General features: G+C 33.0%; 4 protein-coding genes across 4 annotated transcripts; 3 read left to right on the top strand and 1 right to left on the bottom strand.

The window, feature by feature from the left end:
- Positions 1–4,769: 4,769 nt before the first annotated feature.
- LOC124359108 (tetratricopeptide repeat protein 1) lies at positions 4,770–19,410 on the top strand. Its single transcript, XM_046811561.1, has 6 exons — positions 4,770–4,958; positions 9,977–10,344; positions 12,359–12,532; positions 14,066–14,251; positions 15,165–15,219; positions 19,215–19,410. The coding sequence occupies exons 2-6, from the start codon at positions 9,982–9,984 to the stop codon at positions 19,328–19,330; spliced, it is 894 nt and encodes a 297-aa protein (XP_046667517.1). The 5' UTR covers positions 4,770–4,958; positions 9,977–9,981; the 3' UTR covers positions 19,331–19,410.
- Positions 19,411–31,432: 12,022 nt separating this feature from the next.
- Positions 31,433–52,520, bottom strand: LOC124359107 (protein fem-1 homolog C-like). The gene is made up of 6 exons (XM_046811560.1): positions 51,352–52,520; positions 45,482–45,817; positions 43,019–43,207; positions 39,586–39,828; positions 34,264–34,389; positions 31,433–31,896 (listed from the first exon to the last, which is right to left on the bottom strand). Exons 1-6 carry the CDS (start codon positions 52,360–52,362, stop codon positions 31,672–31,674), a joined length of 2,130 nt encoding a protein of 709 aa, XP_046667516.1. The 5' UTR covers positions 52,363–52,520; the 3' UTR covers positions 31,433–31,671.
- Positions 52,521–54,465: 1,945 nt separating this feature from the next.
- On the top strand, positions 54,466–110,832 carry LOC124359106 (lateral signaling target protein 2 homolog). Its single transcript, XM_046811559.1, has 12 exons — positions 54,466–54,510; positions 80,377–80,523; positions 83,436–83,567; positions 85,620–85,921; positions 87,621–87,792; positions 92,197–92,321; positions 93,502–94,377; positions 94,910–95,002; positions 95,296–95,415; positions 97,237–97,415; positions 98,511–98,683; positions 104,524–110,832. Exons 1-12 carry the CDS (start codon positions 54,475–54,477, stop codon positions 104,674–104,676), a joined length of 2,508 nt encoding a protein of 835 aa, XP_046667515.1. The 5' UTR covers positions 54,466–54,474; the 3' UTR covers positions 104,677–110,832.
- Positions 110,833–121,762: 10,930 nt separating this feature from the next.
- LOC124361424 (pro-corazonin-like) lies at positions 121,763–139,399 on the top strand. The gene is made up of 3 exons (XM_046815473.1): positions 121,763–121,809; positions 137,997–138,189; positions 139,236–139,399. Exons 2-3 carry the CDS (start codon positions 137,998–138,000, stop codon positions 139,329–139,331), a joined length of 288 nt encoding a protein of 95 aa, XP_046671429.1. The 5' UTR covers positions 121,763–121,809; position 137,997; the 3' UTR covers positions 139,332–139,399.
- The last annotated feature ends 98,085 nt before the right edge of the window (positions 139,400–237,484 follow it).

The raw sequence follows: 237,484 nt of genomic DNA, 5'->3' as shown, positions 1-237,484 counted from the left end.
CAAAGTTCCTCTTAACAAACAAGTGTGTGCTAAATATATACATAGAAGGCAATGAAAGGACACCTAACCTAATGAAGAGCTCTTTACAGTGGGCCTGCCAGTGTGCATCACAAATCAGACGGATTGCTTTTTGCAGCACAAAAAGTTTCTGTACATATCCATGTTTGCCCAGATTGAAGTTCCATAAAGAGAGGTAGCTATGTATGTGGCCATAGTAAACACAGAGCAGCACTAACACTAACAAGATACTGCCTTTAAGTGCTCTGATCATCATGAAAATGCCTTTTGAAATTTTGTTCGCAAGACTGTCAATTTGCTGATGCCATTTAAGATTGCTCTGGACTGTGAAACCCCAAGAATTTTGAGTTGGGTTACTTCCCCCCGATTGCTAAGGCTGAAAGCAAGGTCCTGAGGTTTTCCCGTCATTAAGGCTTAACTTACACCAGTCATGAATGGTTTTAGTTTTGGCGTCCGATTATGTAACCCACATTTTCTGCACTGTTACCCTGGACACACACTGCCAAATCGTCAGCAAAAAGAAATGATTTTACTGAATGAGCATTTAGGTTTGTACGCAGGTCATTAACATAGAGTATATGAAAAAGCAAGGGTCCCAAAATGGACCCTTGTGGGACACCTTGTTTTACACTAACTGTTTTTGAGTAAGAGCCATTTAGGAACACGGATTGCCATCGATTGTTCAAATAAGATCTTAAGAACTGCACTAAACTGTTGTCAATAGAATAAAAATACATCTTATCAGTAAAATATGATGCGACAACTGTGTCAAAGGCCTTGGACATATCAAATGATCTGAAAAGAACGTTCAGGTTGTTCTCCAGTCCTTCAAAACAATTCAAGATCAAATCCTGAGTAGCTTCAACAGTGCTATGGTTAGGTCTAAAGCCGTACTGATTCTTGGACAATAACTTATTTGATTCCAAGAAGGAGGAAAGTTGTTCATGAATGAGACGTTTCCAAGACCTTTGGAACAGCGTCGGAACAATAGATATTGGCCTATAGTTGGCACAATCATCCCTAGGCCCACTTTTGTGTATTGGAATGACCTTACTTACTATTAGTTTGTGTCAGGATAAATACCCTGCTTAATACACAAGTTGAAAAGATATGTTAGTACTTCACAAATAGACCTAGCTGATAACTTCAGTATTGCTGCATTGGTGCCATATATATCAAGACAAGTGCTATTATTCAGTTGGTTTATGGCTAGGTAGTAGACTTCTTCTACTGTAAAACTTCTAAGAGTGAATAACCCTACTGAATTGTTTCCTGTTGCCACAGTTCTCACTATTGTCAAGAAAAACACTATGATTAGGCTTATTTACATCAGTTGGTATGCTATTACAAATTTGTTCTACACTGGTAAGAAAAAAAAAATTGTTAAAAGCATCAGGCGTTAAATATTAGCGTTAATATTGGGAGGCTTACTGTTAACATTTCTAAGCTGATTTATGACAGACTATGCAGCTTTTGATTTATTGTTTGAACTGTCAATTATGTTGTTATTATGATTAAGTTTGGCTTTTTTAATTTTCTGCCTTGTACGTTCTCTTAGAGCAATATAATTTTCTTTAGACCTGTTACAGTTAGTGTTGCAGGAATAAATAGTAAGCATTGTCAAGTTGGACCTTTAAATATTCTTAAGTCCTCCATTGTACCATTTGTTGTTAGATTTACTATTTATGTTGGTTATCCCAACAGTTTTCATAGGCATTGCGCTGTTTACCGCCGCCATAACAACAAATCAAAGAACTTATTGAACTTATTGTTTAAGTCATCCTTACTATTATATATAGCTAACCAATTTATACTATTAAGGTAAGTTAGAAATAGCTTAGAGTTCTGAGGATTGATAGGCCTAACAAGTTTCTTTAACTTAAGATTGTCTGTAGTCACATTCATTGGTGTACTGAAAATGATGGCGTTGTGATCAGACACACCTGTGTGCAAACGGAAGCATTCCATCTATCAGGATGTAAGGATGTAACAATATTGTCCAAAACAGGAGCCCCTAACTTGCTGCATTTGAAGATAGATTTGGCCTGGTAACATCCTTAATCGTTATGTGTAAACCAAAAGTTTTTAGTTAAGTTATACAGCTCTAAGGTATCATTATTATCGGCTAACAGATCGATATTCCAAATCTCCTGCGCATATAAAGTCAAAAGTTCACACCATGCACACACGAGAAAAACTGCATGCAGCTTGTCAAACAAAGCGCTGGTCTTACCTGTAGGTGGTCTATAAAAGCAAACGATGATGGTATTAAAATCAATTAACTGTATTGCTGTAAGTTCAAAAATTTGCTCTTCAACTACCAGTGATAACTTATTATATACTTGGAAACGCACATTCTCCTTCACAAAGATCACTGTACCACCATGAATCGCATTTGATCTAACAAAGTAGCTTGCAGTTTTTATAATCTTGCAGTGTCAAAATATAATACAAACAAGACAAACGGTATAACAAAATAAAACCATCAATATAATCAACCGATACTGATCAATTATTTTAAAATAACTAACTCGTAACAAAACATTTTCTTATATGAAAACAGTCCCGAGCATCTGAAAGTCAAACGTTCTTTTTTTAGGAACATACTCGTATTTACTCTAGAATATAACATAGGCTTTGGCACTCCTGTCACGGATGCAGGTTCCAAATGTATGGAATAAAAGTAGAAGCTTAAATCAGAAACCGATAAAGACGATCGTTCAAAAATTATGATTGAGTTCAGAGTCCATAAGCTGAGAGGGAAGGCCTTTTTCTCTAAGCCTTTTTTTCTCTAAGCTGAGAGACAAAAGAGACGGATTAGTAACTATATCCTTTGATTGCCAAAAGTATATGGTTCTACCAAAAGTGCCAGATAAAGCTGATTACTGTAGTAGGCAGTTATATACTTTATAATTTCACCATCTTTGTAGGTGCTTAAAATGATAAAATAACTGTGGAAAATACTTTTATCTACATATGGAAAGAAAAGGACTTCACGAAAGGCTGTAATGAAATTATAGCTCATCAGTATTTCACTGACTATGTTTATTAGATCTGAAATGTTGCACGTCTACACGTTTATGTGCCGATAGCTGGGGAGGTCAAAACAGGAATTCAACAATGATCGCAATGTGTCAACATGAATGATCGCAACATTGCTCTAGTTCATGTCAATCAACTTGAGGTAGCTTTTCAAATCCTAGGACATTCATTTCTCCCTTCCGATCGGGTGTTCGATAGGATAGAAAAAGTCGTGAAAGATATCCCTGTAATTTCAAGCCTACAGAAGTAACAGAAGTATGTGGATATGTTTAAGTACCACGGGACAGTTTTTAAACTGGGACAAGACTTTGTAAACTAGGATTGGAAATCAATTTTCAACAGACAAAAAACTGGCACTTCAAGTTTTCTCAAGCAAAACATTGTGTTATTGAAAGGGGGAATATACAGTAACGGTAAGAGGAAAATGGTCCTACAATAGCGACCATGGTACTGACAAATCCGTTACTAAGAAAGGGAGGAAATTTAATACATTGTTACTGTCAGAGATACTTGTCATTTTGTGGATGTCCAGTAAAGAAGGCAAAACTGAGCGATGTTGAAAAGCTATTACAAAAACATTATGGAGATACATGGATGAATCTTCCACAAAATGAATTTCTCGGTCAGGTTCTTCAATCTAAAAATCAAGCTCCAGATGATGATGATGATGTGGATGGTGGTAATGAAGAGTACTCTGAAGAAAACAAACATGATTATGATCAGGACGTAGACCTTGTCGTCTAAGAGTTATCATAGATATAGTTAACAATACAATTAGATAAAGTGATAATATCGTATCCAAGTATCAGCTTATATAAATAAATTAATATAATTAGTATTTATGATTTGTACAGTTTTCATTATTTATCTTTTATTGATATGGTTTTTATAAATTGATATATTTTTGCAAATTTGTATTTATTGTATTGTAAACAACATGTGTATGTTGCACGAATTATTTACGAATGTCTTATTACCTTCCTGGTGATATTTATATTAAATGGTAAACCAAAAATATGTAATCGATAACAACTGACCATTTGCAGTGGAATGTCTGCTATAGTCAACAGCATGTTTTTTTTTGCAGTAGTACAACAATAATAATTGTTTAAATTAAATCTGTTAGATGACGGAAATTAGTACCTATCATTTCCTGTGCGGTGTAGGGCGTACCACAATGCGAGAATACGAGGTAATATAATTATACAGAGCAACAGAATAGAATTAGCACCAACTTTTGACATCGAATTTTTAGTCTTATAAATATTAATGACACATTTAATCATACACGCTATATGTTTTAGACAGTTCATTATTGTGAATTCTTTATTATTATTAATTAAATCTTAATTGGAATAAACGTATATTTGCTAGTCAATCTTTAATTGACTAAAATTGAACCTCTCTGGCACACACACGCACGCGCGCACACACACACACACACACACACACACACACACACACACATTATTAATAGGAATTATGGGTCATAAATCACTCTCAAAATAAATTAGGGGTCTAATATTGTTTTATTTCTTAAATAACTAGTTTCAATGATAAAATACATATAATTATAACCTTTAACTATTCATAGGATCCATTATCAGGACTACTACAATAAAAAGTGTTAGTTTGCTTTCATACTCTTTGGTCGCAAGTCAGAAGTGATGAGATTTACGAACAGCTGTTTCACATTAGGCTGACTATACTCTTCTGACAGTGACAACTGACAACAGTAACGAGGGCTTTGTTATGTTTTGGACCGCTTCGAAGCATTCTTTTGAACTTAATCTTAAATTATCATTTTTGTGTTAAATTTAATAGTCCTATGTAATTAAATACTAATGATTAACTAACATTTTGTTGTTTCATTACATGGTGAAGTTGAACTTAATTTGGTGAGTATTAGTATTCTTCTTTGTTGCCTTGGAACATACTAGGTTAGTCACACTTTTCTTGAGTTGTAATCCCGAATACTGAAATGTAATTTAAAATAAATCTTTTTAATGTTACAAAATGTATAACAATGTTTTGAGAATTGAAATCCATCCTCTTCTTCAAATAAAAAGATAATTAGTACATCTAAATTAAAAAGCTTGGCAATGAACTGCTAATAAAAAACGGAAAGCAAACAAAGAAATAAAAGGAAGGCAGGCATTACACAATTTTAATCGTCGAAATGTGTTGTAAATGTTTTTAACATATAACAATGGCAAACGTTCAGATTGCTATTATCCTTTCAAACCTTCATTAACAAACTAATTCTAATAGTGTATCTAATTCTACCATTCCTCTCATTAATAGATTTTCATGCTTAAATAGGTTCATATCCTACCACCACAGCTAGAAATAAAACTTTAAAACAAGTTTACTGTTAGGAATGTAGGCATTCAGAAACTGTCCTAGCTATAGCCTAAAGAAACAAATGCATATGCTAACAGTAAAAGGGTAGACTTTAACCCTAGAACGGTAACGCCTATTTGGCACACATAAATGGTAACGCGTAGTCTCTCAGACTACTTTAGGGAAAAAATGAATACAAATTTATAAAAATTAAATTAAAGTTAAATTGATTTACAAATTATGACATTATTTACATCTTAGAGGTCATGTTTCCTAAATTTTTTTTGATTTCAGTCTTTATTGGAACACTTAACACAGCATTCCTTGGTGCTCCAAGCAAATATGCTTATAACATTTTGTGCACTGGAATCGAGTTATTCTCCATTTTTTCGCTGGGCAAACTGCACAAATCTTCCTTGTTCCTGCTTCTTCAATAACATTTTGAGCCTCAGATGTTGATGGGCCAACAACATCTTCAATGTTGCGTTTGAGATTCCTTGATAAATTTGGCAGTTTTTGGCAGTTCTTCCTGAATGTGCGGAGTTGTTAGTTCAACACATATTTCTTTAGCAAATGCCCTTCTTGTCATTGGTTTTAATTTTTTTGATAATGCCTGATGGACATAAATAACAAATGAGTTGATCAAAATTATCAAAAAAACTTTTCATCATGATCAATTTCTTGTTCATCACAATCACTTCGTTCAAGTTCAGATAGTATTTCTCTTATTTCAAAACTAGTGTTCAGTGGATCAGCCATGGTTAGTTGACCATCCACGATAAAAATTATCACAAAAACTAACACTACAATCGCTTTTTTCATATATTTACTCAGGAACAAAAAAGTAACATAAACGGTAACGCGTAGTCTACCAGACTACTATGGTCTCACTGAAATTAACTAAGTGAATGAAACAAAATGAAACCCTATCCAGCATTGACCTTGGCTGGCAGGGGGAAGGTATTGGTATTGGGGGGTCGGTCACGTCATGCACCTGCCACCTGGACCGGTTTTTATAGCTTGCGTCGTCTGAGAGACTACACGTTACCATTCTAGGGTTAATAAGTAGCCTACACTCGTTGTTCGGTTGTGTTTATCGAATAGTTCAATTGTTTTAATCCAATGGAATAATTTGATGTTACAATTTATTTAACTTAGCATATGATTTCAACTTGCTAGTTGTAGTAATTTCAATGTAAAAAATAAACAGCAAGAAGTAACTAATATTTTGAAACCATCAATAAATGAAAAGATTTATTGCATTGGTAATGAATATGGACCTGGTAAAGATGAAAAATATTGAAGACTACTGGAGTAAAAAAAAAAATAGAGCTATGACCTCTTCAAGTACCATGTACTGTACATAAAAAGAGTTCAGTTACTAAGTGGAATATTTCACATCAGATCGAAAGAAGTTTTGTGGTATCCATCCATACTGTGACCGTGGCACCAAGTAAGAGTTTTTTATGACTATCAATTACCAACTAAAGGAATATTTTGGAGCTGATCAGAATCAATTGATTAGTTACTTATTGGGATGAAGAACCGTTGTGTTTTTATACTGTTTTTTTTCTATACAGGTCTGTACCTTGTTTTGTTACATTATGTGATTCTCTAGTTCATACAGATTAAATTGATATATAATTCTATATGTTTTCTGTTCATTGTGTATTTCTTATCAATTTTGAAATGTTTATGAACAAAACTGTAAAAATTGCTGTACATCATTCTGGGAAATTAATCGTATCAGTTCCTGAGTTAAGAATTCTTCAAATGGGGTAGAAGTCTCATCAATGGCAGTTATAATGCCACTAGAATCGTGAACTTATGGTTGTATGGGGGTTTGTTATTTATATCTGTCCACCCAAGTTCGTGGTCTGTTAGCTTACTTTTTCTTTTGCATTTTGGAGGTCTAGGCCTAATTACATTTTCTTTATTATGTATAAGCAATTCTTCATAAATTGACTGTTCATTGTCACTCACTAACCCTATCCAGTTCTTGGCCTACATCTTCAGAACTAGGCCTAGAGTAATTGTCAATTTCAAAGTGTGGGTCAGCCTCAACATTATCAATAAACAGATCCTGGAATCATGGATTTACCTTTGTTTATATGTTCCTAATTTTTATAGTTTATATAATTCTAATTTTTTGCTATTTAATATATCTTTTAATCTTATATATGTTTTCTGCCTGCACTCCTTTTGTAGTTGCATTAGTTCTTGTTTTTTTCTTCATTTTTATTTCCTTTGGCAACCGTTAAATGACAACAGTTAATTTTTTTATTTTTGTCGATTTATCAATGATTTTGGAAAAGCATTTCAAAATATTAAATAAATTTTTTATTTAAATTATTGTACTTCTAATTCACAAGGGCTAAAATACTTCTTTCTATGTTTCCTTTTTTTATTAACTTAACTTTTAAGTAAAATGGCTATATTTTAACTCATGGTTTAAGCTGAGATTTTATTTGTAAAATATATTATCATGACACCATTGCTGTGTATATTTATACATTCTGTTGAATAAAGTGAGTTTGATTTGAAAATAATTATAGTTAGAATGTTTTTCTATTAAATAGTTTCCAAGTATTTTTAATCGATATTTTTGTACGCAGATTAGATTGTCATATTGGCTGCTTATTATACTGCAGCCACTAGAACCCTTAAGTAGTGAAAGCAAAATGTTCAATATTTCAAGTTGGCATTTCAAGCATAGCTCAATTGGTTCTTGATATAGTCTATCCTGCGTTTGCAAACGCTCAGAAAAATCTCATGGAGTGACATTCACCATCTTCGAACTATATTTTGTCTAAATACCAACAAACTGATACAATGGAGTATCAAAGGAATCGATTGAGTATAACAAATCCACCAAATTTCACATGTTAACACCTTCAATGCTGGTCTATACTGAGTGACATTGTCCTTAAGTATCATCCTCTGTGTCGTAAGGTGACTACACACTCCATATGTTAACACCTTCAATGCTGGTCTATACTGAGTGACATTGTCCTTAAGTATCACCCTCTGTGTCGTAAGGTGACTATACACTCCATATGTTAACACCTTCAATGCTGGTCTATACTGAGTGACATTGTCCTTAAGTATCACCCTCTGTGTCGTAAGGTGACTACACACTCCATATGTTAACACCTTCAATGCTGGTCTATACTGAGTGACATTGTCCTTAAGTATCACCCTCTGTGTCGTAAGGTGACTACACACTCCATATGTTAACACCTTCAATGCTGGTCTATACTGAGTGACATTGTCCTTAAGTATCACCCTCTGTGTCGTAAGGTGACTACACACTCCATATGTTAACACCTTCAATGCTGGTCTATACTGAGTGACATTGTCCTTAAGTATCACCCTCTGTGTCGTAAGGTGACTATACACTCCATATGTTAACACCTTCAATGCTGGTCTATACTGAGTGACATTGTCCTTAAGTATCATCCTCTGTGTCGTAAGGTGACTACACACTCCATATGTTAAAATATCATATAATATTACTCAGCTTGTTCACAAATCTGTTTATTTACCGATTTTCTCATTGAAATTATGGTTTAATCCATAAGACCAGTGTAAAAGAGTATTCACTATGCTCAGCCAAGTTCGATGAAGTGACATGTAACATCATCAAACTCGATGTTGCCGATATAGGTATGAAGTTTTATGGAAATATCAAGTCAAAGTTTCTTTTCAAAACACCATGCGGACAGACAGACAAATCAAATTTCTAACCCCTCAAATGATTTGCTGTTTTAACGCTCAGCCAATCACTGAAAATAGCAAAGGAACCTTTAAAGTGATGGATTTAGCATGCATTTAGAGATTTTTTTAAATTCTGTTTTTCCAATCTTTAATTTATTTTCACTTAGGCTACTTGGAAGAAAAAGTAATTTAAAAAAGTATTTTTTTAAAGCTGTATTGGTATTGGTGGCTATGTTCTAAACGTAGCCACACTGTATGTGTAAGTTATATCTGCATGCCAAACCACATGCATCGTCAGATGATGAAACAATATAAAGAAATATTATTAGTTATTGATGACATTTTGGTGTGACAAGCATTCCAGTTTGATTCTCAATGGTGATAAATTAATCTATTCATGCATTCCTACGTGTTTGCGGCACTTTCATGAATTGTAATGTTCACAATAAATACCAGAACAATACAGATATTTCTGAATGCCGCGATTAGCATGATTCCGATGTTGATATCCGAAGTCTGTCACTTTTTCACCTGCCCTTGCACTAACCCAAATAACATAGGATAAAATTTATCTTTGTTGTTTTTTTTATCAAATGTGAACACTGTGTTGGAGAGAGCTTTTTTATATTCAAATGTTACAAAATATTATGCAGGTGTACTCTAGAAATCACATTATTTTTTCATGTAGCACACTCCAATATTATGTTATCAGATTCTTGCCTGGTTCTATAATAATATATTTAGTGGAATGAGGCTCGAGAAGAAATTGTCTTTTTTCTTAAATCACCTAATATTGTCAGGTTTTGTTGAATTCCAAAATAAATGATGGGCTACTATTTGTGATTCTTTTATACAGATAATATGGCTGAATCAATACCTAACTCAAGTTTGGAAACCAGCAAGGCTTCAATACCATCAAATGAAGAACTCATTGATTCTCTGGTTTCTGGATTGGAAGAAACTATTATGAGTGATGAAAGTGAAAAAGTTACTAATATGTCAAACACTTTAAAAGAAGCCAGTGCCTGCAAGGATTCTGAAAATGAGTGCATTAATTTAACAAGTAGTGAAAATAAAGTGGTGGAGCCAGAACTTGAACAAGGAGAAGATAGTCATGGAGAATCATCTGACAAGGACTTAAACATACCATCTCTGGAAGATGATTTGGTGGATGAACTGGCTCTAAAAGACCTTGAACTGACATATACTGAAGAAGATAGAGAGGTGAGTTTTAGAAAAGTTGATTGCTATGTATCTTTGATTTCATAAACGCTGTTCTGAACTAGAAATTGTACAATTCAGAATCTGCACTTGACTCATTTCATTTACTGTATAATTTCTTGGTAATTCTAAGCAATATATGGGTCAACCTCGATTTTTCTCATATTACAATATAATGTTCCAATAGTCAATTAGAAAAGGAAATGACTAGAATTTCTTGCCGGAAAGCAGTTATAGGGAGCAGGCAACTCATATTACAATATAATGTTCCAATAGTCAATTAGAAAAGGAAATGACTAGAATTTCTTGCTGGAAAGCAGTTATAGGGAGCAGGCAACCGCGAGAATTACCTATTAGTGATCAGGGGCACTGACGTGATCTGGGCTTCAAATTTGGAACTACTCGAGTTAATTTTTTTTCTAAAAGAGCAAGCAGCGCAAAGCGCTGCGCAGCGGGCAAGCATCGTGCGTGATCTTCGTATATACTGAATTGATTCAGGCCAAAGGAATGACACAGATTCCTTTACCAGATTTTTACGGAGATTTTGTATTGGGCGGATTATATTGGTTTACTTTGCTTTCCAGCATGTAATTATGTGTTTAAAACTGTTTTACATACATTACCTACATTATATTGTAATATGTAATAACAATTTATCAGAAATTTTTAATAAAAAAAAGGATCACGCACGATGGCTGCCCGCTGCGCAGCGCTTCGCGCTGCTTGCTCTTTTAGAAAAAAAATTAACTCGAGTAGTTCCAAATTTGAAGCCCAGATCACGTCAGTGCCCCTGATCACTAATAGGTAACTCTAAGCAATATATGACCGTTCTGGCGGTTGCCTTCTCCCTATAACTGCTTTCCGGCAAGAAATTCTACTCATTTCCTTTTCTAATTGACTATTGGAACATTATATTGTAATATGAGAAAAATCGAGGTTGACCCATATATTGCTTAGAATTACCAATTTCTTTTTATTGGTGATATACATAGGCTATCTTGTAACACTTAATAAGCCTAGGTTAAATAAAAAAAAACTTAGGTTTGTAGAACGTAAATTTAATGAAAAAAGTATTTTTTTAATTTAATCCATGTTTTAGTAGTAGATTACAAGGAAAGTATTAGTGGCTCATTCCACTGTTATATAAGGGTTGGTACTATTTTTTTTGTCGCATTAAAAAGCATTGTAGCACTTTTTACAAATTTTTTTGGAGCATTAAAATGTTTACAAGTATGGTTAAAATTGATCTAATTTTTATTTTGTTATTCTTATACAGGTTTAACTTGTATTTTTTATATTCAGTAATTTACTTTTTGTATGCTGGAAGAGTGTAAAAATATATGGCTTTGTTATATATCGGACATGTAAAGTGCAGCTTAAGATTGCGAAATGAACTAAAAAAACTCAGCTCAGTTACCCAACCTATCAAGCTCAATTTTTATATTTATAGTGTTCTGGATCTTATAACAGATATATTTAATAAAGAACAGTAACATATAAACTTATTAAAAAAAAACAATTTGGTCCCACCATTCTATTTTTATTAGTTTTCTATTATTATTATAATATAGAGAAATATTTATTTTAAGCCCTTTACAATTTTATATATTACATATTTATAGCAAGTTATTAGGCTACAATATAACAATTGGATTTTCAACATTTATTTGTCCTTGGCAGACTTATAAGACATTGTCAGCATGTATGTATTCTGTGAACATTTACACAGGCAAAATCGTACATGTTCTCTTCATATTAAGATCTTTCATTGATTTTTAATTTAGAGTGCACTATTGCAAGCACATTTAACTTTTCTTTTACTTAAAAGTATTCTAAATAGAATGCCATATATTTTTTGTACTAAGTAGGATGATTAGTTATACAACCAATCCTATTTATGAAGAGACTATCACTGATTTTTAATTGTATATGGAGTGTAGCGTAAAATACATGTTTTAAATTATTTTTTTTGATGCAAGACAAAATAATTGTCATCATCTGATTAATGATATTTCAGAGACTACATAAAGAAGCAGTTGTTTTTAAGCAGACTGGCAATGATCTCTTTAAGTCTGCACAATATCGAGAATCAGCCCACGCTTACACGCAAGCCTTGCGGACATGTCCTCTGAGATATGCCAAGGATCGGGCTATATTTTACTCAAACAGAGCTGCTTCAAAAATGAAATTGGTAAGTAAAATGGTAGGCCTGTTTTTAACACATTCAAAGATGACATTTAGTGTTATGTTGACAATTTTAATACTTTATGGACAAGTTTGTTATAAAATGATTTTTTTTTTAATCTTTCAATTATTTGATTTGAAATAATTATACGTTAATCTTAACAAAAAGTGGTGTTTCATGGTCTGTGTTCACACAATAAACAGACCAGAATATTAAAATGAAATTTTTTATACATCCTCTTTGTGAAACAAGAACTAATTTTTTGACCAGAAAAAGAACTTGAACTCAAGCTTGTTAAAATTTCGATAAAACTCTTGTTTGCCGAGTTCTCTGATTTGGATAAATTCCAATTGAGATTTAAGCGTAAATTATAATATCTACATTAGTTTAATTTAATTGTTATTTGTTTTCTAGTGGGACATTGGCAATATAAATTCTAAGAGAAAGCAGAATAATAGAACCTTTTGTTGTTAAGGAGTATTTTGTCAGAAAAATTTGTTTCACCAAAACTTAAAAAGATGTTGAGACTTAACTAACCCTGGTGCAAAATTTATGATGGACAGTAGTATCGAAAGTTAGTTAGATTTTAGTTTTCTACTATATTTTTCGTTATTTGGTTTGATAAGTCTAGCATTTTGAGACTACTGTTGTTGAACATTTATCATAGAGGTTAAGTTCATAAAAAAGATTTTTCCATTCGGCTATAGAAATCTTTTTTTAACCACAATGTTTTGTATTATATTTATAATATATCTATATTAATAGAGTGAAAGAAAAGTTCATAGCGGTTAGTAAAATGTTTATATTTTGAATTTTGTTATGGATATTTGAGTTGTGGGAATTACACTTACATTACTGTGTTAAAAATGAAATTGAATAGTGAAGACTTCATATAGATTTTGGAGTTGAATAGGAGGCACTGGCCTTGACTTAAATGAAGAAACTGAAATTGTGTAAAACAAAGAGTTATTACTTTCATGATATTGTTCCAGATAGCAATTAAACCTTTAAAGGAATTCCATCAGATGCATGTACGTTTTATGTAGAAATTAAATAGTTGTTCTGTACCTTGATATCACGTCAAAAACATTGTTGTGCACCTGTTGAGACAATAAGAATATCTCTTCACATACATTTTGTAGTCTTGCTGTCTCTGTATCAAAACGATGAAAAGAGTTTGATTTGAGCTTCGTCATCACCAAATGTTTTATCTCCAGATGAACACGACTCCAGATTCCAGGAGTTAAGTCTGTGACTGTGTCAGATTTCAGACGCTGCACTAATAGGGAGGTGAACTGGAGCTAAACTCAATAACAACTAAAAAATTTAAATTACTGAAACAAATGACAGTTGAGAATTATGTAAGAAACTATGCATGAGCATTGTCTGCTTTATACTTCTTTGTGTATGTAAGTCTGTTTCTTTATCCAACTCATGGACTAAATAACACAAATATTTACAAACACGGTTCTATAAGCCTCCCTATGAACAGGATAAAGTATTTGTTTGTATCTGTAATAATGGTTAATTTGTCACCAGGAACTGACCGAGTCAGCTATTGAAGACTGTACTAAGGCACTGGAGCTAGATGAGAATTATTTGAAGGCTCTCTACAGACGAGCTCAACTCTATGAGGTCACTGATAAGTTGGACGAAGCATTGGTAGATTACAACCAAATTCTTAAAATAGACCCTCTCCACAAAGATGCCATGTATGCTTCCAAGGTTAGTTACCTTTATCTAACATATTTATTTATTGCAAAAGACTTTGTCTTAACATTTTATTAGATTTGACTGTATAGGAAGGTACTAAAAATTAGTTTGCACAAAAATTTATGCGTAAACTGTTTTTAACTGAAGTAAATGAGGACGGGGCTTTTTAGAGTGATTGATACTTTTTAGCTTAAAAATATTGTGCGGTTTTTTGAAGAAATAGGCTACGGTCACATAATGTAATGTCTTTTTATTATTAGAACATTATATGTTATACAGTTTTACAGAATATTTTACATTTTATTTATGGTTTTTGTCTATGGCCATTTTATTCTCGAGCATAGCAAGACCCGTAATCTTTTTTGGATTCAAATTTTTTTTCCTTCCTGAAAGTGAAATCTACACTAAAAGGAATAACATTTGAGACAGTTAAAGCCATGAAGGAGATCATGAACATGCTCTCAGAAGAATAAAAATATTGTTTTTACCCGTTGGAACTTTTATGAAGTGTTATTGGAAGAAAGCTAGTTATACTGTAGAGGGTTATGTTAAAAGTTGCAAATAAGTAAAAATAAATTTTTTATAGTCCTAATGTGGTATTTGTTTTAGCCAGATATTGTATACATCTTTAGAGAAAGTTGGTGGGCTTTTGATAAACATTAATATGACTGCCAGTTAATAAGGAGTTGTAGCAAACACTTAGTATACATTGGCTTTAATAATTGAATATGTATCTTTAGTCTGATATTTCATAATGGTAATAATTAATAAAACCTATCTTTATCCCAACTGTTCCAAAAGAGATCTTTACAGGAGTTTTATTGCTTATTCCGCCATTCCCATCATCTACAGATAATTTAACTAGCAAATTGATGAGAATGGATCCTTTATATTTTGTTATTAATATTATTCAATTAATTTTCAGAGGCTACCTAGCCAAATACAAGAAAGGAATGAGAAATTAAAGACAGAGATGTTAGGTAAGTAAAATAAATAAAAGTAACATGTATACACTTTATTTTAACTGTCTTGAATAATTACCTTTAGTTTTACCCTTTTTCAATTATACTATCCAAATTTTATGACTTCCTCATCTTGTGACATTAATAATAATAACTGTACTTAATGGGAGTCTAACTCCATTTCTTCTTTTGTTTCCTATGTTTCAAGGGGAGGGGGAAATCTCTACCAGATACCTAAAGGGCTCTACCTGTCCTCAGCAGCTCTTGCAGGGTCTTCTAGCTTTCTAGCTCTTTTCTTAGTTCAATCAGAACTCTTCTCCATATTCTTCCTTCTTCAAACCCTTGTCTCATCCTTGGCTTTGCACCTCATATATTCTCCTAATCATTCTTGTAATGCCTTCCCAGGCATCTTCATTCTCCACCATTCTCTTAACTTTTCACTCTGCTTATAAAAAATATATAAATATTAGGATATGAAGGACCTTTAATGTTTTAATAAAAAGTAAAAGTGCTTCAGAAGAAACAAGAAATGTTTAACACCAATTATTATTAATTTTAACCCATACAAGAAAACTTATCAGAAGGCAATCAAATAGACTAAGGGTTATGGTGGTCATTAAAAGAATTCAAAACAAATATAACTGTAAGGGAAGGAACTCATTTTTAAAGTACTTCAAAACAACCAAACAATGAACGTATTGAAATATAAAGGTGGCAATATCGTACTACCTTCATCATAGCATACATTATTCCTTTGTTGATATTAATGAACTTGGGTTTACATAGTCTAAACTTAAAAGATGACTGTGTGATGACCGTTTAGTGAGGCTTTTAGAGCACTACTCCAATTGTGTAGTGGATCCTTTAGTAAATATACAAGAGGCTTACTCACTTCCATTTGGAAGGTGGGGCAAATGCCTCTATTTAATACCTGTATTTAAAATAAATTATCTTCCACTACTAAACAATTGTTGGCCAATACCAATCCTACCAGCAATTTTTGAAAGAAGCTTTTGTTACATTAATTTAATGTTGTAAACCTATTTGGACTGATTGGGACTTGACAAAACCAGTTGGTTAATCTTATGATGGGGGGAGTGGTGGTTTGGTGGAAGCTAACCTATTACAACTGTGTCAACAACCTGATTCACAATTTACAACAAAACAATATACAGTTTCTAGTTTTCATCAAAACTTAAATGACTACACTGCGATGATTTCTGATAAAGTAACAGCCATAGCCAATATAAAATGTCTTGGAATATTGTACAGGGTGGGGAGAGGAACTTGCTTTTGAATTGGGCACCGTGATGCGACTGACGTTCCGAGGAGGATGGGAGTAGGCACATTCGAGAGTGGGTCGTAGGTTTTTAATCCACTCAGTTTATAGTCTGTTTCTCATAGTGGATACAGGTGGAGCATACGTTCGGTGTTGGAGTGTATTTTTTAAACGGATGCTCAATCTTTGCCATACGGTGTACAGTCCATATTTGTTTTAATATTGCGTGCTGTAGTTGTGTTTCTGGCCAGCAGGTTTTGGTCCAAGGGTAAACAACTTCAGAGTAACTGGTGATGTGAAGAAATAATTAGGCCATAGTTTTTTTTTAATAAAACCAATAGGTGGTTTTGGAGGATTCTTATCATTACATCGGTATAATTTAAGAAGTTTTCTTGCCAACACTCGTTAGGATGGATGTGGGAGAAGTATGGTTGCAGCAGGACGGTGCTATAGCACACACAGTGCGAGTGTCAGTGGCAGTTTATCATTTCCCAGGACATCTTATCTCCATAAATGTCTATCAGCATTGGCCAGCACAGTAGCCTGATTTAGCACATTGTGTTTTTTTATGGGAGCTTATCTCAAGTCACTGGTTTATAATGTTTGTCCCAGAATCCTGACTCAACTGAAGAACACATTCTTCAAGCTATCGCCAACATGCTGGAAAAAAAGGTGAATGAAACTTCAGAGTCTGAGTAGCGCAGTGTATTATCAACAATGGACGCCATATGCCTGATGTCATATTTAAAACTAACTTAAAATAAAATTTTGTATTTTATGATATAAAAAGAATTAAATATGTATCTTTCAGTTTAATTTATAAATAATCAAGTTCTTCTGCCTCACCCTGTAGATAGAGGTTTAACAAAATATTCATCTGGATAAAATTTAAAAAAAGTCTTTTATTGATTGATTTCTCCCATATATTTTATTAAATAATTATGTTGGGAAATTGTTGTAATCTCTCATTCCACAAATTTTTAATTCTATGCCCATGGAGAATCCTTCAAGTAGCTAGCACAGTCCCTTGACTTTGGCTAATTGATACAGTAGACCATAACTTTGAGTGTTCAGGTATATCCACAGGGCAGTAACATTAACAAACAACCTCAGAGATAACTATAGTGTTGCTATATTAAACTACAGGGTGAGGCAGTGAAACGGCACGATTTTGTAAAACCACCAAAGATTTATTTACAAGTAAAATCATAATAGTTGAACATGGATCTCAAGTACAAGAGTGGATAGAAATTAAAGATTTAACTTAAAAAACAATCATTTTTTAAATATGGTGTCAGTGAGGTGTCGTCCTTGGTTTTGCACACATTGTCTAAGCCTGAGATGAAATTGTCCCATGATGTTTCGTAGCATCTGTACTGGAATGTTGTTAATTTCCTGTCGAATTCGCTCCTTCAGGTCTTCTTTTGTTCTTGGTGGATTTTCCTGGAAGACTTTGCACTTGAGGTAGCTCCAAAGAAAAAAGTCTGGTGCCGTCAGATCTGGTGAACGGGCAGGCCAGGGGAAATCGCCATTCCTGCTGATTAGACGTCGTGGAAATGCAAGTCTGAGCAATTCCATTGAGACATTAGCAGTATGGCTTGTTGCACCATCTTGCTGGAAGAGTGTTTCAGCATCTGGATCATGTCGATCAATTCCAGGCAGACCAAAAATGGTCAACATGTCAGCATAACGTCCAGAGTTTACCGTCACTGTGTTGCCATCTTCATTTTCAAAAAAATAGGGCCCCACGATTCCACGAGATGACATTGCGCACCAGACTGTTACTTTTTCAGAATGGAGAGGTTTTTCATGAAGTTCTTGCGGGTTATCTGAGGACCAATATCTGAAGTTTTGCTTATTTACGTACCCACTAAGATGAAAGTGGGCTTCATCACTCATCCATAAGTTATGCACTCTTTCTTCATTTCGTTCAATAACGTTAAGCATTGACTGGCAAAAGCGTATACGGTTATTGTAGTCAATTGGTTTAAGGGCTTGCACTACCTGAATTTTGTATGGATGATAGTGAAGGTCACTCTTCAAAATCCGTCTTACTGATCGATTGCTGAGACCAAGTTCTGTGCTGTGCCGTCTCGCGGATTTTCGCGGACTTCGTCTTAACGCTTCGCGCACACGATTAATGTTCTCGGGTGTCCGGATTGTTTTTGTGCTGCCGCCTCTTTTCTTTGTTGTGCTAGCAGTATCTTCAAAGGTTTTAACCCAAAGGAGAATGGCTTTCCTTGATGGCACGGGAGCCCGTGGCGGCAGGTTGAATTCACAACGAAAGGCGCGTTGAGCACCAACCACACTATCCGCGTTTTTGTAATATGCCTTTACGGCATATGCACGTTGCGCACTCGACCAACGCTCCATGGCTACTGAAACTTCCACCACTCTAGATGCCCAAGGTCACTTCCCCCACTCTCACTCTCGCAACCCCCCTCCGCGCCCGACAACCACTATCGAAATCGTGCCGTTTCACTGCCTCACCCTGTACTTCAGGTTAGTGAACATCTCCAAATGTCAAAGCAATTGAAATGGGTCTAAGGTGGTACCAAATGAATGGAGCATTCTTCGTGAGAGATTTCTTGAATCCTCCTTAATTGTGTACAGACTGTTGTAATTTAATTTATTTCCAGTGCAATAGTGTTAAGACAATTATTTTATTAATTGGAAATACCTTGATGCATGCCTGTTATAACTTTGTTTTAATGTGACATTCTTGGTTTTTCAGGAAAGCTGAAAGACTTGGGCAATTTGTTTCTTAAGCCCTTTGGGCTATCAACGGAAAACTTCCAACTATCACAAGATCCTAATAGCGGTGGATACTCAGTAAATTTTAAAAGTTGAGATCAAAATGATGTTTATTTCTGCTCATGCCACTGTGTAACGATTGTAAATAAATAAAAAAAAATTACCACTATGTTATATATAGAATATCTTGATTACCTGTTGTACAATCCAGAAGGTGTGGGCCTGCCGTTCAAGCCACGTTTGAAGTTATGTGTTTAATATATCAAAAGAACACCAGAACATATCAAAAGAAAACCTGAAACTCCTGACCAACCCCTACCCAACCCTATCACAGTTTTACATCCTACTAAAAATTTACAAGAACCTAGTCCCCCCTCCTGGAATACCTGTAGTAGGAAGTTGTAACTCCATCACTGAACAAATTTAAATATACCTAGATTCCAAATTAAAACAAATAGTCACTGAACTGCCTTCATATATCAAGGACATCAACCATTTCCTGGAATGCCTAAGCACCAATATACTGTTGACAAGACAATAGTGAAACTATGTCATTTAATAGATAACTTTGTTGTGAAAAATGTAATAACTGAGTTACTGTTTATTAACAAGTAATATTATACACTACAATCTATACAGCCAGTTTTGTACATTCAGTTACTTATTATACTATGTTATGTCACTCACACTAAAACTATAAATTTCAATATTGTACTGTATTCTATTTCAAACTTTATTCATACAGTAATTTATTGTATGTTGTGTAATCTTCAAAATACATGGTTTGAGGCCTAGATACTTATAAAAAATCTGTACTTGTTGAAAGTTTACTTTGCTTTCATTGTAAACATGCACCCATTTTATCCTTTTAGTTATTGATTTTAATAATAGTTATTATATTAACTTTCCTCCTGGACTTGTTCTGATTGAATAAATTAATATTTTCAGAACTCTAACTCTGTATATGTTTAAAGACTTTATGAGAAAATAATATATAACATTTGAGTGACTATTGCTTTGCAAATATTGAATCCAACACTACAGAATATTTACCATCAGTAGAATTTCACAAGACCAGTTTGACAAAGATGGTTTACTATAACTATCCCTTGTTGGAAAAAAAAGGAAATATTTTGACAAACTAGATTTTTTGAACCAAACTCTCACATTTAGTAAATTTCAATTAACTTATGTACAAGACAAACACACAGCTAACTTTTCTGAGCTGCAAGTAAACAAGTCTCTTCTATTCTCACAATATATAAGGTTCCAGATATCCATTTCCACATACATAGTATATATAAGTTCAAGGACAAATTAGAAAATTCCTGATGGAACTTTGATTATGTAAGTAACCCTCAACATTGATGAATTGGAAATAAACAACATATCACTCTTGAATGAATGCATTAATTTTATTTATATACACTATACAATAACATGTTACTTATAAAAAGTTAAATTTAATTTTACAATCATTAACAATACTCCCATACTTGATCTGTACAATTCTATATACAGTTAATATTTCTCCTAATATAACAGAGAATAAACACACAATTTTATTTATATTGAAAAAGTAATTACTGACATCTCATTCACTTACAAAACAGAAACTGTAAAATATTTTTAACGCAACATTTGTTTTTAGAATCGGTACTTAGTTGAAGTAATTTATTTTATGTAGACAATTTTAACTGTAAATATTGCCACATTTTGTTTAAAAAATCTAACTTGATCTAATAACATCAATCTGAACCAATACTATTGCAACATTTCAATAAAATACATGTTCATGATTAAATATTAAGGAACATAAATTTAAAACTGTAATAGTTTTCCAGTTGTCTTCCACATTAAATAAACTCTATGTAAATAAGATAACAACTAAATTATAAGTGTGATCACAAAAGTAGTGCGTTATGAACAACTTTTCTGACAACATACTACATTGTACCAGCAAGAGATTATTTTGCACTTTACATGTAGAATTTAATTTACAATGTCTAAACAGGCATAGTAAACAACCTCAGGAGCTTATTGTATGCTTTAATCTTAATGTTAAAAGTAACCTTAAACATTGTAGTCCATTACGCAAACTAGGTATTACACGTAGGGCGGGGCGATAAAAAGAAGAAAAATTATTTAAATATGTATAAATTATTGAAATATCAGCGTTGATGTTGGGTTCCGCGTTAAGTGGACAGTATTGAGCATGGGGAGGACATGATGACACAGTGGTTGGATGTGGCCTGGAAGGTTCAAATAGTCACGTCGTTGCTATATCCCCATCCATACTACTCTTATAAACCTTTACTAATGTCAGTTAATCACCAACTAAGTAGTCTAGTTTTTGTTTAGTAGTAGTCTAGTAGCCTCATACAAAAGCCAAGTATCCAGATTTAAGTAAATTTGTGATATCTTTCACAAACTGTGAAAAATGAATTAATAGATCAATTTTATGTACATTTTTGAAAATAAAATACACCAACATTAAATGTGTGAGTAATTATAGTCTTGTCATCATGAAAACACGCCATGGGAAGTTCTGTTTTTTTTTTTACGTTTCTGTGTGGAGGAAGAGAGAGAAATTATTGAGTTAGAGGTGGGGGACAGCAAAAGGGTATTTTGTCTAGGGGATCAAAATAGCTTGTGCCAGCTCTGAGTCCTAGTAGTCAAGTGTTAGACTCGACATATCACATTGGAGACCCAGGTTCAAACCCTGATTCAGGCAAAACAGATTTTAAATTATTATCTTGGCCCAACATTGAAATGATGTTATAAAAAACTCCAATCTAAAGCATACTCGGAACACAAAATGTGGTTAATCTTTATTTTCAAAGAAAGTATCACAGCTCCTTTAGTACTCATGACAGTAATCAACAATGGGACAAGTTAGATTTCAAGGAGAACTGATTCACTTGGATGAATAGTTATTAATGCTGATTATTTAGACCCCAGATTACTTGGTAAAACTTACATTTTTACATTTAAAATGTTTCTTCCTACCATATTATGTGGTGTAGGTAATTGGAGCTTGGTTCGGTACAAAATATGGTGTCCCAATTCAAAAAGCTTGGTTCTGCATTCTCAGTAAAAGAAAATCAAAGTTACAAACAATTTAGTTTTTAACAAACAAAAATATATTTGTTCAATAAAAACTGTAAAACAGATTAAAGTAAAATGCCAAAATATAAGGGTTTATTGATAAAACTTTTGGTAATAATTTGTTTTGGACATAATTCTAGTGTCCCACATAATGAAATAGGCTATAAATATAAATTTTATTAACAGGTAGCCTAAATTAATTCTGTTGTTTTAAGGTTAAATAATTTTATTTTACAAGTCTAACTCAAAGATTAGATGCAAAAATTTTATCAGACAGCAATAAAGAGAGAAATCTCTGATAACACAACCACAACAAGGCACAAATTCACAAATACTCCTTTAACCTACACAGTTCACAGATCATACTAACATAGTTCTAAATACCCAGACATGGAGAAAGGTTCTACAAAGCAAAATATCAGTCTATTTCTTGCATAGCTTCGGAAATGTAATAAATTACATACGAAATCCAAAAGGGCAAAAGACATTGCTTTACATCTTGATCCTGAAAGTTTTTCTTATGTATATATTGTATTCATACACATCTATAACATGTATAATAGTAAAAACAAGAATATTATTTCTACACATTAGTTCACGATAAGGTTGAAAAAAAATATTAAAAACTGTGTACTTGCCTCTTAACCCTTCCCACGCGGCAAACGGATGTATCCGTTAGGCCTAATTTTGACCGAAACGCGGTAAATGGATATATCCTTTAAAGTCTATTTTGTGTTATTTAATAAATTGTAGTTGCCGTGGAATCTGCTAGAGTTCAAGGGAGTGTTGAATACTTGTTCCGAAAAGCAGATGTTACAGTTTTAACCTCATTGGCGCGTCGCAGTTGTGGGAGGGCGTGGCTTTGTCCCTCGTGGCGTGATTTAGCCTCAGTCTGCGGTGAACCATTACGCGGTAAACGGATATATCCCGGCACGGCATATTTTAGTTGCTTAATGCTGTTTTGCCATATTTCCTTATTTACTGTACATGTTCCTGTTGTATTTAGCATTATATTATCTTTTTATTTTATTATTACTTTATTTGTTGTGTCGTTATAGGCCTATATTGTTCTATGCAATGGCGAATCCTGACAATTTTTTGTAAAATTTGAAAATGTATTAAAAAATATAGGGGTCTGATTATTTTGTGATGCTGTATTATTTTCTATTCCTAATAGCCACCACTAACTAAAATAAAAATTAGAGTTGGTAAAATGTAAAAAAAAAATTTTAAAGTTAATTGCGCGTTATGAGTCAAAATTGAAAGATAAATTCTGCGTGGGAAGGGTTAAAACTGTTTCAAGATGGGGTGTGGTACTACCACAACTATTACGGAACCATTCCTCAGTTGGTAAACAATTAACATCAGATATCAATTCTGTAGTAGAAGAAATTATAGGTAAAGTTTTTCAAGCCTAATGATCATTAAGTTAAAATAGAGAGCAAAGTAGTTTAATGATTTGCTGTCATTAACTCATTTACATGGAATAAAACCTAACCTCTTGTTTTAATCAACTGCTTGTTGTTAAATTTTCTTGCTGGGTATGGACTTGGTTCGGTACTAGTTTCTCTTCATATAAAAAATAATTGGGATGTGAAACTTCACACACTAATAACATAAGGATTCTCTTGTTCTTCACATTTATGATGATTATATATTACATTTCAAATTCTGGCCTATCAATTAAACGTACAGGCTCTTTTTTTTCATTCATATCATGAATGGATTAATATCTAAGACACCATTATAATAGTCAAGAGATCTTAAAAATTCAATACTAAACATTACTTTCTTACACAGTATTACGCTAATTACATGAAATAGTGCATATGGCAAGTAATAGATGAGAAAACTCAATATTGTAAGGAAATGTATGATTTAACTATACCAATCAAACATTAACATTAGCAAATTTATACTAATTGTTCGTTATTAAAAATATAGTGTTTACATGATAGGCCGGCTTAAAAATTTGTGCAAGTGATCACTAACTATTCTAATGTATACATTTTTGATTTCTACAGTTTATAATGATTTGAACATTTAGACACAAGTAATAGCATTGAGTAAAGAAATATTGGTTTATGTAATCTATGTTTTCATCATACAAGAGAAACATTATATCGTCACATATTTTCATAGACACTCCAGTAATATTATGATTCAAACATACTCATGATTTACAAAAGCTTAATGAATAAGATAAATATAAGCAATGAATAAAAGCCAAGCTGCCCTTGTAAAAAGGTAGAAAAACTCATTAACATGTCTTTAATCTCATATTGTCATTGGAAAAATAAGCCATCGTCAAAGTAATAATCAGGTCTGGAAGTCTGAAATGTAGACCAATACTAAAACATATTTTGAATGTTTTATTTCAAGTAAATTTGTACGCATACATAATGTGAAATTCAAATTTGAAACAAACTTTCCCTTCTAAATTATTAAAAGGTATTATGAAGATTTGTATACATTCTTTTAGTTCCAATTAAAACATTGTTGATCTATACCAAGAGTGCTAGATAAAACCATACAAATCTAAAGAGCTTAAGAATGCTACGCTTTTTCCACAAATCATTTGAACAAATCTTAACTCATGCGATTATTTGTTTGAAGTTTATTTTTGACAATAGAAGGATTGTGAAGGAAACAGGATTTTTCCGGACATTTGCCATCGTTCAGTGAAACAAAAGATCAGTAACGCCATGTTTCAAGACCTGCAAAAAATACCCTTCTGTTTTTCTTTTTTTTTTGCTATTGGCCTTTGGTCAGTCATAGGTGGTTGATCGACGAATGCAGACATATTGTGACCTGTATTCTGTAGTTCAGTTTTAATGATTAGTATTGAGTTTAGTTTCTTATTAAGTGCATGTTTTAGAGTTAGTGAAGTTGACACACGACACAGTGGTTGTGATTCCTGACTAGGTGTGTCATAACACTCTGGTATGATTTGTTTGTTTGAACCTAGTTTGTAATTATGTGTTAGGTTAGTTATTTACCTGAAGAATAGATCAGATTGCAGATCTCGAAACGTAGTGTTGCTGATCTTTTGTTTCACTGAACAATGGCAAATGTCCGTAAAAATCCTGTTTCCTTCATGCGATTACCTAAATTGATTATCTTTTAATATTCTTCTCTTCTCTTCTTATATGATCTTCTCTTTATATAATATTCATTATGTTTTACCAATAATTAAACTTTTAAACATAAACAGTAAAAGGATGTTTTAAAGATCCATGCATTAAAGAAACATGTAAAGGATTAAAAGATGTTTTTAAATTACTTCAAGCTGCTATACAGAACAGTCTATGTGAAGTTCCTGCTAATAAAATACATCATGTTATGTATTTAGTTTCTAAAAACGAACTTATCCAATCAGTGTGTAAGTACTAGATTAGTACCATTTAGTTTGAATCGGCTAGAAACTATGACAATTATAGTCTCCACCACAATTTTGCAATGTTACTACTCAAAACTTTATATGGCTGCTATAGTGAAGCCTTATAAGATATTCAAAAACACATAAGGACAGATATTCAAATGTGTCATTTGGAGGTCAATGTTTGGATCAGTTGAGTTAAGATTTTTGAACAAATGGGTAAGGGAACCATCCTAAATCTTTATATTGGATAATACTGGTTTATGAACTGATCCAAGCTATGTGCAAATATTGTGTCTGTACCAAGTCTTGTTTGGATCTATTAAAAATCATGTCAATTATTGTGTTCACAATTATTTCCGTTATGTTGTGTATACCCAAAACTTTGTACCACTGCTATTTGAAAACTCTAAAATAACTACAAATACTGTCTCTGTATCTAGTTTAATCTGGATCTATTATAAATTATAACAGTTATCTTGTTCACAAGTATGCATCATATTGCATAAGCCTATACATACATCTATAAATTTTTTAATTCTGTGAGCCATGGTCGTAGAAAATACACAAACCTTTTGGAAGTTACATCATAGGGATGATTGCAATAAGCAGATTTATATACAATCTACTTAAAACTAATGTAAACGTATTAAATTTATAAACGATGCAAAGTCAATCAGACAGTAATTATTTCTTAATTAAAAATCACTAAAATAACTACAGAACACAATATTGTCAGAAACATTAACTAAGACAGTTGGAAAAAAAAATATATACAGGGTGAGTCAGAAATATGGTAAAATATTTTAAGACGTGATTGTAGAGCTAAAAGTAAGAAAAAAATGTTATATAAAGGTAGGTGCGGAAACGCTCCATTACTGAGTAATGGCTGGCGAAAGATTTTGCTTTGTTTTCAGTTCACCTGGTGAAATTAAGTGATTCTGAAAGGTTTTGTTCTTACTTTTAAACTCAAATAAGATGGATGTATAAAGAAAATCACCTGAAAAATCAAATAAAACCACTCTAGAGGTTGTAGTGTGAACATTTTTTGAGAAAAAGTATGAAATTTGCCAAAAATCTAATAAAAAAAATACCGTCTTAAATGTTTGATGTCGAATAACATTGTTAAATGACCAATAAACAAATGGTTTTTTCTAATACAGATTGTAGAGAATTTAATTCTGAAAACAACCATAATAAACAAAGTTAACTAAATGTGTAAAAAGTTATGATATTGACTCCTCACGTATCACACTACACAGCAAACTTTTGCTGTTTTATAATAAGGAATGAGTATCTGATTGGTAACAGCTGGTGAAAAATAAACATTTTTAGTTCAAAATTTTATTTTTAAATACAATAAACATCTACAATCGCTTTTAGTCTCACCGGAAGATTAAAAAGGATGCTCTAAATGACCTCCATTGTTCAAAATGCACGCGTTCAGGCGTCTTCTCATCAAGTTTCGGACCCGTTCAAAAACTCCAGGTGTCTGCTTAATGGTTTCTATTCCATTAGAAACGTTTAATCGGAGTTCTTCAATGGTATCTATTGGGGAGGAGTAAACTAATGTTTTTAAATGTCCCCAAAGGTAAAAAAGTCCAAAGGATTTAAGTCCGGTGATCTTGCTGACCATGAAACTGGTCCACCTCGGCCTATGGATTGATTTGTGAAACTCTCATTTAGGTGTCCACGAACAGCCAGAGAGTAGTGCGCAGGTACCCCGTCATGTATAAACCACATGTTTTGGCACAAATTCAGAGGTGCATCATCAAGCAGGTTAGGTAGCTCGTCTCTTAAAAAGTTCAAGTACACCACGCCATTATGCCTGGGAGGAAGCACGAATACGACAAAATGATCTGCTAAGATTCCAACCCAAACATTTACTGAAAACTGATGGGCGATTAGGTTTGATAGCATGAGGATTTCTGTCTGCCCAAATGTGGTTGTTATGGAAGTTAATGATAGCTGTTCTTGTAAAGTGAGCCTCATTGGTAAACAAAATTGTATTCAAAAAGTTTGGATCAGCACATTTTAACAGACGCCATCGACAAAAACAACATGGGGAGCGTAGTCTTGTGGCAAAAGAGTTGCTGGAACATGGAGTTGCTTGGACGTGCTGGAAGTGGTATGGGTGTAACTGGTACTCGTGTAGTATTCTCCGAATACTAGATTGGCTGACATTGAACTGTAGTGACAATTATCTAGTGCTCTTTTCAGGATAATCAGAAATTTTATTAAGAACCAACTCTTCTAATTCAACAGTCCTACATGATCGGGCGATGCCTGCATCACTATGCTCCAAAGACTTCAAAGAACCTGTTTCAGATAGGCGTTGATGAACAGTGGCAAAAATCTTGCACTTTGACACCTGCGGTTAGGAAAGTTCTCTTGCTAGACAGACGTCTTGCTGAAGTACTATTGCAGCGTCCCAAACCATACATTAAAATGAATGTATTCTAAATCAGAGTTTGAATACAGATAATATTACCTTCCATTTTTAATAAATGAAACACACAACACAAAATCACTAATAAAATGGATGGAAATAACTGGTTAAAATACTTAACACAAGCACATAGTATCTTTACAGTTTGTTGTTTTGTTCAACAATGAGGTGACATAATTATGTCATCTAATAATAAATGCCAAACTGATTATTTATTATTTAAAAATGTTTAAACAGTTGTTGTTTGAATAATTAATTATTACCAGCTGTTACCAATCAGATACTTATTCCTTATTATAAAACAGCAAAACATTGCTGTGTAATGTAATACGTGAGGAGTCAATTTCATAACTTTTTTACACATTTAGTTAACTTTGTTTATTATGGTTGTTTTCAGAATTAAATTCTCTACAATCTGTATTAGGAAAAACAATTTGTTTATTGGTCATTTAACAATGTTATTCGACTTCAAACATTTAAGATGGTATTTTTGTTATTAGATTTTTGGCAAATTTCATACTTTTTCTCAAAAACTGTTCACACTACAACCTCTAGAGTGGTTTTATTTGATTTTTCAGGTGATTTTCTTTATACATCCATCTTATTTGAGTTTAAAAGTAGGAACAAAACCTTTCAGAATCACTTAATTTTACCAGGTGAACTGAAAACAAAGCAAAATCTTTCGCCAGCCATTACTCAGTAATGGAGCGTTTCCGGACCTACCTTTATATAACATTTTTTTCTTATTTTTAGCTCAAAAATCACGTCTTAAAATATTTTACCATATTTCTGACTCACCCTGTATAGGGTGTTTTGCGAGAGGTTGACAAAACTTCAGGATGTGATAGTAGACACAAAAACAAGCAAAAAAGTTTATATAAACATTATCCTATCTCGCTTTGTTTTGTGTCTGTCTGTCCCTAAGTGTTTTTAATTTAAAAAATCGTATCTCAGAACCCGTTGGAGCAAATAACATGAAACTTGGCAGTCATGTTAAGCTAATTAAAGTGAAATATTAAAAAATTCCCAAAAACTGTTGACCCATGTAAAAATTGCAAGGATAATTATTTATAGCAAATTTAATAAAAAACTAATAGTACCAAATTTATTAAAATCTGTTGAGAAACAAAATAATTACATAAATTATAGTTGGTGAGTTTTTATGCTTTCTTACATGTGGAAAGTATATTTAAGTACAATTGCTAATTGCTTGTTATATATTGGTCTTCGCATCATTAACAACTGTTTTCTAGCTAACAATAAAAAAAATTATCAATTATTTCCTTAACAATAGTATTAAAGATGATTTCATTTCTACGGGTTGTTGTAAGTATTCTTTTAAATTTGGTTTTATCGGCATTCACTGGGACTATTTATTACATTACCGTAGTAACTATTTAAAAGGTGGCTATGTACAGCAATGAGGAGTATGCTTTTTATGAGGTCACCTGAAGTCTATAGTATTAGTAATAATAAATCTTTATTGCTGTAAACAATTTAAAAAATGGTATTGCATTAAGTAATTTTTAAATATTATTTAAAAAATTAATGCTACCTTAGTTAATCATAGGTACGCTCAATTACAAAGAGAGGTGTATGAAACAGATATTCCTGATATACAAGAATTGCTCCATGTGCAAGGAGGATATAACAGCATGAGGGGCTACTTCTGGGATCTTTGAAAGACCAAGAAATTCCTTAAACCGTCCAACATTGCTGAAAGAGGGCATCACATTCAGCATAATTTGTACTTAAAAATCATAATTTAAATTTTATGACAAAATAAAACTTCTTATCCATATACGAGTTTCATTTGATTTAAAAACAACTGTTGTAATGCAAAGACCGATAAATAACGTGCAATTAGGAGTTGTACTGCCAATTGTATATTCTTTTGTTTGGTGCTGATGTTTTTTATAATGTTAATAGTGTAAGTATTTTATTAGGAAAAACATTACGGATCACAGCAGTGAGGTAGATTGTGATATAATGTTTATGTTCCTTGTCATTTTTGTTTGATTTTGTAGCGGGTAATATTTTAATCTTAAATAGTAGATCTCCTATGAGTAAATTATTTTGTTGTTTTACAAAATATAATATGGAAAAAACCAATCTTGGAAAAATATTCATATATATGTCAGTATAAAAACACACACATAAATACATTTATGAATTTTGGGAATTAAATATTATGTTATAAGTTTAATATTGTTCTTATGGAGTAAAACTCAAACAACAAAATAAAGCTGTATAGTTTTGTTTCACTACAGCTGGCTCTTAATTTTTCAATAACATCTACTGAAATATTAGGAATTATTCAAACAAGTGCTGTGGATATTGTTTGATTCAATTTTCCTGATAGCTTATATGTGCTTACTTAGAAATTTGTTCACTCTTTGACTTCAGAACTCCAATCAGTTCTTTAAAATTAGACTTTCAATGATTCAGAAGTGGTTTTCCAATGAATATCACTTATCTAACAAATTCTTGGAATGCCATTTAACAAGGGCTGCCTGATACACGTTACTGCAGTCAACAGCTAATAGCATACAAAAACATTCATCTATAGATGATCTATTCAGTGAATTTTAATATGAGCTGTTAGAAATACTCAAGTAACAATCTTACTTTATATACGCATATTCAATATCTCAGAAAGCTGTTTTATTTTTGTTATCTGAATTAGGAAGATACTATGACCCTTTGGAACTATGATGAAAGCATTAAAAAAATTGAAATGTTACTTAATCAGATAAACAGATTAGGGTTGTCTATAAATCTAGACATTGTGTGCTAATTTAAAAATAGACTTCCAGGCTTTTTGAAGCAGAATCAAAAGAACTTATACTTAGTGGTTACAAAAGGATTTCGGGATATATGGGTTTACCTTAAGACAATATATACTCAGTAAATATATAAGGTAGTTTGAATAAATTTCTTGGCTCAAGATAGAGTTTGTCTTGGATAAACTTCCCCGATTGTGTTACAGTAGGTAATGATAACAACTAGTAATGGTCCAACAGAAACTCTACTTTCTTAACACTACATTGCACTAGTCAATAATTGTACCACACTGAATGGTATTGCATATTTACTGTATATACAACATAAATTGTTCTAGAAGTTTGCTCAGAGATGGATTAATTTTTAAAAAACTCCTTATTTTGATCCATTTCAAGTTTGAAACTACAATTCTGAATTTCATTCTGATTATATGTTAGATAAGTTTAAATCTTAAGTTGAAACCAAACCAGTCTCTCCATTTATATTTGCAATAAATTTATTTATGATACTCTGTTTTGTGTGAACGAATTCAACGAGATTGAACATTCAAATTATTCTACCAATTAAGGTATTTTAATAACATAATTTATACTTGATAAAGCATGATTTACAGATATGCACCACATATTGTAATAGTAATAGTGATAAATACTGTAATCCTTCATCCACTTAAATAACAATTTGCAAAAATAATCAATGCCCACATGACTGTAACAGTTACTCTTGATGAAAGGAGACGAATGTCTCAAGAGTGGCTGGGATCTGGCCTGTATAGGGGATGCCATACTTGCACACTGCGGTGGCGGCGAGGCAGCGTAAACTGGTGTAGTTGATGAGGTGTATGTTGTTGTGGGGGTTCATCGCAATCAGGAGAGCAGGGCAATCACCCGCCTTGTTTGGCTGGTCCAGATGAGCCCCTGCATCCAACAGCAGCTGTACCAACTGTAACATGTCAATATCGATTGTTATATCCTTAGTTTAGACTGCTTCTAAACTGTTATCTCCTTGCTGAAAATCATTTGGGCCATACTGATCATGACTGGTGCTTGATTAAGCTTCAGTGAATCACAATAAAGCTCCGCCCCTGTACGGATGACTGCTCACTATTGGCAGTTTCAGTTTAACATCTGTTAACCCTTTGACTAGTAATCTCAAAACAAATTCTGGAGTGACCTACGTGCCGCTTGCAGTAATCCCAATAGCCATGCAGGAAGCGCTATGGTCCTAAAATGTTTTCACAATAATGTTTTGTGATGAATAATCTCTCACCTGAATACGAATGCGATTTAGCGGAATAAAAAAGAAAGACTGTCAAGTAGTTTTCGTCGTTCCTAATATATTGCGGTTCCTTTTTTCTTTGTTTCTTTCAGACCTAATTGAAGGTATTCAGTCCATATGACGGTATTTAATCAGTTTTTTCAAATAATCAGCTGATTCTATTTCTGTTTCTGTAGTGAATACAAGTTGTAACATTACTTTTAAGTTACAGGTTGCCTTAATTGTAAAAGTTTTATTGTATTTACCGTGAGTAAATAATCATGGGTGTTTGTGTAGCACGAGAAAGAATTACAGGTGAATTTTCGGCTAAGATGCTCCCCTGAGACTAACTGCTCAGCATTTTCCTGCCACCATCCCTGCTACAGATAAGATGGATAAGCCGAGGAGAGCATGCCATGTGTGCAGATAAACCAGCGTCGGCGAGATGCGGCACCAGGACGAAATGGATTAATTGAGATGTTCTGCTTTTAGTGTGTCTGTTTTCGCACCTTTCATACGATCAAAGATTGCTTTGACTTGTGTACAGTTACTATCTTGTACTAACCTGTACCTTAGTAAGTTTATGAGAAAATACTGAATATTTTATCTTATTGTCATATTTTGTAAGTGTAACAACTATTGTGCATAATTAGATTAATTTCTGTATAAAAGCAAAAAAACTTCCAAAACGTTTGAGTGTTTTTCCTAACACATCTAATGCAGTAAACCGAAAATCACTTAAAAAAATTTAAAAACTCACTTTTTTGGGCACTTTTACTGAGAAACCCCCACCAGTCAAAGGGTTAACTCAAGATGGTTCCATAGTGGGGCTGATATATTTCAAGAAGATAATTGTGTAAGTAATACGTTGATGCTGTGTGAACTGGAAGACTTTGATGTTAGTTATGGCTGAGCTATTTAAAAGAAATTGCTTAAACGTAACCTTATACTTATTAGTGATTGTTTTCTTCATATCAAGTTATCTGTTACTAAATTAGAAAATTTTGTTTCCAATATGGGAATTCTTGTGGAACTTAAATTGACACTTTAGGGTATGTACAAATTTGTTTGTTTCTAGTTAAAAAAAAAAATACATTTTACTTCTTGGTGTTAGTTAATACTGAATAAAATTTGGTATAAACAAAAAATCTACACTACTCTAAACAAACCATTAAACTAAATGAAATATATGTGTAATTTGTGTAAAAATTACTGTACAACTTTATAATATTATACAAATGGTATTTAAACAGTCATAAGCATATTAGGACTGAAAATAAAAATAGACGATGTGGGAAATCTCTGGACTAATGAAGCAATATTTTTGATAATTCATTTTCACTAGATGTAAAAGACACGTTCATAAATTAAGAAATGAATAAAATGTTTGTTATAATATGAACATTCAATTTCATCTTATTTGAACGTTCGATCTGCATGTTCAAATAAACCCAACCTGCAGACAATATTTTACTTACATCGACTTGAAATTGACAGTTCTAATTCACTAAACCCCATATAATGGTACAGAATGATAAATTATTTGTTTAGTTATAGAAAAATAATATGGAGTAGGATAAGATACTCCAAAATATGCTAAACATGAGACAAGGGGACAGAAGAAATCAGGGAGAATGGAAATGTTAACAAGTTGGAGAATTGTAGAACAGATTAAAAGGAACACAATATTGAACGAAAATTTTACGAATGAGAAGTCAATGTACCAAGCAAACTGTATAATGCTAGAACCTGTACACTACAATTATGAGGATGATAACTGTGGCCGATTACAGACAAAAAGGCAGACAGGCTAGGGGCAGAAGGAATTGGGGAGAATGGAAGTGTTGACAAGTTGGAGAGCTGTAGAACAGATTAGTTGGAACAGAATATGGGAAGTCAATGTACCACGCAAACTCTGTATAATGCTAGAACCTGCACACTACAATTATGAGGATGATAACTGTAACCGATCAATACTGTGGCTGTTGCAATCATTTCTTACATATACTTTTTCCCCAAATAAGAGAGGAACTCAGAATGTCAGTGACTTACAGGAGCGTAGAAGTTATATGGGTTGGCTGCCACGTGCAATGGTGTGGACTTGGACTCGTTCCTTGCATTGACAGGAGCTCCACAATCCAGCAGCAACTTAATCACTTTCATGTTGGGAAAAATTAGCTGAAACAAACATCCATTCTCATATTTGATATTCTTGGAAGCATTATTTACTTTGATAGTGGTTTCTTACAATAATTATAAACTTTTATTTAAGATTTTCAAAACCTCATATTTTAAAAATTAGTATTATTATAGCCTATCTATGAACCTTTCATGTGTCATGGATTGCAATATGATTTGTTACTATAACGTTTTTCTTGTTTTAATCCACTGAGTTTTTACATATCAGATGACTTGCTTAAGCTGCCTTAACTTAACGTAACTAATAGAACACATCTGTTGTTGTTTATATTGAGTTTTACAAGCATTTAATTTCTTTTAGGTATTACATTAACCCTTTGAGTGCCACAGTGACAATATCTTGTAGCCGGAAAACCTTGCTAGGGCAACGATCCGTCGTCACTGAGTGTTATCGTAAATTAACACTATATTTTTCATTAATCCTATTTACATCCCATATTGTTCATAAAGATATTTTATTTCTTAAATATCCTGCAATAGATCCAGGTGAAGCGGACTTCTTCCAGGAAAAACTACAAATATTTAAGACAAAAGTCATGACTTGTCTCCCTATATAACAGTTACATCTGTTGCCCATATAAAGCCTCTATGTTGCATGCCTTTTGGCCTCGTTATCTTTGTTCATTTAAATTAGCTGTCTCTGTATTATTTATTGTATATTACTATTATTATATATTTACTTGTTAGTGTTATATGTCAAATTAGTATTTTGGTCTTAATTGTTATGATCGTTGTATCTAGTCATCCACTGTTGTTAATTACTTGTTTTGTACATTACTCATATTACTTTTGTTACATTCATATGTATACTGGCATTTTAAATAAATAAAATAAAAACTAAAATAAACATTTATGTAATTTGCAAAGTACTTTGTATTAATTATGATAAAAACAAACGCAGAACAAGAGTTTACAACAGCTGGGGGTGATCAGTTAGTACCTGGTTAGCGCATAAACAACTCGCTACGTATAATAATGATGGAGTTTGCATATAGTTTTACAGTATGGGATCTGTTAAATACTTTTTAAAAGTGATATTTTTGTTAGTTGTAGTTTTTGTATCTGTTTCTCTGTTCATTGTGAACAATACACATTCTTACATGGATCGTGATCATTTAACTGTACATAAAGTTAGATAATTACTAGTTATTTGTAGGGTAGTAATAATAATGACTGTTCTTAGGCCTACAGTTGACATGCGAGCTTTAATGACAGCTTGTCTGAATGAGATAATAATGAACAAGAAGCTAATGAAATTTGGCAGTCAATCAATGAAGGAGACACCAATTTTATTAACGACTTTTCTTATAATGAGACATCTGGCCCTAAATATAGCCCTCCAGTTGCTGCATCTCCTATTGAATACTTTAATTTATTTTTTATTTATTTATTTATATCTTATAATGTTACAATACAGCTGAAGCCAATTACACTGTGACATTAATATTATTTTATATGAATATAATTGGATAACTTTAAACAACAACAAAAACACACACAATTTAATCCAAAACAACAGCTCAACTACATTAAATATCAACTATACACAAAAAAGAGCATTTGAAAGTTGACAAAGTTGACAACACTACCGAAGCACCGATAAATAACTTAACAACAAGATGAATCAAATAATTTAAATAAATCAAATAAATAACAACCGAGAATCAATAAACTACTGTCCAAAAGTAATCAATTAAACATGTACTAAAACTAGTTAACAAAATATATATAACAATATAACAACTATAAAATTTGATTCAGTTAAAAAAAATATATATATATATATATAATATAAACACCAATAAATATTTACTATATAAATAACAACAACAATAACAATATGTTTTAACTATTAATTGATAATCAGGAGTATTTTAACCTTAAAATCTCTGTAAGAGGAATTAAATACATCTAAAGAGTTTGAGTGCTCATTATAAAGTCTAATAATTGTGTTAAGTGAGGAGAAGTAACCCAAATTAGTGCGAGAAAATCGCGGAACAAACAATGCAACTGAGCGGGAGTTGGGGCGGGGGACGGCAAAGTCCAACATAGATAACAAGGCACTGTCATCCAGCACTCCGTTCACTAGCTTATGTAGGTACAACAACATGCCTAATTTACGCCACTTTGTTAAGCTATCCATATTATAGATGTTAAGAAGCTCTGTATACGGAATAATATCAGTGTAGTGACCAAATGTTTTATAATACAAATATCTTAAAAATTTTTTTTGAACACTTTCCAACATATCTGAGAGACATATTAAATGAGGGTGCCAAACAACAGAACCATATTCCAATTTTGATCTTACTAATGAGAAATAAAGCAGCTGGAGAGAATCTGGATTTTTGAGAAAATTTCCTGTTCTCCTAATAAAACCAAGAATAGAAAAAGCCGATTTACTTATAGAAATAACGTGGTCTGCAAATGTGAACTTAGAATCAAATGTAACCCCCAAATCCTTAAACTTTATCTTTCTATCTAATTTATGTCCATCCATTTTATAATCAAAACATATTACACTATTTATCGATTTTCTATGATATGAAACTATTGCACACTTTTTTACATTAAACTTCAGGTTTTGCCTACTCCAGTTGTTTAGAGCATCTAAATCTTGTTGTATTTTGTAACAATCTGAAATATTCTTAATGCTATTACAAATTTTTAGGTCACCAGCGTACATAAGTGTTTTACTGTGCTTAACACAAGTAACAATGTCATTTAAGTAAATGATAAATAACAGCGGTCCCAAATTTGAGCCCTGAGGGACCCCAGACCCCACAATAAATTCTTTTGAACTAAAACCTGCATGACTAACGTACTGTCTTCTTTTATACAAATAGGAACAGAAAAAACGAACACAGTTACTATTCATACCCCAGAAGTGTAACTTTGACAACAAAGATAAGTGGTCCACCCTATCAAAAGCTTTTTCAAAATCTGTGTAAATTACATCAATTTGAATATTATTATCTATATTAGGAACTGCAAATTGAGAAAAATTTAGTAAGTTAGAACTAACTGATCTATTAGGGAAAAAACCATGTTGGTAATCACTAATGTAGCTTTTTATATGTAAAAATAATTTACTGTATATAATTGTCTCAAAAACTTTTGCAGGTGGGGATAAAATTGCAATGGGTCTGTGATTTTGTACATGGTTTATTCCCCCCTTTTTAGGGACGGGTACAATTTTTGCACGTTTCCAGGCTTCTGGAAATGAACTTTGTTTGATAGACAAATTAAATAAATAGTGAAATGGTTTAGTAAAAACATCTGCACACGCTTTATATACGTAGGGTGGAATTCCGTCAGGGCCCAATGATTTTTTAGGCTTAAGTTTCTTTAAAGCGCAACTAATAACTTGTTCAGTAATTTCAGAAAGTGCAAATGTACCCGCATTATCCATAACTGATGTTCTTAGCGCTCGAGTACAAAGCTCGTCCTCAGTGAGATTACAAGTATTGTAAACAGAACCAAAGTATGTGGCCAGAGCCTCCGTTATCGCCGCACCCCCCTCCACCATCCCATCGTCAGTGTGCATTATGGATGGGCTCTTATCAACAACTTTTAATTGTTTGATTACGTTCCAAAACGACTTGGGATTGTTTCTTAACTTGCTCTCAACCGACTTAATATATTCATCAAATTCAGTTTTAATTAAACGTTTAGTGTCAGCTCTTATGCTCTTATACTGATTAAATAAATGTGTCATTTTATATTTTTTGTATTGTCTTCTAGCTCTTTCCTTACTCTTACACAGTCTTATCACCATGTTGGTCACTGAAACCAACAGATATACCAATAAAATGATCGCTAGTAAAGGAGAAAATATTGATTTATTTTTGTTTTAGTGTTGTGTTACTGGTACTGCAAATATGCTTTTCTGGATTATGTACATATCTCAAAACTGTTCTGTAACTATAGTATTCCTAGAAAAAAGTTTACTATTAGTTTTACCACAATTGTATCGTTGTAACAAATATTAAAATAATTGTTTCCACGGTATAATTTGTTGGAATCAAAAATAAAAAAGCAGAATATTTATACACAAAAAAAGTAAAAACATGTTATGTTGTTTCATTGGTTTAATGTTATTTTCATTTTATACATTTCAGTACAAACTATTTACTCAATTTTTGCCCCTGTGGTATTCAAAGGCTTGTTTTACAAAACACAGATTATCAAAAATACTTTAAATATTATAGTGCATTAATAAACAGTGATAAAAAGGCTATTTTTTTAAACAAGCACAATTCAGCAAAATATGAAATATTTTGGGTAAGTGTCCTAACATCTACCAACATCTTCTTTTTCAAGTTTTCACTTTAATTTTACTTTACTTTACTAGAGGTTGCTCCATTTTGCTTAGAGATTATATCTAAAACATTGTAGTGCACTCAATTATGCACCTGACGAGACAATGAGAATATACTTCTTCATCTAGGCAGCACTAATTCTTTAGTCTAGGTGTCTCTGATGTCATAACAATGTAAAGAGTTAATTGTGAGCCTCATTGTCACCAACATTTTTAGATTTCTTCAGACGAACATGACTTCTGACTCCAAGAGTCAAGTGGAGAGTCAAGAGCCAAGTCTGTGACCAATTCTAGACACTGCGCTAAGAGGAAGGTGAACTGGATCTATTGTTGATATTAGTAACTAGTAATAGGTTATGTAATAGATACATTTAATTTATTATTGTTGTTTTTTTACTATTTTAATGGTTATACTAAATTGATTTCATCTTCTGAAAAGAAATGACTTTTACTGTGCGTTTCTATGCACTTGACATCTGATTTAAACAAATTACTTTTAAAGTGCCTTTTATAAATTGTTTTTCATATTTATTTTTATTTGGAAACATTTATATTGTACGTGAATTTTGTTTTGAATTTCACGGCCTTTCTCACGTGGTGCAGTTAAACAGATCTAAAATATTAATGACATGGAGAATTTTGAATGAAACTCAACAGTTTATAGACGTATAATTTCATTTTGTACTGATACATATTCAAATATATTGCATGTTTTTACTAAAAAGTATGTATTGTATTCTTTATATATATATTTGTTACAGCAGGATTAACAAATCTTATATATATATATATATATATATATATATATATATATATAAATACATACAAAAAACATTTGTTAATTCTTTACTGACCTGATTGTCATCACTGAAATAACTACTCTTGATAGTGTTGAGCCTGGATACACACAGATGGAGCAGCGTGTCACCTGTGGTGGCCGAGCGCGGGCTGGACCAGACGAGCGCACGTACACACTCGCTCACCTGCTCCTGCTCCTCCTCACTGCGCCCAGTCTCCACCAGTAGGTAGATAAGGTGAGTGATGCATTTTAAGATGCGGTCAAAACTTTCCTGCTGTCTCTTGTACACCGGCCTCACCTGTGACAATCAACACAGTTTGATACTATTGATTTACAAAATTGTAACCATCTTGTTAAAATTCTTGTTCTTGTTGGATTTTATGTGTGTCTGCGTTAAGATACCTATTGTTGCATATCATGTGATATTTTCTTATAAAGTATGTTTCTCACATGATTTTTCCTGCATGTATTTTTTTTAAAACAGTAATGATTAGTTAAATACACACTTTATAAGAAATAACTTATATAAATTAAACCTGTGAAAAACCAAGATCAAATTTTGTCCAAATGCAAATGACCATTATCTAGGCAAAATGGAAAACGTTTTATTGGTTAAGACTGACTAATGAAAACCAGACTATGTGTAAATGCAGTCTCTGTACCACGTTTAATCAGAATATAATAAGAACTACGGTAATTACTGTTATTAAATTTATTTCTGCAATGTTGTACACAACTTACAATTTTCCGACATCCAATATCTGGAAATCATGTGAAATGTTATAAAACACGTGAGAACAATCATTATTGCATACAACCTAGGAATAAAATACTTTTTTATTTTGAGCTATAATGCATAATAACTTATATATTACCCCTCCTTTTACAAACTTTGAATGGCTGCTGTCATGAAACCTTAACAGATATTAAAAAAGTGAAATAATAAAAGTTGTTTATAATTACCTAATATATGTTTAAAATGTATCGTTTTGGATATATGTTTGGGATGAGTTGAGTTAAAATTTCTGTTCAAATGCAAATGGCCACCATCTGGAATGTTTTGTTGGTTAAGACTGGATAACTCATCCAAGCTATACATGCAAATATAGACTCTGTACTAAGTTTAATCAGAGTCAACTAAAAATTACGGTAGCTATAATTTTCATAAGCACACAATATATAACATAAATCCATGCATACAAAACCAGGCGTGGTTTTGTAGTAAGTTACAGCAGGATTAACAAATCTTATATATATATATATATATTGATTGCATGATATATATATATATATATATATATATATATATATATATATATATATATATATATATATATATATATATATATATATATGATTGCAATATGCAGATATCAATGAAATATACTTAAAATATAATGTGAAATTTGTGATACTGTACTAGATGATTTTAATACCAATATAAAATAATGTATGTTGAGGCAAATTCTTTTTTAACTTATTGTGCTATCATAACTTGTATTGTTTAAAGGAAAAACACTAGAAGTACACAACAAGGAACCTTTTTCATAAAATAGTTACCAATATTATCAAAAAATAAAATATAACTTGTAAGTTTAATAAATATAATTTATCAGACCATGAGACAATTTGTGCAAATTTTCAAACAAATTGTGTACCAGATTCAATGAATGCAGAAATATTTTTTAACCAAGATTGTTACATTAATAACACCTCTTCCAATTTATTACACCTACAGTCTTTCACACTCATTTAATTATTTTAACAATTTTTTGGAAAGCAATTTTAAAATATGATACCCTATCAAGAAATTATGTTTAATGATACTAATTTTTACCTAGCTAATAGTTTTAAAAAATATCAGAAAAGAATTAGTTGAATAATAGGAGTTATATATGATTAAGAATCAAGGTACAATAAATTCACTCAAATGTAAACAAACATGTAGTCCATATAAATCTGCATGGAGAATAAATAACTAAATTTATATTTCAGGTTTTGCACATAAATAAAACAGAATTTTCTTTCTAACATTAACCCTTTAAGGAGTGCGTGTAAACTCTACATAATGAGTAAGGACGTCATATGACGTATATTCTTATAGTGGTCTAAAGGAGTACGTCGTTTAGACTCTGTATTTTTGTATTATCATAAATGCATTGCTATTACTGATTGCCTTAAGTATATTTGTCTGTAATGTGGTTCCATCCATTGGCAACATACTTAACTTCCATGTTTGTGCTCGCTTTCACTTGTAATCTGATTTTACCACCAGATCTCAGTAACCACCTGGTAGAAGCCACTGACTCAAGGTCACATCGTGCGCACATCGCTTTGCTGTCAGATTAGGCCGCCACATTATACTAGCCATTCTTTGTATACTGCATACTGTGGCCGTATTTATCTTGTGAGAGCAACATATTTGTTGACCAAACATCTAATTTGTTATTGTTGTCCAAATGGCAGACAACATTGATTGAGTGTGCTGTAGTGAGGAAATAAGACATTTAATTTTGAAAAAGTACTGAAATATTGACTTGTAGAACACGTAGTCCTTGTTTATTAAGCTTCCAAATGTAAATAAGAATTTTTAAGAGATTATAAAGATTTAAATTTTTTACTCCTTTTGGTAATTGTTTGGATTTCATCCATTACTCATTTTAGCCTATCAAAAGAAGACGTCATATGACGTCCATACTCTTAAAGGGTTAACAAACTACAAAGTCTGTAATCCTGTTAATATAGTTTGTTCATTTTTTCCATTATATGAATAACAAATATCTCTACAATATTTTTCAGTGTTCACTATTACCACCTTACCAGTTTCTGACACAATATTACATTCATAGCAATTTTGAAAATTATAGCAATGACTTAAAATCCATTGTAATATTACACAAGAAGCTGTCCTGCCACTAGCAAGTGCCATTCATGTAATTTTACCATTTTCCACTAGATTTCAGCATCTTCTTGTATAACCTCCTGTTTATACTATTACATAGCCATCTAGGCTTTAGTCCACATTTGTTTAGTTTTTCATTTATTTGTAAAAAAATTCAGTAAAACAAAATGTTTCAGTATTAATTTTACCCTTAATTGTCACTAGATGCAGCAGATTAGAAGAAAATCTATAGGTAAAAATAAAGCCACACTTGGCTAAATAAATAGTAAAAAATACAAAATTGACAAATTTTATTGGAATATTAGTTACAACATTGCAAATTTATCACCCAAACAATTTTGCTACAAAAATATTAGTGTTAAAAAGAGTAATACTTTTATTAATATGACTTTTTCAGCAAATTGGATTTAAGATATAAAACAGACTACATAAGGGTATTTTTACCTAAAAATCTTAATACAGTAATTAAAACTTAACAAAATCTTCTTAACAAAATTAAAATAAATTAGCAAACGGTATGTTTTTGGATATTTTTAATGAACTTTTAGAGGCTTAACAGGAAAATAAAAGATCATACAAACTTTACCTGGAGAAGTTGCCGGCAATCAGAAAGCTTGTCAGCTAGGAGAGTGAATGTGGCAAGGACGTCATTAAACTGAGGTTCCTCTTCTGCCCTTATGTTACCATTTCCCATTACCTCTAAACTCTTTTCATTAAGATCTACGAAGAGCCGAACAAGGGCTTGGGCAGTGAAACACGTGTCACTGAATAACACCTGCGACAAGATTAAAAAGAAGTTACTGTAGAGTGATGATAATTACAGCACCTAATTCATTATGCTAGTCTTGAAAAAGTACTACTACTCTCTGCGGTAGATAAAGTTATGGAGCATTACATAGCATGGTTTGAATAGATATTTAAGAGATGACAGGATAATTTATGATTGCCAGTATGGATTTCAACGAAATAAAAGTACAGAAACCTTGTTAAAAGATTTTTCTAATTATGTTAACAAGGAAATTGATAGTGGAAAACAAATATTGGTTACCTTTATAGATTTTTCTAAAGCATTTGATACACTTCAGTTCAATAAAATAGTTGAATCTCTGAGAGCAGTGGGAATAAGAGGGAAATTTCTTGATTGGTTTGAAGATTACCTAAATAATAGAAAATTGATAGTTAAAATTGGAAACTGTTTTTCACAGGAACATGACATAACATCAGGAGTGCCTCAGGGAAGTATTTTGGGACCACTTTTGTATACAATTTATGTAAATAGTGTAGCAAGTATAATGAAAAAGTGTACAATTTATACGTACGTTGATGACACAATTTTGGTAACTTCTCATAAAAACATAACAGAGGCTAAGGAAAACATGCAAATGGATTTTAAAAGTCTCATATGCTGGTACCAAAACAATGGGTTAATTATAAATGCCGCTAAATCAAAATTAATGCATATACACTCACCATCATTTGAATGTAAAATTGTTGATATTAAACATCATGATTATAATATTGTTTACATGCTAAAACATGTATTTTTAATAATTGTCAGTGCAGTATTTTAGAAAATGTTAAAGTTTTTAAATATTTAGGGGTACTGGTTGATCACAATTTCAAGTGGGATAGGCACATAGAAAGTGTCTGTAAAAAGGTCAGAGTCTACTCTTGTAAACTATACTACTTAAAGCAATATCTGCCCTGTAAAACACTGTTAACAATATATGATGCACTGTGTGAATCTGTTATAAGATATGGGCTCAAAGCTTGGGGCAATGCATCCAACTATCATTTAAATAGTATAGAAAGCATACAAAGACAGACACTTAAATGTATAATGCAAAACAATTTGAAAGTTTTACCAGATGCTGATGTTTTCTAAAACTGAAATCGATTACAAGTAGGCAAATTGTTTAAATTTTTAATAATTAATGATTATTTAAGAGTTGACACTTATAAAATAAAAAACACACATCCTTACTCGGTCAGAAAAAACTATCTTGTTGTACCTAAATTCAGCAACAAATATGGAAGTAGAACTTTGGAAGTTTATGTGCCTACAGTTTTTAACATGCTTCCAAACAATGTTAAAAATGCTAAGAGCTGTAAATTGTTTAAAGTTGCATTAAAAGAGTTGTTATGGAAAAATGAAATTTAATATTACTGGTTGTTGTTGTGTTGTTGATTGTTGATAGTTTTGTTACGATTGTTATTATAAATGTTATTGAAAATAATTTTCAAATACAATTAAGGTAACTTATTTATTTATTTATTTGTTGTTCTTTGAATGCTTTTATCTGAGCTTTAAACATGTTTTTGGGTATATTGTTATTGAGTTAAATTATGCATATTTTATATTTGTTTCTTCTGTTTGTTGTTTTTGTAGTTGTTATTGTTATCCTTGAATATTTATTTATTGTTGTTAGGATTAAGTTATTTTTTATAAATGTTAATTAATTATTGCTATTGTTTTTCTTGAGAAATTTTGGTATGTTAATTTGAAATTTGTATTTATTATTTTTTATATTGTAACTGCATTATTGGTGAGGTGTTTACTCAATTGTATTAAAACTGCATGGACTTGACCACAAATTAATTTAAAGCATAAAATAAGTAATTAGTATATTTAGTGAAATGCAGACAAACCCAATAGGGTTTTTGCATTTAAGAATAAAATGATTTGTAATTGTTGTCATTCCAAAAAAAAAAAAAAAAAAAAAAAATATTAAACACTTCAAGTATACTTTGAAAAGAACTAACCAAGGATTTTGCAGTATTGAACATAGACAGTAGGTACCAATATTAGAATGTATAATAACTCACTGTTAATTTAATATTATAAATAAACATATTACTCTTAAAGGCTACACATTTAAAAAAATCTATCACTACAAAGAGAGAATTTCAATAAAACTACTGTTGACGATATTTTTTTGACACTGAGATTTTGTTATAAATTAGACTAATTACATCGATTACAGTTATAAATTACTACACTCAGTATCACCCTAATTAACATTTTAATTTTAAAAATTATACCACTTACCGAATCCTTTTCAACCCTTATTTCCAGAGCTCTTCTCCACAGATCGATACATCGCTGGTACATCAGGTCATCTGCATACGCAGCTCCACGGTACATCAATCTGAACAAAGTGTCCTTGTGTGTTGGCCCGAGAACCCGCTCACAAACCAATAAACTTTGTATCCTCATGGCATCTAAGTCCAATGAAATGTTCTGGAGGTCTTCTTCAGTTCTGAACTCCTTAGCAAAGCCAAATGCCGATTTGGGTGTCATTTCTGGTCTTTTAAGCAGAGGTTCTCCATTGGTTCCGTGCTGTCTACGTAGATTTGTAGCCATCTGCCAGTGTAACAATGCCACCTACAAGTTTACAGTTACAATTAACAATGTTTAAATGGTGTAAGTACTTTGCTTTGAAATGATGGCTTGTTTTTAAATTCCAAATATATATCTACTACATCAATTAATTATGATGCGTTATACATTTATTTTTCAGGATTAGGTAGAGAGTAATATTTTAGTAAGTTGTATTAATTGGTACCTAACGTGTTAAAATCATTGTTGATTCTTACACGAATTTTTGAGAATTGTCTTACAGTTAATGGGTAGGACTATATTACTAGAAAAAATATTTTTACCTATTTCAAACAACACCTGTTACCTGGAATTTATACAGTTTTAAACATAGGTTTTTACAAATGTAAGAAAGTAAATCTAAGTTTTACACGAAAATTTAATTTAAAAAAAATCTAAAACCAGTCAGAGACAACTCTTACTACTTAGTAATCTAAAATAATAATTATTTATAAACTATTGCCAATTAACACATGTTTAAGACAATCAACAAAAATTACTTCACATAAAAAAAAAAAATTAACAAAACACTTACAGCATAAGTGTAACAGACCATAACGGATTGCAACTATAATAGCTGATTGATTCTGACTGCAGTAGAGTTGACAATACATGCTACTTTATAAATAGCTGATTGAATCATTGATTCATTTCACATATTGCAGGAAACTAATATTTAAAATGATACTTCAATAATGTCACTACAATGACTTACCATACTATAACAGAACGTATGGTTACCAACTTACTGCCAACTATAACACCGTACATATCAATAACTATCTTATATTATGTCTAATATTATAAATAAATAAAATGTTTTTATATTAATAAAAAATAGGAAACAAACCCTTTTTAATCATATTATTTTTAAAGACGTGTTTCAGCTTTAGGACATCTTCAGTATCAGATTAAAGCCGAAACACGTCTGTAAAATAAACTGTTTAAAAAGGGTTTTAGTTTCCTTTTTTTTATATTAATCATAAAGATAAACCTACATTGTGAAGTTTATAATATGACAAATAAACACTAATCTCAAAATGTGTTGCTTAGCACTAATCTTGAGAACGGCTGGACCAATTCAGCGAACTCTTTTAGAAATTATTTGTTGAAATTCGAGGAAGGTTTATACAAAGAGAAGGATTGGAAAAGTTACCTGGAATATTTTGGAATTCTGAAAATTGGTACATTTATATTTCTTAATCCAAATTTAACTGACAATAAACAGCTATTTATATTTTCAACTGAAGTTCGACCAATGGCTGAAACATCTGTTTATGTTCAAATTTTATAAGATATGAAATTTACAGTGCTGGATCAGTAATGTAAAGCAGATATCAAAGACAAAGTTAATATTTAAAATTTACTCCCGATCGCACCAATGAAAAATTAAAAACTTCTAAAACTTTTATAAGGCCAACCAAATGAACAAAGCTGTGAAAGTTTTCATATAAGGTACTTCAAACTGGTAGGCTTTCTTCATATTTTGATATGCCTTTTTAACAGTGGCTTAAGTGAAAACAATAAAATGAACAATAACATGCTTCAATGATTCATTATTTCCAGACTACAGTCCGAAAACAACAAAACTGCAATGACGTAAAACCTTATAGCCTATATGATAATTTTGAATTTTTGCATGAACTTAATAAGATTCCTCCATATACCTAAAATAGATAGGTGTTAGGTAGGATTTCCATCAAGACCCTAACAGACTTCTCAATCCTAAGTATGTACGTATATTTCCTTCATCAGGATAATAAGGCAAACTCAACTATGGCACTGGAAATATCTTAGACCGGAAGTATATGGCAAGGGCTATATATATATATATTTTTTTTTTGTCGGGGAAACAAGGCACACTCAGCTATAACAACAGAAATGTAATTAAATCACGCTAAAAATTCATACATATGCAATACATAATACAAGAGTTAGGTTAAACTCTGAGCCTCTTAACCATGATTACTAAAACAATATGTACCCGATATGCCTTCTTACGCTTGAAAGATGTCATAGGACTTAATCAGGGAAAAATAATGCGCAGATAAGGTGTGTATTAGTAAAGAAGACAGACGAAAAAACAACAATCTAACGTCACCATAGAAGTGGAAACTGTTGCTAAAATGACAAAAAACTTTTTTAACCAACTTAAATTTTTTAAAAACTTAATTTATCAGTTAATTTATACAGTTGTTAGCTGTACTCTGACCTCTAAAAATCTTTGCACTTTTCTCACATGAATATTGGTATCTCAATTATTATTCCCTCTTCCAATGCCTACCCCTCCTTAGCTGTTATTCTATTCCCACCCAGAAATCCTGATTCCCCTTGGTTCCCCTGCATTGATGGACTATTTGGGATATAATCTAAATTTCAACATATTAACAATTACTATGCATCATATGGATCCCAGTTGCCAAAAAAATTTCTGGAAATAAAACATTACTATTGTAAGAAATTGATAAACCTAGAAATAATTGTTCTAGCTAACATGACTAATGTAAATATTATTCTATTATATGATTTAACTTAAATATTATATAATAATCGCACACAACAAGAATTAATACATTAACAAAACAAAACAAAAATCATTACTATTTTCAATACATTAAAAAATAACAAAACCAACTTTTGCCTTGATCTGCATATCAGAAAGACTTTACAGTTTTTATAGCTTGTCCAGATAGAAGCAACAGCTTGTGTGAAATGGAGGAAAGGATTCTCCCCACACAAGCGCACTACTTTGCAAATAAAATTACAGATGTCTGCTAGACCATATGTCAGTATTCAACTCCTCAAACTTCTCTTGATTGTTCGCTAAGAACTTTCAATTGTTTATCTCACAAAATTGTTTGTTTATCTCTCCTCATATTCATCGCCATGTACAAATTCTCAAAACATTTATTAGTTAGATCTAGGGTAGACTTTAATAAGCGGCCTACACTCGTAATTTAATTGTTTTTCTTGAATGGTTCAATGTTTTTATCCAAAGGAATAATTCAATATTACAATTTATTTAACTTAGCACACGATTTCAACTTATTAGTTATAATAATTTTAATGTAAACAATAAACAGCAAGAAGTAACTAATATTTTGATATTTTGAAAATGGCGATGAATATGAGGAAAATATGTGAGATATTTTCTCACAAGTGACGAGATTTGTTTAAGTGGCTTCAACATGTGGGTATGGCTCCTGGTAACCTATGGGGAGAATTCTTTCCTCCATTTCATAAAAGCGGATACTCGTTAATATCAAGTTGGGCGAGTTATAAATATTGTAAGATTTCTTTGATATCTAAGTATATTGTTTTGTAATGTTAGTGTTAAATTTATGTTTTTGAAATTGTAATGTACGAGATTCTTATTGTTACAGTAGGCCTACAGTAATTTATTATAACTGTTATTATGTATGATTTTAAAATATCAAAGTTGGATAATACATCGAACCATTCGAGAAAAAATAACCCACTAACGAGCATAGGCCGTTTATTAAAGTCTCCCCTAGACCTAACTTTCTTCTTGTTTTTTATTGTTATTATAATTAATAGGTTTAAATCATATTTTAAGGTAACATAAATGGGTAGAGTATGATTAGCGGACATGGTTTATATATCAATATTGACAAACAGTGTTACTTAATAAAATACTTAACAACCAATACCGATTTTTGAACAATAACTACTAACTTAAATAAACTTTTAAACACTTTTTCATATAGTAAACATATTGCCTTTTATAGACAATAACAGTCCTTGTGTAGGACCGTGAAACGAAGTTTAAAAAGTGGTACATCAGCCGACCTGCTTGCAGATCATCTCTGTGAGTGTTTATACAGAAGAGAAATACGGTTTCCTAGAGAGGATGCTTTCAACGACTTCTTGAAAGCAACATAGCTACTCAGGAGAAAACATAAATAGTTACATATATTTCTTATAAATGTTTGTTATATTGTTATCAGTTCTTTATTATTTACGAGTTTTTCCTATTTCCAGTTCTAATTGTTTGTTTGATCATTATAGCTCCTTTATTATTTATGAGATTGTCACTATATGTATTATATTAATTACTTCAATTTCAAATATGATTGTTGTTGACTATAGATATGTTAATATGATTGATACACTGATATACACTTGATATATGAATATTAAGTATCGATGATTATACTAATCGATATAATAACCAGGTCAGCTTATTGTACTCTACCGACTTAAATAGATATCAATTTCTTTATTTCATTAAAAACAACCGAATAATGAGTTTAAGTTGTTGGTGGCTACAGTATAATAAGCGACCACCAACACAATCGGATTATGATTATCGATTTTAAATATCAATACTATCGAATATGACATTTGACCTAGCCTATATATATATATATATATATATATTCATAATAAATCCTTGCCAGCTTTCTTTATTTAAACTAGTGACGTCATTACCAGCTTATATTTCGTTACGTAGAAGACTAGTGATAATGACAAGAACAATGGCGACGAATATGGAGATTGGTTTAAAATGTTTTTATAAACACTGAGCAATGTTTTCAATGGTTACAAGATAATGACCTTACTCCTTTGAATCCGAATTTTTCAGCTTGTATTGACGAGCTAAAAAACAAAATTAAAGATGTCAATCAAATAGTGTTTTGCTGCAAGAAAAGTAAGATTTGAACAAACTCGACAGATCTAAATTTTTTGAACATTTTAAATATGATATGATGAATATAATGAAAAATCGTGTACTATTTTAGTTTAAATCAACAAACTATGACTTTTTAGTTAATGAATGTACTTTGATAGCATCAGTAGCCTACCTGCAGAAATATCATTTTAGATTGGCTAAAGTAATCGTAAGTACTATACTGCTCAAACGTCATTTAAATAAAGTTTAGTTATTTTATGTAATCTGAAACAAATACATTTATTTTACATATAAAAGTATAGCTTCACTATAATACGATTTTAAATCATAAAACTTAATTCAGTTTGATATTATCGCTTAAAGTTAATTCAAAGTAAAATTGTGTTTGGAAATAAGTTCATAATTAAAATTATGTGTTTCTCATTAACTAACGGCTGTAAGAACAGTGACGTACATATCTTCTTTGTTGAAACAAAGTTTGTGAAATCACAAGCAGTCATGGTTTTTGTTTTTTTAAATACATAAGGTAAGTAAATTTTATTGATTATTTGTAATAATATTAAATATGCATTATATTTTAATTTGTAAGTTATATTAATATTTATACATTAAATTCTAACTAGTAAACCATATTGTTCTTTAAAATATCGATCACGTTATTTGGTCCAACATTTTCCTTTAAGTCCTTATAATCGTCATAAATATCGATGATTCGAATCATTACCAGATTGTGTTGGTGGCCGATCAGCACTAATCCTAAGCATTTTAAACACAAGTAAATAAAACAGACTATCTATTTGTTTGCATATATTTATAAATTATACTAAGATAACACAGTCACTCATATATTTTGATTATTTTTTCTTTTTTTTTACTTTAGGCCTACCTGTGAATCAGTGTGCTCATCCAGGAAGGTAGAACCCATTAACTCGTGTGCATCAGCCAGTCGTTCAGGATCATAAGGGATTCTATCTATCAAGTACAGAAAAATTTGTGCTGCACCTTTCAAACAAGCAGTCTGAAGAGCATCGTCATTATAACGGCTTCGAGCATGTGGATCTGCTCCATGATCCAGCAACAACTTAGTTGTTTCAAATCTATGTTCTTGGATGGCATAGTGCAGTGCAGTTTTATTTTGAATGTCTCGAGCATTAACATAAGCACCATTTTGCAGCAAGTACTGGCACAATTGTACACTCTGAACAGAGTTGATGAGGCATGTTCCACCATTGTAATTTGCTTTCAAAATATCAGCTCCACATTCTACCAAATAAGAAACTATGTTTAGATGAGTCATAAAACAGGCACTTCTCACTGGGGTTGAGCCTGTATCAGATACAGCATTAACATCAGCTCCATGCTCAACTAAACATCGGATAACAGGTAATTTTCCTGATACTGCTGCACACCACAGTGGAGTTACACTGTGTACTGATCGATCATCAGGTACTTCATACAACCCACGCTGTTCGATATCTGCATCACATGTATTAATTAGATATTCAACAATTTCCAAGTGGCCTCTTTTACAAGCTATAAAAAGGGGTGCACAACCATCTTTAAGTCTGCAAACAATTTCTTTCCTGTGCTCTTTGGAAAACCGTTCTAGCCTTGTCCTGATTGCATAAGAAAGCCTTGCTCCTGGGGCTGCATGTTTACATTCTTGAATAAGATCACTGAAAATCAAATCTTTTTGATTTGTGAGATCAATCTTACCATTTCCAGAAAACCACATATCTAACCTTATAATTATTTCGTTCCTAATCCCACTATAGAAGGAATTCAGGATGACAAATTGGAGAATATTTTCATATATCAAAAAGAGAACAGACTTCAATGTTACTTTTATGTAGTTGGAAAATTTATGTACAATTACAGCACTGGTAATAATTACCATATCTAATCGAAATCACTCATATTTATAGTTTGTGTTCACATCACTTTAATCACCTATACAAAAACAACTTATCCCAATAACACACTAACATAATGAACATTAAAATTATACAAATATACTGATCACTCCACAGTCCACATTCACTTTGTTTTCCCCTCTTTTTTTACATAGGAGTTTAACCCTAATTTTTCTATAGACAGTTATTCTGCACAGCTGGCAGCATAGAATAATGTAGTAACATTACAATTCAAAATGCATATGATAAGAAATGTCATGTTCTAACAAAGACAGACCAGGCACTGGTTCGAGTAGTCACTAAATTTATGTTGTTGACTAGTTATTCGATATTTCTACAAATAAAATTTCTCAGTTATAAACAACTGGTTTTGAATAATATGAACATTTTTAAATAACCCAAGGAGTTTCCCAGAGAGTTTAATAATTTACTAATTCTTGGCGTTTACACATGTAAATAAAATAGACTATTTGTTCGTGCGTATTTATAAAATAGACTAGGTTATCACAGTCACTCATATATTTTAACCTATTTAAATGTTTAATTTTTTTTATTTTAGGCCTTTATGTGAATCAATGTAATTATTCAGGAAGGTAGAACCCATTCACTCGTGTCCATCAGCCAGTCATAGTTTTTAAGAGGGAGCTCTATGAAGTAACGTAAAAGGAGCTTCAAACTCCTAATCACCACCACTGTTACTGAATTTTTTTATCACAATCCTCACAGTATCAACTCATGTTTATCATTTTGTATGTGATAAGGATTTCACCAAAGGAATCTTATTTCTTTAACAATTTCTTCAATATAGGGACAACCGTCTATCAGATCAATTGGGAAAAAAGTGGACATGATTAGACAAATAAAAAATAACGGTCAGTGGAGCACTTTGTATTATCAGAACCAACTAGGTTGATTGAATGTGCTAAACCAACAAGGGATATACTGAGTAAAAGAGCAGTGTTGTTTATTTCTAGTTTGGGGGCCTGAGTGAGGCCGGAATTATTAATTATTTTTTGCATTACAGATTGCTCCACTGGATGGCCTATTATATTAACCTAAATCTGAGATTGAATTTATAACGGACTCTTCTAAACTATTTTAGGTACAGTCTATTTCAGGAAGAAACTTGAAGAGACTTCCTTAACTTAACATATTTAAATCAAACGTAGCGAAAAAATAACTTTAATTAGCTTGTGTGTAAATCACGGATAGAATAGATGATTAGGGCATAGAAGCGAGAGAATTTGACATCCTCTGTCATAGTTTACTTTACACATCCTACCATAATATGAATGAGTCAGTAATAACTTTTAACTGAAAGATACGATATTTGCTTTTGCCCTTTATTTCCCTACTAAGTGAGATATTAGGGAGAATAGTGGAATTCGCTAATTAATTCGGGATACCTAAATGTCAAATAAATCTAAAGACAAATAAATGCCATTAGATGGTACATAATTTTAGTGCTGCCCTAAAAAGATCTCTTTCTAAAAGAAATTTTGCCAAAGATACTATACTGAGTAACAAAATGTCCTGTTTATACAGTTAAAAGTAGATTATTTATTGCCAAATATGTTTGATATATTAACGGAAGTGAGCTGTTATAATGATTCCCTATTTATTGTTAATGTTGTTTAACATTATTATTTATTGTTTATCGTTATCAATTTAAATTAAGGAACTAAATGAAAACTACGCTTTTTACTTTATAAATATTTCATCATATAATAAATAAATGAAAATTCTTTCCTTATAAACATGCATCAAAATTTGTTACTTTTGTCCCTATGGAGGGCCTGCCCTGCGTGTGTTAGTTTTTTTTTATTCTATGGTTACAATAATTCGTCAGCAAACAACCCTGAACGAAAGACAAAATTCACAGCACTGGATTGGGATTTCGGAATAGGAATAGGAACAATGTAGAATAGAACAGTGACAAATAATGGTGGATGGATTTACGCTATCGTAATGTTAATATTGTACCATTTTTTACAAAAAATCAGGATAATTTGGTTCTAAAATGTTTATAAACCATCAGTTTATTTTGCTCTTTTTCGCTGTTTCTTAGCAGTAACCATCCAATATATTTCAATGTAATGGATTCCATCAGAAAATGGTTTTACAAACCCAGGGTAAGTCATCTGTCAAATTTTGACCTATTTTTGATTATAGTATTTTATAACTGATATTTTACTGTTAAAGTGTTTTATATTTTAGTTCTTACTTACGTACAGCTTAAGTTTCTAATTGATACAAAAACTGACAAAAGAAAATACATTTGATTATTTATGCCTTATCACTTAATGTAGGTAGCCTATGTTCCATAACCTCCTTTCACTTTCTCTAATATCAAGTTCAGTGTTTTAATAAGAAAAGAAGTCCAAGACTAATATCACTAATTTCTTATCAATATGATCAAATATTTAAAATATAATTTAGTTGTTTGTACATTCAAGTTAGGAAGGCACTAACTTCTCCCACAAGGAAGTTGCTTGCTTAATTATAGCTTCATAATAATTTAATGTGAATAGAAAATGTGCCTAAATTAACAGATTCAGTTATTTAATTATTATTATAAAATGTATACAAATAGAGTAGGATAATTCTATAGTATGTTTTTTAACTCGAATATAATATTTTTTTAAAGTTATTTAGTTAGTCATAACCTAACCTAGAGTTAGATTGACATTACTGCGTAGGTGATTGATTGGGACACGAAAACTGAGAGAATGTTAGGGGCACTTCGAATCACATTTAACGATAATGTTAGCTATATTACACATTTCACAAGTCCTGTTTAAGCTACACTAATTTTATTTTTTAGATTGGAATTTTATCTAGTTTTTATCAGGAAGTTTCATAGAAAGTAACTTAAACAAATAAAATTGAAATTATTGTAAAAATCTATTTTAAAAAGCATGTTTTACTTTTTAATTTTAAATTTTATTATGTATAATCAAACCTCCATGATAGGATCTAGATATTGCTTTCATAAAATTTTAGAAAACATTTGATTAAGATATCTTGTACGGTTATCATGTACGGTAATGTGTTTTTAAACATTTAAAAAGTTGTTTTTCGGCAATTGCACTAAATATATTGGATAAGAAAACATTCTGTAATAAAATAGTAATCTACCTCATCTAGTGTCCACCTGCATCTATATGGGGGGTTGTCTTGGTCCTGTTCAGCTGTATATATGGTGTCCCAAGATTAACCTGACACACTTATGAACAAAATGATGAAAAAAGGTTGTATAAACATATGTCCTGAAACCCTTTGTTAGCTAACTACGGCTAGTGAAAGATTTTGCCTGATTTTTCGGTAAAGGGCTGAAACAAAGTGAAACTGATGTTTTTGTGGCATAAATTTAAATGTTCAGAATGGATTTTATGTAAAATAGAACAAAAAAATGAACAAAATATGTCTCAGACTGTAAGACCACCCATTTCTGAGATATCAGACAAAATATGCAATATTCGGTCTTGAAAAACATTCTTTGTTCAGATTTGAAGTACATTAACTTCATTAGGTAATAAACACGCAAACTTTTTAACTATAACTTATAGAGAATTTAATTCTGAAGAGAATTACGTCAAATAGGCCAATCAATAATAAAAAGAAATTTAAAACATTAATGTTTAATTAAGTTAACACATTTTAAAAATAAGACAGAAAATACAATATCTGCTTATTAAATGAATGTTTTTCATAAAAACAAAACATTTGAATTGCTGAATGTTTTATTCAGAATTCCATACCTTATAAGTGGTGTTCAAAACGGTTTCATTGATAATTGATACACAATCTAGTGCATTTAACAAAACCACATGTAGCTTTTTTGATAGCATCTCGGTTGTTCTTATGTTGTTCACATCGTTTAAAATTCTGTTAAATAATTCTTCTTTAGAATTAACTGCTTCTGTGTATAAAAGTTGCTGTAAATGACCCCAAAAGTAATAATCCAAAGGATTTAAATCAGGGGACGTATTAGGCCAATTAATTGCCAAAGCCTTTTTATGCCAGATGAATAATTTTTAAGTTTGTACTGTCTCCTCAAAGAGTCACGCAATATCTTAAATGAGAATGGGAAAAAAGCATAATACACAGTAATCAAAATTTCCTGACTAACACAGTTTTTTAGTTTACATAATATATAAATAACTCTAGATAACTTTCTTTAGTGGAATTTTTAAGATAAAATGGTGTGTGTTTAGTTTTACTATGATTTACTGCCTGACAATTTGGATCAAACCATTCTAAAGCAATGTATATAGAATGTTCTTCTTCAACTCTCAGAGTTCTTGGGTTTATATTGAAATTTAAAAGAGTAGTATCATCTGCGTAAAATACGGTATTACAAGGTACATTAAATGAAAAATGATTATCAGCAACAACAAACAATAAAGGTACAAGAACAGAACCCTGGATAACACCTACATGAACTTTTCTAAAATTTGATTTGGTTTTTCCATAACCATTTGTTCCCTGTCGACAAATAAGATGTTAACAACTCCAGTTCTTTATTTTCTACTAAGTTTTTTTTAACAACAATTTAAGAATAATATAATCAAAAGCTTTACAAATCTATTAACATTGGAGATGTAAATACCTTTTTTCCAATTTTTGTAAAATTTATTTGACTATTATTATTTCTTTTATTGCGTTTGACTTCTTAACATACCCATATTGCTCTTTACATAAATGATTATTTTGAGAAAAATAGTCATGTAGTTGATCTTTAAACAACAATAAAAAATTTACTAAATTTGAGTACATAAGAAATAGGGTGGTAACTAGCAGAATCTGCCTTGTTGCCCTTTTTGTACACTGGCACTACTTTATTACATTTTAATGTTATAGAAAAAGTGCCTTCAAATAACATCCAGTTGAAAAGATAAGTTATTGGTTTTATAATGTGATGTAAAATTTCTTTTATAATCTTATTTGGAAACCCATAGCAATGTTTAATTTTGGAACCACCTAGAAATTAAAAATATATTTTAAAATATCAACTTCAGTTATTACTATATTTGACTAGAAAGTTTTATTTACAATATTACAATTCACTATGAAATTGTTTGATAACTTAATACCAGGAAAAAAGTTATTCAAGGATTTAAATTTAAGTTCAGATTAGGAACTACAGTGTCGCTAAAAAGTTTAGGGACAGGCTTAAAAAAAAACACAAATTTCTGACAAAAGTTTGTTTTTAATGGAAACAAATATTTAAATTATACAAAATAGTAAAATGGACATGAATACATACAAATCAGTAATCAATAGGTCCTCCATTAGCTTTATAACATTCTTTGATCCGTTTTGGCATCGAATCAATGAGTGTCAGACAGTCTTCCTTCTTGATACTCCGCCATATCTGTGCCAACATGAACTTCAGTTCAGCTTTGTTCTTGGGTTTGTTCTTCGCTAGACGACTGGCCATGGTATTCCATAAATTTTCTATCGGATTAAGATCCGGGCTTCGTGGTGGCCACTTCAGAACCTCAACATCATGATTACTGAACCATTCTTGTGTGTGTCTTGATTTGTGGCACGGTGCATTGTCTTGTTGAAAGATGTAATTTTCACCAAGCAATTTATTGGCAGATGGTAACATGAATTCTTCTAGAGTTTGACAATATTTAATACTGTTCATTGTGCCTTCAACGAACTGAAGCTCCCCAGGACCCTCACTTGAAATGCAACCCCATATCATTACTGCTTCGCCACCGGCCTGAACTGCCAGGCGCTACACATGCTGGTAGAAATTTTTTCAGTATTGGTACGTCGTACCCTAACTCTGCGCCTTGGAAATAGTTCAAAACGGCTTTCATCAGAAAACAAAACACGCCGCCAAGCTTCTTTTGTCCACCCTAATCGAGCCTTGCACCAAACTTGGCGTGTCTTTTTGGCCTTGTCATTTAACAAAGGTTTGCGGATAGCGTAAAATGATTTCATACCTGCATCTCTAAGTCTGGAACTCACAGTTGCTACACTCACATTGTAACGATCATCATCTTGTTTCATGCTGCTTAGTAAATCAGGTGCACTTGCATTTCGGTCCTTTTTGCTCATCACGAGTAGCTTACGATCCTGCCGAGGCGTGGTTTTTACGTGGCCTACCACTCCGCGGGGCATCAATCACGGTACCGGCTAGGTTAAAACGTCGCACTGTATTTTCAACACATGTTTTAGACACATGTAACTTGGATGCAATTGTTCGGTATGAACTACCGGTTTTATACATACCGATAACTTGCCATTTAATGTCCTCGGACACAGATGAGCGGCCCATAATCACAGCTTTAACTTTCACAAAACAGCGAAATAAACAAATCACAAAGAAGATTGCAGTACAACTGTCACAATGGCAGTGTGGAATGCGCGCACAGGCTTGTTTCACAAAACAACCGCCAGAGGAACAATGACGTGCAGACCGCATGTCTGTAAATGAAGGCGTCTACTTGTAGAAGCGAAATTAAAACTCACATTTTTTGTTATAAAATGTTCGAAAATAAAATTTTATTTGTACCCTGACCAGTTGAGTACAAAATTTATTTGTAACATGACATATTTTTTTTAAATGATCATCATATTATAATAAAAGTACTGTGCAAGTTTCATTACAATATGGCAAGCCGTTAAGAAGTTATAAAAATAAAATATCTAAAAAACAAGGTTTTTTTGGCAGTTCCTTAAAATACATTAATGCATGCTTCTTCCACATTTTTGGAGATAAAATATTGAAATTTTGAATAAAAACTTGAATTGATGTCCTTAAAACAGCCAACAATCAATAGCATTGAGAAATTAGTTAGTTTAGGGCCAACTGTAACATTTCTCTTTCAGACAGGTGTCCCTAAACTTTCTAGCGACACTGTACATTAATAAAATAGTTATTGAAGTCATTAGTGTCTAACTTTAAGTTGTCTAACTAAATCAGTGTTTAAGGTTTAGAATTTGTTTCATTTTTAATTATATTCCAAGCAGCTTTACTTTTATTGGTAGCAATCATAATATATCTGCCAGTGGCTAATTTCTTTTCTTTCTTAATTCTGTTCTTATATATCTTTTTCACATCTACGTACACTTTCCTGTTGGTGATTTATTTTTCTGCACCCTTACTTAACTTAAATCTATCATAAAGTGTTGTTACTAGATCTCTTAGTTTATACAATGGAGGTGTAAACCATTTAAACTTGACCGGTTTCTCAATTTTGTCTTAACATTCTTATCTACAAAGCATTCTTCTAGAGAACTTCTTAATGCATGCATACTCCATGCTTATGAGGTATGGTTATTAAATAACGGGACTGACGCTGCAGTGGAACGAGTGCGCATGCGCCAACCAACAATGACCAACAGCTGTGTAGTTTGAGACTTCCTCTTCAGAATGCAGTTAGTGTAAGTGTATATATTTGGAATATATACTACATTTGGAGTATTATGAGTGTTTTAAAACTGACATTGTCCTCAATTGAAAGCAAACTATGTTGGATTTTAATGTAAAAAGGTTTTCTCAAATTTTGGATTTTTGCATACCGGATTGGTAGAAAAACATGACATTTTTTATATATATTATTCCCTGTCATTTACTTAAAATAATTATATATAATAAATACTTGTTATATTGTGTTACAAATGTTTTGTTTAAATTTTTTAGAAAACCTTTGGAGAATATGCCAATTAGGGTTTAGCGATTGACACAAAAATGTCCACCACATGGTTAATCCTATACAAAAGGGTTAACTGAGGGAAGTAAATTTAAAAGTTTGGTATATTTGATTTATTACAAGGAAAATTAAAATTAACTTTGGAAGTGTCAACCGACTTCTTTGGTGTCGATCGTGTAACTTCCAAAATGCGATCGCCACTTAAGTGTCAATTTGTATTTCACTGGTAAAAGCAATATTACTGAAGACCTTTAAATTAAATATCACTCGAAAGCGTATGAGTTGTTTTTAATGTTTAGTGGTGTTTGATTTTCTTTCATCGGTTTCTAGTTGCCAATCTGAGTTGTTTTCCAATATGTGACTTTGTTGTTAACCTCTCTACAGCAAATATTGTAAATTAATAGTTTTCGGTATTTTGTTCAAATTGAGCAAAATTTTATCATTCATTGTTAGTTATAATACTTCAGAATGGATGACTTTAAGGAACAAGAGGTATTTATGATATTCTAATGGAATATCAGATGTACTAGTAGACTTTGTTGAGGTTGAAGTACTAGTTATTCTATTGTGTAAGTTAAAAGAAATTATTTATACATCAGTTAATTTCATAAAAAGGTAGAAAAACACATTAATTTACATGAGAGAATTATTATGCTTATTTCATGGTGTTGCCTAGCAACCGAAATTAGGTAAAAATTAGCCACTTTGCACATTTCTCTGCAAAGATCTGAGCCTCATAACACTATACAGGGGTTCTGAAAAGTCTTCAAACGGTATATTATCCTCTGTAACTTTGTACATTGAACATATAATTGAACTTTTTGATACAATCAGTAGCTCTTCATTACCTTGGGGACATGACCTGTAAGGAGTTGGTGAAAAATCGGAAATGTTAGCATAGGTGGATGTGCATACTATTTTAAAGGTCTTAACTAGTGGTTAACATCATACCGCAATTCAGACCACAAAAGGTTTAATCGTAAACAAAATGGTGACACTCAAAAGTTGTAATACTGATTATATTTGCAAGTTCAAGAATGGCTTAATTTTATTGTAACCATATCAGATGAAGATGCAAAACTTCACACATGATTACTGTACACAAACACCTACTTTAAGATGCATTCAGTGTCCTGCTGTTCTTCTATGGGAACGGTCCACGAGGAGTCAGTAGAAGATTTTTTTTATGTTAACATAAATTGATATGCACATAATTTTAAAGGGCTACTCAAGCAAAGAAATATGCCACAAACTGCACTTCAAAAGCCTTATACGTTACAAAATGGTGGCGGCTCAAAGATTTTAGAAGTAAACTGTAAATTCAGCAGAAAATTCAGGAAGTCCGGAGGTAACAGTGCTTGAGCAACATGTGTTTTAAATAGTAATCACCTATTTTGAGGTGGTGAAATTGACTTTGGGTTGAGTAAGTTAAAAATAAAAAAAACCTAATTGCCAAAGTTCTTCAAGATACCCTTAATAAAGACAGAAAAAAAGAAGAAAAACATTTTTGGGTCACTTCATAAGAAATAATTGACATTTGAAGTAGTAATTTTAGGTTATTTCATAATCAGGCCCAGTGGAAAACGGCTGATGATAAGGATTTAAAATTTTTACAATAAGTATATGATTGTTGATATGATGAAATATGATTGTTGGGATTGACATAATTTTTATTTTGAAGAACATGAGTTAATTTTTATTATGTTTAAAATGCTACAAAAAAAATATTAATTATATATATGAATTAAAATTATTTTATTCCCTGTAGGGGAATGATATCTAAAATTTGGCGCTTTTAAATTTCAAAAAAGTATTCATATGGAATCTTTGTTGATTTAAAAAAAAGGTGTGCCTTCGGATTTTCAGTCTGCTTCATGCTGCACTGCTCATGGATGCACAAGCAGGAACACACTCACTCTTCTCCCACCAATAGCAGACCCTTACCCCTCCAGCCCCTCAATTAGTTTCTCTCTTCCTTCGCTCTGCACTTGATGTTTCCATTCTCGGCTTTATCATAACCAAACAAATAGTTGTACAACAAGGCTAAACACACTGAGTCTTACTTGTTTTAAGCTGAACAAACGTATTTAGTTACATTCTGAATGAAGATATATTTTTATACTAAGGTTCATATAACCAAACCACTCAAAACATTGTTAGATGTTAAAAATACAGTGAATTCAATGCACCTTAACGCTTGACAACAAGGGCACTTTACACAACCTTGGCTACGTTGATGTATTGAACATAAAAATATTTGTTATGAATTTCGAAAAAAAATCTTATGGTATCTTTGAAATCAATATAAAAGTCTAATTTCTTTTAAGTTAAAAATGTGGGTCATTGCATTAACAAATATTGTCTCAACCTCTTGATCTCTTGCTTGCTTGCCTTGAAAAAAGTTTCAATTATAATATTTAAAAACTAGAAGAAATTTCATGATGATTGTTGAATTTGGAACACTCTGTATACAATGTTGCAAAAAAACATTTGTTAGACAGGTATTAGCTCAGTATTCTCTAAATTTAGATAGATGAGAAGTTTTTATTGTATTAAGGGGGCTTATAACGCCTATCTAACTCAATGTTAACTATATGCCATTTATCTCAGGAACTATAATATGATATATAGCCATAATTTTTTTTCTCCTTGTAAGGTTACGTCTTATTTTAGTATGCTAAAGAATTTTTTTCAATATTACATACCTAAGTATTTTTAATTTTTTTATAAAAAACACCTTTTTACAACAAATTTTAGTGTTAATTTTTTTTAAGTGTATAATGTAACATTTTATGAAAACCTCCTGGTAAATACTAGGTAATAGGGTCATACTAACACCATAAAAATTTCAAGTTGATATCTCAATAACTGCCTGAGAAAAAAGGCATAAACTAAAAAAAGCAGTTTCGGGAAACTCAATAAACTGGTAGGCCTACCCTACCTGTAGATGTCTTGCTGTGTTGAGGTCAACTGACTTCAATAATGTCCTGCTCTTTATGAAGGGTTGTCAGGATCCTCTTCTTCTTCAAATTGATCTTCTAATCTCTTCCTTTTTAGTGCTCTGGAGTATCTTAGTTTCTTCTTTAGGTCTTTCGCTTTTTTTCTGCCTCTCGTAGTCGCGACGCTTCAAGTAATTTCATAGTCTTCACAAGATTTGTACCCGGCCAGAATCCCAACTTTTCAATTATTTCCACTTTGCTCCTGAAACCATAGTTGAAAGCACATACAGCAGAGTATACTCCATACTTGTGAGTTGGCAACGTCACAAATACTCGCTTTGGAATTATGGACCATACTGTGTTGTTGAATGACCCATTGGGGTTTTGAGTCTTCCCCTTACAACATTTTTCAAGAACTTTTGAGTCAGAAAGATCTTTAAAAATAATCTTTATTTCCTCCATCACAACTGTAGGTAGGTGGAAATGCTTACTATGATCATAGGGTTCTTTATATTATGTATATGAAAGGACAGATGGCTGAAACTGTTGCGGGCGGCGTCCTAAAACTGTGTGCAAGTGTTCAGCATTTATTTTTTTTTGAGTTAGTTATACCTAATTGTACACAAAAAGAATTATATATTTGTAAAGGGGAGAAACTAAACAATAACTTACAATAATAAAAAAGAATTCAAATTTTTATAAAAGTTTTGGTTGAAAGTCCCCTTAAATAGGACATGGTTTTGGGACATTTTTTTGTTAACTTCCCTTGCTCTGACATATTGAACTTGCTTTTTAAACAATCAATAACAATTTTTATAACAATTGTCTAGTTATACTATGAAGCTACATCACACCATATATGTGTGTCTGTGTGTGCATATTTAAATACAAGTATGTATGTGTACACCATTTAAAACAACCAAAACATGATTCAAGTCATGGACCAATAACTTTTAACTACACATTTTTGAAATTCAGAAGTTTGACTGGTGCAAGCAACCCACTACTCTCAAATTGTGCTGAGGGCTTTTAAACAATCAAAATTTATAACCTACTATTGTTTGCATATTTAAATTAAAAACTTTTTACATCTACTCAAGGATGTTTCATATAGAATAAAAGTGATTGTATTTATAAATAAGGTGTTTCACTGCAGTAAACATTTGAATAAAGTTCCAACACAGTTGAAGAAGCTCCTCAATTTAATGTGTGATTATATTTATTGCTCCCAAAAATAATGTTTGAACTATCTTATAAAATGTAACTTCAGTACATTATACATGTTAAAATCTACTAATAATATTTGTGCAATTAAAAAATATATTGTTTTAAATATACAATTTTTTATTGAAGAAATTTTAAGCGAAAGTATGAAATACTTTTAGCGTCCAAACTTGGACCTGAAGCTGTTTAGGTAGTTTTCAAATAAGAAAAAATACAGTTTTCTTTATTTCAATTTAATTATTCGTCCATAACTTCTATTCTGTTAATATTAAAAACTTGAAAGTGTTTCCTTCATTAGTCAACAGACGTCACTGGTGAAAGGTTAGACGACCTTGAGAAAGATCTTGGAGGAATGAGAATAAACAACACAAATGACTGGTCATTTAGCTACATTTAGTGTTTACCTGGTAGACAAATACACTTGAGGTTTTACCATATCATATTCTTGAATAGTAACATGAAAACTATTTATTATTTATTAGGACCAACATTTGAAAGAGCACTTGAGGCATGGATAAAATTATTGTAAATACAAAATTAAAGATAATAAAAACTCCATAATAATTAAGACCAACATTTATCTAATATAGTGTTTGTTATTAACTTCAACATATTATTTGGTTAGTAACTCGTAGAAAACATTTCTGTATTGTAGTACAAAAAGACTATTTTGTTATTTAATAATCGTATAACACTGTAGTCGTTTAAATTTAGATTTCTTTGTCTATGTGCTGTTTCCATTTAATTATTCTCCAATTTGTTTATTTAACTTAAGTATTTACCGACTATTCTCACTTAAATTGTTTAATAACAAGACAAATAAAGGCCTTTGCTTTCTGTTTTGAACACATCAAAATTAGTTTATGCGATAATGAAGAAAGTCCAAATTAATTCAAACACATTCAAAATAGTTGTATATAGAGTGCATATAATATTGAATGTAAGGCCTGTGAATTATAATAGTTAAATTGTTAATGGTTTGTTAATCATTTAATTGTTAATTTAAATTGTTAATCCATGCTAATTTTGTTTTCTAAGTTTAAAGGAGACGTAATAATACAGGAAAGTGTGCTGGGTAGTATGCATGGTGGGATGAGTATATAGGCCAAGGCTTGTAGAGGAGTTGTGTCATTAAAGTGACTTCCTAAATTAAGTGCACTGTATACGAGTTTCCTTTCATCTATAATTAAGCTTATTACAATAACAATTCTTTTGTAACACATTTAAAAAACAAACCATTGTCTGTGTTTAAATTAAATAACCCATACTATGTGAATCACTAATGTATTTGTACGACAAAATGTTATATATTATTTAATTATGATTAGTAGTAATGTATTTCTACTGTTCATTTAACTTTGTTAATGTAAAATTTGTCATTAAAATCCTCCTAGAGAATTCTGCTACATAATTTTGTAACTTGTTAAGTTATTGTTAATTTATTATTATATGTTTATGTTAAATAATACTCTTTCAGGCATGATAAAATATAATGTGTAATTCCTTTATTACACGTTACCAGGCTATTCACATTTTTCTAAAACATGTTATGAGTTTCATCAGTATAATATTTTTTAAATTTATTTATCAAATTATACATTTTATGAAACTAGATACAATTTGTATATTTATGATTAAAAAACTACATACCTGGTGACTGGTTCAAATTCTGTATTTGTAATCTCTCCTCAAAATAAAACCAGTAATACAAAAATTTTTCAAAAAGTTAATACATTTTTGTTTATTAAATAATATACTTTACAAAAGATACACATGAAAGTAATGAAACATGACTATATAAAATAGTAATAATAATAATAATAGTAATGCTATTTTAAATTGTTTATGGTTTTCATAAAATACCCTAGGAAACCTGCTAGGCCTGAAAAACTGGCCTGCCAATAATAGAGGTTGTCTTGTAAACAGTAGATGCATTATCTGAAACAACATTTATGTTCAAAATTACCAGTTGTTTCAAAATGCTGACAATAAAAATGTGTAAAAAATAATGAACATGTAATAATATATTGGTATTTTTTAATTAAAACTTGTCCCAAACTTTATGTAGCCTACAGAATACATGTTCGGTTTTATTCTTTACAAAATTAAATTAATTTGCAGTTTTAAATAAATTTCAAATAAACCATTAAGGTAAAAAATTTAAAGAGGGATTTTATGGAATTGAACAATATTGTATGTAATAATATGTTTAGCAATGTTAACATTGAAATATATTTCTAGTCTGCCTGTTTTTTTCTTATATATGCAACTTCATATAATTATTATAATGTTTCTTGGACTGTTTACTGTAAAAGCAAACAATACAAATGGAATGATATAAGAATTTGTGACTTGAGGGGGCATTACATAATTTTAATGATCAGCAATTGATTTTGCATTGATAATAAGGCCACAACCACATGTTTGTTCACAAATGAGCTTTAAACTAATTGTAAACGACACATTACTTCTGATGTAATCATTGTGATTGTTACTCATGTGAGAATTTTATTTACTTACGTAGATCTATAATTTGTCAACATTAAATTTCTGTATAGACATTGGGAATAATTTGTATTACTATGTTGTATAATTACAGTTGTTAAATTTGTTACTGTCCATAATAATAGTAATAATAATGTCTACTAGCCTAAACCCGCGGCTCCGCTCGCGTGGCAGTAGAGAGGGCTACATCAATCAAGCATCGAAAAGAAATACTAATTTTATTATACGTTTTTCCAATTAATTTATTGCTCTACCAATACATCGTAGCATATCATAAAATCTATTATAAAAGTTTTTTTGTTTATTTTAATGCGTTTTGGTAAACAACGTTATTAGTTGTATTATTTGGAGCATAAATATAAAGGTTCTTCGGGTTTCCGACTCTTGAGCAAGCGACGTATAATTGACCGTGCGAGAAACATGAGGGTTCCAGATGGATTCCTGCGACGTTAAGTGATTGTCCTTGTGCCTTATTAATCGTCATTGCGAACGCAAGTCGAACGGGGGAACTGAAGTCTCTTAAATTCAAATGGCAAGTCGGATGGAATTAAGGGGATGCGAGGGATGAAGACATCTTCCCCGGCAGATGTTCCCGACAAAATCGTTGCTTCAAATGTCAAAAAATGTTTGTTTACATAGAAACGTCAAAAATATTTATGTTTACTTAGTTACTGTCAAAAATAACAACAATTTTTTGTCGCATTATATATGTTTACAAAGAACAGCTGATTAAAAATTTGAAAAGACTCTTTCACTTAATAACATATGTTTGCTGCAATGCATTTCTTACGGGTATTTCTGTAACCAGTAGGGCGGAATCCTGAATCGGGAAAGGGATAAAAAGTATCCTATAACCTTCTACAGATCAAGACGAACAAATTAAAAAAAAAATTAGGCGAATCCGTCCAGCCGTTTGTGAGTGATGCTGTTACACACGAACAGTTTCATTTTTATATATATAGATTGAGTGCTCTCTGTAACAAAGACTGCTTTTCAAAACGGCTGACAATGAGTGTCAGTTGATCTTAAAAACTAAGTTATAATATATTCTTATCTATATACATTATACAATTTATTACAGAAATAACATAACTTAGTACTTTATAGTATAGTTTGTCTGCATAAACAAATCTAAATATGACAGGTAGTAGGTTATAATGATTAAGTACAGGTCTTGCTATCCAGTAAAGATTTAAAAAGGTGATTTAGTCTTCTTTATTGTTTATCAATGTGTATTGTACAAAGATGAAAGTTGTATTAGAAATTATTTTATAAGTTTTGCTTAAAAGTGACAAAATTCCCTGATTTAGTAAAGTTTATTTTCAAAACAATGCTTGATACCTTTGGAGTGACATTTGTGCATTTACAAGTATATGTAATTTGTTGATATTCACAGTTCATTTCCGGTTATCTAACATGTTTGCTGCGTTGTTGAATGTAGTAATCTTTCTTATATTGCAATATGAGTCACTCATGAGGATGCATTATTTCAGTGCCACATGATTTACAAGTTACACAAGAAGATGGACTTTGGCAACTGCTTGTTTAGTGTAGGTTAGTGCTGGAGCATTCTAGACAAAATTGGTACAACTATCAGATTGTGTTCTGTTAGGGGGTTCAACTATGTACGGTATTTACTTTTAACTGTTAAGCCACCCCTGACTCACGCTATACACTATTTACATTCATTACTTGCAAAGAAATAAATTGTATTAAAGTTCCAAAAAATGACAAACCTAAAGGTATATTTTGTATTTGGAAGCTTGATGCAGTAATGTAGCAGATAATAACATCAGCTGAAATCGGCATGTACAAGGAATACAACTGCGCATGTCTGGATCACGGGTAATTGATACCAAAGATGAGAACAAACTGTAAGCAAAAATATGGCATGTGCAGCATGAGCCACCTGTGATTCATGTTTTCTTTTTGTCCTGAGGGAAAAGGACGGTTTGTCCCTGCGCTTAGTCCTAAAAGGACCTTTGCGCCTCCCTTACTTAAATTTATGGGCTCCTGTTCTCTGATATCCTTGGGACTGAGTAGATATACTCCCAGGAATCAGAATTTTTGAAATGGCAGGACAATTTAACCAAATATGCTCTACTGATTCCTCCTCTTCTCAGACCCACTCTCATAAGATGTTTCCTTAGGGGGCCATGTCCTGTCAACATCCCTAATATCAGTCTTATATCCTCCTTACTATGATCTAGGAGAGCTGCCCACCCTTAACATAAGGAGAGATAAACGTTTTGGATAGTCTTCATCCTGAGGCTCTACTCCAATTAATGTTTCTTATACTCTTTTCCCAATCTTTTACAAGAGCTTTGCTGTTGGAGAAAGCTATCCCGCAGCCTGGCTCAGGCCCCACCATTATGGACTCCACTCCATTTTTGGCAAGGATGTCTGTTTTTTCATTTCCATGAATGCCCTCATGGCCCGGCACCCAACTGAGTGTTAACTCTGTTATTCGTAGCCAGCTCAGCTGGAGCATTCGTACATTCCCAGACTGCTTTGATTCATATGTTACTATACACTTTATTATAATTGTTATGAAAATGTTTTTCACCACTTCAGTCCCCAATTAAATTAACTTTTCAATTGGTAAATAACTGTTATAAATATACATTCTGTAAAATGAGTAGGTTTTGGTGAAATCCGTAGGGTACTCAACTTAAAGTGAGTCACCGTACCACAGTGAACACGTTAATGCTTTTCCAAAAATCAGGAAATAGCACAATATGATGTTACTGAATTTTGACAACTTATGGAGGTTAAGGAGTAATAGATCTCTACTCAGTTATTATGTGCTTTGCTGGGCACTAGTTTATTGTAGGGTGTATCTTTTTCAGTACGTAAGGCTAGAACATTATACCTCATAACATACGTTTTCTAATTGATACCCCACATTTTTGGTACATAGTATTAGAGTTCAAATTTGTGTAAAACGGTTTAAAGGTAGAGTTCTGTGTTGGTAATCCCACGTTTCTCACAGTTAAACTTCAAAGTATTACGAACTAGAAAACAAAGTTAACTTTACTATTTACTAACCTAGTAATAAGTCATCCTCACAAAGCTGATGAACTAAGTGAATTTTGTAAGGTTTAAATTTGTTATTGTGTAACATTTTACATACTGATGTTTGGGAAGTATTTAAAAATTTTTGAAACATAACAAATTGAGACGTTGGAATTCTCTACAACACATTGCAAAACATCCAGTGACATTTCATCGCTAAATAACTGATTTTGGTCCAACGGTTCTGAGAGATCTTTGACTCTGGCTATCACTTCAAAACATTTTATGTTGTTATACAGTCCTCATTTTGAAATAAGGTTGCGATCTGGAAAAATGTTCATGAATAAGTTTTTGACCTCATCATAATCCAATCTCATGTTTTTAACCATGTATCATTAAAATCATTATATGTTCATGTTCACTGAGCTCCATACTATACAACTAGTAGATCTTGTAATATAACTGAATGAATAACAACTTTTCAACATTATGAACACCATAACAAACTAATACATGCTCCCACGAGTGAAACAATAATTAATAAGACTAAAAATCATCATTTGTTAAGGTAGTAAAGGCTTGTTAGGAATGTTATTATGAGATTTGCTCACCATTAAACAATTAATATTGATATTTTTTACTTGTCTGATTAAAAATATTTTCCCTTTGAATTAGCTGCCACTGTGTACAGGCTTGAGATAGCGACCACTGTTACACTGTTAATTTTACTTGAGTTAATATTTTTGTTAACACCCAATGCAGAATTATAAAAAAAATTATTTATACAAAAACAATTCTACTTTATGATTAATACATATACCGTTTATTTGCATTATTTAAAATGTACTAATATATTGGAATCATTTTTTAAAATCACTGTTGCAACACTAGTGAAAGAAAGAAGTTGTATTTTGATTTTTCAATTAAGCTCTGGCTAGCCATCTTAGTGTATTTAAATGTTCCATTAAAAATTTTAAAATGTGCAAGATAAATTTTAAATCTCTCAGCACTTGATAATATCCTATAAAAGTTTGACTCTGTCAACAATAATTAATGATTTAAATGTAACAGTCATTAATAAATATATTATGGTGACCAAGGTTTATTCTTAGTTTACTTTTTAGTTTTTTGGTGATATATAAATAAAATAAAAGACAGTTCCCAATATAATTATTTGTTTTATTTGAATTTGAAACGTTCTAAACTATCTTCACCTTTAAATAGGAACTTAACTTTAAATAAATTTCTACATTATTAATTGTAGATAATTAATCCACATTTGAATTTGTCCTCCATTTATTGCTGTAAACATTTTTACTCATTAAGTATCTCACTTTTATTGGACTGAATTACTTTTAGAGGTTATATAAATAATAATATGATACTAAAATCAACCTGGAGTAATTAACTTTGAACCCTGAAATTAAATTTGAATTTGAGCCTGTTATTTATAGTTAATAGTACCGTATAAGATTAAAAAAATTCCTTTTAATTTATGTTTTATGTTAGAATGTTCCTAAAAAAAGGAGATAAGGATCATAATGTTTTACAATGTAATTACTTGTAAATAATAGTATGTTCTTGATTTTGTTTATATTTTTCATATATTCCCACTACATGTTATATAATTTGTTTTTATAGATAAACACAGTTAATTCTTTAAATAATGTTGATTTATTGTCAATTCAAGCAATAAAGCCTTGCTACTGCAAATATGTTACATGTTTGCTTGCAAGCTTTGGAACACTAATTAAAATGTTATAATTTATTTGTCTACTTTTTCATTTCTTATTAGTAGGTTGGAAGAGGTTTGTTAAATTCCACACAATAACCATTTTGGGAAAATAAATGTAATTACTATAATTTTTGTATAAATCCTATAATGTTTTTAATATCCTTGCTTGTCTTTGAGAAATGTTGGCCTCAAGATGCATTTTATAAGTGTTTGATATAATATAGAATAACTATTAGTATCCAGTTGTACTTGTGACCTTGATTTATTTATCAATGTTAAAACTTAAACTATTGTGCTCTCTTGTTAATGAGTAAAGTTTTGTAAAACATCTCATCTTAAGGTTTTAATTGGTATATTTCAAATCTTTTTATAATTTTATTGTTAGTTATTTAGTAAAAAATTGATATGGTTATATTTAAGTGACAGTTATGACAGTGTTGTGTAGCCTTTGAAAGACTAGAATTAAAAGTTAAATGTGTATAGCTCATGTTTAAAATGAGTTTTTTAAAAAATCTGTCACTGAAAATAGCTTAAGGTTCAACATAATTTTTATTGGGCAAAAAATCGAGGTTGTTTTATTACATACAACTCTTAACTAAGTTAGTTACAGATCTAGATAGTGAAGTTTTACGATAAGAGGGTGTGGTTGAGTACCAGTCTACAGTGACAATGTTGACAAAGATCGATTCATGACTGAGGTGTTTGCGGCATGCACTGTCGACCATGTCCTTGTGATGTAACTAGAGCAGTAGCTGCTGTCTGCTGCCACAATGGAGGGAAAGCAAGTGAGCGTGGCGCTTGTCCGTTACTGACGGTTCTTTGCAACGCTTTGATTGTCCTGCACTCAATGTTTTGTTCTTGTATAACACGGAATCGTTTTCACCTTAAATCAATGATAGTGAAAAATGTCAGGATTGTTAGGGTTATGGAACATTATTTTTAAATCATGTATAGTTTTAATTTTTATTTTTTCATGCCACATAACACAATGTACAGTAAGTAATTAATTACTGTATGGTAGATGACGTCAATTTGTCAAAAATACCTAACTTAAATAAATAAATATAAATTGTATAGATATATCTGAACACAAGTGTAATTAGGTCAGGTCAAATACATCTTCATTTGTTTATATTTTGAAAACCCCTTTTCATAGGCTGAGTCTTAGCAATGGCTGGAAAATTCATTTATGTCTGTATTGTTATTCCGTATGATACCTCAAGAACTTATTTGAATACATATACACTTAAAATGTGGTATGAAGCTTCATTTCTATATAGGCAACATCAAGTTTGAAAATGGTGCATGTTATTCTGTGGGTTTTGCTGAGTGTTGGGGAACTTCTTACATTGGTAATATGGATAACCGTGATGGCAACAATAAAATCGTAGGATTAAATACAAATGTCAACCAAGTACAATCATTTGATATTTTAACATATGACGTAGTATTACATTTAGCCTAGTTATCTGCAAGATATCTCAAGAAAATTGCATTTGTAGACTTTGAAGTTTACATGAAATTTAATTTCTTTCCTAGACAAGAATGAGTTCAATGATAGGTGCATGTTCATCTATGGGATTTGACTCATCGAAGTCTATTACTCAGTACACTCGAATAATTTCTTTTTTCTCAGCTAATTCTCTGTAAATTTATCTTTTCTGTATGATTGTGATGATTGTGTGATTGTATTTTGTATGATCTGTCTGTCTATCTGCAAGATATCTTAAAAATGAAATGAGCTATTGACTTGAAATGAAACCTCAGTGAAGGATGTTATGCGAGATGTGTTATAGCATTCTCCTTCCTTGTTTTACATTTCTAAACCTTATTTACTGCTCTTGTCTGTAAATAATTATTACTTCATTGTAACAATATCAAAAGTTTATCCATTAAGCTATTATAGATATCAGGCATTCAATTAAATATTTTTTAAATACAAAGTTTTACTTGTAAAATATTGTCTGAGAATAACATTAGCTACATCAGTGTATGTAGAAATCCTCTCTTAACAAGAACATATCTTTCAAAATATCTGTTTATACATTCTTCAATCTCGTATGAGTTTCTTTGTAAACACTTGTATACACTGTTTATGTATTGTGACTAGTTACTAGTTTTTTCCTTTTTTTAGTTACATTTAAAGTTTTGATAGAACTAACTGCCCAATGTTTTCATTTAGCAATGTTGTCTGTCTAGTGAAATGAGTTTAAAAAATACAACATTTTACTATTGATAAAATGAAAAAGTTTTGAAAATGTAAGTTTTTCTTTCACTGAACAAAGAACCTTTTTTATATATATTTAAATTTGTTCAAAAATCTTCTTTGCCTTATAAAAATAAAGCTTTTACTTTGAAAATTAATTTTTAGACCTTTTCTTGTACATGGTGATAAAAAGGTCTAATTTGTTATAAATAATTCAGGCCATTCATATAAATGTTCCCAGTAATGTAATGAACAAGATAATAAATAATTACTTTACTTCAATAATTGACAGTCTTCAGATGTTTAAATGATGTTATGTAGAAACACTACCAGTGGTGTCTTTTACAGGGTTTTAACTGCCAGATCCAGGGTTAATGTTTGACAGGTTATTTGTATTTAGTTTAATATTAGATTTATAATTTATACATCTGTAACTAAACAAAATACTTTATAGTACTACACATAGTTAATAGGAACTAATAAATTCTCACTAATAATAAGTTAATTCATTTTATTTCATATTGTTAATGATATATATTCAACGTTATTATGTTCAATGTGGTATTTTATTATTCTGAAGTTTTGCTATGTTTATTCAGGGTTCCTATGTTCAGGATGGATCAGGAAAATTAGGAATTTCTCTAACTCTGAAAAATTCAGGAAATTAAAAAAAATACATAAAGAATTTTGTTGTCACCGAATTTATTTTCTTTCTTTTGTAGAACATGTCGAGTTTGAAAATTAAAGGATCTTTAACGTCTTGGTTAAAAGTAATGATGTGTCGAAGTTGTATTCTGAGTCTTGAATTCACCGGATCTTTAACAAAAATTCGAATTTGAGAAGTGATCGACAGAACTCAGCAATGGAATCCGTGGAGTTATCGGATGATCACAGCATTACACAAGTTACCGTTCAGTAAAATGTATTTTTGTTGTAGTTTGTGTTTTTAAAGCATAAATAGATAAAATATTGGACCTACCTGTACTTTTGTAAATAATATTTTTCTTGCAGTTAGTATTCTCTACGTTCTATTTACGTTCCCGCATCAATAAGAGTTTTTTGCGTTTATTAAATGGCAACGGGTGATCGGAATTACGCTTGTTACTGAACGTGAAAATGTGATTTTATTGTACTATGTATATGAAAACTCATACATAAATAGATAATCAAATGAACAAATTATTGTAGTTTTGTATACAATATTTTGCTTGCAGTTCTGTATTTATGAACCTAAATTATTACAGACCACTAAAACGTGTTTTTAACCCCAAAAACGGTAAATAGATAACCAAAATAACAAAATATCGTACTCTTGTAAATAACAGCTTGCAGCTAGTATTTCTATTTGTACGGTCGTGCGGTTGTGCATCTGTTGCTGCCTGTATTCATGGACAACCCCTGACAAGAAGAGAGCTGCTGATGGAATTAATGAATTATCGGTCAAACAGAGAACATTAAATTAGGAAACAATTAATTAAAAAGTTAAGGCACTAGAAGAGAAAATTAATTCTTTAAATAAATAATTAGCTATATTATACTAGTTGCTTTGCTTTTTTTACTACTAACTAACAAACATTGAACTTTGTGTCAACAAACAAAACATGTATATTAATTTTATGCTTTACTATTTACTATTTTTTAAGTACTTATAATGGTTACATGTTTTTCAGTCAATGTGTGAAACTGTATTGTTATGGCTTAAATTACTATTAAAAGTTATTGCTTTTCATAAAATTATATGACACTAATTCTTCAATATCTATGTAAATTCCTGAAGTTAGATCTAATGCACCTAGAATTCTCAGGAAATGTTATTGTAAGAAATGGGTAGGAACCCTATTACTAGCTTTTTAAAGTTACAATTTTTGTTTATAAGAACATGAAACTGAGTTTTATAGTATGGGGATTATAAAAGCACTTTGAATAAAGAGAAGAGTGAATGTGACACAGTTAAGTGGTGACTTTTGATGACATTGTGGTGCCTTATGTACTAGGAGGACTGTTAATTGTTTGTAGCATAACTTATGCACAATTCTTAGTGCAATTGTGGTCCAAGGTGAACTTATACTGCTGGAGCCAAGAAAGTGAGTCACATTCTGCTTTGTAAAATGTCTTTTCTATTTATAAAGTAATATTTTCTATGATTTTTTTTATACTGCAAGCAATGAACAATTGGAAATTCTATTCATTACAAAATCATAATAAATGTTTATCAGTATTAATGCTTTGAGAATTGTATTTAATATCTTATGTGATTTAGTGGAGAAATTAGTGGTGACGTCATTATATTGAATAAATTATTGTAATGTAATAAAATTAGTATATTAATTAAAATCACATTTGGTTGTGTATAAGTTGACAGAATTTGTTCAGTTCAGGGATCACAGTCACAGATCCTTGGTTAATACGCTAAACAGATTATTATCACATGCTCAGTCTCTATGCTAATAAGTGAGATGGCACTGTGTATTGTGTGTCAGCTTGAATAATATTCACACACTAAGTTATATGACAGTGAAATATTTAGTGTCCTTCCAATGGATTTCAAGTATGGTCTCATTTTCAATAAATGGTATTGACATAGACTATTCCTTTATAAATTCCAATTTAAACTCTAAGCACATCTAGAGAAAGTTTGATATTGTTGAACATATTAATACTTATTTAATGAAATTAAATGTAATATTCTTTTGTTTTGTCAAATTCTATTGCATGTTTGGTTTTCAGACTGTCTTCTGCTATGACCGATTTTTTGATATCTTGATATTTCATGTGCATAAAGTGTTACAGACTTGTATAGACGGTGCCAGATTTACACTAGGCCTCGGCCTAGTTTTATGTTATAAATATATTTATATAAAATATATATATATATATATATTTGTGTTTTTAGGTTAAAATGATATTTTTAAATATAAAAAAATTACGCTTTTCATTCAACAAGTTGTATTTTAAGTTTTTCTAAAAAACTGTCCAAATGTCAATTATTTAGTCTTAATTTTAAATTCAGATAACACAAGGGTGAAAAGGAGCCACACAAAAATCTTGACCTGGGACCTAAAAATCTTTAATCTGGCACTGCGTATAGATATTACAAGTTTAGTTTTTTCCAATGTATACTGAGCCACAACTTGTAACAGGTCAAATTACGACATTTGAATATTCGCGGGGAATTGGCAGACTGTGACGTCAGTGAATCACATGTTGTCGGAATTGAGATTTATTTAATTAATAACGGAGAAATATATTAAAACTTTATACGGGAACAAATTTAATTAATTAAAATGAATTAAACATAACCAAAATTCGTGTTTTACAAAAGTACTAAATAAAATTACGCAGAAAAGCCAATTGTGGGATAAAATGACTTGCATATTGATGACGTAATAAAGCACATGTTGCTAAAAATTTAAATAAAAAGCTTTGGAAAAATAATAAAAGAAAATAGAAAGACTTAAATTGATTAATTATAGTGAACGTGATAAATTTCGACAATTATAAGAAAAGAATCAAATTATATTTAATCGTGAAGACGCTGATTTGAACGGGAGAGGGGATGAGTATTGTTTTGAGTTGGTATGCGTAGTTTTATACGGAGAATCCTTCTTCTCTTTCTAGACTTGAAGCAAGGAGGTTGTGCTCATGTGGATCCTCCTGGGACAGTAGTGATAAAATTAATAGGAAACTGTATTATGGTGTATTGAAGTTTTAATAAGGGATGGGATGTTATGTTAGATTCTCAAGTTATCAAAGCAAGGTGAGTGGAATTATATATGTATGGACAGTGTAATATAAAATAAATTGACATCAAGGTCATTTGCTTTGACTTTTATTTGAGTATCCCATCTATAAAGAAGTGTGATAGGAACTTTAATGGAGTGATATTGAGTTTTTTAACCATTATTCAATCTATTTAAAAACCTGACATAGATATAGACTTATTGTTGGTGATATCAACAACACCACAGACATTGAATTTTGATAGTTATTTGGTATCAACTTGGAATAATATGAGTTAGCCAACACGAAGTAATTTACATAACCAATGAGAGGGAGCACATTTTGAATACCGATTGGGAGAAAATTGGGACAACAAACGGGGGACTGGACCGTAGCAAAAGGACACAGCTAGCTTTGGGCAGATCTTGAGCAAGATGGCGACCAACGCGATCCGCAGCAAAATGGCGCACAACAACGTGGGGCCTCAACAACATTGAATACCGATACGCAGCAAATTGGCACAGCAACGTGGGGCTCGCAGCAAATTACATGAAATTTTGTAAACTCCAGGGGAATTGTGTCCTTCGCTGGTCTCAAACAGTTTTTCTTTTTTTTTGGTCTGATTTGAGAACTTAAACATAATAAGTATTTCAAAAGAGTTATAAATAAGTACAATAGTTTAACATCATTTGTTGTGTAGTGTGTTTCTGACAAATTGCAAATACATTATTTTTGTAACAGCTTATATTTTTATCTGAGTTTTTTCCTTAAAAATGTATAACATATGATTATATAGTTTTATATATATATAGACTATTAATTTTTTAACTTAAATATCAAGTTTTTTTTGAAAAGTGACGATATTAAAAAATGTCAAGATACATTATCTAAAACATTATATAAAATAACTAATTTATTAAAGACATAGTTAAATAACTTAGGATTTGTATTGCTTGAATAAAATTATTGTAAATTCACATAAATAATTAGTTACATATAGTTAGTAACTATATTTTGTATAAACTTGTCTTGTTTTAGTTTCTTAATCAATCAATTGACATGCTAGGAATTTTTAATGGTCATTCTAGGATTCCAATTTTTCATGATTTGAGAGGGTTTAAAAATAAATAACAATAGCTTGAGTTCTACAGGAGATTGAGTTTTAAAACTTCATCAAATTACACTTTAACACGTTCACGTCGTCAAATTTCTGGACATTTTTATATGTCATCAATTTTTCAGTAATAATGGGAAAAACAAATTCATTTTCCTAAAAATGTAAGCAATTGTGCACCTGACATGGTATATGATGGTATGAGTTATTTCTTTCTCAAGCATGGCATGAGCCCATTAATGGAATAAAAATTCCATTGTAGTATATATTTTTTTTAACATAACAGGGTGTGAAGATATTCAAAATTGTGTAGTAGTTCAGGGAATGTTTCACGGAAAAAGATCAAAAAAGAGATATAAGATTGATTTGAAGCTCATTGATACTCTTCCCAAAAATTATGGCAAAGAGTATGTAAGTGCAAATTTATACTTCATGATGGTTAATTTTCCAATTCAAAAACTCTTCAGTTATGTAGTGGAGTTTTAAGTGCAAGAGTGCCATATCTAGACCTCCCTCTTGATGGTATTGCTGTCTTCCTGTGACAAAATCTTCATGTAGAGATTAGGTGCTAAAGATATCTATAGGGTTTTAACTTAGTCTTCTTAAATTACTGCATATTTCATATTCTACTCTGCTGTAAAGTTGATAAAAAAACTCCTGTTGTTTTTGTTGTTTTGTTTTTAAAAACATTCATGATTGGTATAAAAATTGTTTAAATTCATTGTTTACAATCATGTTTGTGATATTTCATATCTTTCATAATAAACATCTTTGTTGCATGCCTTTTTTGAAATATTCAGTGAATTTTTTCATAGGTCACTCCTTAATGAAATATTTTATTCCTCTTTAACTTTCTACTTTTAGCTCATACTTCATGTGTAGAAAAATATTAAAAAATTACTAATTGTTTTGAATGTTTGGCTTTTTTATTTTGTAGAGAATTAAACAGAAATATTAGTGCAGATATTTCAGCAATACCTTAACAAGAGATTTATAAATACTATGGTAAATTATATAATATGATGTAGGTCATTTTCTATTTCAAGTCAGAGAAATATTTATTCTGGACAGATGTTGTTGCTTGAGTCAGAAGCACTGATGTTTTTGAGTCACTTCACTATCATTAAAACTAAATAGATAAAAATGAGGTCAAAGTCTTGTAAAACATTATACACTGCACATCTCTTTTTAGTTTATTTTGTTGGTAACGTAACAAACACTTGATTAAAAATCAGCCAAATCATTTGTATAAATACATGTAACGTATTTTGTAATCCTTAGTAGGGAAACGTTTGTGTGTCTTTAAATCATGAATAAAGCTGTAAACAGTGTTGTAACTAAGGGGAGAAGTGAGGGGGATAAAACCCCCCCAAAGCCCTAAAACATTTTAAAATTTATTATACATATAACAGCAATCCAACTTATTTAAAATACAGAAATTTACTGTTTACATATTTATTCAGATTTATTACATACTCTTTGGTATGCTATGCTGTTCGATCAGATTATTTACCTCCCCTCCTTCCCCTGAAGCCAAGTCCTAATTACACCACTTAATTAGAGATTAATTGTTACAAAGTTAGGAACATAGATTTTTTAACTCATTCGCTTCGACAACAAACTTGATGGGTAGATTGTTACAGGTCAGTGTTTGTAGATATATCACTAATTATGAAAGGATTATGTAAAAATAATTTATGTGGTGACTTGATAATAATAGACATAAATCCATTAGAATAATAGACATATAAATCCATTAGAATGTCATGATAATTCTCTCTTTGTGATGAGAAGTTCAGTAAAATTAGTCAATCATACATCAACCAGACCTAAAACAATGGCTGAAGAATGCTGGGTATTGTTGCAGCGGGATGACACGTCGCTGCTAGCTCAATTCTTCTATGCAGACGAGGCTTTGAACTTGGTGGCTGCAGAGCTGGACAGTTTTGATGGCCGCAAAGATCCTGAAAGATGCACATCCCTGGTTAACCATCTGCGACAGTGTCAGGACAAGGTACCAAAACTTCCCTATTTTGGATTTTCCTTAAATATAATATTTTTCTTAGGTAAAGACATGTCCCTAGGTCAGGTACAGTATCGTATGTTTCCAACCTGTAACTGCCTAAGTTAGACACATTAGTTGGTTTATTCTCAATGGATTTGCCACTACATAATAAATTATCAAGACGATTCTTGAGTTTAGAGTGGTCTTTAAAAAAAAAGCGAAAAAACTTAATAACTCTCTTAAAACACATTTATTTTAAGATTCTACATACATTTCTACATAATTGTCCTGTTTATTTAGGAACTTTTTGCACCTTAAAATTGAGTTTTCAAATCCCTCTTCCAAGACATTTGTTGCCTGATGTGACAGGCAGAGTTTATGGCGGTTTTCACATCTGCATTAAATAAATGTATAAATGGTTTATTTCCTCTATTTTAACAGTAAGTTAATAAATGCTGTATGACAAAAAAATTATAGACATTACACTAACATTAATTTTATGTGAATATAATTTTAAACATCTAAGAGGAAAATAGAGTTCCAAAGGTGAAGCCTGTTTAGTGATTCCATCACCTAATCATATCATAAATAAAAAAAAAATTCTTTTGCAATGGCAGACTTAGGAGAAAATGAAAAGTTTCTCCCATTTTGTTAAACATAAAAAAATTAAGACTAAGACAAGACTACATTATTCACATATTTAATGTGTACAAGCCTAGACTTATCCTAAGTATATCTATCTTTATGTGCATGTACACAAGTATCAAAGCAATTTTTGTTCAATACTTTGAGAATGTACATTTATATAATTATTATAAGATAAGCCAAAAATATTACTCTTGTTCTGTTCTATTATTAATCATTGATTCTAAAAATATCATTGTTTCAAATACACATCGAAAGCAATCCATGCCAATGGAGAATTGTAAAAAGGTTATCTACACCATCTCTATCCAGATGTAACAAAAAAATTTACTGTTTATAAGGAATATTCCTTAGTGTTTAGTATTTTTTATGTTTGGAGGAAGATTGTTGAATGTCTTTGTGTAAAAAGTTAAATTTGGTTTAGGCACTCTAAAGTGATATGTGTTCCTTAGTCCACATCTATACATACGTACATATGACAACAAATTCCAGTCTACAAGCAGAGTGCCTTTAGAACTTTATAAACATAAATACATTTTTCAGACAATATCTTTAAAGCAACAAAAACATGGGTGTGATGGATCTCTTGAACTTTTCTTTAACATCAATCTAATATACCACTTTTCAATCATTTCCAAAGGTTTTATAACAGATTTTTAGATTCCGCCCCAAGAAATAATTGCATATTCTAGCCTGCAATTCACTAAAGCAAAATAAGAACTTTGCATAGTCTGGAGAGGGCATATGTTCCGTAAATGATAAAAAAAAATCGAATTCCTGACAAGAGCTTTGCTTTCATTTTAAGAATATGAAACTTCCAACGAAGTCCGTTGGCCAAAATTATGCCCAGATATTTTACTTCTCTAATTCCATTAATTTCAGAGCAGTTTCTACAAGTGTCTTGCTTGATTTAGCATTTATTTATTATTTTATTTTGGAAGTCAACATAACCTCTTAAACCAAAATTAATGCAATTTGTTTTTTGAACATTGAGGACCAGTTTGTTTTTGCAAAACCACAATTTTAAACACGAAACGGACATTACTTTCTGGATGACCCTTATGTATATATCTTTTATTTCATAAATAATCTAAATTTCTTCTTATTAACTTTTTAAATATGATTATATTGTGGTATATGTGACACTTGATTATTTTCCGGAATTCAAATCCAGATGCATGTGCATATGTTTAAATGCCTTTGATTAAAAATTACCATTTTCAAAAAAAGTTCCTTTTCAAGTAATTTTCTTTTTCTGTCATAACACACATTTTTAAGTCTCCTATTATCTAAGAAAACATTTTCAAAAATTTCTGTTGGCCAATATTTGCTGGAACATGGAAAATTGTCAGTTAAAGTTGTTTGTAACCAAAAATGTCGCAGTTGTAGCTGTCATATTTCTCTAAAAGTGATTAGATAAGCTTAGCTATATACCTTATCATGTTTTAATAATACCATCTAAACTACACTGTCTCTTATCTTTCTATATTCCAAATGAAATAACATGTTTTTCTCATGTATGGGTTTTGTACAAATTTTGATGAAAGAATTTCATAGTTATGTTGTAATTTATAAATTGGAATCGGTGTTATACATGAAAAAATTCAACCCACTGTCCAAACATTATATTTGTATGAAAATAGTTTTATAAATCTTGTTTGAATAGAAATTTGTTTTTGCTTTAACTTGAGTTGGTATTCCAAACTTTCTGATTTAAAAAATTTTAAATTTTAGAATTTTGTTTTGTCAATAATTGAGCTCAACAGATAAATGTTAACTGTAGTATAGAAATTCTTACTTATCTTCAGGTGTCTCAGTATTTATGAATTAATAATAAGTAAGGATTAGTTATTTAAAAATATTGTACACTACACACTTGTTCTGTAATAAATTACAACTGATAAGAGCATAATTGCATAATTAATTGATAGGCCCAGGGAATGTGTGATTTATGGCATTGGACTTTGAGTTCGAGTTACAGATAGAGCATATTTAGATCTTGTTTGTAATGGATACATTTTACTATTAGTATTGTACCTAACTTATTCTGTTTTATAAAATTCTCTGACTGGCCCATAGCTCTTGAAGATGGTCAGAGCATAAATACAAAAAACAGAAGTTTATATTTATATAAGTTTAGAAACTTTTAATTGAAAAAAATAACAAACAAATAAAATTCCTCATTTAGTTAATGTCACAAAGTTTTGTAGTTATAATAATCAAATTGTCAATATTACAACATTTGTATTATGAAATTACTCTGTTGTTGGTCTCAGGTCTTGAATATCTGCAACAGAATTATGGATGAGTTGATCCCAAACGAGAGAGCTGACCGCGACTTTAGGGTTAAGTTCCCAGATGATGTGATGCAAGACAATCTGGCCGGACAACTCTGGTTTGGAGCTGAGGTGACATGACTTATTTAAGAAAATATTATTTAAACTTTTGTTAACACATAAAAATCACTTAATTTTCTGTCAAAGAAAAATAAGCCTAGTTTGAAATAATTTCAAGTTACATTTTTTTACTCTATCAAGAAGGAAGTTCTTCAAGAAATATGTGGTGCTCTCTGTTAATCAGCGAATATATAAAACCAAGTTGAAGTTATACAATGGCTTTTGTGCAATATGGTCATTTTGATGCTGTGATCATTGTTGGTGCAGTGACCTTCAAGATGCTTCTTCTGATAGAAAACAAAGTATAGTCACTGGGTTCTAAATTGGTGCTGTTTGTTGGTTATTAAATTGTTCTTAGCAAAATGTAGCATTGAGATCTTGAGTTCATTTTGCCACATGTAGACAGACATTATCATTCAGTGAAACATGTTTCTTGTTAGTTCAAATTAACATTCAGTAACAATTTCATAGAGAACACTTCTTCAAACTTGAGGAAACTCCTCTGATAATGAATAAATTGTAATATGTCTGTTCATTTTCTGCACGAAATTGTTGACTGTCATTAAAGGTTGTCCATTCTGTTTTTCATTATGACATTCTTTTGGTCATTTTTTGAAGTTCTTGCCCTTTTGAATGCCATTTTTTAAATTTCAAAACTTTACTTTCTTAAAAAATGAGTGTAACTGTACCTCATAATGTATGAGTGATCAAGATACTATAGTAATCAGTTAACACAATTTAACTTCGATATTTTATTTTTTATAATTCTTAAGCGTAGCAATTTATTATGTATCTATACAATTAGGATTAGTTGGACTTTGAGTTTTTTGATTACTGGTATTGAAAAGAATTTAAAAGCATTAAACAAAAATAATCAGGGAAGAACAGGCAGGGTTCACAAAGGGCAGATCAACCACAAATCAGATTTTCATTTTCAAAGAAATATTAGCTAAATACTGGGAATATAATAAAGAATTTTTTGCCATATTTATTGACTTTCAAAAAGCGTACGAGATGGTCTTTCTCCAATTTTATTTAATATTGCCATAGAAGAAGCACTTCAGAGTGTAGCAGAGAGGGATTTAGGGGTGGAAGTGGGAGCTAAACTAAACATCCTAGCTTTTGCAGATGATGTTGTCATATTTGCAGAAAATGTAGATGATTTGAGGTCACTAACTAGACTATTTATGAGTGAGGCAGAGAAAGTGGGGTTGAAGACGAATGATGCAAAAACTAAATATATGCACTTTAGAAGGAATCAAAATCAAAGAGGAGGACCCCTACAAATTGATGGGCATGTTTTCGAACAAGTGGATAACTTTAAGTACCTTGGGGTCACAATATCAAATAAAAACACAGATGAACCAGAGATACAAAATAGGATCAACTCAGCAAATAGATGTGTATATGCATGCAATAGGGTACTTTCAACCAAATCTCTCTCTCACAAAACTAAAACTAGAATATACAAAACAATTATATGTCCAGTGCTTTTGTACGGATCCGAAACGTGGAGGTTAAATAAGAAGGATGAGAAAAAGCTTCTAGTTTTCGAGAATAGAATTTTACGTAAAATTTATGGGCCATCATATGAACAAGGGGCATGGAGAAGAAAACATAATAGAGAAATCAGGGAGCTCTACAATAGTACGGATGTAATAGGAGAAATAAAGTGCTCCGTTGGGCAGGCCATGTTTTGAGAAGAGAAGAGGAATGCAAACTGAGGAGGGTAATGTACGGTAACCCAGTAGGAAGACGGCCCCGTGGGAGACCGAAACTGAGATGGTGGAACCAGGTGAAGGCTGATATGGAGAAGATGGGCGCTTCAGAGGAAGATGCAGAGGACCGTTCAAGATGGAGGAGCTTTGTTGGTGCGGCTAAATATCACCTCCGATATAAATGGCCCTGGGAGTAGAGTAGTAGTAAAAAAAATAATTATACCTAGCAAATGAAATATTTCTTAAACTGGTTAACATTTGTGAATAACTTGTATAGTTAAAATATTTAAAGAACTGACAAAATTCTTCTCATCCTTCAGCTCACTATCACTTTATTGCATTGCAGTGCTTGGCTGCAGGATCAAGCATCATGAATAGGGAGACAGAGAGCGGTGCCATGCGGCCACTAGCCAAAGCACTGACCAAGTCTTTGGAGAATGTGCGGAATTTGCTGCGTGAGGCTAGTCTGCGCACACATGCGCCCACGGAGCTTGCTCATGACCGACTGGTGGAATCACTCAAGATGTTTGACCGCCTGCTGGCAGATTTCGAGTTGAGCTACGTCAGCGCCATGGTGCCAGTCAAGTCTGTCCACGAGTACCAGCTGCAGCAGGACATTGTTGTTCTCTTCTCTGAGACTCTGCAGAGGTACAGTACAATCTTGATCTTATTGACATGATTCAAGATGATGAATATGTTACTGAATTTTTTCTGACATTTACCACCCACCATTCATTTATATATATAAAAAAAAACTAATTTATAATGTATTTTAATTGATTTTAAACACTTTGTATGAGATGATGACATTAATTTGTGTTGTGAAAATTAGTATAAAAGGCCAGATAGTCTTGTTATTTATTACCAAAATGAAGTAACTATTAGTCATTAATTAGTATCTCATTGATCAACGAATCCAAGAAATTATAATACAGAAAACAATAATAGATACAGTAAGAACTTCATGCTCATAAAAATGTTTATCATTGCTTTACTATTATTGTGGATGTTAGTTTAAATGATTAAATTACATTAATTTTACCATTCTACATAATTGCATCTAGTCACAAACTTTGTTTCCTTAACAAAGAATACAACATTGTGGTCAGTGTTTTCATGACTGTCACAATTCATGGGCTAATAAAACAATAAATACACAATTGTATCCATAGTAAACAGTTTAGTTATGACCTAGATTACATCAGCTGACATTGCAGGGCTCTGAGGTTGGAACTGCTGACACAGGAGATGGTGGATCAGTATGATCCTGCCTTGATGTTCACTATCCCTTGGCTGGCTATAGTCACAGTAACATGTGCTAACATTGCAGGGCTCTGAGGTTGGAACTGCTGACACAGGAGATGGTGGATCAGTATGATCCTGCCTTGATGTTCACTATCCCTCGGCTGGCTATAGTCACAGTTACATGTGCTGACATTGCAGGGCTCTGAAGTTGGAACTGCTGAAACAGGAGATGGTGGATCAGTATGATCCTGCCTTGATGTTCACTATCCCTCGGCTGGCTATCGTCACAGTAACATGTGCTAACATTGCAGGGCTCTGAGGTTGGAACTGCTGTCACAGGAGATGGTGGATCAGTATGATCCTGCCTTTATGTTCACTATCCCTCGGCTGGCTATAGTCACAGTAACATGTGCTAACATTGCAGGGCTCTGAGGTAGGAACTGCTGACACAGGAGATGGTGGATCAGTATGATCCTGCCTTGATGTTCACTATCCCTCGGCTGGCTATAGTCACAATTACATGTGCTGACATTGCAGGGCTCTGAAGTTGGAACTGCTGAAACAGGAGATGGTGGATCAATATGATCCTGCCTTGATGTTCACTATCCCTCGGCTGGCTATCGTCACAGTAACATGTGCTAACATTGCAGGGCTCTGAGGTTGGAACTGCTGACACAGGAGATGGTGGATCAGTATGATCCTGCCTTGATGTTCACTATCCCTCGGCTGGCTATAGTCACAGTAACATGTGCTAACATTGCAGGGCTCTGAGGTTGGAACTGCTGACACAGGAGATGGTGGATCAGTATGATCCTGCCTTGATGTTCACTATCGCTCGGCTGGCTATAGTCACAGTTACATGTGCTGACATTGCAGGGCTCTGAAGTTGGAACTGCTGACACAGGAGATGGTGGATCAGTATGATCCTGCCTTGATGTTCACTATCCCTCGGCTGGCTATAGTCACAGTAACATGTGCTATTATTGCAGGGCTCTGAGGTTGGATCTGCTGACACAGGAGATGGTGGATCAGTATGATCCTGCCTTGATGTTCACTATACCTTGGCTGGCTATAGTGACAGTAACATGTGCTGACATTGCAGGGCTCTGAGGTTGGAACTGCTGACACAGGAGATGGTGGATCAGTATGATCCTGCCTTGATGTTCACTATCCCTCGGCTGGCTATCGTCACAGGGCTTCTGGTCTTCCCTGAGGGTCCCCTCAGCCTGGACACCAGCCCTCACAACATGTCTGAGATGTTCAGGCCATTCAGGGTTTGTTCATAGTTCTATTCATAACTAACCACTCTTCTTGCCCTATTTCCTTCCACCTCTTCTTTTCTGTTTGTTTTTATGGTTCTTTTTAGTGTTAATTTATTGTTTTATTGTAATTTTTATTTATCACTAATACATAATTTCAATTACTTCACTCTGATTTAAAATTTTTAATATTTACTTAGCATTCTAATAATATTGTAACGTTTATAGATGTTCAAATTTGGTATGATGTTTTTAGTTTCCCTCAAGTATTATGGGGTTGTTTAATTTTGTATGAAACTTTTAAATGTGGACAATAATATGTCTCAAATAATGTTAAGAAACTTTGCGACATAAAATATCACTTCGTGATGATTTATTTATTTTCTGTTTGTAATATTTTGCAAGCAGGAAAATTTAAAATAAAAACAAAAACATTTTATTCTAAATATGCTTTTTTAGAAAATTTAGTTTTTACATGACTTGAAGATTGTTATTAATTTTACTAGGTTATACGAATTATATCATATCTCTGCTGATAAGCATTGCAATACAATGAACCTGGCTAATTTGAACTTTGTACTCTATTTAACTAATTTACAAGGTTTGGTAATTGATGGAAGACAACCATGTATTTATATAAGAATCAGTAAGTATGTAGGAATCAGTGTTCGTTCAATTCACAAATATTTACCAATGATTTGGATTTGAAACATGTTTTTTACAGTTTGTCCCGAAATTTCTTTCATCATCTCAAAAAAAAGAAGATTGTGTTTTGATTGCAAAATATTTCATCCAGTGCTTTCAAAATGAAATGCTAATTTGAACTTTGTACTCTATTTAACTAATTTACAAGGTTTGGTAAATGATGGAAGACAACCATGTATTTATATAAGAATCAGTAAGTATGTAGGAATCAGTGTTCGTTCAATTCACAAATATTTACCAATGATTTGGATTTGAAACATGTTTTTACAGTTTGTCCCGAAATTTCTTTCATCATCTCAAAAAAAAAAGAAGATTGTGTTTTGATTGCAAAATATTTCATCCAGTGCTTTCAAAATGAAATGCTTTTTGTGTTTCCTAAAATCAAATGTTAGCTGAAATGGTTCAGATTTTAAGATTTAGCAGTTATATAACTAAATGTGATGTAGCAATTATTCAAGGTTCACAAAGGCAACTTCAAAACCTCTTTTGAGCAGTGGAAGTGGTGCTATACGATTTGTGTGAAATCAGGAGGAAAGTACTTAAAAAATGATAATTAGCTTCAAAGCCTTGTCAATTTCTTTTGTACTCACTTTACAATAGGCTACATCATTGGTTTGAATTATATTATTTATTTCGTATTAGAATGTGAAAACAATATTTCATTAACTGTTTTGGGACAATTATACTCCTTCTATCATTTGCTATTTGTTCGGCAATTGAAAAAAGTTTAGAATGGACTGACGTTGCTAGTTAAAAGTACATACTTTTTTGCAAGTGATATATATCTGAAATTACATTTTTTTAATGTCTCACACTAAGGGAGAGGGTTTTTTTGTCTATCAGCTAAAGGTAGTTCCAAATAGAATTGAACTATAAGAGCAATTACAACTGACAATTAGAATTATCATTAGCAACAGTAGACCTCTTTTCATTTAACCCATTGACTGCCACGGTTATTTTTCGAAGGCATATGCATAAAGTGCCACGCTGTTTTTCGCATATTTGTAAGCTTTTGGGAAAAAAGCTGTTGTAAAATAACTACCAAACAGATTTCCATCATTTTGTTGTTGTTTTTTTCTTATTAACCCTTAGCGAGCCACAAATAAATAACCAAAACTACTCCTAAGAGCCATACACCTTAAAAATAAAAAAATTCCCACATACCAAAACCAATTTTTTTTATAATTCTTATAACATAAGAGGTAAGAAAAACAACAAAATATATTTTTTTCACTCTTTATTGTTAATTTACAGCAAAAAAATGGTAAAATCATAATTTCACTGAAAAAATTTAATTTTTACATTCTATGTGTTCATATAATATTAACAATAGTTGAATACAATTATTGTAATATTATACAAAAACCAAGGATATAGTAATTTTTATTTAGAGAAAATATAAAGAATATACTAAAAATGTATATATATATATATATATATATATATATATATATATATATATATACAAAAAATTTCAATTTTCCAAGTATAAAACAAAGAACACACTACATTTTACAATATTATAACATGTGAAAACTTAAAAATGATACTTATTGAAAATGAGCTACATATATGTGATCCTTAGGTGTAGGTTTGTTGTGTGTGGTACAGCTCAAAATACACGTCAGAATGCAAGGCAGGCTTCGATGCGCACGTCTTGCACACAATAAAGCCCTACATCACGATAATAATACATAAACTACACTGTACATTGAGTAAAAATATTGATTAACATCCAAATTGAAAAGATAAATACGTGGATCGAAAATGGAAGGGCGAATAAACATCTACCTCACGGAAGGCTACAGGCAGACTGAGCGTAAGTAGACGTCGTTGGCTCTGCGGGAGATTATGATCATCCGGCCGCCCGCCATTTTGTCGCTCGCACAAGAGCAGTGACCTTAAAAATAGACACAAACGTTTGTCCCTTGTTTAACAGTTTTTACTAATTTTGTAACCCAGAAATGCTTTTAAATAATGTATATAACAAAAATTGATTTTGCGTGAGTGGACGTCGTTGGCTTTTAGCGCTAGTTTAGGCATGACGTCTAGTAACGTCATTGGCTCGGAAAGGGTTAAATGCAGAATATGATACATATCGTTACAAATAAAATTTTATTTATAAAAATATAAACATTTCAGTATTTATAAAAAAAGTTTTTTACTTTTGTATAAAAAGTTAAGTTTCAACCTAATTTGAGTGTATACAGTATTTTTAAGATTTTTTTTTTCTTCATACCATGATAAAGGCCATATAATTCTAAATAAAACCTATGTGTAATATCTTATTCTAGAATTTTAAAAACATGGCATTATATGTATTAACAAAATGCTGCCCGGCACCGACATTTTATAAACTGTACTTTATTTGTCAGAGTTTAGAAATTACTTAGTAATGATGTAGTTTTCCCAATAAATCTAATAAAACATCAATATAACACAAATAAATATGATTAGTAAATGTAGAAACAAATACTTGCTAACATATTTGCATAAAAGTTTACATTTACTAAATAATAACCCTAATAAAATTTACACTGAAAATTCACGTTTTTCGCTTGGATACAGCTCAAATAACTATATTACTTTTGTAAAGAAATACATTACAATACTGTATAAGTTACTATTTTATTTTTTATTTACTCAAATGCTTGGTTATCGGCACATATACAACAAGAAAGGCCGTTACGCAACATAGTACTCGTCCGCTACGTCGCGTGACTGGAAAACAGAATCATCGCACAGGTACTTCGGTATTATTACAGCCCACTATTTTTGGACGAGTTTTCCTTATCGGAGATCAAAATAAACTTCATTATACGTTCCTTCTTCCATAATGAATAGAAAAATACTCGATGAGTCATACTTCCTCTCTCCAAATCGTCTATAAATAGACACACGAATGACCTGACATTTTCTAATAATGAAACGTTGTTCTTATAGTTTTTGATTTCATTGATTGTCGTAATAACTTGTAAATTCCAAAATAGGTTAAATAAAGTCGGTTGTTTTTAACTAAGTAATTTATTTTGTCCCCGATAAGGAAAACTCGTCCAAAAATAGTGGCTTCTTGATAAGTACCCAAACAACATATGTTTCACAGAAAAAATAGTAGAGAAACAACATAAAACTCGTATGTATTGATAGTTTGGAACCTATTGAATACAGCTGTCTGGCTATTTGGCCAAAATAATCTTGTACTATATAAAATATTATCGAAATACGAAACATCAAAATTGGCGACGCTAGCACTTTATGCACTTTTCGTACCGTCAAAATTAGCGACGCTGTGGCACTTAAAGGGTTAATGACAAGAAAAACTAGTTGACTAGTTTTCACGACTGGTCTAGTCAGTGTTTGAATGTAGTCGACTAGCCACTAGTCGGTTTTAAAAAGTACTCAATTGTCCCATCAGTTGTATTTAGATTAGTGTTGTATTTCAAACCTTCAGTCTTTGGTTTAGATATGTATGTTACATTTGTAGAATTCTTTTTACAATCAATCACAGTGTGTTAAATTTTCACTGCCTATTTGTTACAATATAAAAACATTCCAAATTCTGTAATACTATACTGAATGAAACTAGGTTGAAACTGTATCAAATTCAGATATAAGGGAAATAATGATGAGATGTAAGACCAAACGTAGTGCAACATAATTCTATAAAACTAAATACACAGGCAAAGCTCAATTATGTATGTAATGTTTGTGTAGACTTTGCTGGTGAAGATCAGAGAGTTGCTGTGGACACTATCAGAGCCTGAGCTGGTCACTTTAGAGAAGATGTTGTGTTCCTCGGATGACTCAACTATCCTCACCCGCAAACCTTCTACCAACAGGTAGTATTGATTTTGTTTAAATAAATGTTTCTGTGCTTTCCTATATGATACCCTAAATAATATAAATAATCTTTTTGGTCTTTTGTTGCCAACTGAAAATCAATCTTTGATTTCTCATGAATAAATTTTAGTTTTCATCAACAACAAATCTTTTTAGTTCCAATACGATTGTATGATAGTTTTTATTAATTAATACACAAATATGTTATGGATGTTTGTCTATGGAAGATTTAATATAATATGATTCACTCACTTTTCATTGAAATGTAGTAATTGTAAATTGGTTAAATTATTATTTTTTTCGGGTATCCCACACAGACACATCACCAAGGGCTATTTATACAAGAAACCCTAATCATTCCTCAGTTTGTTCATTTGTGATGTGAATTTTTAGTTCTGAAGTAAGGAAAGGTTTTTCTTGGGGTTTCCTATTTATTAGTGACCTCTCGTATCATAGTAATTAGTGATTAATGTTAGAAATAATTAAAACTTGAAAAAATTTTAAATGTGCAGGATAATTGTGTAGTGAGGTGAGATTGTTTATGAAATAAGATATTGATAAACAGGAAATTTCTAAAGTACTTAATATAATTTGTATTCCTAAGTTAAAATTAATGTATATAGTGCACCTGAGTTATGTGACTAGATTGTTATAAATATTAAATATAGCATTTTACTCTATTGCCCATTAAAAATAAAAACTGCATGTTTTGATGTATAATGTTTGGTAGAAAAATGAATTCTTGCCTAATTCAATCATCACCCAAAAGAACAAAAGTGATACTTTTTATTGGAAAAGACATTTTTTATACTTCCACATTAAATTTATTTAAATGATGTGAAAGTATAAAAAATGTCTTTTCCATTAAAACCTACTCACTTCCACCAAGAATACAAAGCAGAAAAATGATAATCTTCATATCTTATTATTTTATAATCTAATTTTCAATTTTATTATCTCTTCAAATGAAAGAAAATTTTCATCTGTGAACAAAACAAGATTTTCTCTCACTATAATACTTTAATAAACTAAAAAAGTTTAATTATTGATATTATTATCCATATATTACCTATTCAATATGATTTTGCAATTCTGCTACGTTCCAATGTTTATTATTGTTTGTTATGTCCTTGTGCTGCTAATAAGAGTGTGTAAGTGAGTGACATATGTATTATGCAGTGAGGCAGACGCCAGTGAGGAGGAGAGCTCCGGTTGGGGAGGAGAGGGAGACGCGTCTGAGTGTGAGACTGTGATGGAACAGCTGCCTGCAACCCACGTGCCTACAACCATGTCTTCCCAAGTCACAGACTGCATAGAGAGTTCACCAGAGGTCTCCAGAGCGGCCGATGACAGCTTAGCACCAAATTGTGACCAGGAACTGACCACTCCAGAGGATGCTGACAGGATATTGCAGATGGAAGAGGATGCAGATAGTGACGGTGCCAGCTCTGCAACTTATGCTCAGTCCGGTGTTGTCAATCTGAATGGCCAATGGACTTTACCTATCATTCCCTGTGCCTGTTCTGTGGACCTCCCGGAGGATGCTACAATGACCAAACAAGGCTTGCTGAACAGAAGTTTACCTCAGGACGGGGAGTTTGTGATAGAGTCTGTGGAAAATGCTTGTGAGGAATGTATGCGCCAAGCAGGTGACACGGATACAGAAGTGCCTTCGGATATCCAGTCTACCGGTGAGGACGAGGATGTAAGATGGCCTGGAGGAACTGACCTACCAGGCACTTCTGTAGGCGTTAGGGAACAAACAGACCCACAGACCGGAAGTCAGTACAGTGATATCGGTTCAATAACTAGTGTACAATCGAGTAGTGATATTATTAATAGTGATGATAGTGTTAATTATAGACAGAATGTTAACTTGAGTGATTCTAGACTGGACAGGTTGCGAACTATTGAAGGCAAACAGGAGACGGAGGAGTGGAAGGCAAAACGACAAAGTGAGGAACATTCAGAAGGTCTGCATGTACGTTACGCTGAGAACTGGGAGGCTCTGTGCTCCTCAGGCCAACTCCCTAATAGTAATAACTGTGATAAAAGGTAAGCGATCTGACCAGAAGTTTCACTGAATTGTAATTTGGTTTTGATGTTGCGTAATTGTCAATTGCTACATTTAGATAAAAACTTCTAGACTAGTCATTTAATGTCATGTTATAAATTATTCCCTATAAGGTGCCTGAGTTTTCATTCTTATTATGTTTTAGTTAATCATAAAAACAATCTTGGAAAGACTACCTTATTCTGTAAAAAATATTGTATGTAATTTCAAAGTCAAAGGGTGTCTCATGTGTTGTAATTCTAAAGTTATATTGTTTATTTAAAGTATAGATGACATACTGTTTGAACTTGCATGGTTATAATTTTCAGCCAGTTTAGTCTTACATGTTCAGTATTTTGTATGTCTAAACTATTAAAGTTAAAAGGTTGAAACTGGTCTTATACATTATGTTCCATATAAGCCAACATTTCTCCCACTTTAATAATAAATTTAAGACAAAATTACACTGTAAGGAATTATTTTTAATGAGTGTATTAATTGTTCATAATGTATTAGAATTTTGCTGTTCTTTAGACAGAGCAGCGACCGTGATCGTGATCCTGTCAGTGACAGCCTTTCTTCTTCCTGTTCCAGTTGCCACAGCACCTTCAGTGTCACCTCGGACAGGTAATATTTATGTATACCATGTATTAGACACAGTATTAATGGGATGCTGGCTGACTGCATCAGTTAAGGTCTCTGTACTTCTCACACCAGGTCCCTTAACCAGAGTTATATTAAAAGAATAAATATTATTTAGTAAATATTTGAATTTGCCATGCAGTTGTAGGTTCTTTATCTTTTGAAAAACCTCATCTTTATGTTGTATGAGTATTAGTTATTCTTATTAAAAAAACTTTTATTAACTTATTAAAATATGTAATGTTGAAGTTGTTTTGATAATACATTTGATTTCATAGTTGCAGCATTACCAGTGAAACATCCTCCTTCAATTCTGAATGTCAGGACGATGAGGAGGTGGCACTCGCTATCCGAGCAGTACAACATGCGACAAAGAATGAGGCTCGTGCTAAGTTCAGGTAAATAACTGGTCTTTAGCAGACTTTGTACCGGTCCTGGACAAGTTTGGATTACATACGAAAATTTGGGTTGCAATATCATACATACAGTAGATTATCATACACCAATAAATATCATGTCTAAAACGGAAAAAATATAAACAATTGAGGTTGCGTACTTTTGTTTTAATTGTACACAAAGCATATGATTGCTTTAAAATTCTTAAAAACTGTGTAGTACTTACTAACAAAAACACATCGTAGAATGATTCCATTGTGGCGCACTGGCCACAAAACCATTTCTTGAAAGAATTCATACATGTAGAGTTTAAATATTTTAATTAATATTATATATCAATAAAGCATATAAATTATACAATAACATTTGTATTGTAGAGAATGACACTGCTGTGGATTAATGGGGCATGTGTCAACTGCCATTAATCAACAGCTGTTTAGTGTGAACCTTTCTCTTTAGTATGCAGCTAGTCTTGCTTATGTACATACCGTTTAGTCAGAGCTTAAGTTCACGTTAATTGTTGTTTTGCCAGATAAGATGGTTAGTGTAATGGCAGAGCAACGAATTATTGTGAAATTTTACTTTAAAGTTAGAAAAACTCTTTTGAATCTTATTTTTACTGAAAGAAGTGTATGGCAGTGCATGTTTATTGCATGTTTTTGAATGGTTTAAGCGTTTTAAAGATGGCAAGAGTAGATGTTGAAGATGATTCATGGCCAGGTCGCCCTAAACATAAAAAAATGGATGGAAATGTTGAAAAAGTCGGTAATTTGATTCGGTCTGACTGTTGATTGTTGGTGCAATTGTTGAAACTGTAGGTATTGATAAAGAATGTGTACTGGAAATTTTACATGACAATTCTAACATGCAAAAAGTATGTGCTAAAATGATGCCTACAATTCTAACGTTTGAACAGCAAGAAGCTCGTAAAAATGTTTATACTGACACTTTGTACATGATTGAAAATTTGCATAAATCGTTTTTATTTACCTTTATATTCACCACAAAAACAATACCAAATAGAAAACGAGTACAGAAAATGTTGGCAATACAGGGAACTCTAATTCTTTATGGTGGCAGTTAACGTGTTAATGTTCAGTTTTATGGTTGTTACTTCAGACTGAATCATGTTGTATTGAGATTGAATTTGTTTGAATAAAAAATAGACCTGTAAATATCTATAAAGTTAATCTATCTGTAGTGTATATAAAATACTATATATAACTTACTTTAAGGCTGTATTGTTATGATGAAATATTGTGAGTAACCATAAAAAAATTAGTAAAATACTAAGGAAGTTAGTTTGGTAAAATCCACTTCTACTGATCACTGGTGATCAACTGGTCAGAAAAAAGAAAGGGAGTAGTTACACTAAACCAGTCCTTACTAATAGTTTCAGTACATTTATGAAAGAATAGTAGGTTTGTTTCACATATAAGCCTTACTGCACACTGCAAACTCTGACTTACAGTAAGTAAATTGGTACATGCCATTGAACCTGCTGGCTGGGAAGAAAGTCCTCTCTTACACTTAATCTCAGGTAAGAAGATATGGATTTCTTTCTGATATTAAAGTTGGGAGGATCAGAGGTATGATATCCGGTGGTGGACAGACTTATACCAGCCTTCAGAATTGGAAACTTGAACTGATACTATTGTAATGAAGAAATAATAGTCAATTTTTGTTTGTCAAGCATATTGGGGAGAAACATAATTGCAGAGCATATTATAAAACAGAGAAGTACCTGGTTAAAATGCGTAGTCTAATGAATTTAGTAGTCCTAAAATATTCTGTCTTGTATAAAAATAGTATGTCATGTACAGATCGAGTGGAGACTTACTACACCGACTATTTGTGTGTATCTCTGGTGTGGCCGACCAGCTGCAGACTAACTTTGCTGGAGATCTGCGCCATATCCTCAAGAGTGTCTTCTTGCTCAACTCCATTGATAACAAGCCCGAGGAAGAGGAAGAATTAGATGAAGTCCCAGATATACCTCCAGGTAAGAGATGGCTTAGTCATGTCCTCAAAAACTGTCTTCTTGCTCAACTCCACTGATAGCAAGCTGAGGAAGAGGAGTAGGAAGTCCCAAATATATCTCCAGGTAAGAGATGGCTTTGTTATGTTCTCAAAGATTGTTTTCTTGCTCAATTCTATTGATAACGAGACCGAGGAAGAGGAAGAGTTGGATGAAGTCCAAGATATATCTCAAACTAAGAGATGGCTTTGTCACTGAATTACTACTGCAGCAGGCAGGCACACTCACCATAAGAAAGTGGCAGGTTTTGCTGATGATGAGACATTGTTGTTTATATTGCATTGCATGCTGCTGGTGCAATCATGTGTTTTTTTTTTTTTTTTTTTTTAAGGAGAAGCCGATTTCCTTTTATGCCTTATTCTGCCCCTTCCTCATGGGCCACTGGCCTGTGCCAGGATCTTAACAAACAGAATAAGAGGGAGAGTCGATACAGTACAAGATCGATGGTACTGATAAAAAGTCCAACGCTCACAGACAGGATTCGAACCTGCGCTATCTCTAACTCAGACTCTAACTCCAATGTCTTAGACCACTCGGTCATCGGCACTCCCGGCATTGTGATTTCATTAGATGTTTTCAGTTACTGATATTTTAAATCGCTGTACCAACATGTTATTTTTTATTCCATATTAGTTTTACTGTGTATTATTAAAAAATAAGTTGTGTTCTGTTTTGTATAATTACTTTTTTCATATAATTACCTGTGTCTAATGACTGAATGAAAATCACATGACTAGAATGTCCTCTAGAAAGTCTCTTACGAGGAAGATGAGAAAAATAACTTGAAACTGTTGCTTATATAAGTCAAACTTTTCAAGGACTGCATGAGGCGAATCTATCACGATAAAGTGAACACAATTCCATTTTTATGTGTAATTTTGCTATAGAGCAAAATTAATTATGAATTAATTAATAAATAGCAATAAAAATGGATTAGTGTAAAGTGGGTCTTGAAAAAGTGTTTTAAATCGTGTTGGCTTAGAAAACCATCCCAACAAAAAAAATTATGAAAACTACGTCTTAGATTTACTAATGAATTTATAATGGTTTTCTTTGTAGAATTATGTGAGAATGGAGAGGAGGCTCTGGTATGGGGGGCTGGTGTGGTGAATGCAGGCGGCGTAGAGGCAGCCCCTCTGTGGCTCCCAGACGAGGCAGCTCCGTCCTGCATGTCCTGTCACGCAATGTTCACTGTAATCCGCAGGCGGCATCACTGTCGCAACTGTGGCAAGGTATCTGAAGTTGTCCAGATTTTTAATAATGAGATAAATTTAAGTAAAAAATAACCATATGTGTGCTAATGAGTGACAGCATTCCTAGCGAACAAATGAGTAACCAGATGAAGCTTCCCTAAATAGACGACAGATAGAGCTTAGTTGTCCTTTTCTTCTTTGCAGAGTTTTTGATTTTTAAAGTTGTTGTATTCTTTTTGAATCACCCTGTATATTTGCAAACCTTATTTCCTTTGCGAGTGATGAACAGAGATATCCGCTATATCTCTTTTCAGCGAAATCCGTCAATGCATAAGGGCTATCACTTTAAAGGCATGCTTTTGTTCAAGTCAAGAGAAACAGACATTTTTTAATTTAAAAAGTATCAGCTGTTTTGCATTAGTTCTTAACAATCTACAAAATACCAACTAATTTGCGATTTTTATAATAATTTTAACAGTACTTTTTTAACAAAATCCGTCAACACATAAATGAGCACGACCACTTTAAAGTTACGCTAGCACAATTGTAGAATTATAATAAAATTTGCAAAATAGTTGGTATCTTGTACATTTTCTGATGAAAAACAGCTGGTGCCTTTCAATTGACAAAATGTCCCGGCTTGTGCAGGCATACCTCTAAAGTAGAAGACTGGAAATATAAATACTGCAGTGAGGTAAGTTATAGAAATAAGTAGCAATTAGTATTGTGAAATTCCTTGAAACCTTTGCCAATTCAAAAACACAAATTGATTTTGATACCTTGATCAGGAGGCCTCAATCTCTGAATTTGTTAAAGGGACAAAGTGATTTCTTAGACTTTAGCCAGAGTTAAAGAAAAAAGTGGAAGTTTCACCACAAAGGAAAATTAATTGTAACTCTCTTCTACGTCGACCAAAATTTCCCACCAGAAAGTTGACTGCATTGCGAACAAAATTGAATGTCTAATCACTTACTGGACACTTATATCCCTGATATTCTGGTTGTCACTGAGCATGGAATAAATGAAGGATCATCATCAAACATTCATCTATTAAACTATCACTGTGTAACTTCATTCTATAAAAAATACCCCAAAAGGGAGGAGTTGCCATGTATACTCGTGATAATCTTGCTAACCTCGCTGAACAAACGACCAACTTAGTAAAAAAGTAAAGTAAAGAATGTCTTATTTTACCAGGCGAAATTAGGGCTAAGAAGCCCTCTCTAACACTTAACCTGGGTTAGTAAAGATCTTCTATAAGTGAGGTTGCAGGTGTTAAGATAGAATCTAACAACAAAAGAGATTTTTATATTCTAGGAGTTTATCGATCACCTCACGCATCCCTTGAAGAAGCTTTAGTGCTGTTGTCTAATTTTCTCAGTACTATTCTATTTTATCAATGCAGATATATGCCTTATGGAGATTTCAATTTTCAATGGGGATTACAATTCATTCATTCAATTTGTACCCACAACTCAAAAAGAAATACTATAGTAAATGAGATGTTAGCCTCACTTGGAATCTATAGAATCTCCTCACCAGTAATAAGAGTCACTCACACAACTTGGTTCTCAATATATATTGTTTGCTCAAACCTGGAAAATGAACTGATAAGAGTAGGTGTTATTGACACATACATATCAGATCATGCAGGCCTTAAAATTCCATTTTATAAAGTTTCACTGCCAGTTTCGACTTGTAGACGGCTCAACAACAACAGCATCTCAAAGTTGGTATGAGTTATTCAAGAGGAAGATGTTGACATTGCCTATACAAAAACCATTGGTTTGGTAACTGTTGCCTTGAATCACGCATCTCCTTACCAAACCAAAACATGTATTATGATCATGAAACAAATGAACTTGGGAAGGTATTATTTGAGGTCCAGGAGAGTACAACTCAAATGGAAGATTAGAAAATAAAGCGGACTATCTTGCAAAGAAGAAAGTTTATGAATCTTAGTCTCAGAAAACTTAGACAAAGACATTATTAGGAGTTGATTGCAGAATCATCTAATAAGAGCAAGACTGTCTGGAGGATGATAAATTTGGAAAGATTTCAAAAAAGCCAATTAAGGATTCATTATGGTCCCTCAAAGTGAACAATAAAACTATTAGCTGCACTGAGTCTATATGTCAATATTTCAATAGGTTTTTTGTGATTGTTTGTTGAGGAAGCTATTAGGGTAAATGTTTCAACAAGAAAAAATGCTAAGCTAAATAAAGAAAAGAGACCCCAGTATCTCCTTTTATATTTTCAATGCAAAAGAAGTCTGCAGGAAGGGAAATGAATCAGCAACTCTGCTAAACCATAATATTCATTAGAGATTGATGACATCACGAGTTATAAAGTTTTGTCAAGATGAACTTTTTGTTCCGCCAACTATTGTACTAAACAGATTTTTTTTCAAGGCATGTTCTGTACCAAAATGGAAACATCTAAGGTCTATCCACTCTACAAGAAAGGGAAAATAGATGATATTCAAAACTACAGGCCAATCTCTCTAGTAACAACATTTTCCAAAATCGAACAAACGGGTTGAGCTAGTGTGGTTTAAAAGCCATCTTCAAGCTAACAACATCAACCATGAAGAGCAACATGGGTTTATCTCTGGACGTTCCAACTACAACTGTTCTGAATGACATCATCAAAAACATGGCTGCTGGAAAAACCACTATAAATATGATTCTATAATAATTATGTAAGGCTTTTAACAGTCTTGTTCACTATCTGATCCTAGAGAACCTCTACAACTTAGGTATCTGTAAAGCTGTAATATACACTGTCATGCAGGCTAGCAGTTATTTGGCTGACAAACTGGAAGTGACAAATTGTATTGCTGTTAGGCTATCTCAAGAATATTGCATAAACAATGACCTGGTGTTTGATGAAGATAAGACCACACATCTGATTCTTGGAAGATGCAAGGAAGATGTGTCTGGGCCCCCCAAAATCCAAACTATTCTCAACAAAACATCTTGGAGTGATGAGTCGATGATCGACTCCTTGGCATGACCATATTGACTCTGTATGCCTTAAGTTGAGCTCTACAATATTTGCAATAAAGCGGATTCAGACTATCAGTACACTTGTAGCCATAAAACTGGGTTATGCCTTATTTACGTCACATGTCAGGTAAGGAATTATATTTTAGAAAGGATCTTCTCAGGAAAACTTTCAGAGTTTGAGATGTTTTGAGAGTCAACCAACCTCCAACCACGCCAAAGCTGCAGGGATGCTTTCTAAACACTTGGAATATTAACAGCTGTCTCAGTTTACATCTCTGAGGATGTCTTACACACCTATAAGCTCCATCCCTTGGTCTGTTACGGTGAAACCCACACAGCTATATTACCAGGTCTGCAAACAACTAACCTGCCTCTTCACAGAACCAAACTATACTCAAAGAAGTCATCTTATGCAGGAGTAAAATTTTTTAAACTCCTTCCTGCAAAAGTAAAGAATGACCCTGCAGATGGACTTTGGAGAAGACTACCATCAGCACGAGCTGACTAGCAGCAGACTCCAGTAGCACGAGCTGCAGATCTACAACATAACAGCAGCACAAGCTCTATATTTTGGAAGAGTTTAAAACACGTACAAGACCTGAGCTAAACATTGTAATTTATTGTAACTGACACCATTCTCAACTTGATGTTGATGAATAAAGATTTCTGTGTTCTGTAAAGTGATCGTGCTCCCTTATTTATTGAAAAAGTACCTTTTAATTGTTATAAAAATTGCAAAATAGATGGTACCTTATACATTTTTTAAAACTGTAACGGTTTTTTTGTTATTTGGCTTGGAAAATTTTAACAGGTGCCATTTTATTAATATTAAAGTAAATCAAACAATTGTTTTTTTTAATTTTCCTCTTATTTGTCGTAATCTATGTGCAAAGTTTGGTATCTGTAGCTTTACTAGTTCTAGATATAATAGTTTTTTTATAAAAAATACAAAATAGTGGATTGTAGTTAAATGACATATTTTTAGATCTATGTTTATAGAACATTTTTTGTTTGGAGTCATGAGTACTATCAGCCACATAAGTTTGTGACGCACTGTTATAAATACTCTGTATGTATTTTATTTTTTATTTACGAGCAGAATAAGTTAGTTATGAAATGGAATTTGAGGGTAAGGTATTGTTTTTTCAATATTTTTAAATGTTTTATGATATTCAAAAAAGTAAGTACCGTTAAAAAAAAACAAGTAAAACAAATTTTTTCAACACAATTTTATTTTTACATAAAAGCCCAAATCTTAAACTATTTTTCGACATAGTTTCCACTGATGTTCAAACACTTGTAGCGGATGATCAATTTGTCTATACTCTCTTTGTAGATGGTTCCCCCAACGAATGTAACCACGATTCCACAGCAGTTTTCACTTCATCGCCGGTTTCAATGCGTTGGTCGCCTAGCACGCACTTCATGTGCAGGAACAAGTGGTAGTCAGACAGCGCCTAGTCTGGACTGTAGGATGGGTGTTCAAACTGCTCCCAACCAAATTGTCGAACCAATTTTTAAGTGTCACCAGCGGTATGGGGCCGAACACTGTCAAGGAGTAACACAATTCCGTTACTGAGCAATCCTCTCTGTTTGTTTTGAATTGCCCGTTTTAGTTTTCTTAAGGTTTCACAATACCTTGTCGCATTAATGTTTTCACCTCTTGGGAGAAAATATCAGCAAACCACCTTTCAGATCCCAAAAGACAGTGCACATGATTTTTTGTGTAGACATTGTTATCTTGGATTTTTTTTCTTCAGGGATTGCGTGTGTCGCATCTCCATTGACTGCTGTTTGGATTTTGGTTTGATATGACGGATCCAAGTTTCATCACTTGTCACAATTTTGTTTTAAAAATCCTCACCATCATCAGTGTAGCATGTGAGAAAAATCAAAGCACTTCTGAGTCCCTTGGTTTTGTGCATGTCAGTTGGATCTCATTGGTAACACAGCTTGTGATAACCTAAGCGGTCCGTTACAATTTTATACAAGAGAGTGCGTGAAATTTGTTGGAAATCGTCAGATAGTGTTGTCATAGTAAAACGTCGGTTCTCTTGGATTTTTCGTCAATTGCCCTTACCAGATCACTGGTGACGAGAGAAGGCTGACTGCTCCGATTCTCATCATGCACATTTGTTCGACCGCCATTAAACATCTTAACCCACTTTCTCACCATTCCTTCACTCATCACGTCTTCCCCGTAAATTTGAAGTTGTCGATAAATTTTAGCCGGTTTCACATTCCCTGCATTAAAAAATCTTATTACAGAACGAATCTTACAATTGGCGGGGTCACTAATTGTTTTTAACATTTCAAACGTTCAGAGAAAACTGAAAACACAACGTAGAACAACTAAAATGGCATGAGTCGATAGCCAATGAACAAGGACGACTCGTGTGCATTAGTGGAACACCGATTGCAGCGGCAGTAGAATGAAACGGTACTTATGTTCTGAACACGCCTCGTAATAAAATTACATCGCACTAAAGGTAAAAAAGAATTACTAGATAAGATGTATAATAATTTTATTACATATCACATTAATAACATATGATAACCATGAAGCATTGGTCATTGTTGAAATTAATTTTTGAATATTACATGAATGGTTGATCTAAAATAATGTGCTACTTCAGTTTGTGCGTTTCTTCTAGAGTTAATAAACACTAATATTAAAAATTGTATATGAATCTATTAAGTGAGACAGTATTTATTCTAATACTAATGACTATCATTAAGTGGTTGAGATATTGTATTTAATATTGTTAACCAAAACCAAAAATTTGTCTGAATCTGTTGGTAATTTAAAATTTAATTTATATATGAAGTATGAAGATTTGTGTGGACCTGATACTAAGCTATCTGTGACAGGTGTTCTGTGCACGCTGCAGCTCCAACTCTGTGCCGCTGCCACGTTATGGCCACACGAAACCTGTTCGTGTTTGCAACCGCTGCTTTATCTACCAGGTCACTCCTTTCTCTGTAGAGACCATAGCCACCGCTACAGCCACAGCCACTAACTAGACACATTCCCTTCCGCTGGTCGGAACTATTTATTTTTGTACCTCTGTATGTAAGAAATGGTATGCGACGTGCCGTAGTGAAATATCCTCTCTGATTCTGATGTGTAACTAGCGGTTTTGCTTCTTGTTTTCTCAAATTTAACCAACATTGCAATTATAAATTGTTTCCACTAAAAAATGTATTTTGGGAATGTTTATGGTTATATGGTTGTCTACAAGAACTATGGGTTAAATTTGATAAATCCTTGTTAATTATTGTGGTTTGACTACAAATATTTAATGAACATATGATTTATACCTTTTCTTTGAAGACGTTTCATACTAATACAAAAAATTGGTTTGCTTTTAAAACCTTTATATACAATAATTTTTTTAAATATATTAAAGTGTTTTAATGTTTTGACTTGGTGATATTAAGTTCTTAAGGTGGACAAATATGATAATAAAATGCTGCATTCTTATTTAATCCGATATTAATGATTTCTATGTTTAAATTGTTAAACCACCATTTGGTAAATTGGGAAAAATAATAAATGTTTATTCTAATTTATGTGTTTATATTACTAGTGAGGAACATAATCCCTGCACACATCCTGTCTAGAAAAATATAGTCATGAATATTGATTACTAGTATTGTTTTTAATAATATTGATCTACATGCACTCTTATACTTTCTACGTGTAACAAAAATTAATAACATTAGTAAATTTGGCATGTTTGTAACAGTTCCCATCTAAAGAGGTCCAGACTTATAAGACTGTATGTAGGTGAGGCAGTTTTTGTTCCTGGAGATTTCTGTTCTAAAAGTTGTACTATTTTTTCTTCTAAAAAATGTAAAGTAAAGATTAAATTCTTTTCATAGTCACCTATTATTTTCTTTGGAAGTCAAAGTCTAACCTTTTTGTTAAAGAAAATCTGGAAACCTCAGGAAAGAATATTGCAACTGTACTGAAAGAAAGAAAAATTTACAAAAATAGCAATGAGGCAAGTCCTTTTTTTGGTTTGGAAAAAACGTGTAGTCTAATCTTGCTCATGCTTAAAGATTATGTTGTAGTGATTGTGAGTGTGTTACTGACAATATTTTGTAATGTTTTAAGATATTAATGTTGTTTATAAAACAGATGAAATATTGTACAATACATTGGAAATGTAAATAATACAGATTGCAATGTATATTAACTGAGAATGCTATTGCCAGATGCTTACAAGGACATTTAACACGGTTTGGTGGAATCAAATTATTGATTAGTAATATTTTTATGCAAATGTTTTCATCATAATCATCGGACAAAGTGATACAATAATAACTGATTATACCTTTTTCACAATTTGGAATCCTCAGCATACTTTATCCTTCAACTGATAAATAAATATTTATTTTAATATATTAACAGTAAAAACTATTCCTGAACTAACAATCATTGTCAGCCATTTTTAAGCTTTTAAAAATAGTAAGAAAGTTCTTATTACTGCTTTTAAAAAGTCCAGAGAATAATATTTTAATTTTACTATAGAAAGTTTTCAGACTTTACTAGGATATTGTGTAATGTAAGAGTTATATAATTATCTAAATATATAAATTAAACAGAAGTTGATAGTGAGAAAGATAATAACATAGTTTAAACTAATTACCTTATTTGCAAGAATACCTGTAGAAATTTACTTTGAGGAGTTTTTAATGCAGAATATAGTTTTTACTGGTGTTAACAACATCTACTCATGAATACAAAATGTTATCAATATGGAAGTAATTGAAGTCAAGCATTACATATAATCTAAACTATTTATTGAAGTAGTGCTAAGAAAATATAAAATATTTTTAATTAATTTTATTTTGACAGATTTTGCTGTTCACTTAAAAGTTAAAACAATAATAAAACTAATTAAAACTATACAGATGGATGTTTTTTTGAATAAATAGTACTTTTTAAGCCAAAATGAGTAAATTTTCCATATGTATATTGATACATACAGTGGCAATACAGAAGTGGTTTGAATATTGTAAACTGAGCCGTTCTTCAACTTGAGAATTCAAACTGATTTGTAGGCAGAGGCTGTCTGTTAGAAAAGATTTTTTAACTACTGGGCCATTGGAAAGTGGAAGGGTAGGTCTGTCATATTTGTTATGTAAAACTAAATAATAGGACATCTCAATTTTGAAATATCTCTTATAAAAATAAAACCCACAAAAATGTGTAGACAAAAATTGAAAAATTGTTTATATAGTAAGCCATATCATACTGTAAAACTTTTTTGTTAAAAAAGACTTTGAAAATAAAACAAAATGATAGCAAGCTAAAAACTTCGTATCGTGGCTGAATTTTAGATGCAAACATACTCACTAGGTTCCTGAATTGCTTTCTCTAACCCAATATTTGGTACATATTTATTTGTAAATTGAAACTGACCATATTTTAGTGGAGAGGACACTGTTAAAACTTGTACATAACATAGTATGGCTTATTTTATGTGCAGTTAACTATTAAAAATATAAAATAAAAAGATTTTCTTGGCCTTAAATAATTTTAAGGCCAAGATTTTTCTCTCCTGTTAGATTTTTAAAACTGTTGAATTTGAAAGTTTAGCATTAACCTCTTCCTTTTCACCATAAGTAAACATTTTGAAAATAAGCTTACATAATTGTCTTACTTTTTAAAGCGATAAACTTTTAAAGGAGTAACGCTCCTATGTTACCTCTTTGATGTCCCATACATGTTGGAATTGTAGTCTCTATAGATACTGGACGTTACATCAAACAGTTTGTTATTTAAGTCCATTATTGTTTGAATGAATTTCAATTAAAATATGATTATATCATATATCTGTAAGTAACCTACCTCATAATGGTTGATGGCCTTGATTTTAAAATTAGAATTGAATTTCTGATGTCTTGAAGCACAAGAAAGCTAGTTGTCATTTTGGACATGTAGTTGTACAAAGCAAATTAAGTGTAATTTATATAATAATTGTAACTTTAATGTGGCAGATGCATTAGTATGTCAGGCTTAGTGGTACAAGTCAAGATCATTCAGTGAAGATATTACAGTATTATTATAAATTGAATGAAAGTATACTGTTGAGTAATTGACAACAGTAGAGTAACTCATGAGTTTTCGCATTGACTACTTTCAAAATCCATTCAAAACAGTTAATTCGGTCTGAATACTTAAAGGATAAAGGTCTGAGTGCTCATCTCTAATGTTAACTCTTGTGGGTGTATTGACACTACATTGTGACCAGTGTGCTATGGTCATTATATTTAGAATTTGCTTGGTAATGGTTGATTTAATATATTCAGTCATGCAATTAATCATTAAACATTATTGTATTAAAGATTTTTTTGTACGGAAATAAGATAGTAAAATAGTTATTACATAGATAAGTTTTCACATTTTATGACAAAATTGAGGTTATTTGCATACAATTGTTAACATTTAATGAATAATAGTCATAAAAATAAATAATTATTAAATATCAACTATCATTTAACACAGTTTGATATTTGTGCAATGATCATGCTGAACTGCTTAGTTTCTACATTAGAAATTAACATAGGAAGTGTTTTTTCAAATGTGGCTGGACAAAACGTAATATTAACAATGCATGCTAGTTAGCTGCTGGCTGTACATCAGACACTTTGATTTTAACTTGGGACTAACATTTAAAACTGTTTTATAAATAGAAACTCATGTCAAATCCATAAATGTTTCAATCAGAAACTTTTGATTTTAGTATCTCGTTACTAAAAACTTAAAAATTATATTATCTGTTAATACTAATGTTTTATAATTTATATTTAAAAACAGTTTCTTATAGGAAAAATCTACACTGATTATAAATTATAAGCAATTAGTATTAACAAATTATTGTATATTTAACAATTCATTAGTAAAAAAACATTGAAATCTATGTTTCTGATGTGAAACATTTATGGATTTAAAACCAGCTACTATTTATGGAGGCCCAACTGTGTTTTGCCGGCAGCTGACTAATATTCCCTCTTAAGGTATAATTTTAGAAACATAAGCATCATTGCTTTAAAGACCTCACTAATATGAAATTTAACAAATAAAACAAGTAAAATACTACTTTTTGGTCACATACGCACTCAGACTATGTCAATCTAGTCTACGACCAGGTAGTCCTAGAATATGGAAATAAAATGCTATTTTTTGTCATATATGCAATTTAATTGTGTATTTTGGCCCAACATTCAAGACTTTATACTCTAGATGCAATTAACCAATAGCCGTAAAATTAGGAAACTTGACACACATATAACACGAATATTAGTGGAATGCTTATTGGCTAATTTTAGAAGATGTCACAAAGTCTCGGCTCCATAGAATTCTTTTGCGTTGCTCATTATAAGGAAAGTTTTATTTCACAATGTAATTATGTGTTGGAAAAAATGCAATAAGTCATATTAAATAATAATGTACATGACTACATATTTTTAAGATGAAGTCAATATATCTAAAAAAATTAAAACTAGTAGAAAAATGGGTTTACTTGTATTAAATTTTGATTAATTTGGTTCTATTGTGTACACTGAAAAAGGTTTGTATTATATTATTAGTTCAATGTTATTATGTAATGCGTGTGTGTGTATGTTGTGCCTTTGAGCTATTTTAAGTACTTTGGTGTGTTTTATAAATTCTTCACTTTATCAAACATTTGTTTTTATGTTGGAACAACATACAGATAAAAGAAAGAAAATTGTTTTGTAAAACATTTATACCATTTCATGGTAGTGAAACTTAGTAAATTTCTCTTTCACAAAAGTTATCATTAATTTCTAGTGTAGAGTTGTTTGTTTTGAAATAAATATTTACAGTTTTTCCTAACCGGTACTTAACATTGAAAGAGCCATTTTTGAACCATTTATTTGTTTTATAGTGAAATTACTAGGTCTGAAGTGACTTTGGATCTGAGAAGTTCTTGGTGAGCCCCTCTAGATTTTAATCCTTGGTTTTTTATTTTTTCACAAAGTTTCGGTTCCATAAAGTAGTTATTTTTTACATAGAAACAGTGAATATTAACTTTTTGAACTGATTGTTAATTGAAAAGGGTATTAGTGAAAGTTATTCTAATAAAAAATTACATTAAAATCTAATTTTTGTACTAATTTTTCACCTTATTCACTGTTGAGTGGTTTAGTATAATGGGTGTTCCACATTGCTGCAGAGGTTTTGGTGCATAGATAAGCTACCACGTCGGAATCTTGATGTATCTGAAAAAGTTGTTTTATTATTATTCTTATTATATTTGAGCATGCATTTTTATGAACAAATACATATACTAGAACAGGCAGGAAAATGGAATGGAAATGCTGTGGAAGTAACCAAAATATTAAAAATAAAAAAGTTTGTCATTGGCTCCAAAGTGATCAAATAGTAAACATTCATAAAATGTGAGAGTACATGTAATTTTGCACTATTAAAGATTTTAAAGTAAATAATTATTATAAAAAATAACAGAAAAAGTTGGATCAGGGGTCTAGTAGTGAGATTAGAATCTTTCATGCTTGTACACAACATATTAGTGCTACTAGAATGTTGACATTTAGCCCATTTCCTCCACCATTGTTTACCAGGTGCCTAGTGCCTACTGGACTGTGACACACAGGTCCATTCATGCAATTAGCATTAAATATGGTAAACAAGGAAAACGTTTGAGGGAAAATTTCACAATAGAATTTGTTTTAGTTAACTCATATATTTTGAATTAGATGTATCTGTTCATGCTATTTTATATTTACTAATAACAATTAAAACTAAGAATCTGTTACTTGTGTTTCACTCATTCAATTAAAAGAATGATTATTTACTTCCTGTATATCTTTTGTTTAAACTACTCTTTGTTTTAAAAAGATTAAGACGAAAAATCACTTGAAATGTCACTCCAACTGGCAGTAACAATGTAAAACAACTTGTAGATGGAATATATTTTTAAACATTATTTTTATGTATTTTATAATAATAATGGCATAATGTAAAAAGTTATATTATTATGAGACTCAACTGTATTTTTATATTAAGTTGTGGTAACAAGCAGGTGTTAAATATGTACACATTGTAATGCGTATTTTTAATTTATATTGAAATGTATAATATTATAAATAAAAGAACTGGTGAGCTATTAATATATTTTATAATTACTGGTTTTCTTTCATACCCTATCTTATTCCCAGAATTCAACTTTTAATAGCTAATGCGCAATTTGCAATGACAGTTTGGTTACCAAAATATTTTATTTTTAATACAGTTTTGTTGTTCTTTTTACCTGTTGTAAATAAAAATAAAACATTCTGAGTTATGCAATCTACTACTGGAAATAAAGATTTTGAAGAGCTAAGAGAAAGTTGCTATTACTTAAGAATATACATTTTTTTCTCAAGTTCAAACTTTCTAGAAATGCAGTTTATTTAGTATTCAAGTTTGATATAATGAGAGTAATTTTATTTGTCTGTTCTTTTTTATTGATAATCAAACATACTGTACTCTTAAATTATTTTAAATACTCGAGAAAGGACTTATTGTAAAGTAATAAAGCTCAGAATGGGAAGTCTACATAAGCTTACAATCCAACATTCTGATGGTAGTATGTGATGTAGCGAATACTTTAATGACTTAAATACAGTAGAACCCCTCATATCCCGGCCTCGGTTTTACCGCACCTCGGTTTATCCGGCCACTTCCCGGAAGCCAATAGCGAAATTTATTTACCACGGCTTGCAGACGCGCAGTTGCACGCACTAGTCTCCCACGACTCTTGCGTTATTTTGGTGTATCTATTTGTTTACATTTTCCTGTGTTGTCCTCAGTTGAGCTAATAGGTTTAACCTGTAAACAGTTCGTTGATTATTTCCAGTCCGGTTAGTACAGTACAGTACAATTGTTTTGTTTCGTCAAGTGCTGTGTACTGTAGGTTGGTTTATCCGGCCGAATCGTTATCCGGCCAGGGGCTCGGTCCCGTGGTGGCCGGATATGAGGGGTTCTACTGTAACTCACATTCAAATACTTTGCCAACTCAAGTTGAGATATAAATGTCGAGTCAATTGTCTAATTCTGATTCTAGTAACACAATCAAGTTAGACCGGGTAATTTATTCATCTTGCACTCCCAAATTAAGCCAACTTGAACTTATTACTAGACTTATTTGCATATCTGCAATTTATGACGTGCTTATGACTCGCATTCAACCTGATTTTATGAATAACATATTTGAGTCTATACTTAATTTACCTTCCTATAACATAGTTGCTATGCCCAGGAATTCTCAAAAAATTGTACTAACTCTAAAAAAAAATCAGGAAATGAAAAAAAACTTAAATTTATGATTTTCTCATAATTGAATTTATTTTATTTCTTTTGTTGAAAATGCCTAGTTTAAGGGTGGAATTCGAGAATCGATCAACAAGACTTGACTATTGGATATGTGGAGATCTGCCAGATAATTATCAGCCATAAGGCAGTACACAAATTACCGATTGCTGAAATGTGTTTTTGTTGTACTTTGTGTATGAAAAACCGTAAAAAAATTAATAACAAATTATTGTATTTTTGTAAATATTATTTTGCTTGCAGTTAGTTCTGTAATTATGAACATGATCGCTGTGAGTCTGCTACATATTTTCACGCACAGAGCTGTGAAGAAGAGAGTTGATGATAGAATTAATGAATTATCGGTAAAAAAGAGAACTTTACTTGATGAAACAAATCAAAAAATTAAATGAATAGGAGAGATGAATTATTTTGTTAAATAATTTGCTATCTTCTACTAGTGGTTCTATTTTTGTACTCCTACCTCACAAACATTGAAAATTATATGAAAAATAGTCATGTATATAAAAATTAATCTTCATGTTTTGCTTTAAAAGAAAGAGCTTTAGAACAAATAGCAATTATGAAGACTTAAGAGATAAAAATCATTAACTTTCTGCTTTCAATGTATTAAAATTTCTAGATTCTCTTAGGACAAAAAGAAATTGCACTTAGTCCTAAAAGAACCTCTTTGCTGATTCCAGAGTAACAGGATATTCTGGATGGGTAGATTAGTGGTAGGGACCGCACCCTGTTGAGATCCACGAGGAAGGATTTTGGGCATTGATGTCAGTCATGTCTCCTTGGAAGAAGGGGAGACCAGCTCTGTACCAGCATCCCCAGTCAAAGCGGGCAGGGGTGGCACGCTTATATGTCTAGGCTAGCAACAGCCTTTTACATTTACAGAACCCCACTAACTCCAACAGTCATCCCCACAGTAAACTAGACATATCGATTTACCCTTCCACCACAATATCACAACATTTATGGTTAGTGATATGCTGCTCCTGGACATGCACAGGGTTGCCCAGGTTTAAGTGACACATTGGGTTTGCTGTACCCAGTGTAGATTCAAATGGAAGGTATAAACCAGCCAGAAGTGAACCCTCCTGGGGATATCTACAGCAGGTGGTAAAGAACATTGTACAATTGGGGTGCAAGATGTGAAAACCTCAGGCTTAATTTAAACTGTATCCTGGGCACCTGCTGAAGACTAATCTGTTGAATACTGCATGTGCTTACCTTATGATAATAAGTTTTTTCTTTTGGTATAAAGGAGATCCATTTAACAGGACTTTATGCACCATAAATACAGTCTAAACAAAACAGCAATCTTTGACTGGGAGCAGCTTGGCTAAAGCACAATACTGTACTCACTAATGTGGTTGAAGATATTTTTATTTTCACTGCCATGTATGTGCTATTTCTAGTTGAGCAAGAGCAGAGTCATCAGCATATGACCTGACCATTTCAGTTACCTCATTATTTTTATATCTTATCTGAACCATTTGTGTTCTTTCCGTTAAGTAGCTGGAAAACTATGCTTTTGAAGTTCCACAAATTAAGTTTGTCCATAAGCCAATCCAAGTGCCATAAGCTTTTTCAGAAGGTCTTCATGATGTAGGCTTTACTGTAGTCTACTAGAATGATAATTGATGTGTTCCCCTGTTTGTGTTAGTGTAGTAAGGATTCAACATCCAAGATTAACCAGTGCTTAAGTTGTAGATTTACCAGGTAGGAGGCTGTGCTGATATTCTGTTAAAATATTGTTGGCTAAAAGATGTATGAGAAGTTAAATCAGCACTGGTTCGTCTATTATTTTGGATATGGTTGGGATTAGTGAATCCCAACAATTTTGTTCTATATAAGTACTAAACAGTAATAAGCATTAATCACTACTAACACTCAGGTTTAAATTCTCTCAATAAATAAGTATTTATAGCAAGGTTTTTACAAATATATTGTTTATGTACATCCTATTTGAGACTGCTCTTTAAGCAAAGGCTAAGTAGTTTAGTAGATTCTGTCTCAATTGATTTAGTTACTGAGAAAAAATTGTTTTCCTTCTTGTTTATTAATATTTAAATGGGGGTTTAACCAGCCCTCTGCAATATTCATTTCTACTCTTTGATTTACTAGCAACTTTTCAATTCCAAACTAAAGCAGGATCATTTGCATTTTGCATATATACCATTGATTTGCTTGGTACACTACTTGGGAAATCATGTATTTGAATTAAAAAAATAAGAAAAATAAAATAAATAAATAAATTATTAAATTACATTAAAAACATAAAACCAATATTTAATACATTTTATTGTTTTGTGAGGCCTTTCGATATCCAAGATATCTTCTTCAGACACATCACAAAATAAATAAATAAATCACAAAAAAAATAAATCACATAAATAAATTATTATGTTATTGCATGGTAATCACATTTTCTTTTGCATTATTAGAGTATCATTATATAAATATCGATTTAAAAGTAGAATTGCTCCAATGCTATAAATAGGTTTGTTTTGTTTATTTCTGTTGGTGCATTAATGAAATAGTCATTAGAATAGATTGACTTGAATGGAAATTCAAAATCTTTATTTTCCTCTCCAAATTTTTCTCTACCAACCTTCCATACTGCTTTGCACTTGTTTTTAGAACTTCAATAAATGTATTATTCCATTACTTTTTGACGTCTACAATGTTTTTTTACACCTGATGCAGTTCTTTAAATCGTCTTTTTCTATACAAATCATCATTATTACATTATATATGTATAATATAACATCCAATCCCTCTTTCTTTAACTGTTTTCAACTCACCATTGTACCATTTCTTTTTTCATTATGTTTGAATTTATTAGTTTTTGTAGGTCAGCATAGTTCAAAGGATAAATAACTTAACACAATTGTAAATAGCAATTCTATACAACACTCACAGATCATACAGCTAGTCTCTAGTGATAGAACTCTAAAACTTCAAGTTGATAAATCTTTCTGTTTGCTTTCTATGTTCACCACAAGTATCAAACAATACAGGCCATAATCATAATCAGTTATATGAGGTCTGAAAACTTTGCATTCGCTTACATTGTGTACAATGTTAGTTATAAAGTTGTCAATACTAGCCAATTCTCTAGTAGGATTTTTGTTTAACGAAAATAAATCATAAGATGTAAGAAGATTAATTTACGAGACTGTTGTTAGTTAAGAATAACTTAAACAATGTTATTATTCCCTATCATCCATGTGGTAATTACAGAATTTGTTAGAAAGTCAGGTTGCATTTGCATCCAAAAAACTGCAGAACTTTTTGAGATCAGTGTATCACACAATACCACTGTGAACACTTGAAGTATACAAAATTCAATGTTGTGGTTCAACCCAGGACATTAAACTAGAAGTTCAACCTACATTGAGAGAACAACATTTTTAAAATTAAAAGCTGGCTGTAATTAAATGATCTCAAACAGGTTTACATCCTTTGTTTGCAGGGTCATTTGTAAACCACTTTTTACTCTGTTAGAGATTCAAACGGTTATCAATCTATATATACTTGATTTAATTAACTATATTCTAAAAAATCCAAAATTTTTAAAATTTAATAACGAAATTCATTCATACAATACTAGAACTAAAAACAATGCTGCAATTGGTTATCACCGCCTCAGTAAAATCTTAAATAGTCACATGGTAACATCGCTGAAAATCTATAATTTTTTGGAACCTCTGGTAAATAAGTATCCACATAAAACCTTCACTAAGCTTTTTTATAGTTGGCTTTTGAAACACCTTTTCTATAGTTTAGACGAGTTTTTAGAATTAAAAAACATTACATTTTAGATATATAATAATTTTGATATGTAAATTTTGACAATTATTGTTTATTTACTATTTAATTTATATCTAGGCCTAGTTTGTTTTAAATTAACCTTCACTGACTAATTTATGCTACTAAAGCACTGCTTTTTCTTTTTTGAATGTTAGTTTAAGTTTAAATTATTTTGATAAAATTGTTTTATTTTGACCATGCTCTAGGCTGCAATATGACATTGTCAATGATTGTAAGAATTTGAATGACAAATAAAGATTAATTAATTTATTTATTTGTTATAGGAGGCATCACATTTGAAAAGTATGATTAATACATATCCAAAATCTAAAAACCTAAAATTTATACTTTCTTTTTTGAATATTTAAACATTCAATTACAATTGTTTGAGATTTTTTTGAACAGTTAAGAAATATTTAAAACGTTTGGATGCATACTACTAATTATACGAGTATTTCTAAATGAGACATCTTCCATGTTTTAAGACTGAAACTAAGAATGTAAAAGTCTTTGACGTTTAACATTATTCTTTTTAAGCTAAAATCAAATGGTTCACCAATACAACCTTCTCTTAATATCTATACAAATAAGTGAATACATTAAGCACACTAAAGGATATGGAAAATTGGCTGTAGCAGAACACATTTTCAAAAACAAACATGCAATAGAATTCGACAAAACAAAATTACATGCAAATATTATCTACTATTATCCAAGGATTATGAACGAAATCTTCAACAAAGACAATGACTGACAAAAGGATGGCATCAGATTATTGAAAAGCTGGCAACAAAGATAAAGAAATCATACTGGATCACTGTTGGTTGTTAGTCGGTTAAGCTTTGTCCAACAGTGATAAAGCTCCAACACTTTCAACTTAGACTTTCGACGTTGTGTATTGGTAGATTCAGTTTAACATATGACTGAAGAGGGCTCTCCACAGCAAAGGTTCAAATAATTCAAGACCTTAATTGGTCTCACCATTGTTGAAACTGAAAAAGTTATATGTTAGTTATGTCACCGGCTATTTAAGTCTAGGACCTCAGATTAAGTATGCACGATTTTAGGATCCTTATGGAAATTTGGTGAAGGTATTCTTGAAAACATACTTTGAACAGATGTTTTGTTATTTTCTGATTAGTCAAACTTCCATCTTCCATCAGGGATCGTAAGTAAACTTTAATGTTATTTCTGAATAGAACTCTCAAAATCTTTTACTAATGAATGACCGATTCTTAGCCCTCATTGTTTGAAGTGCTCTTGATGATTTTTTTAATATATGAAATAATGTACATTCTTGCACATTACATTATTATTCATTATTACAGTATTATTACCAGGGGCATCTCTGAGACCCGTGCATTCTGTATCTGCGCACGTGGCGCCATTCAGGGAAGGACACCATGCGAAAATTAATGACAAAGTATACTCTAAATAATGGAGATCGTTTTACAGTACTATTTATAAGTACAGTTTACATCGTTCCATAGTATTACTAAGTTGATTTAAAGGATTTTGAAAAGCCCTGCTTTACAAGTACTACTATCTTCTACGTTCTTAGAATTTACAGCGGACCCGCCTGGTGATTCAGCTAGGCCCGCACTCAGACCGGTTTTACCGGGGCCCCGGTCGGGGCTCGCCTCACGTATATTTGAAGGGACCGTATTGACGTTGGTGGGACATGACGGGGCCCGCCAAAGCTGAGTACGGCCCTGGATTCAGCACGATTGTTCTGCTCCCTTCCCGCTCACACGTTTACAGCGATTCTAAGTTGAATGAATTCAAACCCGTCAATTGACTCTAAACTACTTAGTCTAAAGGTGTGTAACTCTAACAGCGACACGGTGTATTCACCGACACCGAGAACTTCCTTCCCGGACTGTAAAATATATAACACAATCCTCTGACTAGGGTATAATTCTACTCAAACTATAGCCTGACGTTAGCATGAAATGAAATTGATTTTTAGTTTAAAAAATAAAATCTCTGTATATTGATTTGGGAGTGATAAATTTGCATAAGTTACTTCCTCCGACCGAAGACCAAACGAAAATGCGATCGCTTTAACGGCGCTTCTGACGCGGAGCTCATGTGTCGTATGGTCATGCAACTATGACACATTGTTCGGGGTACGTGGTTGTATAACATACTAAAAGTCCTCAACAATAGTGGTGGCGCAATAGGGGTAAAATGGATAAAAGGTTTTTGGAATTCACCTACATCTCAGTAGAGGGAGGGGGTGATCGTACAAACATTTTACACGTTAACAAAATTAAGCTGATAGTTTCGGCCTTTATTGTGCTTATATATTTTGTATATCTGTTACCGTTAGTAACATATAAGCACTCGTAAATTAATAGTTAAAACGATTATGGTAAACAAAAATTATACTTACTGTTATAGTTCTTAACGTTAAGTACTTTTCATCCCAAGTTTTGAAGTGTTGCTAATAGATTTCTATAAAAGAGTTGAATGTTGTTTTACTTCACAAAATAAAATCTCCATGACAAAAACTTTGAGAACTTGAGTTTGTTACCTTTTTAAAATTGTTGCTTATGCTTATACTTACATACGTAATAAATACGAAGAAAAGAAAATTTTACGCTATGAGTCACTTGTTGTGACTAATCCGGGTAGAGGTTACAATCAGTTCTGTAAAGATTTACGTTACGTTCTGTCGGGGTTTTATGCACCATTGGATCGTTTTATTTTCGTTTCAGTTTATTTATTAAAACAATTCGTGAATAATTAACACGTCAATATTCTGCACTCTGTAATAACTTATGTGCGTGATAGTTTACACTACGTTTATAAAAAATTCAAATCGCTGTACATTTCCATATTCGTGAACAAAATATCTTCAACAGGGAAAAGAAATGTGCTTCTACAGGGTGAGTTTTAAGTCCCTTCCCCCCCTATTTTTTTTTAAAACCGTATAAGTTAGAGAGGTTTAAACTCCGTACAATATTCGTTAGACCTAAATATCTTGTTTTTCATGGGTTCATTGACTCTCCACCTCCAATGGGGGACGGTCCACGAGGAGTAAGCCGAGATTCTTAAATGTAAGCATAGGTTGATATGCACATAAATTAAAGGTCTCTGTAAGTAGAATACAATGCCGCAAACCGGACCTCAAAAAGGTTAATCCTAATGAAAATTACAGGGTGTTAAAATGTACAAAATAGTAATGTGCTATTATCTGCGTTTTATCGTGCAACTTTTTTAAAAGTTCATTTCAAAAACAATTTTTCTATTGCTGTTTATTCTTTAAAAGAAACTTTATTTTGTTGTGTTTTAATGATTTTAAGGGATCACTGGAAGTCCGAGATCTAGGAGTTAACTAAAGGATTTAATAAGAAGTCGATCATGTGTTGTGTCGCCTTGTAAGTATTTTATTTAAAGAATTGTTGTCTTACAAAGGTTTTAGACCCATTTATTTTTATTTCAACAGCGATTCCGGTTCTAATATTGTACGATTCCCATACTAGTAGGTTGTTACTTACCCTTTTATTGTAGTAGATGCTCAAACTGATTGAGCCTGTTACTTCCTGACAGTAGTATAGTCTGTTAACAAATTCACTCCTTACACGGGTTAGGATTTCTGGTGTTACTTTCCTGCAGGCCTCAGTAATTCTGTTCCGAAGATCTTCCACACATGCGAGTGGTGTACAATTAAATCACAGACTTCAAGTGTTCCCACAAAAAAAATCCAGTGGGTTCAAGTCAGGGGACCGTGCCAGCCATTCTATTGCCCCGCGTCTCGTCCTATCCACTTCTCACGATAATGTACATTAAGGTAACCACGAACATTAACATCGTAGTGTGGAGGAGCACCGCCCCGCTGGAACCTTACTCTTCTTCTCGATTAAACTCCCCACCATTAGTGCGAATTGTATTTTCTATTAATGGATGAATATTATTTTGGAGCATATGTAAATAACTTTCTCCATTTAAATTTTCCGTCAAAAAACAGTGGTCCAATCACGTGGTTACCAAAGAGACCTGCCCAAACATTTACTTTCTGGGGATACTGGGTATGATGTTCTCTGTGAACATGGGGAATTAGAGTTATCCCAGTATCTGCAGTTGTGTCTATTCACTAAACCATTTACGTAAAATGTACTCTCATCACTAAAGCAGACATTATTTACGGTTGTTGGATTTGATATAATTAGTCTATCCATAGTTTCACAGAAACTGCAATCTTCTGTCCGGGTCATCTTCATTTAATGCGTGATGTAGCATAATTTTGTAGGGATGAAATTTGTGCTTCTTCAGGGTTATTATTGCTTTGCGTTGTGATACCCCGATATTTGTCTGCTATTTGTCTCGAAGAGGTTTGAGGATTTTCACAACTGTACAAAGAACCTCAAAATCAACTTCTTCTGACAAAGGAGGACGGCCTGAACGTTTTGCATCAGTAAACGCTACCAGTCTCTCTAAATTTTGTTATTACAAACTGCCTTAAATAGGTTCTGCTAACAGGTCTTTCTGGATGGTTTTCATTAAATCGTCTCATTGTTTCGTGGTAATTATTCCCAGAAGCGCCAAAAATAAACACCATGTCAACTTTTTCTTGAAGAGTGCGAGACATGTTTCTAACTTTAACAGCACTAAAACTAACAAGGTCAGTAGCCACACTGCAACTAACAAGGTTAGATACTTAATGGCCCAAGTAACTGAAACCAAACATAACAAGTCTCTGGGAAATACCCAGATATCAAACAACTTTCACTTTTACAACGACCACAGGGACTATGTCAAAGATTACATTTAAAAATGCAGACCACAGATTCTGAACAAAATTATTATTAACAAAATTACGAATTATCCTTTTTTAATTCAGATTGTAGGCACAGTTTCCAGCGTTTTAAAAGGCAATGTTAAACGACACATTCACATGACCCGACTTCTTATTAAATCCTTTAGTTAACTCCTAGATCTCGGGACTTCCAGTGATCCCTTAAAATCATTAAACACAACAAAATAAAGTTCTTTTAAAGAATAAACAGCAATAGAAAAATTGTTTTGAAATGAACTTTTAAAAAAGTTGCACGATAAAACGCAGATAATAGCACATTACTATTTTGTACATTTTAAACACCCTGTAATTTTCATTAGGATTAACCTTTTGAGGTCCGGTTTGCGGCATTGTATTCTACTTACAGAGACCTTTAATTTTATGTGCATATCAACCTATGCTTACATTTAAGAATCTCGGCTTACTCCTCGTGGACCGTCCCCCATTGGAGGTGGAGAGTCAATGAACCCATGAAAAACAAGATATTTAAGTCTAACGAATATGTACGGAGTTTTAAACCTCCTAACTTATACGGTTTAAAAAAAAATAGGGGGGGAAGGGACTTAAAACTCAACCCTGTATAAGCAGAATTGTAATGCATGAAAGAGTATATTGAACAGACCTCTTGTTAACGTAGGCTTACTTTGGTTGTGTAATGTATTGGTGTTAATATAAAGGAAGAAATTCATAACAAGTTTAAGAAAGTATGAGGTAGAACTACTTCTTAGTATGTAATAGGAACTTGAAAGAAGTAAATATTTCTCGGAAAATGTGTGTATCTCCTTTTGAAATTTTTGTTTTGTATTGTAAAATAGATTTGCCATCAGTTTTTGACCCAATTTCAACTTCCTCTCTACTTGTTTGGCTCAATGAAAGAGAGCCCTTTCATTCTTTTCCATAAGGGGGTTGATCCTAAACAAATTACCGTGTTTTAATGTGGGCATAAACAGTAGACAATCAATTCAACGAGGAAGGGCGAAGTTTTAATCAGCTCGATTCAGTGGCCGGGCGGTAGTTAACTCGCCTTGTTAGCATACAAACCTTTGTTCTCTCTCTTGACCGCTCGCCCTAAGTAAATTGCGCCATCAGGGCGGTATTTAGCGGTATATATAAAGTTCCTGTGTGCCAAGAGCTGGCAGAACACCCTGAGCTGTTCCGCTGTCTGGATCCCTAGCTAAAGGTAATCCCTAGCTACTTGTTACTGAAGTTTTCATTCACTCTAATTTATTAAAGTCAAACATAAAATAAAATGATATAAACATAACATATTATACGTAAGCATACCAGTCCGTTGGTTAGTGATTGATGTAATGCAACAAACAGACAGTTACATGATCGTATATTATTTTTAGTAGTTTTTACTTTTACACTTTTCTCCACATACAGTATATAGTGCACTATGATGACGCCAATATTTACATAGAAATTATTTGTAAATATTATTTTTAGGGAAGCATGAGTTAAAAAAGTAGGAAATACGAAAAGGTTCTGGTAATATACGCACCTATCCATATTTGAGCTCTATTAGAATATATACTGTGGTCTGTTTTTTCAGAACTTCAGCATGTGTCATTTCTAAGTACTAACAGGCAGTTGATTCATTTTTATTTAACACTAGCTGTTTCCAGCGGCTTCGCACGCTTTTCGTAAGTTTTGTCCGTATATGAGCACTTATGGTTCAAGTGAATTATATTTCCAACGCTGATGTAGAGTTTACCTTGTTGCCAAGGAAGTCAAGAAAGTCTGTCATAAGTGTATGTTTATAGCCATTGTACACGTACATGAAAGTGGTCTAACACTCAAGCTTAAAGTTCAACCAGAAATTTATTTTAAAGACAAATATAAAAACTTAGCGCCTTCAAATAATGTTTGGCTATTTAATATACGTAGCTCTCTTGTAATTACAGTTTATAATGTGCAGGTGCTTTGATAACTTTTATATTTTGCAGCGCCGCCTGGTGGGGAGTTACACCAATGGGTATAGCATATAAACCTTCTCCGTGGAAAAATACATATACATACAAATTTTGGTAATGATCGGTCACATAGTTTCTAATTCCATAAAGGACATACATACAAACATTCATTTTTATATAGATAGATATATTATAGTAGGGTCTAATATGTTATTTTAAACTGTTTACCGATTTTATTTAAACTTTTACTTATGATCTCATTGATGCTTATAGATAAAATTCACATAACATTATCGCTCAAAAGTTACACAAAATTAGATTAAATGTTGTGGTAAATATGATATTTAAAACAAGATAAAGAAACGGATGGTACGGTTTTGGTGAAACCTGGCAGATTGGTCTCTCTTTATCGATATATTGTGGAGTTTAGTCATTATAAACTGTTACTTTTGAACACAACTGTACAATAATTTCAAAATTATTTAACGAGTCCTTTGACATCATAGATGTCGTCAGGTGTGAATTCAAACAATGTTAAATGATAAATATTTGTACAAGTTAAAGTCACATCTACCAGCAGCTGTAAAAAGTATCAAAATATTTGCGCCAGTATTTTATATTTGTTAAACACTAGCTGTATCCCGCGGCTTCGCACGCTTTTCGTAAGCTTTGCCCGTGTATCTGGTTCAAGTGAATTATATTTCCAGTGTCGATGTAGAGTTTGCCTTGTTGCCACGATCAAGAAAATCTGTGTATGTTTATAGCCATCATACACTTACATGTAATTTATTATAAAGTGGTCTAACACTCAAACTTTAAGTTCAATCAGAAATTTATCTTCAAGACAAATATACATCATAACTTCAATATAATGTTTGGTTATTTAATATACATAACTGTCTCGTAATTACAGTTTTTAGTGTGCAGGCGCTTTGAAAACTTGTATCTTTTGCAGCACTGCCTGGTGGCGAATTACATCAATAGGCATAGTATATAAACCTTCTCTGTGGAAAAATACATATACATACAAATTTTCATAATGGTCGGTTAAATAGTTTACGATTCCATAAAGGACAAACACACAAACATTCATTTATATATACAGGGTGTTCTGAAAAAAGGTGCCCATAAGTCAGGGCGTGATTCCTCACATCAAAATAAGAAAAAAAGGTCTAATTAACATAGGTCCGAAAATGCTTAGTTACCAAGTTATACAGGGTGAAAGATTTCGTCTGAATTTCAGTTCCCCTGCTGCAACGAAGCCCTACGGGTATTTGTTGGCTGTTAATTAAGATGTACAATTTAGCGTACTTTATGTAAAATGAACTGAAAAATTGAATAAAACCGTTTCCAGACCTGTAGCTACAGTAATTTTTAAGATATGTGACGAAATACGCGAAACTTGGTCCCGAAAAACAAGTTACATTTAGGTTTGAAGCAGATTTACTATGTTAAATGTACAATAAACACACAAAATATTTTTTCACGGTACTTGTAGAAAATTTAATTTCGAAGAGAAAGATGTAAAATAAGTCTATAATAGACAAACGCAAACTTTAAAAAATAATCCTTAATTACATACAAACGCATGAAAAATAGACAAAATCTGTTAAGCTCTCTACAAATGTAATATTGAAATTAAAACAGCTGTTTTATTAAAACAAATTAATGAGTTACTATTATTTTTTATCAAGTAAATATTTTTAACAATCATACATTATCATACATAAAAAAGTTATCTGAATTATCATTCAACAAAAAAGTTACACTTGTCCTAAAAAAACTAACCACGTCACAGTAGATGTTCAAAATGTTTCCCCTCATTCAAAATACAAGCATCCAGCCGTCTTCTCATAGACTGCCAAACTCTTTCGAAGATCCCAGGTGTCTCACGTATCCTTTGAATCCCGTTAACAATCCTTATTCGCAACTCTTCTATGGTATCCACAGGCGAGTCGTAGACAAGCGTCTTTAAATGTCCCCATAAGAAAAAGTCTAGAGGATTGAGGTCAGGTGACCTTGCATGGCCATGCTACTGGGGCTCCTCGACCTCAATCCATCTGTTTGGATATGCTTCATTTAAAAATTCTCTTACTTGTAATGTGTAATGAGCTGGAGCTCCATCCTGCATGAACCACATGTTGTTGCGTGTGTATAGTGGCACATCTTCGAGTAACTCATTCAGATTAGTCGTCAAGAAATGTAAATAATTTTCACCATTGAGCGTATCAGGTAAAAAACTAATAAAAATTTTATCACCCAGAATAGCAGCCCATACGTTTATAGAAAACTGATATTGGTGACGGTTCTCTGAAATAGCACGTGGATTTTCAATTGCCCACATGTGAGTATTGTGGGTGTTAAGAATAGCCATTCTTGAAAATTTTGCTTCATCAGTAAAGATAATGTAATTTAAAAAATGTGGATTTCTGCACCTTTGGATAAGCCATTGGCATAGCTGAACACGAGGAAAGTAATCTCGAGGCAAAAGAGCCTGGACCCTTTGATAGTGATAAGAATGCAACTGCTGCTCGTGTAAAATCTTCCAGACAATTGAATTACTAACACCGAAATCCAAGGCTAGTTCTCTAGTACTTCTTCCAGGATGATTCTCTATTTCGTCCAACACGCCCTCCTCCAATTCAGCTGTACACGTTGTACGTGGCCGTCCTGATCTACCAACTTTTCCAGATTTAAAGGTTCCCGTCTCGCTTAGCCTTCTATGAATGGAAGAAAACATTTTATGAGTCGGTAACTGTCTATGAGGAAAATGTTCCTGATAGAGTCGTCTAGCCTGACGACTGTTGCAATGTGCAAGACCGTACATTAAATGCATGTCTGCCATTTCACCATTAGTGTACATAATATTCATATTACCTGCCATGATGAATAAGATATTATTAGCTATCAAAAATTAACTTCAACGGCACTCGCACTAACTTGTATTAAAGTACAGATCAACACACGCACTTAATGAGCAATGGAAAAATAGCTGCTTGTAATGTTTATTTAAATTATTATAAACAATGTTACATTGTTAAAACATATGTTTTAAATAGAAATTATTTTGTTTCTCAAATCAAATATTTTAATAAAACAGCTGTTTTAATTTCAATATTACATTTGTAGAGAGCTTAACAGATTTTGTCTATTTTTCATGCGTTTTGTATGTAATTAAGGATTATTTTTTAAAGTTTGCGTTTGTCTATTATAGACTTATTTTACATCTTTCTCTTCGAAATTAAATTTTCTACAAGTACCGTGAAAAAATATTTTGTGTTTATTGTACATTTAACATAGTAAATCTGCTTCAAACCTAAATGTAACTTGTTTTTCGGGACCAAGTTTCGCGTATTTCGTCACATATCTTAAAAATTACTGTAGCTACAGGTCTGGAAACGGTTTTATTCAATTTTTCAGTTCATTTTACATAAAGTACGCTAAATTGTACATCTTAATTAACAGCCAACAAATACCCGTAGGGCTTCGTTGCAGCAGGGGAACTGAAATTCAGACGAAATCTTTCACCCTGTATAACTTGGTAACTAAGCATTTTCGGACCTATGTTAATTAGACCTTTTTTTCTTATTTTGATGTGAGGAATCACGCCCTGACTTATGGGCACCTTTTTTCAGAACACCCTGTATATATAGATTAAAAATGAAGTGTAAAATATGTATGATTTAAAATTGTTTTGATTGACACACTCACACCTGATAGAATCTTTCATATCGAATGGCCTTTGAATAAATTGATAATTATAAGACTTTTTACCACAATTGGTTTCCCATTATTGAGTAGTTTTCTTTTCTTCAACTATAAATTATATTTGACTAAAATCCTATTGAAATAGAAATTTTTAAACAGTTCCAAATGCTTACTAATTCACATAAATTTTAACCGATCTCGTCTAGTCTAGCAAGCAATATTCTGGTACAATATCACATATAAATTCCAACGTAGATTCTGGTTTTTTTATTTTAACAAATATTTTATTGTCATTTTTTTGTAATTGCAACCTGAAGGATATTAGCCTACGATCAGAATTTAAAACTTCGGCGATTACAACTTACTTAATTATTGTGAAATCGAAATTGACGTAATAAATTTTAACACATAAAGATAGTAGTAGTAAACATATTTTTCAGAGTAACAAAAGCGGCGGAATTGGATTAAACGATAATGTGTGACTTGTTAGCTTCTCGCGTGTCACTTTGTCTGGGTCTAAGGTGTAATATCGCCTCCAGAATGGCTCATCTGCTCAAAGGTTGCGGTCTCTTTGACTTAACCAACTGAGCTTAATTAATTGACAATAAAACCCGCTCTATATCTTGACTTCGCCTTAGACTCACTCCAACCACCGTGGGGCTCAACACGTGAGGTAAGTGCCGAGTCTCTGTCTCTCCACGCTAGTCTCTCCATACAGAAACTGAGTTTACTGATAAGGTAGCTCGAATCAGCATCACAATTTTTGTTGTCCCCCATATTAATTGATAAGGCGCATCTGAATTCTTCTTCAAAAGTAGGCGAACTCCTGTACAACATCGAACTTGTAGGACAATTTTATGATCGTTAGGTCTAGATATATTGTAAAGTGCGTTATTATTATAGTTGTGTGTAGGATCATTGTTGTACATTAATCACGAGAAACGGACAACACGGCTTTTTATACGTACAAATATACAGGGTGTATATTATGTCTGGAAACACCCAAATATATCCTTTAATAATTTAAATATAAATTTGAAACCTCTTACAATCGTGATAGAGATTGGGCATCTACTTTTTGGAACAATGTTTTGTTATGTCACACCAACGGGGGACGTCCTGCCGAGGGTGTCGTGAATATTTCTTAATGGAAGCCTATACCTTGTGATACATAATTTTAAAGGTAATAGCTTACTGAAATTGAATGCCACAAACCGGATCTCAAAAGGAATTATTCTATCAGAAAATAGAGCATTTTTTAGTATTGAAAATTTACTGATGTTCAACAATGTTATTTTAACATGGTTCTTGCCACAAAATGTGTTACACTAATTTTTTTAGCATTTTTTAAATGTTCAATTAAAATAAAATAAACAATTTATTTTTAAGCTGGTTTCATTAGTACAAATTTACCAGTTTTTATTACAATGAATAAAACTTATGAGTCACTTTCTCTGATTACTTATGAATCTGTACTTGGTGTTTTCCAGTCAGCAGGAAGGTTTAAAGAGACAAAGGTCACTAGCCTATGAGAAACATTATTGTGTTATTAATCATCTGGTCTACAGGTTTCAGTTTGTTGAGCATGGAGCTTTCACTAGACAGGTCTAAGTTTGGGAATTACAAATGGACAAAGGTCATATCATTCCTGTCGAATTAATCAGTGTCTCTGAAGCATTGCTGTCAACAAGTTATCTAATTACAGTAGTTCAGTTTTTATTTGGCATTTTAATGGAATTGTCTGAAAGAGAACGAATTACTCTGTTGATGATGCGAGGATATGGCGATCGTCAAAGATCTTATCGGGAAGTTTGTAATTTGTTTAATGACACTTTCCCAGAAAGGAATCCCATAAGTGTTTCAACAATATCAAAAACCTATTGAGCGTTTTGAAATGACAGGGAGTGTACGTAATCGGCCAAAGTCGGGTAGGATACAATCTGCAACAGATGAAGAACATGCACTAGAATGTTTTGCAAACATTTATTGAAGACCCACATACATCGCTCAGAAAAGCTGCACAGCAACATGATATGCACCCTATGTCTGTGAGTAAGATTTTGAAAATTAATAAATACAAACCATTTAAAGTTCATTTAGTCCAACAGTTTTAAGTGAGGATGATTTACGACAGAAGAGTTGAGTTTTGTGAACTTGTGATGCGCAAATGTTGATGACAATAGAGATTTTTCTGACCAACATACTATTTTCTGATGAGGCAACTTTTTTCCTAAATGGCAATGTTAACAGGCACAATTGCCGTTACTGGGCTAGTGAAAAACCCACATTGGATTACTGAGTCCCATTCACAGCAACCACAAAAACTGAACGTATGGTGTGGAAATTTTAGGTAACAAAATTGTTGGACCCTTTTCATCAATGGAAATTTAAATGCCGAACTTTACTACAATATGCTCCAAAATGAAATAATCCCAGCTATTCAAATTGCATCAGGAGAATACTTTGATAATGTATGGTTTCAGCAGGATGGTGCTCCACCCCATTATGGGAGACAGGTAAGAGAGTATTTGGATTTAAGGTTTCCTCATAAATGGATTGGCCGAAGAGGAGAAAATCGAATGGCCTCCAAGATCTCCGGATTTGTCACCAATCGATTATTTCCATATGGGGTCATTTAAAATCCAATGTTTATAGAAAGAAAGCCTCATAATTTGGAAGACCTAAGAAACAGGGATTATAGAGGAGATTGCTTTTGATAACTGAAGAAATGTTAGGCAACTCTGTCGAATCATTTTACACAAGATTGGCTCATTGTCAAACCGTAGAAGGAACACCAGTTCGAACAATTGATTTGACACCAAATGCAGGTAAAACGTTTGTTGTAAGACTTTTCTAACAGCATACATTATTTTTTATTTGTAATAAGAAATCAATAACATAAGTATTTCCATATTGTACTGTAATAAAAACTGGCAAATTTGTGCTAATAGAACCAGCTAAAAATGAAATTTTTGTTTTATTTAATTGAACATTTTAAAAAATGCTAAAAAATTAGTGTAACACATTTTGTGGCAAGAACCATGTTAAAAATTACATTGTTGAACATCAGTAAATTTTCAATACTAAAAATGCTCTATTTTCTGATAGAATAATTCCCTTGAGATGCGGTTTGTGGCATTCAATTCAGTAAGCTATTACCTTTAAAATTATGTATCACAAGGTATAGGCTTCCATTAAGAATATTCACGATACCCTCGGCAGGACGTCCCCCGTTGGTGTGACATAACAAAACATTGTTCCAAAAAGTAGATGGCCAATCTCTATCAACGATTGTAAGAGGTTTCAAATTTATATTTAAATTATTAAAGTATATATTTGGGTGTTTCCAGACATAATATACACCCTGATTGTTGAATGACACGATACAAAATCTGTGTAGATACTACTGGTTCTACACACGAGATAACTTTTATAGTTTTATAGGCCTACTTTAATCAATTATCGTTGATACAATACGTTACAATAATCGCGTACAGAAAATATGTTTAGTTTAATTTATTTTATTAACTAAATGTCTGATTAGATAACAGTTTTGATACTAGTGACCGTATTTGAAGTTATTCCCACGGGTTTAAACGTTTATATCGTAATACATAATTACAATAATCACTTCAAGGGAAAATTGTAATTTAATTTAGTTAATTAACTGTTTTATTTACTATCTATCGGTATAAATACATAAACTGTGTCCTAAATAGTGTGTTGTATAAAAATATTTGGACATTAAATAATCTGCTTGAGAGACATATGTTTTTACACAAATATTTTGATATTAGTACAATTAAAATATGTCTAAACGTGCAAAATAAAATATTAATTAATGTATGGTGGATATCAATTGAATATTGTGTGATCTCAGTTTATCTATGCAAATTATTTAGTGAAAGTTATAATGTCGTAATTGAGGCTTCACCATTTCTGAAATGTAGAGGACGGAAAGTGTAAAATTATGAGGGCGCTTAATTCAATTTGTGAGTTAGTACGCCAGTTAGTCTACACACCACCCAAGTACTCCTTACAAAATGTAACGCAGTTCGAACTCTAAAACGTAACGCTGCAGTATAGTTGAAATAGCACAATTTATTGTTTTTAACTAATATTCAAATTTATGTTTAAAGTTGCAACACAAAGTTGCAACTATGTTCAGTTTGTATTTCTTCAGCGCCATTAAGACAGTTATCTTAAAAAATTAACGTTTTTCTTGTCTTGATTATATAATTTATAAGAATCAATAAAAATACATCATATATCATAACATTATTATGCTTCTACTCTTGGTATAGTTGAAACTAAACTAGCGTGGATACTTTTTTTAAAGAGTGTAACTACGTCTTAGAAGACGCCGTATTGAGTGTTTTTCCAATTTGGTATACTATTCTACAATACTAGTAGCGTATAGAATATGCTTATATAGGCATTCACTGACCACAAATAACTGTGTAAATTATTCTCTTCAATAGTACTCTTAAGAAGCAGCACAATTTGCAGCAGTGTAACGATTAATATACACAACTGTGGGCATTGCATGTAATGTTGCACTTAAACACGTTTAAGGCAAGTAGTTAGAAAACCTGGTCATTTTTAGGATAAAAAACAGGAATATAATGTGTGATGAATTTTTATTCTTTAACCTGAAACGGCAGTATTTTTTACGAAATGTAAGGCCTATTGTGACTATTGCAGAGGATTCGTTGAAACCTGTATAAAATGCTTATATTATGCCTTAACTATAAGGTATTGTTATTTTTTAAAACAAAATATTAGTGTTTTTCATTTAAAGTATTTGTGTAGAAAATGACTTGAATAAATAATATAGATAAAAAATCCCGATATAATTGTGAGTTTAAGAAACTTATTAAATATAATGTAATTGTATTTAGCCTATGTCTGTTTTAAAGTTTTAAACATTTCAACGGATTTGAGGAGGCATATGACACATTTGCATAGACTTACATTGTTTAGTCTATGCTCTTCATGATAAACATGTAGCTAATGAGGAGAGCAATTAATTAGATCGAAATATAAAGCCTAAAAGTTTAAAGTTAGTTCTTGGTAATCGAAACACAGTTGATTTCCCGTATCTTATCAGTTATCTAATTAGCCCTTTACCAATAAAGGGTAACATTGGTAATATTAAAAGACTCAGCCAACTGAGGGTCTTCTTTATGATTATCTCCGTCACGAGTTTAAATATTGTTTCTACCAGTTTCATAACATTTTGTACAGATTTGAATGTATGAATCTTTGCAGCAAGAAACTAAGGTTAGGGTACCTAAGAAGAAAACCTTTGCTTTAATCTACTAAAATCACACAGGTTTTATTAAATATGGATAAGCAAGAGTATACTGTACTATTTAGTATTTCAACAAACACTAATTCCGTGACGCCCAGATTGATGTACTATTTAATTAATCATTAGTTCCTTGATAAACAGCTGGGGGGTTTCAAGAAGTTTCAACCGAATTGCTTGGTTTTAAAAACCACGAAAATGGAAAACATCACTTTATAAAACTGTCAGGTATCCTAATGAGGACATATAGAGACGGAAATTACGGATTGAAGTATAATTAGCGAATAATGAGAAAAACGCGGGAGTTTTTTTAGCTAAATTATCTTACAATTAACTGTACAACACAAAGAAACGTTGGACATTACTTGGACGATACTTTTTTGTAAGTAAATAACAAGATAAAAAGCGAGAAAATGTATGATAAAGGATGACTGATAACAGAATAGAGTTTTTATTCAGGTAAGTATTTTATTATTTAATATATACTTATAAAACAGAGAGATTACCATCAAAAGCAAATATTTAACCACTTCAATGCAAATGAATTTGTATATAAAATTACTAAATTCTTTTTACATAAGTTTTCGTACTGTTCAGCATTGTTTCTATAGAAAACTAACAGAAATTGGTGGGTTGTATTTCATCCACTGGACTTTTGCACTCTTTAGGGTCTATATAACACATATTCATATAGCTTCTAGGATTATATCTAAAACTTAAAATTTGAGACCATGTCCAGCATTTTAAAACATTCAGCCAACTTGTGCCGTTTCCCACAAACTTTAAATGCTGCCATGTTTACATGAAGTTCTTGTACCTTTTTAAAGATTAAAGTTATAGCTATGAAAATTTCAACATAAATTATTAGACTAATATATATATATATATATATATATATATATATATATATATATAACAAGTTTGGGAATGTTTGTATTTCTCTATCATGAATAAAAGTGTATTATTATTACTACTAATTGTTACCCGCGCCTTTGGACGCAATTTAAAAACAGCGAAGTATGTTGTCTACTTACGATAAGATGTAATATGATGGTGCCGTATGATAGATTTCGAATATAAGTAGACATATATCAGGTAGATATTATTTCAGTGGTTACGTTTAAGAGGATCAGAGGTTAAGGGGGGTCGGGAAGCCGTATCTTAGCAATGTTAATTTGCTGATTTTTAAGGAACATTTTATCTTTATAATATTACAGATAACATGGTAATCCTTTTTTATATTATTTTGTATACCATTTTACAACTTTTGACACAGGGATTTTTAAATTATTCAAAAAATAACATTTTTAAAATTTTAAAAAATACCCTAAAACAATTTTTTTAACATTAATCAAAAAATTAAAATCTTAAAATTAAAATATCTTCAAAAGCCTGTGTTATGTCTTGAACATCATCACCACCTAAAAATAAAAAAAATATCATCAATTTATCTTTTACAGGTACGTACTGAGAAAATGTTCCTTTAGTGAGAAAAAATACCCTAAAAACAATTTTTTTTAACATTAATCAAAAAATTAAAATCTCAAAATTAAAATATCTTCAAAAGCCTGTGTTAAGTCTTGAACATCATCACCACCTACAAAATAAAAAAATATCATCAATTTATCTTTTACAGGTACGTACTGAGAAAATGTTCCTTTAGTGGGAAAAAAACTAACTTTCGGGAAATCAAAGATAAAGGTTACACTTACAATCATCCTACCTTTTAGTGCATTCCAGCCCCATAAGATGGATTGTCAGGGTCTTCTGCAGCCTCATATTGGTCTTCTATCTCCTTTTAGCCAGAGCTAGCTTCTACCTGCACTTTTTCTCTATTTCATCTACACTTTAATACCTTTCTTGATCCGTATATTGTTTAAATCTTGAAGGGTTTTTACACAATTATCTCCAGGAACAATCCCTAGTTTGTCAAACACTTCACACCTTACAATATTACACTCATTGAAGCATGCTACTGCTTCATGAACTTCAAGTTCCAGAGTAGAGAGCATGACATATGTATGTTTTGGTACCCGAGCCCATATCATATTGTTGAGAGACTCGCTTGGGTTTTGAGTACCCCCATGTAAGCATCGCCTCAACAGATCAGGGTTAGAGAGGTCATTGAAAATAGGTTTGATTACCTCCATAATAACCTGAGGTAGATGAAAGTGGTCATTATGACAGTACCATTCATTTTTCTTTTTAAAATGAGTACTATATAAAGTTGCAGCGTTGAAGAATGCAACTTAAAAAATGGTCTGGATTGTGGTTGCAGTACTTCACAAAATAATTTATAAAAAAAACTACTCTTCAGAATTTGCATAAATTTGGTCTTAACTTAAAGGTCATGAAATTTATATTAATATGCAATCAAAATTTAAAAAAGTATTTTTTTTATTTTTTCCCTCTCGACCCCCCTTAAGAGACTGACTCTCACACTAGGTCTTGCGTGTATGCATTTCAGGTTTCAATGAATTATGTTTCTGACGCCACAGCTGAGTTTGCCTTATCCGATCAAGAAAATATATGGATAGGTCTCGGAAACGTAATTAGGTAAAACACCATTTACTTCCAGCCCTTGTAAATCTACTTCCGGCCTAAGATATTTCTAGTGCCATAATTTAGTTTGCTTGCTGTCCTGATAAATAAAATGCATGTACATACTTGTACATTGGACTGAGAAGCTTCTTCTTAGGCAAAAAACATTTAAACATATACTCGTGTTATAAGGGAGAAATCTTTACTAAGTTCATGGAAAATTTCAAAATAACCATGAGGTACGACTTTGTGAATGTTTTGAGTATTGGAAGTCTAGGACTTGAATCTGGGATTAGAATGGCTCGTTGAGCATTCTTATGTTTTCTCTTACGCCACTTTAAAAATTTCATATCACAATGTAAAGGAAGCCAACCAGGTTTGAGTACTTTACATGTAATCATCACAGTTTCGTTGTTTGAGGTAGGGTTTATAACAGTGTGTTTATAGTGTTTCCAAAAACAAGCTTTTATTCGTCAATGATACAACCTGGAATATAAATTATAGAGTAACTTTGTTATCTACATTACGCTACTGATAAAGTGCTTTATATTTTATAACGTAAAGATGTAAACTAATGTTTCAGCCTTTGATGAACTTCAGATGAAACATTAAAAGGCTGTTTAGTGTCAGTTAAATACAGTATGAAACGTAAATATTTTTCTAAATTCTAAAGTCCTCCGAGAAACTTGCCGATCTTTGTCTTAATTTAAAACTTCCTTGAACTTAAATGATTATTTCAATGAAAGAATTAGCCTAATTGGTCCAGCCGTTATCGCGCACGCGCGTGTGTGTGTATATAAAATTCTATGGAGTATAATATATTATTTAGACTTAGTAATAATAACCGTATCACTTGGGATGTATCTATAAGCAGTAGTACTAAGTTACCAAGTCCTGAAAATAAGTATAATCTACGTCTCTGAAACAATGTTACACAACTGTACAAGATTGTACACGTATTCCAATTATAATACAATGAAATTTAGTTTTCATTGTACTTCGCTGCATTTGATAGTGTTTGTGCCTGTTTTTAGTTAAGATAAGACTAAAACACCCTTTCCCACACAAAATATTGTTTTCAGCAAAAATGAAATTCTAGTTGTATTTAATTCAAACGTTCTTAAAATATTACAATTTAGAATTATATTTCATATTTTTCTGAGATTTATCAAAATTTTAAGTAATTATTGTGCTTTTTAATGATATAAAAATTTATCAAACGTATTATACACAATTTTTAGTAAAACCTCCATAGTTTCATAGTAGTAACAGTTAGTGTTAAATGTGTTTTTGTGTATGCTTTATATTATTTCCACGAAAATATAATACGCACTCTGGATAGGTAACTTTATCATTTATAACGTAAACAGGAGTTAGTGGTGATACTTTTTCTAAAAACGCTATGGACTACTACATAATGGCGTCAGCTTAACGAATTTGTTTGCGTTGATCTTTAACTTTACTATAATTTATTTTACAAGTGTATAATTCCCGCAATATATTTTATTCCTGGTATTTTAATTCAGAACATAAATTATCCGTCTTGTCGACTGTTAGTTACAAAATATAAAACAGTAACCAATTAACAACAGTGAACAGTTTAAACTAATAATTTACAAATGAAAACTGTTTGTAAATGTTATTTTATCATGTTTTAAAATATGAAAACAGCTTTAAACCGCATTAGTATTAGTATTATATAGTAGTAGGAAAAGCTATTTGCATCACATGGGTAGAAAGGCTTTTCACAGGTTGCCTGAAACCCTAAAACGCTTTAGTATACAGTTTAACGTTAATTTTGATATTTTTGATATGCTACCATCGCCGTACTCACAAAGCATAATTTAAATATGTATAAAATAAGTTATAGCCTTGACCACTCTGTAATGTTTTATTCACATGTATATTCGTTATGTAGTCCTCGTTTCGATCATGGCAGTAACAAAATATTGACATTGTTAGTATTGAAGCACAGTTATACGATTTTATGGTAAAACAATATTTAATATACGTTAGAACAGACATTTTTGACATGCATAAACATAAAATTTGGACAAAACCTGACGAGTTCCTTGTCTCTATACCTTTCGGAGAAATAAAAATAACTTAGACATGAGAGTTAAGCATTAGATGTTTTATATATATATATATATATATATATATATATATATATATATATATATATATATAAGGTGTAAATTAAGTCCTGACACGCCTGGATATATTCCAAACGGATTGATATATCAATGTACAACATTCACCATTACTTTTAAAATTTGTTTGGGATAAAAAAATTTTACCTCCCCCCTTTTCAAATGGATAGAAGGGGGAAATTTTAAATTTTCTAATTTGCAACCCCTATTTTGTGACAGGTCATATTAAAGATCTATTAAATAAAAAGACAATACCACTAAGAAACACCGCTACACCGTTTATAACAAAAGTTATGGGCATATAAAAAAAAAAGAAAAAATATGTAGGGACAATGCCAATTTCTTGCTTATATCAAAAATAATACATACCTGATATAGTTTTGTTAGATTTTGAGGGGCCCTAGGATCAATGTGCAGATATAAAACTTTTCTATTTGTTGTAACTGTTACATAACTATCATTTCCAGTGTTGTAATTATAATATTAGAAAATGTTATAAATTATGTTCAGATTAATATATTTTCAAAAAGTTAAATACTTCCAAAATAAATTACAAGTACGTTAAATACCACTGGAGAAAATTTGTCTAAAGTAACAATGACCGCAGATAGCTAAGTGACAAATGAGAAATTATTTTTCCCTATGAGCGAAATTATGGTTTAGTTGAAATAATGCAAATCACATGTAAATTTTTAAAATTCTTAAACATTATTTCCGGCAAGAATATAATGCCGAGTAGGTTGAATTTACTACTGTGTGACGAGCTCAGTATGTGTTTTATGTAATTATGATAAGTAAGTGAATTTGAAACTAAAAACCCTGATCTTAAAATATATTGACGCAAACCTTTCTCTTGAGTTCTGAAATAATAATCAACAATTATCTTGACTTTTGTTAAAGAATAATAGGCGTTTATCACACGGGCCGTTGACAGTCGTGAACCTGCGATAACGGGCATTTTTAAAGAGAGTGTCAACAATAAAGTTTGAAATTTACGTGACAAGTTTAGTAGTGATAGTGAGTGCTATCTGAGCGACGTGACGGGTCGCTAACTACGTCCTCTACTTGTCAAAATCAGCAGCGTATTACCGCTACGCTCTTCCTCGTGTCTTCCGTTGTGAGACAAGAATATTACAACTAATACAAGAAGAGCCACATTGTTATAGAGGACTCACAATTAGACGGAATAAATAACGTGTTATAAGTATAAAACTTTTACAGTTAAATCACTTTCTGTACTAATTTAAGCCGATTCCAGACCTACCAAAAAATGTTAGAAGTTGGACTAAAAGCTACAAGAATGTAAATCCTGCAATGTATCGTGCAAGATGGCGAGTCGAATCCTTACGGGGACGCTACTACTTCTCTGTTGTCTCGCAGGTTCCCTACTAGCCCAGACTTTCCACTACTCCAGGAGTTGGACTAATAGCTACAAGAATGTACATCCTGAAATGTATTTTACAGAATGGTGAATCGAAACCTTGCGTGGACGCTGCTACTTCTCTGTTGTCTGGCGGGGTCTCTGCTAGCCCATACTTTCCACTACTCCAGGAGTTGGACTAATAGCTACAAGAATGTACATCCTGAAATGTATTTTACAGAATGGTGAATCGAAACCTTGCGTGGACGCTGCTACTTCTCTGTTGTCTGGCGGGGTCTCTGCTAGCCCATACTTTCCACTACTCCAGGAGTTGGACTAATAGCTACAAGAATGTACATCCTGAAATGTATTTTACAGAATGGTGAATCGAAACCTTGCGTGGACGCTGCTACTTCTCTGTTGTCTGGCGGGGTCTCTGCTAGCTCAGACCTTCCAGTACTCCAGGGGTTGGACCAATGGCAAGAAGCGTTCCGGCCAACCCTCACCGCACGAGGCAGCATGTCAGCTACAGAAATTGAGAATAATTCTGGAAGGCAAGAACACTGCTCAGGTACATACATAGTAACACTGAAATTCTTTATCCTACTTACTTCCTTCCTTTGGCACCTATTTTACATGAGAAACCAATTTAGAATGTATCTTTACAGAGATCCGCCACAAATATCCAACTACTCATAGAATACAGAATGAATATCAGTATGTATATTGATAAACGAAGGTCTTGTATAAAACAAGATATACTTCTAAATACATTGTATTTCTCATAGATTATTGAATTTACCAGCAGGGCCGTACTCAACTTTGGAGGGCCCTGGAAAAGATATTTGGCCTTGCTCCGTCATGTACCGCCACCCTCCCTCATAAAAGTGTGGGTTGGGGCTAGACCGCCCCCCCCCCCCCCCGAAAAGCTCGGACGCGGTAAAATTATCCGAAAAAACTGGTCTGAGTACTGGCCTATTTATCAGTACAATCCTGATTTCTTTCTGACCACAGCACAACTTGCATCTAACATTGTCACTAGGTCACGAAATATACATACCTAGACATATAACAGCAAACTTCCTTTACTGTCCTTGACTGTCTTTCTGTCCACAAGACATCTCGATAATAAGATAAGCAATCAAGGTCACTCTACAGTACAACAGATTTTATTGAGCGCTCCATCTAAATATTTACTTTAAGATTTTACTCTTGAGATTTAAATTTTATTTACGTTTTCAAAAGTTGTACTAAAAAATATCTTTGAATAATTAAATATTAAACAGTATTTAAAGGGCACATAAAAAACGTACAGGTACACAAACGTATGTGACTCTAAAACAATTTAAACAGTGTAATGCTTGTACAAATAATTATATAGATATAACATAATATATTATAACACAAGTGGATCACTAACAAATGTAAAATGAATTTAAGTGCCACGGGTTAATAGTGGTCAGACTTGTCATATTTTCAAGAAATATTGGGTTTTGATAGGAGTAACAAGACGTAGATAGTCATTTTAGACTTTTTCAAATGGATTATGTGCTAATGGGCTATAAGCCTCATCACATTGGACATAGACAAAAATTAATGCATATTTTTGTGTTGCAGCTCTACTGGCCATGCGACTGGCAGCAGCCACCTTTAGACTATGAGCCTCACCACATTCCCCAGCCACCCCCGCTCATGGACATAGATAACAATTAATGCATAGTTTTGTGTTCCGTTGTACCATATTTATAAATAAAACAAAATAAACTGCTAAATACATTGTATGTATTGCCGATTATTTGATTAACCAGTATAATCCTGCTTTGTTACTGACCACAGCACGGCTTGGAGGCGACATTGTCGCTAAGATCGCAAGATCACTGATTACTGATAAAAGGACCATTGGATTGATCTGTGATCAGATACTATTTTTAGGTTAATCTGAAAGTCTCTGTTCGAGCCACAGTATCCCCCAGTCCCTTTGCTAAATTTACAGTAATTATGTGCTTGAACTTCGTCAAAATTATAAGATATTGGTCAGTTTCAGTTTAAATATCCACATATGGTATCCTATTATTTCTCCATTCATTTCTAAAATACAAAGCTGATGACAGTGGAACAGGAACAACTTTAAAAAATAATAAAATTTAGGCCTACTCTTTATCTTTATTATCTTTATTGTACAGTAGTTTTTCCGACCCATACCTATGCCTAATATAAATCGCAATTTTTAAATAATTAAGCACTTATCAAGAACTTTTTAAGAAATGCTTAAGGTCTTAAAAGTACCAATGTTTTACTGAAATAAATTTGTTGAAAAGAAAACTGTTCAAAGCTCGAGCTGTTAAAAATAAACACGTTAACAGCACTTACTCATAGGCCATCGAAGGCTAGAGTTTCAAGAGCCACGTTACCATTAACGAATTCCTAACGTTAGCTAATGATACGATATACAAAAACGTTGACCCTGCATATAGTTATGCAAATGTTGAGATATTTGCTGACAAGAATGTATGGTATGTCAACCAACAGTAATTAGTGCCAATATATCACTTTATAACATAAAGTAAAGTAATTTAAAATCTGCGACTCTCGTCTCCGGGTATATCACAATTTTTATAATTTCTGCAAAAATCCCATACTTTACGACATATTATCAATTTAAACATTTTTTATATTTTTAGTTCCTTAGCAAAATTGAGGGTTTCGACAAAATTAGGTTTCATTCTGTTGGTTCTTTTTAATTTATTTTGAATAACAAAAATTGAAATGCGATCAGGTAGAAGTTTAGTAGACTGACATTTTTTATTGTATATAATACTTAAAATTATTTATATAACTGTAGAAAAATATTTTGGTTTTTGATTTGTAATAAGTTTTCAAGTTCAAGTTCAAAACTCTTTATTCATGTCAACATTTCAATACACAAATCTTACAGATCCCAATGCGCCTCACAGGGCGCGTGCGGGAAAAGTGGTTGAGTTTTGTTTTTACATAGTATCAAATGTGGATATGAAACTAAAGTCGAAAGAGTTTTATTTATTGTAGTTATATATGTCTTTTGAACTTTCAAATAAACAAATCAATTTAGCACCATGTTCTCAGGAGAAAGATTTACTTCATTGTCCGCTTTTGCCAACTAATAATTCAAAATATCAAAATTATGTTTCATTTTTGACGATAGTAACATTACTGTCATAATTTTAATTTATTTGAGAAATTTGCATGCTATATTTTTAAAGTTAAATTCAGTTTACGTTAATACAATACGTAACATCTTTATACAATAATAAGATGTTTTGTTAACTTTTTGACTAAAATATCATTTAATTAGTTGTATTTAAATAGTATTAGTTACAGAGTTTAAAAAATCACAATAGAAAAATCGAAAATGCCTTAAAATTCACTAAATTGTCAATAATTTATTGAAGTTTAGAGTGTTACACAACCACAAGAACTTTATGTCCGTGAAGTTAGCCCCGCCCTAAAAGCCCTAATCTTGTAAAAAAGGTATGTGGTTAGTCCTTATTTAGTTCTCGTTCATCGTTTAATGAGGATTGAAACACTAATGATACAGTAGCCGTTGATACCAATTTGAAAATCGTAGCTCATCGGAAATAGTGTGCGGGGCTAACTTCCGTGAAGTTTTGTCCTGATAACGCCTGACAAATTAGTGATTTTTATAATATTAGTGCTTTATGGACGGGGCTAACTTCACGGTAATATAAAATAAAATATTATAACCAAATTATAAGTAGTAGATTTATAGGAATTAAGAAAAATCATGATATTGATTATGAGCTAGCGTCGAATAAAGCTGTAAGCAAGTTCTCACTGCTTATTTTTGTGTAAATTCTAAATTATAGCCTTTATACTAGCTTAATTTCTTTAATTAAACTACAAAGTTTTTAACATACAATTTAAGTACATCGTAATTTTTAAATATGGCGCTAAGGAACGATCTTAGCATTTATAAATAGACTTTTTACTAAGGTAAGCATGTATATTAGTACAATTCGTCATAATAAATTTAAATTTTTGCACATCCATTTAAGAAGTTGAATTATAAGACAAGATATAGTTTTACGTTTTACTTCAAGTAAGTAAGTAATAGTTTTAATGAACTGGATTTTATCATTTAGGCGTAAATTAAGTCACTGAGAAAATTAAAATTTTAAGAAGACTATGTAGACTAAGTAGTACATAAGCTGTATTAACAATGACAGTAACTCGTTTCTACCACCATTAACTCCTTGACATTGTATTTACAGTGTAATTTGCTTGCTTCTTAATTACGAGCGAATTAATACTTTACAATAATAAGCAGGCTATTAACCCATACCATTAACGACCCAACTGCCAAATTTATATTTATTTTACATCGATAATGATACATCTTTACTAAAGTATGGTAATTATGTCCCTAGACTTGTTTTTAGATGGAACCACTGATGATAATTTCCTAAAACCTATTTTGACAGTTGGGATTATTTTATATTTTAGGGTATGTCAGTTCTGTTTGTGTAGGTGCATGGTAGAGCCTTGCGAATATGTAAGTACATACATTACAGTTTGGTATTCTAAAACTAACAATGCATATACATACTGTCCATAAGATGTAGTTTATATACGTATACTTGTATTTTATGATAATAGGCTTATAGACCTTACATAGGTTGTGAAATATCGAGTGGGTCGTTTTCGACCCAATGGGCACATGAGACATCAAGTATACATATTTACATTCCTTACATAATTGTGGGTAGGACTATACTATGCCAAGATCTGCTTAGATATAATAGTATAATATAAATAGTTCATCAGAAACAAGCCAGTAAGGTTTGGATTCAAGGCCTGGGTACTAGCAACTAAGCTAGGCTACTGTATTCATGCTGACATATATCTCGGCAGAGATGAGCACTTTGACGCGACTGTAGGACTAGGAGGGAGTGTAGTCATGAAATTGGTAAATGTGCTTAGGAAATGCTATCCAGATACACCATTTTCAGTTTACTGCGATAATTTTTTCACATCTCCAACTTTACTAAGAAAGCTCAGAGTCTGGAATTTCGACTACTGGGACTGTTAGAGTTGACAGGGCTGATAATGCCCCACTTCTTGACAAACAATCTCTAAATACAAAGCCAGGGGGTGCCTATGACTCGTGTGTAGACAAAGAAAAGAAAATGTGTGTTGTCCGCTGGAGTGTCAACGCTGTTGTAACACTAATGTCAACAGAGTACGGAGTCGCTCCTTTGAAAGTTGCACAGCGCTACTCAAGGAGTGAACACAAGAAGATCGACATTCCACAGCCTAATGTCATCCATCATTATAACAAGTATATGGGTGGCGTAGATCAGTTGGACGCGAATGTTGCATCATATCAGATCGGGATGAGAGGCAAAAGTGGTATATCACATAATCATGTGGCTTTTTTACGTAGTGCTAAATAATTCTTTTCTTTTGGCTCGAAGTTACAATAGCAAATACGGTACCAAGATTGACTTGTTGCATTTTCGACGCTCTGTGGCCACAACTCTACTAATGCAATACGGGGAAGCGAAAGCACTCCTGGCCCCAGAAGATTCGCAGTGCCAAGACACGTGCCAGACTTTGTACGTCTGAAAAACAATTAGCACATAATCCTTACTCAGCAGAGCCACAGAAGGTGCCATGTGTGCAAGAATAAGACAACAAAAGCTTGCAAAACATATGGAGTTCCACATCACAAGTGCTTTCAAGAGTTTCACTTGTAAAGAAAACAAGAAAAGTGTCAAAGTCCTATATAGTAATGAATAAATTGTATTCAAAAATACTTATTGCAGTATGATAGTATTTTTTAAAGAAGCAGGAGGTGTATTTTCAATGTAAGAACAAATGCATTGTTTTTTCTTTATTTGACATTCCAAGTGCCCATCGGGTCGAAAACGACCCATGCAAAAAATGTAAGTAAGGAGTTAACAAATTTTAAAAATTAGTTTCTATGTTCATTGGTATATATAAATAATAATATCTTAAATTGGTAAATTTCTGAGGGAAAAAAAGTTCTGGGCATATATGGGTTAAAACAATGTTATTGAAAAATACCACTGTTTACCAGGGAAAATTTTAACTTTCGTACAGTGTTTTCACAGGTCACAAACTTATTTTAAATAAAGAATATTAAATATGCATGATTTTAAACAGATACAAATGAGGATTTTTGCCTTGACACTGTACCTTGTATTACTGAAATTATCTTTGTGGTTATTGGTTTTAATTTATTTTTTTTATAACGTAAATTTATGTAATGACTTTCACTGCTAGTCTCTAAAGTGCATTTTCCTGGTAATAGCAAATACTAAACCTCTGTGTTAAGTTTATTCAACTAAATCATAACCGAAAGAAGTTAGAGCGTTTACCTCAGAAACGAATACTTCTGAGTACATAACCTTAATCTTAAACTTAACACATGTATTAAGTAAATTGGCTGGGGTAGAGAGGGTTGGTGTTGATTATTGGGTGATAAAGCCCCGAGCAGATCAGGGAGCTAACCAAACTGCACTTAGAACAGTAATTCTGGTGAGGCTATTTAGTAAATCAAAGACTACTTAACTAAGTTGCTACCCTTCATTAGCTAAAAGCTATTTAACGCGGTTTAATACAACGCTCTGTGATCGACCGCAACGCTACCCTGATTCACAATACGGCCGCTAGATCGCTCCCTCTGTATATCACACATATACTATTCTAACAAATGGTAAATTAATTTTTCATTTGGACCATTTTCGTATTTTCATTGATTTGAAAAAAATACTAATTTGTATTATGTTTTTATAATTTTCACACACTAAACTTTTCGATCGCTTTTGCAAGTTATCAGATGGTCTATCCTACTGACTGCTGTTAACGTTAATAGTTTATATATTTATAATAATCAACTTAAACTTATATTGCGTTACCTTGTGTTTGAGGTTATCCTATAAGATACAAGGTAAGAGCTAAGTATTTACTCACTTTAAAATAAGGATAACTTTAGGATAAGGATAGGGTCCTTTCCTTTGCCTTTCTTTCTCGTTTTCAGCTATTCTGGTTTTCTTGGTGATTACTTTATAGTACTGCTTCTTTGATAAGTTGGTTTCAGACCTTTAATATTTTTAAGCCTGTTGTAGATATTCCAAACTGAGCTTATGGTTGGTTACCTTTACATACTGGAAAGTCGGTTTATCTAATTTTGTTTTGAAGATTATAATATGTTTGAAGGTTTAAATGTGCACAGTTTTTGTAAGTTTGTGTTTAAACTAGTGCAATTCATCATAATTTAATTTAATTAATTTAGCAGATATTAATTCCTGGATTAAGGAATTGAAAATAACTGCACAACATATTGCGTTTTAGTAACCAATAGTTTTAAAGTAAAGAAAGATACTCAGAACTTTGGAAATCAGGACTTGTGGGGCAGAATCCTATGGATATACAGGGTGTATCTATGTTGCGCGGAGATATATGAGGAGGCGATTCCATGCACCAACACTAGAAAAAATATCTTATAAAGGTATGTAATAAAATGTTTTTTCCCCAGATAACTGCCACTTTTTTACTAAATAATTTATACCTCTGGAATTGCTTGACCGATTAAGTTCTTTCTAATTTTGTATATTGTCTATCCGTTCAAATATCTTGTTTACAAAAAATATTCATTTAGTTCCTATATTTCGTTTCAAAATGAAGGTCGTACTAATTTTTTAAACTTAACTAATTCTAAAACCGGTAATTTGTTATAGTAAAATTTTCAAGAGCAATTGTTTGCAGTCTATTTAACTTAATTTCCATTTGTATTTTCTTTAACTATCAAACAAAGACTTTTATTAAAACAGTGCCCATAATTGTGATTCATTAAGGAAATTGTGTGTACAATTTTAGGTGCAACAATTCAGTATCAAAATAAATGTAGAAAACCCAGAAAAAAAATTAGTTTTAAACGTTTTAATTAATATGTCATCTGTTTATTACGGACAATTTGGTAAATTTAACTTCATCAATCAAACATTTAAATTAAGTGCTGGAAATGACCAATTTTGGATGCAATGCATGCGTTAACTCGCCTGTCACACACTCTTTCAAAAATTCCTGGCTGATTTTTTATAGTTGCAGTAACGTAACAATCCACCTATGACGATACACTTTATTTAAATGTTTCCTCACCAGCAAAGTTTAATGTGCTGGTACACCATCGTGCATAAAACCTTTTGCCTTCTTGCAAGAGGTACATATTCTAAAAAGTCTTGAAAGTCATTGGTTAAAACATTTCTGTATACATTGTCATTTAGTTGCAGAGGTAAAATATGTGGCTCCAGTAAACAATCACCGATAATACCTACCCAAATGTTTAATTTATATTGTTCGTGTTTACCTTGTAAAACACCATGTGGATTTTCATCGTACCACAAATGGGTATTTGTAAGTTCACAATACTATCTATAGAAAAGTTAGCTTCATCTGTATATATCACCGGACATAAGAGTTCCGCACATCCCATAGTCTTCTGAAGAAACCAGTTACAAAACGTTATACGGGCTGGGAAGTCAGCAGGACTAAGTGCTTGCACACGCTGTAAATAATAATTATAAATATATTACAATATTTTCCATACTGTAGAGTGACAAATCTGTAATGTCCTAGCCGTTCTTCATGAACACGTTGTAAAACATTTTCTTCTAACTCAGGAATCCGAATTTCTCTTTGCTTTCCACTACCATCTAAGTAAATTTCCATTTTCTGAAATCTTCTAAATGCAGCAGCACAAGATTATTTGGCTGTTGTCTGTTCGAAAATCTTTCCTGATACAACCGAGCAGGTTCAAACAGTTCCATCAGCCCGACTATAATTAAAAATGTTATCTGTTTGATGTGAGTAAAGATAGTTTGACATATTGTTCAGGTGTAGTTATTTTAAACAGCAAAAAACAAAAAGTTTATATATAAAAAAAAAAAACTAACAATACAGTTCAATACTAAAAAAGACCGGTATCTCACATTTTTAATGTTATTACAATAATGTTTTTGTTTACCATGCATTTACTAACAATGAATAACTATCCGCAGATTAGTTTTCACTTTAAATAAATGGTATTTTGATTAATATCATAGAGGCATAAAATGGTAACTCATGCAAGGACTTAACATTGTTTTAATCATTTTGACAGAGTTAAGAAACAAATTATTATGTCACTAGATAGTAAATCAAATGGTCTACAAAACTTGCTCTAAAGAAATTTTATAAAAACTTACGGTTTTTTAGTTATTTAAGTTTAAAAAATTAATATATCCGCCATTTTGGAACGGAATATGGGAACTAAATGATTATATTTTGCAAACATGATATTTGTATGGAAGAGCAACATGAAAAATTAGCACTCACTCGGTCAAACCGTTCTAGAGATATAAATAATTTAGTAAAACAGTTTGGCGGATGTATGGGAAAATAAGCATTTTAGGACATACCTTTATAGGACCTTTGTTCATTTTGGTCTGTGGAATCACCTCCTGAAATATCTTCGCGTTATAGATACACTCTGTATAATCATATGCATTTAAACTCCTCAAAAGGCACATTTAGATCGTAAGAATTTTGTATTAATACCAAATATGTATATAAAGTAATAGTTTAGATAAAGAAATCAAGAAATTCTATTGGCAATAACATCGATTATAACCTTATCAATAGATATAATGATAAAAAACAGAAGCCGATGAGGAAGACAGCAGGTTAGCCGACGTTGCCCAATAAAATATTAACTATATAGCTTTCTTCCACTTTATTTATATAAAGTGGCTTTTAAAATATATTACGGAAACTTAGATCTTTGGATACAACATTAGGACACGTTTTAACTTGTATAGCTGTACAACGTAAAAGAAAATTGTCTTATAACGATATATTCACGAGTTGGGGATAGTGTTTTAAAAACAAGTTAATACGATAAAACTAAAAATATATTACGTCACCTACCCTCTTAGAATCGAAGTTGTATTGTTTCCTGTTAAGAGTCATACATACGTCGAAATAAACATCTTATGTTTCTAATAGTTCTAGATTATATTTATTTATTTTACGTAATGTTCTTTAATACTGTAGAAACTGAAATATATAACAATATAATGGTGTCTCTCTGTGAGTCTGTTTGTGTGTCACTCAATCACGTAAAAACTACTGGACCGATAGTACTTAGAATTTACATGAACATTCTTTGTGTGCCTGATTATCATATAGACTTATTACTACTTTTAGTTCCAAAACCCTCTTCGGGGTGCGCCCCACTGTTCTCTAAAGTTTCGTAAAATCCCATAAATTTAAAGACTGTTAAATTTAATCAACTGTTCTGTTTAAACATTGTTTAATGAATGTATCTACTATTTTCAATTTCTTTACATTTAGTCTTGAAAGCATAGCTTGATAGTAAGAACAATTCTTATTTCAAACTTTTCAACAACCGATGTTGAGCACTAAGAAAAAAATATTCATATAATAAAGTTAAAAGTTTTAGTACAAGTATTAAACTTAAATAAATGTAAGTTTGAGCAAATATTAAGTATGTACTACTTGGCCAGTACTGTAATACAGATGTCAAAGGCAAAGTTACGATCTGACATTGACTATATAAACTTAAAGAATGTAATAAAACCCAGTTTAGTTGTCTTTTGACAGAAGTAGGCTTCGCATGCCTGCTTATGTATATATTTTCTTGATAAGGAAACATGGCAAAATCGACTATGGCACACAAAAAAACTAAAACCGGAGTAAACTGCAATTGGCATAAATATTTCCATGGTATCTCTGTTTTTCAACACTTTAACTATATACAGCTACAGACAGAAAAAATTACCCGAAGTTTCCCTCAACAGATTGGTTGCTGTATAATTTTGTTTGAATTACAAAACTCAGATCGTTTGCGTAGCTGCTATTTTGGCAGCATAACGCTACGAGTCTAAGAGGAATACAGTAATTTATCTATTAGATGTAAGTTCTTCGTGTAGATTTACTAGTACTTACTGTAAGTTAGCTTAGGTATTTTACTGATAATACTTTATTGCTAAAGTGTTGAACTACGCATTAAAAATCCGACAATGTGGACGTAACACGATTGTTCAGTCGAAACGGTTATTCATTTAATTTGTTACAGAATTTCTGCAACAGTAACGTTTATGCCAAGGCCTAATTAAAACTATTAATTATTGATATGTCAAATAAATCGATACAACGAACTAAATAAATCAAAGAATCTTACAGAACGTAACGGCTAATCCAACAATGTCACTTCATCACACGTGTACGTTATTTGATAAAATACCATAATTATGATAGGGCTAGATTTCTTTAAATATTTTATTTATTCTGCGATTCTTGTTACCGTGGTGGTTACGTTTTATTTTTAACATTTAACTTTGACATTTTGTCCTCAAAGTCAAAATAAGTTAAAACCTTTGACTAAGTTTCAAGTGTTTGTGTGTCACTTTCTGCCATGAGTTATCACATGGACGGACAGACAGACAGAAAAGTGCTGGATTTCAAGAAATATCTCCCGAATATTGAAGTTTTCCGTCGGAAAAACTAGTTCACGTTATGTTAGTTATTTACAAAATCGCTATGTATCTTGTGATAGTCCGCGATGACATAAAAAGTAACAATAACGAGTACAAGCCAGTTGTGATGGGACCATGTAGTACAACCCCAGAGCTATTACACTCGTAATACAATTTACGATTGTGTAGTAGTCTAACTAGAAGCGGTGTAGTACAGCGTAGAGCGGAACCAAATCAACTGATGTCATTCCGTTATATAAATGATGGAAGTATTCAATTATTAATAGCTTAATGTGCCTAAAGTCGAAATGTTAACTTTTATACTATTCCAAGAGAAGTAGAATATTTTTCTATTGGTTCTTCCACATTTTTTCTATTATCCATCTTCAAATTTATTTGTTGTGAGTTTTATATATTAATAATACAGCCAGAAAAATTCCGTTTTAGTGGACATATTAGTTATTTAGTAGTTATAGTATATCGATGTTATATAAAAAATATTTTTTTAATAGCTATTATAAATTATTTTTCTTGATGTTTATGTTTTGAAGCCGTAATGTCTTTCTTTTAATACGAGATCATGCTCATATACAGAGTCACATAGCCTATGGTGCAGTTCTCTGGGCAAACTGTGGTTATGCTAAGAAAATTTTTACTATGCAAAAGAAGGCAGTTATAATTATCTTTGGTGTCCCCAGCAGAACTCATTGTAAAAATCTTTTCATTGAGCCGAGAGTTCTCACCTTACCTTCTTTGTACATATATCAGGCTTTGTCTTACATTAAGGAAATTGTACCTAGTTTAAGTGTAAATAGTGATGTACATAGCCATTTCACCAGGCATAATAGAGACTTAACTTTAACACGATGTAAGTATAACCTAACTAAGTCAGCCTTTGTACAGCAAGGAATAAAGTTCTATATTGCTCTACCGTTAACTATGAGGGAGGAGCCACTAAAAAACTTTAAGAAAAAACTCAAGGACATGCTTATAAGAGAATGTTTATAAGTTTTTTAATTGTGACCTAGTCTTAGCTTATTCATAGTCTTACAGCTGTGATAATAATGTATTGTTGACATTGCTATGCACCCCCATGTCTTGGCAATAAAGTTTCTTGATTCTTGAAGGCGATTGCACCAACTAAATATACTTAATATGTATTGTCCTGTTGGTACCATAGTGGTGTGGTATCAGAAATTGAGTTAAGGTATGTTATTTCAGGTTTCTTCAAAATAATAGAATATTTTTAAAGATTAAAAATAAGTTATAACATTACCTGGAAACTGCATGTAGTGAATGCGCACCCCGTCTACATTTCATAATATGCATCATGCAGAAAACGCACGCCAATCGTGTTTCTGTCAGAAAACCTTTGGTCGAATATATGTTATTAAAACGCGGTTTTATAATGCAGATGTCAAACTGTAACAATAATATAGATTGTTTGTTTTTTATGAAAGTTAAATTGTAACTAATAAGTGTAGTTGTAAATGCAATTATAAATATATTTAGAAAATATTGTATTTTAGTTGGAAATGTTTAAATGCCATAAAGTACTATTATCGTCTAAGATACAGATCTAAAATGTTCAATTTTTAATCCGTATAGCTGTGCGATTATTAAACCATGAATCGAAATCCACGCGACGTATCGTTCCAATCACGACATCTTATAACAGAATAATAAAAAGAAAGAAAGTTTTTCCTTTATTCATTCTGTTTTTCTTACTAACTAGGGTTTACTAAAGCACCAGTACTAAACCTATATAAAAGTATGTGAAAACACCTTTAGTAACTTCAAATAAATATCATTATCTTCAAAATTCTAAGAAAAAGTAATTTAAACCTAATTTAAAATAGATTGTTTATGTACTTAAACCAGAAAAATGTCTTCAACCTAAAACAGTTGGCTTACGAAAGGGGATACAAACTATAGATACAATATTGTAACTATTATATTTGCCAAAATCCGTGTGTGGATCGCAATATTCGTGGGAGCATTCAGCAACCTCTATATGACGTTAGACAAGTTAATTTCTAAGAGTGATGAGCTTAAGATGGGTTAACTTCTTTTTGATATATACTTCACGAAAAGTAACCGTGGACAGAAATGATGGTACCTACCAAACTGCGCTGTATGGTATTTCACAATGCTCACTACTAGGCTCACGTATGATCATATATGTTAGCACAATTAATACAACCACTTTATATACGTCTCTCCGTTGCGTTATTAATCTACTTCATTTACGATGTGACCACTCCTTCCTTCACGCGAGAACCCTGATCAATGAGAAACTTCTCTTGAGATCTATAGCTAAATAGTGTAGTGCCAACTCCTAAAATTTCAAGGTCGAAAATCAATCTTCAAATTCGTATAAATTATCAGTTGTAAAAAAATAACTGTGTATAACTGTCATTAACTTCTTCTATATATTTTGGGTTAGAAACTGATTAAAGTTAAAACAACATACTATTGGAGATATGGAACCGCCATTTTTAAATTTACACATTGTACTCCTAAATTCTTAAGGTAAACTTTGGACAGGTCCTTAACAATAAATCATAATAACAGATACTTCACCAAAAATTACGCAGATTTTAAATCTATCCATTAAACATTTTATGAAAAATTCCATATGTAATTCTTCTATTATTCTGATGAATTACCGATCAATTTTAAATAAGAGCAGTCAAACACAGTTTATTAAACACATATTCTAGGTGCATTATGATTGTGTTTAATTGGTATCTAGTTGTACGTGTGAAGCTGAACAGGATTGGCTGAATCTAAGGTTGACATATATATCCACGTAAGTTGAATTTTTGCTATATATTTTATAATAGTAATTATGACTATCATAGTAATATGATATAACGAGTATGGTTATTAATATTGAATATAGGCTAACGTTCAGAGTTATAGTTAGTACTTAGAATATTTATATTTTATAATCATAACGTTTATGTAGTTTGCATTGTTGTATTTGGAGGAATGCATTATGAAATAAAAATAAACAAAAAGACTTTATGAACAAAAAAAGAAGAAAAGGGTTTCAAAATGAACGGCCGATAAAGAGTAAGTGAAATAAATACATAGTGATCCTTTATGAGTGAGGGTTGGAAAACCAAGAGTTACTAGAAACGATAGTGTTTGTCAAACCCATAATTGCAGGAAAGATTATTGTACAATATAATATATCACTTTTATGTGACAAAACAGAGCAGAAGATGTGTACATGCGAACGTGTTAATCACTTGTATTTTTGTGCTTGAAATAAACCAATAAAACATTTTGTCGAGCATGAATAGTAGGACAGTAGGCCGAAGTTTACATCTGCAGTGTCGACAGATGCAGATGGATTGTAACACTCTAAACACGTTTATAAATATTCAATTATGAGGTCGATCAGTATTGTAGAAAAAATGACCGGAATGTGAAACATAGAAACATAACAGTGGGCCGACTGCTCATTGACACGTGTAACTAACATATCGTCAATATAATGTAGTTATAACTAGAGGCAATGTGTGGGCTCGTAATCGATCTAGACGTACTTCGGTAGTTATAACCAAAATTAAAGTATTAAAACAAATTTTACGTTTTACAGTAAACTTATGAGGATTGCAACATATTTATAGTAAGTTATAATAATATTACATGTATATAAATATATTATAATTTTAAATTCAACAGGCTTAGTTAAGAAAATATCTAGTTAGGTTGGTATTGAGTGGTTTCTGAGTACATTCAGAAGGGCTTTCATTTAATTATACTAGGTTATTAAACCTCGCTGTTGGTTACTTGACGTCCAAAAGCCAATAAACATACAATGTATAACTTTCAAAATAATACAATTAATAATTTAATAATCATCCTATTATCCATGGAAAAACATCGTACAAGTTGTGAACAAAAAAACATTTCTTTTCCAATGCCAGAGGGCAGGGTGTTAGTGACTTTCACGCTGAGATGGGTGGACATATGATTTACTAATGTCAAATCAGTTTAATTTGGTAAAAAATTGAATATAGATATCAAAATTAGGTCTGTATAAAATGCAACCTTGAAAAATCGAGCATATTATAAGAAAATAAAGCATTTGTAAAATGTACAAAATAATGTATGGACAACATGTAGTTCAGACAGAAAACGTTCAAACATTTCTCGTTCAGACACTCTACGTACAACTCTACTTTTGATAAGGATATTAAGAAAATGTTCAGGATTGGAAGTAAATTTCTTTAAAAAAAGTTATGGACATCTTGATTTGAGCCATATAGAACAAAGTTAAACCTGAAATATTTACATCCTTTTTGTTGTAGAGTTACGAATGATGTATCATTTTAAAAATTTGATAAGTATACAACCGAAAACTCTTCACTTTCTCTATGTTCATATTGATTATCAAAAACAATCTCAAACTATTTTAAAATGTACAGTCTAAACATCCAAATAGTGCATATTCCACGAGAAAAATCAAAAGCGATTGTACACATTAAAAGTAGCCAAACCCTATAACTTAATATATAGCGAGAAATAAGGCCTTAACTTTGTACTCGTACGTTAAAACTGAATATTGTTTTATTACAACTGACACGATTACTAAATGGAATTGCAAAGTTTATCCTAAAATGACTTGTACAGATTTATCATTACTTAATGTTGACTAACGGCAAAAAATGAAACATCAATTAATGTTGACGTTAAATTAATTTGTACAAGTGTGGCTAAATAATGCAAGAAGTTTCGCAGTTGTACCTCATGGTTGAGGTAGGTCGGTCCAGTTTAGATAACCCTCTAAGGAGGAAGAAATGCAGTGAATATATACAGCCTGTCAGTTCCTTGTAAAATGTGGTTTGACCACCATTTGAGAGTAGAGTGGAAACTCATTCCAACTCATTGAAACTGAGAGAAAAATATTTTCGACTCCTTTACGATTTGGGTAAATACGAGTCCTGAAACCGCACCGCGAAGACAGGCAACCTGATGTGCAAAGCTGCTTCATCTCTAATAATCTTCTGGTTACTATTAAAAATTTTAAATAGTCATGGCTCCTTCGTAGAACTATAGTAGAGATATCACTAAGGCTCAAAGCAACAAAGATAGATCAAACCCCTCGCCAAAGAAAAGTGCACAACGAAATGGAGATGTCACTAAACCATTACTATATTTCCGAGATCAGATTCCTCAACGACCGGTTAGCAATATTAACTTGTTTAAAACTACGCAAATACATCATTTACTTACATAACACTCAGGCCTTTGCCTCTTTACAGACCAAATTGCTAACGGGAACCCTTACAAATGCATAACAAAGGTATGCAACAATCCAGATATTCGTATTATCACAACCTTGTCGTACGGCATTATGTTCTCCGTGAAAGCTGTGTATTGTAAGCGCATGGTAGTAGTCTACGATACATGGCAAACGACACGATCCTGGGCATCTAAATGTCGTCTTCTCCTTGTAGTTAGTTTTAGTGTAGACATATATAGTTGATTTGGGCGAAGTATATGAAATAAATCCTGTCTGAGTTACTAAAGAAAACAGACTCCATCCACCGTTGACTCGGTCATATTTTGAATATCTATTAGTCTAAAATCGAACATTGCGTTGTGAAGTTCTCTGGCCTACCAATTCTCCTGCAAGTACATAGTCAATACAGTTATTCTCCATCTCCACGAGTAAGAAAAAACATTCCAAGGTCCATAACATTATGTTCGGTAACGGGTGAGGGATGACGACGATTCGTGGCTCTTGGGGTCGTACTCGCGAGTGACAGTATGTTATTGTAATCACGAAATCTAAAAAACACAACAAGCCAATATTTGGAACTTTTTATTTTGTGAGGCCTATCGACAGCAAGGCTGTCTCCACAAAAGTAAATACAAGTATATTTGCACATAATGTAGCTAGGTTTGATTCAACGTGAATGGTGAGTAGAGCTCCAATTCACTTTCCCCTTAGTGCAGCATCTGAAATCTGTCACTGTCATAGACTTTACTAACGGAATTTGGAATCCACGTGCGTCTTAGGGGGTCCAAAAGTGTCAACAACGACTAAGACCTTCAAAACGAACTGTTTGCATAGTTTCGACATCAGAGACACCTAGAGCTGAAAAGAGGTATGTCTCGTTTGAACTAGTAGCCATCCAGTGTAATCTAGATGAAGATATGTTCCCATTTTCTCATCATCAGATGCACAATTGAGCCCATAAAAGTGTCAGATTTTAAATGCTGTAGTAAACTGAAGGTGAAGTAGAGTTAAACTCAAAAGTCAAAGGTTTATTCTATCTTTTTTTATCTATTTTTCATTTATTTTAGTAACAGTGAGACATGTATGATTTTAATATTAATTTTTCTCGGGTGGTTTAGCTTTTAATATAATGATGACATCATAATTTGAAATTATACTATGTAGAATTTGAAATACATTTTTTGTAATTTTCTTGAAAGTACTATCTAGTGAGTGGTTAGAAGAACTAATATACTATTATTAAGGAACAGATGGCAGGTTATTATGAAAATCGTTGTCTGCCTTTCTTTCCGTCTGTGTGATAGAAAGATCCTAGACATTTGCAACCTGGTACATATGTTATTATTGGTACAAGGAAGCCTGCTATAGCTTTTGAAAAAAGTTAAAAAATAAATTAAAAATTAAAGTTTCAACATAATAAACAAATTTGCAGACATAAAGTGAAAGCTAATCATATGACATTTTTAGTTGCCAATATACTGGGTGTCTTAAAACTCCCCCCTCACAACATTATTAACTTGTTATGGATAGAGATGGAGTGATTTATCTCTATTCATAAGAAAGTTACGACTCCCAGTATATTATGAAAGACACAAGATTTTACCTACATTTTGTTCCATAGGGTTCTTTGATGTTACATTGCATGGATTCATCGGTTTGTATTTCCTTTTATTTTAGTAATTTACTTGATTTATAAATCCCTAATATTGAAGCTGTTGTTAATTTGTTTAATATTAAAAATTAAGTCATGATTTGATTATTTTTACGTTTATTATTTGGAATAAAAAAAATAATATTTTGAAAACATTAATTTTTAACTATTGATTTTTTAGCTTTGTAGAGTTTAAATGATAGAATGGCGAATGTAATTGTTTGTTCTAATTTTGAATTGAAAATAAATAAACTATTCGTTTTATTTCATATTATTTATAGTGTGCTATTTGGGTCTTTTAGAGAGGCAGTGGTGATCCGATTTTGGTATAGTACTTCCCACAAAGAAAGGTGAGAACGACCTCATAGCTTTGACAATAGTACTTCTCAGATTCTTGACAATTATGATAATAAGTGAAGTCCCAAAATTAAGTGAGGACAAACGCTGTCGTGCTCATTGTATGGAGATCTTAAGACGCCTACGTATGGCAACATTTGTAAGGCAATGTTAATGCTTACTGAATGACCCACTCCTACCTTCTCTTGAAGTATGATTTTATTAGAGTGCAGTGATTTATTTTCTAAAATCTTGTGCAGAAAAAAATACATTCAATTAGACGTGAGTGATTATTATACAATAGAGTAAAGATAACAAATTACAGCTACCTGGTCCAACTTCTGGGTTTTACTGTAAGTATAATAAATATAAATAATAACTTCAATCTAAGAAAATTATCGAGTTCACTTGATTCATATTATTACGGGTTTGATTAAATAAACACTCGGCGAATATTGAATTCACGAAATATCTATTTATGTTATAAATAAATCTAAAAGTAATTTACAAACTTAAATCTAGGCTGGTTTTAAATAAAATAATTGTTTATAAAACTGTCACTAATGTTACTGTTACAATATCACTATTAAATATATTGTCTATCTATTTACACACGAGCCTATTTAAGACTGAAAAAGTATTTTTTTTTTTTTTTTTACTAAGACAAGTCTAATTGTAAAGACCACAAGTATTACAACTAATTCTGTCTCATAACAAGTTTACTTCTGGAGGTTAACTCATTCGCTGCGTCGCTATGGTTAATTTCAAATTCGAGAACTTACTAGACGAGTGGTGAAGCGCCCATCCACCGCTCACGTATGAGGGTTGGGGACGGGCCACTTCGGGGACGCTGCTTTAGCACCCCCTGGAATAAGCACCCCCTCGGGCTCTGACGTCACGGCAGGGGGGTGCTAATTCAGCGCACGGACACGGACCAGGCACTGAATTAGCACACCCCCGACTACAAGGGGGTGCTAAATCAGCGCATGAACATGGTCGATGCCCTGAATTAACACCCCCCTGTTCCAAGGGGGTGCTTATTCAGCGCATGGACATGGCTCAGTCACTGAATTAGCACCCCCTAGCATTCAACCAGCAAAAAGGATATTTATATTTTACATATTCAATTTAATCATAAATATAACAGTTGTTATCTGGATTTTTTGTGACGCTGCCACTTATAAGCTACTATCTACGATTGTTTTGCAATTTCTGATACACGATTAAATACTATAATAATCAAATATGGCTACTTTCTCTTCAAAATTACCATAGACTTAATATTACATAATAATGCTCCGGACTAACAAGGCTAATAGGACCTTAGCACTCCTCCCTCTCACACGCATTGTCATATTTGTGTAATAATTTTCACACACATGACTTTGCTTTCTTAATTTTTTTCTAAATATCAACCTATTAAAATAATTAATTAAATTCAATATCCTTCATTTATTCTATTTCAGTTTATTCTTTCAGTTAATACGTTTGTAAATTTAATTAACGCACTGCTAAATATATATATAAAAAAAAAACATAAAAATTCTCTACGCACAGATCATTAAAGCCCATGTAGGCTCTTTTCCCTTTACGTTTTTTAATTACGAGTATACAGTAATTAGAGACAAACTAAAACTAATGATAAATGCTGCTCTTGTTTTAATTTTAATTAGCTGTCTTAATTTAGATGTATTGATTAATTCTTTTGAGATATAAGATTTGTATTATTGTATATTAAGTTCTTTCATATCAACTATAAGAATACTATAAAAATACCATCATTTGTTTTCCTCTCGAATATAAGATATTTACTGCTGTGTCTACAGTTATACATTTTTGTGAAAGTAAAAGCTATTTTTGAGTAGATTTTGGAATATTACGAAAGGTAAAATGTAATTATGGTTTTTATACACAATTAGTCTAGTATCTATGCTGTGTCATTTTTATTGTACAGGTATTGAGTACTGGGCGTCCATACCAATGGAAGAATCTACTCATAGTCTAGATAAGGGTATTCACTGAGCATTAACAGTTAGTCCAATCCTTAATCCAATCGTGAAAACTCAATGAAAACATGTTTCTAGATATATATTAAAACTATGTTATTTGTATACGAATCCATAATTAAACTATTTATTTCATTTAATAGGTTCACCGAAATGGAGTGTTCTTTTTTTAGTTTAATTAACTCAAATAAAAAAAACTAATATAATTTTGTAAACAATTTAGGCTCGTATTTTAGGCAAAATAGTTGACTGCTACACAGTATAGAATTTTTCTTTGAGGCATTTTGTTCCTATTTAATTTTAATTATATTTCAAAAATTAGGTTTTATGGAATGAAACAGATGAAGCATGAAAAGCATGGAAGCATGAAAATTCATGGACAAAAATCATGGAATGTTGCATTTTAAATTTAAAATTGGAATATTTTCCAATGACCATAATTTATTTCATCAGTAGTATGCCATTTTTTTTAAGACATACAGGAGATGTCTATGGACGTACCAGTTATTCTACAAAAGTTCCGTACGAAGGGGCGGGTATCAGCTAGTAAACATATTATACAAACTTGAAACTCCTTATTTTTGCCTTCAAATCGTTGCTCGTTATATTTCGGCCGTCTACCAAATATGAAATATACAGAGTGAAATCAACCAGCAAATATCGATTGTAGGACTGTAGGTGCACACATAATTTTGACGAAGCTAACGAAACCCGTCCGTGCACTACCGACCCTACTGTCCAAAAACTGATCTGGCCGGATCAAGTGGTCGAGTAATAATATCGATGTTATTCTCAGTTGTTATTCCTATATTAATACAGAACTTATTATTGTATAGTGAATTTGTTTGATGAAATTTCGTAAAAAATATAAGAAGAAATCAAACAATGTTCGAGTGTTACAGGCCCAAGGTGTGCATATTATACTCTCTAGGTAACAGATACTTTTACACGAGTAAAGAGAAAAGAATAAACTAGAACACCGGTAATTATGTATGGACAAAAACTGAAAATCATCGCCTGTTTGTATGCAGTTAAAGAATCTTTAACTATTGTGTGTTACATTAGTCACACGTGCACTTCTAACCCCATGTATCTGGAAGTGTCAAACCTAAGGATGAACATTCTTTGCAATATTGTATAAAGAAGAGTGAAATCTCAGTGAAGTCTTTAATAAAGCGTCTATAAAAAGGTAAAATTTAAAAATTATACTTCAGCTTAGCTGTACTTTTATTTTAAGGCTATTTATATCGGAAAGTGTAAATGAACGTTGTTACACTCTAATTTTCAATTCGTTGCAATATTTATAGCTGATTTGTAAACTAGGTAGTCAACAGATGTATAGAAGCATAAATATTACTTCAGTAGTAATAAAAAAAAATACTATACAAATATACATAATATTTCATTTTGTATACAGTAAACTTTTATGTTTTTTAATGTTTTATTTTCCGGGTAGAACAAAATCTTCAAACCTCGGTTAGAACAAACTTAACAACTGCAACAAATAGCAATCTTTACTGGTACATTTTAAGCATCTACGTTTACCACCGTAATCAATAGCATATCTACAAAACTCCGTATAAATTTACAAGCCAGAAGTAGGTCTGAGGTCTTCCATTTAAAAAACAAAATATTAAATAGAAATATAATAAACTATAACATAGACATTTTTAATTTTAGGTCTAGGTAATCAACATGTATTAGATTGTTTTTCTGACGTCTTAATCAAAATAAACTTATATTCACAATTATTAAGGACATTATAACCACAGTTCAGCAATTGTAATGTTAAAAATCACCTGATTAGAGCAGCTAAAATCAAAACAGCTGATTGTTGCAGCCCACATTCAGTGCTGTCATATAATAAAGGCGGATATTGTTTGGTAATTGGTTTTAAAAAAACAGTAATTGGTTTTATAAAACAAACTATCTCCCTTATTTCACAACCAATTTTTAAAACTTGGTAATCGTTGGATTTTTAATTAAATTGTGTAATAATTGAGATCTTGTTTACCATATATCGTTTTTAAGATATTTACACTTAAAGACTTTTTAGAAATCACTATTTTAAAAATAAAGCTTGTAACAAATTTAAATTTTTGATTTAATTATTTCTTAAGGTTATAAAGGTATATACAAAATTTTAACCTAAAAAAATCCATCAAATTATAAATAGTAAAGTAAAAAAGACAAAAAAACAAAGCAAAATTGTGGCTATTTGAGTAATTATTGGAGTTTTAGAGAGGTGAATATGAAATGTTTTTGCCTTTGGTCCATGAATAATGTCTGAAAATATTGGTAGAGGTTGTGGAACACTCTGTATATTAATTTTATATTCAGAGTGTCCTGTAATTCTTAGGACTATATACCGCAACTGCTCAGGTCATGGAAAACGCATTTCAATATATGGAAATAGATCTTTGGTGCTTTGTTTCCTATCCGTCAGTCTCTATGTGTTTTTTATAGACAAATTCGCTTTAATATCTTAAAACGAATAAACAAATCCTACCTAATTTGGATCAAATATTTGTGGTAATAAGGCCAGTTATAAAAATTATTCATTAATACTTTCGAAATGGCGGCCATTAAATCTGATTAACTTTGAATGCCTTAAAATCCAGCAGGTATACAAGAATAAATCTGATCGTTGATTTTATCACAAATCTAATTACTTAAATACTATTTCAAACTAATAATAAATAACTCATTAAGAGCATATTTACTGTAAAAAAACATGGTTCGTGAAAATAAATTAACATCAGCTTTAGAGTATCTTGTCCCTATTTTTTTATTTTTGCCATTTATTATGCAAAAACATTTGAAATATACATGTTTCAGGCCTATCTAAGGATAGAATAGAATCATATATTTGATGTTTAATGAATTTATTTAAATATCTGTTGTTTTAGGGACATATTTATTTACGAAAAATTTAGTCAAGCGACAATCAGATGTATTTCTAATAAAACCGCTTATCTTTGATTTTGTCATCTATAACAGCATTACTGTCTGAATATTACTGGACGATTTTTTCTTGTTTATTATTCTTAATATATAACAAATAACCTAGTCACTTTATTTAGTTTTTTTAACATATATTATGAATAAATTTAAGCTTTATGATAAATACAACAGTTTATTATTGTTAATTAAGACGTTTGTTTTTGTCCTTCATTGTTCATTAAAGGCGTTCATTGTTGATAAATTTGCAATATCTCTAGTAGTTTTTAATTTATTAGAAAAAAAGTTGCTTGGCAACAGATATTAATGTATTTCCTGTACTTTAAATGAAGGGACTAAGATGTGAGCACAATTGGCATAAGATATTCTGGAGCTGCCGTTTACTCGATTTTTGTATCGTGACCTACTCGCTGAGAACCTCAATGTCGACAGTGGTTTGTTACAGTAAATCTGTGCATATGATATTTTATGTTATTTTGGTCATTAGATTTGTGATAGAACTCTCTCAAATTCATTTTCTTGCAATATTTAGAAATAATTGCAGATTTTAAGAAGTTTAAAAGGTAAAATATTTTAATAGCAACTATTGTGAAAGTATTAAAGATAACATCATTATATATTTTTAGCCGCCATAAAATTTTGACCAAGACTTGGTAGGATTAAAATTTATTAGGTTTTCTTTTTAGATTTTAAAAGATATTCCATTTTTAACAACAACAAAAAAAACGCACACTAAACCGACAGAGGGGAAATTAAGCAATGTAGATCCATAATACTCAGTATATAAATGTATGTTTTGACCAATAGCAATAACGCTTTTGAAAAATATGGTAGTATATTTATTGTTACATGTTTTAACAATTGTTTCAACGTTTTTTTTAATTATAGTTGAAAACTCACTAATATGGATATAACTGAATGATATTGATTCTTGTAGATATAAAATAATATTTAAATTGTTTGTCAAGTGTGTTTGAATTATACTATTCAGTTTAAATAGTATAATTCAGTTTATGATGGGTCCTTAAAAATAATTGGCTCTTTAGCCGTCGCAAAAAATTACAATTTCACGGTTCTAAATTTTTCCGCTTTTGATTGGTATTCGAAAAATTGAAATAAATAAATAATTGTTTTTAAAGTGGGTTAATAGGTTGATATAATCTCTGACTATGTATATTTATTACGCATGCCGGATTTACGCAATATCAGTTCCTCTGCGTTGTTCGTACCATGATTTCAAATTAATTTTACTTTAAAATTAACCTGTATTTGAATGCCTAGAATCTAGTTTTTTACTTAAGTATACTTGATGCATAGTATTTTTACAATTGGTAATGAACGGTTTGTTTTTGAAATATTAAGTTAAACCACAGCAATGCAGTAAATTATACTCATTGAAATTATATTTAAATTATTATATATATACAATTATTATATAATATATGACTATATATATATATATATATATATATATATATATATATATTTTATTTTATTGAAAAATAAATCGCAATATGGTTAAACGTTTATTATTCTATTCCATTGGGGTAATTATTCATCTCATCAATACGGCGCTGATTTAGCAGCCCCCAGATTCAAAGGGGGTGCTAAATTCAGCACATGGGCACGGGTCAAGGCGCTGAATTAGGACCCCCCTATTCGAAGGGGGTGCTAAATCAGCACAATGAACACGGTCAAGGCGCTGAATTAGGACCCCCGTATTCGAAGGGGGTGCTTATTCAGGGCCTGGACACGGCCACTGTGCTGATTTAGCACCCCTTTCGTGACGTCAAAATGACGTCAGTAGCGAGGGGGGTGCTATGTCCAGGGGGTGCTAATTCAGGCGCACCGCCACTTCCAACCCACTGAGCGCTCTCTCTACCTCCTACCACGCTAATCATCTATTATCACCTTCGTTACTGTCAGGGATCTCGAGTGTTTGGTCACATTCCCATGTGTCTTAGGTTGATTCTGTTTATCTCTGGAATATTCTCCCACATTCTCGTAAACAATATGCAATATGTTTGCTTGACTATAGCAATATAGTTTGCTGGATCAGTTTGTATAACTAGAGTAAGGATCAGGTTGTGTAAGTGAGCAATTTGCTGGATTAGTTTGTCTGACTAGAACAAGCTCGCTCTCTTCTACAGCTTGTCTAACTAGAACAATCTAGTATGTTAGATCAGATCGTATAACAAGAGTAATTTAGTTATCTAGATCAATTTGCCTGACTAGTACAAAATAGCCCTCTGATTCGGCGTGGGACTTGCTTGCATTGTCCGCCTGGCGAAAACGGAGTTGTAGCAGAAAGTAGAGCCTATTCTCCAGCATTATCTGAGGTAATATTTTTGAAGAACAGGGGAAAGGAATGTTATAATATAATGTTATTTATAATTTGTTGTTTATTTATTTATATATTTTTTAATTTATAATATAAATGTAAGAAAATTTGATTTTATATAATAAACGTTCAATTTTAATAGGTGTTTGTTAGCAACATTATTGTTTATGTTGTTGTATGTGTTATTTATTTGTGTAATATTGTACTATATACACATCTTTATACCGTGGTAAGTAAATCTTTGATTTTTTAAAATACTTATCACAATATCAGATAGCATTGCATGCTCCTGCCGTAAATCCTTAAAAGGTTTGAATCTAAAGAGTAGAATAGGGCAGAGGAACCGGATCAAAATCAATTTTAAAACAGTTTTACTTTGAGCAGAGTAGATTAACATACAATATAGTATTCACCCCCGCCCCCCGAATTTTATTGGAACATTGAACAAACAATTATATCAGCTGTCGGGAGACTCCACTGCCATATGTAGCGGTGACCATCCGTGACGATGCCACGGCCTCACGCCTGCCACAGCCTCTGTGATTGATGCCATTGTTCGCCAATATGTCAGGCACTGACTCACGCCACTTCATCACAAAACAATTCACTCAACCCGAGTCGCCTCGCACGATTAGATCGGGATAATTAAATCTGTTTGCAGAATGATTAACGGATGAAATATAGGTTTACTTTAGCAACTGTTCCGCCATAAATACTGCACACCCCCGCCCCCGCCCGCGCCCGTGCCCGCGGTGAGCAGTTGATGTATTGCAGCTCAAACCGCGTTTCGGCTTAATTCAACAACTAAGCGGCATAATTGTTTTACAACCCCGCTAATTCAACAGAGTTTTAATTGAATAGGCTTATTATACTTTTCACGTTGCAAATTGAATTAATTCCATAAAATAGGAAATTTAAATTACGTTTCATTACTGTAAGTCTGTAATACTTTTAATTTTAAAGTGTATGAAATTGATGTTGTATGTTCTAGTTTCCGTGTTCAGTTTAACGAAGTATGATCAGATCAACTTTTGTATTGTTGAGTGGGCTATGTACGTAGGATTCAAAAAGTTTGTAGCTTGCATTCGGAAATCGCATTGATGTACAACTTGATACATGTTATAACATAGATACACCAAGGTTGGGGAAAAAATTATAAAAAAATAATATAAAATATAATATAATATAATAAAAAATAATAACAGTGTGTAATCAAGTTAGACATTTTTCTTGTAAATTAATCTTCCAGGTTATAAAATAAATCAAGTTGAAATAGATGAGGTTTTCTAGGCTATGGCATGCATTCGTCACTTTTAAATTAGAATGCATTATAATTTAATTGTTTACAGCTAAAGAAATGACGAACTGGACATTTACCGCACATGCATTCATACTGTATATTTTTTATTGTACCTTTTAGAAACAGACTAGAAAAAGCTCACAAAAAAGATTACAACATTAAAAACAATATCTTTTGGAATAATTATGTAATATGGTTCTTATTTGGCACATGGACATTTTTAGACAATGTAGGTGCATATAAAATTACATATCGTTTAACCACTTGTATCGAACAAGGTATTAAGCTCTGACTTAATGAGATATCCTTATGATATGTTTAGTATTGGAACTGTTAATACGAGTGTTGTGGGATTGAAACGTAGTTTTTACGTAAGCCTTCAACACGGAATATGTTTTTCTTATAGAGTACACTTGTTCTCAAGAGTATGTGTGTTTATTTCCATATGATTTGATCTTACTGACATAATCTGCTTACTTCTTGTAGAGACAAAATATTCACTTGAACTTCAACTCCCATATTGAAACTGCGTGAAAGTTTGGGGGGGGGGGGGGGGTGCTATATGCAGGATACATAAAATATAAATTGGACATATATTTATATTTTATATTTTTATTTATTGTTATATTTTTATTTTGGATTATATATATTTTTATGGTGCTGGGCTGGTAAATATAGACTAATAAATTTATTAATTTGTTCAAAATCGAGAGAAGTTTGTTTGATTATAATTCAAAGCTTTTCGTAAACTGAACTCAATGAACTTACATAAAATATTTGAATAAGATATTTACTGAATCAACAAATCACACAAGTATCTCTATGTCTCAATACAATAAAATAATAATGATGCTAAATCAGAATTGGTTACATTAAATATACTAATGTGTGTAACCTCGGTATTACCACAATTTGACGCATCATAATGTCTGGCTAGCGGTTGTAAAAGTCAAGTCACCGACTTCAATAATGATTGTAGCTGAATCACCAGGCCCGGACACGACAATTTGTGAATGAAACTGACTCTCAGGGGATCCCATTGTGAAGACCGCCCGTGCACCCGTCAATAACGACGTGATACGCAATATCCTGGTGTGTCGCGAACGTGGGAGTGCCGGTATATCACAGAAAGGAAACGGAAATACGCAATGACAATGATTATCGGAATGGCACTGGATCTAGAGTCTAGTTTGGCGAGACGGTCTGTAATTATTGCACTGCCGCTCCGCTCTACCTGGGTCTGAGAGACACGGTGAGATTGCGCCGCCCAGCCGCGTCAACGAGTTGCTAGAACTGCGACAGCTCTTCTTAATTGGGCAAGGAGGCGCTAACTTGTGAAATAGTTCAGTTTCCTCGCAAGAAGGAGAACATAGCTGAGTACCTAAAATGTTTGTCATAATCTGCAGTTTCAGAGAATATAAACCGTTTCAAAATAGGCCTACTTTTAAAGTTCGTTTCGACGATGAAAGGATTGTAGACGATGTTAAGCCTTTTCGGAATTTTTACATCGTTTAGTTACACAAAATATTAGTAATATTATGTATCGAGATCTTCAAAGTGACCGCTTCCTCAGGTGGAAAACTAACCTAACACATGACTAAAATCTATGAGTACAATCGGATTATTATATGGATAATTAAATAGGATCGCATCCATTTAATGATTTATCTAAAGACAAGGAACAAGAAAAACTTATTTATAACCCTGTGGGAAAATTATCGGCCTTTGAGGTACTTATATTTTAGGAATCTTGTAACCAGGCTATAGAAAAATGTTGAAAAAAATACATTTCATTGAGCATGTGTACGAACTATAATTGTAATTAACTAGACTACATTTTTTAATGAATAAAAAACAATCAAAATTATGGATGTTAGAATGTAATATGTTATTTCCTTCAGTTATACTTGATATAGCTTACATACCCTAAATATCTATATCCTTAAGTCCGGCCATTTTTCTAATAGACTGGTTTAAAAATTGCCAAAACTAGTACTTTGAATGCTTAAAAATCCCTCGCCTGGTTTAAAAAAAACTATAACTACAAACACAAATTAATAAATTAATTGCTGTCCACTTGGAACTATTCAGGGCTGCAAGTACAAAATTTTAAAATCAATAATAACATAACACAACCAAAACAGAATGCGCAAAATATTATATCATATGATCTGTCTCAAATTGACAATGAATAGAACAGTTGCTTGAACAGCTTGAAATAAATATATTGCTTTGCTATTCCTATTCACAAGTATTTGGAACCTTTGCAGTGTTTTGCATAAAAAATATAACAGGTTTTTCCTTCATTTGCGTATATAAAGCTGGATCACATTCTTCAGCATTTAAAAGCTTACTTCAACCTTCATATTTTGGTTAAGCGAACATAAAAAGGACCTTCCTTTTCAAAATGGTAGCAATATACTGTACATAAAATATTGGGAGCTAATTTAAACACTATACGTGCATTACAATTTATAAAAATATTAAATACTGTAATAATTATCACAAACGATATACGATTTCCCACAACACATCAAAATGCCGTCTTTGTAAAATATTACTATCTATAAAATTTCACAATTTTGGTAAAAATTAGTCTAATGTTATTAATTTAGTTAGTTAACAAAAGAAATTAGTATAACTAAAAAAGTTTGAATATAAAAATGAAAAGAACCATATTAAGTTTTAATAAAAAAAATCAATTTTTTAAACTTACACAGAAACCTCCGTTTTCCAGAAAACTCTTTTAGAATGTTTAAAAAAGTTTGGAGGTGATTACGAAAAAGACATCTTGTGCATATTGGAATCTTATTTTATTTTATATTCCAACGAACATCTCCGTTATTCTTATAGGTAAGTGTACAAAACAATTAATTTTATAAAACAAAAGAAAAAATATATATAAAAAATTGTAAGAATAACAATATATGTACTACTCGTATTTAACTAACAGCATCAGATTATCATAAAAACAAAAACTCCACGTGATAAATAATATAGAATTGGCCTTTTTTAACTTGTACAGGTACAGGATGAAGCAAAGTAGGGGAAGGCATACATTTTTATTTTAAAACTTTGATGAAAAACACAACATCACTTAAGAGGACAAAGGTTGTGATTTGAGCCTATGATATTCAATTTGTGGCAATGAAAATATTTTAACATGTTATTTCGCGTATGTTGTATGATTATGGATCTCTTCCAATCACACGAAAAGGATTTTGTAAGATTTTACTAACGTTTCTCTAAATGCTCTATCCGTAATGAATTTCAACATGAAACATTCTTCTTTAATATCTGCAAAATCTTCATTCACACTTCATTTAGCTATTGCTGTATGGGTGAGTAGGTAATAAGAAGTAATTTTTAGTTAAAATGTTCAAAGAATAACAAGTGGATAACCGTATCAACAAATCTTTTGCTGTCAGTAGTTCTTAGATAAATGTAGCTCTTAAAGCTAAAATGCATACGTTATGCTTTGTATAAAACATTTTAGTCACATCGCATTAGTGTATCTTTGATGAAATCAGAACAACAGAAACTATATTTTATTATTTTATCAGGAATTATAAGCATTTTATGTAGTTATTAGGAACATCTGTTACTCACGCTGAAATTAAGTCTTGAATATAAGGATATAATATTTTGCTCTATGTATATGGCAGATAACTGAGGGACTGGCATGTTTGTATTTATAAACAACTTAACACGTCGACGCCTTTCGCGCGCGCAGTATCAGTATGATAGAAGTGGGTCTACCTCAGTATGGGCCAGCAGTGAAGGTGTAATATAATTATTTGTTAAAAAAAGACATCCCACAAACTTATAAATCAGAAGAATATTGTAAAAACTACTGTGTTTATCTTCAGCATTTGCTATTAGGACTTGGTTACAAATGAAGAGTTAAAATTTCCTATTTTAAATATATATAGCTCCTTATGGATTTATTAGCTCCTCTGTAAGATTTTGATTGTATTATAAATTGATGAAAAACAACCTAGGGTCTCATATTAAACATTGGTACAGATTTAAAAATAGGTAATATACAAATATTGTTTATTAACGACTTTGCTTCAAACAGTTGTAGGAAAACAATTCCTTCAATAGCGTGAACGCTTTTAACCCTTTGACTGGTAGGTTTTTTTCTCAATAAGAGTGCCGCCCTAAAGTGATTTTGGTATTTTTAAGTGATTTTAGTGCTGCAGTAGATTTGTTATGAAATGCGTTCAATTAAACGTTTTTTAAGCTTTTTTTTAAAGCATTTGAAGCTTTTTTAAATATTTATATAGAAATCTAATTGTGCACAAAAGTTAGTACATTTACAAAATACGAGAGTTAAGGTACAGGTGCGGTTACAAGTTAGTAAGAGTACACAAGTGTCCTTAGAAACCTTTGATAGTATGAAATGCGCTAAAAACATTATTGGAGTAACTGGTTTTAACAGGTAGACTAATTATTTCTTTTTTAGAAACGTATTATAAAATTTAGATTTTCTACTAACCATAAAATAATAAAATCCTTAGTTTTTCTCACAGTACTTATTACTATATTGTTCTCTAGATTACTGTAACTAAAACTAATTTATTTACCCAAAGGCTCGTAAAAAACTACATATTTTTAAGAAACTAGACTAAATTTGTGGCGTTTAGGCTATCTTGGAATTTCAATGCATATACTGATCTATATTTTCCAGGCATACCCCTTCCCCTTTTTTACATGCAAATAAGAAAGAAAACTCACCCCTACTTGACCGTAAAAAACCCAAAGAAGGTAATCTCCGTTAAACGCCTTTAAATTCTTGTAAATTTTCTGCGTCAGGGAAGCTACCGATAAAACTATTGCAGCTCATTTACATTCTAGTTCTGTTTTATAAAATGTAACTGTAGGGTTTGTACGATAAAAATTAAAGTAGTATTAATTTCAAATTCTCAGAACTGAAAGCGAGAATCATTCCAAACTAATCAAAGCGCAGGATAAGCACGTATCAAATAGCGTGAGAACTAGGCCTAGTTTGTAGCCTACAACCGAAATAAATGGGATCAGGAAGGTGGCGACGAGCTCAAAACAAGGCTATCAAATGACAAACAATTTGGAGGTCTGAGTAAAAGATAACAGGAGGCCGAAACAGCTGCATTCACGGCGTTAGATTAACATAAAAGGGGCTGCGAGGGTTGGGCGATAGAGAGGATGAGCGAAGGGGGAGGGTGGCACGCGCGGGAGTAACATGGTTAAGGTCACGTGACCAGCTAACGACAGTGGCTCACCAGCTGATTGATATAAACAGCTGATTGACGAGGCGTAGCGTCTTCATAAACAGCTGGGATCTGTGGTGGCGGCCCGAGGCTGGTGGTATGGTTAATATCTTGAGAAGGGGAGAAAACAGACACGGTATTTTCGTTGTGATCGTCGGCGTTCCTCGAGGATAATTGAGATAGAAGTGCTTAAGAGGGAAAATGAAAGTGATTTTAAATAAAAGAACAAGAATAAGTGATGAGTAGAAGTTAGTCTTATTTCATTTCTATTGTTAACATGTAATACTTTCAGATTCAAACAACGAAGTAGAATTGTCACATTCCTCAGTCTCACTTTAACCATGTTCCATAACAAGATATCAATGTTAAGTGCAGTTATTTGCCTACAGACACTCGATTTATTACATAAGACCACGCACATTGATAGAGCAGGATTGCCAACATATCCACGATCTTGGAGAAACAGATCAAACTGTTTAACTCTAAAACTCGCCGAACGGGTATTTAACTCTTAGGTCATTCAATAATATGTCCTCGTAACACATGGACACGTCGGATTAAACCTACCTTTTTAATAGTATTAAAATTTACAACACTATGTGTCAATCCTCTGGTATTATTTGGTAAACAAGTTTTCATAATAAAGGAAGACATCTATCATCAAATGTATATAATAGTTTTTGTTAACAATTCATAATACCTAAATGGTTTGGGTTACAATATTTTTCGTAATGGTTTTATTTAACCAAATTTAATGATGCTTAAAACTGTTGATTTTATACTGCATGGAGCAAAGTTATAAATTGAAGAAAGATAACTAAAAACATATTACGAAAATGAAAAAAAACATAGGTTCTTTATTTTTCATGATCGAATAAAAATAACTGGGAAAATATAGTGTTTTTATAGAATTATATTTGGGTAAATTTATAAAAGAATGTAGGAAACTTTGAACATTTATTTGTGTACGTTATTTACACTATAAAAAACAATAGCCAGATTTTATTGTGTTTTATTTAACTTTCTGTTTGAACTTTCTTTTCTTAGATATTATTTATCGTGTAATTCATTATTTCAAGCTAGTTCGTTGATATTATTACCAGCTATAAATAATGTGGCATTAATTCACAGAAATATGAGAAAATTGCAATTCTTTACTTCAAGCCAAAACCGGATATAAACAATGAAAAATGCTAATACAAAATAAGCAGAGTGAAAGTAAACTTTCACGAGAACTTGGTACTGTAAAATAATAATACATAATACATAGCCTTTGCAAAATATTGACGGGAATTTCTCTTTTTTTATCGAATGATAATAAATTGAATTTGTTTGGAATGTTGTAAATTATTTTTAAATATATATACATTTAAATGTAAATTAGACTATATAGGCGTTGTTTGTTAAATACATTAAAATGTTAAATTATTTATTTTATAAAATAAAGTGCTAAATATTTGTATTTTGGCACCATGTATTATTTATATTTTGTTTATTTTGATATTAGAACTAAAATAGCCCCAAGTATGACTGTTATCCATATAAAATCACAGTACTGAAACTTAAACCGTCTATGAATAATACATTTAAATATATACAATCTCTTTGTTAAATATATACAAAGAGAAAGATGAACTAATGGGCCTAGAATGGTTATGGCCAATGTTAAAGTACTCGTCTTCTTCAAAGATATCCTCTGGTTTTCTCTTTAGGGGATTATGATGTTGTATTACATTTTTCGAGATCCTTGCTTGCTTTTTCCGCCTTCCTTTCTAGCCGTTAGTCAAGTATGGTCGTATGTTTGTCTTGCTGAGAATAATAATTTTAAGAAATTTCAAAGATATCTGATACACTCGAATAATTTCAAATCAATAATAGTTACGTTTTCATACTAGTTTAATTATTTTCTCGTAGTATTATTTTCTTTTTACTTTAGTATAAAACAAATCATTTTGAGAGATATTTTAGTGAGAAATACTCATTATAAACAATCAGTATTTAATTATTATTTAGTGCAATCTCGCCTACGTATACCTATATATACACATATAGATTTTTCAATTTAGCCGAGATATGAGGTCTAAATATCAAAACAATATGCGGTTTCAGAAGTTAAACACCACATTATATGATTGAGCACTATGTAATTACTTCAATTTAAATTTCGTGACTAAACCGGCTAACTTCAAGGCCAGAGTCCCAGTATTCCTCAACCTTGATACAGGAATACAGACCCGTATCGTTCTGAAGCTCGTAGATCACCGCCTGATTTGTTAACGACTATTTCTTTCGATAGTGCGATTTGGTGTTTTGGTTGAAATTGTCACAAATTTATATTTTGAGTCAAATTCATCACTTTGTGTTTGCCAAAATGAAGAAATTGTAGCTGAATATTTTCCGAAAACTTAATTTAGAAAGGGAGATACTGTTAATTATTAATTAATCGAAACAACAAAAATCGTATTTGTGCTCCATTTTGGGATCTAAATTTTCTTTCGAATAAATCATTCTATCATTTTAAATAGATCCATTGACACTGACGTTGAGAAAAAAGAAAGTAGTATGGTCTACATCGTGTGGTGTTAAAAGAAAGAGAAATCAGAACAAAGAATTTCGGAGGGAAATCGTATTGCGTCGGAGGTTACTTCAATTATTACGGGTGCGACGCGACGGCAGTGGTAAGAACAGAAGAGGATCGCCCAAGAGGCAGCCTGTGGTCTACCTCAGGCTGAGGTCGAGGTCAAGGTCGAGTCTCAACCCTCCATTACAGGGACCTCGCCTCAGAAGCAGGGTCACGGTTATCCAGGCACTTGCATCACAGTTTGCGGTAAGAGGGCAAAGCTGTCTCATCTGTACCTCTTCCACTGCTACAAGGCTCTACAAGAATCGATAAATGGTTTCAGAATTATTTCTTTACTATTTCCATCTGAAATTATTTGTCTACTGAATCTGTGTGTGTATTTAGGAATATGACAATCAACTGGATAAATACCTTCATGTAATAAGAAACAAAATATGATATTGACAACACAAATCATTGTAATTTTGTTTAATTTAATTTCAGGTTTTATTCACTTTTTACGTATAAAAGTTCAAATCTGCAGCGATCTAATGGAAGTCGCTTCGCATTAATATTCCAACATGTTAACATATGTAGACTCTTGGAGCAATTAGAAAATTCTTTAAATATTAATAAATGTTAATAAAAACACTACTTTTTCCAAATTGTTTATTTTTTTTTGGACGAGGCCTTTCGAAACCAAAGGTTTCATCTTCAGGCAACTCCACAAATATCTTTATGTCAACATATATCTTTTTCTCAGGAACTAATAAAGATATCACGCTTTTGAGAGATTTTCTTCTTAAAATACATCCTTTTTAACACACGTGGAAACTCAGAAATAAATATGTTTATGTTTAAAAAAAATTTAATAATTTTTTAATTTCGAAATAATTACTTTTTTAAGTACAATTTTTTAAATAAGCTAATCTTATATTTTTAAATATATTTGAGTTTCCAGTATGTAGGTAGATCTCATAAGTATGTAGGCTACAAACATTTCAAGCAGATACCTTTAATAGTTTCTGAGTATGGAATATTAAAAACTCTTATTTTCGAGTTACGCAAAAAACTGTTGTAACATGTAAACTTAATTGCTTATCCTACCTCTAATACATTCTTGATGCATATGAAGGTGCTTCTCCCTCTTCTTCTTCTTCAAATTTATCCTCTAGTTTTCTCTTTAGGGGATTCTGTTGTATTACTTTTTTTCGAGACTATTGCTTGCCTTTTCCGCCTTCTTTTCTAGCCGTTGGTCAAGTAGTTTCATTGCCTCAACTAAATGTTTACCTGGTTTTAGGCCACATCTTTTAATAAACCTGCAGGTACTTACATTTTATTAGTTGATATTACAAACTGCAATAAATCCTGCAAACTTGAGGGTGTTTAGTTTAACAAATACGGTTTTCGGAATTTAATTCCATATGACATTGTTCAAAGATTCGTTTGGATTTTAGTTTTTCCTTTCACAAACTTTTCTACTTAACTTGTAGCACTTAGATCTTTGAACACAGATTTAATAAACTCCATTATATCAGAATGTAAGTGGAAGTGTTTAGTTTAATCGTACGGTTATATTCCATTGCTACTCGATATTTACGCCATGTTCCTTCGTCGCTCGGACATAAGCCATGCAGTGGATTTTCATTAGGGGACAAAATTTGGTAATCTGCCTAAATGCCAACTCTCATGTATATATCTACTTTTTTGTGGTTTCTTCTGATTGCTAGGCCATAGTATTTCTGATTTTGAAGAATAGCCGCATCGGTCAGGAGTCCTTTACCATCCACTGATTTGTCATTGGAAGATTTCTTAGTCTCTAACTTCAAACTTCTTAGTATGTTAGCTATTGTTTTCTGTATGTGTTATTATGTGTTTTCTCAATTTTTGTGATTCTTGTATCTCCATAGGACCTACTTTCTCATATAGCTGTAAGCCTTGTGAAACCGTACATCGCCGCTCGCACACCCACAGCAAACCATCAGGGAAGCGCGCCCCCATGGTGGCGAACGGGAAGCCGGATCAAAACTAAACTAGGTAAAATAAAGAACATCGTGGTCAGTATACTCAGGTTCATTTACTATGACATAACATAGGCCTATCCAGCGAGAGAAAAACAAAATTTTTCAACAAATTTCACACCAAAATGAACCTTCCTGTCAATATAAATATATAGGCTATAAAATAAAAATAAAAAAAAATAATAAAAAAAAGGTGCCTGCAGTACCTCAAACAATCCTTGTCAGGTGCACCTGCATACAAAAAATTAGAAAAGCCATAATTTGAAACAAGAAATGCCAATTCCACCCGGTATCCTTCGGCTAAGGGCGGGCTCCTAATGAAATCCAAGAAATAACTAAATAATATCTAAAACTAACTTAAAATTAAATAACAAAATATAAACTATATAAATGGCAACAATAACAATAACAAATAAATAAAGAATATGAGCAGGGTATCACAGATGTTGACTAGAAGATATTGTCCATCATGGTGGCCGTCCTTCAGCAGAGCGCAAAAGCGAAGGTTCTCTGGGACCACGCATGATGGAAAGATGACAGGAGAAAATCAACTCATCTCTTGGACCTCATCAGTGAGGGGCCGTAAACTTAGCCGCACATGTCAGAAGGAAAACAGCTCAGTAAAACTAACAAAACAACTTAAATAAACAAAATTTTCAATCTGGAGCTACTCCTAACTTGTACACCACGGTTCGGACTCTTGACGCCACCCTCCCGGAAAGGCCAAACGCCTTCAAATGGTCAGTGGCCTCTGCAGCCAATAAACCACACACACATACACTATATAAAACACACATGAGCCGGGGAGATATAGGTATTGAACCGGCTCAGACTCCCCCCCCCAAAAGGAGGAACTCCCCTCTGTTAATTTCTTCAAAATGAAGAACCAAACGAAATGCCTCTCCCCCCAATGGTTGAAGAATTATAAACCGGAAACCCTGAAGTCTGCAGAAGGGAAAACCAAGAAAATCCAGTTGGAGGCAAGAAATCCCTCCAAGAGTTGCGTGGGTACAAAAGAAGAAAACAGGAACCTTGATCAGGAAGAAGGAGCAGAGGTAGATCAGGCCTCTGGACCTAAAACCCTCCCGCACCGACTAAAGAGAAATCACGGATGACTCCGGCAAGGCTTCAGATGGGATATGTGCGCCTTTCTGAAAATCTTCCCGGACTGAGGATCTCCCAGTCGGGCAGTCACCGGAGTCAGAAACTTCAAGATGCGGTGGGGACCAGTCCACCTGTAGCAAAGTTTAGCAGCTCTTTTATCCACAGCCGAACTGACTGGGTGAGCCTTGCAGTAAACTAGATCCCCCACCTGGAAGGGATTGGCAATACGACCTCGGTTGTACTTCCTCCTTACTAACTCCCTAGCCCGAATGAGATTCCGCCTGGCTGCCTCCCAAGTGGCTTTCACATTGGGAGTACCAGGAGGTGGCAGAAGATCGCTAATTTTCCAAAGGTTCGCCAAAGGGTTGTTTGGCGGAAAGCCAAATAATAACTCGAAAGGTACCGCCTTGTGACTTTCATGCTGGGCCGTATTAAAGGCAAATTGGATCCAAGGTAGTTGTTGATCCCAGGTGGTCTGATTTTCCGCATGAAAGGCAATGAGAGCAGATCGAAGATTGCGATTAAACCGTTCGGCGTGAGAAGGCTGAGGATAGAAAGGGGAAGTAGTCACATGGCGGATTCCGTGCCCAAAGCACATTCTTTTAAAGATATTGGAGACAAACTGTGAACCATTATCGGAAACTAAGGTGCCGGGGATTCCAAAGTGTTGAAAAAAAGGTTACGAAGTGCTTGCACCGTGAGCTGCGCGGTAGCACTCCGCAATGGGAACAACCAAACAAACTTGGAGAAGGCATCCACACAAACAAGTAGGAACTTATTTCCGGACTTGCTACGCGGGAGAGGCCCAACATAGTCAATGAAAACCTTCTCCAAAGGTTTTTCCGCCACCTCAGATGACAAAAGACCCAACTTGGTATTTTGAGCGGGTTTGCTTAGCGAGCACAGTTCACAAGAACGTACTCGAGCTGCAATATCCCGGTCCATACCTTTCCAGATGAACTGATCCCTAATCTTCGCGATGGTCTTATGAATTCCTAGATGTCCGCCCACAGGAGAAGAATGAAAATACTGAAAGACCATCGGTACAAGAAAGCTTGGCAGCACTAACTTAGGTTTTCTCCGCTGCTTGTCACGGCAGCATAGAGCACCTCGGTACAGAAAATAAGGAGGGTGGGCACCTCCGTTTTTAAGCTCATTGATGATAGCAGTCAGCTCGGGATCCTTAAGTTGGTGTGGAACAATGTCCGAAAATGCCAGAGGAAAGTCTAGGAGCACGCCACAACATGGCGGCTCTGATAAATTCTGGTGGTCGTTGGGTAAGTGATACATGCGTGACAGAGTGTCCGCTATGATATTTTGGGTGCCTCGCACGTGCTGCACTGTGAACTTAAGGGCAGAAATTTGGACTACCCAGCGACCAATCTTCCCGAGCTGACGGGGGTGGGCAAGGAGCCAAGAAAGTGCCTGGTTGTCGGTTTCCAACAAAAATTCTTTATGTTCTAGGTAACGCCTGAACTTGTTAATTCCAAACACGACAGCCAAACATTCCAGCTCATAAACAGAACAACTCTTCTTCTCACAAGGGGTTAACGTGCGTGAAGCATAAGCTATGGGCTGCCGGATACCATCTACTTCTTGCGATAAAACAGCAGCAACGGCTAAGGAGGAAGCATCAGTTTGCAAGACGAACTTACGACTGAAATCAGGCATAGCCAAGACTGGAGGCTGCGTCACTGCTTCTTTCAGCTGCTCAAAAGCAGTCTGTTGCGCTTCACCCCACTCAAACTTGGCACCCTTTTTCCTAAGAGAGTTCAGAGGGGCCGCCACCTCAGCAACATTGGGGATGAAACGATGATAAAAATTTATCATTCCCACAAAACGGGCAATCCCCTTGGCATCCTTAGGAGGAGGAAACTCCCTGATTGCCTGGGTTCTCTCTGGATCAATACCAACACCTCGAGAAGAGACAAGATGACCCAGAAACGATATTTCAGGCTGAGCAAAACTCACCTTTTCAGGATTGACGGTAAGGCCAGACTCTCGCAGCCTAGTTAGAACTTCCTCTAGATGAGCCAAGTGCTCCTCATAACTCTCACTGTACACAAGCAGGTCATCCAGATAGTTGAACACGAACTTAAATTTGACATCATGAAAGATAGAATCCAGAAGTCTGGTGAGTGTTTGGGCCCCCACAGCCAAGCCCATTGGCACTCGGGTGAACTGGTACAAATTCCAAGGCACACAAAAGGCAGTGAGAGGTCGAGACTCGTGTTTTAGAGGAATCTGATGGTATGCCTGATTAAGATCAAAAATGGAGAAATACTTGGCCTTACCAAACCAGTCGAAAGCAGAATGCAAATCGGGGAGAGGCACGGAGTCAATTTCTATCTGAGCATTGAGCTTTCGATAATCCAGGACCAATCTGAACTTCCCATTAGGTTTCGGCACTAGAAACGCTGGACTGGAAAAATTTGAGCAAGACGGCTCGATTACCCCACTCTTAAGTAAATCATCAATCATATTTCTCAGAATTTCCATCTTGGGCGGAGCAAGCTTATATGGATGGGAACGTACAGGACGGGTGTCTGTAAGACGAATCTCGTATTCCAAGAGATTGGTCGTGCCCAGTTTGTCAGTTAGGACTTCAGGAAAACTGGAACAAATCTGCCTTATGTCCTCAGCCTCTTTCGGCGTAAGATGTCCTAGTTGGTCAGGAGGAGTCAAGCTCTTATCTTCCATCTCTAAGGCAGCAGTCCCACGAGACTCGACATCTGAAAAGGGAACGAGCACCCGCCTGGCGAAAGCAAAGAAAACATGACTGGAGGCCAAATCCAAAATCATGCCAGTTTTTCCGATAAAATCTGCTCCCAAGATGAAAGGAAAAGTCAGGTCCTTAGCCACCAAAAAGCTCCAATCCCAAGAGAAATAATTAATTTTGATGTGAATCTGGGCACTACAGATAATAGGTAAAGGTGTGCGTGAAGCAGTCCAGCAGATAAGTGAACTAGGCTCAACCTGCCGTATTAGCCCAGAGGATTTTAGATCTTCAAAAAACGACAAAGAAATCAGGCTGCGTGCTGACCCAGAATCAACCAGGGCCTTCTGCACCACATTCCCCACAAGCACATCCAGTTGTGGGCAGGTTGAGCGGGCAGCCCTTACTCCCTGCGCAGCCAGAGCAGCAACCTCCCCTCTCGGCCAACGATGATAACTGTCCCCAAGTCTATTTCTTTCTGTTTTCTTTCTGTTCTGTATTAAACCAGCTACCTTTTTACCATCAAAATTAGGTACATATTTGCCCTCAAAATTACCTTTACGGCACGAGTCGGGCTTACTCGTCCGCAAGCTTACTAGTTTTTTTTATTAAGTGGACAAAACGGTCTAATATGTCCCACTTGCTTGCAGCCATAACAGGTAGGAGGCTGCCTACGGGAAGGAGCAGCCGCTGGCTCAGACTGCACCGGAGCATGGACCGGCCCCGGAGGCAAGTGAGGAAGATGCCTCAACATGGCCTCCTTTTGATCATCCGCATCCTGAACCCCTCTAGAGATGATGGAGAGGCGGTCCAAATCCGCAAAAGATGCGGGACGGCTACAAAAAATCAAACGGGAGCGTTCTTCAGGTTTAATGCCCTCCAAAATAAGGCTCACCAACTCCGTTTCGCTCAAGCTCAAGCGCAACACCCGGGCTACATCCCGTATCTCCCCGACAAAATGGCTCAACGTCTCGTCTGGTGCCTGAGGACGGTAAACGCGTTCCACCCGTAAACGCTCCCTAACCCGAGCAGGTACAAAGAACTCCAAGATCTCGGCGTGGAACTGGTCAAAAGTGGCACCTCTCTTAAGGCAGTCTAGAAGGCGATCAAAAAGCGGCCTTAAGGAAAACTGCGCTAAAATCTGCATAAGCATGGCATCTGTCATACCAGGAAATTCTCTTAGCTTAAAAACTTCCAGAAGGAAATGGATAAGTAAGTTAGTGTCAAGCCCATCAACTCTGGGGAAGTGTTGTAAAACACTCCCCAAAGGATGCGGCAGTTTGCCAAAGCTAGAAAAGGAAGGCACAACTATAGATGATGCCTCACCAGCCGCTTCAGGAGGGCCACTACCCATCGGAGACATAGTAACTCTGGGAGGCTCGAAAGAAAGAGCCGGTGGATGGTTAGCAAAAGTAATAGTAGTGGGAACCTCCGTTGGAGTGACAGCGGTAAATAGTACCCCCTTCTCTTTCACCGAGCGCACCTCACTCAAACCATCTAAGGCTTGTTTTAATTTGTTACTGGCCGAAAAAGCCCAACTTTTAATATCAGAGTCCAAACTAGGAGCTGACATAAGTAAAACTATTCTGTCACGCCAATGTAAAAGCTGAGATGCCAATCTAGCCTTTGCTGACCCGGACATGGGAAGTGACTCAAAATTAATATCGTCTTCTAATTCTTCCATTCGGGTTTTACAAAACTCAAATTCTGTATTAATTTGGAACTCTGCATTCCAGCTGCGGTCCAACGCTATACAAGCCCGTAATTGAGCTCTTAATGCCCTCACATCTCCCTCGGGCTTCTGTCCTCTCGCCAGGACCTCAAAAACCAACTCGGGCTTGCGTAGATGTTCAGGCACCAGGGAAAACGCCATACCAAACAATTAAGACAAAATAAATACAACAATAAAACAACAAAGCGTACGCAACAATTACTTAGTAACCTAAGTGGACTCAACTCACAAAGGGCTTACACTGACGAGGTCCAAAGTGAAGAACTTAATACCTGCTACCTAATAGAAGGATACCCTGCAAATATACACTAACCTACACCAACAAACAAAACAACAACTGAGAGACAGCTGAGAGAGCAGCTAACCACGCTCTGCTACCATTGAAACCGTACATCGCCGCTCGCACACCCACAGCAAACCATCAGGGAAGCGCGCCCCCATGGTGGCGAACGGGAAGCCGGATCAAAACTAAACTAGGTAAAATAAAGAACACCGTGGTCAGTATACTCAGGTTCATTTACTATGACATAACATAGGCCTATCCAGCGAGAGAAAAACAAAATTTTTCAACAAATTTCACACCAAAATGAACCTTCCTGTCAATATAAATATATAGGCTATAAAATAAAAATAAAAAAAATAATAAAAAAAGGTGCCTGCAGTACCTCAAACAATCCTTGTCAGGTGCACCTGCATACAAAAAATTAGAAAAGCCATAATTTGAAACAAGAAATGCCAATTCCACCCGGTATCCTTCGGCTAAGGGCGGGCTCCTAATGAAATCCAAGAAATAACTAAATAATATCTAAAACTAACTTAAAATTAAATAACAAAATATAAACTATATAAATGGCAACAATAACAATAACAAATAAATAAAGAATATGAGCAGGGTATCACAGATGTTGACTAGAAGATATTGTCCATCATGGTGGCCGTCCTTCAGCAGAGCGCAAAAGCGAAGGTTCTCTGGGACCACGCATGATGGAAAGATGACAGGAGAAAATCAACTCATCTCTTGGACCTCATCAGTGAGGGGCCGTAAACTTAGCCGCACATGTCAGAAGGAAAACAGCTCAGTAAAACTAACAAAACAACTTAAATAAACAAAATTTTCAATCTGGAGCTACTCCTAACTTGTACACCACGGTTCGGACTCTTGACGCCACCCTCCCGGAAAGGCCAAACGCCTTCAAATGGTCAGTGGCCTCTGCAGCCAATAAACCACACACACATACACTATATAAAACACACATGAGCCGGGGAGATATAGGTATTGAACCGGCTCACTTGCGGTCCCCATCGCCAAGTTATTCAAAATACTGTCGAATCCAGTTTTTAGCTAAAAATCGCAAGAACACGGTCCCACTCAATAAAATAAAGTTGTTTTTATATATATATATATATATATATATTATATATATATATTATTACTATTTAAGTGTTGTATATCATGGTATACAGATAGCAGCAAGCTATAATATACACTATAAACATAAAAAGAATTTTGCGCAGAGACCTCCTTAAGGTGTTCGAGAGTTGTACAATACTGATCAAAATTATACAAGAATTAGTGTATGAATTATACAATTAAAAATGTGTTATATTTTTATGTATTATATAGCAGTTATCAGCGGTTTCGCACGCAATTTAATTTTGAAAATCAGAGAGACCATGAGCATATTCTTTTTAAACGGCATTCCAAACAATCCTGAAATAAGTGATAGTCACTGAAAGATATTTTAATGCCTTGATCCATTTTAGATTTAAGTTTAAATGTGAAGCCCTGAAGTAAGAGAGCTAAATTATTGTCTTTTACACGTACCTCTGAAATTTGTCTAATTTCTTTCCAATAGTACATGAAATTTTATTGAATAAGCTCCAACGATTTCAGTAACAATTGAACTATTTTAGGACAGTGTGGATAAATCCTAAGTTTAAAGGGAGACTAAAGTCGAAGCCCTCAGCTTTTCAGTTAACATTTGATGTAATAAATGAATGAATTTTACTGTACTTGATTAAAAAAGCCCGTTAAAAACAAACTCAAACAAAGAAAGACTTCTGTAAGTAAACTGCAGATAAGCACAAGTTGCAAGTTTTTATTATAAGTTCATAGTAAAGTGGTACGAACCATGACATACCTGTATGAATAACAACAAACATTTATTTTACCTGTTTTAAAATGTGTATAAATTATTTTACTTTGACAGGTGACTAAAACACATTTACTATCTGCTGATTAAGCCAAATCCATAAATATAATGGGTAATGGAGTGATAAGGAAGTTTTCAAGACCAGTGGGGCGTAGTCCGGAGATTTTTGAGATAGGAATAAGCCTATATGATAACTAGGGACACCAAGAATGTTCATGTGAAATGTCTGTGTAATCGGTGTAACAGTTTTTACGTGATGTAATAAAACACACACACACAGACTCACAGAGAGGCACTATTAAATTTTTATATAGTAGTATATATTTTATATTTCTGTTATTTTATATGATTCATTACGAGTTTCAGTTTTTGTTACGTGAGTAAAACTCTTAAACAATGTACGACTACTGTAGATATTAGGAACCGTTGTATTAAACTCATTTTTCACTGAGAGAGTTGGTAATAAAATCAGTATTTCGGAAATTAATTTTTTCTATAATATATTTAATATTTTTCCAATCTAAAATTTTAAATTGTATTTAAAAAAATTGAAATATGATATTTCTCTAGCGAGTGGGTGATACATGTTTCGTCCTCGCCCTTTGATAGCCTACACTTGACATCGTGTGACCCAGGGACACTTGTCGTCCGACGTCACAGGATACCCGTGGGTCTGCCTCCCACCCCTAACAATTAGGCACGAGTCAATCTAGCCCCAGAGATTAGGGAGCCACCCCTTGATTGTGTTCTGATAGAGCCCCGTTCCGCCCCATAGCTCCCATAGCCCCCTCCCCCGCCACACAGGCCTGGTCACCTCGCGTACATTCAGTTAATTATGCAGTTTGCCTCCCGCTCAATTGGGCATCAACATCGTAACAATACGAGGGCAATCCGACTATCTTTATTGCTCGTAATTTGTTACAGCAAAGTCAACACGGTTTTATCACCCGACCACTTGCTGTAAGTACGGTGTAGACCTTCGTAACGTCTGTTCTTTTAGAAAATATAATTATTTTTCTAAATTTTTTAAATATTTATTCCACGAGTTGTTATGGGCTGTCAATTTGTGGAAACTGTTAAACCTTAAACAAAATTCAGTACTACGATGACAACAACTTTAAAATATTGTCCACTGTTTCACTAAGCATTTAAATGTCCTCCGTTTTGTACCTTATTTTGAACCTATTTTGATATAATGAGATCTTTTGATATAATAGCAATTATAACAATCGATTTGTAGCTGATAAGCGAAATTCTAGATGGAGTAGGTTCAGTGGTGGCTCTAGTAGGCTCGTGCACATCGCGCGCCATCACGGCAGTCGTTAAGGGGAGGGCACCAGATCAAAAGAAATATAAAAAATATACGCTATTAAATGGATGTCACATTACAAATATATATATAACATGAGTTGGTAACGACATTACAACTATACATATAACGTGAGTTAGTAACGTTCAACATTATCACCAATTGAATATTGGTCTCCGAAAATTCCTGCTTTACGAAATAATAAAATATAGTTGTATAAATTAAAATCTTTGTAATATTTATTTAGAATATATATATATATATATATATATATATATATATATATATATATATTAGTATTTAGGTATTTTTACGAACAAAGGACCTTAACAGCAGTAATTTAGAAATTTAATGATTCTGCTAAAACCCAATTTATTTTTACATATGTGCAAATGCACACATATGAGTATCATAGATGTGTAGAAACAAAATTGGACATAATTTGAAGTATTATACTATTTAATATCTTAATATAAGTTGTGCGTCTCAAAAACTTCCACAAAACTTTTTGATGTTAAGATTAGGGATGGTAAATATATTCCTTAGTTCTAATTATCCAGCGCTGTATAGTATGACGTAGCTTCATGCACTTAATATTTAACGGTGGTTTATATAATGGTTGAAGAAGTCCCTTAATGTTAATATTTTACCACCCAATCTTAAATTCAGCATAGGCACCCGTGTGCATCCTGCATATGCTAAAACTCCCTCCAAGAGTTGCTGTTTTGAAATTTGGATGTGTTTTATTCGTCAAGGATTGAATACTTACTACAAAAATAAAAAATAAATATAATACGAAAAAAAGAAAATCATCCAAAAACTTCCAAAAAACGTTGATATTCCTTAGTTCTCATTATCCATCGCTGCATAGTATGACGTAGCTTCATGCACTTAATTAATTAACGGTGGTTTATATAATGGTTGAAGAAGTCCCTTAATGTTATTATTTTACCACCCAATCTTAAATTCAGCATAGGCACCCGTGTGCATCCTGCATATGCTAAAACTCCCTCCAAGAGTTGCTGTTTTGAAATTTGGATGTGTTTTATTCGTTAAGGATTGAATACTTACTACAAAAATAAAAAATAAATATAATACGGAAAAAAGAAAACCATGAAAAGATTATAAAAATGGAAGAGACAGTGGTGAGGTGACGGACTTAGGGAGGGGGGGAGTGGTGGTGAATTATTTTTGTACGGGTTAAGTTCGTACCGCGGGCCGTCACTGAATGGGTTATCGTACTTATACTCATAAGAAACTCGGAAGGATCAAATATATGCAGGTCTTAACTCACTTTCAAAAATGTTTCTTGCCATTTACATGCCATGTTTAAATAGTAGTATTTATATATTAAATACAAATATTCTTTTCTGAATTAGAGATTTGTGGAAACAGTTTCTCACATCGTTGCAAGATTTAGGAATTTACTGTAGTTTTCAGCCAAAACATAAATCGAACAAAGAAAAATGTAAAGTTTGTTAAGACCCTAAGTGTGTTTATATCTTAAAGGTTCTCGGTGAAATATAAATAGCTTTTTGAAATTCTAATATTAAAATAAACTGTTTTGTACTAAATATATAGATAAATACGTACGTGCATTATATTTAATTATAGCAACGGGGAGATACGTCCAATCATGTCAAGGTTCCTGAACTGGAGGACAAAGTATTACTGCATTTTACGAAACTAAAAAAAGCAAAGCAGAAAACTGCACATATTCACTTAAATTAAATAAATACAATTAACGGTTATATAAGACTAAATAACAGGCCACAGTAGGTCTGCACTGCACAACCAACCACTGAAAACTAAACAGATACGCTTTGCTAGTTTACTTTTACTTGACAGTTTTTAGTATTTGGTCGTTCAGAGCAGACCTATTGCGACCTGTATGCTTAAGTTGAGTTTTAATCATTAGACTTCTTTGCATTAAGTGTATATTTTAAAGATAGTGTATATGGAATTTACACAAAAAATCAAGAGCATCGAGGCATGCACACGTCAGGAATCACAACATGCATGTTGTATAAACATGTTTGTTGGAGGTCCTGACTTGTGCGTCAAATCGATTTTTACTTTTTATTTTAATCTAGAATTTAGTTACATGTTATTTCAGTTGTTCACTATAGTAAGAGATCAGGTTGCTGTTCTCGAAATATAAAATTACTGATCTTGTATTACTAGTTGATGGCAAATTTCTGAAAAAATCTTCACTAATCCTAAGGTCCATGAGGACTCAGGACTACCATTTCCACCTTTGTAGGCAACACACACAGTGCCAGCTAGACAACTCGAAGCATGACCAATGAACCGGGAAACTGTAGTCAATTCTATAAGCTGAAGCTAAAGACCAAAGCTATGGAAAGATAGAAACGTGAGCCGAACTTGGCAACAATTCGAAGAAGCCAGTGACGATGTAAACTCGGATGCAATATTGATTCTAAAAAGCGAGCTCATGTTATATAATTAAACCTGAATCTGCCCGTGAAATAAAGAGTTTGGCGATAAGAACCTGTCACGTTCTTGGATGTCTCCGCTATTAAATCCGAAATTAATATCGGGATGGTGATACAGGACTTAGTGAAGGGAACAGAGATTGGTCTCCAATGCAAAGCCATAAAGGTCTCATAATACGTCTAAGATTAAAGTGAACAAGGTTAGTGTACAAGTTTGCTGTCAGATGACAAGTAGCTTACAGTTCTTTTTATTTTTTTTAGAAAATTAACATTTATTTCGTATAAATTATTTATACTCCTATCAATATACTGTTAGAAAACTTATAGTAACGTTAATGATATTTTAAAAATACTTATATATAAGTCGTTATAATTTTATGTTTGTTTAGAAAATGTGGGCTAATCAGATATAACATTATTTAGATACATGTATAAAACAGAATAGATTAATATTAAAAGATTTCATTAGATGTTTCTGTCGTACGCGTTATTTATAAACAGTACGATTTTACTAAGTTGCAATGTTAATTACGATCAAAATGATAACAGTTATCGAGTCTACAAAAACTGGTTGATTAACAATATAATGAGCATTCTTATTTACATGGTTTTTGACGAGTAATAGGTACATTTAAGGATTTGAATAAAACGTGTGATTCAGTTATTAAGGCCGTGTTATTAGAATGGTAAGCTGATTTGAAATAATCAAAGGCTAAGTGTTAGATCGTGTTAAATGCCTGATGACACATCGACCGTACACGAATACTAAATTTGAATACCGCATATGATATACTCATTCACTAGTGTGAAACTATATAACCCTTAAGTTTATTGAAGGTTTGAATAGGAATTATTCTTAAGATCCCTTTCACTGACAAATCAACGACTTAAGTCCGTGCAAAATTCAATACAACAAAACATGGACCTAGAATTTTCTTCACTCCCTCTTATTTTTGAATTCAATTGGTATTTTTCTTCAAAATGGAAGGTACGAAATAGTTTGTAAAGATGAAACGCCCTATTTTAAATTCATGAAAGTAGAAGCTAGTAGTTACAACCTAGCCTTATTTGACCGCCACCAAAACTAGTGCAATTAACAATCGATTGTTTTCTTAAGAAACAGTTTTCTATCAATTTCAAGAAAACCCAGGTTGTTTGTTTAAACAATGTAATTTGGCTCTCGGCACCTAAATTCTACGTGTGGAAGCCTTCTCTACAATCCACACCTTTTAGATGTATTCATAATATTTGGCACACAAATTTCTTTTTTAATAATATTTGATGTGTTCATGAATCGATTTTGCATATTTTAGTAGGTTTAAAATGTTTTCCTTACATAATACAAAGTTGACATTTTGCAGTAGGCCTAATCAAAGTTGGGGTGCAAGGAAACATAGGCGAGCCCTTATAAATCTCTTTTGTTAAGCACCCTGAGCAGATAGTCAATTCAACCAAGTTGGAGCGTGTAATTTAGTGTGTTGTGGAAATCGCTTTGAACGGTGCGCTCTGCCTCAGCGCTCGAAGCCGAAAGCAAGGTTCCAGGAGATTAGAAATCTCTACTATTGGAATGATCTATAATAGGAAACGTATAGTCAAAGTAAAACTAAAATTCCACTGTATACCTGTCGTAAGCAGGGTTTTCCAAATTTTACTTTGTATTGTATAAACCAGAAGTTAAGACTTATACTTTATCGTTTTTATCGAATATGTTTCTATTTAAGCAATCAGTTTTTGGAAAAATTAAGAAACTAGAGCCATCGATAGACTTTTAAGAATAATTATAATCTTTCAAAACAATTAACATTAGCTCAGTATTCGGTCAAGTTATAATCTCCCAAAGGCGTGCAGGAGATAATTTTGCACTGATTAGTGACGCAGACTGGGTGCCGTTCTAATAACTCGGTAAATTAATTTCCCCTACGTCGCGTCTCATTTCCGCGTAAATTTGAGTGGTTTAGTTGTATCGAAATATTAGGCCCAATAGGAAAGTATAAGCGGCCACTTGACGAGTCGGTAAACCACACATAGAAGTAGCTATATGTTGATAAAAGTCTATTCCGCTGTTGAGGCACTATGCATCGTTGTACGTGGCAATGAACGGATTTTTACAGGTCGTTTATTACAAGACAAAAACGACCGGGCTTAGTGAGGACACTTGAGGAGTGCCCAGCTACTTAGGGGAGTAGTAGTGAAATTGGTCTGTAATTCTCGACACACGTCTGAGATGTGGCGCGGCGGCGGCGGTGCAGCGCGGCGTCACACGCGATGTCTCGGGTTGACATAATTTGAAGGCAATGCGGCAATCCGCCACCCAGGGCGCTCATCATCACACTTCCGGCCTTCTTGCTGTCTTGATGACGGGGCGGGGGCGGGTTCGATAATCAAGCTTAGCTTGGCGGTGCACTCTTTGAGTCGAGGAGCAGAGGTATTCTCTGATTCTAAGATAAACAATAAATGGTAAATTCCTTCGAAATTTAAAACATTTCTCAGGTACCACATTTTATAAGTTAAAGTATTGTAAAGTGTAAAAAGAATGTTCACATCAAAGATTAGTAATTGTTTTATAGTTCACTGTATGTTTTAGTACAGTAAGAATATCGGATACTGTAGTAAATAACTGGGGCATATTCTGTGTGAATATATTTTTTTATCATAGCAAATAAAATAGCGTTGCCTAGATGTTAACAGTGGTTGGAGGAACAAATATTCTATGCTATTTACACTTCTAACAAAATAAATATAAACAAACGGAAAAAAGATTGTAATAGAAAAGGAAAGGAATTATAGGAAGTGTACTTCTACTATACTATAATACGTACATACCACTTTTCATTCACTGATCTTCCATCGGACAGAGTCGAGTAGGGTCCACACTCCAAACTTCATTGCGGATTATCATAGAATCTTAAATGATTGTGGCCAAATGTAGCTTTCTGGAGCAATTAATGTGCCTTTTGTTAGCATTAAAAATAATTTTTAATTAACCAATTAAATAATCATAAATTATATAATTAATAATGGAGGGTCAATCCATTTCAAATCACCCAGGTCATGTTGCTCAACATTTTTAATTTGCCTAATTTTTTTATTATGAGTTCCCTATGGGTAGACAATCACAAAACACTATTTGAAAAAATTTTACAAGCCATAGTTTTTTCCTGGCGGCCATTTTAAAATGGCGGTTTTGCAGATTTTAGTAAAATACGCGGTTTGCGAAAAGTTTAATTGCCAAGCTATTTTTAAAGATATCAGAATAATCCAAAAACCAGTGTGTTCAGCATAAAATGAACTTCAATTTGACATTATAATAATGTTTCTTTTGTGCAAGAAAATCAGTCAAACAGTAGAACATAAATTAAAATGCATATACATTTTGACAGTATAATAGATCTAAGCAAATTATTTTTCCTAAAGTGCGCAAGTGGTATTTTGTGGTTATGAGTATTGTTTATTTATACCATTATTTTCTGGTTTTAAATAATTTTGATTGTAAATCCTAAGTAGGTTTAAATAAGGAATATAATTTTTTGAGCATTAAATATAAGTTTATTGTTAACATAATGATTTAAACAAGCCCTTGTTTGCTAACTTGGTACCGCACAAGCGAGAAAAAGGGTAGCGCGATTAACTGAAATTCAATGCTGTATATCTCTAAATGTAGTTAAGTCTCAGTCATAATTTTTTTATGAGATATTCCTATTTGTATAAAGAACATTCTGTAAAATTTTCATTTATTTTCATTCAGTCCCTTTTTAGTTATTAACCCTAGAAAATTGACATTATTAGGCTTTCGGCCATTTTTGAAAAGCTCTAGAAAAAAAAGGAGAGCATTCTCAGGGCTAAAACTTTTTCAGTAGGTAGTTATATTAGTTTTCAACAAAGAAATAAAATATTACTAGTGAGTCCCTTTTCCTTCTTAAACTTTTATGGTCTTAAAAAGTAACAATTGATGATTTTCTTCCGAGATTTTGCAGAACAAGTTTGACTGACTTTCTTGCACAAAAGAAACATTATTATAATGTCAAATTGAAGTTCATTTTATGCTGAACACACTGGTTTTTAGATTATTCTGATATCTTTAAAAATAGCTTGGCAATTAAACTTTTCGCAAACCGCGTATTTTACTAAAATCTGCAAAACCGCCATTTTAAAAATGGCCACCAGGAAAAAACTATGGCTTGTACAATTTTTTCAAATAGTGTTTTGTGATTGTCTACCCATAGGGAACTCATAATAAAAAAAATTAGGCAAATTAAAAATGTTGAGCAACAAATTTTATTTTTATTGGGTGATTTGAAATGGATTGACCCTGGAATACATATGTGACACATTACTGAATAATGATCAAGTGCAGGTAAGATAAAATAATAAATTAAATTAAGTTTATTTCCAGACTACAACAAATAACCAACTGCTAACGTGTCGAGAATGGCATTTCAATTTAGTTTAAACTATGTTAAATGGCAAAATATAGTAGATTAGAAGACAATGAAAGCAAAAATCACGATCTTTAGCGTGACATAAGGGACAGTAACAATATCAGATAGCGCACTCATGAATGGAGTTCAAATCCATTTACGTAAACTGCTCAGTTGACGCATCATCCAATCAGTGCGAGTTCGTTGTAGCTACGCATTGTACAAAATGTGGCACACGAACGGTTTTAAAATAAATCTGATTTCTTTTACAACTTTAATAATTATTAATGCAATTTAGTTCCTAATAAAGATGTATGTATGTTAAGAATAATACCTATGTCACTGTTGGACGTTAATTTTCATTCAACTTTGGAATTATGGGCCTTTAATCCAACGTTTATAGTAATAATTATTTTAATGTAATATTTAAACAGCTTAAGAAAAAGATTACAACTAGAAAATGTGCCAAATTAGATAATAACGTGGTGCAATCGTTTTTGGGATTGGAAAATATTTTGTTATGTTAAATTCACAGAATTTAAGATAATTTCCCTGATTACAGAAAAAATAGAGCATGTTTCCGATTTCTTCACGTGAAATTACAAGCATTTAAAATATGAACCTTGCGTTGTTTTGTAAATTCTCCCAAATAAAAACGGCTGATAATGAAATACTTTTCATTTTTTCAATTGAATATAATTTTAGAAATTTGCACTATTTTATGTGACGTCATATTACGAAAATTAATATTTGGTATCTTCTGCCGTTTATATTTGGGCCTAATTAAATATTGCCTAAATTTCCCATTTTAAATGCCTTTAATTCCACGTGGAATGAAAACATCAGATTTTTTGGAATTTAAAAATTTGCATTTAATAAACGTTTCTCACTATAGCTATGTTGTATGTAGAAAATTCGGATGCTCCACTGAGCTTCGAGATCATATGTAAAACATTGTAGTGCACTTGTGCACCTGATGAGACAATGAGAATACCTCTTCATCTAGATATATTTTATTTTTTAGTTTAGGTATCTCTGAAGTCGAAACGATGCAAAACGTTAGTTTTGAGGTTCTTTGTCACCGACATTTTTGTATATATTAAGACTGACGAGGACTCCAAATTTGTGACAGCGTCAGGTTCAATACAATGCACTAAGCTACGTTATTATTTGTTTGTACCAGGGGGCCAGGTTACTTGGGTCTGGCAATTGCCTCTGAACCATCCGACTTATTGTGCGCCCTCTTTCCAGATTTACTGTGTCAAATCCCAGGCCTGTACAAAACCTTGAGATCTGTACAATGCTAACCTGACCCAACCTCTCTTTAGTTTGCCTTAGAAAACCACGGGATTTAGCGCGTTTGCTCTGTAACGCCGGGTATTAAAATATGAGGTGCTCAGCAGTTTCATCAGCCTCGCCATATTTCCTACACTGGGTTTCTTGGACATAAATGCCTATTATGTTCAACGGATATTACCATGTATTACCACATTACCATTACTATCTGCCCCCTCATTACCTGTGGTTACTCTGTGCCTAGGAACCTACATTAGAACAACGTTGTTGGTTTTTGCTAGCGATTTCATGACCTTATGGCATTGACCCACTTTGTCTTTGAGAAATAGTTGGTCATGGTCTGCAGGGCATCCCTACTATCGAAGTTAATGTAGATGGTTTTTTCCTTTATAGCCTTTCTCCACATAATTCTCGTCTATTCCGCGAGGGCAGCAACATCAACCCAAAAGATTGTCCCAAAGTTTCAAGTTTGTCTACTCTAAAACTAAAGCTGGCTTTTAGATCTGGCTCCTCAAAAGCCGCTACCAACACCCTTCAGAGTCGTCGACCCGTCCATGTACAAGCTTAGAGCCTATTTCATGTAGACAGGCTCTCTATTTGATAATTCATATATATCAACAAAGTTGACTTTAAATGGTTTTCCTAGTCCGTAACCTTTGACATTCTGTCAGCATCATCTCAAGAATGTCAAGTTTTAGAATGCACAGATCTTGGAGTGCTTGTACGGTGATAATGCCAAATCACATTGCACTGTAGTCTGTAGGCAGCTACCACAACCTATCCTACGACAGTTATTTAAAAAGTTTGGAGGTTTATTACTTCCTTCTTCCATAGCAGTGGATATTGTTCCTTTCATGGCGCCCGTTGTTCTAAGCTAACCGTTGGATCTTTAACAGGCTTTTAGCGGCGTTTACCTGTCACTTTCGGCCACCATAATAATGAGCCATACACCATCATCGTCCGACTGGCTGTGTTATTCAGCCACTATTATTTTCATCTTCCTCTTATTTATGAATGATATCATGACGGTCTTCGATGGATAAATTGCTATCCCTTCTTCGCCACACCATCGCTCCGCAATGTACAACACTCCCTGCATCATTTCCAAGCACGTGGCCATATTGAGAATGGCATGTTAGCTCTAATGAGAATGACTTATCGTCTGCATAGCCTGAGCATAAAACGCTTTTTATTCAGAGTTCAGAGTAAGTCATCCACAACTATGCTCCACAGGCTCGATGACAATTTACCAACTTGTTCACATCCCTCTGCATTTTGACCTCTCTTGTAACTCCACTCAGCGATGTATGTGCTCTTCTACCACTGAGCATGTTGTTTATCCATCTGGCAGAAGTTTTCTCAGTACCCCTATATATGAGCTTAGACACTAGTGAGCGAGTACTCGTGTTATCAAAAGCTCCTTCTGTATCCAGAAGTACAGGTAAGGCTATTCAGTTTTGTGGTTTTTCTTGCTCAATCATGCCATGTGTAGGGTTGTATTCCTAGACCTACCTGTCTAATAAGCACATTGTTATAAATGTAAGGGATGATTTATGAGAACTGCGTCTCTTAAATGCCTATCCAGAATCTTCACCAAGGTCTTGAGGATGAATGATGTTAGGCTTATAGCATTTGGCTTAGCTTAAGCTTTATTGTAGCCTTATGATGAAGCCTTTGCATCATCATAGGACTTACCTGACTTCGGGATAAATATCTTTAGTGGTCCTCCAATTTTCCTGTCGCTAGAATCATCCTAAACAGTCGCAGGAGCAGAGGTAACATCAAGTCCGAACCTTCCTGCAGGAAAGTAGGAAAGTGGTATCGGTACCTGGTGATTGAAACGGGTTAAAAGACGTCAGGGCCTATTTGGCTCTTTGGTAGGTTATAACAGTCTTTGCACAGTTCCATTCCTCCTTAGGCGACGAGTTCTCTTTAGGTTCTTACCAGATTTCAGTAGCAACTGTTTCAAAGGTCTGAAAAGACCCTTGAAGGGTGTATTCAGTAATAACTAGAGTCTCTTCGTGATGTTTTGTTTAAGTTCAATATTCACTAAGTATGGCACCTACCACATTTATGGAGCTTTAAGCTTAGACATTTTGAAGTGTTGTACAGTTAGGTACCTTATCAATATTCTGATAGAATTCTCTCCATGAGTGTCTGTTAGCTTTTCTCACTTTCTTATTATATTCTGTTAGAGCAACAGAGTACCTATCACTGTAACCTGCATGTTTGCACGTGTTGTAAGGTCTGCGAAGGTTTTTTTCATGGTTTCCAGTCCTTTGTTCCACCTACACGCTTTCTTACTTGAGTTCTTTTCCGTTTCAGGGCAAGCTATGTGGCACGATTCTTTTATGGCGTATCATAATGAGTTGGCCATATCATCGACCTTTTGCCCTTGATTCCAGTTTTCCCTTTCCAGATTGCATTTTAGCTCTGCATTAAAAGCTACCCAATCAGTTCTCTTTGGATTCCTGTAGGTCTCATTTATGTCGATTTAATATTAATATATATATATATATATATATATATATATATATATATATATATATAGCTATGATCTGAAGCGGATGCTCTATATAGCCTATTCCAGTTTATAACGTTTGTAGCAATATAGTTGCTAGCCTAAGTTACATCTATGATCTTTTCTCTCACCCTTGTACATCTATGACCTCTTATCTCTCCCCCGTACCACTTCTTTGTACAACGGTTGGTTTTCAGGTTTGTTTCAGAATAACTAAATTAAATTCTGCTAACAGGTCTAAGAGACAATCATCTCAATTGTTGCTGCTTCCCAAGCAGTGTGGTGGGGATTTGCATCACAACCGATACAATCTGCCCCATATCTGCAGGAGGCGGGGGTTATGACGAGTCGTATTGGAGGTAAACTGCTGCAAACAGAAGTCTGTTAGCATCACCTGTCTGAAATCGAACCTCTGTCACGCCCGTGTGTTTGGAACAAATTTGTACTATTTACAGAGATTTTATTTTGTTATTGATATATATACTTGCACTAAGGTTGTTACTAGCAGCATCATAAATCAGCTTACCTTTAACAATGCTCATCCCCTTCACTCGGCTGGCGACAGTCCATCGTTCTTGGATAAGAACCACGCCTATGTAATCAACCAGAATCTTCTGATTAAGCGTTGCCGAAGCAGCTCTGCTGCGATGAAGGTTTATCTAGAGCACCATCCTCTATTGATCGTTACCTCTCTGCAGCTTGTATATGATACTGTTGCTTCCCAGAGCCTTCAGCTTTTTCAGGGAGTTTCCGTCAATATCTAGGACCAGGAATTCGCCAGTTCGCCAGAAGTCCATTGGTTTCTCAAAAGGTCGTTTTGGGTTTTGAGGGCTTAGACAGCTCTTGCTTGTTGTCCACCTCGATGTCATTCAAATGATTTTCGACAGCTTTAGGCTAGCCCATTTTCAACTGAACCCCTTCTAAAGACCTTAGTTTCTGAACCTGCTTCAACAGCCACTACTTGGTTTCCGCTTTGACCTTAAACATGAAAACTGGACATTTTAACGTTTTTAGCCTTTACGGCACGTTTATCCAGCACTTTCCTTGATTGCAAGTTGTTGGCTTCTTATAATAAATAAAAATGCCTTTAACTTAAGCGTTTCTCAGTACATAACTGTTTTTCAGAACAGTTCTTCGATTGGTAGCTACACTTCTAAGCGTTAGAGCCGGACTATGGGTGTCCAAGATCTCTAACAGATCTTCTTAGCATATATTTTGGGTTTTCTCCTTAGAAATGACTCCATTAGCTCCTTCCTTCTTTTATCCCCACCCTTTGATAGCTCCTCACGTGTCAGTTGCGATCACACTTGCATAGTTGGGGTTTGTTATTGTTGTTCATCGTCAGGTTTGGAGGAAGTATTACCTTGCTCTGAGTCCTTAATAACCCCCAAGTTCCCTTTTGAGATGCCGGCTCTGTTACGTAGTTTTACCAGCACTCGGGGTTTTCTGCCCACCTCGTCGGCCTTTTTCCGGGGGATTATTGGCTCATTTCTTGCGAGAGCCCCTTTTATGCTCCGCCTTCGTAGTTTGCGTCTAGAGAGCCACTTCGTTTTTGGCCCTTCCGGCTGAACTTAGCCTTCTGACCAGAGCTGTCTGTCTTCCTCCTTTGGAGAAATTTCAGACACTCTTAGTTTCTCAATTGGTAGGTCTTCGAGTTGATTACCACACATCTCTTGAGTCCGAAGAGTATTTCATCTTACATTTTGCTCGCTCGAGAACCGAGTATTTTTCAGTCCATCTTTCGAGTGATAGGAAAATAAGAGCATATACGACTGGGTGTCTCCCAGTTCTCAGAAGGCACTGAATATCCACAGTGCCACAAGACACTCGGCATGGGTCACGTAACATCTTAGTCAGGGGCTTGCTAGTAGAGTCATCAGAAAAGGGAGGGATAAGGGAAGCCCCTCAATTTCAGGACCAAACCAAGCAGGGATTTTCTTCACTTGCCGCTATGGTGATGACAAGGGAAGGTGGCTTCATCCTATTGTCTTGCCTCACCCTTAGAGGCTATAGCACAACACAAGGAGGGTACACCACTCTTATCCCATCTAGAAGAGAGACTGATATTGAGGAGGAAAGCTGAGTTATGAGTAAAAGCATTCATCCACATTTATGTGTTTAATGAAGTTATCCTAAATGATTGCATACCTTAATTCTTGACGGTTTATATGAAATAACAATCTATTTCTCACAATCAGCGGTCAAGTCCAATGTAATACACCAACTATGTAGTAAAAGTGACGGATTTGGTTTTAAATGCTAATTTGTTATTAATATTTCATAAAAAATTATAGGTTTGATTTATTATCATCAGTAAAGGAATACAAAATTTCCCAATATTACTCTTTTATTGTGCAAGGCCTATCGGAATCAATGATTCCATCATCAGGCATTTCTTTCAATTTATAGTTTATTAGGAGTATTTTGATACATTGGAAAAATACTGATAAGAATCGCGCAGAGTGGTGGTATATGTAGACAGCTGTATAAATATTTAGACTAGGCTGTCAATGAGTGTCAGTAAGAACTCTTGCCAAAACACGCGACTTAATCGACTCTCTACAAAAGTTAGATCTCGACATCTCCCTCCCGTGCTGGAATGGCCGGGGTGAACGGAATTCCTAACTTTACATTTTCGCAATGTATCGGGTCTCGAACTGTTAGATTTGGGCTCTTAGTTTTGGAATCACACCACATTGCCCCCGCAGCTTTGGCGCTCACTTTGTTTACCTAGAAACATTCACCTAACTCCCTTGGAGAAAACCGTGGGGAGCGAGAAATGACTAAAACCCAAATTGATTAAGATATCTGGTCTCAGACACAACCAAATTTTAAAGAATCGCCTTATCCTAATAAGACTAATCGCAAGAAGGATATTCACATGAGACATTCGCGTAATTCACATGCAACACGTCAAACATCTTAAAGAAAACCTAAGAGAGGAAATAAAATGCTTCTGTACTTTAATTTGATAAATTAAAATGATAATTGGAAAATTTCACTTGTCTTGTTTAGCGTGACTGTGACCTCAGTCAAGGATCGTGTATTTAATTCTTTAGTACCGCGTTCACACTGTCCTTCCTCTCGTGATTAAGTATATAGATAAGTTTATAAGATAATGTTATTCTATCTACGTGGTTAACTTAAAACAACGTGATGAAGAGATAAAAAATACTGGAACTGTAAATAATCAGAGTGGCCGAGGGTAGGCTGTAGTGATTTAGCCTCACCCGAGGCCCAATTTGTCTCACGGCGGCGCCTCCTCGGTAGTCTAATGACCTTTTCTGTTTACCCATATTTGCCTAATTTGTGTTGTCTCCCTGAAGGGACCCAAGCCGCCTTGTGGTCAGTAGTTAACCGCCTACCTGCGTCAGACCCGGCTTCTTCAAACAAAGTGCCCAGGGGTGCTCTTCCATTCGCTTTCCGTTCGAAACACGGCCATATATACATATAAAATGTCTAACTTACTGTGGTAATTCTTTTTTTTTTTAAATACCTTTAAAGATTATGGACGATTCTTAAAATACGCATCAGGGGTATAAATAATTTACAGAATACGAATTAGCATTTGGTGGTTTTATGCATAAACAAAAACGGAATGTCATATACTACTATATCTATAGGTCAGTTCGTTTTCGAGATTAGTGCGGTCCGATAGACTGACAGCCAGGCCGACAGGCATATAGAAATTAAATTTTTTCCATCCCCTCGAGCGATAGGCTTAGCTAACGCTCAACCAAAAAGTATCTACCTCAGTATCTCGACAGTATTATCCTATTAATGTTACAAGGTAGGAGTACGCCACACCATGTGTTGCGTAACGTGCTTGGCTAAGGTTCAGTGTAAAATTTCAAGTCTATAGCTCATTTCATTATTGAGTTAAAGCGAGATACAACAATATGGGAAGGAAATTTGTACATTACCGGGCCAAACAAATGTGGCAGCGTACTGAATGACAAAACCATCAGAATTCCATAGTTAAACATGCACTGTTTTATATAACTCATTCTTCTCTATGTAGAAATGAATGTGAAAAGTGTCTTGCAAGATTTAAAATCTACGAATGAAATCTTTATCGAGGTATCTTGTTCCATGATTCATATATTTTTTTTCTCAATAAATTGGGTTTCTTGTAAACAATTACCCCTGATCTTGTAAACAATCCGGAGGGCAGAAGACCACCAGGAAGGCCCAAGTTGAGATGGCGAGACCAGATCAGAAGAGACGTAAGAAAACTGGGAAGAAGGGAAGAAGAGGCAATGGATAGAGAGATCTGGAGGCAGTGTGTTGGCGAGGCAAAGTACCACCTTGGGTACCAGGAGCCACGGCAGTAAGTAAGTAAGTAAATTGGGTTTCTTGTAAACAATTACCCCTGATCTTGTAAACAATCCGGAGGGCAGAAGACCACCAGGAAGGCCCAAGTTGAGATGGCGAGACCAGATCAGAAGAGACGTAAGAAAACTGGGAAGAAGGGAAGAAGAGGCAATGGATAGAGAGATCTGGAGGCAGTGTGTTGGCGAGGCAAAGTACCACCTTGGGTACCAGGAGCCACGGCAGTAAGTAAGTAAGTAAATTGGGTTTCTTGTAAACAATTACCCCTGATCTTGTAAACAATCCGGAGGGCAGAAGACCACCAGGAAGGCCCAAGTTGAGATGGCGAGACCAGATCAGAAGAGACGTAAGAAAACTGGGAAGAAGGGAAGAAGAGGCAATGGATAGAGAGATCTGGAGGCAGTGTGTTGGCGAGGCAAAGTACCACCTTGGGTACCAGGAGCCACGGCAGTAAGTAAGTAAGTAAATTGGGTTTCTTGTAAACAATTACCCCTGATCTTGTAAACAATCCGGAGGGCAGAAGACCACCAGGAAGGCCCAAGTTGAGATGGCGAGACCAGATCAGAAGAGACGTAAGAAAACTGGGAAGAAGGGAAGAAGAGGCAATGGATAGAGAGATCTGGAGGCAGTGTGTTGGCGAGGCAAAGTACCACCTTGGGTACCAGGAGCCACGGCAGTAAGTAAGTAAGTAAATTGGGTTTCTTGTAAACAATTACCCCTGATCTTGTAAACAATCCGGAGGGCAGAAGACCACCAGGAAGGCCCAAGTTGAGATGGCGAGACCAGATCAGAAGAGACGTAAGAAAACTGGGAAGAAGGGAAGAAGAGGCAATGGATAGAGAGATCTGGAGGCAGTGTGTTGGCGAGGCAAAGTACCACCTTGGGTACCAGGAGCCACGGCAGTAAGTAAGTAAGTAAATTGGGTTTCTTGTAGATAATAAAAGCCTACACACCAAGTCACCATAAAACTACCTTGTATATGTTGGAATAAGTGTGTTTCATGTGTTAATTATATATTGAAATATCTAATGAACGTACTTCTTTTGTTTAAATATTTATTTATTTGGCTGTTTTCTCGTTGCCCCATAGTTCATACGACTAATGTAAGAATATTCACTGACACTCAGAAAAATCCTATTAAGTGACGTGGGCCATCATCGAATTCAGTGTTGCTCATAAAGAAATGAAGCTTCATTCACAATTTAAAGTCTACTAGATTATTTTCATTTGTTAATTTTCAAGATATATCAAGTGGCCGACAGACAGACAGGCATACAGACAAAATGACATTTTTACAGCCCTTCGAGTGATAAGCTCCTTTCGCGCAACCAATAGATTGGAATGGTTGTGAAGAATGATTTATGGATATTTGGATAATAGTATGTTTGAGTGTTTGGATGTTTGATATAAAATATATCATGCAAAATGACATATTTAGGGAATATTTGGTACGAATATTGCTTATATAGCCAAAATAATGCATAGACTTATTTTCATCCCAAAATACTATCCACCTTAAAATACTTGTTCCAGAATTTTGTATTTGTAAGAACAAAATAAAGTCGGTCATAGTATGCTGCAAATAGTTATCACAATGATATTGTCTGAATTTTACTATAGATTGTAGCAGTGACGAATTAAGACCTCCAAGTTTATTATTTTGAGATACTAGAAATTATTTTTGCTTTGACGTTGTGTGATGGCACGTTTACAATACTTAAATGAACAAAAATGGAGGGACCTGGCACAAAAATGACTCGACGAACCATTTGTTCTGTGACCACAATTTGAGGAAACAAAACTAGTACAGTGACCAAATTTGTCTTAATACGTGCCTATTTCCGTTTAAAAAAACATGCGGCTCCATCGTATTACATTATAAATGCTTCCACTAATAGGACTATGGACTTCAACTGCATTATTCCTGCACACTTTGTATAAAATATTTCAATTGTTACTGAAACCACTGGTGACATTCATTAAATATCATAGGGTGTTGCAGAGAATTCAATTTATTTAATTGGTACTTTAAGGCCTCAAAGTGATGTTATTTAAACTTAAAGTCCAATCTATTAAAAATGGATTAGGAGATTTTGGGAATTTCTTCTAGTAACAATTATTATCACAGAAATATTTGGTATATGATGATATACCAGATGCTCAGAAGGAAATTTCGTGAAAACCTTAAAGTAAATGTTAGTTGTTAACTGTCTCCTAGCCTGCCTGCTACATCTCGGGGCGGACGGGCTCAGATGAGGGTTTCTACTGACAGTGAACTTGTTCATAGCTGAACTGTCATTGGGAGTCTTGTTATATAATATTTGTGTTGTATTATTTGTGTATTCTGATGTTTATTAATGTTTACGCGCTTGATGATACTACTAACAGTAAACGAACGTTTTTAACAAAATAATAGATAATACAATAGATTGTATTTATTAACGTATTAACTAAATAAATACAAGAAAATAAGTTAACTTTTTTATAAGGATACAAATCAATCTTAGACATAGCTAAAAGTTGTAGCATTATCATTGAATTACAATAACTTCGTTCTTAAGTCTATGTATAAAACACTTCATGGATAATATTCATGATCTCCATATATTACTCCTTCAAAGTTTTTTTTAGAAAAAACCATTATACCTCTGAATTGAATAAAGGTATAAACGCAAATATTACACACTCCTGGGTAATTAAAGCTTAAAAAAAAGAATGCTTCAGAAAATATCATTTTAGATTTTAAAATTATGAGAATAACAAGGTTCAAGCAGTAATCACTCAAGAATATGAAATTGTAAGAAAAATATATGAGAAGAAAATGTGTATTATTTTTAAATGGCCAATAAATACCAATCTTACTTCGCTACGCTTAATAGCACAGTCATTGAACGCATTGCTCACATAATTGACCTATTAATTTTAGTTACCTGCTGATTAATAATTAGTAGATCATTACGTTTATAACTGCTCACATTTGTAACTAATTATTGCAGTTTTGAACATTTTGTATAAAACCCATTTTAATGCAATGTTGTTTATAAGCCCACTTGTGCTTTAAATTTTGTTTTGTTTGTTTACGATTTACTAAAATACCACTTATTAAACATACAATTCTTAGGTATAGATACCGGTAACTTTATTTTTATATATATATATATATATACAAAAATTAATATAAAAATTACAATGAGTTGATATAATAGATAAACTCTGCAACAATAAATTATTGTGGGATCAAAAAGTATAGATACCCGAGTTTGAAAGTAAGCTACATGTTCTAAGATACAAGAAGAGACTAGTTGTATGTCTATCAGATAGTTTTAGTCAGGAACTCCTGCACTGACTTTGATGGTACTCGAAGACATAGAAGTTCTCAATCTCCAACTGAGTACGCTGTAACAGCTGAAATACGCTGTCTATCTGTGTCTCAAGAGACGAAACAACGTCGAAACAGCTTCATTAGGCGTAGTATCTACTCCTTTGCTATTGCTAGGATTCCCCAAGAGGTCATAGCACAGTGGGTAGCTCCCATTATACATGTTCAGCCAACTAATTGATGACTGAGCATCATTTTTGAAGGGAACAACCGGTTTTAACTCTGAGGAGTATACCTCAACTCAAATTACGGAGAAACCCCTCTCTAGTGAGCAAGAGGACCACCTGAGCACGACCAGGTAAGGAGCTGTACATGCTGACAAGGTGTACCACACAGATGTACTTATATAAGTCCGGAATTGTCATATTTCAATCTGTATAAAAATCCCCGAAGTAAATTTCGCCTGAAGTTTGGCGGGCACGGTTGTTCCCTCCTCAAGTGGTAGACGAGAAAGTCTCAGAGGGGACACAAGCTCGAGGAGTTCATGATAGCGTTTCGAGATAAATTCTACTGCTAACCAGTACAGTAACGATGATGGTGACTTAAACATTTAGCTTGTAAATTCAGACATGTAAGGCAAATTCTACACAGAAAACAACTTCCAGTTTTTATGTCGATAGCAATAAAGGGAACCGGTTTTGGCGCTTTCCAACTGAAACCAATTGTAATTGGCTACTAATTGTAATTCTTGAACCATTTTTGAAACGAATGTAGCGGTAGATAACCAGAACGATACTTCGTCAGAACAAAGCTGCAGCAGAACAAACTTACTGTTGTAGATATTAAAAATTGCTCACCATCCATGCTTTCACCTTGAAATTGAAGCAGATGATCTATCTCTCATAATGTAAATACAATCAAAACAACTCCCCAAATTAATCCTGAAATCAATCTTCAAAGAGGTTTTTAACTTACAACGAAGTTTGCCTTATCGTAGCATGTGAATACGACATTGATAGAGGTGCAATTTTCAAATTTCTTTTAACGATATTGTGTTGATCTTTTATTCCTAAATGCACTTCCACTGTGCGTGTGGCCTGGAATGCCCTGAAAGCAGGAATTTATGACTTTCTATTTGAGATCTTGACTAGTGATGAACAGCCATAATGTAAAGCATACAAGAAAAGACAAAAAGAACAAAAACTTCTTGATCCCTTCAATATTTCGACCTAGTTACTCGTTATCAAAAAGGTAAGTACATATAAGTTGTGCAAACAAAATGTATGCAATACTAGCACATACTCACGGTCTCGCCCGCAATCTCTATGCACCATTCCGTGTACTAGTATTTGGTTGAATAGCTCCCACGATTTCAGTAACACTTTATTTTAGACCAAGTAAAGGAACTCCAGAGTCGATGTTCATGCCTTTTTTAGTGATAGCACTTGTGATGTAATACAATAAGATCCTATGATATTTATAACATTGAATTAGTCATATATAATCAGAAATAGTCATCAGGTACCCATTTTCAGTGTTCATAAATCAGAGGTTAAACAAAATTACAAGTAACTCTTATGTCTTGGTTTGCACTTCTAGTTAAAATAAAATATATATTCCCAATGAAAATCTCGAATTTGCTATTATGTCCCGATTAACAATAAATATAATTTTGTAATTAGGTTCGATTCAAAACAGTACAGTTTTCGAAATTTGATGGATATAGATGTAGTTATTGACATCTAAAAATTAAAATCAACATTAATAATATTAACACAATCAATAGGCTACTTACATTATGACAGTTTTTATCCATACATCTTACATTTTATACATCTAATCAATATCGTATGCCTTATCAGTTAAAAGCGGATGCATTGTCCTCTCGACGATTTTGTCATCAAATTGCATTTAGTGCCTCGTGTATTGCCTTGTGATTCCACTTGCTATAATCACGGACTCAACTGCGTTTGCTTGTTTCCTCAAATTGTAGTCACGGAGCGAATGGTTTGTCGAATCTTGCTATTGCCCAGTCCCTTGGTTTTTGTTCCTTCATATATTGTACACATGCTGTACCACAATTTCTAAGAAGACCTAATTTAATATCTTACGTGTACACATTCAAATCTTGTTCATTAAGTAAAATCCAGAACAAATTAATTTGTTTGCCTTTTTTGCCATGACGTATTAAATAAGAAGTATTGTTACTTGCTTTGTGCATTCACTCAATAAATATTAACAAATGTAATATAGCGGTTCAATTAATTAAAAACATGTGGTTGTGCTAACATATTACAATGTTTACACAGAACAGTTAATTAGATTAAACAGGCGGTTTCAATGAATATTTCGCAACTTTAGAGACCAAGATGGGATTTGTAACTGCTTTAGAGACCAGTGGGGCGTAGCCCGGAGGTATTTTTTAAATAAGAATAGGCCTATATTCATCTCAGGTACCCTAATAAAGTCCATGTAAAATTTCAGTACAATCGATGGAGTAGTTTATGTGTGAAAGGTAATCATACGAACAAAGGCACTTCCCCGTTAATAATATTTTTAGGATGTACACAGAATGAATTTGATTGTCAGCTGAACATTTTTAAATACCTACATACTAAAACTAATGTTTAAATTTATTCCTTTGTGGAAAAGTTCAAAAATGCAAATTGTAAAATTGATATACGAATTAAGTTTATGAATAAATTTACAAAAGTTGTGGCTAGACGCAGCAAAATATATATTGAGATACAAGTTTAAAGGTTTTTATAATGTTCAGATTTGGATGGTCCCCAATACACTTATCTGTTCAATAATATCTTCGTTCTATTACCAGTAACATCATTATTAGCCTAAGCATACAATTATAAAACCATCTCACTTCCTTATTTACACGAACTCTTCTTTTTATAAAGTTCATGTATAGTAGAGCTCAATGTCCAAAATTTTATAGTTCAAAACTTCGGGACTATGTCAGTTTGGGTGGAAGGAGATATTTTCGTCGGTTACTCATGTGATGTTTCAGTGATGTTCAAGTATAGCTCTGCACTTATATTCAAAGCCTTTATTTCCCCATGCCAATCAATATTTTTCAGTGATGCCTCCTCTAAGCACTTGATCACTTTCTGTACTTATCTTGTAGTTTTCAGAACTATTTTCATTAGTGATAAATTTACATTAATACTGTACAAGTCTCCGAGGTGTAATTGAATAGCGATTTAAAAGATAAGTTTTTCCATGTATAACAAATTACGCTGCATTCGTCTGTTTTTCTATATAATCTTCAAAGTATCGTTTTGGTTATGTTTAGGTGATTGAAACCATCTGCTTTGGTTTTTGATTAATTTTATCTCTGTTCTCATATTGGATACTTAATAAACGTAACAATCCAAAGACCTACTTATTCACAACTCACTACACATTAAGAACTTTACTGATCACACGATAAAGAACAAACTGAGGAAATAAGGACTTGTTTATGATCAAATTTCTAAAACAGCTGGATAATTAAAACAGGTTTGAGGTTCACCATTACAGCTATGTAGATCAGAGCCACAATAGCATAATTTGACACTTTTCACTTCGAAAACACTGTAGCTGTCAGCACCGTAAAAAGGCGAAATGGACTTATGCCGTTCTGGTTTATTTATAATAATCATAACAACAATATTCTTTATTGCATGAAACAAGTACAATATTGCATGACATGCGTCAACGTAACTAATACAATTAAAAACTACATCACATAAATGATGTTTGCCAAGGTAAACATCACACATACAAAGCTATACAATACTTGTAAGAATCAGAATCAGGGGTTTCGTGGTTGCTGTTACTTTCAAAAATTCCCTTCCCAGCAGCCCATCGTGAATTATAGGGCAGCACGTGGGGATGAGCAGCGACTGGCAGTTCCAAGGTCTAGTAGAGGCAGTAGAGCAGTCGAAGTCTCCTGAGGTCGGGTCGATGGTGGCTCGGCAGTGGTGGCAGGAATCCGGGACAGGATTCGAAGATTGGGACGATCCATCCTTCGGAGACAATCAGTCAGCAGCTTCGCTAGAAGTTGCTTGCTGCTTTATTTCAAGTGCATCCCATGAGGCACTTCTGCTGATTTGGTTGAACAAGGTATCATGCGCATTATCTATACAGCCGTTTACTAGCGCGGCTTCTTGATTAATTTGATGACACGGTGGCAAGACCTGTTTATGGGGTACGGTGGAAACAACAGCCCTGGAGGTCAGTAGCCTACTCACAATGCGTGTTGCGCTATGAAATATGTGGAAAATCCGAACAAGTTAGGGCAATTTCTGGATGCCAAGGAAAGCTGGTAATTTTCTTGATCATAGGATAAATAAATAATTAAAATTTTGTATTATTGAGAAAAAAATCTGCTTAGGTATAGAATAATTTGAAATGTTAAATGTTATAAACTAATTTTCTTATTCATTTGTCAAAAAGTAATGTTTAATTTTCATGTTATTCTTAGTTTGCATATATTATTTTATCGAATAACAATATTTTTAGGAACGACTTATTAAGATCCAAAGATATTACACATTTACTTGTATATTATTTTCATCAATACCACTGATAATTGAACATAACAGTTTGTATATTACGTCAATGTTAGATGTACTTTTTTATAAATTTAAACCGATTAATTAATAAAAATTAAATATTTTCTAAATATGCAGCTAGACGAATCAGTGCAATACTTTTATACACTTTGCTGAAGGAAGATATAATTGAAATAAGCCGATAATTGTTGTAAATGGTATGATCCCCTATCTTAAGTATGGGTAAATTTTGGAACTCTTTGTTATATGATGCAATACTTAACCTTCATTCCAACCCGATGTCACGTTTAATACTATGTTATTAAAAATATAGGCTAGTTTGCTTATAAAGTGTAGAGGTTTTACAGAATAAAATTCATGTCAAAATAATATGTCTATAACATTTTGTAGTGCAAGCTATTTCAGGTTATGGGTTAGTCTAATCTTTAAAAAACACTATAGTTTCAATAGTAAAAGAATAGAACACCTGCAGCATTGGTCACAAAAGAAAATTTATTTTAGCACCAGTATGTCAGAGCGCTATAGGACAAATGTCAAAGTTGATTAGAGATTATCGACATATATTGCAGAAAAGTATTTTGTCATGTTTTTTGTATACGTCTATTTTTTATAACCAAAACCGAAGAGTCTAGTGTACTTAGCGTAATGTTCGATAGACTTGAGTGAGGCTTATCGCCTAGCGGTGCCGACTGCCGAGGTCACCGGAGCGAGCCGGTGTGGCGGCGGAAATGCCCTTTACCTCGCTAACAACACAATCAAGTCCGACTAAGTCGTTGTCTAAAATACCGGATGTTTAATTTCTGTAGTTGGAATGAGTTTGTCCCTGCGAGGACACGCGAGCTGACAAAAAGTTTGGCCCTTATTTCCGGCGCCCATCGATTGAAGCCTCCGCCCAGACCCAGGCGCGGGCGGCCAAAGTTGATCTGTCTTGTGGATTTTATGTTATTGTTTCTACCGGCATTGACACTCTTTACGCAAAATTTTAAGGGTCCACGAAAAGAAATGTACCAGATGAACGTGGAACAGAATGAGTATGTTGATGTCAAGCAATAGCAACGTTGTAATGAAGAATAGTTGGTCTTAGAAAGGGAAAGATCCAGCCTACACATCAGGGAACGCATAACAGCAAGGATCCTAGTTTATTGTCTATACAAGCTGTCCTATTGAACTGAATGACGATGGTTATCATCATCACCTCAAAATTATCTGAAATACTCTCAATTCCCTCCTCTCTCTCTACCTGATAAGCATACGAGTATATCGACTGATAACGTTATCTGGTAATTTAATCGTTAGACAGCTTAAAACGGAGAGGATGAAAAGTACAAAAGTATAACATTTTCATGTAACAAAAATCAGATCAAAGGAATCAGTTGAGAAGTGTTCACCATTCGAAAAGTGCGCTATACGTCATACCACATCACGTAGCATACTTCGCTAAGTTACGACGCGAAGCGTTAGCTCAACGATATCGTTGTGGGATATGGGTCATCCCATTGTCCGAAAACCGCATTGACCTAAATACCGCAAATTACTAAAAGTCATCTGTGATGAAAACTAAAAGTACCCATGCCAGCAGAACTTCTGTTTCCGCTGTTTGAAGACAAGAACGTATCCCAGTGACATCCTGACTAGATGAACTCTATACTGCCTATGTGGATACTAAGTTTCATTTAAATTTACTTACCCAAATTAGACTTCGAAATTATTTATTAAAACATAGGCTTCGGCAATGATAAACCAAATCTCGTGGACGGGCATGCACCGTCATTGAACGCAATCTTGTTTGTGTAGCATCGCATGTTCATGCAAAAATTTTAAGTCTATAGTTCAATCTGTTCTTGAAATATTTTGCAGAGTATTAGGCTTCACTAATGTACAGCCGATTCCCATACAGGGACGTGTAACATCATCGAACAGGATATTCCTTACGAAGGAAGGAAGCTCCATACACACTTTATATTTCATAGCACATATTGTTCTATAGATATCTAATGGAAAACAGACAGATAGAAAGACAAGAGGAGAATATTGCCTACTTATAGGGTGGTGAAAACATATGCAACATTTCAAGTGTGTAAATCAATGATGTGGAAAGTTAGGCTTCGCTAACGCTAAGCCAAATTTCATGAAAGTACGTGCAACTTTATCAAATTCGATGATGGCTATATAGATATGAAGCATTATGCCAAATTTCTAAGCAATACATCATTGTATTAGTTTTCGAAAAATCTTGTGTACATACAGACACATTTTTAGCACCACTATTGGCATCGCTAACGTGTGTTTCAATTGAGAACCCTTGAAATATGAACATATCCGTCTGGTAATACATGTATTGGAAAAGTGTCTACTGATTTGCCTATGTACCAATGCACGATGTAAAGAATGTCCGCAATATCTCGCTGAATGTGCTGTATATAAAAACATTACATGCGTTACAAACCTGCTGTTGCGTTGTTGTTAAAGTGTCTCGATTGATTTATTTGTTGAACTGTTGCAAATTTGAACTGATTTTTTTTAACAGACGTACAAACCGTTCTTTAAGACCGTTCGGTATTAGAACATATCTATATTTTGGATAAAAATCTCTATATTTGTCTTCCTGATACTAAAAATTGACTTTAAAAAATATGTAACCAAAGTATACAGTCTTGGATATGCCTTATACACACAGGTGGAGGAGGGAAAATTCAGAACGATTTATTTTTAGTATGTGTTAAGATGTCGGTTCGTTGATACTAGTGAAGGTTGTACTAAAAGACATTGCATCGATATTGGACACAATGATATGAATACAAACCATAACTATATAGGTATGTGGTTTTGGGGGTTTTGTGAGAAAATTAACGATTGTTTTCGTCCAAATTCAATGACAGGTTACATAAAGAGCTAAAGGTATCTTGCGTAATAGACTTTTGAAGTCTATCCTGGATGGTTGCAATCAACCATAGGTTACTTCTAAAACATTTAGACAAAGAGCATAGCAAACGTATCTGTTAAAATTTCAGGACACCTGGCCATCACTTAAACAGATTTAGGACAAAAGAACAATATTTTGCTACAAATAGAAAGTAGTAAATACGAATTGATGGTCCGAATTGCTAGAAACACAAACTGATAGGTCTAATAAATGACTTTATCACCTTTAAAGTGTCCTTTAATACGAAATTTCAACGGAACAAACTTCTTACCACGAAACGTTCTGGCAAAACTTGTACTCTGGATGCCTTGCGATAGTTTTTACAGATGGTGATATAGGGCACGCTGACTTAAGCATCTCATCTTTATGGTATACATTGTCAAAAGAAATAAAGGTCTACAGCCCAACGGTGATTGAACCACAAATGAAGATTATTGGAAATAACATCTTCTAGGTGAAGAGTTGAGTGCATATCCTTCTTTCACTTTCAAGACTTTTGTTATCATATTGGTACTGTTATTGATTCAGGATTGGACACTTGATCTTTTGGAGTGTTGCGGAAAAACTCTGGTGATACTATTGCTATAATATTGAAACGAAACCTAAAGGGAAATGGGTGGATTCTTGAAGTAGGAGAATTACATGAATATTTTTGCAAAATTTAATGGCACTTAATAGTATATTTTGGAATCTCAACATTCGTGATCTAAAAGGGGTTTTCTCGATTTTCTTTGTTTTCCCAAAATCGGTTTAGTGGTTGCAATTATAATTAAAACATTCCAAATTTTCTAGGTGATTGTTGAAGCATCAGCACTGAGCAGTTGGAAACATTCCCTAATTCAAGAAAAATTCATGTTTTTTCTTATTTATGTTTAAATTTTTCCAACACATTTCCTAGAAAGCGCAATAAAATGAATAAAAATTTTATATAAATCATTTAGGATGGTTTTTTTAGACATTATGTGATTGAAAAAGAGTTTTCTGGGTTTTATAAATGCAGATAAATATAAACTTAATTGAGGGAGAAGTTTCCCCTTATTGACATCTAAATCAACTGGTGTAAACTTACCAGATATTGTGACTCTCTATAATTTCTGATCTGTTGTATTAAAGTAAAATCACAATTTAAAAAACAAATATAGTGGAACAGGATACATTTTAAACATAAAATAACACTATATAACAAATAACTACTTATAAAAGGGCTTTCTCTCACCTCTACCCTAACATAACCTAAAGTGTACAACTCATTGATTCTCTCACTGGCTGAAAAATCCAAATTATCCGAAAAACCCTGTCATACACGTCTGATGTATGATGGCTCATAACTTGTCAATCTGCTGCGCCTCAGGCCCCTGTCGGCACACGGGTGTGGATTGCGTGCAGGAGATTGCGGGTGTGCTAGCACTCCACGCAAAGGAGTGGCACATTTTCGCAAATAACAACCTAAACCGCCCTTGAACAAAGGCGGTTGTAAATTAAGTCCCTAAATTCGGTAGCCCAGCAAAAAACCGCTGTTGATCGAATATTTCAAACAGTTTCGTCACGCCATCCACACTAGTACTGGAACTCTTTCTGAATTATTCATTACAATGAGAAACTAAAATATTATTTTCAGAGCGAAAATCTATCTGTAAAAACTACGTATAAATCATGTAATTTAGTGGAAAACTATAAAATACTTGTTTATTAATTTGCCATCCTGTTTAGGAATAAAAACAGAGGAAATTTTGAAAAACAATAATTAATGCTGTACAAAAATAAAAGATCTCAATGGATTTAGAGGCAACTGGTTGAGTATAACTTTTTGTAAAACTGTTACAATAGCTCATAAATTTCCCCAAATGGTTTTAACGTGCAGTTGCATGGTAATATGTAAATTGTACCCAAATATAACATGGCCATGATAAATATTTAATCTTAATATGAAGATAGATGTCTAAAATTTTAGTTTATGTACTACTGTATTATTATCTGTAGTTACTATTATTTGAGAAATAACATTTTTATGTAGAAGATCTTGCAGAAGATGCAATACCTAATTTAAGAATAGACGATAAATATCTCAATAAAAATATGTGTATAACTACTCATCTGATTCTAGCATAAATATCATTCTTTACAGTCAGTCGCCATGTACGTATAATAGTTGTGTTTAATGCAGCGAAGGTTGTTAAAGGGTTTTAAACAACCTTTCAACAAATTCGCCCTAAATTTGTTGAATATCTTTATGACAATAAAATAAATGTAAAGTCTACTACAACTCAACACGATAAAGAATGTGAAATTGGCAAAGGGGGAGTTGCCATTTTAAATTTTTCTACAAAATACGTTGGCAACTTACTCGTAAACAGTTATTCACATTACATACTTCTATAAAGTAAATAATTTTAATTCGGTTTAAAAATATCATGACAGTTTAAATAAAATCTTTAATGCTGTCATAAAAGGCATAGTATGATTGGAGTTTGAAGAAATAAAATATCGAGTTCCATTCAAAAGATACTTGCAACATTACAATACAATGATGGTGAAATTCAAATTGCCAATTTAATGTCAGTAATTAGCTATAAACATATTTCTATTTAGAACAGTTTTATATGATAGAAGTAATATTGTTCCTTAAAGTGTCTTGAGCTTCCTGCTGAAAACATATAATATTCGCAAAATATATGCTTAACAGTGTATGGAAGCCTGTGTGAATCTACTACAAAACCCTACATCAATGTGCACAAGACGCCGAATTTCAATATTATCATTTCTGCCCGGCAATATTTATTGGGGGAAAATTCCTGTAAAAATCTTTGAGATTTTCCTTATTTATGTAATTGAATTAACTCTACTCTATTTCTATCTCCCTGGTATATTGAAAAGATATTGGATTAGTGTCATTTATATATTAGTGTTATTGAAGTAGTTATTTTTTTCACCAACCACATGGCTTCATTTATAATATCTTCCTCTATTCTCAGGGACGATTGTTTACATATTCCAGCCTTCCTCTATGAGGATTTCTTCGTCATATATTCTATTTTTATACCATTTTGATTACAGTTTTTCTCATTAGTTGTTCAACTACAATTTTTTATGATTCAAATTGACAATAACAGCTTAGTGTTCTTTATTTGGACATTTGCTTCAAAATCTTTATTTAAATCCATTTTTAGATAATTGAGATGGTTTTTTTTAATAGGAGTAATTATTGTAGTTTTAGAGTGTACCAAATATATATGCAAACCTAGTATTTCTAACATTCTAACTAAGGTATAAGATATTAGAGGTTTGGTATACATTGTTGAACATGTATGACGCAATATTAAAAGAAAATTATCGTAAACTCAAATGCTGAGGTGCAAACCTAAAAGCTACCTCTAAGGTTCATAACTGTTATATTACTACTACTAATAATAATTATATAAATAAATAAAAAAATAATGTTCCGGTCATTCTCACACAAACTTCTATGTTGCTTATGTCCAGTTTCAGAAGATATAAGCTTAATTTATAACAAATGCCTTTTACTGTATAAATTTATGTGTATAACTTATACTATTAAACCTTTAACAGATTTTATTTTCATATCAATAACTCCCAATAAGTTTACATGTATTTGTAAGGTTTTTTTAATTCTCTATAATACATGCTTTTTTATTGCTTCTCAATTGCGGACAGTGAGACTGCTCCACCAACCTTAGGTGCATAGCACTAATTCTAGTTTTATCGAGGACGGGCTAGGAAATAAATCTAATCAAGAGGGTAGAAAGGTCAATTCAGCTTAGGAATTTTGAATAAAATGTTGACTTAGTTCATCACCAGCCTTTCAACATCTTCATTCTTTAGATATCATAAAACCAATCGAAAAAATCAACGCCAAATGGTTCCTCATTGATTGCCATAAAACAAAAGAAACTAAATCAGACTGCATTGATTTATCCTACAGATAGTTCTAAGGAAAATTCGTTGTTTTTGAGCTCTGAAGTCGGAGAGCGAAACAGATTTATGATTTATATATAATGTGTGTACTGTTAAAGAGAAACCTTTGTATTTCATTGTTACTCCATAAATCTTTTTCGCTCTCCGACTTCAGAGCTCCAACACATTGATTGTTCTTTAAACTTCTTTAAACGTAAGGTCCAATTATTCTGAATTGGATCAGGAATATATTCCAGTGACTATAACTTATTTTCAGTAGAGTTTATTATGCCTAAGACCTACTTAATATGCAACAGGAAATCCCGTGCACAGTCGCGAGTGTCTGTTGGCTGTTCGTAAAAGTGTACTTTGAGGAGAAATGTTGATAATCACATTTCTTTACCGTTATATTACATCTTAGTCAAATTACATCGAATAATAAAATAATTTTAATATAAATAACTCCTATGTAACGTTATTGATACGTTGATAGTTTTGGAAAATACTGAGGTTTCAGTGTCGTTTAGTTTACGCGTTGCTTGGTTACTGCTAACATCTTCAAATCTAAGTTTTGGCGAAGTTACATAATTGTACTCGCATATCAACTTTTTATTTTTTCCCAAAGTAGTGATGATCCAAATGGACTAAGGGCATTACGATATACGATAGAAAAAGCTTGATTTCTTAACATAAAACTGAGAACTCTATTTTTGAAATCACAAGTGGGTTGAGATTAGATTGGTGTAAACGAAAACATGTGGGTAATAAAGGCCTCAAGAGAAAGCGTCTAAACAGTGTTTTTTCTGCAGTGAACGCCTATCAGCACCTAAAGGCCATATTTTATTTAGTGAAAATTCTTATAATTAGGAATTTCGACTACACCCAGATTATAAAGAGGGTGTCAAATACAATTCCAAATTGTTACTTTAGTATGACTTATCTGGTTTTGCTATATTTTGTAGTGAAATAGAATAAGTTTTTACTCATGTCATACCTGTACGCAAGCACTACAAGATATTAAATTAAACACGGTTGCCTCCATTTGTCGCGAGCATTCTTACTGCATGTTTTGATTTAAATATTCAAAAATTCAATACAAATTATTTTAACCATAGTTTTCAAATTTATTGACTATGAATTAATGGATGGTGCTTCCGTGCGTCGGCTTTAAAAGTTATATTTTGACGGAACCTCCCTTGAAAGGTGCCTTCTGGACTGACATACTCTTGTAGCCGAAGTGGCATTAACACGGATCCCCGCTCTGTCCTGTCCGAGGTTAGTATGCAGGTATATTGTGTTATCTGTGATGCCTGGGTATTCGTTTGGTGGATGAGAACATGAAATACTTCAAATATTGAGTTAAACTCCCGCTTTGTGCAGAGTTTGAAATACGTCACTGGTATAAATTGATTCCTGGAATCTGAAGTCCACATCTGAAGAGATCTATAAGACATACTCTTGTAGCCGGAGTGGCATTAACACGGATCCCCGCTCTGTCCTGTCCGAGGTTAGTATACAGGTATATTGTGTTATCTGGGTAAGGATGCCTGGGTATTCGTTTGGTGGTTGAGAACATGAAATACTTCAAATATTGAGTTAAACTCCCGCTTTGTGCAGAGTTTGAAATACGTCACTGGTATAAATTGATTCCTGGAATCTGAAGTCCACATCTGAAGAGATCTATAAGACATACTCTTGTAGCCGGAGTGGCATTAACACGGATCCCCGCTCTGTCCTGTCCGAGGTTAGTATACAGGTATATTGTGTTATCTGGGTAAGGATGCCTGGGTATTCGTTTGGTGGTTGAGAACATGAAATACTTCAAATATTGAGTTAAACTCCCGCTTTGTGCAGAGTTTGAAATACGTCACTGGTATAAATTGATTCCTGGAATCTGAAGTCCACATCTGTCTGAAGAGATCCATAAGAAATCGGCAACAAAGGAGTTCAAAACAAACTCTTAGCATTGTTTCGAAATCAGAGACACATAGGCTACAAAAGTGCACTGTCTGGTTACCCGGAAGCAATTGAATGTAATTTAGGCAATGAGGTGTTCTCATTGTCTCAGCAGGTGCACAATCAAGTGCACTAAGATGTTTTAGACACGATCCCAAAGCACCTCGGAGCAACCGAGTGCTCTCTTCACATACCGCAGTTATGGTGGGAAGGGCCGATAAAATTGAGTCTGGATGAAGGACTGGATGCTCAGTTCAGAGTAAGCGCTATCTTATAACACACCAAATAGTATATGGAGCATCAAGTTCGCAGCGCGCCGCGAACTATGATTAAATTTTAAAATCTTTCTTATGTTAGTACTTAAATATTAAGACTTACAATGTCCATCTGTGTCCACCATTCTTACTCTAGGTTTTTGGAATAGCCTTTTCCCTTGTTATCGAAGATTTATAACGTAATATACTTGAACATTGCGCGATTAAAGATTAACATATCATTTGCTTTTCTCGGAACGTGTAGTCTGATATTAACTGCAATACAGTATGCGCCATTAGTGCTATTATGACTCGGACATGTTGAATAATATCATACACCATATAAAAAGACTCTTTCCCTTTTCATATTTGGCTGATCGTAAATTCTATTTGTAAGAAAACATCACTCGGTTGCTGTTTTCTCGCCTGTATCATTCGGTTGTCCAGTTCCCTGGCTGTTTTCCCGCCAGTAAAACTCTGGTGCTCAGTTTCCTGGCTGTTTTCCCGTTTGTAACACTCAGGTGCCCAGTTTCGTGGCTGTTTTCTCGCCAGTAGCATTCGAGTACTCAGTATTCGGTAATTTCCTCGCCAGTAACACTCAGGTGCTCACTTCCCTGGCTGTTTTCTCGCCAGTAGCATTCGAGTACTCAGTTCCCTGGCTGTTTTCCAGTCTGTAACACTCAGGTGTCCAGTTCCCTGGCGGTTTTATCGCCAGTAAAACTCTGGTGCTTAGTTTCCTGGTAATTTCCTCGCCAGTAACACTCAGGTGCCCAGTTTCGTGGCTGTTTTCTTGCCAGTAGCATTCGAGTACTCAGTTCCCTGGCTATTTTCCAGTCTGTAACACTCAGGTGTCCAGTTACCTGGCGGTTTTATTGCCAGTAAAACTCTGGTGCTTAGTTTCCTGGTAATTTCCTCGCCAGTAACACTCAGGTGCTCACTTCCCTGGCTGTTTTCTCGCCAGTAGCATTCGAGTACTCAGTTCCCTGGTAATTTCCTCGCCAGTAACACTCAGGTGCTCACTTCCCTGGCTGTTTTCTCGCCAGTAGCATTCGAGTACTCAGTATTCGGTAATTTCCTCGCCAGTAACACTCAGGTGCCCAGTTCCCTGGCTGTTTTCTTGTCGGTAGCATTCGAGTACTCAGTTCCCTGGTAATTTCTTCGCCAGTAACACTCGGGTGCCCAGTTCCCTGGCTGTTTCCCCTCCAGTAACAGACGGTAGTCTGGTTGTTCTTTCATCTATCGGAACTCGGAAGTCGTAATAGAGTCCGCACAGGAAATGAGATCTGATTTATTGCCTCGCTGTTGTAAACGCCATTGTTCTTGGTCAACCAACTAAGTATCCAATCCCAGAAGGTGATTAGCCATTGAACTAATTTGACAATTGACTGTTGATCTTTTAGGTAAAATCAAATATTGCCAGTTCAACACGTTGTCACTTACGTAGTTACTCAAAACACCACGACAACCTGAGTATATCTGTAGCAGATTATTTTACCTGAGGAATAAATACCTGTTAATATCACTGAAGCTATTTTGTAGTTTTTAACCTGGTTAGTGAATTTTAAATTAAGTTATGCAGTTTACATTGTGTATTTTGAGGTTTAATTTTTTGCTGGAGTAAGAACTATCTATCCACAAACGTCCTCCGGAATTATCACGAGTTCATTAAAAACTGCATAGTTCAATATTAGTAGTGTAACCACCAAAAACGTTTAATAAAAGTAAAAAGAATAAATAAACTTTATTTTTTTATTTTTAGAACGTATGTACATTTCAAGTTCAAAATATTCATCTCATGGTATGGGAGATAAATACCTTAACAGTTTTACAAAGGTGATTTATTTTTTTTACAATACAAGGACAAGGATGTGGTTGAGTGTTACAATCTTTTAATTTCTAGTAAAATAAAAATTCTACTTTAAACAAGGTAGGAGTACATCGCTGAGGTTTCATGCAAAATTTAAAGTCTATGGCTTATTCCATTCTCGGCATGTTCTTTAAGCCGTGGAACCAACAGAAAAATAAATAAAAGAAATGTTAACATCCATTTGAATTAGAAAAGAGAAAGTTTTGATAGGCTTCAATGGCGTTCAGCCACATTCTATGGTTGGACATCGACCGTCATAGAAGTTATTCTTATCTATATTAGAGATTAAAATTCATGCAAAATTCAAAGGCTACTACTGAAATAGTTCTCTAAATACCTTGCCACACGATACACTTACAATTTTGTTCATTAAGTTAGATTTCATGAAGTGTTTAAGTAAATAAAGTTCCGATGAACCAGGAGGGTACTGCAACGCAAGAGTGCTGTGATCACGACTTTTAACAGCGTTCTTACACTTTTTATTTTTACTCTATGAAAAAGGTGTTACACACAAAGTCACCAAATGATGTTTGGATGGATCGGAAACATGCCGTGCTAATGTGTGATGTGTAAAAATAAGCTGTGAATGCACTCGGTTTGCTTGCAAATTTATTTATTCTTCTTTTCTCGCTTGCTCAGCCAAATCCCAGATAAACTAATTGTTCCTCACAATGATTAAGGCTTCACGCACAATTTCAAGTTTATATCTCAGTTCGGTTTCGAGGAACCGCGCGAGCTGTTAGACATAATTAAAAAATTTCCAGTCCACCAAGCGATAGACTTCGCTAATTTTCAGCCAATAAAATATAATAATGCTCATTCTCAGTTATATTTTGAAAATGCAAAGTTTGATTGAGAAGAATTGTAAACTCAACAGGTTTTTAATGTTATTAAAAAACAACTACTAAGATTTTTCTAAATAATTAGCTAATTTTAGGTTGTTGTAATACCAATCTGAAGTTCGTTACCAGATCACAGTTAGCGCTTGAAATACACGTAAAGTATCGCCGGGCTTGCCAGGAACAGTTAACTGGCTCACCGAGAATAACCTAAGAACTGCACCTGAAACTCTGAATAAAAGTAAACAGTACATAAATAAATAACACAAAATAAAATACATGGCGAGAAACATTACCTTTTTATTCTGCAATGTAATAATAATTACTGTTATTAACACTGGATAAAACTTACTTGATTCAAATACTTGCGTGGTACATGAGTACTTGATAAAATAAAATTTATTGTGTACTCAATTATTATTGGGAACTATTGGATACGTTGAAACTATTAATTTCTAAATGTTATATTGTAAAAACGGGGGAATATTATAATATCTTATAATATATAAAAAGGGAACCAATTAGACCAATCACAAAGTAATCTCACAAATGACCAACACAAGCTGTGACATTTCCAATCAATCAGTCTATAGGACAGATGTACTGTGAGTAAATAACACCAGCATAAACACGACATCATTCGCTACTGGCTGTGCATGATCTGGAACTATTCCAAAGATAGTCGCGTGTAAAAGACTGCCAAGTAATCTTCGTGTGAGCACCAACTCGTCTAGGATGCTTGGGACATTTTGTAGTCCTTAAAATCTTTGAAGTGGTGATCGTCCCATTTACTAGTACCTACAAGTGCTCGCTGTCTACACGGTGTCTAACGCTGCCTGGCACACCACACACTATAGTAATAATAATATTTTATTGTCTTTTTACAAGAATTATTGATAAAGTCATGTATACATAAAAAGACAGTTAAAACAATGTTCTAATTTAATATTTTCTTGAGATGTTTAAGTAAGCTCAAATGTAAATGTAATGTTTTACAAAACAAGATTAAAAGCAATAAATATTCAAGTACAAGACCAAACAATCTAGAAATTTATATTTAAAATACTGAAAATTTCATAAATGTCATGAAATGGAATTGTGAGCAAGTAGTCATACAGTTTAGTCGTAAAAAGATTTTTTTGGGTCCTTCTGATTTACTTTTTTAAATCTGTTGTACATTTTTGAGAAGACTGTGTTGTGTTGTAAGCCTAGAATGCTCTACTACAATATTATTTCTATGTATAGTATTATAGATGTAAAGTAGAAACTACAGCTAAAACGGGAGATTTTTCATTGTTTATGATGTAGAGGCAAAAATATATAAATTAATAACAGTTTGTAACTGTAGTTTAACAGAAAGTGATTTGGTTTAGGGGCTGTGCTCCCTTTATTACCTTGATGGCCTTCTTTTGTAGAATGAGGATGTCATTAACTTTTACGCTATTGCTCCATAATACTAGACTATTTCTGATTATAGATTGTAAAAAGATACGGTATGAAGATTTGACATAAGTTTGTTCTCAGGTACACAGGTATGCTATTAAATAAAAAGATTACTCTATATAGTCTTTAGGAAATGTATTCAATATGGGCGATCCATGTTAAATTATCATCAATAAATATTCCTAGAAATTTAACCGAGGACAAAAGTAATTTAACCTATTGAAAGAAAAGGTTTGTCTTAAGATGAACAAAAAGTTTTGGGTTTATTTTATAATAGACCATTGATCTCAATCCTAACGAGGCTTCTTTCATTGTTTTGTTTACGAAATTTTGTAATGTGTAAAAATTTGTATGGATATTTAAGAAGATTGTGTCTGCATATAATACATATTTGGCCTAAACAGCACTAGGAAGGCCATATATATATATATAAATTTTTATAAATAGAAATTTTAATAAAAATAACAGTTATTTGACAGGTATTTGGTCTTCCGATCATATGTTAGTTTGGTTATTTAAACGAATATGTGACAGATACGGCCAAATATAAAATAATTGAATCGTAAAAAGTGAGGGCTCTGTGGTGTAATGGTAACACATTCACCCGGCAAGTGAGAGATCCGGATTCGAGTCCCGGCGGAGCAAGTACTTTTTGCGATTCAATGTTTATTGAAATTATATATATATATATATATATATATATATATATATAAGAATAAAGCCTTAGTTCAAGCTACTCTCTGTGACTTTCTGTCAAAGCCAGGCGTTTGACTGTACGACACACGATGAGTTAATCTTAGAGCTAAATTATTATGGTACTCCTAGTATTTCTTTAAAGTTATTTAAAGACTATGTATCAAATTGAAAATCAATTTCAAATTGACAATTTATCAAATTGAATGTTCTTGAAAATATAGGCAGGTCCAATGAGTTAATGGTTGATATTTGAGTACTCCAAGAGTCAGTCCTGCGTTCCGTTTTGTTCTAGTTACATAGATAGTAGATATTTTCTAAATAGGTTCCAGGTTGATCATATACTATAATTTCTATAACTTGACATTACTGGTACAATTTATATGTAGTAATAGTCTAGCAAAGTCTTGTCAACTTTAAGTCAACCGGAAAATATTCCTCTTACATACACTTATTAATACAGATTGTTGAAAGGATTAAACATGAATGATACGTTTTCTGAAACATACTGTTAGTTATATTAAAAGATATATATTTTTGAGTTTTTAAATATTTTACAGCTTTAGAGACATACGGATATATGAAAAAAATGAAAACTCTTATGTGAACATTGTGATTTATAAATTAAGCTCATACTATAAATGTTAGGCTTATTAATATGATCCTTTATTTGCATAACTGACTTAATATAAAACTATTTATATTGATTTGGAGTATTATTTATGTATGACAATGAACCGTTGTATTTTCTTTTATTAAATTCTAAGCTGCATTGCATTTTTATTATTACTCTTTCCTATTGTTGCTGCATTATATGCTTATTTAGCGTCTTGTGTGAAATTTTCATAAATTGTTTTTAATAAATACAATTTTAGGGAAACCTGTAACAGAATTATTCACCAATATGTACGAAACTAAAATTTTTCTTTAATTTGGGCTAGTTCTCTTGTATACCAATCTTTGTTGCTTTTGATCACTTTGGGTGTGAAACTTTACTTTTTCAATATAATAAATAAGCCATTTTATTAATAAAGACGGAGAAAAATGCTTGAAAAAGTATTTGTTATTATTAAGCAGGGTATTCTAGTTGTAGGATAATAAACTCTTAAACAGATCATCAAGTGATGATTCTGGAAAACTGATCACAAAAGGCATTGTTCGTTCTTTGTCTTCATTTAAGTGCTGAGATGGGTTTCATATATATATATATATATATATATATATATATATATATATATATATATATATATATATATATATTCATTCAATTAGTACTAACGGCAGTAGCCTAATTTAATTTCAATATAGATTGAATCACCGCTGGCCAAACGAGCATGCTACAATTACATCATATAGCCTAAATACTATTCGCCCCTTTTACTATTCAATTATTTTGTGTGAGACAGTTTTTGTCATCATGTATATGTTTAAACAGCTGAACGTACCTGTATGATCGCCCGGTAAATTACAGATCCGGGTTCGAGTCTCGGTACGTATTGTGAATAACTTTTTTCTGAAATTAAATTAGGATATTGCTGTTAGTACACATTTAATAAAAGCTAAAAGTTTTTTGACAGGTATTTGACCTTCCGATATGATTGCATGGGTTTATAGGCGTCCCGACTGAACGAACCTCAAACTCTAAAACATGAAAAATATCCCAGATAGTAGCAGATGAGAACTCATTTTTTTAGCTATTCTGTCCAAGTATATATATATATATATATATATATATATATATATATATATATTTGCTTTTTAGCAAAGGGCGGCATTGTATTGGAACTTAAACTAGAGGATTATTGTCATAATCTATATAACAAGGTACTATATAGAAAATATTAATATTGTTTTCTTATGATCTTTACTAATACTATGATTTAATCAATAGATGTATGGAATGTTACTAAGATAGGTAAAACAATCATTAATATCTATATACATGTTATAGTTCGTAAGTATAATCGTATGTGTAGTTCGTAAATGTTTGAAGAACATTCATATTTCAAACAATATTATAATGTTGATGATTAATTGTTGGTGTGAAGGTAACCCCAAATTCGAATATAGTAACTAATTGGCAACGATTGATTGTAAACATTAATTGGGACTAATTTTATCTCCAAATACATAAAATGTTTATGGTTGCAAATAGTATTTTTGTTCACCTGGTGCGACAACTAGTTGTCCCAAACCGTGGAGTTCCAGTACGCCAAGACCCAGACGTCTCAAGCTTGACTGGTCTTGAGGTGGTCGTATTATGAAGATAGTAATTTTACTTTGATGGTCGATAGTTCGAATAGTGTATGTCGCATCATCTGACCTATAGTCTAGATATTCCCAGATAATTGTAGGTTAACTACTGGAGTCAAGTATAATGTTCAATTATATTCTTCTAGAAGATATGACTGTAATACCAATTGTTATCTTTACAGTAACCACCTTTCTGAAAAGAAAGGTAGACAGAAAGAGAAACCTTCCAACTATTTCTCTGATGACAGCTCAGAGAGATGAGAGGAAGATAACCCAGTTTTCACTGTAATTCCGAAACGAAATTAAGAGGATCTAATCTAATGGGAGACAACAGTTGTTTACATTTGGGAGAAACGGATATTACGGAGCATTTGATAATGGTTTGCGATTTTTATGAAGAAAACAGCAGTGATCTGAGGGAACCTTAGTGTAACTGAGTGTGATGAAAGGAATTTCACCCAATTCAATTATTGGCGAAGTTTGGTTAGAGTAGGAGAAAAGTAATTTCATAAAATAATGTAAAATATTAAGATGTGGAAAAATTGAGTGTAGGAAGTAAGAAAAGGATTAAAGAATATAACAATACTGTGTAGGATAAATTTAAAGGGAAGTTATAATCACCGATGAATCCCTTGAGGAGAGCCCACGAGAGATGTTTATTTAAAACACGGTACGAAAAGTATTCCAACGAAAGAAAATTATGAAGAATACTTAGCTGGGCTTAAAATGGGAAAGCGGCCTTCAGCCACCCGCTTTCCTGTATAATGCAGTTCATCGTTTGAGTGCTGGAAATATGAGGTCCAACAATAAAGTAATGATACTGATTTTCTTTGCAAGATGTGGCAACTCTGCAGACTTGTACACAGGTATATAGGTACAATATCTTTAACCTTGATCTATAAGCTGCTTCTAGTTCAAGCGGCACATTGATGCTACTGCTCAGTTTTGAGTTGTGCTGTAATAAGTTAGCATGTTTGTGTCTCTCGTCACGAAAATGGAACCGCATAATATTGCGCAACGGTATACCATTTCTTTTTGCGTTACATTGGGTGAAAACGCAACGAAAACTTATGGTAAGCTTCAGAAGGCTTTTAGAGAGTAGTTTATGACAAGAGGTCAAGTTTTTCGTTGGCATAAAATGTTAAGTAAGGCAGAGCTAATTTTGAAGATGAAGACCGCAGTGAACGACCATCAACCTCACCGACGGATGTCAACTCGACCAGGGTGCGTGAACTAGTACGATCTGATCGAAGATTATCCGTGAAAATGATTGCAGGAGAACTGAAGATCAATCGATAAACGGTTCGTCTAGTAATAAGTTTGTAAAAGAGTTGTTCCGTGCCCGTGGCAACATTGCTGATAATTGGACTGTGCATTACGATAATGCCCCATCCCATACTGCTCTGTAAGTTCAGCAATTTTTAACCTGAAATCAAATTTCAGTAATACCCAGTACTACCGCAGCCACCTTATTCACAAGATTTCACTCCGTGCGACTTTTTTCTTTTTCAAGAGTCAAAACGGCGGTGAAGGGACACGATTTTCAAACAACACAAGATGTCCGAAAAGGTGTAACAAGGGTGGTACAGGATATTACAGAAGATGAGTTCCAGAAATTTTACCATCAATGGCAGAAGCGCTGGAAAAGTGTGTGCAATAAGGAGGGCACTTCTTTAAAGGAGACAACATTAAACTTGACTATAACGATAAGCAAAATTGTTTTCACATCAGTCTCATTACTTTATTGTCGCACCTCGTGTAATGCCTCCGCCTTCTAACACTTTCGTTTCCTTTTCCATTCATTTGCCACTATAGTGGAAAACTAAAGAACCTAGAGATATGAAAGATAACAAATTCCATTTCCATAGATAAGTAGCCTATCATTATGTGCTCTTTGTCTACACCTTGATAGATATGTAACAGATACAGCAAAGTAAACAATGGCTTTACTGAGCGTATTGATTTCACTGTTTTCAATACCTACGTGTAACAGATAATTTAAACAATGTCACTAACAGTTCGTCATATATCTAGAAGCTGAGCCTCTAAGGACGCAGGCGAATAGTGAGTGGCGAGGGAAGGGACAGTTTATCGTAATGCTGGGCCGGTCCCGTGTTTCTGCCCAAACAGAAGTGGACAATTTGTCTGTCTCGTTCAGGGAACCGTTCAGCGCCGTTCCGCGAACAGATCGCAGGCAGGACATGTCGTAAACCGAAGTGGTCGTAACTTTAATGGGCTTATGAATGGAACTGTGTCCAGTATAGCGGGGCCCACCGAGACGCCGCCGCTGCCGCCGCCGCCGCCTCCCCATAATCGGATCTTTGTCGAATAACTCGGCCAAATCTAGCAATAGATCGAGAAACACGCGATCAAATAAGTTGACGGAGCCAGCTCTAAAAAATAATTTGTCATGCTTGAAATAAAGGTTGAATAATCACTGGCCCCCGTCAAATTCCAGATAATCGTCAACACTATAACTTGCGTTTGGCGCCAAGAAGCGGGTTTTAGTGATTTGTTACGCTTAGGACATTAAGGCATTTTTAATTGAATCTGAAAAACTGTTTATAAAAAAAAGCAACTGTGAAATCAGTTGTTCATAAACATCTCACAGTCACGTGGCTCCCCGTCCAGTATTTGAATTTGCCGCTTGTCTCATCATCTAGTAAAAGTATCTATAGATATACATAATTTAGAAACTAACAATATAACAGTTCCCAATTTCCGGAAATGATCCTTTACGAGATTAATTTTGAAATCGTACTGATAACTTTGTTTATTTAGTTTGAACACGCCCAAAATATTATTGTTTTCAAAGGCTACCTACATTACTACTGCACAAAGAAGATTACGATAATTAACGCCAAATACACCGAAATTAGTACGTGACGTTAGTGAAAAATTATTTCGCCAAAGGTTGATTCATCTCTCGCCGGAGTTTGGTACAAAGATGATCACTTGAATTGTTTCCTGTCAACTCTCGATCACAACTTCAATCTCATCACCAACGAAGTTTTAATGTCTCAATGCTAATGGATTGTTACAAACACAATAATTCGTTAAACTAATGGTTTATAATTTATATTAACATTAAAGTTATTTTTAGGAACATTGAAACTGAATATGAATTTTAAGCAACTAATATTGTAAGATATAATCGAATGTTTATCAATTCATTAGCTTTGAAATGTTAAAATCTAGATTCTGAAGTGACAAATTTATATTGTAATTTAAAACCTTACCCACATATTATCAGCGAAGGTTCTGATGCTCGGCTTATAGCTGCCCAGCGTGCCTTAAGGTATTATAGACAATTTTGTGAACATGTTTTGGGATGAAAGTATACCTTCATGGTTTGGATGACCTAATTTTCTCTTGCAATCCAAGTATCATTTATATCCAAGCCTGTTTGTACTCACTAATAATTCTTTTTGATCAGCCAACATTAAAATAGAAATTTATATACAAACTCTGAGCATTTTTGATTGCTACTTTTTGGAAAGTAAAAATTCCACTACTCTTTTGAAAGCGTTAATAAAACAATGTTTCCTATCCCTGTATGTCTTATTGTTCTGGTATATTTTGTTTCTATCTTGATGATAGGTTCTCATTTATGTTTTAAATGGATCCAACCAGGAGATTCATGAAACAATTTAAGCTGAAATGATTTTATGAAATCTTTTATTCGCCTCGTAGACGCATGTTTTTACGCGCTTATAAAGCCTTTTTATATGAGTTTTGACTGAATAACTTTTAAAGTTAAATTCTGCTGTAAAACAGGAACAATGCCTCATTTAAAGAATTATTTGAATTATGCGTTACCAATTTTCTTACACATTCTTGAGTGTGCCTCTCATCACCGTATCGACGTGCCTTACTTGGGAAGTGTACTCGTAGTTATACCGCATTCTTGAATGACATGCAAGTCTTCTGAGTTTTTATGTCCCATTTTATTATACCACACTCTTGGATACTGGGTATATCTGTTATTTTCTTTAGAAAATTTATTTAAAAGCTGGTTGTTTACGGCTATTGTAGTTTGCCTTTTTGTTGTATAGCCTTGTATGTCTTTTTATTTACTTTTTTACTTATCGTAATTAATTATAAATCTACCTTTTATATCTAACCAATAGATGTACTCTAAATTTAAATAGCAGCAGCTCAAAATAATATTAGCAGGAAAAATTGAGATCCGATAGTTCCATTAATAATGTTTTACTCCTTCTATGCCTTTGTGTGATTAGATTCGACTGTCGTAGGTTTGCACTCAGTTCTGCAAAGTTCCGCACTAATAACTGAACAATAACTGTTACATTTTTATTGCATGCTTTCTTTTTCAGCATGACTAGTTAATTCTTAGTTCGATACGTTTCCTTCTCTGTAACCTTTTATTGAGACAGGGAAGTATTTAAATTTAAACATTGGAATTTCATGTCACCAGTGTGTTCTTCACAGGTATACTCTCTAAACCCATATAAACGTTTATAAACGATTTTTAAGACATAAGTCAACAACCAAATTTTACCCTCTAGAATATAGATCTAAGTCTTTAAACAATAAAATAGTGCCAAGTGTCTATATATTTGAGGAAAACTGAGTTATATCCACAACATTCATCAGTAAAAAGAGGGCGAAGTGTCTGTATGATTACATACTGTTGGTTTTGTTTCAAGCAAATAGTTAGTATATAGTAAGTTAGGTAAACATTAATTTAAATTATAAAATGGAATATTTTTTAAATTGTATTAAAATGAATAAATATGTTTTTAATGGTAACGTTATTAAGTGGTTTCCTTAAACTTAATGACTGAAATCGATATATAAAAATTATTATACCGTAATGGGCTGCCGACCCGTAATTGAGGGTGCTTGCGTCACCCGTAAAGAAAAGATGAAGACCTCAGATATTGGTTTCCGTTTGCAATTAATGACCCAAACATAAAGATCATAGAAAAAAGACATTACTCTATTCCAAATATTTCCTCAGTTTGGATTTATCTGTAGAAAAGATAAGAAGAATACTGTCGATGAGTCTTATAGAATTAGTTACCATATAGCTAAAATTTGTAAAAGCCATGCCAGACAAAACATTTATTTCTGGTTCCACGAAAAATTCCATCAGATAAATGTCGAGTGTAAAACATACGCACGAAACATCCTTATCAAATAATACAATTTAAAGGGCACTTTAGGACGTGATTGATGATATTGAACCTCCAGGTCTTGAAAAATAAAACAAAGTCCCTGGTTTTCTATTCAAGTAGATAAGAGCACTATCGTATCCAATTTATCAAGTGGATTGTAACTGAAATATACTTGACTGGTAACAAGTTCGAGGAAAACATATTGCTATTATATCCTCTCACTGACAGTGTACAAGGCCATATTAAACTGTATTCAAGGTTCAAGCCCACAAACACATTAAATTTGATTAGAAAAATAATTGTGGTATTTGCACTGAAAAAATCTATGTCTGGCCAATCCAAAGATTTATGAGGTCGAATGAAAGAAGTCTTGTTTTTTAAAGCCATATAGCATCAAAACACCATTCTTTTTAATTGAATTGAGTGTTGAATAATTCTGTAAACATATTTAACTTTTTAAGGAGCGAAACAAAATCAAGATTATATAAGTTGTTGTGGATAAAAATGGTCAGCCTACATCAAGCATTGCTTTTTCATACAGAGGCGCGGTGATATAAGGTGGTCATTTTGAGGGAAATTACTCACAATATTATTTGAACTGAGAAAAAGTGAAACTCTACTATCTATTAAAGATTACTCTTTAGAGTTAGGTTTTTCAAATTCCTTAATTGGTTCCGCATCTGGAATACATACATTTCGCATACTTGAATGTTATTTTTTCTACTAATAATACACTTAATTTTAAACTGCAGAACAATCCATAACCACCTTTAAAGCACCAGAGTAAATGAATTAGCAACTATACTTTTGATAATTCTGTTTATTGAAAGAATTATAAAAAATAATCATTGAAATAAGAACAATAAAAGGAGTACCAAAAAGAATGTCAATTTCAATAGTATAATCAGCTGGCTTTTTTTATTAAAGTTAAGTCAGCTTATTCTTCCTTTTTCAAACATTACTTTCCCTATGTAAAAAATTCCTTTCCTCTGTAAACAATCCTTTCTCTGCATAAGAAATTGAAATGCCGTTATTTATTTTGAGAGCACTATGTGCAAACCGCTGATTTTAATACCAAATGAATTGTAAAATAATATTACGTTTTGTTATAAAGAATAATTACTAGACTATGAAATTTCAAATAAGATTCCGTGTACTTTTTTAGATCGCAATGAAAAGTATCGTTTCTCCAACTGTTGTTTATAAAAATTTTGATAAACATAACCCTTAGCGGATTGTTGTTCGTCAAAATTTTGATAAACAAACATTCCCTTGCATAATCACTCATAACAGTATATTCCGGCAACGTATCGATTCGATTCATGCACCATTGGATTCGGGGAAAAAAGCATAAGGAATACTATAGTTTTATTCCTTTTTGTATTGTAGTTGCAACGTACCAAGTTCGTAGTTTGGAACGTAAAAGATGTGACCGCCATGTTGTCGATGCCGTCTGAGTTGTTGATGTGACGAGTCGTGTTTATTAGTAAGTTTTAGTAGGTTTATTTGTGTTTTAGTGTTGTGTTTAGTGTGTGGTGAATTGTTTTCTTACTATAACTTGGTTTGCTAGGTATGGTCCCCCCAAATAAAAAAAAAAAAATGTAAATTTTGAATTTCATGGAAAAAAAAATTTAGTAAACATTTTTTTAAGGCCAAATTTAAATACTAATATTATTATATGTTTAATTCTGAACACAAAAATATATACTTCTATATATATTACTTTTAATTTATATTGTTAATAAATTTTTTAAAAAAACCCTTGCACGAGGCTCGAAAACATGCCGCCACTACAGGAAAAAATGACTGCCAGTTGGAGGGTTAATACTCGACTCGAAAATTCTGTTGCGGGGCTCGATAACATATTCTGCTTCGTAATGGGTCACTTTCGAGACAAGTAATGAAATTTACTATTCATCACGTTTATACGTTATTTGGCCTTATAGTAACTTCTGTACTGGAAAGCACTTTTTGGCCGATTGGCAAGGGTTTATACAAACTGTTATAAAATGTAAATGCTTTATGCAAAGGGACATTTATATTTACTTAATTTGGTCAAAGTATGTAACATTTGAATATTGAACTGAGAAAAGTATTAACACTGATAAAAAGCCCTTGCAATAACTAGTGGTTGTAACGAACTAATGGGCCTGTTAGTACTAGTGTACTAGTGGTCTTTTGGCCAATTTTAGCGCAAGGCTACAATTAAATGTCTACAATATTGAGTTCCCGGCCATGTAACAAACGGATTTTGGGAAACATAAAATAGCAAAAGGATGCAGAATTGATTATCCAATTATACAATGTAACTTGGTAAAAACAAATGATGCAAATATTATAGTAATATGTACAAAAAGCTAAAAATTGACCAAAAATACAAGCGTTTTTTATAGATCAGTATAAAATATTGATCTAAGTACAAACTCAGCAAATTTGATATCAAAGTAATAGCAAATTTATGTTGACCTTTTAAAATATGTTAAACGTTTGGTTGTATTCATGTTAGTATTGTTTTGTAAAATTTTTGTGCAAATTCAATAATATTTCTAATTGTGTAGAATGTAAGATATTTATTGATATATAATACAAAATGAAAATTTTAATCGTTGTGATACTTGGGGACATAGGTAGTTTTTATACTCTTCTTTGAGGGTGGCGAAAACTATACAACTACTTTAATTTTTCCTAAATGTAAGTAATTAAGTTTATCATACATTTCAATACATATTTGGGATTGTTTAGTTCACTGGGAACACATAGATGTCATGTTTTTGCGCGGTTAAAGCCCCGTTTGATGGTTAAATACGTCACAGAAGCGAAGATGACCAATTACTCACAATGAATCACTGATCAAGTAGGAGGGTTAAATTTAGTTTTGTGTAGTAATATAAAAATCATATATTTCGTACAAAAAGTTGAAATTTTTTGTAGCTTTTAACTTTAAAATGTTATTAGGTCAATATGCCTGTATATAAACCACCGGTTGGGGGGGGGTGTCGCTTGGAGGGGGTATTTGTTAGGGAGAAGCTTACTCAATGGATACGGGAGATAAAAAAGATAGGGAACCACGTTTTTAATTTATAATGCTATGTAATGGAAAAACTTTTAACCAACGTCAAAAAAGGAAATGTTTATACAGTTCTGTCTCTTTTTTTATGTTTTACCACAGATCTTTTTAATGAATTACTAATCAAATTAAGTAAATCTTGGAATTGTTCATATAAGGCCTTATAGAAACGCCAAGTATATGTCAGAGATGAAGGTTGCTTCAAGTTACTACTTAATACTCAAATCAGCGATGCAAAAAAGTATTACTGTTCGTGTTTTCTAATTGTAGGTAATGTAGACACCATCCTAGAGTAGTGAGATAGGGTATAATGTAGATATTATTATGTCCCAAATCACCTTAGATTGGAGAGATTATTTTGTTTTTTTAAGGATTCTAGATGGCCATCCTCTAAGAGACAAAGGAGACCTTCTTGTTCCTCCATATGGTATGGAGGATCTATATTAGATAGCTAAATTTCCAAGATGTAGTTTTTTTGTGAGAGTGGCAAATGAAACCCCTGTTGGATTTCTGGAATTTCATACTTCGTAAAAAAGAATGGGACTGAGTTCAGCGATGGAAGTTGACATAGAAGATATTTTCATAGATATTACTCAGGTAGGATTAGCAGACGTAGGAAAGCTGTTGAGCACGTCATCTCTGAGGGATATTGTACATAAAAGTATAAAAATTCAGTGAAGGAAATACTTGCAAGTTGAGGATGAATACGTGAAATTTGATAGGTGTAGACGGCTGACTGCGAATAATGAGAGTCACTTCCATTACTGAATAATATGACAAATTACCCCGAAATTAAAATTTAATTAACTATAAGAATTGTAAAAAGACTCATCAAGTTAATGGTCAAAAAGCTAAGTGGAATTTGTAATTGACGTCATACCCATAGAATAAAACACAAGTTAGGTAGCTCGGTTGCCCGAACAGTTCCCACGCTAGTTATCAAAGAGTTTCATCGATGCCACTATAGAGCCAACATTCATAACAAAGCTTGTCCAAAAGACTCTGGCTGTTGTCTTGAGCCAGAGAGCAAACAGCACAAGTTCCCTTTAAATCACCAGTCACACCAGTGACCACCGGCTATGCAGACCAAATTAGGCATGAAGATAAACTCTCCATCAAGATAGTTTCTTCGATAGCTTTAGTTATCTAGGAAGAGTTATATAGAAGCTAAGAATGTTTATTATAAGCGAAATAGCTGTAAAGCTTCCCAGCAATGGTAATGCGCTCAGTGGTTGTTAACCAAATATGAAACATCTTTGCGAGGATCAGACACTGGAATACCATGTATATAACTGATCACATCATTATTCATTTCAGGATGTCCGGTAAACCACTGTCCGATGCAATAATGTTTTGTAAATTCGGTAAGTTATATATTTTGGCATTGTATTTTTTTGGAATAAGTTACTGTGTATTAAATTTGTATATCTTTTTTAAATAAAAAGTGTCTATCTTAAAAACAGTTGAGTAAATATTTCAAACATTTTGTTACTTAATATAATATGACAAATTTTGGTTTAGGTCACAATACTTTTCCAAATATTCCACTGTTATGGAAAAGAGTGAAAAGAATATTCCTAAATCTGTTATCAAATGTTTATCAAAGTTATTATGTACATGGTGTTGAAAACTTTAGCTTTAACTTTTTCCTCTTTACAAAACGTTCTACTAACAAAAATCCACAAGCAATCTCACAGCAATACATTTCATACAAAAATAAAACCAAGATTCGTGCAAAACCAATCATTGAAAATTCTTCACAGAATTTGATACATATGGCAACAATTGTTCGTGTTTTAAACTATGGGTTTTTACGTTAATTCAAGAATTGCATTCCAATATCCTCAGTCTTTCCCCATATCAGAGGAGGAACATCCAAAAATTGTTCTAGCAAATACTTATTTCACTTGATTTTGTAAAAAAAAAAAACATTGTCCCAACCTATTTTTGTTAAGTTTTGCAAATCGATTTGTGCAATTTTAAGGTGGGACGCAAAATCCTATATACCGACCATATTAACTAAATGACATATACTCATGAACGATGAAAGACAGAACCATAATTTTTATTTTCAAATAATTCAAATATTCCTTACATATATTTTTCTAAATTAACAAGAAACTAAGTTTTGATTTCTTGGCAAAACGTAATATTTTTATCTTATATTTCAAATTTAAATTATTCTATCTTGTTAAAATTTCCCATTTTATAAAAGTTTGTATGCTGAACTACATATGTCCATCCTCTCTATATGCGTTTCAAATTTGAAAAATCCATCTGTAATAGTTATTAGATACAATCATCTAGTGCTTGATAAAAAACGGTTTTTGGATAATCTAGACTTTATTACTTACAAAAAACTGCCTCCTTGATCGGTAAGATGGATTCCCAGGGCCTTCTTCAACTTCATGAGGGCCTTTCAGTGTTATTTTCCGGACATTTCTTGACTGACTGATCTGGATCTGTAGAGCCGCTCTTTCGCCGTATCTCATGCGTTCTTTGTCGAGCCGATTCATCGCTAGCACTATGTTTCTTCCAGCCTCCAAACCCACTTCTTCTTGTGAAATGTATCCTTCAATGAAGGAATAAACAGCAATGAAGAACAGGATGCGTCACAAAAGTTCGTTTGGGTGTAAAATCCCTCCAAATTACATTGTTCAATGACTCGTTAGATTTTGGGGTTTTCTCTCAAATATTTTTCTAAAAGTAGAGGATCAGCCGATTTAAAAATAGGCTCGATTGCTAACAACCTCAGACATGTTGAAGTGATTTTTATGGTCATATTCAGGGCCGTACTTAGCTTTGTCGGGCCCCGCCATGTCCCTTCACCGTCCGTGGACACCCTGGTTTGTGAAGGGGTCTTATTAGGTGTAGGGATCAGAGCTTCCAATTTCAGCTTTATGAAAATTACACCAGTTATTGGCGTCTTTGGGGTAAAATTTACGCGTTGGTATTTCTTTTGTAGCTTGCATATGGAAATATGTCCCCCATATTGCTTTCTCGATGTCTTTGACACTTGGCTCTATTGGTTATATGGCTAATACCTCAACCGTAAAAGATCTGAAGTATTTTTAATCCTTTCACCAGTCAAACGTCCTTTACTTTTGAGGAGGTTGCCATCACTCAACTTTTTATTTTGTAGTTTGAAAAGTCGAGTCCTTAAACATCTTTTATATGACCTATACTTTTGAGTTTGTCTGTGACACATCTTGACCATAGAAAAATCAAAGGTCTATCTAAATTTACCAATAGATGTGTACTGAAGCTCGGGAGCAATTAGTTCTGCAAAACTATGGCAGACATAGTTTGTAAGGCTTTTAAAATTAATTTTTCACCTTTGTTAGTAGTCTCTTATACTAAGTGTAATATATTATTGATTAAGAAAATTCTGAGAACAATAAACCATCAGAAACTATTTTTTCAGATTTCGGGTCGGAGTTCAGGGTATTGTAACATGCAATACCCTGAACATTGGAACTTAACACACAACCCGAGTGTCAATGATGCCTCTCATAAAACCATGTCGGACTTACGCATTGTTAAATGTGGGACAACTTGTAGCTATGCCACAACAAGATAATGTGATGAGTCACTAACCAGCTAAATATTCTAGTCGTGGTTATTTTTATTGGGATAAGGCTGACTTGATCGTAAATCCAACGCATGATCACGAAAGGAAATATAATCCACTGATACAGTTGATCGGTAACCTAGAGAGCTAAAACAATCTCATTATGAGGTGCTCTAGTTCATTTATTGTTTGTGAGACATTGCTGTAAAGTCTCATCACGATGACAAGTTTAACTATCTGCCAAGACACATCCATTTTGGTGGCAGCCAAAAAGAGATCGTCCTATCCAATGTCTGCTCCGTTGCCTAAGGAAAAAGTACGTTGACATTAATTTATTACTTTTGTAGCTACAGCTCATTCCCAAACTTAATCACGTGGAACCTGATTACGTGATCTGATCTTAACTAACGTCATGATAATATTATCATAACGTTAGTTATGATCTATAATAATGAAAATTTTGGACAAAAACAGGTAGTGCGAAATAAGAACATTATTTTTTAATTATTTTAGTACGAACATTATTTTAGTACGAAAAATAAAAGTTTAAAAGTGATAAAAGTTTATTAATATTATGTTATTATTATTTTTAAGTTCAGCTGAATTTCCAGGAGTTATCTTATTAAGAGTGTCTGGATACCCCTACCCCTTTCTTATTCTTCATTCGATCTTGAAATCCATATTAATGTAATGGTATTTTCCAAAAACAGATATGTGATGAATAAACGAATTACAAGTTCTTCAATTTTGAAAATTAGAACTTCTTACTATGTGAATTTGTGTTAATAAAAAACCCGCTGAATGTTGATCAGCCAGAAGGAGAATTTTTGAAATCCTACTGACATTTTCTGTGGTATTTTGACAACACTTGTTTCAACAGAGTTTCATAGAAATAGTGTTTAGTAACTTTTTAACAAATTTCCAAATGTAATTCAAGGCGTCCTTAGTAAAATAATTCTGTCAAGCGTTCCTTCTCAATCTTGCCAAACAGTACTAGAGGTAAAAGTAACTGGTTTTCGATGTTGCATGAGTGTATGCCAATCTGAGAGGCATTAATTACAAAGTAACTGGTTTGCTCCGATTACAAATATCTCAATTTAGATGCTGACGTCATTAAATTGATCAGCATTCTCCTTCATGAGTATTTTGACTTCTCAAATCAGCATTCTGTTTAACACTTTGGCTCCCAAGCGGCACACTGTTTATTCTCAGTTTACACAGACAAGTCGACTTGCGTAAGCTCTTGTGTCCACAATATCTCATTATTGAAGCACCTATATCTAAATGATGAAGATATGTTTCCCAACAATTAATTAAATCTAAATATTGTACATTATAGAGCTACAGGGGTTTCAATCCGTTGTGTATTAAGTGAGTTTTAGTATATATTTCACTACTACGACTGCGAATATGAATTCAATTTTTGTATTTGACTCCACATGCAAGAACACAGAATTTGTGGCATAGTGAAGAGAATGTGATAACGCTGATCGCTCCATTTGTGACATTCTTATGCCAAGAGTGATCATTAAAATGTATAGAACTGAACGCCTTTGCTTTACTTACTTTTGGGACGATTTCTGCTACGTTTAAAACCTAGTAGTACAAACATCGTATGGCCTTCATTTGTGTATCAGAGTATATTCTTAGATTTTTTAGTAATTTTTAAATAGATCCCAAATTGTAAGCCACTTTTTAAGCCATTTTAATACGACATAGTTGTGGAAAAAACAAAACTGGAATAAATCTTGAATCCAGTTAAAATGATGTTACCCACAACGAAACCCAACCCTTCTCCAAGTTTCGAAAACGCTGATAATATCTGGTTAGGATATATATCCTTTATATAAGGGGAGGGTACACCGATAGTATATACCATCTGCTGCATTGTAAAAGGAAATTGGATTTCTAAAAGGCTAGGACAATGGTAAAGTCGGAAATTAAACCCCGGATCGGTGGAGTTCAACTGCAAGGACAGAAGTACTGCAGTGTTCGTAAAGTGGATTTCACAAAAACACGCACACACACACACAAACACACACATATGAATCCTTCATTTGGAAAACTTGCGTGTCAAGGATTATTAGAATCAAATGCAGCCAGTCTATAACGACTTGGATTGTAGATATTAATATTCCGGACTATTAATATTTAAATTATCAATGAGACATCCAAGACGATATAAAATATTTTTTTATTAGTAAGCTCCTAGTGAATATTCAGTACAATTTATTACTAAATTGGTTAACTATTAAGTATTATCTGGTTTGTCTAAAATAAAAATCACAGTTCTAAATAAAAACAATAGATTTATTTTAAACTGGCAAATTAATAAGTTCAACGTTTCAGAATTTTCATCACTTTATTTACCACAAAGAATTGGCAAACCGTTTAGTAAATTTAAAAATTCCTTTGGCAAGAAATAAAAATATTAATCAAATATATCAAACTAAAAATCAGAGCTCTCTTCTAAAATAAAATAATAAAGTTTTAAAATAAAAAACAAATACCACTTGGAAATAACTAAAACAAAAATGTTCACTTCTGAGTACACCCACAATTCAAAAAATAAAAATTTAAACTTCTCTTTACACTAGTTGGACCTTAACTTTCAAGTCTCTGCAATTCAGATTACAACTTTCTCAAACAATTATTAATGTTCAATTAATTTCCAATTAATAATTCACAATAAAACAGTTCCAGTTAAAGATTAATAAATTACTACTTTTCCAAATCTCAGTTAAAGTTTTTAACAAAGTTCAATTTTAATTCAC

The sequence above is a fragment of the Homalodisca vitripennis genome, chromosome 4 (assembly GCF_021130785.1).
Source record: "Homalodisca vitripennis isolate AUS2020 chromosome 4, UT_GWSS_2.1, whole genome shotgun sequence".
NCBI classification, from domain to species: Eukaryota; Metazoa; Arthropoda; class Insecta; order Hemiptera; family Cicadellidae; genus Homalodisca; species Homalodisca vitripennis.
This window is presented reverse-complemented; position numbering and strand designations above follow the sequence as displayed.

Bases quoted from the DNA above. Each gene is read 5' to 3' on its own strand.
- LOC124359108 (XM_046811561.1), top strand. From the start codon at position 9,982: ATGGCTGAATCAATACCTAACTCAAGTTTGGAAACCAGCAAGGCTTCA. The intron at 10,345-12,358 runs GTGAGTTTTAGA...ATGATATTTCAG, and splicing joins ATACTGAAGAAGATAGAGAG to AGACTACATAAAGAAGCAGT. The intron at 12,533-14,065 runs GTAAGTAAAATG...ATTTGTCACCAG, and splicing joins CTGCTTCAAAAATGAAATTG to GAACTGACCGAGTCAGCTAT.
- LOC124359107 (XM_046811560.1), bottom strand. From the start codon at position 52,362: ATGGTAATTATTACCAGTGCTGTAATTGTACATAAATTTTCCAACTAC. The intron at 45,818-51,351 runs GTAGGCCTAAAG...GTAAACTTGTAG, and splicing joins ATGAGCACACTGATTCACAG to GTGGCATTGTTACACTGGCA. The intron at 34,390-39,585 runs GTCAGTAAAGAA...TGTTTGTTTCAG, and splicing joins ATTTCAGTGATGACAATCAG to CTAATTTTTCCCAACATGAA.
- LOC124359106 (XM_046811559.1), top strand. From the start codon at position 54,475: ATGGATTCCATCAGAAAATGGTTTTACAAACCCAGG. The intron at 54,511-80,376 runs GTAAGTCATCTG...GTATTGTTGCAG, and splicing joins AATGGTTTTACAAACCCAGG to CGGGATGACACGTCGCTGCT. The intron at 85,922-87,620 runs GTACAGTACAAT...CTGACATTGCAG, and splicing joins TTCTCTGAGACTCTGCAGAG to GGCTCTGAGGTTGGAACTGC.
- LOC124361424 (XM_046815473.1), top strand. From the start codon at position 137,998: ATGGTGAATCGAAACCTTGCGTGGACGCTGCTACTTCTCTGTTGTCTG. The intron at 138,190-139,235 runs GTACATACATAG...TTTGTGTTGCAG, and splicing joins AAGGCAAGAACACTGCTCAG to CTCTACTGGCCATGCGACTG.